Source organism: Puntigrus tetrazona, chromosome 11 (assembly GCF_018831695.1).
Source record: "Puntigrus tetrazona isolate hp1 chromosome 11, ASM1883169v1, whole genome shotgun sequence".
NCBI lineage: Eukaryota > Metazoa > Chordata > Actinopteri > Cypriniformes > Cyprinidae > Puntigrus > Puntigrus tetrazona.
In genome coordinates this window covers 22,654,898-22,860,598 of record NC_056709.1, presented here as the reverse complement: position 1 = coordinate 22,860,598, position 205,701 = coordinate 22,654,898, and the positions used below count along the sequence as shown (strand labels likewise).

General features: G+C 38.1%; 7 protein-coding genes across 15 annotated transcripts; 4 read left to right on the top strand and 3 right to left on the bottom strand.

The window, feature by feature from the left end:
- The first annotated feature begins 957 nt into the window (after nt 1-957).
- nr0b1 (nuclear receptor subfamily 0, group B, member 1) lies at nt 958-3,410 on the top strand. Its single transcript, XM_043252613.1, has 2 exons — nt 958-1,627; nt 2,405-3,410. The coding sequence occupies exons 1-2, from the start codon at nt 1,075-1,077 to the stop codon at nt 2,644-2,646; spliced, it is 795 nt and encodes a 264-aa protein (XP_043108548.1). The 5' UTR covers nt 958-1,074; the 3' UTR covers nt 2,647-3,410.
- A 1,986-nt stretch (nt 3,411-5,396) lies between these two features.
- On the bottom strand, nt 5,397-14,705 carry rnf207a (ring finger protein 207a). 3 transcript variants are annotated; one of them, XM_043252614.1, is made up of 10 exons: nt 14,575-14,705; nt 13,955-14,017; nt 13,264-13,389; nt 9,126-9,266; nt 7,641-7,781; nt 6,998-7,183; nt 6,869-6,920; nt 6,646-6,763; nt 5,833-5,913; nt 5,397-5,758 (listed from the first exon to the last, which is right to left on the bottom strand). In XM_043252614.1, exons 4-10 carry the CDS (start codon nt 9,177-9,179, stop codon nt 5,602-5,604), a joined length of 789 nt encoding a protein of 262 aa, XP_043108549.1. In that variant the 5' UTR covers nt 9,180-9,266; nt 13,264-13,389; nt 13,955-14,017; nt 14,575-14,705; the 3' UTR covers nt 5,397-5,601. The 3 variants fall into 3 exon arrangements, with proteins under 3 accessions (XP_043108549.1, XP_043108550.1, XP_043108551.1); XM_043252615.1 differs by lacking the exon at nt 13,264-13,389; XM_043252616.1 differs by lacking the exons at nt 9,126-9,266; nt 13,264-13,389; nt 13,955-14,017; nt 14,575-14,705 and adding an exon at nt 8,803-9,091.
- Nucleotides 14,706-23,332: 8,627 nt separating this feature from the next.
- Nucleotides 23,333-26,205, top strand: rpl22 (ribosomal protein L22). Its single transcript, XM_043252971.1, has 4 exons — nt 23,333-23,461; nt 24,101-24,205; nt 24,622-24,746; nt 26,017-26,205. Exons 1-4 carry the CDS (start codon nt 23,450-23,452, stop codon nt 26,156-26,158), a joined length of 384 nt encoding a protein of 127 aa, XP_043108906.1. The 5' UTR covers nt 23,333-23,449; the 3' UTR covers nt 26,159-26,205.
- A 1,262-nt stretch (nt 26,206-27,467) lies between these two features.
- Nucleotides 27,468-61,407, top strand: chd5 (chromodomain helicase DNA binding protein 5). Of its 6 annotated transcripts, none has more exons than XM_043252710.1 (40): nt 27,468-27,766; nt 33,921-34,078; nt 38,119-38,310; nt 38,388-38,506; nt 38,861-39,102; nt 39,533-39,645; nt 39,925-40,054; nt 40,546-40,712; nt 40,835-41,053; nt 41,473-41,679; nt 41,790-42,001; nt 42,108-42,239; nt 42,817-42,925; nt 43,054-43,245; nt 43,326-43,526; nt 43,698-43,835; nt 44,549-44,670; nt 44,842-45,015; nt 45,131-45,272; nt 46,112-46,243; nt 46,805-46,922; nt 47,026-47,150; nt 48,071-48,317; nt 48,396-48,568; nt 50,227-50,401; nt 50,490-50,576; nt 50,776-50,864; nt 50,957-51,090; nt 52,422-52,566; nt 53,143-53,302; nt 53,393-53,472; nt 53,556-53,754; nt 53,838-53,924; nt 54,289-54,441; nt 54,607-54,715; nt 55,594-55,726; nt 55,805-56,000; nt 56,918-57,081; nt 57,193-57,319; nt 58,022-61,407. In XM_043252710.1, exons 1-40 carry the CDS (start codon nt 27,700-27,702, stop codon nt 58,147-58,149), a joined length of 5,997 nt encoding a protein of 1,998 aa, XP_043108645.1. In that variant the 5' UTR covers nt 27,468-27,699; the 3' UTR covers nt 58,150-61,407. The 6 variants fall into 6 exon arrangements, with proteins under 6 accessions (XP_043108645.1, XP_043108644.1, XP_043108643.1 ...); XM_043252709.1 differs by lacking the exon at nt 27,468-27,766 and adding an exon at nt 33,737-33,833 and having other exon boundaries at nt 43,701-43,835; nt 48,393-48,568; XM_043252708.1 differs by lacking the exon at nt 27,468-27,766 and adding an exon at nt 33,737-33,833.
- Nucleotides 61,408-70,265: 8,858 nt separating this feature from the next.
- Nucleotides 70,266-72,203, bottom strand: LOC122353572 (actin cytoskeleton-regulatory complex protein pan1-like). The gene is made up of 3 exons (XM_043251369.1): nt 72,085-72,203; nt 71,954-72,003; nt 70,266-71,873 (listed from the first exon to the last, which is right to left on the bottom strand). Exons 1-3 carry the CDS (start codon nt 72,108-72,110, stop codon nt 70,345-70,347), a joined length of 1,605 nt encoding a protein of 534 aa, XP_043107304.1. The 5' UTR covers nt 72,111-72,203; the 3' UTR covers nt 70,266-70,344.
- Nucleotides 72,204-74,066: 1,863 nt separating this feature from the next.
- On the top strand, nt 74,067-172,640 carry arhgef10la (Rho guanine nucleotide exchange factor (GEF) 10-like a). Of its 2 annotated transcripts, XM_043252316.1 has the most exons (27): nt 74,067-74,348; nt 80,961-81,221; nt 81,462-81,483; nt 85,891-86,045; nt 87,477-87,569; nt 89,254-89,381; nt 91,535-91,618; nt 93,308-93,416; nt 94,244-94,347; nt 94,803-94,880; nt 96,820-96,999; nt 98,439-98,555; nt 100,434-100,526; nt 102,240-102,410; nt 106,664-106,809; nt 108,370-108,542; nt 115,327-115,442; nt 117,990-118,117; nt 124,929-125,029; nt 134,265-134,386; nt 147,706-147,792; nt 151,826-152,037; nt 153,022-153,179; nt 156,455-156,597; nt 167,430-167,601; nt 170,296-170,418; nt 171,185-172,640. In XM_043252316.1, the coding sequence occupies exons 2-27, from the start codon at nt 80,966-80,968 to the stop codon at nt 171,721-171,723; spliced, it is 3,810 nt and encodes a 1,269-aa protein (XP_043108251.1). In that variant the 5' UTR covers nt 74,067-74,348; nt 80,961-80,965; the 3' UTR covers nt 171,724-172,640. The 2 variants fall into 2 exon arrangements, with proteins under 2 accessions (XP_043108251.1, XP_043108252.1); XM_043252317.1 differs by lacking the exon at nt 91,535-91,618 and having other exon boundaries at nt 74,068-74,348.
- Nucleotides 81,515-83,997, bottom strand: wu:fi42e03 (paternally-expressed gene 3 protein). The gene is made up of 3 exons (XM_043252318.1): nt 83,899-83,997; nt 83,741-83,793; nt 81,515-83,662 (listed from the first exon to the last, which is right to left on the bottom strand). The coding sequence occupies exons 1-3, from the start codon at nt 83,922-83,924 to the stop codon at nt 81,741-81,743; spliced, it is 2,001 nt and encodes a 666-aa protein (XP_043108253.1). The 5' UTR covers nt 83,925-83,997; the 3' UTR covers nt 81,515-81,740.
- Nucleotides 172,641-205,701: the final 33,061 nt, after the last annotated feature.

The following is a 205,701-nucleotide window of genomic DNA, read 5'->3' as shown; positions in this document are numbered from 1 at the left end:
TGCACACACACACACACGCACACACACATCATGTTACTGTAAAACTGTCAAATCAGACAAGGCTCGACTGGGGCAGATGCCAATCAAGGAGGTAGCACCTGCTGTCACCTGTCATAGTACTCAGAAATGAATAGATAAATAGCTTTAGGCAAAACATTGGCAGTCTATACAAATCTTTGGTAGTACAGTCTGGACACGGGCCAGTCGTGGTCACATTAGATTTTGCGTAATCCAGACTTTTTTGTTGTTGTTGTTAACAGATGCCTCAACTTATTTATTTATTTCTCTTCTTGGCTTAGTAATTTAACTTAACGGACTGGCAGTATTATTACCAATTAAGTAATTTATGAAAGGTGGGCTTCTATCTTTTTCAAAGAGAACCTGATTTTCTCCCAATGCTTCATAACACCAGATTAAAGTGCACAGCTTTATTTATTTTGTTATTTATTTTACAAATTGTATATTATTAATATATATATATATATATATATATATATATATATATATATATATATATATATATATATATATATATATATATATATATATATATATACGTTTCTCTAAAGATGCTTTGATGCATCATGGTTGATACATTTCAACATGATTTTTCTAAAAAAAAATATTTTCAAGTTTACCTTTTAAAAAACAGTAAGACAGGGTTTGTGCAACAGGGTTTAAATCAAAGTTTGGATTACGTTGATTATTTAGTGGCCTTTAAAATGTGTCTATTTTTCAAATATGATAAGACTACTTAGGATTAGACAGATGCACTTGTATTTAAGGTTCGACTGGTCCTCTCAGTGTTAGGGATTTCAGCGGTTATTGTGGGGACACTGATTCCCAAACACACAGCAGGCAAGAGCACACACCACTACAGGGACTATAGCACCCCCTATGTGTGCATCAGAGAGAGACAGTGGGAGGCGTCCAGCGCTCTTTAAAAACTCTAAACTATTTTGCATTTGGGTGGATGGTAGCGCGCAGACCTCAGCCGTGCATGGGCATCTCCGAGCGTAAAGCTCACAACGGTTTCAGCAACGAAACGTTAACAGTCCCCGCAGCACCAGGAGGATGGCGTACTTTGACAGCGGCTGCCACTGCAGCAGCGAGAGGCGACAAAACAGCATCTTGTACAGCATTTTAAAGAACGACAGTCAGTCTGCGCAACTTGGGAACCAGCCGAGGACCCCGAGGCTCGCCTTGTCCATGCGCGCGTGTGCGTGCGGCTCCAAGAGGAAGGTGTCTCTCCGTTCGCCTCAGACCACATGCAAAGCCGCCTCCGCGGTCCTGGTCAAGACCCTGAAGTTCGTGAAGAACGTGCCGTGTTTCCGGGAGCTGCCGGTGGACGACCAGCACACGCTGGTGCGGAGCAGCTGGGCGCCGCTGCTGGTGCTCGGCATGGCGCAGGACAGGATCGACTTCGAGACTTCGGAGACGCAAGAGCCCAGCATGCTGCAGCGGATATTAACCAGCGGACAGGACAAGCAGGACAGCCAGAGTTATAACGGCGGGGTGGCTTTGACTGACGTTCAGGGTATTAAAATGTTTCTGAGGAAATGCTGGGGACTGGACATAAGCACTAAGGAGTACGCGTACTTAAAAGGGGCGATTCTCTTCAATCCAGGTTAGACACACTCGCTGCACTGTCTTACTTGAATCGGGACGCTTTCCAGCTGGGGTTAAGAATAACCAGTTTTTTCTGTTGCTCACTCTGAGTTTAATTTATTAGCATTCATAACAACAACAATAAAACCAGAATAGTTTATAGTTTCTTTTAACCGCTTTAAATTGAAGTCACATTGTCACAGTTATTAATAATAATAATAACAAGAACCTAATTGCTTGTGAACTAAATATTCACATTATAATAATTAATACCATTAATCGTGATCAGCATGCATGCATACACACAAACCTAAATTACAGTTCAGTTGCTTTTAACTGGCTTACATTTAGATCAAGTTGCAATTAATAACATTTGTAAGCATTGTATAATACTGTACAATAAAATAGAATAAATATAATACACATAACTAGGGAAATATCAATATTCTAAAAAATGTGCTTTGTTTTGCTTAAGTTGCTTTCAATATGTCACATTGAATTATTCTCTAATACGCATTAAATAGTATATATGTAATGCATAAATGATAATGTACTCCTAGTAATAAATATTGCCATTACTACAATATGCTAATAATAATAAGAATAAGAATTTTAATGTTGGGATATGTAACAGATCAGTAATTCAAATATGAATATATGACAATATATGAATCGGTTTCATGACCTTCTTTGTTTTCAAAGATTCATAATTTTGAGAATCACAGGTAATTAAAAGGGTCCTCAAGTTCTTTCTGGCACAGGATATAACAAGCCTCTTTCCATCTCTTGCTCTCAGATGTTGCAGGGCTGCAGTGTCAACATTACATCCAGGCCCTGCAGAGCGAGGCGAACCAGGCACTTAATGAATATGTCAAAATGATTCACCGCGGGGACAGTGCAAGATTCGCCAAACTCTTCCTCGCCCTCTCCATGCTGAGATCCATCAACGCCAATGTGGTGGCCGGCCTCTTCTTCAAACCGGTCATTGGCGCTGTCAACATGGAGGAACTTCTTCTGGAGATGTTTTATGGAAAATAAACTCCAATGCAACTGCCCGGACAGAATTATCAAACTTGGAAAGAGTGGCAGTCAGCAGCGAATGGACAGATTTTGAAAATGACTGATTCCTTTTTACACATGCTATTTTTGTACGATATATAAGAGCTCTCTTTTTGCCTTCTGAGTTGAACTCATCGCTGAATCCAAAGTTGATGACAATGTTTTTTCCATTTGGGGAAAGAGCTTTATAACTTGATAACTTGTGCGTTTTTTTGTTTGTTTGTTTGTTTACTTGCTTTCCTGTGATGTTGTTCAGCCTTCTGATGAATGTTATTTGATTCTCGGTGACACTTTGTAATAACTTTCATTAAGAAATAATTGACGAGCTATAATTTATATGTGTATTGCATTAAATATATACACTGAAATATAAATATTTGATTTAAATATTATATTACATTTAACGACAACAATGGTAAAATATATATATAATGACACATATTTAAATATAAACAAACCTGTTTTGCATTTCATAATGTTAATTTGCAATAATTTGGGTTTGGTATTGTTAATGAAAGTTATTATAAAGTGTAAACTATATTTGAGTATTAGAAAGTATTGTGCATTTTTTGTTATGCAATGACATAATGAAACAGTTACACTCCTTCACATCTCCCACAACACAACTGACAGGCTTAGCCTACGTGTTTTTTTTGCATTACAGTCAAAAAACGTGTCAAAGTGATGACGGATCTAAGCACAAATACGGAACAGCTTTAAAAATAAAAACATGAATTAGGAAATAATTGATTGTGGCATTGTTATTACTTCGAAGTAGTTTAGCAAGCCACTGCACGCTTCGCCGATGCACCAGTAGGTGGCGACAAATTACCGCCTAAACGAGTGAGTCGTAACCATTTATTCAAACGATTCATTTAGAAACGAGAATTTACAACTGATTCATTCGGGCGCGAACCGACGGTACGTTGCTTTAACGGTTTATCTGACATTAACACAGTCGTCAAAAAGATTCAGAAACATTTTCTGGAGTGAATCATTAAAGTATTATATTTAAGCAGGTCCTGCAGTGTCCACTTTGAGAACGCTATTAAGTGATTCGAGAATCTGTTCAGTGAGTCGAATTGTGGATGTTCGCATGGATCGAACCGCCAGAAATAATTCGAACCAGGTAAGCGTCTTTAACCCCTTCAACCTTAGAAAACAGCAGATATGATGAGGACGAATAACTAGGCACCGTGTGTATTTATGAAGACCTTGTAGGGCGGGATGGGAGGAGATGATATATGACTGTTGAGACGAGGAGTCTTCTGGTTCATTCATCCCGCTTTCCAATATGCTGTCAGCAAATGTATTTTTAATGAGTCTGACTAACTTTGGCGGCCTGCTCTTGAAGGTCGCGATGACCCCATTTATTTCTCTGTAACTGTGCGGCTAAGCACGCTGTGTCACATATCACTTTATGTATGGAGTTGTGGCTCTGTAGCTTCATTCATGCCGCAAGGTTAGTCTGGTAAGCGCTGTGCTAATCGTTTTTGGGGCATAAAAGTACAGAAAAAATATGTTAAATCTATTAGGGTGCATTGAAAGATCCTTGTACATCAAAATAAACATGATCGGACAAAAATCTAGGTGTGACTCCTCATCATATTAAATAAAGTACAGACACTACTAATGGTTGTTTTGAAGAGAACTGTCTAGCAGGTCGTAGCTGAGCCAGGGACGAGAAGAGAGCTTGTCATGGACTGATGGGTAGCTTCATAACTTTATGTTTGAATGCTGTCAATGCAGGGTTAAAGAAGATCTTGGATTTAAACCAAAATATCGTAATTTGCATCCCGAAGCTAAATGAGGGTCGATGAGTTCGGAGGATATGAGCAGTAATTAATGACAGAATTTTTTGGGGGATGACCTAAGCCTTTATTACTTTTATTCAGCAAATACACGTAAAAACTGATAAAAAAAGTGAGACTTTTAAATTGATAATATTTTTCTCTCAGTGCATGCTGTTCTTTTGAACTTTCCGTTCATCAAATAGTCCTATAAAAAAAAAAAAAACATCGCAATTTGCAAAAACATAAAACAAACAAAAAACTAGCAGTCACATGTTTGACGTCAAATACCACCGGCTCTCATTTACCGCCATCAACACTGATGTCAAACACGGCTGCTCACTTACAATACTTCTTAAATATATGCCGTGATCATTGTCTTTTTTTAATAAATCTGTTTATACAGTATTCTCTGGGACAGGTCTGAAGTGATGTTAACTGATTTCATGATATGCTATGCTAAGTTCTCTTTCTATTCTTACACACAAGAAAGGTGATGACAGTCATTATCAGCAGATCCAGCATTTCACAGAAACTTAATGGCTGCAGTGCACTGAAAAAACCCAACCTCTAACACTGCAACACTAATGGTCTCCAGCGTTCCTCTAAATGTATTAAATACATTTTAATGAACATCCAGCTGGTATGAGGGATAAGCAAATAACTGAACTATTTAAAGTGTTTTTATCATTTTCTTTTTCCCATATATATATATATATATATATATATATATATATATATATATATATATATATATATATATATATATATATACACACATTTTTTATGTAGTGTTAAAAGTGTTTACGTATCAGCTTTAGAAATTTTAGTACTTCATCCAATGAATCTATTCTAATTTTCTAAGTTTACATTTTATAGACTCAGTAAAGAACAAGACAAAAAAACAAACAAATAAAAAAAAAAATATCAATCCACTGGTCTGTGAAACATTTATGGCCCATACAATCCAAAAGGTTTATAGTCAAGGTCTATTTGACACACTCATGTTATCAATATTCCATTCATGTCCTTCTTGTTTTTCAGTTACTGTAAAGCCCCATGTTCATGTGTTGACATCTAGCACATGCTTGAAAGCACATGCCACATTTGTGGTCAGCGTTCACCATCATCCTGACGTGCAGCTCTATAGTGGCAGCTCTTTGCCGCAAGAGACCTTTGAAACATTTATCTGCTTTCCTTGCCAGCACAAGTCACTGCTGTTTAGTAGCGTTTCACCAGGCGGCAGGATATGTGTGCCAGGGTCCCGATCACATCCTGCTGAACGCCTCCTCTCATTGCAGCTGAAGGGAGAAATGATTTGTCTCACAACGTTTTAACACGTGCCGCGTTAAAGTAACGTTAAATGCATCGTCACCTGTTTTGTTGAGCAGTCAATGCCCTGTCCTCGCATCTTTTCACTGCAGCGTCCACACAGTCATTCTCAGGCTTTTGAAACCTGTATGTCAACGGATACACCATTTAACGACTAAAATAATCAACTACCCATATCAACGGAACAGTTCGCCCCAAAAATTCATTTTTGCAGAAATGCAAAAGGCAGAAATGTCACACAGTAAGTAATCCGCATAGCTCCCGTCCTTCAGTTAATGTCTTGTTAAAAGAAAAGCTGAGAATTGGCAAGAAACAAAAACTTTAAGCTGCTGCTTTTGCAGTCCGTAATCTATAAAAATGCTTTCTTCAGTCTCCTGGTGTCCTCTCACAACAAAATATATTTATATTATTATATATTTATTCATATTTATTTAGGACTGTTACCAAAAAGCTTGTAAACTGTGCTTGATCTGTGCGTATTTCTCTCCTGATGTAGACAAGAAAAGTTTATGGATGGAGGACTTTTGGAGTATTTCGGTCGGAAGCAATGAAGACATCTTAACGATAGATATGTTTCTTACAAACACGCAGCTTTCCATTTGCCAAGACATCAACTAACAGACTGGAGTCTTGTGGATTACTTTAATGTTTTAATCTCATTCTGACGGCACCCATTCACTGCAGTGGTTTGACTGGTAAGTTATGCATTGCTTCAGATCTTCAAAACTCATCTACATCTTGCATATCCTGAGGGTGAGTACATTTTTGGGTGAACTATTCCTAAACCAACGGAATGCTGAAATAAAATATTCAAATATAATATATGAATATTTCAATGGTAAAATAGAAAAACGACCTGGGTTCCAGACGCTCTTTTACTTTTGCTATGGATAAAATGTAGGGTCCAATTTGTCGCGCGATGGTTGTCAAGTAGGAATTTTCTTGCTTCAGCTGCAGAAGGTCATGGAGCTGCGCTGTAATTAGCAAATAAATTAGCTGACTAATTAGTTGAAGAAAACAGCTTAACATGCATGGTAAAATGAACCCCGAGGCAACGCAGACAGCTTGTTTTTCCTCACCTTCGTAGATCTCTTGCTCTTTGGTTACTCTTTGAAAGGTCACGTCCCATATCTAGAAACACATCCAGAATGTGCTAAGCTGCCGCTGTGTTTTGAAAGAATAATGTTTTTGTGGGAATTAAGCCTCACCTCCTCAAATATGGTTCTCTGTTTCTGCACAGCTGAGTACTGAGACGCGATCTGTTCGTCAGTGAGTAGAGACCTTTCCAGGATCTCGTCCATAGTGTCCGTGTTGATGAGAGAGTGATGTTTCGTTAGGTCTCTGTGCATCTCTTGAACCTCGTCCTTCAGCCTCTGGACCTCTGTCTGAAGATCCTTGCTCATAAAAAATGCACGGAATTAATAAAATAATACACGTATACGCAACGTTATTTTACAGCACCCCCCAAAAAACAAACAAACATTGTTTAGGACACACATACGTGGAATGAAAACACGTTTTATTCTTTATATAACTGAAATGCAGCAGCATTAAAAAAAAAAAGGTTAAATAATAGAGTTGATGCGGTGTAACAGAGATGCTTTTGTGTGTGTGTTAATGTAACAGATAACAGTGTAAAGGAGATCAAGTTTACAGTATGACAGAATCATTAAAGTCATTATGAATCATTAAAAATTTGAGGCTTTTTTTAAAAGACCAATAACTGTATAACTTTGTCAATGTTTAGCAGTACGCTAACGTATCCAGACCGTACAAAACAATAGTCACAGCTCACAATTTTGACTTTATGTAGTCTTTACACTATATATCTGAACGAGGACTAATTCTTACCCTGTAGCTCTTCTCGAAGTTGCGGCAGTGCTCAGTGAAGGGTGACTCTCTGCCCTCGGCCAGCAGCACCTTGGTGCAAATGTTTCGGTGAAAGGTGGGCCTGCGGCCAAAAGGCATTTCACTGAGATAAGGGGACACAGCCTATGGTAGGATTAGAGAGAGACGCTTTATTCAAAATAACTCTCTAAAAGAAGTCGAAATTATAATACGTATCCTGTTAACGTTCTTATTTTTCATCTGTTGGATTATTGGCTTTATGCATTGCTCTCATGAGGATTTGGACAGCTAGATGTTTTAAAGAAAAACAGGTACTAATGTGCATATCCTCAAGCGTGCTTATATCAATAATCAAAGTAAACTTAAAAACACTCAATTAGAAATCATTTGGATAAACAGGTATTAAACAGTTAAAAGCACATCAAACAAAACAAAAGCAATATCTTTACTTAATTGTTTAAATCGAAAGTTATATTTATAATGAATAAATGTCCATGTAGTGTTGCTTTAATATTACTATTACTACTACTATTACTAATATTAATATATTAAATATATTTGACACATATCAAAATATTAACAATTTGAATATAATGAATATATTTCATATGAATATTCTATTTTTTTATTTGAATTGTACATTAAATTTAGTAATTATGTTAATTATATTAGTTTTTGTGTTCATCATTAAATAATTTATAATTAAATTATTACATATAAATTTGAAATGTTTAGTGATTTTAGAACCTCTTAAATACTTTAATTTCAGTTACCTAATGCAACCTTTCTACTCTTTAACTATTAAGCTTATATTTTTTTAACCTAATATTTATATTTTCTTTTGCTTCTGCTTTATTTCAAACAAGAAAAAAATGTATAGCTCTATACCAACACTTATTAAAAAATAATGCTGTACATCTAAAGCATAGCAATAACAGGTTAAACGGGTTATGTAAAAACAACCATCAAAACATTGACATTCAGACTGAGATTCTGTTGCTCATCACATTTTCAGAGCTTCACGACCACATTTAAAGGTGCACAGAAACGCAGATCTCCCGCCTCTGCATTCGCAAAACTTAGCTGGAAAATCCTGAGGTTCAGGAACAGGAACGAAAAAGCCTAAGCTCACAGCGAAGCAAACATTAAGAAAACAGAGAGTTACCTTAGTTTCTAAGCTCGTTTGATCTCTCATTCCTTGAGTCCCGCGAGTGAGTCTGGACACTGTATGTTCTCTTAGCCTTAGTGACAAGTGTCCCACCCCCCAAACTTTACCAATTTAAGATGCTGGCACCGGCGTGACATCAGCAGCATAGGAACAAAGCACTCCCATGGCCCAGAGCCTTTGTGTTTAACCTAGCAGATTCCGAAACACTTCTCTGAAATTCTGTTAAAAATAGTGATAGAAGCATGACCTCCATACTGTCCTGTCTGGTGGCGCAGGGACAGAAGGGGGAGGACGTTTGTTTGCTGGAGGGCTTCACAAACCTGAGAACGGTACGGGTGATTGATGTGGAAAGTTGTGACAGGGACTTGCGTCATTGGACTCTCTGTGGAGAGATGGAGGCTGCCGTGGATGATCGTTCTGATCTCTTATCAACTTAAGGATTCAGTGTAGATGCACCGAGGCTGTAACGCAGAGAACATAGTGCGGCAATGAAAATTCAATATGGAAACTTTTAATCATGACAGTGGACTAAGAGGATTAGGACTGATATTTTGCAGTGGCTCCACCAAATATTTGGACGCTTAGGCCAGACCTGAAAATGTATGACAGAGCATTACATAAATAGATGCGCTAACATGTTTATTTCTTAAAATATTTACCGCAATTAGCACAGCATCTATTTTTTTTCTGCCATCCTTTGTCTAGGCTGTATAAACTCGCTGTCAAGACGCAATAGGGAACTAAAATCATTTTATTGCATCTATTTGATATTTTTAGGTCTGGCTCAAGCGTCCAAATATTTGTTGGAGCCATTGCAAAATATCAGTCCTAATCCTCTTACAACCTTGATTGGCCTCATACGTGGTGGATGTGTTGTGTGGTTAGCTATGCTGGCTAAGAAAGAGAATTAAAAACAAACGTAAAAGTCCTAACTGACTGTAAAGAGTTTAGAGACAATCAGATGTGTGTTTTAAAGAAACAGCGCTGCTTTTAAAATGAAAGCTGGAAAGTAAAGAAAAAGAGAAATCGCTTACTGAACATTTGGATGATTAACGTTTACTTCCATAAAGATTCATTTATGTTCAGTGTTTATTTCATGGCGTATACAACGTATAGTTTATGTTAAGATTGCATTACATTCAAAGTCTATTGAATAAAATAAAAATAAAAATTGGCTACAATTATTGGCTAAAATTAAGGAGGGAAGCATTTAACAGAGAATTACTTATTATAGGCTTTCTTAATAAACCTTAGGCTACTTTAAAACGATACTTTAAAACACACCATATTCATGTGTGAAATTCATTCAAATGTGAAATTATGAAAATATGAAATATTAATATGCAAGTAATCACGATTATCGACAGAAAAGTGTATGGTAAATTAGTCATAATTAAGCATTTGTAATTTTTTTTTTTTTATCAAAACAGCAATAAATGTGTGGTTAATGTGTAGTTAGTTTAAGTTTTTTCAGTTTGTATTCATTTGTTAAATAACAGTGTGCTCTATGATATTCCAAACAAACTCAGAACTGGTAAAGCTAGAAGTGCACAGCTAGCGTTCATCAGTCCTGCAGATAGGCAGGAATCTATGCAGACATTAAGCAGATATTCCTTTGCTCCGGTTTCTAGGAAAAGTGCTTGTAAAAACTCCATACAGTTCACTCCATGGCAACAAGAGTTTGACACAACCCAGAATTCAATGAGATGCGAGATGGATTCAGAGAATAGGAATTTAGGAAAGCTCTGTTCGTATAGGTTTGCACTGATACCAGCGCACTAATCTTTCTCACTGCAAACTGATCTGGAAGCGGCACTCATATGCCGCCGTATCATGAATAAGGCTCTGAAGTGCTCCAGTCGGTGACATAGCCCTCTGAGCCCTTCTCCCGGAATGAGAGCTTTCCAGGAAGTCTGGCTCCTGTGTCCCTGTGCCTCATGTTAGCACCTCACAGACACAGGACTGACTCTGGCTATAACGGGACAGTTGCCACCTGGTGCTTGTCAGGGAAAGTTACATAAATGTTTCTCCGTTTAGGAGCTTAATAACCGGCTGAGTAAGCACCGGAGTAATGCCAGTGTCTCCTTCCCGCTGTGTGCTTTCAGCTCTGAGTCATGACAGATCTGAGTTATATATATATATATATATATATATATATATATATATATATATATATATATATATATATATATATATATATATATATATATATATATATATATATATATATAACAATACTAGATTTTCTTTCATGAATATCTTTTCATGAAGTCCACTGAATATTAAAAATAAATATGCAAATAGCATTTATGCTGATTAGGGTGTTTTTGTCCTGTCCCTCTTGGGTTTTCTTTTACAGCAGGACCTTTTATTAACAAAAATGTGCATATTGTTTGAAATACAGTCTCATTGCTAAGCATTTTTTTTTATATATATGTATACATTTTTTCTATAAAATATAAGTCATTTTATTGGCATCCCCTGGTTTTATGTCAGCCCTGTTACCCTTAGCAAAAAACTCTTGTAAACTGACTTTAACTTAAAGTCAGACTTTAACGTAACTTAATTATTTTAAAACGAAAGAATCCCGGTGAATAGGACTAAAATGCTATATGTGAAAACCTTACTAAACATTAAACTATTGTAGTGACTTTTGTGTTTGTAAAAGGGTTGACCAAAACCAAAACAGGTAGAAAAATAGTAATTAAATAAAAAAATACATATTCTTATAATAAATCATTTCAATAATTTCAGAAATTATTTCCGTCTTCTTTTCATGGAAATTTTAAAAAAAATTGGATTAAACTTATTTTTGTATTAAAATATTTCCAAGTGGAAAAGCCATCAAATCCATGAAATGACTGATCGTTGTTTTTATTTATTTTTATAAAATATTTTTGAAAGTAGTCTCTTAAGCTTATAAAAGCTTATAAAAGAGTTGTCAGTTTGTATGGATTTGTACAAAGGACCTACACCTAACCCTCCTAAACCTACCCTTCACTGGGCTTAAGACAAATCGTAAAAATGAGGTCGTAAAAATGTGTATGAATTATAAACCTCATAAAATATGCACAAATTGCTTGTGGGACTGTGTAGGGTGCGACGGTTCTTGGTAAAAGACCATACCGTTCAATTAATCTCAGTTCTACTTTATTGCACAGCACATTTCTCGCGTTTTGATCTTTTGACATATAAAGGTATATGTACCATTAAAGCCTCTAGCAAGTTTCATAGCTAAAAACCATACATATGTACTGCATTCTACATATGACTGCTTCAAGCATAGAGATGATTCTGGCATCCTTTAATAGTCAACTTGATGTCATTCACCATACAGGACTGTGCATCTTCAAATTATTTATTGATTATTATTGTAAATAACGTCAGACAGCTTATATGACGGCCATTAAAAAAAGTTGCCAATGAGGCATCTATGTATACATCTATGACTAAAAATGGCTCCTTATAAGAAGTTTCTGCAAGAAGTAAGTAGACAGTATTTTTTAATGACGCCCCAGATTGTGTCAGAGCGTTTGGTTTCATAAACAAAGGCAAATCAACATTGTTTGGGATCTTACTGCAGCTGTAAGTAAAATTTCATAATGGAAATGACTTGCATAGTAAAGGAGTGTTGATACTGATTCTATGCAGTGACATTAGCCAATCATAACAGTGGCAGAATACTGACAAGCCTTTAAGGACCCGCCCATGAAATGCAGATTGCTTCAGAAAGAGGGGCAGAATGGGGGTGGAATTTTTGCAGAACCATATTATTTGTTTTTTGGTGCAGAACCATACAAAACTTGTACTGTTACACCCTTAGTAGGAACAGTGATACTGTGAAATATATTACAGTGATTCAAAATAACCGCTTTCTCATTTTTAATACTATTTCTTCAGCGTCACAAGATCCATCAGAAATGATGCAGGTATATGCATGCTGATTTGGTGATTTCTTCTACTTCTTCTCATCAATGTCCAAAAGAGTTTATATTTTTGTGGAATCACTGATAGATTTTTCTTTTCGCGAAAGTTCTAAAGAACAGAATGCAGTTTAAACAGAATTTTTTTTGTAACATTATAAACGTCTTTACTTTTAAAAAAAATTATTGACCCCAAACTTTTGAATCAAATTCTGTAAGTTATTAAATTGTTTTATATTAAATAAAAATAAAATAGCAAATAAAAAAAACAGCAAACTAAAAAAAAAATGGTTTATTGTTATCAATATGTTAACTGCTATGTGCAGTTTAGATTTTTACAATAGAATTCTAGTTATAAATATCGCAGCATTTAAAACGACAACACCGTCGTACATTAATGTATTTTTCAAAAGCATTTCAGCAAAGTAAGCAACACAGTCAGTACAAGGCCAAACAAACAGAGGTATAATAACGGTGCTGCTATATAACATTTCTTGCATAATACCATGAATGATGTAACAGATAAACTGCTCACCTGTTACTCGAGGTAATTCCTGGACTTACAAAGCCAGGCCTCCGCTGGCCCAACAACAGAAGCTACAAGCTCAGCACGGCAGTCTGTGTTTATACGCAGGTTCGATGCATCTTTAGCGTCAGAGATCTGCACAACAGTCAGTACGTTTTCTTATGAGCTCACCTTACTGAGGAAGCTTTATGTTATCGTGTTTTTATTGTGTCCGCTGTATTTTTCAGCTATTTACCTAGTCAAAATAACCTAACTGTACTTTGATTGAGATTCATCTAAAAATACAATTAAAAACCATGCTGTGTATTGTAAATAATGTCTTATACATTATAGCATTACCGCTTGAAGGAAAGGGATGCCAGGCTTTCACAACAAAACCTACGCAATTTCTACTCAAACTTAGACCAAACTACGTCTTAAGGGTGTAAAAGTTGCACACGGGGGTTTAAAATACACATTATTGGGGTCGCTTCAACCCCGGGCAACAGAGCAACAAATAAATTTTTTTTTTAATTGCGTACATGGCAACACAGCGATGGATAGTAATGTCTGCAATGGACACAAGTGCAGTTGTCTATTCGGCACGGTCTCCCTGCTGCACTAAGAGTAGTAAGGCTAAATTGACACCCCTGTTAAAAATCTAACTCTCGACTGGGAGGGTATTTAACAATTTAAAAAAATAAAGGATAGACTTACTTACATACACCATATCTAAGACCTTATTGGCTGAGCTGAGAGAAACAGAACAGGTGACCAGGTGCGCCTGAGAACAAAGATAACATATAAAGTATTGCAACAACATTAGGGTGAGCAAATAATGACAGAATTTATATTTTTTGGGAGAAGCAAAGCCGTTTAATGCCTTCTCCTTCTCTTCATGTTGACTGTCAGAAATGTAATAAATGGAGAAGAAAAAAAAAAATCATATTAGTTTCCTACGGGCCAATGTATACACAACACAAACTTCTTCACACACTGCATATTTCCCAAAATCGTTCTTTTTTTAGCATTTCGTCCTTTGCTTGCTCTTGCACGACCCCGATATAAAAAACACACAAACATGTACTCGCTGGAGTCCTAGATTGCAGCCTGACATAAATAGCTTAATTCCTGGAAGACATCGAGCCAGCTTCCAGGCAACGATGGGAAGGGGACAGAGAAAAAAAAACACACCAAAAACAAATAACAGGACTCGTGAAACGCAACCCAAGCGACTGCCGTTCCAACGCAGACCATCGCACCGCAACTCTGCGCTCTGCCAAAAGCGTGTGGGTGAACTGTCACAGACAGACATACTGAATTTGTTCGGACAATATTTACCTTTCAGCTGCTTTTAAAGGGGCCTTTTCCTCTCTGCGAGGTTTTCCTTGGATGAAAATAATAGATTTTACTTTTGGACTATTTTAATCCTCAGCATGCAATAATCAGTGATGCTCTCGGTCCGTTTAATGCAGACTGCATTAGTAGTTAACGGTCTACGTTAAAGAATTCTTCATCCCGCAGCGGCCCATTCTTCTGGTGCGTGGTCTCAGTGTGCCCCCTTCTGGAGTGTCCCTCACCTGCATGCCGTTGAACGGAGTACAGATAGCACTTTCCTCCTCCTCCTCCTCTGCGCTCGTCCGCGCTTCACCTAGCATGGCCTTCAGCAACACAATGGCCTCTTGTGCTGACGCTTGCAGCTCCTTCACTGCCTGCGGGGCAAAAGAGGTCAGTACAAGATGTATTCACTTGTCAGCCCTTCCACAGTGGGGTTGTACTCTTTGACTCAGACGTCGGCAGCTTTTAGAACTTCTCCAGTTCACCTTAATAAGTGTTCCACCACCCGTGTTTAAAATGTTTTTTTTCTTCAATAGATACACCATTTTGCCATGCTTTCGAAAATGCTCCTTAAGCTCGTCAAGGTTACATGTACATTAAAAAATGAAAGTTTGAAATAACTCAAATTGTATTATTTTTTAAAATGTAGTTTATTTTTGTGATAGCAAGGTTGAATTACTTGATCTTTCAGATATCATTCTAATATGCTGATCTTGCTGCTCAAGAAACATTTATTATATTATTATCAGCATCTAAAATAAGTTGTACTGCTTAATATTTTAGTGAAAACCACAATTAAATTTCTTTTAATGAATATAAAAGACTTTACGGCCACTACGGTCATCAATTTTATTATCCTTGCTGAATAAAAGGTATCCTTTCTTTTTTTATTACGATTTTTTTTCAATGTACAGAATGGAATATAGGCATACATTCTGTAATGTAGGAGTATGAGATGAAATGGCATATACACTGTTTATGAAACCATTCCCACTTCTTTATTGTTGCTTACCTACTAGAACAGCTTGATGCAGTCTTTTCATGTTGTCACGGTTGTGTGGTAAGCACGAGAGCACACAACGAGATTAAATGAAAATAAAAGGGTTTAATTCCAAAAATGGCAAAATAAAGGATATACAGACAGGCAGGCAGGCAGGTCGAACAGGCAGGCAGGATAAACACAGGGGTAGACATCAGGTAAGGACCTCGACGCTCGGACCAACAGAACTCAAAACACAGGACTTAAATACACAGGGTAATTGACGAGACACAGCTGATGACAATAACATAATTAACACAGAGGGAAGGCAGGGCACAGGGAGCACATGGCATGAAACGAAAACATAAACACAGAGTCCAGAGATGTGACATTACCCCCCCCTCCCGGAAGGTGCGTCCTCGCACCTAAAGGGTAACATCAAATGAAAAACAAACAAAACCAAAATTAGGATTTGGGGATACCGGGTCTTGGGAGGAGGTTCTGGTGGAGGACGGATCGCCAGGATGGGGCAGGCAGAAGGCAGAAGGGTCCAAGGAGGAGTAGATGGAGGGAGGAGCCAGGAAGGAGACAGGAGGAGTCCGGAGCAGGAGGAGATCCAGAGCCCAGCTATGGTGGTCCCAGGTGGAGCCGACGGAGGGAGGAGCCATGGAAGAGGAGCAGCCATCGACTCCATGGGGCCGACCGACGGCGGGCGGAGCAGGTGAGGAGGAGACAGAGGTGGAGACGGAGAGCCGAAGAGCCAGGGTGACGCCGAGGCGCTGGAGGTCCAGGCGCGACGCCGCAGGCTTCGGCGACTGACACGGGGACGGGAAGGACGCGGCGGAGCCAGAGCGACTGAGGACTGAGGTGAAGCCGGAGGGAAGGAGGAGCCTGACAGAGCCGGTGGGATGGAGGGACGAGGCGAAGCCGGAGGAGAGGAATCCCGAGGCGACGGATGGTCGACGACAGACCAAGGCGGAGCCGAGGGACGATGGAGCCTGGTGGAGCTGGTGGACTCGGTGTAGAGGAGGGAGCTAGGAGCCCAGGGGAGCCGACGGGTCTACGAGCCGAGGAGGAGTCTGGGTCTCGGAGGCAGGACGGTGAGGCGAGGGATCCTCCAACCTCGCGATGGCGATGGAGACCGGCAGACCCGTGGCGAGCTCCAGATGGTTTGCTGAGGATGAGCGCAGGGGCTGCTGGGATCCATCGACGTGGTGTGGCATGGGTGGGAGGGTGGGAAAACTTGAGGCGGCACTGGAGGGAGCGCACATGGCACGGGCACTGGAACGGGACGGAGCGCACGTGGCGCGGGCACTGGAACGGGACAGAGCGCACGTGGCGCGGGCACTGGAACGGGACAGAGCGCACGTGGCGCCACTGGAACAGGACAGAGCGCACGCGGGCGCGGGCACTGAACGGGACAGAGCGCGACGTGGCGCGGGCACTGAACGGGACAGAGCGCGCGTGGCGCGGGCACTGGAAAGGACAGAGCGCCGCGGGCGCGGGCACTCGGGCACTGAACGGGACAGAGCGCGCACGCGCGGCGCTCGTGGCGCGGGCACTGAACGGGACAAGCGCACGTGGCGCCGGGCACTGGAACGGGACAGAGCGCACGTGGCGCGGGCACTGGAACGGGACAGAGCGCACGTGGCGCGCGGGCACTGAACGAGGACAGAAGCGACGTGGCGCCGGGCACTGAACGGGACAGAGCGCACGTGGCGCGGGCACTGGAACGGGACGGCTGGGCAGAACCAGCGGGCTAACGGGACGGCTGGGCGGAACCAGCGGGCTAACGGGACGGCTGGGCGGAACCAGCGGGCTAACGGGACGGCTGGGCGGAACCAGCGGGCTAACGGGACGGCTGGGCGGAACCAGCGGGCTAACGGGACGGCTGGGCGGAACCAGCGGGCTAACGGGTAGCTGAACGGGAACAGGAACTCAGGATACAGGGAGGTGCCCAGTCTAAGTCCAAGTCCAAGTCTACATCATCCAGCTCCCTTTGCAGATCCAGCAGCCCCAGGTGGATGATCAGCTCATCCTCAGCCGATGTGCAGTAGGCGGAGCTCCTCCGCGCTCTCATCGCTGTCGGCTGTCTCCACCGCGGGAAGCTGGCTCGCGCACCTGGTCTGACGATAACGGCTCGGGTCCTGTTACGCTCCACGGCTCTGTCGCTCTCTCTGGCGATGGGTCCGTGGTGACGACTCCGCCCCGTGTCAGCGGTGGGCTCAGGCTGGGGCTCGACCATGCGGTGAAGGGCTGAGCTAGGCTCTGGATCTGGAGTGGGGCTGGTGTCGTTGTCCTCAGGCGCAACCATCATGGTTGATTTGCAGGACACCAGCACCCACTCGACGTATGCGGCGAGGCTCTCTCGAGGACCGCTCCCGGACAGCTGCGCTTGGCTGGAGGTGTTAAGTCCGCGGAAATAGATTTCGAGCAGAGAGCAGTCCGGGTAGCGGGAGTCGTTGGCCAGTTCGAGGAATAGTTCTGTATAGTCCTCGAGAGAGCAATCCCCCTGCTCCAGCAGGCGGATGAGGAAGTTTGGATCTTTAAACTGGGCAAACATGGCAAACAAAACAAGAAAAAATAAGGGGGAAAATACGCCGCTATTTACACTTTGTAGGTCCGAGCGTTCTGTCACGGTTGTGTGGTAAGCACGAGAGCACACAACGAGATTAAATGAAAATAAAAGGGTTTAATTCCAAAAATGGCAAAATAAAGGATATACAGACAGGCAGGCAGGCAGGTCGAACAGGCAGGCAGGATAAACACAGGGGTAGACATCAGGTAAGGACCTCGACGCTCGGACCAACAGAACTCAAAACACAGGACTTAAATACACAGGGTAATTGACGAGACACAGCTGATGACAATAACATAATTAACACAGAGGGAAGGCAGGGCACAGGGAGCACATGGCATGAAACGAAACATAAACACAGAGTCCAGAGATGTGACATGTGCTTGATGTGCAGTCTCAATGCAATCTCACTTTACCGTATAATGAAGTTAAGTATTCAAGATAATCACATTCATTTCATTTAAGCAGGAAAGCAGCCCCAGACCATCACACTACCACCACCACCACATTTTACTGTTGCTATGATGTTCTTTTTCTGAAACGCTGTGTTACGACAGATGTAATGGGACACACACCTTCCAAAAAGTTTGACTTGTCTTGTCAGTCCAGAGTATTTTCCCAAAAGTCTTGAGGATCATTAAAATGTTTTTTGAGACGACTGAGACGAGACGTTGTTCTTTCTGCTCAGCAGCGGTTTTCTTTTTAGAACTCGGCCATGCAGGCCATTTTTGCCCAATCTCTTTCTTATGGTGGAGTCACGAACACCGACCTTAACTGGGGCAAGTGAGCCTGTGGCTAGAGAAAGTGAAAACAGTACATTTCATTCGCTGTAATTAATAACATTAAGTTTGTAAATGATTCACGAGTTTAATGAAAAACTAGTAATTAAATAACGGCATGTCTTGTGACAGTTAACCAGCAGAGAACCAAGAACATGCAAAAATATTTATCATTAAAATCTGAAAAAATAAAAAAAGGCTACTTCAGATGTGAAAGATATTCAGATGATAAAGTTTGGCTATGACTGCATTATATGTAAATAGGAAATAACCTAAATCTGTGCAATCATTGTGTGAATGTTAACAAAACTGGAAGACTTTAATCAGTAGGCTATTAAAAAAAAACATTGAAATGATTAAAAAGATGAATTAGGAAAAAGCAATATGAACAATTTATTGCTATTGTCTAAATAATATGTAATCAGTAAATAAGTAATTGTAGTCTAATTATTCTGACTACATGTAATAAGGTACTACCCGGCTCTGTAAGCACACACACACACACACACACACACACACACACACACACACACACATATATATATATATATATATATATATATATATATATATATATATATATATAGTAAAGAATGTTAAACCTTTTGTTATTTAATTATTTAACTTTCTTTTCTTTAACTTTTGTTTTCGTGTGTCAGAACTTTGGACTCCACTGTATGACACACTGACACAAATATGTTCATCCTGCCTTTTCATTAATCAACAGATTTATCTTGTTTCCATTATAACGAGCCTTTGTGCCAGTAATAACATCAAAGTGGTGAACTGCATGAGGGAGTGTGTGGCGCTGCAAAGTACAAAAGCTTCATTATCAGCACCTCCAAGTGGCAAAGCCAGATCCCACACTCACGCTAAACTGAGAAAAATTACACCGCCACACTCGCATACAAACAAACAGCCTACCATATAATAGAATCTAAACCATAAAAAAGTTTCTCATTTTGGAAAAGCACACTGCAGCATTTCTATTGTGTTAGGATGTGGTAATGGCCTGCACTGCTGAATGAAGCACTGCTTTTACTGAACCACACACCGCTGGCACCATTACACTGCTCTTGTAAAGCCGGGCTACTTAGACAACACAAATGCAAGTTCGCAGTGGGCAACAATGGATAAATATAGCAGGGTAAGGTTAGAGCTACGGTAACAACAAGTACACAACATATGGTTGACGTTAATAAGAGCTATATAGTCAGAAACCATTCAGCTGTCAGCAAATATATTTTTCTTAGCTGATGTGAAACTGATCTCTAAGGAACAGAATGCCAGATTGTTAAATACAAGTTTACAATCAGTAATATTCAAATTACTGAACACACACACATACATCATATATATATATATATATATATATATATATATATATATATATATATATATATATATATATATATATATATATGTATATAAACAACTGTTTAAATGAAACAAGCACAATAAGGTGCAGCTTTGTTGAGCATAAGAGACTTTTTTCAAAAACATTTAATAATCTTACAGACCAAAACATTTTTATATCATTTAAGAATAGCAAGATTCAAGAGATCTGTTTTTTGATATTGAAAATGACTCCAAAATGTCCAAATGTTGTCTGATTAATTTCCCTGGTCGATATGTTGTCTACCACTAATTAGTTTCACCACCAGCCTCCTGATTTTCCCTGTAAACTGTAAAGAAATGCATAAAAATAGCAGATCTCTGAGTCACTTCTAAACAAGTTGAAATAGGTCGGCACCAGATTGTGTGTAATTGCTATAAGCTGTGGGATCAACGCACCGTGCACCTTTGCCAAGACGCTTGTTTTTATCAAATGACAATGCTGCGAAGTGATCGGAGAGCTCACCATGTGGACTGCTTGTTATGGGGCTAAAATCAGAATCTGTGGACGTTTTGCAGCTGTCCTAATGCCAACCGCCATGTGCTGCTTTTAACAGGATATCTGCTAGCTGCTTGTTGCATGCATTTGTGCTTTAAGTTAATTAAAAAACTTTTTAAGCAAATCCTGCTCATTGGCATTGATCTTGGAACATTTCCATTGCATATAGTGGGAAAAAAAACTTGAAGAACTGTTAACAGAAAGATTATTTGGGAAACCCATAATGGCACTTCTATTGCGTCACTTCAGAAACCACTTTTATCTTTTTTAAATGTAGACCAATAAACGAATCAAACAATGAGAGGAACATGTGTTTGTCATCAAAACCTTGGACAGCTCTTCAAAACAGAAGACTTGACGGTTATGTACACAAAACTATGATGGGTGGGTTCTATGAAGAAAGATTACAGGAATTCAGGTTTGGAACTAGATACGTTTTGGAATTAGCCCAACATCCAGCTTGAAACAAAACTGAATAAGTGGAGACCCAAATGTAACCATTATAGAGGAACCTGGCTCGAGTCCGCTGTGGCTGGTTCTGATTGAATGCCTCTGTCATGATTTCCATCTCCTCACCCCCAAAGTCCTTGAGGTAAAGGTTCCTCTTGTGTACTGAGATCTCAAAGCTTTTCTTGAGGATCTAGTTTGTTCTTATTTAACATTTAAAAAGATTTGATTAACTTAACAAACACATTTTCACATGGAGCAACTATGCATGGTCAAGAGTAATACGCACTGTTCCTATTTTATTTTTTCTACTTACCCGCAGAGGGGGCAATTGAGGCGATTGCCATTGGCCCTGCCATGCAGACAACTGGCGAGGGAGATGTGCTAGCGGTCCAGAAGACATGGTAGGTGGTATCGCTCATGACACAGGTGACAGACGAGAGGATGGAGGCTGACGTAGTCTGGACTAAACAGCTCATCATTCAAGAAGATGATTCCTTCTGCCATCTGGAAAAATAGCAAATACCTGAAATAATTGTAATTATTCAGCATATATTGAAAAAAAAAAAGTATAGATAAAAATGACATTGTATATATTGGTGCTTTTAAACGATCAATCACTATTAACACTATTCGTTTTTGTTTACATTATATATGTATGTGTATATTTATTATGTATATTTAAATACACACAAATACAGTAAATATTTTTTTAAAGTTTATACATTTATATATTTATATTAGATTTTATAATATATAAAAATACATATAACACATTTATATGCATGTGTTTGTATTTACATAATATACACAGTATATACATATTATGAAAATGTATCCATTATGCTGGATGCGATTCATCATTTGACAGCACTATATATATATATATATATATATATATATATATATAGAAATGTAAGAAACACTAAATGAACTCGAAACAGTTTAATTTCTCGAAACAGAACTTAATGCAACACTAATGACAATATGAAAACAGGAACGGGAAAACCAAATATGAGCTTACACAGGGCAACAAGTCTGACAATATACATCTCTCTCTCTCTCACACACTTCTATTCCAGAATTAATGTGCATTAACAAAAATAGGTCTTATGCAAGTGAGAATATATTCCATTAAAGGATGTTCAAATTGTCAAGTTTTATTAATGTGTTCGCAACATTGTGAGAATGTTAACCAAAGTTCCAAGAACATAACCTGTTGGAATAATATAGGATTTTTAATAGTTTGATTTTCAGTAAAAAAAAAAATCTGAACAAAAAAAGGATTTTTAATTACATTTAAAGTAGATTAAATCATTTTATCAAAGTTATTCTGAAGCCTAAAACCAAAATGTGTTTGTTTTAGGACAACTTTGCTGAACTTTTTTGATTCACTGCTTGCTTGCGTGATATATAGCACAAAACTAAGTGCGGGTGCAAGACAGCTCATTCTGACCACTATCAGAACTCTTCTTGTCACTCATTTAGTGCGCTTAATGTTTACTTTTAACAGGCTAGTGCTTTGACTTGTTCTATATAAATATACTGATAACTAAATGCTATGCAATTCTGCAAATCTGTCCTCCTGACACTATGCAATTTCCCAGAATTTTTTTTTTTACAGAATAACAATATATGCACATTAATACATTATATATATATATATATATATATATATATATATATATATATATATATATATATATATATATATATATATATATATATATATATATATATGAAACTAAACAAGATTGAAAAAAAAAATATGGATGTTGTATATATATATATATATATATATATATATATATATATATATATATATATATATATATATATATATGTGTGTGTGTGTGTGTGTGTGTGTGTGTGTGTGTACATGTGCATTATCAAATGTTTCTGAACGGTAAGATTTCTAATGTTTTTAATTTATTATATTTATATATTTATTATTTAACAATATGGCAATATCTAGATTAAATTAACCTCATTAGGTGTAGTCTTGATTGGATGCACTCAAAAGCACAATTTAGATAAAATATAATTAGGTACAATTTAATATTTTCATCAATCATCCAGCGATTGTACGAATCAATCCCCGCATCACGGATTCTATCGACTAGATCTGGAATAGATTATAACAGGAAGCTTGCAGTGCGCATGCGTTCCTTCTCCTCTCCCTTTCTGCCAAACTGTCGGCCATGGCTCCGATTGTGAGTACGAGCAAGTTTCTGAAAAACGATAAAATTCGGTGTGTCACGTACACGTGAGCCTGCAGAAACCAGTGGGGGTTAAAGTTGAACCACCGAGCCTTCGATTATTTTGGTTAACGAAAGCATATGTGAATCGGTGTCGTGTTTTAAAAGCGTTTGTTTACTGGACGTCTGGTGCGAGGCCTGCTCGTGAACAACCACGTTGTAGCAACCACCCGTTAGCAGATTAGCATTTTCCATAGAGCAGACGCGAATATACTACCTGTCGTTTCGATAATATTTTATAGATTAAAAATCTAGACAAACTGTGTTTTGCGCGTGATCGGTTTCTACAACAAAGAAGCGAAGCCACAAAGCCAACTTATCCCAAATATGATATGGCTGCGTTGAAGATTTACCTGAATATTTTCTTCAACGTTTTTAAATATATTTCTTTAATGCCTTTAAGTGTGCAATCGTCGGTCGTTGTCACGTATGTTGTCAGATGCCAGTTTTGCAAGAGCTCAATTCGGTGAATGACAGTAGAAACCTATCTTTAGTGCAGATGTTTTCATTAATTCTGTATTATTATAATTGTGTTTTACTGTCAGTACTGATTGCCGTTGATCGTGTCCGTTTTCGTCTCTTTGTGTCTTGCAGAAAAAGCAGGTGACCAAGGGTGGGAAAAAGAAAAAGCAGATCCTGAAGTTCACCCTGGACTGCACCCACCCTGTGGAGGATGGCATCATGGATGCTGCTAACTTTGTAAGCATGAACTGATCTTCTGAAGCTGGGTGCACACAGAACGCTGATCAGATTAACGTTTCCTGACCGTGAAGCTTTCTTGGTGTTTGTCCGATCTGTACGCATGCAAAACTGCATTTTCTGCTTGCTTCAGTATTTAAGCCTAGTGCATTTCTGCAGACTTGTCAAAAGCGTTGTTGTGAAGAATGCAACGCGCGCATCGTATCATTGAGGTCCGTTTCAGATTGTGCAAACCCTTAAGCAGCACACTTTAACGAAACTTGGTAGTTTCAATTTTTTTTTCCGTTCTGTTAATGGCTCTTAAAGTTGCATAGTGTTTTCCTCAAAAGAACTGTATGGCGGATGCGCAAGGCTCTGAATGGTTCGTGGCTTTGTAGTTCTGTTCCTGTATGATCTGATCGCTCGTCTCTCTGCAGGAACAGTTCCTTCAGGAGCGCATCAAGGTAAATGGTAAATCTGGTAATTTGGGTGGTGGCGTGGTCTCGATTGAAAGAAGCAAGAGCAAAATCACAGTGACATCTGAGATCCCTTTCTCTAAGAGGTAAGTCTGAGATTAAAGATGCAAAGCATGTAACTATTTGTTCATTGCCTTTGTTTTTCTGCGAATATAATATTGAAGTTTTAGTTGGTAAATTGAGGATGTTATTAAGATTATGGAACAAAAAAATTCTTTAAGCAAGCTTTAAACGGTTTATTGCCGTTATCTTCAGTGCAGTTGTCTCAGATCTTTTTTTCTTGCATTGTGCATACATTCATTCCCAGTTTTTTTATTGATTGCTGTTGTTGCACTGCTGACGTTTTGATGTAAAATCTTTCATTAATAAAAACGAATTGAAAGGTGCAATAAGTAATTTACATTTATGCCTGATGAAATTCTGCCGCCTTGATAACCGTTTTGTTCGTTGGATCGAAAAGGTGTCAATGAACATAGTTTCCTCTATAAACCTGTCTGTGTCTGTGGCTGTTGAATCGTACACAAGCACACCAGAGTGCAGCGTGTGCATGTCGTCACGGACTAACAGCCTACGCTTTGCAAATTGAAACTACACAGTATTGTACTGCCACTCACAATTTTAATGAACTGAACCGTACTTATAGTTTACGATCAAATGGCTTTTTTTGAAGTACTGTGACGTTTTAGACTAAGAGACTAATCATGCATTTGATTTGATGCTGAATATGTGTTTTCTTACCGGAAACAGACTGCTTAGAGCTTCACTAGGCTACTTTCTGTGCCTAGTAAAGTTTTTCCTCGTGTGTGTGTATATCTTCACCACGTACTTGGATATAACTGGAATTAGGACACATTCATATGATTTGTGTAAGGACTTGTGATGTGAGGTTTCATGCAAGGCTTTTATGCAACATTACATATTAAGTAGTTGTTGCTACTTCTGTAGCGTTTCAGAGAGTGCAGTGATGTACTTGTTCTTATTGAATGTTTGTTTGAGCAGCAAAATCTGATAAGTGCCTTAAGATGTTAAAAACGCTGCTACTAATTTTAACCTTATAACTGTAGTCTTTACCTTTTTAGTTAAGACATTATTGTTAACTCTAGTAATTGTTACTCAAAGCAGAATTTATGGATCTTTTGTTTTACCCAGGAAGCCAAGTTGTGTGAATACAAAGCATCATTAAGTTATAAAACCGCTCTCTATATTTATAGCGGGTTTAATATTACCCGTATTTGTAATTTTTGAATGCTAATTAAAACATCTTTGGTATCGTTACAGTGTTTTCCGTATTACCATGTGATTTGAAACTCAATTGCAACAATAAGTGAAACTTTTATGCGTGTTTGTTGTTTTCAGGTACCTGAAGTATCTTACCAAGAAGTATCTCAAGAAGAACAACCTGCGTGACTGGCTGCGAGTAGTAGCGAACACCAAGGAGAGCTATGAACTGCGTTACTTCCAGATCAACCAGGATGAGGAGGAGGATGATGAAGATTAAATCCACGCCAGTCTTTTGTAAATTCAATAAAATTTCAAAAGAAATCAGTTCCCTTGTTTCTGGTGTGTTCATTGCAGTACGTTCAAAATATTCTGTCTTTTGCTGGATGTGAAGAGAGAGCACCGGATGAATCCATTTGATTTATAATTGTGCATTTTCGTTCTATTTTTAGAGCCAAAGAAGTCTTATTTATTTATTTTACTGCACTAAAGCATATAGGAGTCGTCTAAACCAGTCAGACAGGACCAATAATTTCCATAGCAACAAAGTTTGTGCACTTATAGGGTTCAGAGGGTTCATTTAATCTGCATGATATGCTGAAACATCTACACCAGTCTAAAATGGTTGCTAGTTCTAGCTGTTTACCAAGCTTGTGCTCCACTGTTTGTTTGGGCCAGCGTAATTGCATTAGACCGGGAGACCTAGCAAATCTGCTTAGGTCAGTTTATGCAAATTTTTTGTTTCATTAGGATTTTGAATGATTCCTGCGTGGTGCGTGGAGGTTATTTTAAATGTCTTTGTCTGCCTTGATCACGTAGAGCGTCTCGCTGCCGTATCCTTGGCAACGGCTCGTGATTCGCGGGTTGTCCTGAAGCAGGTTCACGAAAATGAATTAGATGCTGATTTTTTTTTTTAATATGCGATATGCAGAGGAACCCCCCACCCCCACGCCAGTGTGCCTAATTTCTAAAGGAGGAGCGTTACGTTTAAATAACATATCTGGAAATAACATAAATTGTCAATGCTCTACTTCGCCCAAAACGAAGCAGTCACCGTTTACTTTCATTGTACGTCAAGAAGATTGAATGAAAGCGAATGGTGACCGAGACACCGAGCTTTTTCCCCGTGGGACATACGTCATACAGGTTTGTAACTACGTGTGGGTGAGTAAATTGCAAAAGGGTGAGTGGACTGTACCTTTAAGTCCCTTTAAAACACCTCCAAACAAAGTCGTCAAAGATGTGCGTTCTGCCGTGACCTTGGATATTCAATTTGTCCGACCTAAATGTGTAAAATAAAAAAGCAGGAGAACGAAATCCTTTTTTTTCCTAGCTGCTAGTATGCTTTTCCCTCGCCTGACAGAAAGGGATTGTGAGGGAACTTTCTCCCGTATGTCTCCCTGTATAACCTCGCGTTCCTCGAACTTCAGCGGGGAAAAGGGCAATGCGACCACAGCCGCTCTCACTACTAGTTAAGCCGGTGACCAGGCGAAGAGCACTAACTAGTTGTGTCGGGAAACTATGGGATGGATTGCCATGGCAACCGACCAGACGTCACAATCTGGGCATGTGTGTTCCATTTTTGTCTCTTTCTTATTTTCAGACTGGAGGATTTGGATAGAGAAGAGGGAGAAAGGGAAAGATTTTTTTTTTGGTAAAACTGGGCAGCCATCTTTTATTTTATTGAGAGCATATTAAAAGAAATTAGCCTCACCTTCAGTGGACGTCTCCTCTGAAGCTGAAAATCTGGGCATTCAGAGGGTTAAGTTTCAGGACTTTATTCCTGTATCTCGGATGTGATTTTCTTGTTATGCGGTAAAGATGCCCGGATCGCTAAGCAATGAAGATGAGGGGCAAGACGATGTGGATTTTGAGGACGACGTGCCAGGTGAGGGGGTAAAGAGTCACAGGGGAGGGAGAGTTCTGCCCTTCACAACTGCGCTGCTACGCCTAGTTGAATGCGGAGGAAGAGGGGCTTGACGCGCGTGCGATTTATTATAGTCTCAGTAGCTTCTGTTCTCGCGCCGGACACTGTTCGTCCAAAAATAACGGCGCACTGTCCGACTGTATTTGAGTCACTAAAGCGCGACTGTCCGCCGGCAGACCATCTGTCTGGGATTCTCTTCGAGATAAAAACCGTTTCCTGTAGCTGTTCGTATTCCATCATCCGGCTGTTTGTTTTTACATGCGCATTTTTCTTTGCATATAAATGAGTTATGCATGCGCCCGTCGTCTTTTTTTTTTTTTTTCTTTCCCGGTCAGACTGCTCTGATGTTGCACCCACTTTGCACGATGATTTCTTAACCCGACGGGCTGTTTTAATATAAAGTCTGGTGCATGGCGATGCTGCAGTCTTATTGTAAAAAAATAGCGTGCGATACGGGGCTGTGGGGGTTTCTACATCGTTTAGAACGGATCTAAACAAACAATCTGTTCCCCGAAAAAGGTGTTATGGCATTTCTCTGAGGGATATTTTAGAGCTGATGGAGATAGTGCCACTCTATGGTCACTGTGTCTTGTAAAAGTAGTGCATGTGCTTGATAGAGCCACGTGTGACAGGAAAACATCAGCTACAATGATCCACTGCCTCTGTGGTCTGTTTGAGGGACACAGGCTTTCGCCTCTATACTTAAATTTACACTTAAAACCGATTTAACTGTGATTTTATATTTTAGGCTTCCCAAAGATATGTGGAATTACACTGTGTGCTGTTAATATGCAAACGTATTAGATTCATTATTAATGATGTTTTTGTTGCAGTGAAATGCACTGGTAGTGATAGAGTTTAACAGAATTGTCCTGCTTAGCCTGTAGTTACCACAAGATGATAGTATTATTATTATTATTATTATTACAAGATAGCTAAAAGATGATCATAAAAATGCATTTTACTTATTTGCATTCATTTTTGATAAAATTTTATATGTATTTGGTAAGTACGTGTGTGTTTTTAGTGTACATTTGCAGTTTGTTTTCTGTTACGGTCACATATTTTCTACAGCGTAGACCTGTGGAGCATTTGCTTAAAGAAGGGCTTTTGCTTAATTTATATGAATGTATGAGAGCGATGCTTTGTGCAAGAGAAAAGTGACACTTTATGTTGATGCTGCATATCTTTCTCAGTCGATATGAATATGCTTCCCTTTGCATTCAAGGTTAACTCCAAACCCAACCTTATCAGTGGGTTAATCGCTGCTGGTGGCCACTGTATCCTTATGATTTCACTTTGTTTATGCTTCCCGTGTAGATGAAGGGCATGCATCTCATCAGTCTTATTATATATATATATATTTTTTAATGATAGCTTGGTCTCCACTGCTTGTGAGAGCAGGGTTCTCAGCGGTGTAATGGAGAAGCCGTGTAGTTAAGACTCCGTTCTGCCTGCATGCATTTTATACATTCACGGCCCCCAGTTCAATAAAATCAATACGTTTATAGTTTTTCCCTCACAGCCCAGTCTAGGCTGCCTCTGAATTAGACGCGAATTAATCACGTGACAGACCCGAGCACGAGTATCTCATTTGCACCCCAACCGCGTATTTACCTTCTTTTTTTTTTACGAGGCGGCAACATGGCTGAGATGAACGCTGCTGAGTGCTGCAAACGATTTGAAATAATGTGCAATATGCAGAAGAATTAATAATTGAGAAATAATTCATGAGCCAGCATGCTCTTTCCGTGTAGACAGTAAGCCCCCGCATGTGCTAAAAATGAGAAATCTATGCAGTGCAGGACTGGCCAGGATTTTGGGTTACGCCGTTTAGTCCCATTCACAGCGATTGCTTTGAGTTCAGGCCAGAACACCTTCGCCGGTTCCTTTGCTAAATAATTATAACGAGGTAGCTGATGAATGTTTCGGTGAGATTAATACATTTAGCAAATTTTTAAGATACGAGCTATTAAGTTATTTAATTGCGAACCACCGCGTAATAGTTCCCATACAATCAGTCCAGTTCATCTTGAGCTTATCTGTAAAGAAAAAAAAACATATTTTAAGTTCATTGTAGTGAACTTAACATGCATAAGTAAATTAATAAGATGAATAATGAAAAAGCAGTTTGTATTGTAGGACATTAAAGTGAGATTTGCAGTCAAGACTTCACTGCGTGATACAAATACTGCAGAACACATGACTGCTGCCCCCAGTCAGGAGCAATGAAAGGATCACCAGTGCATGCCCTAACCACGGATATAAAGAGACAAACAGACGATTTATAAAAATGTGAAGACGAAACATGATGAAAAATTCAATGGGATGCTCAATAATCGCGAGGTTTTTAATGTTATTTCACATGCTTGGGATGGGGTTAACGGATGTTAAGATACTCACATTTTAATATGTTAGTTTTAAATCGCTGCAACTTGAGTCCATATTTCTTGCGTGCCTTTGCCGGGAACAAAGGAGTGGAGTGGCTCCAGAGAGGCGTTTTCCCAAAGATTTGCAAAATCAACAGCAGATTCCGTGTATAGTTTACCCGCAAATTAAACTCCGTACTGCAACTTAATTATTTTTATGTAAATTCCAAAAAAACAAGTTATTTTGAAAAAAAGCATTTTGTCCGTAGAATTAAAAAATTTGGAGCTCTTTGACTTGAGTTATATTACCAAAATATATTCTTCAAGATTTTGTCTACGAAAGAAAGAAATTCATACATGCTTGAAGCGACATAAGCGTTGTGAGTAAATGACTATCCCTTTAAGTCATTCTTCAAAGAAAAGAACGATCATGATCATAATGAAAAACATTCTATATTTTTTTGCCCTGTTCTTGTTCGTGCCATTTCGGTCCTCCGTCATAGCCCAACAATGCTAGCAAGAGTTTCTTTTTATGTGGATCCTCATTAGGAAGCATTAGGGTGAAGCTGAGCCAAAGTCATTTGAGTGTTTTCTGCCCCCTTCTTGATTTCCACCATTCGAAATTTGGTTTTCTTTTACATAGTCTTATCTTTGAAATTGAAAGATTATCGTGAGCTGCTCCGTTCGGTGGGGGCTATTTTTGGAAGCTGCACTGTGAAAGCTGACACCCCTTCCTCTTTGCTAGAGTTTGTGCGTGCGTGTAAATCATTGTTGCATCACACTCTTATGTCTATGTGTCATCAGTCTCTGCATCAGACTCCACAGTGTGTGTCAAATTAAAACATCTTGCAAATTTTAACAACAAATTACTGCAGTGTAGCATATGCATGCCGGAATAAAATAATTATAGCATCTAAACTCAATTACAGTGGCTTTGTTCTTGTTTTATAGGTTATTAGGACATTAATTTTAGACTACTTTGCTTGTGTACTTGCAATTTTTGCCACTGTATCTCAGAGCAAAGGTTTGCGAATCAGCCTTGGGACCTAGAGAATGGATATAGTCTTCAGAAAGTTAGACACGGCCTATAAAACATGAAGGTCTCGATGAGGGGGTGTTCCAACCATGCTGTCTCATCACATTAACGGTGGGGGCACTATTAACATACGCAGTCTGTCAGACAGCTAATGCGTTTTCCTGTAAACGTTCCTCTTCATAACAGCGAGACCGGCCGTGAATCCCATCTCTAATGGAGTGCGGCACTGACCCAGCCCTTGTTGCAAGGTCAAAGTTACCCTAATGTCCGTGCCTAGCCCGACACACAAATGTGTGACATTTTCAGGCTCGCTACCAGTAGCGAATGGCAGCGGCACAGCTTTTAAACACCTGGCGGTTCCTGGCCGAGGCTCTGTTTACTCGGGAACATGGCACAAAACGTGACTGTCTATTACAGAGTCCGGCAGGCAAAAATAGAGCTACATTTTAGGGGAAATCAGGCTACAGATGATTTATTATTTATACATTTTCTGTGCATATTAAATTGGAATTAGATTGGATCGGAAAAAAAAAAAACACTCTATTGCAAAAGAATAGGATGAAGCGCCTTGATATATAAAAAAAGACGCATGCAACCTATTCGTATATAGAATTAAAATATGAATCTACGCAAAATGGCAAAATCTAAAAAGCTCGACAATGTAAAGCCTTTGCGAGATGTCCTCACTTCAAGAGTGCTGTGTTGCATCACCACGACTGTAAGTGAGACATGAATGAAGACGAGATGTGAGCTTGATGCGCCTGGCAGGCAGCAGACATATTCTGCCGACATGAAAGAGCCTCCCTGTGAGATGTACTGCAGACGCACTGCCCTAAATATCCGTCATCTCGCAGGCAACTGCTCTGTTTATGTGCGGCAGAAGATTGAAAAAAAAGAAAAAAACCTCCAAGCGGCTGACAGAGAGAAGGGGAGCTCTGTATTTTACTTGAGTAAATACCCAAAATACCCTATAGGGCTGCAAGCGAGGCTTGAACCGTGCAAGGGCTGCTCTCACCAGAGCTGAAGTCCTCAAACAGTGGCAGCTAAATGAAGGTTAAGTGGATTTCGAGGATAGCATCCAAGAGGCTGGGAAAGCCCCATCTCCGGCAGCTCCCACGGGGCGTGGTGGGCCGCGGGACAGGGCTTTAGCTGATTGACTCCACCACACGCGCTGCATATTTCATGGGCCGCCGTCTGAGCTGACGATAGACAGGCGGCAGGAGCTGCACCTTAGTGCTCCGGTTGCAGACGGTGCCTTCCTGATGTCTTTTTTTTCTTGCGCTTAGCCTTTTTGACAGCATGGCATCATTGAAGTGTTACAGTGAATATGCGCTGCCAGACAGTAGTTTTTGTTTACAGTGAGAGATTCACAGTTCAGCAGGTGGCAGAGACCTCACCTCTCTCCTTTCACTCTCTTTTCAGTGTGTCAACAAAAATCTTTGCTTTTCCTCTAATGGAGTGATCGAGCATCCTCTTCACAGGCATGCCCAGCAGAACAGACAGAAATAGATAGATAGGTGCACGCTCTGATCTTTAATTTGGGAGTATTCAAATCAGATTTGAAGCTAGGTTAAAGAATTGTTTTCAAGAAACCATAAGTCATTGGACAGTTGACTCAAAAGCTGTATGGTGTGGGCTATTCCTTCGTTATTTCTACATCAACTAAGCAGGTAAAAGTTCTGTAGTTGATTCTAAGTGTGGCATTTGCATTGTGTGAACCTACATCCTTCAGTCAAAGGACCTCTCCGTACAAATAATTACAAGATAATTATTAGGCTTTAAAACAAAACAAATATATCAGAGCGATAGCAGGAACGTCCAGAGTTGCCAAATCAACAGTTTAGTTCATTCTGAAAAAAAAAAGAATGCACTGGCGACATAAAAAGGCCTCGTGGATGATGGGAAAAGGTACAGTAGGTGTGTCACTGTCAAAGTCTTCAACCGAGAGAAGACTTCACCAGAGCAAATGCAGAGGACTCTCCACAAGGTGCAGGTCAGATTAGAATTAAAAAAAAAAAAAGCCAGACCACTTCTGAAATACATTCTTTGGACGACCGAAATTAAGATAAAACTGTACCAAAATGATGGGAATAAAAAAGTATGAAGGCTTGGAACACCTCATGATCCAAAGAATCCAACATTTTCTGTGAAACATGGTGGAGTAGTGCGATGGCATGAGCATGCATTGCTTCCAGTGGCACTGGGTTATATGGATATTCTCTCTGCCCAGATTCAGTCAAATGCAGCAAAGTCGATTAAAGTAGAAAAATGGAAGCTACTGGAAACATGCTGCACAAGCAACACAGGAGTTTTTGAAGGTTTTTGAAACATTCTGCAATGGCCAAGTCAGTCTCCTAAATTAACCTGACTGCGCATGCATTTCATTTGCAGAAGATAATACTAAAGGCAGAAAGACCACTGCAGTAAAGGCCTGGCAAAAGTTATACAATTATATTTATTTGTCCAATTACATTTGAGCCCCTGATTAAAAATGGGAACTCCTAGCATTTTATGTTATTTGCTCCGCACCTCTGCACTAAAATGTCACCTGCATTCTTTCATTTCAATTTTACTCTGGTGGTATTCAGAACCAAAACATTGAAAATTGTGTCCAAATATATATGTACGTAACTGTAGATAGATAGATAGTTGGGGTGGTGCCATGTATGCATGAGTCTCATAAGTGTGAATCTCTTGTATTATTTCTCAGATGAGGATGAGGAAGGTGAACGTCGGAGGAGTGTTCCCCTGTCACCCTTAGAGAGGTTCTTCTCTGAGGATGATTCGGTTAAACAACACAAGAAGAAGAAACCCAGCAAGATAATGGAGGGAAAGGAGCCCAAAATGAAGAAAAAGAAGAAGAAGGAGGTAAATAGCCTTTTAATTGCTATCTAGTTGTTTGAAGCATGAAACAGAATCATCATCAGAATGTAGATTATGTTCACATGGCATAGATTTGTTAGGCTAAATGTGCATTTTCTAGCATTCATAGAATCTTTGTCGCTTTGATCAGTGTCGTGATCAAACACCAGAAAACCTAGCCAGGTCAAGTTCAAATAGTTCAGTGTATTAGTTCAGCCAAATTGCAAAAATGAAAATTGACAGTTTTTACTCACTTTTATGTCGTTCCAAATGTGCACGACTGACTTACTTCAGAAGATGTTTTGAAAACTATCTATATTTAAGAAAGATAAAAAACTCTCTTAAAAGTATTTTTTTGTAAATATATCTTTTCTTTTGTTTTCCACACAAAAAAGACAGGACACCAAAAATGGGGCCTATTCTAATAAAAATATTTTTATGGATCCCCCCTTGAAAAATTAGACCATCAGACCAACAGCGCCCTGATCTGACTTCAACCTACATTACTTCCCAGTACTCATTAAAAAAACATAACAAAATGCCAGGTGTGATTTTTTCAAGGCTGTGCCTTAAATGCTCCTGAGTTGAATGATTAGTATGAAACAACTTGCCTGACCTCTGGATATTTAGTCATATTTTTTACCGATCAGCCTTTTTCCAGTCAGCTCTCTCTCTCTCTGTGCCTTGGCGAGAGATAAAACGTTTGACAGGTCAGTCGGTCACAGTCCCCCCAGCTGACTATGTTTACCATTGAGATAATGAGAGGGATTCCTCTCTTTCTCCTCCCTGGCCCACTCTCGCTTTATCTGCTTTCTTGCACAGATTCTTTCTCTCAACCCTCCCTCCTTCTCAGCGGTGGTAAATGTGCCGTGGAGAGGGCAGAGAGGTCTCCCCTCAGCAGCTAAGAGCCCTGCTTGGTGTCAGTCATGCTCTCCCTGCAGTGCTGTGTCAGACACGGGCTCAAATCAATGCGGGTCAAAACCACCGCCTGCCCTTCTGCTGTCCGCAAGTCTAACAGCTCAGCTCGCCAAAGCCGGCCACCTGCGCCGGAGCCTGATAGACTGTGGAGAGCCTAGGGATCGTAACGGGAGAGTGAGAATTGGTGCTTTGTCAGATGTAAACAAGGATAAGTGACATTTCGGTTGTACAAGATGAGCGTCTTTTCTGGTTTGGTGTGTAGAAGATTAGGACGTTTTGGGGAAAGAAGGAAAAAAAGATCCCAAAGATGCCTGACACTGCTTCTTTGCCACAGAAAATGCAGTATTTAAAGGCATAGTTCACCCCAAAATGAAGATTCTTTCATCATTTTCTTACTCTCATGTGGTTCCAAAACCGAATGACTGACTTTCTTCTGCAGCAGAGAGTTCACGCTGCTTTTTTCTCCATATGTTCTAAAAAAGTAAATAGTTACTGTTGCTGACAAACTACAAAAAGGAAAAAAAGTAGCATAAATGTAACAAGCACAGCAAAATAAAAAAAGTTTTAGACTTTTTTTTTTAATTATTGTGATGTTTTCTAGACAAAATATTGGAAGGTCAGTCAGTAGAAGCGTACATAATTAAATTTGGTTAGATTTGAAAGATATCGCAGGTTGTCAGTTAATGCATTATCTAACATTAACTAACGTTAGATAATAAACTTTATCTTTTAGTAAAGCTATTTTGCCTCATCAGAAAACATTTGTTGTTTTAAATATGCTTATATTATTTTTACTAGAAAATAAGATAAATTATTAATAAGAGTGTGAGTTTGAAATAATTCACCATAGGTCACAAAATCTAATTTGAGATTTAACAATGAAATGTTTTGTGAACGTGGTTACGGTTAAAGAATCAATGATATCTTGTGTTCCCCAGAAGAAACTCATACAGGTTTGTAACAACACGAAGGTGAGTAAATGATGACAGGATTTACATTTTTAGCCGCACTCCCTCCCTTTAAATACTGCAGGAAGGTGCCAGCTTGAAAACCTCTTTGTGGCACATTATTTACACGGGATCTTTTTTCCTTTTGAGGTACATTGGCAAGAAAATTTTACTTTGCATTTTGGGAGACCTTTCAGCTCCAGCTGTGAAGCTCTTTAGTGGTTCTACTCATTGCCTCTTGCATGAGCACCCCTCCTTTTCCACTCTCTCTCCTTACTCTCTCACTTTCTCCCTCCCCCATGTACGTGATTGAGATTTGTCTAGACGGGCCCTAGAACACAGGCACTGCAACCATGGGGACTCTTCATAACAAGCTCGTTATGCAAACGCGTCTGATTGGATGGCGCCGTTCCATTGGCTGCTGCAGTAGTGAAAGCTGCCCCATACCCCCCCACACCTCCAACACTGCACAGTTTGGTTTCCATGGCAACTCAGAACGGCTGCCGGTGGAGCTTGTGCGCTCTGCGGCAGTGCTGGCCTACCCTGCGCCGGAGAGACGTCTGCCAGCCAGTGCACAGCTGCAACACAGCAACAGGCTTTCTCCAATCATACGCACACACAGTTTAATTCACCCATCGAAACATGTGTGTTCCCTAGCAGTATGATCATTTTGATTGGTTTCCCTGCTTCCAGATGTTACTAATAATAGTGCCATAATGATCTAGTTTTTCCTTTATTGAAAATGTGGAGTTGATTTTATTTGAATCAATAGTTAGGCCATAGTAAAAGCCTGTTTTTATTTAAAGCCTGTGGATGTGAGGTCTTACCCAATTAGTAGGAACTCTGTTTCATGCATCCTAGAAGTACAGTTATATCTTTTCTCCTAAAAACTGAAAGTTTATAGCACTATTTTTGATAAGTCGGCACAAAATTGCAAAGCCAGTTCACTTGGTGACCATCTAGGCAACATTTGCAGGCAGTTTTTTTCTGTGTAGCATATGTTAAATATAACAGTAATCATAAAATATGTATATATATATATATATACATAGTTTAATTAAGGATTTTTAAACAAATTTGTATTACATAAGCAATATTAAATTGATTTCTTATCTTTAGTTTAGTTAACTTCATCATCAGCGTTAATTAAAAGGGCTTATGTAATGTGTTTCTGATAAAATATATAAAATATTTTTTAAATAATTCTACTTCTTTTTCTTATATATTATAATTATAACTGCAAAATATAAAAATAATGATTGCTTCATAACAATTGTAAAATTACAATCTTAAGTCCTAAGTCTTAATTTCTTCACTTGGAAGAGCTGAGATCTTATTTTGGAAATTATTATGCAAGTGAAAAATGCAGTGAAATGCTGTGATCGCATCTGTCCACAAAAATGATGATTATGCAGATGTGAAAATAAAGCAGAACTGTCACATTTTGTATTCCAAAATGGATGTTAAACAGCACATATGGTGAGCTGCTCACGTGTAAATAAGCACGGTGCTGCTCTTCATTCTGAAACACACACTGCATTTAATGGTTTGCTAAAGCAATGGTACAAAAGCCAGTAGATGTTGTTTTGAGTATACAAATCTTTATGGTTCATTATGAAAGATTAGTTCCCTTTCAAGTTGGTCTTTTGACAGTTGCCTTGCAACAGCCAATGACGTTCAAGCGCCAACCTGATTGGTGGGCTCCTGATACAGCTCTTCAGTATAGCTACCCCCAGTCTTAAAACGTGGCCTGCTTCATATAAGCCCAAAACACACAGTCTTGCTGTTTCTACCACTTTTTTTCAAAATGTTTCCTCAGACTACCCCAGCCCCCAGCTATGGTACTGAACTTGTGGCGGTAATCCCAGCATGTGCTTGTTACTATGAATTTGGAAATGTGTTTGTTACGATCAGTTTAAGTAACATCAAATCAGAAATAAATCTGACTAGTAATGGTAGCATTATGCTTCATGCTAAAATCATGCAAAAAACTGAATGGTATTGTTCAGTTGGGTCCATCTAATGTGTAGTTCAGATCTCATCTAAAAGGAGTCCAGCTCTTTACTGAAAGTCTGCACTTTAATTTCTACAGCCGCCATATTGAGCGTTTCAATTCTCCCATAAATTTTTACACGAGTGCTCCATCTTTTTTTCCTATAATGTCTCTGCCTGTGCTCACAGGGACTTCCTAGTGGACTAGATGACATGTCAGACAGAGAGGATCACGGTCACAGGTCAGGAAGTGAGAGCAGCACCTACAGCTCCCTGAAGAAGAAAAAGAAGAAGCCCAAAGAGAAGAAGGAGAGGAAAACCAAACAGCGGAAGAAAGACGATGATGAGGACGATGATGATGACGATGATGGAAACTTAAAGGTTCCCACTTAGAAATGTTATATTATGCTCTATTAGCCAAGGGAATGAATGAACAGCAATTTCTCATGTGACACCAGGAGCCAAAGTCCTCCAGTCAGCTGATGCAAGAGTGGGGTCTTGAAGATGTGCAGTACGCCTTTTCAGAGGACGACTATAAAACCATCACCAACTACAAAGCCTTCAGCCAGTTTCTTAGGTAGGATTCCAGTATTCCTTCTACACGGACATTCTGTTGCCCTGATGTCAAGATGTCTTGTTCTATTTAAAATTGTTCCTTCTGGCAAATGCTAATGCCTGTATGGCGTAATGACATTATGATGACAGGTTTTCTAATAACAGGCATTGAAACAAGATGTACTGTCAGACTCACACCGTGCATGTCTACTGTAACCAGCATAATATTTGACAGACCCTTTTAGTATATACTTCCGATTTCTGATTCATAGCACCTGAGAACATTCAATACTTGAGGTAAAATCACCACAGTACATGACCTCTCGTAGCTATAGCTTTAAAATTGGTTACAAATCTCTTTTTTGTGTGTGGTTAGGCCTCTCATTGCCAAGAAGAACCCCAAGATCCCCATGTCAAAAATGATGACGGTGCTTGGAGCAAAGTGGAGAGAGTTCAGTGCGAACAACCCTTTCAAAGGCACCTCTGCAACTGCTGTAGCGGCTGCCGTAGCTGCTGCCGTGGAAACTGTCAATGTGGCTCCACCCATCTGTATTAGAAGTATCCAACAGATCTCACCATCTGGGCCAATCAAAAAAGCCAAAACCAAAGAGGGAAAGGGTAACGTAATCTTCTTTTTGTTGATGTTATATAGCGGTTTATATCTAGGATCGGATTTCCAAAGCAGTCAGTGGAGGTTTTTTTACATTGTTTACATACTGCATGCAACATGATTAATGATTGGCTGTTGGCAGTTCTCTATTCAAATGTGTTTGGTTTTTCACTCCCACGACTGCTTCAGTGTAATTTGCGAACTTCAAAGTGTGGAATTTTATCCAAGTTGATGTTTAATACTGTAGGAAATATTTTAACATCAAAATAATTTATACTTTTATAAATATTTTATGCTTGCTTTAATTGTGCATATGTAAGTTACAAAGGTTTGTAAACGTAGAATGTGTTCAGAATGCGTGTCTGGAGAAAGGAGTATTGTTCTCAGATCTCACAAAAAACGTTTGTTTTGTTTATCTCATCTGGACTTGCACTGCAGGGCCTGGTGCTAAAAAAAAAAGTAAGCCAGTGAAAGAAACAAAAAAGAAAGGGAAACCGAAGAAGTCCAAATCAAAAGCAGGCCAGGGTGGAAAAAGAAAAAAAGGCTCTTCGGTGAGAACACACTTTCACTGAAATCTTTCTCAGGATTAAAGTGTATCCCATGGAAAGATGCCCCATAGTTTTTCAATTGAGAGAAAATCTGAGATTTTTTTTTTTCACTTTTCCACTTCCCAGAACAATTCGTGGATCGTTTGTACAGATATACTTCCCCGTTGTTCTTGTTCCACCCAGTTTTATTGGGTTCTTACTGAAGTTGTTTTCCAAGTTGTGACCTTTTCATTTTTGATGAAGACTTATTGTGCCTTTTGAATGAACTGTCTTATTACTCAGAGCGAGGAGGATTTCCTGGATGACTTTTCAGACTTTGATGACATCAGCATTCACAGTGCCTCTGTACTCTCAGACACTTCAGCGGCACCCAAAAAGAAATCAGCCCGCCGAGGACGAAAAAAAAGAAAAAGTGAATATACTACTATTATCATCATTATGTTATTGCACTCCTTTCGCAACAGTGTTGATTGTAATATTTTGAACTATTATAGGTTCAATTAATATTTTAATTAAATGTTATTATAGCCATTACTGCTGTCTTCAGTGTCACATGATCCTTCGTAAACGATGTGTGACGATTGGCTATCACAGTTGAAAACAGCTGTGCTGCTTAATATTTTTGTGTCAACCCTGGTACATTCTTTCAAGGATTTCTTGATATACAGAAAGTTCAAAAGAACAAAATATATTGAATATGAATATGCTAAACGAAAGTACTTTTAGAGATGCTGATTATTTGAATTGCAGTAATGTAAGTTCAGATGAAAGAATCACAAAATGACAGAAGGGTTGTCGTATTGAAATATTATTAAAATTGTTAAATGTTTTGTATTGAAATTGCACAGCAATTCTGTTCAGTAAACCATTTACGTTTCTCTTTAAACTCCATTGTTAATGTAGGAGAGGATGGAGACGGCTACGAGACAGACCATCAAGATTACTGCGAGGTCTGTCAGCAGGGAGGAGAGATCATTCTATGTGACACCTGTCCCAGAGCATATCACCTGGTGTGTCTGGATCCAGAACTGGAGAAAGCCCCTGAGGGCAAATGGAGCTGCCCCCACTGTGTGAGGAAATCCCACCTTGCTTCACCACAAGCAATATACTTGCAAAGAAAACACATCCTAGTATATTCAAGACCACAAAACATGTGCTATGCAGACTGACAGTTTACTGCCTCGTCTCTCAGGAAAAAGAAGGCATTCAGTGGGAGGCCAAAGATGACGAAGAGGAGGAAGACGAGGTTGCTGGTGAGGAGGAAGATGACCACATGGAGTTCTGCAGAGTGTGTAAGGACGGAGGAGAGCTGCTGTGCTGTGACACCTGCCCTTCCTCCTACCACATCCACTGTCTCAACCCACCACTTCCTGAAATTCCCAATGGAGAATGGCTGTGTCCACGATGCATGGTGAGAAACGTCTGCATGGTTCGGTCCTGTTAAAATCACTCTTTTTTAATGCTCATTAAGGATCTATTATTAACTATTATTATATTTACATATTTATATATATTTACATATTATTTTCATTGATGACAAAGATGAACTTTCAACAGCTCTAGTCTTCTAGTCTAGTCTAGCCTTCAGAAATCATTCTAATATGCCAATTTAGTGCTTTTTTATTATTATCACAAAAACAGTTATGCTGCTTACTGTTTTTAAGAGAACTATGATACATTTTATATATGGATTCTTTCATAAATAGTATTTAGATCATTTTAATGCAGTTTTATTGAAAAGCATTTTCATGACATTTTAAACTATTAAAGGCCACATAAAGGCATGAATTGTTTTGAAAATTGTGCACATTGAAATTTTTTTTTTTCTAGTGTCCCCCGTTAAAAGGGAAAGTCCAGAAGATTCTGCACTGGGCGTGGAGCGATCCTCCTCTACCACCTGAGGTTCCTCTTGGACGAGATGGAGAGAAGGTAGACGGTTTGGCCAAAGTGCCGCTGAAGGGTCGTCCAGAGAGGCAGCTGTTTGTGAAATGGGCTGGGCTGTCTTACTGGCACTGCTCCTGGGTCAGCGAACTACAGGTGGGATTCCCACATTACCTCTGCAGAGCCAGCTTCGTTAAATCATTAAATCATGCGTGCTTTTTTGGCTTGTTCTTTTATCTCTGATCTTTTTCTTTCCCTTGATGCAGTTGGAGCTATATCACACAGTAATGTACCGTAACTATCAGCGTAAAAACGACATGGACGAACCGCCACCATACGACTATGGCTCTGGGGAAGAGGAACTTAACAGCGAGAAGAGGAGGAGCAAAGACCCCCAGTATGCAGCCATGGAGGAACGATTCTACCGTTACGGCATCAAGCCGGAGTGGATGATCATTCACCGGATCCTCAACCACAGGTACAATGGACCACAGACAAGTGCTAATATGATACTTTCATGTTAGTTTCATGCATAAAATTAGGATATTATTATATGCTTTAAGACTGTGTTGTGTAAATTTAAGTTTTGATAAGGATGGCGATGTACACTACCTGATTAAGTGGAGAGATTTGCCATACGATCAGTGCACCTGGGAGACTGATGACTTTGACATCCCAGATTGTGACAGCTTTAAACAAGCCTACTGGGATCACAGGTAAACCACCTCACTTAAGTTTCGAGTTGTTTTAAATGAGCACAAACACACACGCAGAGCTTTCCATGAAGATGGTATTAAATACTGTAGGGCCTGAAGCACTCATAAATGGTTTTTTAAATGGTCAGTAAAAATGTTATTCAGCAGCTTCAGAAATTCAAGCTAAATATTTTATTATTGATTTCATATGAGGCCTGCAGTTTTTACAGTCCTTACAGTCCTAAGCTCCATTTTAACAACAGACAATAATATATATACATATATGTATATACATTCAATCTTAATTCATGTTAATGTAGTTAACTAATGAACCTTATTGTAAAGTGTCATAGCATTTGCACAGTATTATGTGCAATATTGTAATAATAATAATAAAAGTTATTTCAGTGTTTATAATTAGATAAAACATTTAAAATGACATTACACATGTATTATACTTTTTATGCTAGGTTCATGCTAACATTCTAATAGTTCTCAAAGTATTAATGTCAAAGAGAAAAATACTTGTTTCTATAATGAAGAAATGGGACAAAGTGTGTGAAAAGTGCCATACGCTAACTGACTGTGATTTTACCAGGGATCAGGTGCTTGGAGAAAGCCATCACCCCCTGCTGTTCAGAAAGGGAAAGCGACTCAAAGAGGAAGGAAAGAGGAGAGAACCTCCACCGGACACTCCAATTGTGGATGTCAGTGCAATTGCTGCATTCTTAATGAATATATGGCAGAATGGGTTTTTTTTTGCTTTGTGATTTTACACTTTTTTTAGTTATATTTTTGTTTCAATTCTCTCTTACTTATGTTCCATTGCTCGCAGCCTACCATCAAGTTTGAACAGCAGCAGTGGTACATTGATGACACGGGGGGAACTTTGCACCCATACCAACTGGAAGGCCTGAACTGGTTGCGATTCTCTTGGGCCCAAGGAACCGACACAATCTTGGCTGATGAAATGGGGCTTGGCAAGACTGTGCAGACTATAGTGTTCCTGTACTCACTCTACAAAGAGGTCTGGATGCCAATTGAACTTTCTTTCAAATGCATTTGAGAGAAGAAGGGAACAAAGTGTAACAGAGTTGCTTGTTTTAGGGTCACTCCAAAGGGCCGTTTTTGGTCAGTGCGCCGCTCTCCACCATCATCAACTGGGAGAGAGAGTTTGAGATGTGGGCTCCGGATTTCTATGTTGTGACTTACACGGGGGACAAAGACAGCAGGGCTGTCATACGTGAGAATGAATTTACCTTTGAGGATGGCACCGTCAAATCAGGACGCAAGGTTTTCCGCATGAAGGTGAGCCTGATGCTTTATTCTGTCCAATTTAAAACCAAAGCTGATTTATGTCATTTTTTTAACTGATATCTGATTGCATATTTCAGCATTCAAACTATTTAAAAAGTGTCCTAATCTTTGAAAGGTTTCATTCAGAGGTGCGTTGTTTTTGATCAGAGTTTTTCATCACAGAAGGACACACCGATCAAGTTTCATGTCCTGTTGACGTCATATGAACTCATCACCATTGATCAGGCAATACTTGGCTCCATTGCCTGGGCCTGTTTGGTTGTGGATGAAGCCCACCGCTTGAAGAATAACCAGTCAAAGGTACAATTCTTTCAATTAAAGATTTATGACATCATCATATTAATAATAACAACCATGAAATATAAAATAAAAACAAACATTATAATTATAATATACAGTGTATACACACACACACACACACACACACATATGCTTTTTTGTTATTGCTTTTATATATGTTTCCCTGGACCACAAAACCAGTCAAATAAGAACAGGTATATTTGTAGCAATAACCAATACTACATTGCATGGAACAAAATATGGATTTTTCTTTTATAGAAAATATCAATAGGATATTAAGTCACGATCATATTCTTTGAAGATATTTTGAAGATATTTCCTGCTGTAAATGTATCAAAACTTAATTTCTGATTAATATGCATGGCTAACAACTTAATTTGGAAAACATATACATATATATATATATGTGTGTGTGTGTGTGTGTATGTATGTATGTATATGTTGTCTATATATATATGTTATATGTTGACAAGTACATTGTTCAAAATAATAACTTTTTTTCTAAACTGATGGAAATATTAGGAAAATTTAAAAATGTATTTAGTGAAAAAAACAAATCTTGTTTATTATTTTCAGTTATCAGTTATATTGTGAATCACAGATTTTATTATTTGCTCAGACATTTTACCCAACTTTATATTGTAATATTACTATGTATATAACAGAAATCTCTTGGTTACTTCGTAGATTATAATCAATAAATCAATGCTCAGTTTTTCAGAATTCTGAATGGCTACAAAATCTACTATAAGCTGCTCCTGACAGGAACCCCTTTGCAGAACAATCTCGAAGAGCTTTTTCACCTGCTCAACTTTCTCACCCCGGAGCGCTTCAAGTAAGATTGCAGACTGCATGATTCACCTGGTGATTCATACTGTAGATCCGCTCATAGAATAATGATCCCCCGCAGAGCGATCAGGACTGAGATTGGAACATGTTTTTCATATGATTCGATGGAAGTGAAATATCTCCCCTTATATCCAAATGAAAATGTTGTTGTGCGCAGTAACCTGGAGGGCTTTCTGGAGGAATTTGCGGACATCTCGAAAGAGGACCAGATTAAGAAACTACACGACCTGTTGGGGCCGCACATGCTCAGGAGACTGAAGGCAGACGTGTTTAAGAACATGCCAGCAAAAACTGAGCTGATAGTGCGAGTAGAGCTCAGCCCCATGCAGAAGTCAGTCTTCAACGCTCTGTTCCTAATGCTAAATTATTGAACGTGCATCAATTTATTATCACTCAGTATCATATTTCATGCTCTCCCATGCAAGTTCTTTTTTTTTCTCTCACAGGAAATACTACAAGTTCATTTTAACACGGAACTTTGAGGCATTGAATTCTAAGGGAGGAGGGAACCAGGTGTCTCTTCTTAACATCATGATGGACTTGAAGAAATGCTGCAACCATCCCTACCTGTTTCCAGTGGCTGCAGTGGTGAGGAGGGGAGGGGAGGGGAGAGGAGGAAAACATATGGAGGCCCACAGTTTATATCACTGCAGTGGTTTATTGTTAGCACACGTAATGGCAATACATTTTCTGTTTTATAAGAGCTATTTAAAGACTTTTGTTCAGGAGTGTATTGTTTCTTACGTCTGCTTCGAATTGGATGCATAACACTGGCCTTATCTTACATTCTCGTGTTCAAGGACAAAAAGTTCTATCATTTTAAAGTTGTTAACTCTTAGAAACATTGCCTGCGTACTATTAATAATGTTTGCTAAGTCAAGCACCACTTTTAATGTCGCTTATACTTGGACTTAAGGACTTTTCAAACTTATAATTACCCCGAATAAAAAGCCATATCTAGGTACCAAAATATCATATCAGAGTATCACATTTTCTTATACTGATCAAAAGGGACAGTTTAGATTTACATTTCGAAATTATGTTTATTTAGACCTTCTATTCTTCAAAGAATCCTATTTACCAAATTGATAAAAATAAGCACCAGATAAACATATTAAAACGATTTCTGAAAGACACTGAAGACTGGAGTATTATCTGGATAATAAAAATTATTATCAGGAGTAAATTATATTACAAAAAATATTATTGAAAGAGAAAACTGTCATTTTGAATTGCGTTATTATTTTACAATATTACTGTGTGTCCTGCATTTTTGATCAAATAAATGCAGCCTTGGTGAGTATCATCAAAATAATTTGAAACCCCAAAACTTTTGAACGTTTTATATATCTATAAAACAATTTGCGTATTCAGTTAACATTTGTCAAGTCTTTAGTACGTTTTAATAGTACGTTTTATGTATGCAGGAAGCTCCAGTCTTACCCAATGGTTCATATGATGGCAACCTCCTGGTGAAATCCTCAGGAAAACTCACCCTGCTTCAAAAGATGCTCAAAAAACTGAAAGATGAAGGGCACAGAGTTCTCATCTTCTCTCAGGTACAGTCTGTGGTACTTATTTCCTCTTTTAGAGCTTAATACCCAGTGAGTAACCAAAAACACCCTTAAATACTTGGCGTTCTTGCCTTTATTTCAGTGGAAGATTAATTAGATGGAAAACTGTGAATAGAAAATAACAGCAGAGCTCATTCATCTTTTAAATGGAGTTGACAAATGAAAAGGCGGGGCCTATGTTTATCTCCCTTTATTGTTTAGTCCTTAGATTCTTTTCCCTCCCATTTTAAATTGCCTGTGGAATCACCGCATCCATTAATTTGATGAATGGCACAGGTAAAGGGAGGATGTCTCGGCGAGACATTTTGTCATTCTTTTATTTCCCGAGCGCTTGATAATAAACATACATATTAATGTTATGGCGAGTTGTATTTTTAAGTCCTTTAAGCTTGATTAAAGAGGTTTCTGTACCTTCTTGCTGTTTTATTTCACATAGATGGAATTAAGTACGAGGTGGCAAGCTGAGTTTGCTTAACATTTTGCTTAACGTTGCCATTTGTCCCTTTTTGTTTGTATCTCATTCTGCTCGGTTGATCCCTCTCTCAGATGACAAAGATGCTAGATCTGCTAGAGGACTTCCTGGAGTTTGAGGGGTATAAATATGAGCGTATTGATGGTGGCATTACGGGGGGACTGCGACAGGAGGCCATCGATCGCTTTAACGGTGAGGAGGCCAGCAGTGACGCTGCAGCGATGTCTGTGTGTGTGTGTGGGGGAGTAGTGGATGCTAAAGCTTGTATACTGTGTGTCTGTCACCCTGTGTGCAGCACCCGGCGCTCAGCAGTTCTGTTTTCTGCTGTCTACACGTGCTGGAGGATTGGGTATCAATCTGGCAACCGCAGACACAGTGATCATATATGACTCTGACTGGAACCCACACAATGATATTCAGGTAATTCAAGCAGCAGTGCTGGGGAAGCTTTTTTCATTTATTTTATACAATGTATAGTTCAAATCTATTAACGTTTTGGAGTAGTTCAGCCGAAAATGAAATTACCCCATCATTTATGAAGTACGCTGCATTCGTTCTTATAGTGAAATCCTCTGACATTTTTTTTAAACTTCACGCTAATTAGTTTACCGGCGTTTAGCATTGCTCTATCCTCATTCGTCTTTTTTTCTTCTGAGCTTACGTTATGAATGCAGCTTACGTCATACTTCGAGTCAGAGGTCAGCCAAGTAGCTAGAACTCCAACTGTGTTCATCTGAAAGAAGAAAGTTATATACACCTAGGATATCTTGGGGGTAATTTTCAGTTTTTGGGTAAAATAATTCTTTAACATATCGCCCGAGACCTACTGATATAAAAATTATAATTGCATTTAGAATGCTACTACTACTACTATACTATACTTCTTAATATCAAGCTTAAAATGTGTTTTAATGGCATTACTGATGAGGGCTGTATAATGTCTGTATTTAAAATGCAATATATTTAAAGTGTACCTAAAGTATACTTGCAGTGGTGCCACTATAGCGTACTTTAGTGTATCCTTAGCACTACTTCCACACAATTAAAGATTAAACAAAATTAGTCGTCCTAGTTTAACAGACTTTAGGTATATGAAGTGCAATTGCAGGATCCTAAGTACATAATAAATAATTTCAAATCCATTTTAGTGTATTTGTTTTTCTCTAGGGTGAAGTTGTTTAAAGTAAATTATGCATGTATTTCTGTATGATACATTGTGTTATTGATAGACATTACAAACTACAAGGCTCTCTGCTATTTAATCATTGATTGAATCATTGATTTCTTGCTGTGTTCTTCTTTCACGTTCTTTCAATCGTCCCTGTTTTTTGTCTTTGCAGGCATTTAGCAGGGCACATCGTATCGGGCAAAATAAAAAGGTGATGATCTACCGTTTTGTAACTCGGGCATCGGTAGAGGAGCGTATTACCCAGGTAGCCAAGCGAAAGATGATGCTAACCCATCTGGTGGTGCGTCCCGGCTTGGGCTCTAAGACGGGCTCCATGTCGAAACAGGAACTAGACGATATCCTTAAGTTCGGCACTGAGGAGCTTTTTAAAGATGATGTGGAAGCCGCCAGAGCGATGGGTGAGCCGATGTGGTTTAAGATAAACTTTTTGACACTTCGTGGATTCCAGTAGTTCATGTTCGAAATCTCTTCAGCAGGAGATAATAAAGAAGGAGAGGAGGGCAGTGTGATCCACTACGACGATAACGCCATTTCCAAACTGCTGGACCGTAGCCAGGATGCCACCGAAGACACAGAGATCCAGAACATGAATGAGTACCTGAGCTCATTCAAGGTTGCTCAGTATGTTGTGAGAGAGGAGGATGGAGAGGTGAGATCTTCGTGCCCTTTTCTATTAAACAGGGGATCAAAGATGAATGCTAGTCAGTCCTTTGAAAATGAATACCTTAGACTACCTTTTCTTTCATTCTTCTGTGCTCAGTTGTGCAAGCTTCAGCTTTTTCACAAAAGCTTCTTGGATTGTTGTTGTTAATGGATTTAGTATTATGTGAAGGGCCAGCAGTGCTGTGGCTTTGTTCAGGCATGCAGTCCGATTTTTTTGACATATGCAACTCGCTTTGTATAGTCTGAAAAGACAAAAACACATCCAGTGCTACGTTTAACCCCTTTGATTATTTGTTTAATTTTTTTCCCAGTTTTTTGTAAATTAATGCATTAAATTAATTTTTACAGAAGATTTATATTTAAAATAAATGGTGCAAATCAGCATATTAGAATGAAATAAGTTAAATGTGTAAATGTAATCACAGGAATAAATATATAAAAATGTTCATAATATTTTAGAATTTCACAAACATTTAAAGATGTGGTCGCATTTCATGTGTTAATGCTTCGTAAAAATTTTTTTATTCATTTGTTGTTGCCTCATACTATTAGATACGCTGTTATTTGTAAATGCTACTGCTTATGTTAGCTTCTAATATATGGTTTTATTCTGATTAAAGCTTTATTACAGTAAAATACACGATCGCTTTGTGCACCCCTACATTTGATGGCATGAAAACAGCTCTTCCTCTTCTCTAAAGCAGTGCACATAGCCTCGTCCCCTTTGTTGCTTGTTCCCGGAGGTGGGGTTTATCAAGGTTTGTGACATCACAGACCCGAGGAGTAGCTCGTTGTAGTCCCTATGAGCCATTTTTGTAGCCATTAAACTGCCATAATGAATAATAAAAAAACACAATATCTTGGTTAGCACTGAACACTCAGCGCTGTAACTTGGCAGATATTTTTTATGCTCAAACAGCAACAATACAGTGTAAGTAAAAACAGTGAAATAACAGTCAACCGCCCCTTTAAAATTTTATTGGCTCAAAATTTTGAGCGGTATGTAATGTCACACATTTGAAGCTGTGTCGGAATGTGCTCATTTTCCCTCTCTTTTTCTTTTTCGTGACATTCACTCTGTAGTGAATGGTGAGTGAGTGTCAGCGGTTTTGGACATGAATGTGTAAAATGTCACTTGTTCTCTCATGCCCCTGAAGGGAGATGTCATTATAGACATGGGCAAAAATAAAATTTCCAGCTTTCCATCCTCGTTTCACACTGACAGCGACTCTCAGGATGAGAAAATCTCCTGGGACCATGCTGATGCTAACTTCACTATAGCGATCCACGTAGATGCACGGCTGTCAGAGCAAACTGATCAGATTTTAGCAACACAGAATGGCAGACAGCAAGTCCTAAAGGTCGGAATTTGTGGATTTCAAATGATCAGGGTCTCTCTCTATATGTATCATGGTACCACCACAGCCCATTTTCGTAAAGGATCTTTCTGTGTTGGAACGAAGCTTCATCCAACTTAATAAATGGACGAAATAATTGCAATAAAGTAATTGTATTATGTAGTTTACAAATCCCAGATGTTTGGAATTATTGTTAGCATACAATAAATATAATTTGATCATTTGAAGTCAATAATGGGCCCTTGATATATGATCTGCATTTGTGTGTGTCTGTGTGTTGCTGCAGGAGGAGGTCCAGAGGGAGATTATTAAGCAGGAAGAGAATGTTGATCCAGACTACTGGGAGAAGCTCTTGAGGCACCATTATGAGCAGCAGCAGGAGGATTTGGCCCGGAACCTGGGCAAAGGGAAACGTATCCGCAAACAGGTCAACTATAATGACGCCTCTCAGGAGGACCAAGGTACCTAAACACAGCTGCTGATTGGGCTATAACTCAGCATAAAACTGTATATAAGATTACAAACATTCTGTCTCAATCCTGTTCTCAGAGTGGCAGGATGATCTTTCAGATAATCAATCGGAGTACTCCGTTGGGTCCGAGGATGAGGATGAAGATTTTGAGGAACGTCCTGAAGGTAGGCATCATTATATCATATATGTATACACACGCGCACAAATGTTTAAAACTCGGGGGTCTTTATTTTATATTTTCTGAAAGAAATACATATTTATTCAGCAAGGATAATAAAAGTAGCCTTGATGAGCATTAGAGACTTCTTTCAAAAACATGAATAAATCTTACTGACTTTCATCGTACCTGTCACGCACCTCCAGGAGGACGCAGACAATCTCGCAGACAGTTGAAGAGCGATCGGGACAAACCATTGCCACCGCTGCTGGCTAGAGTTAGTGGAAATATAGAGGTAAATCTTCTTACAATATTGTGAAAAGAGAGAGTTTGTTCGTAATTCCTTGCTTCAGGTGGAGCTTTGGCTATTTTCCTTTGGGATTTTAGGTTTTGGGATTTAACGCCCGGCAGCGGAAAGCCTTCCTGAATGCGATTATGCGCTGGGGTATGCCCCCACAAGATGCCTTCAACTCTCACTGGCTGGTCCGTGACCTGAGAGGAAAAAGCGAGAAGGAGTTCAGGTATGTCTTTCTCTAATTTATATATATAATTAATTAACAATTATACGATTAATTGTGATTATTCGCTTTCAAAATAAAAGTTTTGTTTACATGCTATGTGTACTGTATTTAATTATCAAGAATATATACAGTCAAGGCCAAAATAACAGCACCCTTGGTAAATATAATCAACGAAGGCTGTTAAAATTAATCTGCATTGTTAATCCTTTTGATCTTTTATTTAAAAATGTAAAAAAATTTCATTTGATAATTATACATGTTGGACACAATTATTGGCACCCCCAGAAATTCTCTGTAATATATCTCTGGAGTTTATTCCCATTCACAATTTTGAGCACTCCAGGGTGACGATGAACATGAAATTATCCAGCCATGGCTTCCTGTTTCACAGGAATATAAATAGGAGGGGAAAAATTGCCTTAATTATCCATCATCACAATTAGAAATTAGACGTGCAGCAAAAGATAATTGAGCTTCACAAATTAGTAAAGTGTACAAAATACAAAAAAAAAATCATCACCATCAGGGTAATATTTAAGAACCTTTTTTTAAGAAACAAAAAATGAGCTTTTTAGCAGCAAACACTCAAGATGGGTTTGGTGAACACACGGATAAAAAGTACCCTGTGTTTACAATGAAATATACTGCTTTATTTTTGATCTTGTGAGCCTATTTTTCTGCTGGAGGTCCTGGACGTCACAAATTATATCAAATACCAAAACATTAAAAATCAATAAGTGACTGACTCTGCAAGAAATCTTATAATGGGTTCTCTTTGGATCTTCCAATCATACAATAATCCAAACACGAACCTCAAAAACAACACACAAATGGGTCACTGAGTACAAAACCAAGCTTCTGCTATGAGCTTTCCAGTCCTCTGACCTGAACCCTGTAGAAATGAATGGAGTGAAATAAAAGGGTGCCAATGATTGTGGCCAATGTCTATTAGAGAAAAATAATAATAATATTTCTCCCATTTTAAATTCTTATTGTCTAATGAAAGATTACATTTTTGTTAATTTGTTTAAATAAAAGATCGAAAGGTTCATTTTCACAGCCTTCTTTGTTCATATTTACTAAGCGTGCTGATATTTTAAATACAATATCACAAATACACACGCATTAAATATATATTTCAAAAATATTTACATGTATTTTATATTTTATAGAAAATATATATATATATATATATATATATATATATATATATATATATATATATATATATAATCATAACCTATTTTTCATGCATGTGTAATTATATATACGGTACATAATAAATATACACAGTACATATTTTCATTTATTTGTTCTTTGTGTGTTTTCAGGGCTTATGTATCTCTGTTCATGAGGCACCTGTGTGAGCCAGGGGCAGACGGAGCAGAGACATTTGCAGATGGAGTCCCGAGGGAAGGCCTATCCCGCCAACATGTTCTCACCCGGATCGGTGTCATGTCTCTGGTCCGCAAGAAGGTGATGAACTACTTACTTAGCATTTTATGTGCACTGCTTTTTAACTTGATGGATATAAATATCTAATTTGAAGTTGATTTGTAATTTGTTATTTATTAAAAATTAAAATGATGTACTTAAACTAACTACTAACATTCTCTGTCGTTATGCACTTAATTTAGTATTTAAACTTATTTTGTAGGAAATAATATATGTGACCCTGGACCATAAAACCAGTCATAATTGTCATGATTTATACACGAATAAATAAGCTTTCCGTTGATGTATGGTTTGTTAGACAGTTTTAAAATCTAGAATCTGAGGGTGCAAAAAAATCTTAATATTGAAAAAATCACCTTTAAAGTTCAAATGAAGTTCTTAGAAATGCATATTACTAATCAAAAATCAAGATTTTATATTTACGGTAGGAATATGATCTTTACTTAAAGGTTTGACCCATAAAATGTATTTTTGGCTATTGCCACAAATATACCCCAGCAACTTAAGGGTCACATATATGAAATAATAAAACAGCAGCTTACATTTGATTCAATTTGAAACAAAACACTGTACCGAAATGTGAATGTGTGTCCATAGGTTCAGGAGTTCGAGCATGTGAATGGGAAGTTTAGTACACCAGATTTGATTCCTGTGGGATTGGAGCTGAAAAAACTTACTGAAAGTGTCTCTTCTGACCCCAATACACCTGTTCCTGCCAGTCCTGTTCCAACTCAACCCAGCACCCCTGTTCCTTCAGGTGTGTGTGTGTGTGTGAAAGTGTGTGTGTACCACACAATCAAATGCTAGTTTTTTGTAGTTAACTATATAGTAGCATTTGCTTTTACAGAAAAGACAGAGTCAGTGTCCGGTTCTCAAGAAGACAAAGAGATTACAGAACCAGAGAGTACCAAATCGCTGGACCCTGAGGTCAGACTGAAGTCATCCATCAAAGGTTTTTTTCCCTGTTTTTTATTTTTCTTGTCTTTATTAAAACATCTTTCTTCTTACAGCAGCAGGTTATGCCAGAACCGTCCCCTGCACCAGAGAAATCTAACGAGGGTGAAGATCAAAAAAGTGCAAGTCCAGAAGGAAAAGCAATGGAAGAGAGCGAGAAGAATGACATCCCTTCTGTCCTTTTAGAGCCATCGTCCAATCAAGCACAGCCGTCCAGTAAACCTAGTGAGCAGTCGGCCAATCAGACACCTTTAGGTAAGGATTCTCGACCACGTGTATGAAGTTTCAGTAAAACATCTCTCAATAAACAAAATATTAAAATATTTTGTTTATTCAAGACTGTGGTAAAGGGAAAGAAACTTCTCCAGAGAGAAGGGAAAATAAACCCAGCCCAGCAAAAATAGATGATAAGGAGCAAAAACCAGGTTAGTATTCGTTTATTATACTTCCAGAAAAAACTGAATCTATTTTATCTTCAAATTGGCACCAAACTGGGCCTTAAACTTTTTTCCCAACAAATGTATGTTTCAATAAAAGGAGGTGCTCAACCTTCAATGTTTTGTTTTTATTAGTTTATTAATTTTCTGTGCACAGGACCCCTGTTACCAAAGAATGTAAAAGTTAGATGATTTCCTTCTGTTTTCTTGTATTTTTCTAGCACTAAACTTGAAACTGATAAATTAAGTAGACAATTATCAAATAAAAGTATATTGAAATGTTATTTCTGTGTCACTCTGATCCTTAAGGTTTAAAAAAATTGAACTGAACACCAGTTTGTAATTTCTGCAGCCATTCCTGACGATTTAAAATCTGAAGACCCCCCTGAGAACCAACTGAATGGTGAGAAAGACGCGAGGGATGATGTGGATGAGAGCCACAGAGATGAAAAGAACAGCATCAAGACTCGTTTCATGTTTAATATCGCAGATGGAGGATTCACAGGTGAGTTGTGGTCTTACTGACGTTGTTCTGATTTGCTGTCTCGCTTCAGTGGTCGTCAAACAAATGGCTCACGTATTGTAGCATGGATGGCAGATTAAAAATTCCGGTGAATGATGGGAGAGATAAAGAATGCATGGATGTGCATGAGTGTTTATGTGTGTTTAGAATTACACACGCTGTGGCAGAACGAGGAACGTGCAGCTGTGTCATCTGGCAAAATGTATGACATCTGGCACCGTCGCCATGACTACTGGCTGCTAGCTGGCATCGTAACGTATCCTCACTGTTCCTTCCACTGCGCATTTGAGCTGTCTTATTATTCCTTTAATAATTTTATTTCTAGATTTTGCTGCAGTCTGTCAGTAGGAAATATCGATTTACATTTTCAAAGTAGTGCTGTTTTTAGCGGCCTGTTTTCATTTTAGTTTTAGTCTAGTCTTTGCCTAAACCTGTAATTTTAGTTTTTATTAGTTTTAGTCACGTTCATGCACTTTTTATTCAGCTGAAAGGCTGAACATTTTAGTCTTCTTTTAGTCATGACATTTAGTAGTTTCAATCAATGAAAATTGTATTTTAGTCGCTTTTTAGTAATGCTATTCTATTTAACCCAGTCAATATAGTATAAGTAGGCCTACCAAGACGAAACCAAATTTTTCGTTTAGCCAAACCCGTTTCAAGGTTCTCTTATTATATTATTATTATTAACTTATAGACTCAAAAATACATCCATTCCAGATACTTACAGACTCCGATTTGAATATACATTTATTTTACCAACCAAAAATGTTAGAAGTAAATAAATTAAACAAATGAGCAGCGCATGACAATGCCAGAAAAGTTGAACAAAAATAAACAATGTGCTTGATTGCCACCGATATTTAGTCATAATTTTCATTGACAAAGGCAGCACTATTTCGTTAATTGCAATTAATTATAATAGCCCAGTGAGATTTTTGTGTGCACACAGACTCTGCTAGTGCTCCATACAGAGATGTACTACTAATTTTGGCCACCACTGTCTGTGTAAATATACTTATTCTTTAAATTACTGCTTTTCCCGTACAAGATGGCCATCAACACGTGTGGTGTGCTTCGTTGTAATTGTGAAGACTTTTCAGGATATGAAGCAAATCCTTAACCAGGTGCTCTCAGACACGGCTATGCCCGCTGGCAGGACATTCAGAACGACCCTCGCTACGCCATCCTCAACGAGCCTTTCAAGACTGAAATGCACAAAGGGAACTACTTAGAAATGAAGAATAAATTTCTTGCCCGACGTTTTAAGGTACAAGTTATTGTGTGTTTTATTTGAATTCATTAAAAATGATCTTTTATAATTACACATTCTTCATTCACATTTTAGCTCCTGGAACAGGCGTTGGTAATTGAGGAGCAGCTTCGGCGAGCGGCGTACCTGAATATGACTCAGGATCCCAGTCACCCCGCCATGGCCCTCAACACACGCTTCGCAGAGGTGGAGTGCCTGGCTGAGTCCCATCAGCACCTCTCCAAAGAGTCACTGGCTGGTAACAAGCCAGCCAATGCTGTGCTGCACAAAGGTCATTTTCTAAAAATATAATAAGCACCCTGATGCTTGGAACTGCTCCATGTTGCTTGCTGTTAATAACAATAATGACAGAGATTTATCAACCAAACGTAGACTAAATACACAGTACTGTTTGAACGTTTTAAAACGACTTGATTTGACGTTTTTGTTTTGTTTTTTTATATAATCATAATGTATAATCATACATTTGAGTACTATTAATAATTATAGTAATTATAGTAATATTAATTAACTACATGTACTTACTATACGGTGAGAGGATTAGGGTTAGGGTTTGGTTACTTGCATGTATAATTAATTGTTATTTAAAATAGTAATTACATGCAATATGTGTAAAAAGGACATCTTAAAATAAAGCTTTACCCAATAATATTGTGAAAGATTAATACAGATTAAAATATTCCTATATTTTATAATGTAATTTACTGCTGTGATGGAAAAACTGAATTTTCAGCAGCCATTACTTCAATCTTCAGTGTCACCTGATTCTTTAGAAATGATTTTATTGTGCCGATTTGCTGCTGAAGAAACATTTATTATTATTAATATTATTATGTTGCGCTGCCTAATGTGATGCATTTTTTCTGTAATGGAAATCATTTGGAATATTATAATTGTATTTTCTGCCCATTTAAATCAATTTGAAAGTAAAATTATTGTCCTTAAAAAAAAGTTTTTATTAACAAAAAAAAAAGTCGTTTAATGCATCCTAGGTGAACATTTTTTTCCTTCTTTTCCTTCCATTGCTTAACATCAACCTGCCAAAAAAGAACTACAGATAAAAAATCTGGGTCATCTTACAAATTGAATGTATTAATAATGTGTGTTGTCCCCGAGTAAAATAAAATGAAATATCTTAAAGTATTGATTTCTAGTGTTTTATTTTGCTGTTCACTGGTGTTGTTTCAGTGTTGAATCAGCTGGAGGAGCTGTTAAGTGATATGAAGGCTGATGTGACGCGGTTGCCCTCCATGCTTTCGCGGGTCCCACCCGTATCCGCCCGGCTCCAGATGTCAGAGCGGGGCATCCTCAGCAGACTCACCAGCCGGGGCAACGAGCCGCCACCTCAGCAGGTCAGCGTGACATGTCATTTGTCGTATGTGTAATCCATATTAGATGAATAATAGATGCGCCTCATGTGGATGAACCTTCATACAAGAATGTTCTGTTTCATCTCCCCTCAGCCTTTCCCTCAGGGCTCTTTCGGCTGTTCTCAAATGTATAATAGTGGTTTCGCCGGAGGGTTCCGTGGACCTGGAGGCACCGCGATGGTGAACTACAGCCAGATGCCCCTGGGGCCGTATGTCAGCGGTTAGTGGCTTACATTAGCTTTAAAATGAAGAGCGCATGGTACGATTTTTTATTTATTTTTTTTTGTAATGTAACCACGTTTTTATGTTTGTCAGGAGATATTAATTCTCCTACCGGGCTGGTACTGAAAATAAGAACCTGTTCTTCATCTCCTGGTTAATAATAGAAGATAATAAAGGATAAATGAATAAAATTCTGTTCATTAAAAAGTATGTGCTGTATTTGAAGAAGGAGAAGGAGCTGGTTTATCTGAAACAGATGATAACAATAATAATAAAGATGCCTATGAAAATTACATCCAACATTTTCTGAAGATGAAAATTTTCGAAAATTTTGAAACGTCCACTAGCTCACGTTTATTCGAGTCAAAGCCTTTTGAAAAATCAATTTGTGGCGGTCAGCTTTGTGTTGTGTAAGTGAAAATAAAAAACTTAATTAAATGTTTAATTTTTAAAAGAATATAAATTAAATGTTTATGTTTATGCAATCAAATTGATTAAAGCATGAAACTACTAAAAATAACAAGAAACCGCTAAATCAAAATAGCGATGTAATCTATAATGGTATACAAATAATACTAACACTGAGTGTGATAATAAGTCTTACTTGACTAAAAAACAATAGATTAACTATAAAGAAGTTGAATATATGTAAAATATATCAAATAAATAAATATAATGCAGCTGTTTTTTTTCTTCTTAGTGTCCTCAAATGGACCTCCGGCTCCAACCAGCCACCTAGAAAAGAAGTCCAGTGATGCTCTGCGAGATGTGGCCACCCCTGATTTAAAATCAGGCAAACCTAGCGATGTTATATGCATTGAGGACTAGCACGCAGCCGTTCCGTCCTCCTTCTGTACAATACTTATGGACAAAACTGTGGAGGACTCCTCCAAACTATGAATATTAAACAGCAAACCTTATCAGTTGCACTTTTGTCTTTCAGAATCTGTACTTGTATGCGCCTGTAAGTTTCATTCAGTAGAGTTCGGTTCTCTTTTGTTCTTTTTCAACTTCTGCGATACGAAAGTCTTGATCGATTAAGGACAGACTAAGGACGCTTACAAAGAGGGCACCATTGTTCCGACAGTCCTCTTTTGAGTTTTTTTAGAATTATTATTTTTACATCGTGGCTTGTTTTCCTCAATGGCCATGAAGGACATTTTCATCTCTGCTAATGTTGAGCCATCTGGAGGTGCTACTAGTTCCTGGCCAGTTCACGGACCGGACGTCCCACCTCTACAGCCTGTGCTTTGCTCCTGGCTCTGCTCATGGATTGTGTATTGTTGCTGCCCCTGCAGGTTATCGCTGTGTATTGCATCTAAACACAGAATATAGTGCAATGACTGTCATTTTTTCTGGAAAACTTCAGATGATTTTACAGTACGTCACCACTGATTTTTTGCTTGTACTGGATTGTTTTTTTTAGTTTACATTCCTCTTTAAAAAGAAGTTGACCAAGAGTGTTGACCATGATGATTGAAAGGTGCTCTCAGTAATTTTTTTTTTCATTTCGAAAATGTTGTGTGCACTTAAAATCAGCAGTAGCCTATTAAAAAAAGCTTATTTACATAGGGTCGGGCTGCTTCGTGTTAGGTCACGTGACCTACTTAATAATACTCACTAAGCAAAAATTACAGATTGCACCTTTAAAAGCAGTATTAAAGGGGTGGTTGATTGTGATTTCACTTTTTAACGTTAGTTAGTGTGTAATAATGCTGTTTGTTTGTACAAACAATATCTGCAACATCTATAAGTTGAAAGTTGAGTGAAAACAGAGATATCTCTCTTAAAATGATGACAGTTTAATGCCTACAAAATAATAAACTGTGTTCCAAATATACACTTTAGACAGATATTTTTCACATAGCTATGAGAAGCATTAAACGTGGACGAGCTTGCAGATGCTGTGCTGTATTAAAGCTTTAATCAGGATTAAAATGTATATTAGACGCCAAAGGAAGCAGCGGCATTTAAAAATAACCGTTTCTAGAAGTATGAGGCAACAGCAAAACTTAGCATAGTCGTGTGCTTGAGCAGGTTCTGCTCGATTCTCTGCGTTTCAATAGGCTCGAATTGAAAAGCGATATAAACCGTTTACGATACAACTGGAGCGCATGTGGCTGAGGTGAGGGGCGGGACTTGTAGACGCACACTAGAGGCGGCTTAGCCAATCACAACACACTGAGCCAGCTAATCAATATCACGTATGGGCTTCATTAAAACAGGAAATCATTGGATAGTGCAAAAGAGAAGGGATGGCAAGGTGTAGAATAAATAAATAGATTATGTGAAAAATAATGGGTTTTTTTTAAACATACAGAATTAAAAGCATTAACACGTGTTAGACTGCACCCCATTGACACAATAAAATAAAAAAAACCAGTCAAACACCCCTTTAAATCAATGGCAAATGGAATGTTTCATGAACTTTGAGCTGAAACTTTAAAAAAAAGTAAACAATTTTAATGGAATGTTTCATTTTAAATGCATCTGGCAGGCGGTTTAATATTTTCATATGTCCCTCAGTTTGTAAAAAACGAAACAAAATGCGTTTATAGTCATTTATTTGCAATATATGGGGTAACTGTACAGACATTTAAGACGGAGTAAACTCTGCCCACAATTGCGTAAGCCTGGAAATTTTAACATATAAAAAGAAGTCTCGCAATTTTGTATATTCAGTTGTTTTATATAAATTCAATTTAATTATTTTTAAACTTTTCGATGTTTCACTTTTGCTGACATGTAGGCGCTTGAACACAATACAAGCTTCACATTTCTGATGCAATGCATTTTCATAAAGACATTTTGTTTTTATTTTACAAAGTGAGGGACAAGCCAAGTTTCTATTGTATTATTATATTATTGTTATAAACTGTTATTATATTATATTCATGCGATCAGCAGCATGTCTGGAATATTTCTGTTTTTTTAGTTCTCTTGTGCATTTTGTCTACCATGCTCCTAACTTCCTCAAATTCAGATGCTTTTAATTTGTAAGCTTTTTGTATTATTACTGTTATCATATACTTTTTACTGTCAGATGCATTTTGCTTGACATTTTGTGAATTGCTGACCCCAAGTGCATCGGTTTTTCTAGGCCGAGCTTATGGATAGTATTGACATGATTGTTCTGGTGCCATAAGTGGTGTGGATATGGATTGTTTTTGTTTCATTTGAAATAATATGCCTTGTGTAACAGTGTTTTTAAGCAGCGCACTTTATATGGAGATCAGATGTGACCATAGAGACGGCATCTCCTATGGGCCATTTAAAACGCAGTAGAAACCTCTTTTAATAACTTGTATACTCAGTTTCAGTCTGTGGTATTAGTCATGTTAATTAATGTAGATGAAGTATTTTGTTTGTTTTCTGCATCTTAGCATCAATGTAAATGGCACTGAAGTGTCATGGCTGACCGTAAACGTGATCATAGCTTCTTTTGCAGTAGTTTTAACTTAAGGGGTTCGAGATGATCATTTTTGTGTAAATTATGAATGTTGGGAAAAAAATGCAGTTAAATGTTCACACGCACACTTGCGCTAGGAAAAAAAATGATTTCAGTGAAACACAAAGACAGCCTCAAGAGTCAAGGGACCTTAAATCCAAGGTTATTAAGAGAGAGCCAGCAGCATAAAATGTGTTGTGAAATTAAGTTTTGTTTTAATCCTGTGTGATGAGTTTACACCATTTCATTTGTACTTTTTATCACAGTATTGATATTGGCATTAAGCTCCATTTAAATGCAATCAAACTGAAGCCAAAATGAATGTATTAAGTATTTAAAAAGCTTCAGTCTAATATTAGAAGTCTTTTCATTCACGTACACACTAGGCTTCAAAAGCTACTAAAAGACCCTGGTCAAGACACCTTTGTTGCAATGAACGCACAGCATGTGAGATGTCTCTAGATTATTTTTGACCAGAGGGATCTTTGTTCTGGTTTTTAAACAGCTGTGAGAAAAAAAACAGTAAACGGTTATTCTGCAGAGATAAGAAAATGGAAAACAGATAAGTGAACTACCATCATTTCACTTTGTACTCAGTGTATTTGTTTAATGTTTTAATAAATCCTCTACAATAAGAAGTGTTTTTGGGCAATACTGGCTTCTAACTTGAATGTATAAACCATGTGGGCAACCAATTAACGTCATGAGTTCATATTGTGTTGTGGGTCTGAAGGGTTTTTAGAAAAGCAATAGATAGTTACTTATTAGAAAGTGGAAATCATAGTGAAGATTTTAGTCTCTATATAGTTTTTGATGTGCTCTGCACATCAAACTGATAAAGCCAGTGAATTCTCGAAAGCTTAAACACGTTTATTTTGTCAAACTAGGGGTAGGCAACGTCAGTCCTGGAGTTTCACTTCATCCCTAATCAAACATACCTGAACGAGCTAAATCAAGGTCTTTTAATCAATTACTAAGGCTACAGGCAGGTGAGTTTTTTTTCCAGGGTTGCAAACTCTGAAGGACACTGGCTCGGCACTCCAAGAACGACGTTGTCTACTCCTGTGTTAAACAATGAAAGACATCATTTACGCAGCTATGAACTTGTTGGAAACACTTTGCACTTGATGACAAACATTTGCCCTGAGAAGCTTGGGAAAGTAGTTTTGCTGGATCCTAAAAAGCCAGTTTGAAGAGACTGCAACAATGTGAAGTGATGTGTGGCCAAATATGGTGACCCAAACTGGAAATTTGTGCTCTTTCTTTAAGCCATCTAAGTGCACATACACAACAGCGAACACACACCCGGAGAAGTGGTTCTCTAACAATTAGGCCACAACTGCCTTGAAAAAGTAAAAAGACTCCTAGCCACAAGCAATAAACACATTACTGGGTTGCTTCAGGCGCTGACCCAGTGTGGGCCAGTTGAGGCTTATTATATGGTGCATGAAACCTGCAGTAACTGGTAGCTGCGTTGTGAGACATTCTGGTAGCGAACCGGTCCTATTTGGACTGTTACTGTGCTGGTACTCAGACTTGAAGTGAGGTACTGGTACTCAGATTGGAAACGGGCGTTGAGGCGGGGACACACCAAGCAGTGTTTGCCAGGGTCGCGGTTTTCCCGCACAATTTTGCTATTTTGAAAATGCAGTCGATGGGAAAATAAGGGGGCGCAAAAATGTTTTTTTTTTGCAGACAAAGAAAAAAAAAATGAAAGTGGCGCTGTTTATTAAAGATCCCTTGGGAATTAATCCTTGGCGACATCCGCTGCCGCGAGCTGCACGCGAGTGAACGCGTGTGCCTTTGAGGTAATGCTGCGTTCTGGGCAACCCGTAATACGTATTTTCCAAACTTCTTCCCGTGAAAGTGCACTGAAACGGCAGTCAAACCCGTGATTTCCCACCCGTTAGCTCTACTACTAGATCGACGTGCTCCCACTTCGGACTTCTGACGTCACATAGCCCGCGAAACAGCAATGGCAACCCCCACGGATGCAGCGTTTATGTAAGTGATACACTAAAATAAAACGTATATCATCATCTCTTGCCCTATGCGCCGTTTTCCTCCTTCGTTTCCCTCAAATAAGCAAGGAAATGATCGTAATGCCTATTAAGCCCACGCTGATTTGTGTACATCTAGCTACCACAGTTTGGCGTGACTTGCCTTGAACTCTACAAAGTCACGTGTCGTGATTTAAAGACGTGATTTACGGGCTCAAAAACCTGCCTGGAAAGCGGCACAATATTAGAAATCCTCCTTGGTTACGCCCACTTTTGCCGGTTGCAGAAGCATTTGTTGGTCTATGGATGAAGAAGCAGAAACTATAATGTCAGGTAAATGGGGAAAACAGGGAACAAAACATTGAGTAAAAAGAGAAGGGGTTAATGGAGTGGATCAGAAGTGTGACAAATGACGATAAAGAAGCGTTCCGCAAATATTAACAATTGGGGGCTATATAAAAACATTTACTGATGCTCAAGAAGGCAACACAATGCATTAATTGCAAATTTTTTGAATTGGATGATCAGGGTACATTGTATTTATTTAGTCTTCTGGAAAACATATTTTTTATACATTTATGTAGCTGCATAAGTATTTATGTAGCTTCTTAACTGCTGTACCAAATGAAAAGTCTTTAAACAAAAAAAAAAAAAAAGAAAAGAAAAACAATTGCACATCATCATCCTGTTCAGAAGTTTACATCCCCTAGCGCTTAATGGATTGTGTTGCATTCTTGAGAATCAGTAATTGTTTTTACCTTATAATAATTATGTATGTCAGTTGAACAACTATCATATAACAGAAAGACAGTTGTGTATCATCCAGAAAACGACATCAAATTAAGATTCAAGGGTATGTATACATTTTATACATTCAATTTAATTTTTAGAAATTCAATGATTATTTCGTCTTGTAGAGTATATTGAATTTGTTATGTGAAATTGCTTATTCAATTATTAAATTAACAGTATCATGCAATTTTCCTGATTCCTCTTATTTTGTTTAAATTATTAACATTTTGCATATTCTGCTTGTAAACTTATGAGCACTTATAAACTTATGATCTCTCTCTCTCTCTCTCTCTCTCTCTATATATATATATATATATATATATATATATATATATATATATATATATATATATATATATTTACACGCACACACACACATACTGCTTGTAAGGCTCTTGGTTGGAATCCAGTTGTCTAACCTGACTGGACACTGGAGAAATTGGGCTAGTTTTCATTCCATTTGGGCGGGTTTTAACTTGTCATTGGGCTGGAAATATTTCCTGGACCTGGCAACCCTGAAACCAAGCCTCTGGTCGGCAGTGTCGGACAAAAAAGCTGCGCTCGAACACATTGAACAAACTGCAGGCGACAGCAAATATAAGACGTGCGTTCTTCGTCTGCGTGAGATGAATTAGCTTTGTATATCAACAGCTATCAATAGTAAATATTCATCATTCAAACTGAGAAACCAGAACAAAGATATAGAAGAGAAACACAGATATATGAAACGTAAACTAAGCAGCGGTCGCGTACTATTTTGAATATCGGTAAACTTTCTTAATTTTATGCGGCTTTGGTTATGATAATGTTCCCATATTGGAATGCTTGGGTAAAATCGCATAACATTAGAAAAGTCTTCTGTTTGTGTCGCCTTCATTTTCTCACTCGTTTTCATCACTTTTGCTTTAATTCTCTGGCACTGACACATTCGCGAAACTAGGCATCCAGTCAGAGTTCTTACTTTCCCTGATGGCCCCGACGTCCCTGACGCAGATGCTAAATTGGGCCGACGCGAGCCCGACGGGACCCAACGAGTGGAACACACCGAACCGACTGGCCTGACTGTCGGCCCGATGAGAGCCGATGGCCGATCGTCAGCTCGGTGTGTCCCTGTCTTTAGCTTTCTGGAAGCCAAGCTGTGTTGACTGTGGGCCGCTGCACTGTTCAGCATATTGTGAGCTGGCTTGTGCTGACTGCAGGACACTGGGTAGTCTCTTGATGGCTGAAAGTCCGGAAAACACGATAGTGTTCATTGGCCTGCCCATGAGACCATTTGACCGACATGTCAAACAACCAATCACAGTTTATTACATTCCATGTCACATTTTGGTGCTGACTCCTGGTCTCATCTGTTTGTCTGTACACCGTACGCTTTATTAATAATGTGTTTATTGAGTTGGTGTGTTTATACACTTTTGCAGTAATGCAGTAAGCCAAAATGTCCCTACATTCTGCTGCCTTCCATTTGCACTGAATAGTTCACACGCATCATGTAATCATGTGCGAGTGTTTATAGTTGTGTATTTGTGTGTAGCGTTGTAAGTGTATATGCATGGAATTATTCACAAGTGTATATGGATTCATAACTAACTATGTCCAATAGCATACATGTATATGTGAGTAATTTGTAGGTGTATATGCACATGTTTTATGTATGTAGTTTGATTTAAATCTTATGTGGCTCTTTATACTCATCTCCCCTAAAACAATCTCTGCTTTTGGAGCTAAACTCTGCAGGATACAGGCCCACCAGGATCAAGTTTGCTGACTTAAAGGGTCAAGGGAACTTAAACCACCTGCACAACTGGATGTAGAGATACATGCCCTCACGATGCAGCCGAAAGCCAGGTTGCGGAATTTAATGCATGCAATAAATATTTTGTATGATCATTTTAGAGCAGATTTTGATTTCCTTTAATAGTAGAAATTAAAGTGAAAATCATTTTAGTTCTGCCACAATTTTTAATGTAACAATGTAATGTACATTTATTTTACTTTATACTGATAGTCTATTATAGATTTTTTTTTCTTCTGGCTGACTAGCTCTATACAGGTGCTGGTCATGTAATTACAATATCATCAAAATGTTCATTTATTTCACTAATTCCATTCAAAAAGTAAAACTTGTATATTACATTCATTCATTACACACAGATTGATATATTTCAAATGTTTATTTCTTTTAATTTTGATGATCATTTTTATGATATAAATTTGTACATTACTTAGGACCAATACAAAGAAAGGATTTTTTTTTAAATCTTGGTCAATTGAAAGTATGAGCATGTACAGCACTCAATACTTAGTTGGGACCTTTTGCCTAAATTACTGCAGCCCAGGTTGCTCTGATAGTGGCCTTCAGCTCCTCTGCATGGTTGGGTCTTTTCTTCACAATACCCCATAGATTTTACCCCGTAGGTCAGACGATTTTTGTTGGCCAATTAAGAACAGGGATACCATGGTACTTAAACTGGGTACTGGTAGCTTTGGCACTGTGTGCAGGTGCCAAGTCCTGTTGGAAAATTAAATTTTCATCTCCATAAAGTTGGTCAGCAGCAGCAAAGAATGAAGTGCTCTAAAACTTCCTGGTATACGGCTGCGTTGACCTTGGACCTCAGAAAACACAGTGGACCAACACCAGCAAATTGACATGGCATCCCAAACCATCACAGACTGTGGAAACTATACACTGGACCTCAAGCAACGTAGATTCTGTGCCTCTCCTCTCTTCTTCCAATCTCTGGGACCCAGATTTCCAAAGGAAATGCTACATTTACTTTCATCAGAGAACATAACTTTGGACCACTCAGCAGCAGTCCAGTCCTTTTTGTCTTTAGCCCAGGTGAGATGCTTCTGACGCTGTCTGAGTGGTTTGACACAAGGAATGAGACAGCTAAAACCCACGTCTTTCATACGTCTGTGCATAGTGGTTCTTGAAGCACTGACTCCAGCTGCGGTCCACTCTTTGTGAATCTCCCCCACATTTTTGAATGGCTTTTTTTTCACAAAACTCTCCAGGGTGCGGTTATCCCTATTGCTTGTACACTTTTTTTCTACCCCATCTTTTCCTTCCCTTCTTTTTTAATGTGCTTGGACACAGAGCTCTGTGAACAGCCAGCCTCTTTTGCAATGACCTTTTGTGTCTTGCCCTCCTTGTGCAAGGTGTCAGTGGTCGTCTTCTGGACAACTGTCAAGTCAGCAGTCTTCCCCATGATTGTGTAGCCTACAGAACTAGACCGAGAGACCATTTAAAGGCCTTTTATTAGGTATTTTGAGTTAATTAGCTGATTAGAGTGTGGCACCTGGTGTTCTAATATTCTAATTTTCTGAGATACTGAATTTGGGGTTTTCATTAGTTGTCAGTTTTATGACCAGCACCTGTATATTAATGGTGGATCGTTGCCTCCCCCTGCAGGTTATTGGTATGTACTGCATCCAAACCTAAGTTTAGCGCAATAGCTAACAATAGGGTTAGGCTACTGGACTGTAGGTCACGTGATGTAGACATCATTCACATTAAGTTTATCATAGATAACTGTAACATAATGTACATAACATAAATTACAAGATAATATTTCCATCCCATAGTCTTGTACTTGTGTCCCTTAACTGATTGTTATTGATTGTTACTGATTGATTCATATACCTTTTATATATGAATGAGTTTGGGTTGCTATTTTGAGGTACGATGCATGTGCAGGTGCACCACTTGTTTTTAGAATAGATTGTGTTTTCTGTCAATCAATCAATCACCTTTATTTATGTAGTACAAACCACACATGCATTTTACACATTTGATCATGTTGCCTCTAAGTTAAAATGCATTAACTTGCTCTTGCCTTTCTAGAAAAATACTGCATTCCTTGCTTTTGTTTAAATTCCCTTGACTTTAAAAAGCACATCCATAATCATGGTATGTGCAATGTTACTAAATGTCTTTATTTTTATTTGATTCATGTCCACATTGAGATGACCTCCCCTGATAATTTTGTATTGTTTGCAGATTTTGCAGTTACAGACATATACAGTATACATATACAAGTGGTTTTGTTTCCCCATCACATTCATCTTGGGCATAACCCCACATCCATAGCAATTGCCATCAAAAGACATCAGGCTGATCTACACAGTGATCTGATCTGCAGTGATTGACATTTTTGTCCACTTGCTTACTGGATGTGTTTTACACTGCTTACATTGTATAGTACTGACTCAACATATCAAGCCTGTTACAAATTTTATATACATGTAAAAATATACATATATAAATTTAATATGAAAAAATACATAAAAATATAAATTATTTATATATATAAATGTTTTTAATCAAATAATATATACTGACATTTATACTTGTATTAAAATAAAAGTATTACACATTTCTATAATTATTTGTCTTGCTATTAGTGGCACTTCCTGCTGACATCTGCAGATTTTTCACCCTGACATGTTTTTATTACGTTGATATAAGTGCACATTGGTGCAGTTCAGAATTCAAATATCTGGGAACTGTGGCTAAAAGGTAATGCTTTATCATATTGGAAATATGTCCTACATCAAATCCAACCTTAAACCAACCTGGCAGTGTTAGAAAATGCAATTTGCAACATTTGTTGAGACGACTGTGTCATTTCAACTTCCTTTTATGCAGCTTTGAATTGATTTGTCAAACTGTAGTTACATGGGATTCGTACCGGAGGTCCTCGCCTTTCAAGTACATCTTCGTATACTAAACAAACTCCAAAACCCATAGACTAAGAGAACATCTTGTAAAGATTTCATTTGTGCCAAAAACAGAAATTATAGATCAAAAACACTGCATGAATCCATTTTCCAAATGTCTGGCTGACCTGATACCAGAAAAGAGCTTGGAACCGACTTGAACAAGTGTAACTGTGGCTTGACAAATAGCCGCAGGACTGGAAGCTGGTCTGCATTAGTTGCTGGCTACTAGATGCTACAGACTCATTTCGAGACTAGAGTTTGAGAATTAAGATGTGCTGTCTGGGGTACAGACTCACCGCTCACACTTGTACCCAGTGCAAGCTGCCACATATGCAGAAACAAAACTCTTATAAACACTTATCATGGGACTATAGCCAGAAAAGCCAGTTTGAGGCTTTGGGGGATCTAATACATCTCTTTGGCCATGCCAGCTGGAATTTGTTTCACATAATCCTGCAAAAGGGGACCAGCTTCGCAGTATCCAAGATAACCTCCACTGCTTATAGAGTGATCAGCTAGGGATGAGCATTAATCAAACAGACATGCTAATAAAATGGGTTAATTAGTTAAGGGGTTACTCCTTGATATCTCCATTTCGTTCCAAACCTGTGAATGCTTTGTTCATCTTGGAACACAATTTAAGATGAAAATGGTGAGGCTTGTAACTGTCCTACTGACCTCCAAAAAATTACCATTGTCAAGGTGCAGAAAAATATGAATGATGTCCTCTGAATGCTTCATTTTCCATCAGTGGTTCAACCGTAGTATTATGAAGCTACAAGAATACTTTTTGTAGAGAAAAAAAAAAAAAAAAAAAAAAAAAAACCACACTTCAGAGGTTGCACATTAAGTTTTCCAGCAATAAAGTAAACTCACGCACAGATGCATATACATGCAACTTCTTTTAATCCCTCTGTCAATATTTGAGAAATAGGTTTAGTTATTTCTAATTATTGAGGGGACTAGACCTCCTCAATGTCTATGGTGGGTTTAACCAGAAAATATGCTGTGACACTATAATGCAATCTATCATTGAAGGTTAAATGTTTGCAAACATTTACAAAAATATTTAGCCACAAACTGACATTAAAAGCTTTTGTACTTTGTGTAGTAATTTTAAAAGGTCGGGGTAAGCGATTTTTCAAAAAAAAAGTCAATCCTAATACCAAGACAATCTAAAATAGCCACACTGTAACAGCGAAAGGCCAAAGTATACGTGGGCTGTCCGCATTAAGTAATTTTCATCAGGAAAATGCACCACTGTAATCAGGAAAGCTCACTTTGAAAGCTGTGCGCGAGACGGAACAGAATGCGAAAAGTGAAGTATACCCCACCCCTAATCAAGTCTGCCTACACTGGACATGAAGTGACTGGTGTAGAGAGCATTACGGATTATAATGACTTCAATAGTATTGTGTAGACCTGGTATAAAATTGGTCCTCAGAGTTTTAAAAAAAAAAAAAAAAAAAAAAAAAAAAAAAAAAGATAATGGGTCTCCACTTCCTTCCACTACAAGAAATTGAAGCCAAATCATCTCAGTATGGCCGCTGACAATTGAATAAAAATACATCATTTAGAGCCTGCACAGTAGTGACTACTTTGGAGCCCATGTCTGCTCAATATTGTCATGAGGTGAAGACAACAAACTAACTCCCATTCAAAGTACTCCCTCACCCCACTATAACAAGGATATTGCCAACTTCTTGTGAGACATCAGATCTCACACCATGAGATCTTGTTACACCCATAGTTTATCTTATACTCCCCTTATAACATTTGTGCACATTAAACTGAGCTATAATAGCATTATTTTTAGAGTTTGCAAAAACACTGGATGGTCACCCACTTGGCATCAAGAATTCAACTGGCCTGCAATCCTGGTTTCTCTGCCCTTCTCTCTCCCAGGTTTGTCGAACTCTACACCGATGGGTTAAAATGTGTTAGCACAAAATTAAAAAGGATGCCAGCAAACAACAAGAACAAGTCTAAACAATATTTATTGTTCAAAAACACGCTTCCGATCAAAACAGTAAAATAAACGGCAAGTCAACTGCACAGCTATGACTTCACTTGCTGCAATAGTTTCCACATGCTTGGTGATAAGCGTTTGCTTTGAGTTTTCTGGGAGCGCAGGGAAGCGGTTTCCTGGAAGTCAGGCTGCAACACAGACTCATAACTTGAAGCATGTTCTGCATTACTGGGTTGCTCTAGTGGTTGGGAAGCAAAACTGGAAATAGACTTATAACTTGATGGCGCCGAAGACCTCTGAAATCTAGGTCGAAGATACACTGATTGGCCACTGGACTTAGGCACAGACTGGTAGCGAGCATTTGATGATTGGTATCTGGTTGGTGCAGGCTGCAGGCCACTAGGCTGGAACACAGACTGGTATCTGGTTGGTGCAGGCTGCAGGCCACTAGGCTGGAACACAGACTGAAAGCTGGTTGGTGCAGGCTGCAGGCCACTAGGCTGGAACACAGACTGAAAGCTGGTTGGTGCCAATTTCACACCACTAGGCTGGAGCACCAATTGGTAGCTGGCTTGTGCTGGTTGCTGAACACTGGGCTGGGACATGGACTGGAAGCTAGTTGAAGACTGCGGACCACTAGGCTGTGTTAAAAACTGGAAGTTAGGTGGTGCCGACTGCAGGCCGCTATGCTGGGGCACAAACTGGAAGCCAGGTGATGCCGACTGCAGGCCACTACGCTGGGGCACAAACTGGAAGCCAGGTGATGCCGACTGCAGGCCACTACGCTGGGGCACAAACTGGAAGCCAGGTGATGCCGACTGCAGGCCACTACGCTGGGGCACAAACTGGAAGCCAGGTGGTGCCGACTGCAGGCCACTAGGCTGGGGCACAAACTGGAAGCCAGGTGGTGCCGACTGCAGGCCACTAGGCTGGGGCACAAACTGGAAGCCAGGTGGTGCCGACTGCAGGCCACTAGGCTGGGGCACAAACTGGAAGCCAGGTGGTGCCAACTGCAGGCCACTAGGCTGGGGCACAAACTGGAAGCCAGGTGGTGCCAACTGCAGGCCACTAGGCTGGGGCACCAACTGGAAGCCAGGTGGTGCCAACTGCAGGCCACTAGGCTGGGGCACCAACTGGAAGCTGGGTGCTGACTGCAGGCCGCTAGGCTGGGGCACACACGGGTAGAGAGCTTGTGGTAGTTGTGGGACACTGGGCAGAACCAGAGACGGGCTGTTGGCTTGAGAAGACTGTTGGACACTGGACTTGGCCTGATTTTGGAAGCTTGTCTTTGCTGGTTGCAAACTGCTGGACTCATTTCCTTGCTGCAAAGGCATTAAGAGAAGACTGGAACTTGAAGTCTGAGCTGGCCTGGTATCAGAGAACTGCTCCGAATCAACTTGTTCATCTTTCTGTGAACTGACAAAGGGCTCATTGCTACTGGACTGAGCACTGGTCTCCATTAGTTGCTGGGTACTAGATTCCCTTGATACAGCAACAGACTCAGACTCATCAATTGATACATCTCCTTGATCATACCAGTTGGAACTTTGATCATCTGGCAAAGAGGGATCAGTCTCATAGTATTTACGATGACCTCCATTGCGGATTGAGTCATGAGCTAGGGTTGGGGAGAGAGAGAAGAAAAATATATACATAGTTGATAAACGTGAACATAGAACTTGACTGAATAAAACTTACCACTTCCAGTTTGACAATTGACAGAGAAACAGAGAAGGGCCAGAGAAAAACTGCAACAAAAGACTTGTCTTTAATATTTGTTAAAAAACAACCAAGCAGAATGAATCAAAGACCATGATTTAACAGCATACCATACTCGTATATCAGCAGCCTTCATATTCAACCAGAATCACACCAGTTCCCTAGCTCAACAAAATCATGCCAAAATCATATAAAATATCGTAAACTCCAACACATACTAGTAGTACTTAACTGGTCCTTATATAGTATCTGCACCTGCCATTTACCAGTTGTTTCCTGACAATCAGTTGTCATGGAAACCTGTAGTAGCCTACACAATTATTAGATTCAGGTGTTACAACTCTGATTGTGACACCTACCATTCCTAAGTCATGAAAGCAACAGTTTGCTGACTGTTTAGAAATCAAGATTTTGGTTAAAAATACACACTTACATACATAACAAATTTTATAGATATTAGTCTTCTAAATTTGCATTTCTAGCTTTATATGTGTCCAAGCAATCAACAGTTTAGAGTTACTAGTTTATGAGGTTCTCAAATCATTATTATCACACATTTCAGGTACTCCAAATGGATGTTAATGTGCAATTCCCAGATGCAAAAATAAAATGATTAATCATATATATATATATATAGTACCTAAAGAATAAACCTGACCCTAAAGAATCATACCAGCTTGTGTAAAATGGGCATCTGATGACTCCTTTAAGAATGCATGCCCTGGAGAGCTGGTGTCCCTGCAGAGTTTAGCTCCCACTCTAATCAAACAAACATGATCAAGTCATTTAAGTATTTCAGGATACAGGTTGATGCTAAGGTTTGCAGGGACATTGAAAGGGACATGAAATAGTCACCGGAACAGGTATCAAAACAACAACCCGTTAAACCAACATACCCTTTAAATTCAAAACACAATTATTAACAGATTTGATCCTATCTCCTCTTTTTATTGACATAGGATTATGCTCTATACCCACTATTTTCAATGTGCTAGTTTATTAGGATTATTGTCTCTTTAATGTAAAGCCATAATATATTGATATTGTCATGTAACATTCTTATGTTCTGCTACTTAGTTATACTCTATTTTAGAGGATATATATATATATATATATATATATATATATATATATATATATATATATATATATATATATATGGTTTCTGGATTTTTCACCTCAGCAGCAGCATTTTTTGCATAATTTTGAATGTAAAAATGACATTTAATTTACATTCACTGAGAATTAAGTTGGGTTTCTTCCTTTATTATAGGCCCTGTTTAAACCCTGGTATTAAGATCTGTCTATGAAAGGGGAAACGATCACAAGTGGTTGTATGTTTACATGTATCTCAAACGCGTTTCTCCCGTGATTACTGTTTTTCGGATTTTTAATGGTCATTTTATGTATGTACACATATGTGACCCTGAATTACAAAACATAAGTAGCATGGGGACCTTTGTAGCAATATTGTAGCATTTTTATATATTAAATATATTTATAATATAAACTATATTAATATAAATATAGACATGTAAATATTTGTAAATATATACTGTATGTGTGTGTATTTGCCTATATACATAATAAATATGAACAGAACACACACATATAATAAGGAAACAAAATATTTTATTTCGGGTGCGATTAATCAAGTGATAGTATTTTTTTTTTTATATTTCAAAAACTGTAGTGTGTTTAATAATAATAATAATAATAATAAATCTCCAATCAGGTTTACTGTTTGAGTGTGTGTGTGTGTGTGTGTGTGTGTGTGTTTTGCAGAGTTTGCACAATACCGAATGGTCACTCACTTAGCTAATACTATTTATTCTACTTTTGGCCAGCTTGGAGATGCTGTAATCTCTGTCTCTTTCTCTCTCCCTCCCTTCCAGATTGTCGTACTCTTTTTTTCCCTTTAGCTTTCTAGACCCTGCCCCTTGGTCATCTAACCTGCCTTTAATTGGACGACAAGTCTGCCAGCAGCTTAGTCATTGGTGGAGCTTAACAGCCATTATACTTGTTCAGAAGGACTGTAACTGTCCAACAGCAGGGGAGGGAAGGAATGAGAGAAAAGAAGGGAGTGACAGAAGCCGGGGGAAGAGGGAGGCTCATTCAGCCTACGAGAGCGAGGAGGAGTGGAGCGGTTAGTGCACGGAGTAGGGAACTCACTGCCTGTGGGAAAGTAAACAGCAGGGTATTTGCCGCCCTCTCAGAGGCCTCAGTCCGCTAGCAGTGGATAAACGGAGGATGAGGATGTATTCAAGGAGGTAGCTGATTTCATAGCAGGAAGTGCATGGGAGGTTGTTGGGATTAAAGTCCCTCTTGGGAGGTGCTGAAGCTTTCCTGTGGAAGTACTACTGAGGACAGAAAGGTGAGTTGTGCTGTTTATTGTTCATTTTCACTTTTCTCATGCACACTAATGCTCTAAGTTTGCTTCTCAGTCATGCAACAAAGGCAGGGGCACCATGAAAAGGGGTCTTTTCTCTAGAGTGGGGGTAGGAGAAGAGAAGACAGAAGAGGCGGCTGTGCGCTCTCCCTAATTTCAGTGGCTCATTGGGAAACCCTCTCACAGGCTGTCTGGCATCATTTACTCACTCTAATGTCATCCCAGACCTTGTATGACTTTCGGTGAAACCCAAAAGATGATATTTTGATGAATTTCAAATGGTTTTGTCTGTACTATGAAAGACACTTTTTTTTCTCAAAATATCCACTTGTTCTCTGTTACAGAAGAATGAATGTCAAAGAGCTTTGGAACAACACGAGTTCACCCCCTAAATGATTTTAACTCAGGTGCTAAACGTGAACTGGGAATTGTTTAATCTTTTCAAACTTACATACGACCGCATATCTGATTTAGAGAGAAATTAGAGCAGCTTTTTTACGAACTATTCCAACATAAGAGCCACAATCACACACTTCGTGAGGGGGCCTCAAAACCCTGCATCTAGCTGACACTCAACTTTCACCGACTTTCTTTTACGCTTCCAGAATTAGTTTAAAAATGGGCCTTGTTCCATTTCCCTCCTTTTTTCTCGATGACAGTTCAGCGTCGTTAGCAGTCCATGCATGTCTGAGAGAGAGCTGCAGTACAAACACACCCTGTCAGTGGTCTCTCCAATCCAAGGGGGGTTTTGGGCCCTCTGGTATGACAGAGGCGTACGCACAAACGCAGGGGCCTCCTAGCGCATGTGATACCAGATATTGGGTGGAGGGTGCTTCTTCCACATGTTAATGAGAATTTGAAAGTTTCCATCTGGCACCCTGAGGCATGCGAGAAAGTCTTCAGAGTGGGAAAGGTGTTGTACGAAGTCCTCTGCCCTGTTTGAGAACACATTGCGCAACTACATGACAGACACGAAACACTATATGTTCAGAAGGTGAAAGAGGATCTTGAGCTTTTATGTGATTGTTCCTATGGACGTAAAGGCAGAACTGAACAGATCTTTTGAATCCGTGAATGCCAAACCACATGATGCTTTGAAGGTCTGAGGATGTAAATGAACAATCTGTCTGAACAATGACATGTTACATGACTCTCTTTGTTGTGTGTTTTATGGTTATATGTGTTTTGGCATCACTATTATCAGGTGGCCAATGGAATTCCACGCTCCAGTTATTTACACATGGCGACTCCGAATTTTATTTTAAAGTTGCAATGAAACAGAAGTAGCAACAGATATTATCTATTTTTTGTATTGTGCCAATTACCTGACTATAACTACCAAAAAATGACTTTATGCATCAGCTTTCGATGAATTGAACTGAGTTCAAGCTAGACGATGACTAACTTTGTAACATCGACGCAGTCATTGATTCAAGATGAATTTGTTTCATAACTCAACTTTGAAACATTGACAGTTATCGAACTGAACTGGAACAATACAGTACTAAATCAAGCCACATAATGACATTATTAAGCACAGCTTAATTTTTATTTATTATCACGTTGCTGTTCATTACTGTCAAGCTGCTTCAGTTTTTTTCTAAAAAAAAGCATATATGCGCACATAAATTTTTTATATAAGATTTATATAGACTAAACTTTCACTTCATCCTGACTTTAACATACTATAATAACAATAATAATATTTTTAAATGAACATTTTTTATTTATATAGTGCCTTACAGTGAAGATACAATTAGAAAAGAAAAACATCGGTATAATTAACATGACAAAATAAGCACAAGTGAAAAACAAAATACGACTTAATGAGAAAACGCAACAGAATATACGAATATTAACATTCAGAAAACAAAAAGATGCAGTACATAGCTTCTAAATGATGACATCCAGAAAACAGGTGAGTTTTAAGAAGTGTTCATTTAGCTTCAAGAATAGCATTGACGAGGCAAAACGCTAAATGATCGACCCCCCTGTTGAAGCAAGGCGACACCGAGGGATACTGAGAAGGCCAGAATCAGCGGGGCGTGATGAGTGAGTCAGGGTGTATGGGAGGAAAGGTTCACAGAGATGGCAGGGAGCCAGGTTGTGCAACGATTTAAAAGTGACCTGGAGAATTGAGTATTTTTCAGTGTACAATTTGCAACAGGAAGCCAATCGGGATTAAATGAAATGGTCTGGCTGAGTAGTCTAGCAGCAGAATTTTGTATATACTGTACCCTGGACCTGGCATTGAACTAGCATAGAAATAATCAAGGCGGGTTGTGTCAAAAGCATGCATAATAGCTTCTGTATTTTTAAAACTAATAAAACGGTGGAGCTTGGCAATTATTGGCAGCTGTTTATTTAAAAGTGCATTATAGACCACCCCAAGGATAAATAATGCATTCTTGCATGTCTGTGGTCTGCAGAATCAGACACTGCTGACCTGGCACATTTTGAGTATGTGCCATTGTGACAATAGAGGACATGTGGAGACGCAGCAGTTTAAATACAGGGGAAGGTGCAGCTCCAGTAAGCCTCAACGCACTGCTGTTTTTGTTCAGGCATCCTGTTAAAATTAAGAAGATAAAAACACATGTGCTAAAAACAGTAGCAATTTGCATTACAATGCATTAAATGTTTTGATTATCTGACACGTATTTTAATTCATTCTGTGAACACGTACAGTTCACATGTACTCAGCGGGCAAGAATGACATGAATCAGTGTGAACATATCCCTCAGCCGTCTTGTAACTCCAGCTATTCAAGGCTCTTGGGATACTGATAAGAAGCGGAAAAGGATGTTTCCTCCTTGTGTTGATACACTAGTGGTTTTGCAACTCACAAATGTATTGAGGACTGCAGGGAAAACAACACAGATGTAAATATGTAGTATAATACTGTACAAAAGTTGCTTCAGTGCTGTGAATATTCTTGTAACACTGTAAATGCTGTAGCTGGTTTAAAAATCAGACATGCATCATGACATAGAACACACACACATGCATTCATGTACCCTTGGTCAATGAAAGAAAACTCACAATGGTCACAGAAATAACTTTAATCTGACAAAGCAATAATAAATAAAATTCTATAAATGTTAACCAATGAAAGTCAGACATTGTTTTTCAACCATGCTTCAACAGAATTATTAAAAAAATAAACTCATGAAACAGACCTGACAAAAATGATGGTACCCTAACTTAATATTTTGTTGCGCAACCTTTTGAGGCAATCACTGCAATCAACGCTTCCTGTAACTGTCAATGAGACTTCTGCACCTCTCAGCAGGTATTTTGCCCACTCCTCATGAGCAAACTGCTCCAGTTGTGTCCGGTTTGAAGGGTGCCTTTTCCAGACTGCATGTTTCAGCTCCTTCCAAAGATGCTCAATAATTGAGGTCAGGGCTCATAGAAGGCCACTTTACAATAGTCCAATTTTTTTTCCTCTTAGCCATTCTTGGGTGTTTTTAGCGGTGTGTTTTGGGTCATTGTCCTGTTGCAAGACCCATGACCTGCGACTGAGACCAAGCTTTCTGACACTTGCTAGTACATTTCTCTCTAGAATTCCTTGATAGTCTTGAGATTTCATTGTACCCTGCACAGATTCAAGACACCCTGTGCCAGACGCAGCAAAGCAGCCCCAGAACATAACAGAGCCTCCTCCATGTTTCACAGTAGGGACAGTGTTCTTTTCTTGATATGCTTCATTTTTTCGTCTGTGAACATACAGCTGATGTGCCTTGGCAAAATGATTTTTGTCTCATCTGTCCACAGGACATTCTCCCAGAAGCTTTGTGGCTTGTCAACATGTAGTTTGGCATATTCCAGTCTTGCTTTTTATCTGTTTTCAACAATGGTGTCCTCCTTGGTCGTCTCCCATGTAGTCCACTTTGGCTCAAACAACGACGGATGGTGCGATCTGACACTGATGTTCCTTGAGCATGAAGTTCACCTTGAATCTCTTTAGAAGTCTTTCTAGGCTCTTTTGTTACCATTCGGATTATCCGTCTCTTAGATTTGTCATCAATTTTCCTCCTGCGCCACGTCCAGGAGGTTGGCTACAGTCCCATGGATCTTAAACTTCTGAATAATATGTGCAACTGTAGTGAACATCTAGTTGCTTGGAGATGGTCTTATAGCCTTTACCTTTAACATGCTTGTCTATAATTTTCTTTCTGATCTCTTGAGACAACTCTTTCCTTTGCTTCCTCTGGTCCATGTCGAGTGTGGTACACACATATAAAACACAGTGATTACCTGGAGCCATATATATAGGCCCAATGGCTGATTACAAGGTTGTAGACACCTGTGATGCTAATTAGTGGACACACCTTGAATTAACATGTCCCTTTGGTCACATTATTTTCAGTGTTTTCTAGGGGTACCATCATTTTTGTCCATGCCTGTTATGAGTTTATTTTTTTAAATAATCTGTTGAAGCATGGTTGAAAAACAATGTCTGACTTTCATTGGTTAACATTTATAGAATTTTTATTTATTATTACTTTTGTTTATTTCTGTGACCATTGTGACTTTTTCTTTCATTGACCGAAGGGTATCAACAATTTTGTCCACGTCTGTATATGTCTATGCTGAATAATCCACCAGGGGCATAATATACACTGCTTATTTTATTGGAATTGACCAATCAATTTTTTCAGTTCAAATTCATCCGTTACTTACTGTAGTTAAAGCTAGGCAAATTAGTCAGATGCAAACACAGACAGGTACTGATGCTGCAAGGACCAGCACGGTCAGTCATGTTTATAAAATGTAAAGATGATTTTTCTATTCAATTTTTCTTCAAGAGAATGCAAGTACACTAAATAAATGTACTTTTCTCTAAAAGTCGCAAATAAAACTTCACTTATATTGTATTGTCTTTGGGAAGACAGACGAGACATATCAAGAGCAAACAATCTTTACTGAAATGTATATAAAATAAGGTTAGATGTTAAGATGTTTCTCCCAAGATATTGTTGAGTTTTTCATTTAATCTTATTTTCTTTCCCTTTTTTCTTTTCCATGAGACTTCTATTTCTCCAAATAAACCACAACTGACAGTAATTCTGGATACCCATGCACCATGCTTTAAATATTGATGCAGATTGACGCTACTTTTTAATGGCATCGTTATGTTGCATTACAGCATGAGCAAAACGTTTATAGTTTGCTTCATAAAAATATACGTCTAAGCATTTGATGGTTTGGCTGTGCGCATTTGTTGTGCCGTATGATTTTTAGCAGTGCTTGGTCCCACCATTTCTCACATCATATACCACTGACCTTTTGACTTGTGATCTAACAAACAGCAAGGCATTCCTCAGTGATGAATGCAGAAACAACGCTTTGTGAATTTGTTCCAAGGTCTCGTCACAAGAGTGCCATTGTGTGTGGTGTAACATGAAGTGGGCTCACTGGAGAAACTGTGTTTGTGGTCCACTGTAAGGGACAGAAGGCCTTGGACACAATGGCTTTATCAGAACGGACACACATGAATAGGATACATTCTGAAAAACATGTCTGGTGTTGCATGTCTCCCTTCATTACATTAGCTTTTTTGTAACTAATTCAGCATTTGAATAGGTAAATCGTTTCTGGTTAGGTTTTCAGACAACCAGATCTTGACTCGCATTATTGTTACACATTATTAAATAATCTAGTGAGCCTGCCTAGTTTGTGATGCATTACTGTATAGTTATGTGTAGCCTAAGCATATAGATGTGGCAAATAAATGAATAAATTATCTTATTGTAACTTTTTACACAACAAATTTTACGAATCTTTAAGCTTGTAATATTCCACTGCGATTTTGGACAATAAATCAATATACATCAACGCATAATTGATATTCTTGTGACATCATCTGTGTTCTTAGCATAAAATCTTATTAGATGTCATTTATTCCCTTTACTCCTACTTTTTTTAATAATCCAAGTTCCTGTACAATCATGTCCTTGTAGACAGTGAGGTCATCTACTAAAAGGCTATATCAGCAGATGTATCACTGCATGGAACTGTGCCAACAAAGGAAACAATTATGAGGTCATTAAACTGCCAAATGTGGAATGAGGGAGTATTTCGCCTTAAATGGTGGAACTCATTAAATGAAGCTATTTTTGACAGTGTGTAGACATGATAGCTAAAGAATGTTTATTAAACTGTGTGCAGGGTACAATATTGTGTACTTTACAAGGTGGAGGAAAAAGTCAGTTGTCTCGAGCGCAATTCCTAGAGGGCCACAGTTCTTCAGAGTTATGCTCCAGCCAGCTCCAAATCACACCTGCTTGGAAGTTTCTAGTGATTCTGAAAAGCTTGATTAGCTGGATCCGGTGTTTGATTAGAATGAAAATTAGTATGTCCTAGTGATACATATAATTGAAATTCAAACAAACAATAATGTGATTTACAATAATTTTTTTCACCCAATGTGTAAACATACAGTGGGGATGTTTACAAAAAAAAAAAAAAAAAAACACATATTGGTCATGTATACATACTTCATAGGAGTGCAAGTAGAAGACCTAAGTGCAGCGTAGTATGATGTACAAAGTAACACTTTTTTTTTTTTTTTTTTTTTTTTTTTTTAAACAGAGCCCATGTCCATAACTCACCAATACCTGGAGAATGATGTGGAGAAAGAAGAGGAAAAGAAAGAAAACTCAAATTTTGAAGAGGAGATTGGCAAACAAAAAGGCAAGACTACCTCGGGAGAGGAGACTGCAAAATGCAGCGAGCCTCAGTCACATTCAAGTGACTTGGAAGGGACTCAGGAAAAACATGCAGACAATTTGTCCCAAACGGTCACTACAGTTTCTCCTGCTGGTCAGGAGTGTATCAGTCATTATAACACTAGTAAGTTTTAACCTTTTCATTTCCACAAATTATACTCACCTAGGAACTGTTTTTAGTATTGGGAATTACTGAGACATTTTAGGGAACCATTGTGAGCAAGACAAACTTTTGCTATACATGGCCAATGAACTTATTTTGGCATATACCTGCTTAAACTTTGGAAGTCCTAAAGTTAAAGTGCAACCTGTCAGCTAACTACTAGATTATAAAATTCACATTTCCCCTTTTTTTCCTTTACAGCGGCATCAACGACCACCAAAAGGTAAGATGGTTTACTTAAGTCACACAAAAGATACGGTTGTTAAGTCACATTTATTGACACTTTTCAAAATAAATAAGCAGACAAACAAATAAGCCAAAACCAGGAATCTGCAAAACAAGTAAATAGCTATGACTAGTTTCAAAAGCCTGAAACTTGTTTGGAATGAACGCTGGTCATTTTGGGCTGGTCCAGGAACATTTCACAATAAATTCAACTGTGCTGGATACTAAACTCCAAGTTGCACTAACTGTGACCCACTACTGGGCTGCAAGCTGGTAATTGGGCGGAGATTCATACTCCTTGCAATTATAAAGTTTGGAGCCAATCTGATAAATTTGTCTCTCTTGGGTCTGCACTGGCTTAAAATCTAATTGAGTGTCATGCTTAACCACAGGCTGGTAGTTGCCTTGTGCTGGTTGTAGGGTACTGGCCTGAGCCACAGTGGCGTAACTGCTTTGTGCTGGTTGTTGGACAGAGGGCTGGGCCACATACTGGTAGCTCATTTTTGCTGGTTGTTGGACAACAGGCTGAGCCACATACTGGTAACTCGCTTGTGATGGTTGTTGGACAGCAGGCTGAGCCACATGCTGGTAACTCGCTTGTGATGGTTGTTGGACAGCAGGCTGAGCCACATGCTGGTAACTCGTTTGTGATGGTTGTTGGACAACAGGCTGAGCCACATACTGGTAACTCGCTTGTGATGGTTGTTGGACAGCAGGCTGGGTCACATACAGGTAGCTCACTTGTGCTGGCTGTTGGACAGCTGGCTGGGCCACATACTGGTAACTTGCTTTTGATGGTTGTTGGACAGCAGGCTGAGCCACATACCGGTAGCGCGCTTCTACTGGTTGTTGGACAGCAGGCTGAGCCGCATACTGGTAGCTCCCTTGTTGGACAGCAGGCTGGGCCACATACTGGTAGCCTGCATTTGCTGGTTGGAAAGCAGGCTGAGCTACATACTGGTAGCTTGCTTTTGCTGGTTGTTGGACAGCAGGCTGTGCCATGGGCTGGTAGCTGGCTTGTTCTGGTTGATGGAAAGCAGGCTGAGCTACATACTGGTAGATTGCTTGTGCTGGTTGTAGGGTACTGGTCTGAGAATCAGATGGGTAGCCGCTGTGTGCTGGTTGTTGGACAGCAGGGTGGGCTACATACTGGTAGATGGCTTGTGCTGGTTGTTGGACAACAGGCTGGGCTACATACTCGTAGATGGCTTGTGCTGGTTGTTGGACAGCAGGCTTGGCCACATATTGGTAGGTTGCTTGTGCTGGTTGTTGGTCAGCAGGCTTGACCACATATTGGTAGGTTGCTTGTGCTGGTTGTTGGTCAGCAGGCTTGACCACATATTGGTAGGTCGCTTGTGCTGGTTGTTGGTCAGCAGGCTTGGCCACATATTGGTAGGTCGCTTGTGCCGGTTGTTGGTAAACAGGCTTGGCTGCAGACTGGAAGCTAGCTTGTGCTGGTTTTACAGGAGGCTTGGCCACATACAGCTTTGAATCAGATTGCCAGCGTTGATCGCTTGGAGGCTTAGGAGACTTTCTGCTTGATTGCCACGCAGACTGGGAGCTAGCCTGTGCCAATTGTTGGTCACTGTTCGGGGTTAACTGCAGGGAGCTAGACTGGGCCATGGTTCCAGAGCTGGCTTGTACTGGTTGCAGACCACTGGGCTGGAAGTTTGTCTGCACTAGCCGTTGAGTGTAAGGCTTTGCCAGAGAGTCCCTGCTGGTCTGCAGAGGATTTTGGGAAGTTAACTGCACTGGCTTAAGAACAGAATCACTGCTTTGTTGCAGTGGGAAAACATTGGAAGTGTCAGAACCTTGAACACCAGCTGATTGACTTAAGCCATACCCCGACTTGCCCATACCTACTGCATTACGCACAGAGCCCCGAGGAAGGCTACCACTTCCAGCCGAAGCAAATTGAGAGGCTTTTGGCTGGCTTCTAGTGTCTGAACCAGAACTTCCAGTCTGTGAACTGTAGCTTCCAGTAACATAACGTTTCTTAACTGCAGCATCATTAATTACATTCTTAGAACTCTGGGGCCTCACTGGTCCTGCTCCATCTCTTGTGCCATACCAGTTGTAAAAAGCTTGTAACATAACATCCTCCGTGGGTTGACTATTTTTTGGAATATCAGGGTTATAATATCCAGGATGACCTCCATTGTGGACAGAGCCATCAACTACAGAAAAACAAAAAGGCATCATTAAGACGGTGTTGACAAAAGGTAAAATTACATAAGTGAACTAGAGAAACTTACAAGCCGCAATACTGTCATGAACACAAAGGCCTAAAAGCACTGCCAAAGAAAAACTGCAAAACATTTTTAATTATTGTAAAACATTTTTTAATGAAATCTATAAAATTGTTTGAATAAATCTTAAAAAGTTAATGAACAAATCCATAAACTAAACATACCTTAAAATTTGCACTGCTGTACCCATGTCAGGCTAAAACCAACCTCAGCCTAGCATCAACAAAAAGAAAAGATATTAGATACAAATTACTAAAATGGCTTTTCATAGTACTTGCCTCTACCAACCACCAATCACAGTTTTAGTCACAGATTATTGTCTCACACCAATCAGTTGTCAAGGCAACCTCTAATGAATCATTATTGATTCCAGGTGTTATAGAATGTCAAGTGATGTTTGGTTAGTGCCATTCTTTAATATAGTACATTTCTGTAAAAAAAATCTAATTCATTCAGTTGTAATGTTGATCTCAAATGTTCGTTTTCCTGGTGCATTAGAGTGATGATTTGAAAAGGAAAGTCTGTTGTTTTGTGTTAAGTGCTTATAGATTTAAAATCTTTATAACCTGTGCATTACTTTTAAATGTATCTTTATGGTGAACTGCATGCCAGGAAATGACCCGTTTTAGTTTTGTTGTGTTATGAGGAAAAGATAAAAAAAATTCTGGCAGTATATTTCCTGTGAGCTTTCCTGTGGTGAAAGTTGTATTCAAAATGAGACCTTTTTTCAGTTTATGCTACTGTTATATTCTGCTGAATGGATGTTTCCAACATGAAGATGTTAATACTGCTGCAAGTTGTTGCTATCAACAGCTGTTTTTATTTGGTTGGGTGTGTGTCAGCACTCTTTACGCTGATGTGCTGCTATTTCAGCATGTCTGACATGTTTGTATTTATTTCCTCTGTAAATATTCTTGTTTTTTAAATAATAATAATCCCAAGCAATTTGTTCCTCCTCTGAATATAGTAGAACAAATTTAACACCTCTAACTTACAATGCATTGATTAGATTATACAATAATAGCATAGTATGATAATTTGCTTTGCACTCAATAAGGGGGAAAGACAGGCTGCTTAGGGCCATGTGGGACAAATGTTGCAAGTAGACGTTCTGTGTTTCTAGCTGCAGAGAAAAAGGATCTGTAACCCTGTTTCCAATATGTTCACAAAGCAGAGGCAGGTAAACGTGCCCATGCAACATCTTTTTCCCTTTAACCTGGGGAGAAGTGTGTTTTGTAGGAGTGGGAAAGAAAATATACATCTGTAGTGAGAAGAGACGCACAGAGCTCACAGCTGTCTTATGTGCGCTCTGCTGCAAAACACCTGCTCTTTCCCCTATAGCAACTGAGAGCTTGTAAGATTAGCTCTGACAGCCAGCTTTTATGATGTCATTCCACACCATTTCACATGGAATAACTGCAGTTAAAAGGATGTATTTCACGCTTTCTATGAAGTTTCTTAGCTTATTTACATTTTGCACTTGGCATTCTTACCTTATTGCATCCCTCGAAATGATATGTAAAGGGTGGTGTAAATAGATATAAGCATTTGATGATGTGTAATTAGAGGCAATAGATGATGACTCTCAAAAGCAGTATACATAACCTGTAGTAGACTGTTGAAACTAAATATATATTAGACATATATTTCAATCACCAGAATGCTGTAACATTTCACTGGCAGACTTTACATGATCTTATTTCCTTGTAACTAACCCTTTTTGTGTAGAATAACTTTAGATTTACTGTAGTTAATCATAGCAAGCATGACATAAGCATCCCCATTACTAGGTTGACTGGCCTATATATATATATATATTTCAGTTTAATCAAATTGTGTCAAAACAAAGCAACAACAACAACAACAACAAAACTAGCTCAGATTGCATCGGTTATTCGACTCGGTACTGTGAAAACTCTACCCTATTTCCATCTCATTTCCATTTTGACAAGCTTAAGTCCTCTACACCAAACACTGTAGCACTTATAACGAAACACAAGTGCTTTTTGTGATACTGTGTGAGGCGGATGGCATCCGAACCCTTCCCCTTCTCTCTTACCACCCACCACCCAGTCTTGGGCTTGAGCTGATCTCAGTACAGTTATACCCTTGAGGGGTCAGCAATAATATGGCTCTATTTTTGGTGAATGTTCCAGAGACCAAGCTTCCACAGACTCTGCTGCACCAGAGGACGTAAATGAAAACGAAGACCAGACTTGCACTGAGGTGAAGACAGAGAGGGAAACATGCACTATTAGTACTGACACAGGAACAGAGAATATCAGACCCAGCCCAGCACAAAATGCTGAAGGTAAGAGATAAAAAAAACATTTATTTACTTTCTTTATTGTTTCGTTATATTTAAAGCACTGACTGATGAATCAGTATTTGTACAAGTTGTGCATATTTTATGGATTCAACAAAAAAAAAAAAAAAAAAAAAAAAACAAGCAAGTAACAAAATAGCAAGTAACATTTGACCGGAAACAAATTACGTTCGCATGCGCACTACAAATCTACCTCATTGGAATGTGAAGACAAGATAGGCCTGTATTGTAAATAATTCAAAAAATGTTGTTCTTGTTTAACTTTCAAATTTAGGTTACCAAATTGACGACAGGCCGAACAAAAAGCGTGTGTGTTTGTGTCTCTGTCGCATGTATAAGCGTGCTGTTTGATCGCGTACACGCCAGATTAATACAGGCCGGTTTGGTCAGCCTTTTACCTAAATCAACCGAATGAACAAATCATGTGCTGCTTTTATTCTAAACTTTTATCTTGGGCTTTTTGGAGCTTAATTGGTCATCTTGTCATTCCCATGTATCACGGATGGTCATGTTTGCGCATACCAAGGTGAGTACAAAATAACATAGTTTTGCTATTGTAACAGAATATTATAAAAAACATTGATACAGAACTTTCAGAGACAATAACAGCGACCTGCTTAGAAAACGTTGATTGCTTTTTTTGTTATGTAATTCAGAAAAAATAAAGCTGGAAGAAAATGCAGAGAACAAAGGGTTCATTCAGGTTGTTTTTCGCTGTTCACTAGAAAATAAATCACGCTGAAGGAAAATAGCTCTTTTTGTTTATTTTTTTTTTTTTAATTATCAGGAAAAGTAATGCATGCTGTGTAACGTAGACTACGTGCACACGTTGCAAACGTTCTTTCGTTCTAGAACCATACCTTAAACCTGACAAAATGTTGTTTTACTAAATGCCGAATTTTTGGGCTGTTTCAGATTATTGTATGTACTGTTACTGTAGTTAGCGAGATTGCTGGTGTGGGTACATATACCCGGATTTTCTGTCCGGTTTTCTGAATTTTGATACGGTGACGGATTGTCAGGTGAGGTCACTTCCTTTCGTAACATAGTTTAAAATAGCGCTTTTTTATGCTGAATGACCTGCCTTTCGTTCAGCGGATTTCCTCTTGAGTGCAAAACTATCGGATGAAGTTATTCTCAACCACTACAGGGTAAAGCCAATCACATAAAAACCACATGAACAACATAGAACTCATAAGACACGATGACAATGATATGGATATATGCCTCGACATTAGCTTGGATAAGCATCTCCGATCATAAAAATTTCTGTCAAGTGATTGTTTACAAAAAATCATACACTTCTGTATTTGCTTTTATATGATGTGAACATCCAAACTAATGCACTCCTAGTTCCTAAGGCATGCATTTCCAGTTTTTTCTGTCTTTTTTTTTTTTTTTTTTTTTCCTTTTTAGGTGAGGCCTCTGCTGATTCAGAACACCAGACAGCTGGTCCGGAGGTGATCTATGATGACGTACCCTGTGAAGAAGATCTGTCTTCAGGAGAAGGTCAGTCATGGATTGTGTTTGGGTCTGTCTTTTGGCTTATACTGTAGACCTATATGTTTGTTTGTTGTGCGTATCTGGGTGTTTTCTCTACCAGCAGTATTACAAAAATAGATACGGTGCAGAACCTGTACAAAATGTAATTTTAATTATAAGAGATTATATAAAATGCATGTTATTTTTTATTCAGTATTGTCCCGAGTAATGCATTTTACATGAAGTATATTTACATTTAGTCCACAAGATTGCTGAAATGATTGAAAAAAGCCCCATTCAAAAGTTTGTAAACCCTTGGCCCACACCTGTTTGTTTTGAGATGTTGTTTGCTTATGAGTCCCTTGTTTGTTCTTTAGAAAAATCCTCCATGTCCTGTGGAATATTTTGATTATTTGAACCATAGACTGTAAAAACAACGGTTGCTCTCCACTTTCTTTTACTATAGAAGAGTGGAGCCAAAGCATCTATGTATAGCCACTGCCATCTTGAGTAAATGGCATCATTTGGAGCCAGAGTCTGTGCAGTAATGTCGTGAGGCGGAGCCACGCTATAAAACTTCTGTCCTAACTCCTGCAGAACCAATCAACCATAACGACACACACATTTTTTTAGGACATGGGAGGCACAACAGATTTGAACCGTTTCCAGCAGAGACTGTATGATTTTGAGATCCATCTTTTCACACTGAGGGCAATTGGGGGACTCATACCTAAGATGAAAGATTAAAACATTCAGTGTTGCTCCAGAAGGAAACACTATGCATTAAGAGCCGGGGGTGAAAACCTTCGAACAGGATGAAGATGTCCAAAAGTATATTTATTTTTTCCATTTAATTCTGCCATTCAGAAGCAACAGAAGATATTTAGTACAATTTACAATGATCCCTAAATGTTTTAAATACGTTTTCACCACTCTTAATGCATCATATTTCCTTCAGGAGCATTTAGTGAATGATTGAACTTTTTTTAATAGTTGTGTTTGAGTCCATTAGTTGTCCAGTCTGAAAAGACTACCAGGAATGGTTAAAATGCACAAAAGACGCTGTAAAACTTAAGATTTTGCAGGACACAGAGGATTTTTCTGAAGAAAAGCGCTCGGTTGAACTTTTCACAAACTTTTGAATGCAGTTATTTTAATAATTTCAGCTATTTTTTGTCTTGTGTGAAAATCTTTAAATTATATACCTTAAATTTAAACCTTATATACCTTAAAATTATATAATATATCTTACTAAGGACAGTACTAATTCGAAAATAACGTGCTTTTTGTATGAACTCTCTTATTTTGTTAAAATTACTCACATTCCACACACTTTTAGGCAGCACTGTATATACTGCACACTGCTAAAGCTTGCAAATCAAACGTTAACGTAATCCATTCAAATTAGAAATACTGAAAATGTTTTAGAGAAATGAATGAATACAATTTTGGAACTTACTGGTTATTCCTCTATTTATGCAATTTACAGTCTTCCACTGGCTGTGAAAATAAATACTTCTCTCATTTAAATTTGACACTATCAAATGATGCATACATTTTTTTTAATTACACAAGAGCTAAAGTGGTTGAAGAAACGCCTGTCTTTTGTGTTATGTAGTTATTTTTGTATCACCACATCATTGTTGGAAGTCCTTCGGTGTTTCCAGAGCTGTGCTGAAAGCTGTACCTGCTTTTGCTTTGTGTGTGTCAGCTGACTTGATCTATGAAGACATCCCGAAAGAAGAGGGCTTGCAAAGGCCCAATAATGGCTGGAGCTCAAGCGAGTTTGAAAGCTACGATGAGCAGTCCGACTCTGAGAGGGTGCCAACCCGCAGCAAGGTGCGTGCAAGCATTTTAATTCAAGACTCCCCTCAACTGCGATAATTACACCTTGACAAAGATCTGATTTATTTTCACACGTATTCACATACCTCATAATGATAAACCACGAAGGCTCTTAAAAAGATTTAAACCCTCCGAGGTTGCAGGCTGATCGATGGGTACGCTGTTCGGTGATTTATTCGAGATGCGGGTTCTAGTGGTACTTTAATGGTCTGTGATGGCTTGCTTTATTCTTTGCCTCCACAAGAGTGCAGTGTTGGCCAGCACTTGCCTGAACTCCGCTAACCCTGGGTGTAACTGACACACTTTTCCACTGCTCTATATTGCTGCAAATTTGAATTCAGTGTGCTCTGTGTTATCTGCCCTTACACGTTCATGAGGTCACACTGGTATGGAAAACACTTTGCCCAGGCGGCAGTCCCTCAGAAACCAATTTCCCATGGCCAGACTCACCTTTACCTCCGCTGAATTAGGCTCCATAAGATTCCTACTGCCAGACGACTCACGATAAGCAAGAATTAGATTGCTGACTCTAATACCGTAGTGATTTGAGCTCAGTTTAATAGTTATTTTTCCAGCTTTTTTAGTACATGTATAATTGGAAAGGAATGATTTTTCTTTCGAAAGGTGTCAAGAGTTCCTAAAGTGGGCTTGTTAAGATTAAAATGAACTCACAAGGACAAACAAGCAACAATTGACTTCACTACGGTACTGGGTAATTGGGCTTTGCAGCTTCGTCTGAAACCGTTTTATCATGAAAAAATGAGCGGCTTAAATAGTTAATGATGTCTGTATTTCTGTACCAAGTTCTGAAATATTTATGAATTTACACTGCAATTAAAAAACTGTATCATGTAAAACTGCATCAAATCCATAATAAAACAAGCGAAAAACATAACGTTGATAAGAAATGTTTTCCCAAAATCAATGTTTTACTATTACAAAAAATGTATGCAATGCTGAAGGCTGGCATAATGGTTAAAAAAAATATGTGCATAGATGCGTTATGTTTAAAACGTGTTAATTAGTTATGAAAATTCTTAACACGATAAAGTATTTGAACATAGCTCAAAATTGAAACACAATTTGTATTTTAACCCTTTAACCAGATTTTACTTATCTAATAGTCCAAAATTTGAGTAAGCAAGTGCGTTTAAATGGCACTGATGTAAAGAAAACCAGGCTGATTGCGTCAGAGATGGCAGGCACAGGAGACACTGAAGTTATGTTTGTAGTAAATTAATAATTCAAATGTGTTTCACTTTAAAAAACAAGCTCTACCGTTTTAGTACATTCATTGTCCTAACGCACATTTAGGAAAATGTTTATATTTGTTATATGTTTGCTGTATTTATTCATTCTGAATGGGTCTGTGTACTGGAGTATGTATAATCTGATTTGGTTTATTAACTATTGGTTGGTTTAGGGTTTTTCTGCGTCTCTATGTGGTTTATCGCTACTTTTGTCTACTGTGCGCATCTTTGCAGATTGATTATATATGACGACAAAGCAAAAATCTCAAACAAGCTAAATCTTGTATGCTTCATTTCATAAGTGTGTACAAAAAGGGTGTAATTAATCTAATAAAAAGGTTTAATCATGTAATAGACAGCCCTAGTTTAAACTGTAATAATTAAATAAATGCATGGTAATACCTCACACGCATATATAGCTCCTTTTTATTGTCAGTTTTTTTTTTTTTTTTTTCAAATATGCCATCATCACAGGCAGCGTAGATTCACTCTTTCAAAGCGGATCAGATGGAAGCATATTATTCGACAGCATGTTTCGCAAACACTGTATTTGGATGCGACGCCTTTCTACCTCCGTTCTGGATGCAGCCTGTGGCTTTGTTTTGGAAATGTTTCGGTGCTTGTCTGAGATTCACATTAGCGAGGGTGCACGTTTTGTCATAATCTAATCTTCCTCTGTCTATCCGACACTGCTTTGACTTAAAAATGAAGCCGCGCCTCTGATTCCAGTCATTTCTCTTGCATATGCTTTTGTGGTTGATCCTGATTTTGCTTTGCCCTCATCACTTCATATCCCTCACTTTTATGCTTACCCCTTCATTCCTTCCTCTCCTCCATGTTGCCATGTTATTGCGCTCTCACCCATGGCCTGCGTTGTTGCCGTGATGATACCCGTAGCTCTCCCCTGATGTTCGACGACTGAGAGAACGTTACACCAGGACCAAACAGGAGCTAGCCATGAGACTGGGGGGCAGACATCAGGTACACTCATGCACGTATGGGAAGAATGGGCTTTAGGGGTGAACTAGCTCAGAGCTGTCAATTGGAGGGATCACACAAACCTAGGTTCGAGGTTACACTCCTTCTCTTTTGCACTTTTCCCTGCTGAAAGGACCAGCATGAATTTCGATGCTGTTTTTTTTTTTGTGCTGATCTGTTGTTACTGACCAACTACCTGTCAACCAGACAAACTTAAATGTAGCTAGGTGGTGCACTGATATCCCAGCATCCCAACTTGGGACCAAAGGTTTTTTTAGCAGGGTAAAGGCCCTTGCACACTGAGTCTTAAATTTTTCATTATTTTGTTTTTGTCATCCTTTCCTATCAATTTTGACATGTGATCTTGTATTTAATTTTTACATGCAAACATTTCGGACTCCGTGTGCAAAGAATCGAAAACTTTTCAATCAGTTTCCTCTCTCTGTGTCTTTCTTTTCTCTCCTTTTTTAATCTGTATTCTGTGTCTCAGGGTCCATACATTTCTTTTTTAACTCCCAACAAACAGAGCAGAAGACACAGAAGTTCACTGTGCTTGATCTTATTTGGTCATATAAATGTCATGTCATCAAACAAAGACAACAAAGAAGTTGTGCAGATATTTGATGTTGTCTGTTCGTGTGTGTGTGTGTGTGTGTGTGTGTGTGTGTGTGTGTGTGTGTGTGTGAATGTGAATTTTTTTTTTTTTATTCAGTGATTTTTTTTTTTTTTAATATAACAGTTTCAATATATTTTTTAATATTAAAACTGCTGAAAAGTTTTGGGATACAAACATTTAAGACTTTTTCAACAAGGATGCATTAAACCCATTAAAAGTTGATAATTTACAATGTTACAAATTCTATTTAAAAAAACAAAAAAAACAAAACTATTTTAATCAATGTTTCCTTGTGCACTTCCTGTGAAATTATATATTGATCAGTTTGATTATATGCTATATACTCCATACGATTTGATGACTGAACTAAATTTGAACTCCGCTTTGCATTGCACTTATAGCTATTAAAACCTATGTTTTGTTTCTTATTTTGCGCTTTGTTTAAAGTTGCTTCCGGTAGTGAACCAGACACAGCCACAACACAATGAAAGTCACACAACACAACAAAATTAGTCCTATGCTTTGGGTTGTGCAGATTTAGTTGTCTTGTGCTCTACTGGGCTACTCTCTCTGTTTCTTACACTGCTATAAACAAACCATTCATATTGTTTCCGCTATAAAACAGTACGTTTTGCTTCAGCTTTCCTCATCTCTAATTTGATATGTATGATGGTGGTTTATGGGCACACTTGTGTGTATATAAAGTAAACAGCTCTCCTGTGGTTTAAGTAAGTCACTTCCACATGCTCTCTATTAATGACCTGCTTTTGCAGAGATGGGACGCCCCCTCCTTTTTTAAATATATAAAAATATCACTGTAGCTTGATGTTCTCTCGATTAGGATGTTGTGGCTTGTGGCTATTGGAACAGACCCCGTTGAGCACACACCCAACTGTTGCCCTGACTCAGTGGATTGGTGTCTCACAAATGGCAGACGAACCCGAGCGTGGCTGTTTACGCTCGAGGGCTTGAGATGGTCGACCTTTTTCCATAAGGGTCCACCACGTCCCTGGTTTTGGAAGAACTCCAGCTCGGCTGCCTATGATTTTTCTGTTCGCCTCTGGTCCCTTTTGCAGGTCCATCAGCTGATGCGGGCGGCACGTAGCGGAACGAAAGATGGCCTGGAGAAGACTAAAATCGCTGTCATGAGGAGAGTTTCATTCCTACATAAAAAGGACCACTCAGGTAATCTAAGAATGATTTCATTTGAGAATGTATCTTCTTTCGAGCACCCATCCTCACTCCCTTTCCTCTGATGGAAAAGAATCCTATTCAGGAAAGAAGCAATTATACATTTCTAATGCATTTTTTTTCCTCAGATGAACAGGGCTGTTCATTAAATTAAGCTAGACCCCTTTACAGATGGCGGATGATCTGACTGTCACGAGTCAGACACGGCAAAAAAAGGCTGATGAGTCCAATACCTCCTGGTGCTTTTTTTTATATTTTGCTTTTAAGAAGAAAATTGACTCTTGGAGGTTGGAGGCTGAAAAAAAGATGATGTGAATTATTTGGATAGCTTAAAGGTATTATAAATCAGACTGGTTCTTTAAAATAAAAGGTAGGGAGAAGAGCTGATGAGGGCATTTGGCAAATTGGCTGGGATTGGTCCCCATAATGCCCTAGTGCACAATGGGGTAAAGTAACCATTTGGAATGGAGACTGACGCGTCGCCTATTGAAATGGCACTCTAAATGAGGTACCACACTGTGTATGCTGCTAAAAAAAGGGATTTTGAGATTTTAATATTATTTTGAGATGCTGCAACTTGTCTGAAGATTTTAAGCCTTTGGGAAAAGGTGTAAAATTGTATGTTGGATGGTTTTCCTTTTAGCCATGTGCATTGAAAGATTGTTTGGATGTGGCTTAGAACAGCTTGTTCTGTACTGAGTTTGAATGTGCTTTTTTTTCCTCTTTCAGCATGTCTTCTGAGTTGTAATAAGGTAGTAGTATATTCTTAGCTTTGCAGGAATATATGGTTTGTTTGAATGTGTTTTTGTGTATCCTCACAGATGACACTGAGGATGATACAGGGTATCTGGATGTGATGGTATCAGAGGCAAAACACCCACCTGCACAACTGGGACCAATGCCAGATGGGCTTAGCAGTCTGCAGGTGAGTATATGTATTTATTTACATTTTAAATTGAGTGTGTACGTAGTCCATGCCAAAATATACACATTTGTGCCAATCCATCAATTTGGTGGCAAAATTATCTTTCCAGCCAAAGTGTAGCTTTTTTTTTTTTTTTTTTTAATTTTTTTAATTAGTACTATGGGCCAGATTTACTAACAGCTTGCTCCAGCGCAAACCATCTTTTGGAGATAATAATGTACTGTCAGGATTTACTTAAGATACGCAGTGAAGAATTAGTGCTGGACACTAACATGGTACATCTGTTAATATAAATCATATAAAGTTAATGATAAATAACAGATGTAATACATATTTACATAATAAATGATGCAATTGCTTAATTTAGAATAGATATTAACTAGCGTTCAGGGAAATAATTTTATTCAGCTTTTGCACATTGAACATTTGAACAATTTCTTTCCTATCGACCACAGATTGTCCGACGCCATATTTTGGGTTCCATTGTGCAGAGTGAGAGGAGTTACCTGGACTCTCTTAAACGGATCCTACAGGTAAGACACCATCACATCTCTCCCAAAAACAGCTGTTTAGTGAAACTGTTGAGAAAAAAAGAAGCTTTTGATATGATTCAATAAAGTGAATTTGCAGACAAAATATTTTCACATAACACAGTTTTAAAGACTTTGGTAAATCTTAAGCATCTTTTTCAAACTGAAACTCAGTGCTTTGATATTTGATACTTTATACTCAAAAATGTAGTTAAAAATCTAAAGTCACCATTAGTGTTTGTTATATGTAAACGTAAACTTATTTTTTGTGATGACCGAACAACAAAAGCCATTGGGTCAAGGGTTCAAGGGTTCTAAATAATGTCAAGACTCTACCTGATGTGAAAGCCTAGCTGTTCGAGCCTTGAAACAAAAGATAACGCTATCACTTTTCTTTTAATACTTCATTTGCCTTCACATTCCGTTAAATGGAAGCATGCAGGTCTGGTGGGTTTCATAGTGTGGAGTTTTATTACACATAATTCTGATCTCAGCTAGTGGTGGAGAGAAATGCATTTGTTATCACACTCCTTTGAAGGCACAGACACCGTCTAAAATTGAATCACAGATCAATGACAGCTTTACGCTCTATGAAATCTAGTCATTCAGGATCTGTCTCCAAGCTTTGTTGTCAAATCAAAGCTCTACCGGGTGTACTTTACAATTCCTGCTCTCTTTATGGCGTGCTAGCTAGACATGGTCTAGGGTGTTTAGATCTGTTAAAGTGGCCCCAAAGCAGGCAAGTGGGGGGCTGTGTAATTAAGTTTAGTAGTGCCGTTGTGGGCAGACGTATCTTTAGAAAAAGATATAGTCCCATTGCCTCATCCTTTGTCTTATTTTCTCTTTGTCGATAATTCATTAGTGCTGGAGACTACAGGGTAGGAAAGAAAGCAGCCATGAAAAATCTATTGTGTCCACAGTTTAACTGGCAAAGTGTCTTTGCTTTTAAAGATTAGGTCTTGTAGTTTATCTATGAACATCACTAGCTTGTTTTGCAATTCAAGCAAATCAAGTCTAAACAATTTTTAAACTGAGCAAAGTTTGAATTCTACAGTGTTACAGTCAAATCCAATGTCATAGAATTAATGTAAACAAATAAACAAGTTGTTCACTCAAATGTTGTTACTTTTCACCCATCTGCATGATGCTTTATTTTTACAGCCATTTTGGATCTTAACAACCGCTTTCATTTTTTGTTTTGCATCAAAAAGATTGTTCCAAATATTCTTTTTGTTTTTCATGAAAGAACGAAAGTCATATGGGTTTAACTTTTACATCTCAGTGTTCGGACATTAACAATAACATTCAAAAATGTGGAGTCAGATTGATACTAATATGAAATGTTTTCTAAGAGATCACATGAAACTGGAGTTGTGATGCTGAAAATTCAGCTTTGCCATCACAGGAATAAATTCCTTTTTAAATTTCCATTTATTCATATTGTAATAATATTTAACAATATTACTGTTTTGATTGTGTTTTTGATTAGATGATGTCTTGGTGAGCATTAGAGTTCTTATAACAGTAAAAAGTCTTTATGATTACAAGCTTCTGAACAGACTAAATAAATCTCACATCCTATACAATAGCTTACATGCAGCATATAACACAGACTAACTGAATCGCAAAACCTTGGGAAAAGGTGGGGGATATGTATGTGTTCCATTACATGAGATGTTCCAGAAATGTATTCATATATGCAGATTGCACATTTGGAATCTTGTATTCAAATGAATGAAATGGATAATGCATAGTGAGAGTTTTATTTTATTTTTTTTTTCACCTTGCTGTTAAAATTAATTCAGCACATTTTTAATCTCACTTTCTTGTCAAGGTGAGGCAAGTTGGAGCTGCAAATGAATTATTCCTCATGTATAAATATAAAAGACAAAATCAGTAATTGCACGCATAAGAAATATCTACATTTCCCGTGGTCTTTTAGGAATACCAGCGACCTCTGATGGAGGCTGAGCCTCGAATCCTCAGTGTCCGAAAAATCCGGCCCATTTTTTTCCGTCTGCGGGAGATCATGCAGTGCCACTCCATGTTCCAGATTGCCCTGGCATCTCGGGTGGCCGAATGGGACTCTTGTGAAAAGATTGGGGACCTGTTTGTAGCTTCAGTGAGTAGGAAAATACTTCAAAATGACTGACCTCCACACTAAACTACAGAACGTTGAGCATTGTGTGTTATTATGCTTCTCTGCTGGCAAGCCGTTTCAGGTACTAATAGTGTTCTGCTCTAGTTTACTTCAAAAGCATAGCCAATTACTATGAGTGAGGATGGCTGTCTTTTACCAAAGCAAGCGTGTTGGCACCACTGGGTTGCAGGGCGTCTAATGGACTAATGAATGAGGTTTCTGTAGTGACCCTCCTCACAGGCAGCATCCATAAGCTGCTCTCATTATTCTTCCGTTAAAAGACAGCATTTGGCCTGTCTGACCTGCTTTTATTGCATAGCACTACTGGTCTTTACAAAGTCCCTGGAGCACAAAGAAGTACCATAGAGAGAACACTTAAAGCTGAAGTTGCACTGCTGTGCATCGGAGAGCAGAAAATACCCACAAACCACATAACGCATCATATTGCATCAGTTTGCTCAATTTTTCTGTTATTGCATGCACACTGTGGGACTGCAGATGAAGACAGCATAAATTATTTGTGTTGTTTTAGCACCTGATTGATTATGAAAATGCGGTAGTTGCTTTAAAACTAAAACGCTGATACTGTTCTCATGTGCATTTGGTTATGATGGTCTTATCCACTTTCGGATCATCATTTGATGAATCAAAAAATTTACACAGACCTCTAATGAATAAAATAGTTGGATGCACAAGTATGTACATACAGAAATATAAACAATATATCAAATCCTAGCTGCTGTTTTTTTTTTTTTTTTTTTTTTGGTCATTGTATAATTTCATACAAATTATTAGCTAAAACATAAATCGCAAATTGTTTAGCATGCTGTTCATAGCACAATCCTAATAGTTTTTACACGGAAATGCTGCCCGCTACAAGGTGTTGCAATTTGCCCTGTATGTGTGTTTGTTGATAAAAACATCTTTACCCGTGTGTATCATTTCCTGCCGTACTTGGCATCCCCGAAGGGAAGGTACAGTTTGACAGGGGTTAACGTCTATTTGTGGCTCGTTAATGTCCTCTCTGAGTTCTGCGAGCACTGCTGCTGTCAGCAGGTCTGTTCAGCTTCAATCAAAGCAGAGCGAATGGATGGCTGCCATTTTGCCTGCTCTAAAACACCCGGCAGTAATGGACTGTCAAAGATGTTTAGGTCCCTGGGATGGCAAAAAAGCGGTGCTGCGTTGCATAAATACCACACTAAAATTACTGTTTACTTCCATTCCCTTGCCCTGTAATCACCTTTAGAGTGGCCTGCCCACCACGACAGCAAAATTCAAGAGCTGTCTCAGTCTCAAAGCGGGAGAAGCTGTTCGGGCTGAGAGATGCTTAAATAAATAAGAAAACGAACAGAAAGCCAAATGAAATGTGATTTTTCTCAGCATTTGTTTGTCTAAACATCTTCTCTCTGCGTTCCTCTTAGTTCTCGAAATCTATGGTGCTGGACGTGTATAGCGATTACGTCAATAATTTCACCAATGCCATGGCCCTCATTAAGAAAGCCTGCATGTCTAAACCAGCATTTCTGGAGTTTCTCAAGGTAAGAGCTGATATTTGCTGTCAATATCGTCTTCAAGAAACACCCCGAGTCACCTCTGTTTACTGCTGTGCTGCGCTGCTATATAGATTGACTTTTTTTTTTTTTTTTTTTTCCGGTTCATTCAAAATAAAAATTCTGTTATCATTCCATCACCCTTATGTCGTTCAAAACTTGACTTTTCTCTTCATGGAACATAACAGCAGATATTTTGCAATAACTTTCCAAGTATCTCCTGTTTTGATTTTTGTGTGTGTGTGTGAATATTATATATAACTGCATTTTTAAAAAGTCTGTCAAATATGTTTAAAAAAGTAAAGAGATATTTTCCAAAAAAGAGTCCCAGTATCTAATGCAAGTATTTTTACCTTCTTAAGTGTTTCCCCTGGCATTTTCTCTATAGTGCCAGATCACAACAAAAACATTTTTTTTTTTTAATAAAACGGGTAAACACCTTGTTTTTTTATTAAACAAATTAAATAGTCTTACTCATACACGCACATACACAAGTGAGAACACTGCCACTCTTAGTTGTATATATTAAGATGTAAAAAGGCTATTTAAATGTAAGTTCCACGTGTCTGTGTGATAATGAATGGCGCAGATGCACGGTTTTGTGTACTGCTGTACTGTACTGAATCCAGCATGATATTAACATCTGCCGCCTCACTACAACAACATAAATATACAAACAACATCTCCACAGCTGCTCTGAGCTACACTTCATGAGCATTTGACTTGTTTCATTTGAGTATCTCTATCCTCATATCATATCCACACAGATAAAAGTAAAGGTATTCAAGGCAATCCGTCAAAAAAAAAAAAAAAAAAAAGTTTGGTTTATTTTTTTCATTGCTTTTTAATTGTAACATTAAATTAGTTAAATCCAATTTACTGTTCCAAAAAATTAACAAACAAAAAATCTAATTTGTTTAATTCTTTATTAATAATAGGATAAATTATATGAATGTTATGCTAAATTAAATATTTGAAATACCCAACAGAATTTTTATGGGAAAAAAATAAATTAACCTTGTTTTCATGCTTTCAAATAGACATGCTAAAACACAAAATGTGGCAACAATAAAACATAAGTGTATATTTAGGAAAAAAAAAACAAAACCATTTGATAGGGCCCTAAACGTAATTTTGTTAAACTTTTAATATTAAATTAAGTTTCATTGTTCTAAATAATAAAATAAAATAATAATAATAATACTTAATATAATATATTAAAATTATAATAATTTAACCATTAACCCTCCCAAAAGCCCAAAACCTAGGAAAAACACTGTTGTTTTTAAGGATTATTTGATACTTTAACTGAAAAATGAGTCAGAGAGTCTAATTAAAAACACAAGAAGTCATTAGATATTAATTGGAATGGTTTTGAGGTTAGTCAGAGAGTGAGAACATTTTTCGCTCGCAGCATTTCAGGCAAGCTACTTCTGAATGGATTATAAGTGTTTTTTTTTTTTTTTCCTTCAGAATGTTTTACCTTTTAAATGTGAGGCAGGTCATCTGTTCTTTAAAGTTGCAAAATATATGTGTAGTGTTCACATGGCAACAAATTTCCACGGTGACTTGATTCTTTAACATCTGTAAAAGCGACTGAACTTAGTTGACCATAGTCTAATATCCTTGCGTTGAAATCTGCTGGAGGGCCCTCAAGTACACCTACTCTCTGACAGTGCGCAGTCTAATGATTGCCAGAGTCTGCTGGCAGGCATGAAAGAATCAATAGTGTAATGCTAACCTCCACCCACCTCTCTGACTCCCTCGAGTGTCAAGATTCTTCTGCTCTGTATGTGGAAATTACTCTACCTTTTCTCTTCCTTTGCCTTTCTCTCAGTATGTGGTTGCATCTCTTTATGCTTGCAGAAGAAACAGGCATCTAGCATTGACCGCATAACTCTCTATGGTCTGATGGTAAAGCCTATTCAGCGGTTTCCTCAGTTCATCCTCCTCCTGCAGGTCAGTATTTATCCATAAACTGTTCACACAGTGCTGTCGTTTAGAGTGCTTGAGGGGTCGTGCTCCTTTAAGTAACTGGAAATTAGTTGCCAAGTAAGTCTATTAGAAGCTGAATGACTGGCTAAGACTGTGCCAGGTCGTCTTGCAGCCTATTGGCTTACAGGTTTGCTCTTTTCTTGGTTCATGGCCTTGAAACAGAATTGGGTGTATATCAAGACTCCTACAGAAAGAACTTGAATTAATCAGCAAGCATGCACATTACTTACTAGGCATACAATAAATAAGACAGTTCACTCCAAAACTAACTAAAAAATATATATTTTTTGAAGAATATGCTTGTAACTAATTTCCGTATATATTCCATATATTAATTTCTATGCATTAGCACCAAAATGACATACAAACTACATTGTAGGGGCAAAAGTATGTATATTTTTTTTCTCAAATCAGTAGAGTATTAAGTAAAGATCATGTTCAATTAGAGCATTTTGGTAAATTTACTGGCTTAGATATTTTAAAGCTTTTTTTAAAATGAGTAATACGCTTAATTTGCATAACTTTAAATGAATAGTTGTGTTTCAGACATACATTGTTCTATCTAACAAACAATACAACAATGCAAAGACTAATTCCAAATCTCAGTTTCAAAATACACAGACAGTCTGAATGATTACATTTTCATTTTTCGGAGAACTGTTTTTGTTTTTAAATAAATAAAGATTTAAATGTCCATTCTGTTAAACATGCCAAAACGTCAGAGCAATATCACGATCTACTTCAGAAATATCACGCTGACCTCTTCAGCCAGTGGGTCTCAGGTGACAGTGAAATGTCGGCAGATTTACATTGTCAAACAGTTTGGACCACTGCCTCTCTCTCTCTCTCTCTCTCTCTCTCTCTCTCTCTCTCTCTCTCTCTCTCTCTCTCTCTCTCTCTCTCTCTCTCTCTCTCTCTCTCTCTCTCACTCTCTCTCTCTCTCTCTCTCACTCTCTCTCTCTCTCTCTCTCTCTCTCTCTCACTCTCACTTCTATTCATTTTTATGGACAAGGAACAATGAGGACTTCAGCACTGAACATTCCCATGCAGGAGGAGTGCTGTGGCACTTAATTTCATACCTCAGTAGGCATCGATTACCCATGAATTTTGATAGATAAGTTATGAATGTGAATAAGTCTTTTCTTTTTTTTTTTTTCAATGCTCTGACTGGAGAGTAGCCTGTGTTTAATCACACATTAAACAGAACAAGATCTGATGACAGACTGAGACCTTTATCTGTTTACTTCTTTTTAGTGGTCTGAATAGACCACAAACAGATGCATCTTATTAGAAACATAAAGATGTCTTGGGGAGAATGTGTAAGCTGTTCTTTTCCATATAATGGTTCAAAATGCCTGCCATAAAGGTTAAATAAATCAGTGGCTTGTTAAGTAATTTGAGTTATCGATTACTCTCTGTTTTGTTTTAAATGGTAATATGATGTCCACATGGACAAATGTCATTTGTCAATGGCGACATCAAACTTTCCAATTTTTACCAACTAGTGCTGAACTTTTCTTGATTTTCAGTGGGAGTAAAGGTATACCAGCTGCTTTAATTGAACGCTAATAGTGCTATAGTACATCACAATGGCTAATATGTGATACGGTAGAGGTGCAGTCATTACTCTCTTCCATTAACTTCCTCAAGTCTGAGTCTCTCTCTCTCTCTCTCTAGGACATGCTGAAGAACACTCCCACCGGCCATGTGGACAGGCTGCCTTTGCAGTTGGCTCTGACTGAATTGGAAACCCTAGCTGAGAAACTCAATGAGCAGAAAAGGGTGGCTGATCAGATCACTGAGACACAGCAGCTGGCTCGCTGTGTCAGTGACCGCTCTCTCAGCAAGGTGAGAAAAACACAAGCATGCGCACAGTTACTCAGCGGTGATAGCAGGATGCTGTTGCCTCGGTGTAATCACAACAGTGTAAATCCTAATCACAAAACCATGTCATGCTCTCCTTCTGACTTCCCTTTTCTTAGACAGTTTTTGCAGTTTTAGCCAGCTTGTCTCGAGGGTCATCATGTTCACGCAGTTTTTCAGCTACAGCTTTGGGTCGTCACATGTTACGTTTGCATTTGACAACCAGAAAGTGTAACAATGCTTTTTGTCAAGTCTTATTTTATCATTTTAAACCCAATTCATACATTTTTAATGTGTGTTAAGATTTTGAATTGTTTTTTGATTCACCGCACATTCCTGTTGGAAAGTTTTTGTCAATATTTCACAGTATTGCTGTTTTTTCTGTATATAAATGCAGGCTTGGTTAGCGGTGGTTATTGTGGGAGGTTTAGCTAATGGCCAATTAACTGCATTACCACAAATAATTCAGGATAAGGGGAATGCTATGGTTTCTGGGTCCCCTGAACAGCATGTTGGGAGGAATCACATTCGCTGGGGTTTGTGTTGGGCCCCCTTTCCTATCAGGGCCCTTGGAATTGGCCCTCCTAACATGTGTTACTGCTACAGTTAACCCTGTTTGTATGAGAGAGAGAGAGAGAGTGAAGGATGGAGAGAGGTGTTCAGTTAACTCCTCTGTACATTATTCAGCATAAATATTTTATTTAGCATTCACTTCACCTTACGATTTTATAAAATCACCTCAAGAAAGTTCACAAATTCCCACTTTTGTCCAACCACAACAGCCTGCAGGCACTTTTCTGTCCATCAGAATGTCCGAACGTGACGTGATTAATGATGTAGAACAACAGGGCAGTTTTTTCAGTCATGACCTCAACATAAGCCATCAATGTTGCACAGTCTTTAATATTTTTGCCTTCGCTATGGGGTATACAAGCATCCAAATACTTAAGTATTTATTTGCAATTTTTACATTTTGATCTGGACTACAGCATGCTCTAGATCAAGTATTTTAGGTCTTTGTTGTTTACATTAGGGCTTAAAAAAATTCTGTATATTCAGGTAATTCCAATATTTAATATCATAATGTTAAAATAAAAAGTTGCTACTGTATTTAATGAGCTACGATTATCAACTTAACTAAATAGCAAATGTAGCTTGAATGTTTATGCTAATGCATTAAGGTTAACTAATGAGATCTTATTGAAAAGCGATACCAATTGGTTTTTATTATTCTTTAAAAAAACCCACAATAATGTTTATATTTTTGGATTATTTTTTTATTGTATTGGAATGTTTAGTTAAAAAAAAAAAGGTATTAAACCTGTTCTGCTGTATTGTGACAACTTTTTTTTGCAGCTAACGTTGTTGTTGTTAATACCATATATCATGATAAAAGCATTTGAAATCAATCTAAACACGAGAATTTGATACCGGCATAAATAAACGGCCTGCCAAGTATCTAGACATTACAGCTGACCCTGAAAATAAGTGACCCATCTCCTGTTATAACTGGCCTGCATGTTTTTTTTTTCCATAGAATCATCAGTGAGCAATGATGGTCCATTAATGCGCTACAGCAGCACCTGAATCCATGGCAGGGACTTTCTGTTCAATTACCATGCTTATATTACAGGGTAGCTGCTGCAAAAGCAAACAAATGCATTTCTGAATTAGAGAGTAAATGAGACACTTAATTGGAAAGTCTAAGTTGCTTTCAGTACTTTTTTTTTTTTTTTTTTTTTTTTTTTTTGGCTTTCTCTCTTCATCTCTATACATGTTTCTCTGTGTCTCGTCTTTTTCCACTGCAGTCGACTATTAGGGGCCATCCCTAGTAAAAATATATATATATTACATTAAAATATTTAATGTTTTAATACGCAACCTTTTTAAAATATTTTTTTTCACTTATGCAATGCTTCAACGTATTCAAGATTTATAGCAATATAAATCTTTAAGTTGGAAATTAAAATTTTAGATCTGTACTCAAAAAGTGACAATTAACAGGTTAAATATGTAACACTGTGGTCCTGTGAGACACGACATTTCATTCCTTTCTTTTCTACAGTTGTAGTCACAATAATTAGACCACTTGGTAAATATGAGCAATAGCTGTAAGAATAAATCTGAATTGTTTTTTGAATTTATCTTTCATTATCTGACACAAAAATCAAACCTTTCATTGATGTAAAATAATAGATATTGCTGGCGGCGAACAAATATCTAGCACGCAAAATTCTACAGCTATGAGTTAAGGTCACCGGAAGAAGCAGACACATGGCTTTAAGAAAAGTTTGGATGCAGTAAATGGAAGCTGTGATCTGTTTTTCAGAACAGATCATTGCGTGAATAGTGCTAATTTTTTCCCCCAAGTCCATTTACAAATGAAAAGCCCCTGTTTTACTTTTGTTTCACGTCATTCCCGTTCCACTTCTCCTGTGTCAAAACGCGGTTTGTGAACTTGACATTATACTTATTTTTAATTCAATATGTGAAATACACCATTAAATTGTATTTTGTGAAATTCAAATATTGCTTGTGTGCACAACCACTCTTACTGTTGGTGTAGTGAAAATGTGTGTGTTAAACTACCTACCGTGCTTTGGCTTCAACCTTACCATTTTTTCCCAGGGATTTCAGCTGCATTCCAATGTGAAACAGTCAGTTCTATTACCCCATATACACGCAATGAAATATTCATCGTCTGTCTCAGGCTATCTGAGTTAGTAGGCCGGCAGATATAGTATGCTGCACAGGCTAAGACTGCAGCGTCTCACTGTCGCTCCTCAGCAAGCACATCACATACACCTCTGCCGTTTGCTCTCTCTCTTTTTCTTTCTCTCACTTTCTCACACACACACACACACGCACACACACAAACATTACAAACCATTTCAGTCACACTCTCAAGTCTCTAAAAAAGGATATCTGTCCTTCCCCCACAACATTTCGTTTGCCTTTTCAGCCTTTGGGTGGCACTCTTACTATAAAAACAGTACCTGGAGCATGCCTTCTGACTGACTGAAGGTCTAATTTTTCAATGCATTTCAACAAAGGCCAAGCAGTGTTGCCAATTCCCTCTGGATCCGGCGACTCATTTTGTGTGATGCCGGCTACAGAAGGAGATGCATTATTTATAAAACTACTCTCCTGACTGATCAAACACCAGCACGCAATATTTATTTGAGCCGCTGGACATTGGGTTTTGCTGCTGTGATGCTGCTTGGTGTTATTGCTGATGTAATGAGGATGAACTCTGGTTTGTCTCGTAAGAAAATATAGTGCATGAATATAGAGTACATAACTGAACTGTCAGGCCTGACACATTTTAAGGTGGGTCTGTTTTCTGAACGATTGGGGTGTTTTTTTTTGGTGGTGTTACATTGCAAAATGTATAAATCACCCCCCAAAATAAAGTTCTGTTATTACTTACACAACCACCAAATACGTCCATGATCTACAAAATAAGATATTTTTGTAATTATATGAACATACAATTAAACAAACAAACAAAGAAGCACTGAGACATTTCTCAAAATATCTTCTTTTGCGAGTGCACAGGACCTACAGGTTTGGAACTGCATGGGGTGAATAAATAACGAAATTATTTTCATTTTTGTATTCATTATCCCTTTAAGCCTTAACAAAAAATATTAGGAGTATCATATGGTTACAAAAAATAAATATTTTATGCAATGTATTTATTTTTGTGCTTTGACCTAGAAATACATCTCGAGTTTTATTCTCTAAAGAAATGGCCTTTCTTAAAATATAATTATGATTCTTCTCCAAACCTTTGCTAAAATAATAAAATGATTGCTTCCTCTGCAATTTTTTTAGTGTGGTTAACTCAGATTGACATCAAATTGTTGAACAGATGAAACATTGAAAATACAGGGTTATGGCATATGTAACCCTAATGAAAAAGAAAAAAAAAAGGTTCATGGTCCTAAAATGAACTATTAACATAATCCATTTTTTTTTGTAGTGCGCCTTCAGATTCATATAGTTTGTAGATGAGAGTCTGAAATGAGTATCTTTAGGATTAGGCTGTATTTCCGCTACCTTTTCTGCTGCAAATGTACTGCTGTGTTTCCAATCTTCTGCGCTACCTCCCTGTGAACTTTCAAGTGTCTTCTGTGCCACACTGTGGCCTCTAAGTAAGTGTGTAGCCATGTAATTGGTCGCCTCTATTTTGTAAGACTTATGTGTAATCAGTGTGTCCCCTGTCTTTTCTTCAGCTGCTGAACTCCGAGCAGAGCTCTTTGATCCTTTGCGAGACGCTGATTGAGACGGTGTACGGCGAACGAGGACAGGTCCTCAAGTCTAAGGAGAGAAAAGTCTTTCTCTTCGGTGACATGCTCATCTGTGCCAACATCAATGTCAAGTACGTGTCCCGGACAAGGTCAATTGACTTTCTCTTTGTCCCTCCGTCCCGCTGATGGATTGAAGCTCATCAGCCGATCTAAATATGGACTCCTGAGTCTCCTGAAGCATTACAGTGACGTTCCCCACTATGCCGCAGTCAGTGTGAGGGGGTTAGTGGCTAATGGCTAAGGCACAGGACAGAATTGGGCAGAGTCAAATGGGCCTTCATTATCTGGGAACAAATAGCAGGGTGTTTAGCTACAGCGACACGAATTATCCCCATAGATCACAGGCATAAAGGCGCTCCTCTGTTCCACTCAAATAGATTATCTATGACAGCACCATTGATCACATCTCAGCAGTGCAAAAGGTAAACAGCTAAGTGAAAAAGCTCACGCTGATGCTGAATCTCAAAGCTTTTGAGCTAGTCCTTCTACTGCAGCAGCGCTTCGCCTCTGTTCTACTAAAGTGTGACTCGACATGCCATTTAGAAGATCTTTAAGAGTTGATAGCAATGTTGATTCCACATTACAAGAGTAAAAGGATAATAAGAAGCCCTGAAACTAGCTGGAGGTCCAGCCTTTCAATGTACCTGACAGCTGATCAGCCTTAAAGCTGATTTGTAAAAAAAGAATTAGAATGAAACTGGAGAAATGCAGCAGTGTGTTACTTGCTCACCAGTGAACATCAGCATGTTCGTAATAAATCCATCATTAGGACTTTTTATCATGGCTTCCAGCTAAAATACAAATCCATAATGTTGCTTTTTTCAGTTTTTATCAGTTTTTTTTGTGAACTTTTCTTTTAGCAGCAAGCCTTGTAACCCAAAAACAGTGAACAAAGCTTAAAGGGAATGGAAAAATGGACATTCTGTCAAGAATTACTCACCCTGAAATTGTTCCAAACCCGTAAGACTTTTTGTTCATCTTCAGAACACGAATGAAGATATTTTTGATGAAATCCAAGAGCTTTCTTACCCTCCAATAGACAGCAATGCAACTACCGTGGTCAAGGCCCAGACAAATAGTAAGGACATTGTTAAAATAGTCCTTGTGATATCAATTGTTTAGTCTTAATTTTACGGGTAAGGGCAGAGAGTAAGACATGAATTGACGAATATGAAAACTAAGCAGGGTTTATTTATAAAGCTTAGACTTCATCCCTATACTTCATTTTAAATTTCAACTTTTATACCAAAAGCATGGGAATAATTTCTGCTTCGTGACATTAAAAACCTTGAAATAGAGAATTCCAGCGTCTCTTATGATGATAAATACCCTTGAATCCACAGAATCATAATATTTAACAAGAGCAATAAAAGTAGTAAAATTATGAAAACAACTAAGAAAATCGGACAGCTGATGTACATTAGTGGCTTCCTTGAAGCAGCACAGATTGCTGTTCTTCAGATGCTTCAGAAGTGAAATATGGTATTATAAAGTGCTTTTGCATTGTTTGCCTTTTTAATTTCATTTATTTTTTTTTATTTTGTTTTATAATTTTATTGGCGGAATCACAATTGTTAAAAATGAAATCCATTTTCCTCTCTTTTGCATCTTGATCCTATTTTCACGACCAGGGGCCCCCCTGACATCAGCAGTCTGGTTCCGGTAGGTCCCAAGTACACCCTGAAGTGGAGCGCCCCCTTGCAGCAGGTCCAGGTAGTTGAAGTGGGTCAAGAGGGCTCCCAGACCAAGGACACGCTCTATCAGCTGGGAGGACTCAAGCGCTCGGGCGGCTCTTCGGGATCGGGTAATGGCAACGTTGTTACCGCCACTACTTTCTAAACAATCAGATAACACGCATCCTTGATGTGAGTCTCCGAGACATTTTGAATTAATTGACCGTTTCTTGTGAGCAATGCACCTTTTCATGGCCTCCGCAGATGAGTGTATCAGGCAAGGCAGGGTAGATAAGAACAACAGAGGCGCGCTATAAGCAATCTTATTTCACTGTCTGATAGACCACAAACATATTCAGCTTGCTGTCATCAGTTTTGGCGCATTATTTCCGCCTCCACTCCCAATCAGAGAAAGCAAGTTCAGGAGATTGGAATCAGGGCTGAACACTCTTACAAAACATTATTGTGTTTTGAGTTAAAAGACGAGAAAGAGGAAAAGAGCAATTGTGGGGCACTAAGATAAATATGCTGACAGAGTTCCAGGTACAAAGTGTTATCAGGATGTACAGGTTCTGGCTGTTTAAGCCTTTTACTTTCAGAGCTAAAATATTAATGGTGTTGTCTGTGGAACACCCATGTTGGATTGTGCACACAGGGGAGCCAGGAAATTAGATGACAGAAGATGTTTAATTCTGGGGTCTAGCAGACCGCTCACGGGCAGGAGTCTTTAGAAGACCTCTTATGCCCCCTATACCTTATTTCTCTCTGAAATCATTATAAAACAGTGTTCTGCCCAATTTATCTGCCTCTGTTATTTTCCTGCTGTTTTATAACTCAGTGGGCTCCCATTTACTTCGTATTTCTCATTTTCATATGCCTCAATTCGATTTTAAGTACTGGCATGATATTGCCAGTACTTAAATAAATTACACAAGAAATAAAAAGTGACAGGACAAAATATATAGGTTCATTACGCGTCAAATCTACCAAATTTTAGAAATTTTCCCAACTCACATTTTTGATATTGCTAATATTTTTTCTAAATAAAGATAAAAACGTATCGTGACGGTCGCCCAAATATTAAATGTCATAGATTAATATTTACTAAATAATTAGCTATTGTGTAGAGGGTGGTCAAGAAGGCCATTATTACCTGAGAATGATTCAAATTACAGCTTGTAAATATTTTGTTTTACCTAATCTAAAAATTTACATTGGCAAATTTCTATTATTAAAGTAACCATAATGCAAAAAAATATATATATATATAAAAAAAGATGATTAAATGATGATTCACTGAACTATTTTATAACCATGCATTTTTTTTAATCAAATCTACAATAATATTGTAAAAATACTTTACGATGTAAAGTAAACCATGCATTTTATTTCTCATAAAATCAAATCAATTGCACTTTAAACATAAATGCATTTATATTATATTATACAAAAATGTCAAAAACACCATAAAATGTAATAATCTAAGGTTAGCTTTTACATTTAACCACCAACTTCACGTGAAGATAATCTTTTAAAACACTAGGAATTTTAATATCACTGTAAAAAAAATTCAGATAGTCTTTTTAAAGAAATGTAACAGTTTAAAAAAACACTCATGAGTGGGTTGTAGCTGATGTTTTATTTCATAGATTTCTGTCATTAATTTCATTTTTCATTTTTAAGACCTTTGTTCATTTTCACAACACAAACTAAAGAGGTGTTGATGAGATCTGAGAGCTTTCCATCCCTCCATAGCAGCTTAAATGTTCAGAAAAGTAGGAAAGACAACATCAGAGAAATCAACATGACTCCGGTTTAAACCTTAATTTTAGGAAGCCATGCGAGTGCTTTGTTTGCACAAAAATAAATAAATATCCACCTTTATTACTAAAACATTGATCTCCATCCCAGTAGGAGAATATTATTTTTAAACTACGGTAGTGAATTGTTATTAGTTGTTGCTTAATAAAATTTGGGTAAAACTTCTAGACTCACACCGAATACTTTTAATGGACTTTGGCCCAAGGTTTTTGTCGGATCCAAAAACCCAAGGCCCCAAGGAAGCACCGACGAGGCACGATCAGGCCCCGGACGTGACAGTGGAAACTTGACTGGCCCTGGCATGCACTAGCGACAGTGGAAACGTAACTAATGTCACCTGGGGTGTCCTTCAGAAGATTTTCTGCAGTTGAACAGTTCAAAGACTACTATGCTAGTGGCTACCCCACACCTTCTCTGGTCAAAATATTCCACTTACAACATCAGTTATTTATTTAGGTGTTAAAATTAACTCTCATCACCCCTTTGAGTCTCATGTAAAACAACTTTGCAAGATTTCCTTTTTCCATCTTCTTTATATTACTAGACTCGGTCCTATGCTCACCGTGCTCACTCTTGCAGATGTGGAAAAGCTTGTCCATGCCTTTGTTTCCTCCAGGCTGGACTACTGTAATGCACTTCTATAGAAATTTTTCTATAGAAATTTCAGAATAGTTCTGCTAGGATTCTGATAAGGGGAAGCAAACATGATCACATTACACCCATTCTCAATCGCTACGCTGGCTTCCTGTATCATTCAGGATTGGTTATAAGGTTACTCTCCGTACCCATCAGTGCATTCATGGGCTCCCTGCTCCACAAACTTCTATTAAACATATCTATTAAAACCCCCTAGGACTAAACGTTGCGCTATGGGAGATCGGTCATTTTGCTCAGCTGCTCCGAGTTTGTGTAATGGCCTTTCTGACCATCTACAGACTCCACAACCTGTCGAGGTTTTTAATCTTTTTAGATTTTTACCGTGTAGCACTCCCTAGTACGATGGGTTTCTCAGAGTTTTTTGAATATTCTCCCTGCCCACCTACGGATTCCACAACCTGTCGATGTTTTTAAATATGGACTTTAGTAAAGCTTTTGAATGAGACTTTTACATTTGTAGCACTTTTGAGATTCTGCGATATTTTGTGTTATTGTGCTAATATTTTAAGGACTACCTTGGACTCCTAGAGTTTTAATATTCTGCATATTCTGTGTGGTTGTCACTGGTCAGTTCACGGCAGTTATAGAAATGAATCTTTTCCAATACATATAAATTGAGTTTTACCTTTTTTTTGGGCCAATGAAAGCAAATGAAATCAGTATCAACAAAAGTCATTCTTGCAATGCAGAAGAAGTTCAGCTGCATCTGAAGTATTTGCACACTGCTTTACGCTGGACATAAATAATTTAAACTACGGTTACAAAAGCATAAATAATGATTTGATATCTTAAACATTTAAACCGTTGAATACTGATATTTGTAATATAAATTAATATATATAGATTCATATACTTAAATAGATACCTAAAGCTGCCAGCAGGGGGCATCAAATCTCTGTTAATAAGTGAGTCATTGCTATTGAACCGAATCATTTAAACGGGTGATTAGGCTAATTCAGGAATGAAACTGCCGAGAAAATATTTTGATAATTTTTTTGTGGGAGAAATGGAGCAGTATTTTGTCTAAAATGCAAGTCCGTTAATATGACCATTTTGTTTATTAAACTGTTGGTTAAAATCATTATCATATGTAACCATGTTGCTTTGTGGGAAAAAAAGGTCACTCGTTGTGTGATTTATTTATTTATTTATTTATTTATTTATTTTTTTGACAGTGTGTTCAGAAGCACACATCTCTGGCTATGGAACAAGAAGTTGCCACTTTACTCACTATTTTCCAGACACCTTCGACGTAGTCTGGTTCACTGTGTCCATCTTCCAACTATTTATAGCAGCGCATAGACATGCAAACCTGTTTTGCCTGGTCCACGCCACATCTCCCCTCTCTTGTGATGTCACTCCATGGGGCTCCTCGCCCAAACCAGATCCCGTGCTCCCCCACCATACCTCAAAATGGACTCATTTTTCATCTCCTGCAGGCCCTTGTGCCCTAATTTATTGATGGAATAGACCAACATTCCAGGAAAAGGCAGACCCACTGCTGCTGCCTCTGCAAAGCACCACAAAATAGTGGCATACTGCAATTCATAGAGACCCCTGTGAACCGCGAGATGAGACGTGCCCGCTGATGGGGGAGCTGCACACAAGCATTTGTATTAGGGGGTGGGAATGTATTCCTAATGGAGACATATTGCACTGTATATTGGTGTTCTACTCTCACGTAATTTTATCTTTATCCTGTTGAGAAATTGTGCTTCTAGACTTTTGGACAATGTAAATATGTGGACGTTAGTGAGTAATTTAAGAATAAAGGCTGTTCAAACCGAGAACAAAAGATGATGATGATAATAAAGATATAGTTCTACAGATTGGTCTGCAATATATAACGATAAAGGCATCGAGAAACGATTCTAAATAGTTTTCTCCAGAAAAAATTGACAGCCAATCATAATCAGTTCTGCTGTAAAGAATTTCAAGTGGCAGATGAGTATGTGCTTAGAATAAAAGGTGACAATATTGTCAGCTGATGTTAATGCTAATGTAGTTATCTTTATAGTTATCGTTCTTGATGTGAATGGTCTTAAAACCATTTATTATAATTATTGTCCAGTTCTCACTATTAACTAGTCATTAACTATGATTTTGCATTCTAATTTGCCTCTTATTTATTCTATACTATTCTATTCTGTTCTATTTTATACTATTATTCTAGACATTATTATTATTATTACATTTTAAAACAAAAAGAAGAAGAAAATGTATATTATTTATATTTAATCTGGTATTGTTTTATTTAAAAAAATCACAATATAATTTTATTTATTAATTTATTTTTATAAATTAATTAAATTGATTGAAAAACTGTCTATATTTAATAGCTACTTTTTATATTTTTACACTATATCACCAAAAGTATCCTTCTAATTAATAGGTTGATAACTTTAGTAGTTTTCGGTTCAAGGTCAGCATTTAAAGTCACACCAGATGTTCACCTGGGATCAGGACCAGTCAAGTTCTTCCACACTAACTCGATCAATAATTTCTTTTTGATCTTTTCCTTATACACAGAGGCGTCATCACGTAGAATATATAAGAGTCCTGTCCAAAGTATTGCTTTAAAATGAGAAGCACACAGTTCCCTAGAATATCATAATATTTTTAAACATTGAGATTTGTACTCTTGGAAATGACTAAAGTAGTCAAACCTGTTCATTATTAGGGGGCGTCCCAAGTCTTTTGGCAATATAGTGTGTATTTACATTGCCGTTCTAATTTGGCATCACACTTTGGTCTCTGGGCATTATCACAGAATTGTTTCTTCAGCGGTCATGCATAATTTTTTGATTTGTTTAAACATGTGCCAGACAGATCTTTGCTAAAATTGTATGTGTAAAAGCACTCTGATATGGTTGTCGGTTAAAGAGCACAGATCTGAATGAGAAATCCATATTTGAGCTGTCCTTTTGGCAACAGCTTTGTTGACTTTAGGCTTTGGACTTCCGTATTGTGCCTGCATAGGCCTCTGCTGGCGGCCGCCCAGCGAGTGTGTCAGTTTACATAGGACAATGTGTGTGAGAGAGATAGACTAGTGGAAATGGCAGAACACCATACCGTAGTGTGAAAAACCATATCCCGGCAGACCAACTGGATTAGTCTGGATTACAAGTCAGCACATTCACCTGAGGCCAAGGTGGGCCGCGAGCCCTCAAACCTGTAGGCCCGCCTGAGGCCTTGCCACAGCAACCAGAAGAGCACGTCGACTCTGCCAGCGTGCGCTGTAGGGGCTCGCTGTGCTTTTTTTATTCAAATGTGCCTGCTATTGATCAAGCTGTGCCAGTGACAGATGTCTCTGTGGCTGTGTGAGTTGAAGACCCTATTAAATTTCTAAAGGTTAGAGAGAGAGACAGACAAAACAATGAGAGAAAGATGTAGAGGTGTAGAGAGATGTGGATGGAAGCCTAGACAGAGAGTGAAAAACACAAAGACGGGTAAAGAGAACCCAGAGAGAGAGAGAGAGAGAGGAAAATGGTGTGTCAGAGACAGAAAGATCTCTAACAGACCTTCCAGCACTACTTCGAGAATTAGGTTGAGCTGGGGGCCAACAAATGCCCGCGCCGCCCCAATTCGGCACACAGGTCACCTGATTATGCGGAGGTGCTGAAAGGCCAGACAGTCCTGCGGTCTGCGCATCCAGCTCCGGGATTTAATTACACTCCTCATTCCTGGGCTATCGGTCGGATGCGTCGAGCACATTCACCCCAGCTATTGATTGTGCAGGCAGAGACCAGAGACCGCAAAAAAGTAAACGGGGATTCGGATCGATGGTACATTTCACGTCTAATGAGACACCTGCGTTCGTTTCGTCACCCTTAAAGGGCTTCATATTTCTAAATGGCTTCATTTTATACTCGGCTTCTCTTCCCTATAGCATTAGCCGGTGTGGCTACACAAACAATAGGAGATCGATTTGTCTCCTGTATCGATTCTCTTTGTTAGTGGCGCTACTGGAGAGTATTGACAAATGAAAGTTTGGTCATAGAGCCCAAGTCTTTAAAAGTTAAAGCGTTTGATTTTGTTTCGATTTGCGTTTGGGCAAATATTCAAGCAGAACTTTGAGCGCAGTCGTTCTGCCTTCCTCTTTAAAGGTCAGGTGTCATTTAGAATTCACCTTTGTGTCATTAGCGGAGTGTGCGGGTTGCAGATCAATGTTTTGAGGAACGCGCGATGTGCCGTATAGGAAATGCTAAAGTGTTTTATTTGAGAGTAGCTCACAGTGTAACCGAGCCGTCCTGACTCGATTACATATTTCGAATGATTCAGCACCTCTACGGGAACCCGTATCCACAGAAATACCATCTCAGCTTTTAAGAACCCTGGATTGCAGGCGCTTTTTGCGCTCGGGGGTTCATGCTCCGATAAAGCATGGTGTGAAATTTAAGTACTGGATAAGTGAAGCTGGTTATTTTTGATTGACAGGAAGTATCTTTCTGGGTCCGCCCCGTCTGTATCAGGAGCTGCAGGAGTTACAGCATGACCTCTCAGTGGTGGAGCAGGTCACTCTGCTTGTGGGAACTTTACAGGGAACGTACCAGGTAAATACTGTTCATTACTATATGTACGGTGGGCAGAGTGGGAACTTGAAGGGAACTGACCTTATACATTAAAAATTAGGTGAAGTTAATTAAAAGAATGACTCATAAACTGAACTGTGTGATCAATAAGTAAATGATACTTTTGATACGTTTTGAATATATAATGCATATGTTATAAATGCATATTAAATACATTTGTACATAAAAATACATTTTTAAAAGCAATTGTTAACTTTTTATTTATTTTCCTTTTTTTACATTACTGTGATGTAAAATAATTTGTCAGCATTGTTTCTCCAGTGTAAAAATAATATATTTTATTATTTATGATAATATTTATTATTGTTATTATTATTGAATGTTGTGCTGCTTAATATTTTTGTGAGAACTGTGATAAATTTTTTTTTCAGGACTCTTTGATGAATAGAAAATCCAAGGGAACAGCATTTATTTGAAACAGAAATATTTGTAGCATTATAAATGTCTTAACTGTCATCAATTTAATATGCCCGTGCTGAATAAAAGTTCCAGTTTCTTTCAAAAGACAAAACTAACTGATCTATCTTACTGACCGGTATTTTCAGTTAATGTCTGTATTCACTTACATAGGTATGTGAATTTTAAAAATAAGATCCGATGTGTTTTTGAATAAATAAACCGGATTTTCATTATATAAAAGCCCAAGTGTCCAAAAATGATGATAAAGAGCAACATCCAGAAAAAGATCAAGGTAGAATACAATAAAGAGCAAAACAAAGGCAGTATTAGTCACATATGCTGCAGCCATCTGGGGATGGAAGCCTTTGGGGTGACAGAGTTTTCAGCGTAATTAAATTGTGATCAAAGTTCGGCAACATCATCAATTGGTTATCATGGCATCCGCTTGATAGTTGGACGGCAACATGGGGAAACCTTCATAATCTGATCTGGAGTTAATGTACAGATGGGAGATAGCTCTAAACAACATGTCTACATTGCACAAGGCTGCTCTCAAATCAGGACAGCTCCCCTGATGGCTTGGCAGTCACTAAACCAGTACAAAAACAGCTAGATTGCTTCTGTTACCTCGGAGCGTTGTCTGAAAACAGTAACAGAGCTTTGTTTTGCATGGTTTCCTGACCATAGCCATGCCTTTGGCCTTTCTCCAAATGACTAATTCCTACCCACAATCTAATCAGAATATAAATGTGCAGCAAATAGAGAATGAGTGAACTTCTGCAGACCTCATTGATTTTGGAGATGTATTTCAATTGGATTTGACTTTAGGGAGGTATGAATAATGCTGTTCACTTGAGCTCACCGTTTATTTGAGCTTACAGTTGGAACCGTTAGAAACTTGTAGAAAAAAGGTTTCTCGAACTCCAAATCAGCATTAGAGTTTTACAAGGATTCCAGAAGAGTCACGTGCCACTGAAGACTGGCATAATGATGCAGAAAATTCTGCTTTGCCATTAAATTGTAAAACAAATATTTTAAATTGTAATAACATTCCACAATATTACAGTGTTCTTTATTTTTACTTGAAAGTAGTTATTTCAGCTTTGGTGAGACTTTCAAAGAAATAGTGTAGTCATATATACTGTAGTTAAGATAGCCCAAAAATCATTGGCTGTCAGTTTAACATAACATGTTAACTTAATTAATTCGTTTTAAAGATATAACGTGGTGATAAATCTTTTATCACAGACCTATCCACAGACCTGTACGTCATCTTATATTTCATACAGTTTACTGTTCACAGATATAATAGACAACAACTCCATTAAAAACGTATTGGGACAAAAACTTTTCCTGTATGATTATATAATATGATAAGCAATCTCACACCAGCAGCAAGGGCTATCACCCACAAGTGCTGTTTTTGTCACAAAGAACATGAGTGTAAATGTGATTTTGAACAACAGTTCAGTTAATAGGAAGTTAATATATTGAAAAACATAAAAAAGTGTTTAACATTATTGCCCAAACTGTTGTGCATCTCCAAGCAGCACAGACATGTTTAGTTTCTGAATGAATCTGTGTTTTGAACAAATTGTGTCAATCAATAATTCAAAGACCCATTCACGGAGAAGGCCGCCTTCTTTAGAGCGTGATTTCATTTGGGGGAAAAAAAAAAGGGATCGTTCACCAAAACTAAATAAATATATTCTGCCATGATTTACTCAACCTCATGTTTCAAACCTGAATGATTTACTTTCTTTTGCACAACATTAAAGAAGGTATTTTGAATAATGTTGGTAACTTGGTTGTTTTATTCGCTAGTGACATTCATTGCATTAAAAGATTAAAACAAGACAATTTTATTATGTTTCATTTACATAAGACCATTGTAGCCTAAACATTTAACTCAGTTGGTTTAAATGATCTTTTGTGGGTATTTTGACGGCTAAAATTTGTTTTATTTGCGATTTTAATGTAATTATTTGCAGTATTATTTATTTAGTGTATATATATATAATTTTCACGTAATATTGGTGCAGTGTTGGGTCACCATTTCGTGTTCAATGTGAAATCAAGGTCCTCAAGCATATCTGTGTTTGTTTCTAGAATCTGAACACCGCAGTAGCACAGGACTGGTGTTTAGCACTGCAAAGGCTGATCCGCATCAAGGAAGACCAAATTCAGAGTGCCAACAAGTGCCGTTTACGATTGCAAGTCCCTGGCAGACCAGACAAGTAAGTAAACGGGGCAAAAGCTTCTCTGCACGTTGACAGAGTTATTCATTTTTCTTCAGCAGCCTCAACAAAATGCAAAAGAGCACATACTGATGCATCCAGGTACTTGATGTAGCCAATTCAAACAACACATTTTCCTCTTCTTGTTCTCCTGATAGATTGCATTTGCCTTCAAAGTAGTAAGACATGTTGCTAAATGGCTTTTGAGATCTGAACAAGAAAAAACTATTTTGTCTCGATTACGCCACAGCTGGATTTCAGACTGGCGGTCTCGCACATTTCACTGGAGCAGGTGATCCCAAGCGGCACCGAAACATAATGGCCAATGACAAACATGTTAATGTTCATCTGCAACAATGTTAAGATGATGGAGGAGCCCGGCGCCATGTTAATTTCCCCTAATGAAAGTGCATTACCCGGCTTTATTTGTGGCGTGCATTAAAAGCCTGCCCCATGTCACCTTTAACGAACCCGAGCAGCAAATTACAAGCCTAATAGCATGATGGGAAATCATTAAGTGATAGTTCTCAGATTCGGAGATCAAGGAATGCTGGAGGTAAAGTTACACAGCTCCTTTCAGTCTGGGAAGTGCTACATTATGGCTAGTCATAGAGCTTATTCAATTCATTTAACTTAGTCTGGGAGCTGCTGTTTCCCATTTGGAGCAGTAGTGTCATTTCTCTTTGATGCGCAGACAGGGGCTTTAATGTACTCTTATTATGTCACATTAAGAGTCAGTGAATGTAAATGTGTCAAGGCGGAGGCTGCACATTTTTCACAGTGCGCTGCACCTGAATGTGCTTATCTTAATGATGCAGAGTGAGAGCGGAAACTTCACTCATAGAATCGGCCGTGGAAGGAAGAGAAATGAAGACAGATTAGTGGAGGATTCAACTAAGAAAAGAGCTGAGGAGATGGGAAGAACATGAGAGAAGAGAAGCGGAGAGCAAAAGAAGATAAACTGGAAACCACAGAGCAGTTGATGTTCATTTAACCGTCATGTTCTGTGTATATTTGAGAACTCCAAAGAGACTCTAATGATTTACATGTAAAAATAATACAAATCATGCCACTTTAACACTGACGTTTTTCTTTAAATTCACTCGGAAATCACATTTCTGCCATTATTTCCATACAAATTAAATCCCAAAACAACATTAACCCCCTTTACTTTCATAGACATTTGTTGCACATATTAAATGATGTTTGGAATGACATGAGGGTGAATAATTTATTTTTTGGATGAATAATTCACTAGTAAGTAGTATTGGTTTAAGACCCAAAGGAAATCTCTTTCCTGTTCTCCAACCAATACACCCTTATAGGTTGTTTGTCCAAATCCCTGAAATACGACTCATCGGAGCCTATACTACTATTGTGCCCTTATCGGCAACAGAACGTTTTCATATTAATATCTTGCACTTTTTGTTATCTGCATTTTTGTTATATGCATGCTTACGTCATTTCAAAACCGATTTAACGTGACGGTCATTATTTTTATGCCCACTAGATGGGGCTTAACATAAATATAGGTCTTAATAAGGTACTTGCACAAATGACCTACAGTGTTGTTTTTTTGTTGGAGGACAGGTTTCGGAAACTTGAGGGTTAAAGCTGTTATTGTATAAACTAATTTACGAGAAGGTTCAGGCACAAAAAAATATTTCATTTCATCCTTACTCCCTGACTACAAAGACAAATAGTGCCTTGCAAGCTGAGAGGAGGTGCAAGGGACTGATTTTCTGCCATGGCGCATGGTAGAGACTCAGCAGAACGTTTAATCTCCGTGTGCTTTCTCAACCTAATGTGACAGCCCAACCGGCCCAGAGCGGCTCAGTACCCTGTAGTCCTCCCAATATCTGTCAGACCCCTGCTCTTCAGGCCTGCTTGGTTGGCTCACGTTCTGCAGAACTCGCAAGAGCAATCTGCTCAGTCAGATGTTCACTAGAACCCCTGCCCTGCTCCCAGAACAGATCTTCCAAAACAGTCACACACCCTGAATTTTCCAGTGCCTTCGTCAGCCTGCTGTGATGTCATAATGCATCGATGTCATTAGGACAGGGAACTGAGGTTTGTGTTTCGGGAAAATACCAAAATCAAATGATTAAGTATTCTATAAACGGTATTGTGGATCTTTAGTGTGAAATGTGGACTGATTCCCAAACATGAATTCAGTTTGTTTAAGAGCTTAATGTAAAGGTGTCATAGTTACACCGTAGTTATACATTTATGTACTGAATAACATTATTAAACTACATGCACATACTGTATGGTTAGGGTTTGGTTTTGTCTTACTTGCTTATAATTGTGTTTGACTAATTGGTAATGGTAAGTACATGCAACCTGTGTACTATAGACGCAGTTACCATTAACTGCTTTTAGTAACTCAAAATATGCTATAATAGAATATGAATTCTAAATGGATCTTATTAGCTGATTCTTTTTAGTAATCAAAAATATGTTGCATGACAGCTTTCTCTGAAAAAAGTATATACAGTATATATCAAGTATATACAGTGTTGTTTTGAATTTGAAATAGCTTTTATGATCACAGCCAGTGTGAACTATTTGAAATCCTGAACAATTTAAATAGCTTTTATTTGAAATCATAAAAGCTATCCTGAACAAATTATTTATAGTGAATCAAAAACATATCTGTAGATCTCTATATTAGGCAGCAGACAAGAATTACATTTCTTCTTTCCAAAGATTTGTTCCTCAGAAGTTCTAAAATATATTTAATGGAGGCCGTTAATGAACCACAATGGAAATAAATAAAATAGAATAGAAGTGAATAGAATAGAGCCTAGTAGAGCTGTCAGAGCTATAGTGCTCATTTGGCTGATGTTAATTGAATCTGGCTCACAACATTTCCTGAAGGCCAAAAAAATCTGTTAAGAAGAAAAGAACATGATCGCAGCAAGGCAGAGAAGAAAATAAAATCTTTGAGTACAAAAAAAAAAAAAAAAAAAAAAAACTAATTTAAAACCTCTCTCTCTCCTTGGTTCAAATACACTAATCCTCACTCTCTTTACCTATCCTTTTCTTTAACAAACACATGCATACAGATCCGGGGAGAGAGGCAGTTCCCAGCATGCATCCACTGTTCTTTGTTTTTCACCTGCTGTTAGTCTAGGAGCCTATTCTAGCATCAGATAACTCCTCTCAGCAAGCAGCAAAAGGGGACGGTGACACGTGGAAATTTCAAAGCGCTGCCATGGAGGCTGATGCACATTCACCAAGCAGGGTAATTAACGTCACCCATTCAGCTTGCTGCAAATCTGTGTATGCGCCTATGAGTCCTGCCAGTTACACATTATCAAAAACATGGCGCGTTGATTGAGAACAACATATTAACATAGTATACTGACAGATGGCCGAAACAGAGGCAAGCCGTCAAGTTTTCCTACTAGAATGTTGTTTTTCTTCTAGGTCTACTGAGATCTATTCATGCATGACATTTAAATCTGCTTTTTAGACACATATAATGCAATTAATGTGGTGTCTCTTGGCTTTTCACAATTGAAAATATTAATCCAAGAGCATTCATATTCCATCCTGGGTTAAACACAGTGTTCCTGGGTTGCCAGGTTTTGCAATTTAACAGTGTTCTTTTTTTGTGCTTTTTTTCGAATGATGCTTTTGTTCACGGTGGCTTGCACTGCATTACAGGTATGCATTTTGTCACTTGATGCATTCCCTGGGAATTAAACCGGTGCTACTGCCTGTATGAGCTTCAGGAATTTGCATATTCATGAGGTTCAGCCACACTGATTGGACAACTATAGATTAGCCAAACAGATTCTGTCTTCTGAAACACTGGGGAAAAAAAAAGAATTACAAAAAAATGTGAAAATAATAATCACTCAAGTTAATGCATCTGCTTTCAACGTTTCACTTACATCCCGAAATTAAACGCAGCGTGAAAGTATATGAATAATTAATTAGGTAACGACTGAGGCAGTTTATGATTGGTTGTTTGTGAATAAACGACTTCAAAGCCCTGCTAACACATTGGTGAGACTTTGCTTAACCCAGAGTTTAAAAGAGGCCTTAACTTGGTTTTAAAGAGATGTTAACCCAGGGTTAAGTGTGAATTTGACAGGTCAATTGATCTTGGACTAATAGGAGTGGGGTTTATAGAGCTTACAGGCATAGAGTGCTTTCTCCAAAGCCACTTCCTGTGTGATTTACAGTCTCCTCCAATCGGCACAGAGAAGAGCTGAGTGTCTTGCTTCCATTCCACCATCTGTCCTGTCATTCTGCATTAGTGTCACACACATGCCACAGCACTGACCTGCAGCCATAAATCAGTCTGTTCTCTGCTCTCCGTTCTGCCCTTTCTGCCTGGGAGTCTGCCTCCTCCGCTGTTTCTTTATTCAGGCCGCACAGAGACACACAAACTCGCACACCCTCTCGCAACCACCCAGATTTTCAATCAGCCAGCGGGAGGAACCCAGGGCCATTCTGTTTATCGTGTTTAGACCGATGTGGGTGCCCAGCTTTATCCCAAGAATCAAATTAAGCAAGGAGCGCGCTAACTTCGCTCCGAACAACCAGCCCTCCCCCTATCCCACCTCTTTTTGCTTATTTTTCCCCATGAAACCATTGTGCTGAGTGAAGGAAATCTGTGAGTTGTTGTTTGCATTTGCCATTCTGGGAAGGAGCCAAGCATCGCCTGAATTTCAGTCGAAATTCGATTTCTTTATCTCGGCGCGTCTTCGAAGGTTTTAGTTCATTCTTCTATATCTGTGTCTCCGCACTTCACGCTTTTCTTCCAACCTTTTTTCTTTCTCTCGCTCTCTCTCCGACTAGTTCCCCTGGGTTGGAAATGAATGCCGAGCAGGCAGAGGCTGCTGGTGTGACAGTAGCCAAGGCGGGCGTCATCGTATTCTCCAGTCAATTACCTTCTAATGATGTTTGAATGTGAATTGCTTTCCGTGTCCCTGAGCCTTTGCTGAGAGTCTCTCTTTTGCAGGCACCGTGTTAGAAATGAAGTTACAGTATTTTTACAAGTGTAGAATGGATTCCTGGCTCATTGGAGACATGGACAGCTTTATTAAGAAGCATGCAAAACTACAGTTTGGCATGTAGTTTTTTTTTTTTTTTGTTTGTTTTTTCAAATGAAATAATAGGAAACACAAAAACACGTGTACACAAATACACAAGTGTATTACAGTAAATTATGAACAAAAATTATATTCGCAGAGATGCTTTTGGGTGCATCTGTGATTTCATGAACAATTTTTGACTTATATTTATTGGTTGATAGGACTTTGGAGGGGTTTATTTATTTGTAGAAATATTATAGAGTGCAAATTATGTTGCTTTATTCAGAAGTTATCACTGATTAATAGCACATATTGCTTCTCCTAATTAGTTAATATGCATATAAACAGCCTTTTAAAGGGGTTTTGGGTCACCATTGACTTCCATCATAATAGGGAAGAACAAAGAAATTCACACAGATTACTATTCCTTTTAATGATTCCTTTCTGAAAACACATTATTTTTCACATAATTTACCTTTATTCCACACCGCTTTGTTCCTCCTCTGAAAAACACAATGACATAAAGTACATTACCATTTAAAAAAAGTGAAATCACAATCAATCGCCCCTTTAATTATGGCTGATACTAAGACATGCAAAGATAAAAGAAAACCAAACTGGACACAGGAGCAGCTGTTGCTTCTTGCCCAACTGCTGAAAAGAAACAAGGATATAATCAAGGCTTAACCCAAGGCAATACCTTTTATAACAGTTCATTATCGTCAAATATATCTAAAACGTTTATGTTCTGAGGCATATTGCAGCCGTTTAGGGTAACCATTCTTGGTTTTGGTGAAATCCTCTTCCCTAATTTTAACTTTTTCATAGATTTAAGAGCTAGTTTTAGTGCTAAAATGCATTTTGAAATACTCTTAGAGCCAAAATTAAGGATTGTTTTGTTCCTTCTGTATCATGTCAGACAGATCAAGACAGCCAGATATACTGATTATACAAAGGGTGTGTAGTGATTATGATTTTTATGAACACAACTGTGCTTCATTAGACAACTCGACTCTACGGATACATCCGAGGTTTAGCTAGAGTTCATAACGATGGAATACAAAAACGGAATCCGTTTTCAGTTTTAAACGGTGATTCTTCAAAGTCGAAATCTAGGTGGGTTTTTTTCTGGCCGATCTCGTTCAATAACTAATATTAAAACTTGATACCATCAGAAGCAGACGGTGCTCAGTCATGCTCGCTCATTCCCCCCCTCGTAGAAGGCATTGCTGAAAAGTTCTGGTCCATTAACCTGGCTAAACATCTTGGTGTAGAATGCAGATTAACTCAGTATGCTCACCTCGTCTTGAGACCCGACCCAATCCTTCCTTCTCCACATAACCCCACATGCCACTACATCCATGGGGCTTGTGGTCTGCTTGACCTTCCCACTGTTTCTTTGATTAAGTTAAGGACAAAATATGTATCTACACGCTGTCTTCATCTCTGCTTATGAGAGGGAAAAAGCAGACAGCACAGACTTCATGAAAAATAAGACTCAGCACACAGATCCAGACTCAGCTTGAGATCAGGCTGTATTGGAGAGAGTGGCAGCTGCTCTCCCCAGGGCTCCTTGGTGCACTGCAGCAAAACTATTTCACTGTATTATTAATACTGATAATTAAGGGACCACCATGTTGTGGTGTGTTTTAATGAATATTTTACAAGATTATCTAACTCGGAAGGCCATGGCAACACTCCCGTGTTGGGTAGATCAGTATATCTCACCACCTGCCCCATGTTTTTGTCATGTCTTGTAGGTCTGGTCGTCCTGTGAGCTTCACTGTGGTCTTCAACACACCAAGCCCCGTCAGCAAGATCTCCTGGGTTAACAGGCTCCACTTAGGAAAAATAGCACTGAGTAAGTTTGAATTTTATCCTCATGACTAGAGTTCTGTTGATCCAAAACATTGACTGATTAAGATTAAATTAATGAATAAATAAATAAATAAATAAATATATAATGGGTTAGACTAATAATAATATAATAATAATTGTTGTTGTTATTGAAAATTCTTTAGAACCAGATGGTTTTTTTCTCCTTCCTGAGACAAATGTGTGTGCTTATTATGTGTGTAGATGTATGTATGTGTGTGTATATACACGTGTGTGTGTGTGTGTGTGTGTGTGTGTATACAGTATGTATGTGTGTATATGTGTGTGTATATATGTGCATATGTATGGACATTTTAACATTTATTTTTATTCAACATATTTAATTTATTTATATTCAAAATATACATGTAATATGTATACAAAAATTATTTTGGATGCAATTAATTGCGATTACTTGTTTGACACTAGTAATAATAAAATATAAGTAATTATATTTAACATTTATTTTTAATTTATAATTTTTTTTTAATGTATAATTACATTTTCTGACATCCATCTACTTTTGTATTATTTACGACAACAACGTCATTTATTTATATTCTACATTTTTTTTATGCATTACAAATTATTTTTATTTAAATAATTATTAAGAAAGACGCTTCCAGAACCAGATAGGTGTTTTTGTGTTTATTCGGAGTTCATTCCAAAAAGAAAGGCCAGAAGATGTTAGCTGCATGCCGTAAAATAACACGATAAAATACAATTTCACGCTCTTATAGCTTGGTTATCTCATCTCTGCATTTACAAGGTTGTGACTTGTTGGCTTTCTTTGTGTTTATTACATCAGTGATAAATCAGTGCAGCCAAGTTTTATTTAGGACTTTTCAATGCGTAAAATAGTTTTAATATGTTTTAACCTCAGGGCAAGAAGATATTCAGGCACTGCATTATAAAATATAACTCCCTGAAGAAATGCATGTTTGTTTTATGACAAGCTAATAGAAAATGCCTCTCTGTCTCTGGTTTATTGAATAGTATTGACATTAAAGTACAGACATTTTTATGACTTTTTTTATGCGTTTATATGAATTTAACAAATGATTTAGCCATGGCAATAGTGTTATAATGGTGTAACATCCTTTCTGTCTCAAATTAATATAATATTCTAGCAAATCAGAAAATACTACAGTTTTAATACTATAGTTTTTTTTAAGGATGTCCAATTTTCTGATATTATAATACTGTTATAATAGTATTGGGTCTTGGGAGTTTTTAGTCAGAAACCCAAACAGCTGGGCTTTAATGCATTGAATATTGTTTTTAGGCCCTATAAGCTATTATTGTCATAAAGATGCTTCATTGAGGCGTCCAGATTGTTGTGATAAAGCTCTTCGAATGTAATTTTTTGACTTGAATCGAATACCAAATCTAGCAGCTTTGATTGTTTCATTTGTGCCATGCATGAAATACAGTTTCTTTGTCAGTCTGCAGTCCATCAAAACTACTACTGATTGATGGAGTCTGGCTTTTCAGTGTCATGTTTTGGCAGCTTTTTCAACACCAGCTAAAGTTTAACAAAAACAAAAGAAGTCGTTTTCCCCCCGAGGGGCATGATCAAAGATTACACCATCCTACTTGATGGGCACACTGAGAAATGAGCAAAAATAGGATGAACTGTAGCACGTCTAGGTGCCAAGAGCTGTAAGAGTCTTTATCGGAACCTGGTTTTACCTCTTATATTAGATTTGTAATCATTCTAATGTGCAAAGTACTTTTTTGTTTGTGTGAATTATCTTGTTTTCACACCAATAATGATGGTCTAACATACGCTGCCTATATGGCTATTTGTGAGCTGTTGTTGAAAAGACTTTTACAGCAATAGGCAAATAACAATCTCGGTTGACATTAAGTGGATGCTGGCAGTGTAAGTGGCAATATCCCTCCAAAAAAAACAAACAAAAAAACAGCTAGATGGCAATGAGAAAATGACAAGCATTCCTGAGAATACCTTTCTTTTTTTTTTTCTCTCTCTTTCTGAGAAGACATTTGGCTTTCTCTGCATTTCTCCGTTTGCTTTCCTTCGTTTTCTTTTCTTGCCCTCGGTTAGCTGTCAGACTTTTATTCCGTGTCAGCCAAACTTGTTGACCAGAGTGTGCTTAAATTCGCAATCGGTGCACCTTTCGCACTTCACTTTGCAGAGTCATAACATTTTTATTTGGCATGTGATTCTGAAAAACACATCATTTTTGTGCGTCAAAACATTGCGAGCGTTTTGTGCAGATGGACGTTGTTATTCAGTCTGCTGAAGATGTCAGTAACGCCTAATTTCATCACGCTCCCTACTCACTTAGCCAAATGAAATTACAATAACAGAAATTCTGGTGCAGTTTCACGGGGGACCTGTTGTTGCCGGGCTCTCTTACGTCTTTTGAGAACGTGTGGGCAGAAAAATCCTTTAGATTGAAGTCATTTGAGACCCTTCACCTTCCGTCTGGCAGTATATTACAAGACAAGCCACTTCCCTGTGTTATAATCTCTGTATTCCTCACTCCCTTAGGTCCTCTTTGACACGTATTGATCCTTTTTAACTGCTCCTGCGGTCCTCCACCCCACCTGTTTTGTGTTATACGCCCTGCTTTGAGGTATAACTTCTGTGTCGTATAACATGAACAGAAGCTGTTTTGTCTCTTATGAGGGCCATTAACAGGTTTCTGCAATGGATAACATATGCTTGTATCTATATAAAACAGGCTGTCTGAAAACAGTGTTTGCGATATTGTGGCAACATGCTGGGAACTCATGGGGCGTGAGATCGAGAGCTTTAGCATGACTGTGGATGAGTGTGTCCTGAGGGTTTCATTAATTATGAAGCTGCGGTTCAGAGAAAGAAAAAGCCCGAATCTTTTTCCAGATGCTCCCTTGTTGCATGTTCACAGGTGCACTGTTAATTAATATGTTTGACATGCAGGCTTTAAGGGTTCCTATCAGAAATGCCCAGTTTGTGAAGTAGTGAATTGGTTCAGGCACACTTTATATGAGTTACTTGAGTTAGTAGAAGTACGATGTAAGTACTGTGGTTATATTGTACTGCGGCGAGTACTGGTAAGGTTAGGGACAGGTTTGGTGGTATGGGTAGGTTTAAGGGTGGGTTTAGGTGTAAGGGATGGGACTGCTGTGTAAATATAAATTTAATTACAGAAATTACAGATGTAATTAAATTTTTTTTTATATATATATATATATATATATATATATATATATATATATATATATATATATATATATATATATATATATATATATATATATATATATATATATATATAAGTACAGTGTAAAAACATGTATGTACACAATAAGTGCATTGTACCAAATTATTAATTTAAATGCAAGTACATAGTAGTTAAGGCCACCAAAAGAAAAAGAAAGAAAAAGGAGACCATTGGTTCTACTATCACAGATTATTTTAGTATTGTCATAAATATATGCAGGTGCATATACTTGGATATTGTGATGGTGTTGTAAAAAAAAAAAAAAAAAGGACAACCTTTTTTGCAACCTTTCAGGAAAAAAAGCAATTCTTTGCTATATTTTACATTAGCAATGTAATTAGTACTCTACTATGAATCCCACCAAGTTAGTGTATTAAGCATTTTTCATTTATTCTAAAAGGCAGTAGCAATTTAAACAATATTGTATTTGTGAACTTGTGTTCTGTTCAAGAATGTGTCTTTTTACCAGTTCACTTTGACTTATTATAGAATTTTTCAGACCATCAGTCATCAAAGCTTGGTAAATGTTAGTCACATGGAGATTTACTTGAAATTTTACATAGCTGATTATTCACAAAAAACTCCCACAGATCACGTTTTCATGCCATTTTGTTTCATGTTTTGTCTTGGTGTAACAAAGTGTTTATAACCAAGGTGTTTTTAAAATGAGTCTTCATTAATGCCATTGTATTGTATATTCAGACTGACATGCCAGCATGCACAAACACAAGAGGCATGATTTATTGCATGAACCAGTCACAGCTGAACATCACCAGTCATATCCAATTTTATCACAGGGGCGGCATTGCCTCCTGTCACATGAGTTTCCCCCATTAGTTTTCATACTTTAGGGGATCTGTTAAAATTCAGTGGAAGGTGAGAGAGATGTAAGCTGTAACTTTGCAGTTACTCCTGCCTTCTGGTGTCGCATATATATATATATATATATATATATATATATATATATATATATATATATATATATATATATATATATATATATATATATATATATATATATATATATATAATTAGTAATTTACACTTTTTAATGTTGCAATATTGACATTTGTTTTATTTTTTGTTCTGTAAATCTTCTTCTAATCCACTATTCTGAGGAGTCACCTCTGAGGAAATGCCCCTGGCACCCAGGCATAAATATATATGAACACATGCCAAGATAAGCAGATTGGCTGATAGAAAGCTTGGAAATTGAAAGTTGCGAGATGTCAGGAGAGATACAAAGATCTCAAATTCTAAGGCAAATTCTATTTGTGTTCATCTACTCAATGTTCCTTGTAGTAAACAAAAAACAAGAGGATGTGACTGATAGCAAAGCATTGTACATTAAGCACAGAGAAGAAGGTGGGGGACCATTTGTAAACCTGTTGTTGAGATGGATCGCACTGAAGATAAACACTGTTTGTCAGTTGGAAGGAAAGGCAGTGGTAGTTTACCCCACTCGACCTGAATGACACGCACTCCATCTCCTCTCGCTCCTGATCTGTGATCACTGCTGCGCTCTGTCTGGCACGGCTACATAATGAGAAAAAAAGAGAACTTTTAGAACAATTCTGTGAAGTGCTAGGAGCCTTAACCTGTCTGTTCATTCACTGTACATCGTAGTAATCTAGCAACCAGGAATGTCATAGCAACTGTGATTTCTGTGATAACTGTGATAAACCACACACTGCACTGAGCCTTGGGTATATATTAATAGATTTTGACTTTTCTTTCTTAATCAACAGCATAATATAGAAATTAAAAAGCGTGTAATATTAGTTAATTAATTAGGAGCTAAGCCAATAATTTAGGAGCTAAGGTACACACACACACACACACACACGTATAATGTATGTATACGTTTGTGTTATATTCTTAGCCACTAAGCCATTGAGTTTTCTATTCTTCTGATGTGAATATGTTAAGGTATTAAGCCATACTGTTATACAGTCACAGAATAAAAAAGAGTACTTTATGATTTATAAATATTAAAATGAAATCAATAAACAATTGATCCCTAAAGTGCCAGACAGACATCCTGTGAACTCTTTTGATTCGACAATATCTTTGCTGCTTTTGTTGAAGTACTTATAGATCGGTCTTCTTTGTAATTAATCATCACAGTAGATTTAAAGCCCACCGCTGTCAGTTGATAATGCCGAAGCATAATTAATATTAAATCCCTATTATGTGATGCTTCTGTATATTTGCTAAGCTCCTTCTGAAAAAAAACAGTTTAGTCCACGAGTGGTTATTAGCTACTGTTGTAGATGACAAACAAGTTCGATGAAGTTCAGTGTATTGTTTTGGAGTACATAGCTGTTAATTAAAAATGGTGTATGCACATTTTTTTCCTAAATAGATGTGCCTGCGTGTGCTTTCACGGCTTGTGCACCTTTCTCAAAGAGTCAAGGCAACAAACCCCTGATGGAAGCATCTGTGTATAGTACCCAGTAAGGCTGAAACGGCTCAGCTATTCACAGCCTCACTGTGTGGTGGTTTTCTGGCCCATGCTGATGAATGTTTTCAATTATGTACTGAAGAGCAAATTGGATGTTTGAGGAAAAAGCAATAAAAGTGCACTAACAGTAAGGGTGCTGCAATTAGGTGGCCATGTGAACCTTACGAATAGTGCAATATATTATGTAAGTTGTGCAGTAGTACAAAAGGGATGCCATGCAAAACTAGTTTTAGGGTGTGGACATGTGCATTTGTGAAAATATCAACTACTACATAAAATAATTTGACCTTATTCTAAATGCTCTATACTTAACAAAAAACAAACGGCTAAAGCTAAATTGCAAAAAATAACATTGCCAGCTGAGCTTCACTTTAGTTTAACCCAGAACATTTGTTTATATACAAGAAATAAATTGACAGCCCCAATACCTATCAGTCATACACTTTTATCCGACAGTTTTGTGTGTGCGTGTGTGTATGCACACACTTTTTGCCTATATGCAGATTCGAATACATTTCACTTTTATTTTATCCCAGTTTCTCATCCAGTGTCTGTCTGCTGGAGATACCTGTTAGCCTCAAGCCTAAATCCTCTCTCCTGTCCATCATTCTCTCACTTTCTGCTTTTCCATTGTCTCTTTTTACTCTCCCGCTCTGACAGCGGCTATCAATGAGCAACCCCTGGTTAAACCCCAGCCTCCCTGATGAGGTGCACACTTGTTTGCTTATCCTTTGCTAAGCGGCTTGAGTTTTACGACACAACATGAATAGAACGATGGTTGCTGCATTGTTAATGAGGGAGTGAGCGGAGAGTGTTTGGCCGCTGAGTTTTGGCATGTTCCTCGCATTGTGTTAGCCGGGGTATTGGGAGCTTACGCCAACAGAATGCATTATGCCTGAATCATTAGCAGCGCTAGCCCTTGCTATGCAGAGGAGCAAGACAGGCCTCAACAACACTAATGCCTCATCTCGCTTGCCACTGCAGCATTTATTGAGAGCGAAACATCAATTATTGTGCATTATTAATTTATTTCAAAGGCTTGCACGTCAATGTTAGTGTGCTCCTAGTGAACCAGCGAAAGCTACCGGTTGTTCTTCTCTGCTGAGAGCTTGAGCATGTGTGTTTGGACAAACTTGGGTATGTCTGAAAAATGTTGCTGTGTTGGAAAAGTTGCTGAAACTGGGATGCTGACCTTTTCCGACAAACAAATCAGCAAAGATCACATTTCGCGCTGAACCATTGGCTAATTTAATAGCTAGCTTAAGTGTCGCAGTGCGTGACAGGTAAACAGCAAAAGAGATGACCCTTAAGTAGGGCTGACTGACAGCTAGAATTCAATTATAGTGATTTAGAAGTGAACTACGCTCCTCGCATCATCTTTCCAAAGGGCAAACTTGTGATGAGATCATAGCAGAACTGTATTATTTAATGAGAAGATCTGGAGAATTCGGTCCTGATTGCGAATGGAAAAGAGACGTGGTGGGTGGAAGGATTAGACGCTTTTGTAAGTTAGTAAAATTCGCTTTCATGCTTCACTGTGCTGTGAAATATAAACAGCTGCATCAAAAGAAAAACAGGTAGTATCTGTCAAGGCTCTGCTTTTAAATGACATTAGGGTCGTGCTTTTATTATATCTGTCTGACAGTCTAGAGGGTCAGGTTTTTTTTTTTTTTTTTTTTTTTTTTTACAAGATGCCTACCTGGATAACATTAACTTTCATGCAAAAATCTGTGTGCTGATGATTTACTTGATATTTCAGAAGAATGATAAAAAGCCTGGTGCAGTTATTACATGTTCCGATGGGACTAACTGCTACCCAGGTACCCAGTCAAACCTTGACCTGCTAGCCTGTGCAACTCATTGAAGCAGAAATAAATGTGAACAGTGAGAACATGTTGTTTTCTAAGGCAAGACTTGGAGTCTAGGGTACCGTCTGCGTTTTAAATATTATCTGACAAACCTTGCTAAAAAGTGTTTGTATATGATGTTTTTTCAACACAGTATGTGTAATTATGAAGCATTAACTTAACATATTAATTATAAATGAGAACAGGCTTGTATGTAGAAGCATTTTGTCAGAACAAATGGTAATTGCAAATTTTAGCTTCCTATTACTCACAGGAGGCCACATGTTAGCAGAATGCAAACACTAGTTGACCTAATCTTTTATTTTCAGTTTCTTCATGATCATTAGCTTACAAAAAGTAGCTGAGTCAGAAGTGTTGTTTGTGTCTGCAGCATTCGGTGGTTGAGAAAGATTAAACATACAAAAACAAATGTAGGAATGGAAAATATTATTGCAAACATCTCAATAACTGCATTTTAAATGCTATTTAAGTTATATCTGAACGTCATCTTTCAGTCTGTTTTCACAGATATGCAGAAATATTCCCTTAGAAAGGATCTCAACTTCTGCTTTCCCTTTGTCCTTCAAAAAATGTAATTACCTTTTAATACTTTTATAAATAATGCATAGATTTGCCTTAGCAGTAGGATCAACTTTGTATAAAATGATTAGATTAAGAATTCCCATTTCTGTACTTAAAGTATTGAAAGGGGATTATTGCAAGGTGTGTTCAGTTAAGTTTGTGTGTTTTTATCCATAATCTTACTGTACTTACAGGCAAAGAAGTCCCAGTCTGAGAAGTTTAGTAGAAGTAGAAGTGTCATAAGTCTGACCTTTTGAAGTACACCATTGATTGCATTGATTTTAGAGAGTTGGCTCCGTCGTAAGTGGAGGGAGAGCGGAAGCAAAAATCAAAGCGGTAACGCCTCTTAAGAGTCTGGACCACAAAGTGCTGATATACAGAGATATCGCACTCTGGCCATTTTGAAATCTGAAAGAAATCCTCCTGGAACCCTTGAGAAACAGTGAGACTAAACTCAAACTAATTGGCCCTTAAGTCTCCCGCTCTGACTTGCGCGTTGATATGGCTATGGTACATCGGCCGTCAAACTGTTCCACGTACCTTTCACACTGTGAAAACAAATGAGCTGGGTCCAATCTGACTGCATTTGTTTGTAGCCTATTTTTGTGGTTTCTGGGGCTAATTTTGAGTTGATGTGCTCACAAAGATGCAGGGGACCAGAAAAACATGACATTTTTATGCAAGAGTAAGATGGCCGTGATAGGTAATTACTGAATTGCTTTAATAGAGAACAGTTGCTGGCAGGCAAGTATTGTGGTTGGCAATTGTAAACACCTGTCAAAGTGGCTGAGAGGGAAGACCTAGGTGGCCCACGCCTCCAGAATTTAGACTTCATTAATTGAAACCTGGAGGTTGCTGCTTCACATGCTGAGACGGACACCTGCTGCAGAAATGAGACTTTTGAAGGCTCATTAGTCTGCTATACTGAAAATATCTTCAGAGAGTGCTCACCGGGAGCCTCAAACATCTTAACTACTGCCATACTTCAGTTTATATAATTAGATACACATATGAGATGTGATGTCACTCCACACTATCTGCTTGGGTAAGACAATGAATAATAAACTAACCCAAATATAACCTAATCTCTTGCAGGAGACGGAAACACACCAGGTTGGTTCTCTGCAGAGTATGATGGGAAGACAAAAGCTCCGTTTTGGTGTCCACTGCTGGCCTGTCGCATGCCAGTTTTCACCTCCAAAACCCAGGAATGGAAGGTGAGAGACTTTCAGTTTGAGGTCCAAAGGCTAGTCAGAAACTTGAGCAGAAGTTTACAGTTCCTTTCTCGAAGACAAAGTGCTTTGAGAAACTGCTGTATACCATACACTCGTTTTGTTAGCTAGGAAATTAAAGTACCGCAAAAGCAACCCTCACAGTCAGACCATGGGATGATCTTATAGGAGCATTGCCTGGATTGTAGAATTACGAGGTGACATGGAAGCTTTCCAGTCACACTAGTAGGAGAGCGAGGTTGTGGATCAATAGGAGCTGTTAAGAGCAGCAAGCTCCTCATATATCAAATAGTGAACTCGGGTAAGAGACAGACTAAAATGGCTTTAGAGTCAGTCAAAATGTCGAATGAAATCAATTTTACTGTCTGGAAGATGATATTTCCAACCAGATTTTAAGACATAATGAAGTTAGGCGTCTTACCTCTGAATGGTGAATCTAGGTGCCAGATTACCACAGTCACAATGTGAGGGTGTTATAAAGTGATCATGCAATTACGTTAATGACTGTGGGACACCCGAGAATAAATCAATCAGACTGCATTAAATTAAGCTCATTGCAACCCAATAGATGGGAAGTCAAGACTGTTGGTGAAACGGCTTGATCATACACTTTCTGCAACAGCTTGGAGCTCTGACAAACAGATAGACAGTATACTTTTTCCACATCATTGCTTTCCACAGCTGCTCAGGATTTTTTTTTTTTTTTTTTTTTTTTTAAATTGTGTTAAGCTTTCTCTTGGCTCAAACTCTATAGGGTGCCATTGCTTTGTGAAAACCTGCTGCAGTGTTTCAGTCACCTTTAACAAGAATTGCTGTCTTGTTTGGGTAAAATTTCTCGTGCTCTAAATTCAAGTTCTTTAAAAACCTACAAATATAGTTTTTGTGTTTTAAGTGTTCTTTACAGGTATGAAAAAGTCATAAATTCTTAAAAGGTGACATTATTGATTAATATGGAAATTATTTGGTCTGAAAATGACAGTATCCATCCATCTATCTATCTAATAGGGCTGTCAATATTTGAGTAAACAGTAAATCAATTCGATTCAGGATTTATAGATTTTCTTCTATAGCAATTTTTACCAATTCAGAACAATTCGATTCACGACGATTCACAATTAAGTCCAGTTTAAATAACTGTTCGATATTGCATTCTTTAAATACTGGATTATTTAAATACTACCACTAGATTTTTTTAAATGCTTTTGAAGGTGCAAATTACACAGCAGTCTTTAAATAAATAATAATGAAAAAATAATAATAATAATTCTCTGAACGGTAATGGGAAATCATAAAAAAATCATCTAAAAGTATCAATCGAAGAGCACAATCCTTGCAGCAAATATGTAAGATCGGAATGCTATCTAATGGTATTGTGAATTTGGTCTAGTTATGGATGGGTGGCTTGTACATCTGTCTAGTTGACAAAAAAGCAGTTTCTTGAAGAGGTGAGATGGGTTTAAAGTGAGTGACTAAGTCCTCCTGGCAAAGACATTTTCTGTCTTGTATGTCAGCATATATCCAGCCTTGCTCCTCAACTGCCACTACCACTGGGCAGCATGTGTTGGCCAGTTTCAAGGCCTACAAAACATCTTACTTTTAGGTTTTGGCAGCTGATGCGCTTGGCAGGACATTCATTGGTGCAGTGATCGGAAAGACCAAGATCAAAAGAGAAAAGCCGTTGGGGAACTTGCTCGTCTCCAATAATAAAATAGAAGTTCTGTAGCATCACACCATGAACAACTGATCTGCACACACACAGTTCTGCCATTTCTGTAAAAGCCTGGTGGGTGGACTTGTTAGGCGGGGGAGATAACTGTTATCAGGTCTTTCACTTCTGACGCGTTGGGGTCTCTGTCCCACCCCTAACCAGTCCACCAGGCAATATCTGACCCACTTCTGAGCCCTGCAAAAATCCTGTAATACAGCACAAACAGGCACTCATTGTTCCTGAAATGCAGTACTAAGTCAAGGGCTGTTCTGTTCAAATGCTTACACTTGAATTTATTGAGGCCTTATTGTATTATAAGGTAAAACCTTTCTTTTTTGAGCTCCATGTCAAATTATGTCATCTTAGCAAGTTAGATTCGTCTTCATGTTTGCATTCTTCAGCTTTCCATTTTGTCTTTTCATTCAGATGATTGTGAGATGTCCAGGTCATAAAAAGGGTGGAATGACACAGGCAATCAACACAAGCCTTGCGCTTCCTGTCCAACCTAATCCAAATGCATTGAGGACACAAAACTTGCATTCAGGCTAGCATGTGCTCTAACTGTGCAGAAGAGATTTCCTGGAGATTTGGAGTTTGGTTTTTATCACGTTTTCCAACAAGGTAACATTCACGTGGATGATACAGAAGCCTAAAAAACCCTCCACTGAAATTTTTACTTCAGCTGTACAATCTGTATGCTAGAAGTACTGAGAAGTATAAAGATGTCTCGTGGGAAGAGAAAGAAACAAAATCTGTTTCCCGATGAAGCATTAGGATGGAGAGAAGATGGCTCTTATTTGAGAGTGTTTTTTAATACCGTGGAGATTCCATACCGTGTGCTTTGAAGTGTGGGAAGACAAGCTGGAAAAAGGATTTTTTGGATGTATCAGGTTTGGCTGTTTTCCTTTTTTGGGATTAACACAAGGAGGGAAAAATGGAGAAATGTTTTCTAAATCTCTTTCATAGTACTTAAACCCATGTCATGGTTCTGTCCAATGAAGTGTATTTACTAGAAACTAGGGCCTTCTCTAGCTTATTCTTGTAGATATGTGCTCAGTATGCTTAACTTAGTTTGAACTGCAGTTTAAAAGCTGTTTTTGTCACTCATGGTTGTGTTTTGATTGTCAATAGCCACTCAGGTTTTTAAAAAGCAGCTTTTGGGCCTCAAGAAATAAGCTTAACGCATCACTGATCTTAAGCACAAAATGACGTTGGTTTATTTGTATGTAGATTCTTCCAATTTGCCGGCCATGTGTTGTGCCTGTGAAGTGTAGAATACATTTGCAAAACGTTTGTAAAGGGTTTTTGTATACTTTTGTGTTATTTTAAAAGCATTGTCACTGTAAGTTCAATTTACATAATCATAATTGTATTTCTTTTAGTAATTTTTTTAATTGATTCAAGGCAGATGAAAGACAAAAGAGAATCTACACTTTTTTTGGTACTTCCATAGTATATATGAAAGTATACTTTTATATTGTATATTATGGGTGTATGATTTACTGTTTTTAAGTGAGTGTGTGTATATATAGCTGCCACTGTGGTTGGTGGGAAAAAAATGAATTTGTATCCTACAAATGAGGTTTGATATTCAGTATGTAGAGTTTTGCTTGTTTTCTAGTAAGTTCTGACATGGTCTGGATGTACTGTCTATGTTCCATCAGTAGTGCATAGTTTCTTGAGAGTGAACCCGTTGTAGTCCATAACTAATATGATGGCTGCAGAACTCAATGATTGACTGTTGACTGATGACGAGATGGCATCTTTTGCTATAGTGAATGTGTGGATGGAGTCTATTTATAGCACAGTTTGGAGAGGGACTGATATATGACACCAATGACTTGAAGCTGTTACTGCAGGAAGAGAAAGAAAAAAAAAAAGATAAAACTTACATCTCAAGCTGTTGCTCAACACATGAGACCAAGACAGAAAGCACATGAAATATAGATCAGAAATGTCTTGGAGAAAGGTGCCCTTCCCCTTTACATGGCAGCCCTCTGTTGAATCAACTTTTTTCTCCTTTGTTTTTTTGTCAGCATGGATTTTTTTCCCATAAAATCAGACGAGGTTATGCCTTCCGCAATCTTTTCTGTGCATATATGAGGCTTGCGTTTTTTCCCCCCACTCTGCTTCCTTTCGATCCCTCTGTGAGTTCTGCATTTCATCTTCCTCCTCGTCTATGAAGAACAGACGCCACAGCATGGATTAAAAGCTTTTTTCCTTCACATCTCCGCTGGACTGCTGTGACACTTTTTCTCCTATGCTGCAATGTATCCTGCAAGCAAATACAAACACGTATACAGTACATTGAGCTGCATTTAAAACCCCCAACCCGACTTACATCTAAATCCAGGAGGCTTCATCGAGGCTTTGCTATTAATTGCTGATAGCTTAACCTCCTCTTCATCTGCCCCTTCATCTCCAAGGATCAGAGTAATTAATTAAGCGCCCTTTTGTTTTTTTGTTTTTTTACTCAAATAGCTTTGCCCTAGTCTGTCACTTCTTCATCTGCATAGTTCAAGCAGGGAGAATACATTGGGTCCTCAATGCATTTGGATTATGTTGGACAGGAAGTGCAAATCTGATGTCCTTTTGTCTGTCAAGATCACAGAGGACCTGTCACAAATGATATAAACTTGCTGTCTCGGTCAAGGCTGCAAATCGTTGCACTTAGCGGAAGCTCGCAGGATACAACTGGAGCTTGTCACTGTCCATTGTGAAGTTTGGTGACAGGATGCAAAAAAAAAAGTCGCAAAATCTTTTGTTCTGAGGGTGACTTTGGTCATGTCTGGTGTTTAACAGTGAAGCTTTCAAAAGCAGCAAGTGTCGCTCTTGACAGGAATGATATTTTGAACAGGCAACAGACCATTTCTAGCAAAAGAAACAGAAATTGACAGTTCATTTTGGAGTGAATCATCTCTGCATCTTCTCATCTTGCACATTCAGTAAACAAACAGATTTTAGGTTTATTTGAAATATGTATTAGTGGTTTTTGTCAATACAAGGAAAGTCAACTTTTTACCATTCAAAATATTCTTCAAGTATTTGTGTTCTGCAGAAAAAATTAAGTTGTACATGTTTGAAACAACATGAAACTGAATTTCATTGTATGGACGAAAACTAAAAAAAAAATTTCAAATAAACCTAAAATCTGTTTGTTTATTGGATATGCAAGAACTAGTGCCTTCAGTGTGAGTAACTTGACTTCAGTAACATTTACCTTGAAGTGTTCTGTCATTAATTACTCTCCCTCATGCCATTCCAAACCCGTGCTAACTGCATTTATCATCGGAACGCAAATGAAGATATTTTTGTAGCTGAGAGGTTGCAGATTTTATAGAAAAGTTCAGAAGATGATTGGTGGTCTTTTGGATTTGGACTGACATGAGGGTGTAATGAAATAAATTTCATTTTTGGGGTGCACTAACCCTTTAACCTTTAGTGTTCCACAGAAGTCTTATAGTTCAAGAACAACATGAGAGGGAGTAAAGGATGAAAGACTTTTGATTTTTAGATGAACAGTCCCTTTTATGTTTCCTCTACCACCTTGAGACTAGTCTTGTATGGTTTCATATGGCATTATCGCCAGAAGCTCCTTGACTGACTAACCATAGATATATAGTCATAACCATCCAAGTGGGCACTTGCGAGCAGTCGAGGGTTTTTCAGTGCACCACAGTATGCAGAAAACAGCCCGCTAGCACAGTGACATATCTGTTATGGGCTCGCCTCAGGGTTGTGACCAGGATTTACCACATTATTCTATGTGAATAGCCCATGGCAGCAAGGCTATCATAGCATCTGTGTGGAGATCTTGTTCTACGAAAGGCCAATTCGGTAATAAGCCAAGATCCCTTTCTGGCTTTGTGCTATAACCCATTTGTTTTCCCCTCCAGTCATGAGAGCCATATTAGATTGTAATGATATCTCAGGTGAACTTGAGATATCGCAAGGCCATCAGAAATGTTGTAAATAATGGACTTATTAGGAGATAAAGAAATGGAATGTGGTAAGCGACACTGAAAATGCCTTTTTACTCAGAGCACTGATGGTAAAATTATCTCTAATATATGAGGAGTATTAACAAATGGACAGAAATGATCTTGTTAAAGTGATAATTAACCTCCCAAAATTAAAATTTTGTCATCTTGTACTTGTACACCTTTGTGTTTTTTTTGGCCCTACATTGAGAGGACCCAATGTCCTTTTGGACCCTTACTGCCTTTCATTGAATGGACAACAGTGGAAACATTCTTCATAAAGGACAGGTTTGGAATAACATGAGACACATTTCAGTTTTGAAAAACTATACCTCTATTCTGTGCAGAATAATAATAGCAGTGGATGAGAGGGATGAGATGTTTCCTTAACCAAATGCCAGATTTTGCTGTTTGGCAGCACATAGGTTTGACGTGGTATATGTATTGTTGACTTTATCTAGCAGTAGAGGGCAGTGTGGATCTGTTCTTTCTCTGGAGGTGGCATTGCACCACAGTCTGAGAGCGAGGTCATCTGTAAAGGGGTTGATCTGTAGCTTTGACAGTTACGTGCTAATTATTGGAAATCATCAGTGCTCTAACGGAGCCTTTAAAACAAGCAGTCACTGTCTTGTCCTCCACCCCATTTCCTCACGCCCCCTCTGTTTTTACGGAGAAAGCCAAGGGCAGGGACTAATATAACCACAAGGAGCAAAGCTTAGTGGGCACAAAATGTGCTAATTTAAACGTCAACGCTTCCTGTGATATACTTTCAGTGGAATATAGGAACGTTTTGAGAGCAATAGTTTAATGAGAGGAAACAAAACAGCCTCAATCTTGGAGTTAATCTGGTATTCGCATTTCTCTGAATTGCCTTTTCTCAGCTAATTATGCTGTCAGTCTTCTTCAACCGATCACCCCACACGGGCCATTGCAAATTAAACAGCGGTCGCACATCAACATTAAAGCGCTCTGCATGCTCGCCGCAGTGTAAACTTGGCCTCCGCGGGGAACCCGAAGCGACCTGGATCATTGTGTCTTCTGCTTAAAAGTGGTTCATTAGCATTCCACCGCCATTAATGTGGATTCGTCTCCACGTTACCTGTCCCCCAAGGCTGATAAGGCAAAGTGTACTGGAATTGAAAGTGAAGCAGGAGATTTGGTTATCTAACGTTACCACTCCCTTGTCAGCACCTGATTAGTAGCTGTTTCTTGTAATTATTATGATCATTCCGAGAATTTTAAGCAGTTTTTCCGGGGGCACAGCTGTGCAGGATAAAGGGGTGTTTAAAAGTGGAGCTTAAAGCCTGGGATACGTTCCTTGAGCCAGCGTGGCAGCTTGGTGACTGCCTGCCGCTCAGCGCAGTAGGGATTTGAGGACCTTTTGTTCTGTGTTCCATGTCATCTGATCAAGGGGATTAAAGATACCCTCCCGTCACACCCCTCTGTGGTCCCTTGCAATGGCATCCTCCAATTAGATCCCGAGGGCTGCCGGAGATTGTGGTGGCTCACCACTTTTTCCTCGTGCACGCGTTCCGCTTGGTAGAGAGAGAAAGGCAGAGATAGATACGGAGACAGAGAGATTCAGAGGCTTTATATTCTCCAGACAACTCTTGGCTTCTACTCGTATTTTCAAACCCATTATTTGCAGGACAGTCCATCGCTTTCATCTCAACGACTCTGGGATTTTCGTGCCGTGTCAGAGAAGTTGTGCCAGGGGGGATGAAGAGACATGTTGGATTCTCATCGCATTAGCTGGATGCATCACCAAGTGCAGAGTGACTGAGCAGGACATAAGGAGGGAAATATCAATGCCCACATGAATATGAATGTTGTTTAGTGATGTCCTGCCAACGTCAGATGGTACTGTGGTACGCTGATATGCTAAATGACTCGCAATGCTATCCTGCCTAGTATTGATGGTGACTTTGCATTAGTTGTCACCAGAACCAGACTGTGTTGGTTAAAAACACACAATTTCAGAGTAGTACACCCACTAATTGATAACTTTGATAACTGATACTGACCATTTTAATGTTGTTATTTTACTCACTCTCATGTTGTTCCAAACCAGTTTACATTTTATAAATGCTTTAAAATTAAACATTCGGACTGAAATATTATGTAGGGAAACTGGGGCTGTCAAGCTCCAAAACAACCAGTAAGCACTATAAAGTCATATTTCCTTCTGAAGTCCACTGAAGCTATATGATACTCTACAGTGAGCTGTTAACCACTACAAATCATTGAGTCAGTCACTGTTTTGAACATAGGAACCAGATTTGGGAACCAGACTAGATTAAGTGATTCATTGAAAAGACTTGATTCACCGGAGTCATTTGACATCGCTGCAGTATATCCCTATATCCCTGTGCCAAAGAAAGCTAGGGCAGATATTGCGATTTTGCAATTTAAAAAAAAAATTTAAATTCAAATTATATTGCTTTTCTTAATGCTTTATAGTCCAAGTCTTCAGTTACTTCCTTTTATATGAAAAATAGTGGCAAAATTATACATTTAAAATATGAATTTTCAATGGAGGGGGAAAAATACAGGTTTGAACAAAATGAGAGAGAAAATAACAGGATTTTCTTTCTGAAGTGAACTGTTCTCTGCAATTTGTGTATGTCATTCAATAGCTCAGCCATATGTTTGACCACAGGCCATGATCCAGCTCATGAACCCGACACCAAGTAACTGGAGGGCTAACATTTGAGAGGTCCGACTGAAAACTTATACTTCTGCTCACATTACTCTAAATATTCTATGCAAAATGCATAACAGATAGCACAGCAGGTTGACACTTTGATCTTTGCTTATCTTGGTCCGTGAAATTTAAATGATTGGATTTCATCCAGCTCATGAAATCGTAACTCTTGCAGTTCATTTCAGCTTTGATCCTGTCGTCCATCTGTGTTAGAGTCACCAAGGCATATTGGAAAACAACTGGCAAACAGGGGCATTGTCACTGCCTATGAAACAGTGCAATTGTTTCAGAGGGAGGGACTTGGGCGATTTATACTAATTTAGTCGCATTGAGGGCTAAACTGCCACAACCTCTCTGGCGCTTCAGTCCTACAACCCTGTCACCAGTCCTTTTCCCCACGTGTATTGAATTCCTATAGGCTAATCCACTCCCATTTCCCTCTTCCTAATCCTGCGATGTAGCAGAATGCTAAATGTACTCATGTCAGCCTGGCATTATGCAGCTTTTCTCTGGGTTCCCGGTATCTGCAGCTCTCCTCCAAACCATGAGGATTAGCGGAAACGCTATGATACAGCATGAACCCTGGACTAGCACTGATTTAGCCGGTGTCAAACAAATACAAATGCAGTTTGCTTCTCAAGCTGCGATCAGGTTAGCATTGGCGCTTTGTTATTGACTCTCCATGCTTCTACCTTGAGGCTAAGAGTGAAGAAGTGGTAAAGAGGACCTTGAAGCCTGGCAATTATCAGTTAATAACCAACAGAAGAGTTCTATTAGTGTTTGTTAGCGTGTGGGAGCCGCCTGTGATGCTGTTGTCAGGAGGATTGGAGATTTCTTTCATCGCAGCAGAGTGCCGCTTTGCTGTAGTGACTCAGACTAGACTTTTTATTCAGTTTGTTGCACTCGGTTTTAAGTAAACTTTGTGGATTAAATGCTAACCATAGTTTATTTAACGGTAGTGTTGTAGTCGGTGGCACCTGCAAGGGGACTTTAATGTCAACACTTATCGGTCCCTGCAGCACCACTTCAAGTCGAACACACCAACACACCTGTCAACACGTATTGTTTCCCTTTTGTTCAAAGATGTCACATCTGAGTTACGAGCATTAGTGACAGAATCATCAGCCAAAGTTTGACGTTCAATGACAGCCCGGTCTCTGGGTCCTGCTACATTCCCAGTGCTTCCCCCATCGCACCCCTTTAGGCAGGGATTTCCAAGAAACGAAAGTGGAATTCAATGAAAAGAAAATTTACTTTCGCAGTCATCGACGACTACACGAGCAATAAGTTTTTAAGTGTAATAAGTTTTGAATATAACTTGATATGCTCCCAGAAATAATTAAAAGTAACGGCAGAAAATTTTTGTCTGCCATTTAGTCTGGATTTAGATATGCAACATGTATTGTGATAGTGCTACCCTAATATTTTAGGCCACTTTACTGGTCCCTTTCGGCCACCCCATTAAAAAAAAAAAAAAAAACTGGAGGTGCCACTGGTTATAGTATTTTAATGTGTGGTGGAGTTACGGATATACTGTGTATAGATACTGTATACCGTTTTTGTGTCATTAAAACCATTGTTAATTTGTCATATATTTTTATTGCTTAAAACATACTGATTAAACTGTCAATGGTAGAAACACTGAAAAAGACTTTGACTCAGGGATTTCATTAAAATAATTTTCTCAGATTTCATTTATTTCCACCATATTAGATTTGCAAAACCTACTTTTTAGAACTAGTATTAGTTTGTTTTTTCCTAATCTGCACCAAATTTTGTCTGCGTCATGTTCTTCCATATTTATGGATTAGCATAAACATAAGCATGCAGTTGAATATTAGGCAGAGCAAGTGTTTACAGAAAATGGTTTTCAATTCTAGGAATATTTCACAATATTATTGTAATAACTGTATTTTTGATCAAATGAAAGCCTCATGATTTTTAATTGTGAATTTGAGTTTTTATTATTGTTAAATATTGGTATCATTATTATAATCGTAATGCATAATGTATTTAGCCATTTCAAAGCTACACGTTTTTATGTGTTCAGACAACATGCTTAAAAGAAAAAAAATACTTAATTAACCACCTCTACAAGACATTTTATTTGAGATGCGGTCCCTTAATGAGTCATAAAGAGGGACCAACACTTGCATAATTACTTATTAACTCCGGGAGGGAGGTTGTATGTTCTCTTGTGTGGCGTTCATCACATCTAAAATGCATTGAACAAAGCACAGGTAGAGTAGGGATTTGATTACTGTCACATTACCTCAAAGCATTGAAAACCGACGGCTCCTGATGATAATAATTGAGTTGATTGGGGATTATTCCACATTTAAGGCCAGTGAACAAGTTTTCAGTGTTGCTTTTTGGTTGAAAACATTCAATATCTCCCTTGTTTTATATAAAATGCCTTTTAAAATATTCTCATGGTTGTGACACTATCATTGTGCATTTGATTACGTGATTAAATGTGGACATATTGCAGGCGGGATAGATTCTGTAAGGGAAGCTAATATGGGTTTCCTCCAGATGAGTTCATGGCCTATGGAAAGGATGCTCACCACCTGGAGCTGGCATACAGCCTGTCACCCAGAAGGGTGGGGTGGATACCATGTAGAGCAGTGGGTCACTGGGGCCAGCAGCTGTGTGGCCGCCCTCTTTCTTCATCAACAAATCTCTCTTTAATTAGCTCACCTAGTGCCCTTTCCCCAGACGAGCAGCAAAACACAAGTCTTCCATCAAATCTCTCTACGATCGTTCTCCTTCTCCCTTTGGGATCTCCTGCATTGCACCTGCATCGGAGCGAGAGGCTTAGTGGAATAAGGCATCATGATGCTAATTAAATGTCCTTTCAGGTTATTTAGTCCTTTGGAGTTAAACCACTGATAACATGGACTGGGTATGAATGATGGACACTTATGATTAATATAACAGGGCTTACCCAGAACTCTTAAAGGGACTGTTCACTCAAAAAACTTTTTTAAAAAGTTTTAATTTTGGTGACCATTTACTTTCATATATATATATATATATATATATATATATATATATATATATATATATATATATATATATATATATATATATATATATTAGTAATTATAATAATAATATAATAATAATATAAATATATATGCATAAGCATGTACATGTTAGTTATGTTTTTCTTTTCTTTTACTATCTATTTGTAGCTTCATTTTAATGTATTTTTGTCTAAATATTTTTTCTTTAACATTCCATATTCGTTTTAACAAAGTGCAAAGTAATACAAATGTATTGAAATGTATTTGTTCTTCATCAATCGAATGTGCTGAGTAAACCGAAGTTGATGTTGACAATACCATATAATTTTGAATTCTACAGTATTTTAAAGTAAAAACCAGAAGCTAAATATACTCTTAGCATCTTATGCGTTTGATTTTACCCATACTGTATAATAAGTGTATTAGCATAGACCCATAGGTATTAAAGTAACCCTTCATTCTGACAGACTATTATGAGGTGCCACAGGTCACAAAGCACGTCTGAAATTCTATACATAAAAAGAAGCATTCAGGATGGACAAGATTAAGTCCATTTTCAGAAGTAGTATATTACCTCTGCAGTCGAACAGGAAGTCTTGTGAGGTGCCATTCAAGAACCCAGAATAAATGTGTTGCTGGGGAATCATGTAGCAAGTGTCTTAGACCCAGAGGGACTGTGGCTCAAGCAGATATTCAGGCAAATGCACTTGCTATTCATTGGAGAATGGACAAAGACAAAGCAATCTCCACCTGTGAAGATTGCCTGTGCTCCTCACTGAGCAACAGTGTTCTCAAGTGACTCAGAAAGCCACAGTCTGTCCCTTCCCTCCACCAGCCGAGCTTTGCTGCCCGCAGGCTGCCATATGTGCTCCTGCCATGACTGCCATTTAATTACAAATTAGACATTTTTTGTCACCACAGATGGATGAATGATTAAAAAAATGGGGTAAATGGTAGATATGCGAGAGGAAAGGAAACTGCGTGGTAATGAAAAAAGAAGGGAGTGGTTCGGAGAAGGGAGAGGCAGAGCTCTCGGCTGATTGAAATTGTCATTTCGCCAGCATTATTTTGAACCTGTTTATGATTGCACTTTGAAAATGTGGGGAAAATGGGAAATGACTGCTGGAAATAGCTAGCGGTTGATGCCCAGTTTCCACTGGGGGCAACATGAAAGATATTCAATTCTCACAGATACCAAACTCCTCCTCTCTTACCCTAATTAAATTAGATGTGCTTTCTGCCATCTCTCTCAGCCTTAATTCTCACATTAAATATAAACATTCCCAAACAGCGGCTGTTTGTGGTCCGTTAATATGGCGTGATATCACCAACATTATGGTCGCCGTAAATATGCCACCCACCACTTGAAGTGAGCCACACTGCTTCATTGTAATCGGAAAATCTTATTTTCTTTTCCGCTAAACATTCTTAAAATGATATATATATATTTTTTTTTTTTTACGTTTAAAATACATTTCGTACTAAGTATACTAGCATATTTATTGACACATCATACTGACATATCAGCGCTACCTTTGTGCAATTAAAGTGTATTGAGTACATAATGAGTTAGTTTAGCAGACTTTAAGTACATCAGTTTAGTCTATAAGTACAAGTGCCGGGTATTTTTTTAATTATTATAATTATCTAAATGTATTTGTAGTACAATTAGCACAAAATGAATGTATTTTAGTATATTTATTTTTTACGACTTGCACTGCCATCAACTGTCCCTGAGAATCTAAAACTATGATCTTGGTGTTTTTTGAACAGTGTCTGAACTATAGCAACAACTTCAGTTGTTTTAAAAATGCTGACTCTGATTATTTTTTATATTTCATAATTGCATTAAATTAACATGGTTTTTATTTTATTTTTCATAGCTGGAGGCTGCTCTTCACAATCCTGTTCAATGTGCTTTACTTGGTTTCTCAGCTGCAAGTACTTCACTTCCTCAAGGCTACCTTTGGGTAAGTAGAAACAGAAGCACATAAAATATACATATTATTATTATACACACAAAGTGAAACGGTGACATCAGCGATCGAAGATACTTTAATTATTGCTCCTCACTATTAAATTCCATTTATGCAAAACAGGTCTTAATTTTGAGCATTGTTTAAAACTGCCAAGCATTAATTTACTGTTAAGTAAATTGTGGACGTGAGCTCAATTCTGCAAAGACCTTTTCTTTTTCAAAATAAAACAGGTTTTAATAACAAGCCCTGTGAAATCACCTTTAAAAGTTTCACACAGTAGTCTTGTTCTCCTCCCTCCTCTGGTGCAGTGGGCAATTTATCACATAATCCCCCAAAGCAGGGGGATAAATCCAATTCAAGCCTTGGTTGGACACAAAAGGACGCCCTTGCCTGTGTCTTTGAGTTAATTGTTTTTGTGGGTATTCTAAAGAGCACTGAGGGTGGACTTGGGTGGATTTAAAAGATACGAGACATTCACTAGAAAATTATATCTGGCCGGATTAGGACATCGTTCTGGTGCCAGAAATCCTCAGCATCGCATATCCAAAATATAATTTTCTCGACATCTGATCCTAAATCTAAATCTCACTCTGCAGCTTAAATCATAGGGGTCACTTTTTAAATAATATCGCAGTGCATCCATTTAGTCTCAATGGGGCTGCCAGTGTTTCTCATTAAATGTGTTAAAATGCTATTATGCCGCACTCGTAAACTTATTGTCTGTGCTCGGAACTGAGTTTTGTGTTTCTGCCTCTTTTTCGGATATCGAAATGTATGTTGGCTTGGTCTGCTGCATCCTGTGATGAAATGCAGTCAAACAGGCATTGTAATGGTTTTGGGGAAGAAATAGTTATTTGATTTAACAAAGTTAAAACTGAAAAATACACTCAGATCCTTTTTTAATGCATTTTTAGAAAGCGAGCTAGCATCACTACTTTACTTTGTTGAGTTGTGGCTGTGAAAAAAAATCATTATTTATTAGTTTTTGAAGGACTGAGGAAAAATTATCATTGATCCAACTCATATTTCCATAGTTTTACAGTCATTTTTCTCCACATATGTCTGTTATTGTGTTTGCAGCTATTTCAGATGAACCTGAAGACTGTTAAAGTTGGCTATAATAAGCTGCGATGTAGACCTGACTTTACAAAAGTCTAGCTGTGCAAACCTATGTAGCAGGGTTAAAGAAACCCCTAAAGCAATCAACACATCTTCTGCTTATAGCAGGTGTCATTTTCTCAGTGAATTCGGCTGGACTGAGAGATGTGAGAAGAGGGGAAATGATTCAGTCTTTTGCTACTTCCCAACTTATAAGTCGGCGATCGCACATCATCATATCACAACAGGCAGTTTTCACTGCTAGCGTTCCAAATGAGCAGTGACAGTAATCAGATCACTCTAAGAGAGGCTGCTGAGATTTTTCTCAAAGGCTCAGATCAAAATAATGACATTGTCTCTAATCAGTCCAGGACAGTAAGCTAGCCAGTCATCCACCAAATTCACTCTTCCTTTGCCTCTTCACTTCCGAGGCTGAGGCTTATTTATTGATTGTGTGTGTGTGTGTTCTTCATGGGATTTTATTTATTTATTTGGTTAGTGATGATAAAAATAAGTAGTTGCTTTTTTATTGTTTGCCAATGGCATGTTTTTGGTGTAAAATGTTGTTTACAGAGCAGTATTTCAAAAAACAGTTTGTAAATTATATATGCCTTTTGGGGCTGCTAGTAGCAGAAGTAGTATTTCCAACATTTATTTTGGAATATTATTCATTTTGCAATATGTTTCATGGGATGTTTCATTGAATTTAGAATTGGAATGACATGAATTTAAATTGTAGAAAATTTTAAATTGCATTTTTTGTCTTAACATTTATAGAAATTCGACAAAGACTTTTGGAAAATTAAAAATTATTCTATTAAAGTATTTTGTCCTTTAGCCTGAATAGATGTATGGATGGATATACATATGTTTTGTGTATGATCATTTGTTATTTATGAATGAAATAATTAAGATTACATTATTATAATTATATGAATTTTCATCTTTCACCTAATTTTACTTCCGTAAGTTCCATTTAAACAACACATTAAGAATTTTAAATGTAAAAAATCTATTCCGAATAGTGCATACAGAATAATTTTCACAGTTTTCTCTTCCCTAACTATACATCCAAAAAAATCTACCACATTTGGTAAAGGATGTCAAAGGCAAATGTTTGAATATGTCCAGTGTGTACAAATAGACAGATGAAGTCTTTGTCCCCAGACTACCTTTGCTCCCTTTAGGCTCTTAGTCAATTTCAGCCTAATTAATGCTCTGTTGTCCAGAGCTTTGGCTCTGAGGCTGGTCTTCACGGCTTTCCGGCCAAAAAAAGAGATGCGTCCAGGGCACGATTCCAGATATCCACTCCTCCAAACAAGTACTGATGAGTTTGTCAGGGAACTGTAATTCTACCTAGTCTGTGAAGGAATTGATTCGAAACAGGACGGGCAGATCATCGTCAAGTTTGCGAACATGGATTTGCGCCTGTGTGAGAAAGCGAAAGAACAAGGGCCCGCTTGAGGTTTGTGGCTGAGTAGCTAAAACGCAGAGAGGTTCAGTTTTTTTTTTTTTCTCGAGCTTCTTTCCCGAAGATAAGCCCTTCCTATCTCCCACTGCGCTGCCGCAACAGGCCGTTATTTGCTCTGCCTTGCTCTTCCCATCCCACGAGACCTTGGCCATCCAGATTGTATGCTGCGATACAAATCAGACAAATGATTGCATGCAAATTAGAGGGGAACTGTAAGGCTAAAGACTATATTTAGCCCTGCCATTTTGCTCACATAACATGACTCTAAATGAGAATTAATTTCTGCTGTCCGGCAGCATCCCTCCCATTTTGCTGTTGTTTTCACGTTCTTTGGTTGAGATTACACTTCACTTGGCCAGCCCGAGTCACTCAGTGTCCTGAGGTAATCATAAATGATGGCGCCTAAACAAGGACTGCTTATAATGAGGCCAGCAGACTCTGTAATACTCTTTCCCTTTATCTCCCTCAGTTAAACCACCACTCGGAGGCTTTTTTTGTATGGATTTTGTAATTGGAGCAGTTTAGTGCCGCACAAGGAGAGATGAGCCAATTTGTGTGGTGGGCATGATGGGATGCTGATCAGTTCGTTTAATTTCTAATAGCGAGCGGGTTGCTTTCATTGCATTATGCATGAACGCGTAACCGTGAGAGAAGAGCAGGGTGCGAAGACAAACACTATTTTTCACAAACTGGGGAATTATTAATTTATGATGCAATGCAATCCAAATGTGTTACAAGAGTCTGCATTTTCAAGCAACTCCCTAGGAAAATGAATGGGTGCAGAATCTAGATCAATTCTTGAGGCAAGGCACCACAGGATGGATTTATGAGCAGCACTGTGCTGAAGTCTTATTCTGTCAACTACATGTAATTTCACCAAGGATTGAGTTTGTCATCTCAGTCTCTGTCTTAAGAAGGCGATCAATCATCAACCCAAAGGAAACCCTCCATTGTCAAACAGCTCAGCGGCTTTCAAAAGACATCTCTCCACCCCACCTTTTCCTCTGCTTCAGCGATGAAAAGATCCCTGGAGTTTCAAAAAAGATGTTTGAAGTTATCGAGCTGATGCTGGGAATGCATTAGGGGTGATAGAGTATGAATTTTAGAGACTTTATCAAGCGAAAGACTATGGGTTAGATTTTTACGAGATGTATGATTTTAACTTTGCCGCTATTGTGGAATTGAAATTGACAGGAATAAAATAACAGGGCTGGGAAACATTCAAATACACAGGAAGTGAAAGAGTTTTCTGCCTTTTGAAATTTCCTCTGCGTGGTTCTCGGCACTGGAAGTGAAAGCACAAAGCCAAGGGAGTGGTTGAAGGTGGCAGAAAAAAAAAAAGCCCTTCCCTTCCTCTATTATTTTCTTTCTCTACCTGTACAGTCACGGATGTGAGAGAGCGGTTTTGGTTGGATGACTACCTATAATAGCGCTGTCCTTGCTCTGTTTTTGCAGGTAGCGGGTGGAGGTGATTCCACTCAAGGCCAGGTGGACATCTTCTCCTTGAACAGACCCACACCTCGGCCTGTAAAATCCCTCCAGATGGGAGCTCGAGTGAGGTGTTTGGAGTATGTGCCTGAGCCCACCCCTTCAGAGGACACCGAAGCCGGTTCTCACAACACCACGGGAGTTGGAAATACTATCTGTGTGGGACTTGATGACGGCAGGTAATATGTACAAGCAAAAAAGTCTAATATATACACTGAGAAAAGCAGTTGTCACTTTGAACTTGCTAGCAATTAGTGTAGACATCAAGTAACACATTGAATTAAGCATGATTTTTTACAGTGTAGACTGTGACTATTTAATAATGTATTGTGTTCCTCATTTTAAAATATCGGAGTACCTGTTAGGTACTACAAAGCCAACTGAAGGTAGCTCTGAGGAAACTAGATTCACCCAAGCCTTCAGTATCAAAGTTATTGATGCTGCTTTGGTTCTATGTAAATGAAGTGCCTCATCAATGTTTCCTTTATTTTCCTGTCAGCTCACTTGGCCATGGGAACCAAGCAGTAGCCAAGACTAATAGCCTAATAGCTGTTTGTTTTGAGCATATGTCTAGCAATAGGGGTAACGAGAAAGGTAAAAGCCTTTTAATCAGATGAAGGTGCCATTACAGACACTGCAGTGCGCACAGGGATAAGAAATGGGTGACGAATATCTTCGTAAGTTTAGTGACTCATTTAATGGAAAAACAATTTTAATATGTAAAAAGAATAAAAGACATCTGACTTCATTAATTTCCTAACATTTTACATATGCAGTCACGTCAATGCTGTCTTTTGTGGTATATGTGCGTCTTTGTAGTATTAAAATAGGAAAAGTTCACCACTTTGTTAAAAACTTTTGGGTAGATATGTGGAGTTTTTGGGAAGAAGGTGCAGTAATTTTGGCAGAAATTAAACAATTTTCTCCTCTTAACATTACTGTGATTTTCTGAGTAAGATAAATCATTTATGAAGGTTGAGAAGAACAATAGGTATTCTGAGATATTCTTTATGCAAATGAAAAGGGCTGATTAGCTACAGAGAATAGAATTTCTCCTTTAAAAAAAGCATTTCACGATATCAAGGCAAGTGGGAATGAGGCTTTAGTTTTCCTTTCTTCATTTTAGGGTTATGCTTATGTCTTTCAATGTTTATTTCCTAAAGCATTCTGGTCTACGGCAGTATGGACACAGCCGCCCAATGCCTTGTGACTCTCTGTAACCCCGAGGGCTGTCCAGTTCTGTGTCTCAAACATTCTGGAAACTTCCTATTCGCTGGCCTGCGGGATGGAACGCTGATGGTGTACGAGAGACATCGCAGAGGTACAAGTTACATAACTCTTGATTCCTCATTATATTGTATCATGTTGCCTTCAAGTATACCTGAGAAGCACATACTTTCAAGTAGGTTTCCAGCTGTCACGCAAGTTTTCTGTTTCCACAGACCTTCTAATGCCCCCGTTCAGATATCATAAGTGAATTCAATGCCCCATAATTTGCGTGAGGCTCCATATAGTTGTTTTTCTTTTGCTTTTATGCATTATGCCAAACAAAGCCTATTTATTCTATGTACATTGCTCGTGTTTGTTTAGGATTTTGGATAATCACTTCGGATTTAAACGTCTGTTATTTCTATCCTATTAGGCTTGTTTTTTTCTCTTTATCACATTAACACAGAAATGGACAGTTATATTCAGTATGTTTTCTCTTTCCTTTTTCTCACTAATGGGATTAAACACTAAATGGGTGGGATAATTAAGAAGGGTAATTATTAGTATGTCCCCAAATGAAAGGGACTCAATAGAGTGAAAGGGTAATCAAATCAAATTAATAGTGCAAATGAATCTGATTGTGCCCGTGTTCAATTTGCTCTTTCATCAACCTTCTATTCAAACATTCAGGGATGTTATTTTTCGGTCCCTCCTCTGTTAGCTGAATGCCTCAGCAAGTATGTGAAAGATATTAGTTCTGTCATGTATTCCAAATGCATTCGGAGATGAGACAGGGGTGATAAGATTGTTCTGGGTATGTATTAGTTAGATGGAAGGCCAATGGATTCGGGATTACCTTGAAAGCAATTTATGATTTCACAAGTCTGTCCTCTGCCCGCGCCTGCGCCTTATTCATTTGCAGCGCGTAAGTGTGGGCTAATGACAACAGAAGACGAGCAGGCATGCAGAACTCTTGCATTCGGAGACATGATAGATAGCGAGGGACTGCGTTGTGTGTGTGTACGTGTATGTTGGGGGTGGTGCAAGGCGGACAACCCTGGCACAATGGGTTTATCACAATGCACTACTTACCTGGGTGTCAACAAGAAATTACCTGCAGTGAAGTGGAAAGTAAGATTAATTATGCTGATGTGCAATGTGGCGATTGAATATTACTATTCATATAGTGGAAAGAAATGAATTACAAGCAGAAATATTCCCTGGGAATGTATTTCTTTGATTTTATTTATTTAATAAATTTTACAAATTATTCTGAGGGGCAATAAGTTGCCCTCAAAAGAGTTAATATTGTAATAAACACTGGGGTCTCACATGAGATTAATCAGAAAGCTTTTTGAAACGTATGAGCAGGCCGAAATTGCTTGGGGGGAGATTTTGTTTTTTTTCCTTCGCGTTTTTTCCTAGCTACATTAAAAAGGCAGGATCATTTTGTTGTGTTTAATCAACAGTTTGCAGAATTTATAAGGATAATAATGAGGTGTCTGACTTTCCGTAGAAAATACGTAAATATATTACACCCAGAAGCAATAAGCTCTCATTTGAATGAGACTGCATCTCTCCTTCTTCCACTTTATTACTTTTGGAGCAATAAAGTAAAGACTGCATCTGCAGATGCTTTGAGTGTCCAGATAAGTCCTCTCCGCCTCGAAGGTCCTCGCTAGGCTTTGCAAGAGGCAAATCTGAGGCAGCCCTCGTTTGAGTATGAGGGGTTACAGAGTGGCTGAGGGGATATTTTCAAAGCATATGCACTGAGAAAAAAAAAAGTGCGAAGACTGACATTTTGAATATGCCATGCAATTAACCTGAGGAAGTCGGAAGTCATAGTAAAAGCTATTCTGGTTTCAAAGGCAAAAATAAACAACTCAAAATGTTAATTAAATGGCTCGCTGTGGTTCGCTCTGTAATTGTGCTTTATTAACACACTGTGATGGGGGCGAAAAGATGGAGAGAAAAGCTTATGCAATGCATCCCATAATGGTGTCCATGGTGGCTACAGTGCAAACCCTGTGATTAAAACTCAAGGAAAAAGTCTGGCGTGTTCTGAGCACACTGGAGAGAAACGTATAAATTGGATTACACAAAACGCTGCAGTTATTAACATGGAACTGTTAGCGCATTAGCATAGAAAGCGCTAGTTTCATTGAGGGAGATATGCGGTCCACAAACACGCTTTGCAGTGCTTGCTCTAGCTGTATGTTTTTAAGACGTAGCCAGAAATTATACAGTTCCACCAACTGTTATACATATTTGTCTTGCAAACACAAGGATTTACTCTTGAGTATTAATGAAACCAATTTACTTTAAGTGACTTGCTCAGGGCAAAGCAGTGGAATTAGCATGCAGCACATTTTTTTGTAGCTCTGCTATTTGAAGCATTCATTTATAAGGGAAATAACATACAAATTTACTAGCTTTGAATATCTTTGGCCATATTTGAAATGTTCCACCAGATAGGATTAGCGATTTGCCTTCAAGCAAGGTATTTCACAAGCCTAATTGTATTTGCTAGTCATGTACTTTTACCTCATTTTTCTGTCATAAAACTCAGAATATGCAAAGTGATATATTTTTGGCTATTTTCTGGGTATTACATTTTTAAAGCTCATTACGATCAAAACAAACATTTAACCAATTTTATATTTATTGTGTGAGAATTATTATAATTTATTATTAATAATATATTTTAAAAATGTTGGCATTATAGTTTTTTACAAGGACACAGCAGTATCAGCATATGATTTATGAGAAAAAAAAAAGGGCTGCAGTTTTGACTAATTTTATTACAGTTATTGCTCTTGATGTCACATTAATGGTTATAAATATCAGTTAATAGAATGCATGAAAAATCTAATTCTAACCATACAGGCAAAACAATCCAAGAAAAGGTTATTTTAGTAGCATGAAAAAGAAATTAATCAAACTGGGAAACATACATGCACGCATGCATACATCTGCATCTGACACGACAACTTAACAATAAGTAACAATTATTAACTATATACCGCTGTATACAGTAAATAAAGAAATATGCATATATATTTATAATGCTTGCTAAAGTGGCAATAATTAAAGATGGAGAATGAATTGAAATGAGAAATGCAATACAGAACACAGGTAATGATGACATGCAATTACAATAAATCTAATAACTTCAGCCTTACATTTATATTTATTTTTTTATGTTTCACTTTAAACACAAAATACATCATAGATTAAATTATCTATTTATTCTTATCTTGAACTTGTTTATTTTTGCCTCAAGCAACCATTTAGAAAATAAAGTTTGTCTGGGCCTTTGGCATGCCCATAGTTGAAGTCCAAGGGTTGTGATAAACTTTACTGTGTTTTTGTGTTTCTGTCTTGTAGGGGAACTGTGGAACCAGGACTCCTGTAGGAAAGTAACAGTTGGTTCAGAACCCATCAGGACACTACTTGCCTTGGAGGACTCAGTCTGGGCTAGCTGTGCTAACACAGTAACTGTAGTTGACGGCTCCAGTTTGTCCACTCAGGTAGACTCATCATTTTAAAGCACTACTCATGCTGATATGCTTTCACACCAAACTTTAGCAAATGGAAGAGCACAGACTATGTGTCATGGGCACTTGGCCAACACTGACTGACAAATTAGCTTGTGTGTGAAGATCGATAATCCTACCAAGGAGCTGCAATCCATATGGCTGGGGTGTCTCCACTGGGGTCTCTTTTTTTTTTTTTTTTTTTTTTTTTCTCTCTTTTAAACCACACAGGATGAGTAAATAGTTCTGACATACTCATAATCTTCTCTCGCTGTCTCAAATATGGAGGAGCTGTACCCCAGGGATCTACCCCATGGGCCTCCATAACCCTGAGCCTTCCTTTAGTTCTGCCTTCTTGGGTTTTATCTCTGGAATCAAACATCTCTTTTATCCTTTGAGATTTCTCTGGATGCGCCCATCAGAGAGGAGATTTGAGCTAGTGGTAGGTGAGTGGGCCCCTGCTGCTTTTCGGTTGATCCTCCACGGTTCAGGCCAGTGCTCTGTTTTGTTCGACTGATTACATTGTATCCCTGTCCCTGCGGAGTCATACAGGCCCAGCAGCTGGAGGGGGAAGCATCTCCTCTACAGCTGTAAATCTGCCTCCTTGGGACTCGTGGCAAAGTGGTGTACAATGATGTGTGTCGGTGGGATAAGCCACATAGCCTGTGCGAATTTGTCTCTCTCGTTACTGGTTTTTAGGGAAGAATTTCACACTACGCAGCGTGCCACCTTGTTTCCCTGACCCGAAACGATCGAGGCCACTGGATCGCTATTGATGTAGAATGCCGAAAGCATTTCAACCATGGTACTGCAGAGAAAACAAACGGGCAATACACACTATGCATGGAATACCCTGCACTGTTTTTTTTTTTTTGGAATCTGACTAGTTTGGATAGTGCAGAATAGACCACAAAAAGCTGACAGACGCTCAAAGACGGCCGAAGGTTGGCCGCCTACTGGGTTGCTGCGTAATTGGCCTGAGACGCATCAATCAAACCTCTTGACCTAACATGAGCATTACGGGATGTGTTTTGGGAAAGTACATATAATCAATTGATTTCGGTTTCTAAAACACACAGACTACAATTAAACTATTTTGCCTTTGCTTCATTTCCCTCTCCCTCTTATTGTTAATGGCTTTATTCATTCAGTGGGCCATGCTCTGTGCTCCCTTATGGCATTTTTTCACTGCATGATATGGCACAGTACGGTTCACTTTTCAGGGTTTTCCACTAGGAACAGTACCAGGTAATCTTTTTATTACCACCTGAGTTTTCACACGTACCATACCGTTACCAAAACTCGACGTGTACGTTCTGCTAAACACTGATTGGCCAGAGAGAATTGTCACTGAACTTGCGTGAGACACACACAGACCCGCTACATTTGAATTAACACAGACAGTGAAGGAACAAACGCAAAACCTTCTTTTAACAACCAAAAAAATGCTTCTTAGTCTGTTTGGGAGTACAGACGTTCCTCTCGTTGATAACGGAGCAGCGGATCGAGCAAGAGTTTGATGGAGCGATGCAGAATGAAAATGTTTTCCAGGATTAATGGCAATAGAGGTGGTACGACTATAACGACATGTGGAAAAATCCTGCCCACTCTAAAGCAGTACTAAACTGCAGAGGAAACTATACTGAACTGTGCCATGCCGAGCCGAACCGTACCATTAGAAAGTGCTGTGCAGTTCTACAAAATAAGAGGGGAGGGTGTGAACAGACCAAGTATAAATGGTAATGTGTCTCAGCTGATCACTTGTGATCACTGAAAATGCATTTTAATACCAGGTGGAAGCAGGGCTGTAAAAAAAATTCTTTCAGAACAGTAAAAGCCAAAGAGCGAAGTCCCACACACATTTAAATAAGCGGTTGTTTAAAAATGTTGCCCTCGTAAGCACTATCACCTAGTATTACAGTGGACTAATGAAGGGTTAGATGGTAGGTGGAGGCGTGCTGTGTTTTGTCCGCTAGTAGAACAGTGCTCTCCTGCTGTGATATACTGATGTATTATCTTAGGGTGAATCAGTGGGCAACCTCTGTCTCTGTGTGAGACTCAATGACTACCCGAGGCCCAGTTTATGCACACATGTAGAGTCATCATAACTGTAAATGCATACACATTTTCAGTATGTGCTATTTTTAAATGAATAAATATATATATATATATATATATATATATAATGGAGAATGTGATAATTTTGTAAAGTGCATCAGTAGTTGTATCTCAAATTGATGACTAATGCACATGACTGTAACAGTGTGTTGCTGCATTATATGTGGATAAAGGCTTTAATCACATTGCAAATGTGATATTGCAAACTAAAAGCTCATTGTTTTTTCAGCAAGCAGCTGTGATAAATTAACTTAGATGTTTATGCTTCACATGGTCATTTATTCACTGGATGGTTTCATTTAAATCAAATTTGTGTAGATGTCAGGCACATATGTAGATTTGTCCACATTTTTCAGTCATGCGGTTGTTTTATTTTAAAGCTGTGAAGCACTGGCTGTAGTATGCTGTACAGGTTACATTTTGGACACCATTTAGCTCTATCCACATAAGACAGATGAATATTGGAACCTTTAATTCTTTCACTTTTTTATTGTAAGCCAATTTGTGCTTGGAGATTTATAGGTTTAGTATTAAATTAATAATTCTGTAAGATTAAAAAGGTAAAATAAGGTTTAATTAAACATTTGTTAAATATAATAACAGAGCTATAAAATCAACATTTTATATATATATATTTTTTTTTTTCTCAGTTGGTGAAGCAGCCAATACTCTAGTCTTCAGTTTCACATGGTCCTTCAGAAATGAATCTAATATGCTCATTTTGATATCGTTTTGTCAAGAAACATTTACTATTATCAGTGTTATAAAAAATTGCTTTGTTTTGTGCAAACAATTTTTCCAGAATTATTTGATGAAAGTTCAATAAGACAGCATTTAGTTGAAATAAAAATCTTTTGTAACAGTGTAAATAAATACAGACTTTCACAACAACAGTATTACAGATGGAAATAACCAGTTGATAGAAGTATTCTTCTGGTGTCTTGTCTCTGAAGAAATGGTCCAAGCAAAATAAAATGAAAATAGAGAGGGAACAAGAGCAAAGGCAAGCACTGCCGACAAGTCAATTAAAAGCGAAAACACATCAAAGGCAGTTTCAGTCGTCTCCCTTGCTCTCAAACAAAAGAAGCTCCCTTTGGCAAGGGCACGCAAACAGGTGCTAATCCCTGTCCGCTAGTGTGCAGAGGAGAGAACGGTCTCTCGCACCCACCTCACCCCCTCTAACTAATCTGCCTCAACCCCAGACTGGAGAACTAGCTGTTTGTAAGGGTTCTCAGGGCTCCTTGGTAGCACCACAGACCTCAGGGGGCTGCGTGCAAACCCTCGATAAGGAGCGCAGCTCCCTCATGCCTCATTAGAGGATCAGGCATGAAATGGCTCCTCTTTCCCTGTGGACTTTTAAAAAGGTGTTTGGGAGGGGGTGTATTGTTTTGTGAGACAGTGGAGCAAGGCTCGGCTGTGAATCACTTTGAAATCAAAGAAACTGGATCCTGAGTCATTGAAACCTTCGTGATGTGTGGCCCTTGAACCCACCGGTCGGATGGTAATTTTGAAAGTACAATAATGCAGTGCATTGCAGGAAAAGATAAAAGAAGGAAGGCATCTATTTGCATTGGATTTTGCTTTTGTGTTTGAGCAGCTGATTATCTTTTTATAACAAATAAAAATAAAATGGTAATCAGGTATGGAGATTACAAGCATATTCAAAGTTATTCTATATAAAGTCAACTTTTTTTTTTTTTTTTTTTTTAAATGAAAACAACTAACAGTGTTGTGCAAAGTAACGCTAAGCTAAACACTATGCTTTTTGTTTGTGTTATGGTTGCAACAGCATTAGATCTTCTGGAATGATCTTCTGCTTGAGAACTTTAGACGGTGAATGCTGGATGCTTTTATGGATCTCCATAAAACAAGCATCACAGTGTTAGAATACTATTTAGAATAAGCTCTATGAAGGATTACAACATTTTGAAATTTTAGCCTAGCAAGGACTTTTCCTAGAAGATTAGACAGATTAGTACTCTACCATATCTGTCTGCCACTGACAATATGGAAGCCTATGGTTTCCTACTTATATTTCAGAAATTAAATTCATATTTCATATAGCACAATTAATACTTTTGTCTTAAAACATGCCTTTATCTTATTAGTTACTTTATCTCTCAGAATGTGTCATTATTTTAGAATTTGACTTTGTGTAGTGTAGTTTATAATTCTTACATGTGGAAATATTTCTTGTAATTTTCTTATTCTTGTTACTCATCTCATAACTGACTTTTTCATAAAGTTACGTAACTTTATTTCTTCTTTGATGGTATCTCACAATTCATTTTTTACTACAACTGAAACAGGCTTCCATTTGACTCACAGAGAAACAATATTTCTACATTTTGAAACAATATTTTATTTATTTTGGATATATTTTGATATCCAGCACTAGAGCTGGATTTGAAACATTTTTATTTGACCAGGTCTAAACCAACTCATAACTGTCAAAAAGTTAATTCACTTCAACAGTTCATAATTATACTGGTAGCATAAAGCTTAACTTTTTTTACTGGTTATCAACTACATGGCATAGTTCAATTGGTCAAACTCAATCTGAGATAATGGCACATTATCACATGTATATTACCAATCTAATCCCTGATGTTCGGATCCATTTGTTCTTTATTAAGAATGGTCTAACAGGTAAAAAGTCAAGAACAACAGCAACATCAGAAATAAACACTGAATTGTGAACAGGACCAGGCTTGGGTCGAGGCAGGTAGAAAACAGAGCCAAAAGTCCAAGCAAAAGAGTCAAGGGGTGTACAGCAATCGATCATAAGCAGAGAGAACGGTCCAAGATCAAACGGTAGGCTTTTTTTGCCATCGATGAACAATGTAGGGGTTTTGCTCTCCACATCCTAGTCCTGGTCCCTCTCTCCTTTCGGACCACTGGCGGGTTTGAGTGATGGCACATGGAAAGTGGGAGAAATATGATAGTTAAATCAATGCTAAATGATATGATACAGGGGTAATCTGTTTTATGATTTTGAAGGGACCCGTATACCTAGGGCATAGCTTCTTGCAGGGAAGTTGAAGACACACATCTTGGGAGAGTAGCCAAACCCATTGCCCAGGTGCATATGCAGGAGGTTCTTTCCAGTGTCCACAGTCCTCATAGCTCGCTGCAGATTAACATGAGCTGTATTCCACGTCTCCTCACTTCTTTGTAACCAAGTGTTTATGGTGGGTAGGTCTAATGGTTCGCCTGACCAGGGAAACAGTGGTGGTTAATCTGGCTGAGGGTTTATGAAGACAGTTCTGTGCATATTCTGCCCATAGAAGGTAACGGCTCCAGTCTTGCTGGTTCAAATGGCAATAGGAATTGACGAAGCTTGTGAGTTCTTGATTGAGATGTTCAGCCTGCCTGTTTGAATGAGGATGGTAGCCGGAGGTTAAGCTCACATTTATATTGAGTTAAAGAAAGCATGCCATACCCTTGATGTGAACTGGGGACCTTCATCGGACACAATGTCGTCTGGTAAACCATAGAAGCGGAAGGTAAACCTGGTAAACATGCTGTCTTGTAAACCTAATTCATCACGACTTCAGCTGTCTCCTAGGCAGTGGGCAGTTTGAGAAGTGGCATGAACCTGCAGGCCTTGGAGAATCTGTTGACTACTGTAAAAATAGTGGTAAAATTTTTTTTTTTTTTTTATCAGTAACAAAGTCCACTACTATGTGTGACCAGGGTCTCTAAAGAATGAGTATCGGTTGAAGCAGGCCTGCAGGTTGTTGATTTGGTGACGTGTGTGACGTGTCCTGCGACGGTGGATGTTGTAAATCCAATGCAATAAGTGGATGCTGAGGGATGAACATGGGATCAGGAGGGCAGTCAGGTGAAGGAGCATTAATATCCAGTGCTTCTGTGACGGTATCCCACTCAACTGGTGCAAAAATGATGGTAGATGGAAGAATGATTTCTTGAATGGGAGAGCTCATTGCTTGATCATATTGTCTGGAGAGAGTTTGGCCTTGCCATTCTGAAGCTGACCAAGAAGTTGAATCTATTGAAGAAAAGAGACCACCTGCCTTGTCTGAGATTAAGTCTTTTTGCAGATCTGATGTACTCAAGGTTTCGATGGTCGTACAGTACAGTAAACGGTTGTTTTGTCACCTCCATCCAGTGCCATCATTGAATCCGCTGTGTCTCTTTCAGCATGGTAGGCTAAGGCCAGTTAATTACTGCTTGAACTTTTTGATCATCAGTGATCAGAGTGATTATTTGGGAACAGTGATGTAGCCCAGAAAAGGCACTCTGGATTTTACATGCTATACGTGAGAAGGGTAGTCCTCCAAGTAGATGAGAATGTGGTTGATGTAGACAATGAGGTGTTAATTCAACATGTCCCTGAAGGTCTCATTCACAAAGGTTTGGAACACGAAAGGACTGTTGCAAAGGGCGAACGGCATAACCAAATATTCATAGTGCCCGGTAGTGGTTAAGAAAGCAGTCTTACATTCGTCTCCCTCACAGACTCTGATCAGGTTGCGTGCATTGCATAGATCAAGTGTGGTGAAGTACTTTGTGGATCAGAGTTGCTCTAATGTTAATAGAACCATGGGTAAAGGATAACGATATTTCACTGTGATGTCGTTCAAGCTCCGGTAGTCTATGCAGGGACGAAGTCCTCCATCTTTCTTCTTTATGAAGGAGAAGCCTGCTAAAGCGGGTGATGTGGATGGACCAATGAAGCCTTTCTCCAATTCTTCCTCTATGTAGAACTTCATGGCTTCTGATTTGGGGTATGAAAGGGGGAAAATGCGACCCCTGGTAGAAAGTCAGTGGCACAGTCATACGGCCGATGTGGTGGTAATTGTGTAGTCCCCTTTCACTGAAAACTCCTGTCAGATCTTGATGGGAGATAGTACCTTGCTGTAACAAAAGTTGAAAAGTTGTTCGCCAGGTTCCTTCCCTCCAGTGGGGTGTTCAGACACATCTCTGAACTGACGCAGAAAGTCGGAGTATGAAGAGAAATTCATCCCTCTGCCCTCCCACATGGTGGTAGCCAGTGGGATGAGCAATCAATCAGAAGTAGAGAGAACAGTCCAAGATCAAACACAGGGCATCAATAGGAATGTGAAATGCTCAGAATTACCAGCTGGGGCAAGGATATGACTTTGCAAGGATAAGAGTTGGTGTCTAAAGACAGTTTAGATAAGGGGCATAATGAGATACACCTGGGCAGGTAATCAGATCTAGGTATGGGGTATGATGGAAATTGCAGTTCAGAAATGGTTAGTACTCGGGAGGGTTCCCTTCGGTGACCATCGGAGAGAGCCACAGAGGCGCAGTTCATGACAGAACTAAGGATTTAAGATATAGATGAGTTAGCATTTAGGTTTAAATTGGTTAAATTGGAGTAGTGCTTAAGAACAGGTTATACCAGTGAGTAGGTTAATGTTAATAAAATGAAAGTCAAAGTGAAATCTAAAGTAGCATGACATGAGATGTGACTGAAAATGATAACCCATACTCAGAATGTGTGCTCTGCATTTAACCCATTTAACCCACAGCAGTGAGTACTGAACACACCCGAAGCAGTGGGCAGCCATTTTTTTCTGTGGCACTAAGGGAGTTCAGTGCCTTGCTCAAGGGCACATCAGTCATGGGTATTGAAAGTGGAACAGAGTGCTGTTAATTCACTTCTTCCTCCTACAATTCCTACCAGTACTAAGACTCAAACCCATTAACTTTGGGATACAAGTCTGACTCTAACCATTAGGCCACGGCTGCCCAAAGGACTTGTTTAAACATAGTTTGGAAGCTGCTTCAGTCATAAGTGCCTTTTCAAATTCGAAGATCTTTATGGATTGCTTATCTATAAAAAGCTGCAAAATCATCACAGTTGAGAATTGAGCCCTTAAGGCTCACAGAGACCAATTTAGAGAACTAAGCACATTGGGCAGCTGTAACTGCGTTATTGAACAGATCAGTGTTGCCTTAACATGTCATAGTCTGTGTGTAGTTTTATTTTTCCTCATTTCCACTCAGCTCCCCTTCAGTTTGATTTTAGGATGATAATGTTTCCACTGTGTAATGGGGTTTTGACTGTAGTTGTTCATTCAAACAGTGCAAAATTGTGTTAAATTTTTTAACGGTGATCACAGGAAGAATACGAAACAGCTGGGTTTATATTATAGTTTCAAGTTTTAGCATTCTGAATAGACTCAGAGTCAAGGTACATTTCTCATGAACCTTTTTTGTGACAAACTGGACTTTTTGTACACAACCACAGAGAAGAAAATACAAAAGATGTTTGTAAAAACAGCTCAGATGTATTGTGTATAACCCATGGATTGCTAACATTTTTAAAGTGTCGAATTGGTGTTTTTATATAATAAAGGTTGAAATCAGTGATGTGGTAGTTTGTAAACAGTAAACTGAAGCATTATGATTTCATCTTTCACTTGATTGTTGTATATATTTTTATAGGTACACAATGTTGAAAGGGATTATTCCAAACTGATATTACTTTCTTTTTGTGAAAAATAAAATCAATGTGATGTTTTGGACCGACTGATGTGAAAATGTATATTTTGAAGACTGTTTCAAAATAAAACAACATTGGATATCAAAAACAGCTGGACACAAAAAATAATGAGACGCTCTTCAATACATTTTCTTTTATGTTCCACAGAAATACGTCATTCTGTTTGAAACCACTTGAGAGTGTGTAAATAATGATAGTATGTTCATTATCAGTGAAAGAAGTGAACTGGTTTTGACCAGAATGGGATCTCCAGTTTAAGCTTTGGATTTAGGTATCTGTTGCTCAACTAGAAGTCTTTTGATAAAGGATGACCAGAACAATGCCTGCTACTTAAGTTTTTTTTGCCACAGGCTAAAATCCAGGGTTTTTCTGTGGTGTTTTGCAGGAATCAGAGTGAGGAAAAAAAAAGAATTGTGAAGATGTGAAAGCGCTCTTCCACCTCAGTGGTTGCTTTTGAGTTCTGCTTACATTGTTTTGCTTCTCTGATATACCATAAATCACCTTAAATCAGCTCTGAAGTCCAGAAAGTTTGAACTTTATGCTGGCACACTGTGTTCTCATGAGAATAAAATTATACGAAGGGCCTTAAATTGCTAATCATTTTGGTGGCTCATCATCAAAGCGAATTCTTGGAGAAAACAACCTGAACCACATCTTAGTATGGTCTCCTAGCAATATTATAAAATGGGTGCACATATATGGTGCGTTGACCATGAAAAACGAGCTTTCATTCACACTAAATGTTTTATTTATACAAGTGTGTAAGATTTTCACTTTCTTATGCCACCTTGAGAGCCTGAATGCTCATCGTTCTTGTCCTAGTTTTGGACTCTTTTCATGTGAAGAAGTCCTTGCATATGTATTGTATGGAGTATAAAAGAAGGGGAAATAAAAGCTAGATGTATTGCAAAAGACCCTTTATCATTATAGTTCAATATTCAGTTTGTGAGCTAATGGAGAAGAGAAATCAAATGAGAAAAGAAAGGAGATGGAGTTCTGTAACTGCTTGTTTTTGTCATGCCTTATTGAGTTCTGTACCAAACTGTGTTCCAATCCTTTCTGCTTGTTGATTCTCATTGGTCTCTCGTTTTGCAGTCCACCTTTTAACCCATTAGTAAAGCTATGTGACTGCAGTCTGAAATGACTTTATCATGAAAGGAATGTTAATATCATGTTTATAACTCAGAGTTGAACATGTAGGGCAAACGTCTCAAATGTGACTTAGGTTAGAGGATTGTTTTATACTACATTAATATAGTTTCTTATTGCTGTCCACAGAATTCGTTACTGTTTTTGTGTGAATTTTATGTTGAAAATAATATGCCAAGCACCATCCTATTGGAATGGGTATTTGTTGGATTCTCGCTGAATAAATGGAACTCAAATCCAAATTAAATTTCAAATGAAAGTGTGCCAGTTGTGAGTAAGTACAATTTAGTTAAATTATTGTAAAGACAGCTTGCACAAAATGCATAAAAATGTGTTTTAGACACTTTGGATGATCACAATAATGGCCGTTTTATATGTAAACATGAAATTTCAGCGACTCAAGCATGTTAAAATACTGGATCACTTGGCATCTTGTCAGATTTTCCATTATCACAATTATGCATAAATTAACCAGTAAAGTAAAGTAAGGCACTCGAGTTTATTCCAAAAAAAGAAGAAAATTCTATCGTTTTCTTGCCCTCATATCATTTTAAACCTGTATGATTTTTGTAATACAAAAGAACATTTTGAAGAATGTGTTGTTCATAAAGTGAAATACTGTGGGATTCAAAATGGTTTGGTTTATATGGGCAACAACATTTCCGTTCATTTGTGTCCCTAAAAAAAAGAACCAAACTAACACCGGTGGTGTTAAGTGAGCTTAGTTGTTTTATGTACGTTTGGGCTAGTATTAGTTTTGTGTGATATTGACACTGTAACAAGAATGATCAAAATTCAGTGGTGAATTTTGGTATTGTAAAGACCTTATTTTAAGCAAAAATATATATATTTACAATTATCCTGATATAAAATTACTCATTGTCATATGAAATGATAGAATTTGTAGGTAAACTACATTTCTTAACTTATTGTGTTTTTGAATTTAGCATTATATCTTAAAACAGCTCATTGACAAACTAACATAAAATGTCCCTTTAGACCTGTATTAATTTGACGTTAGATATCTAATGTATTCTCATTGTCCGCTGTTATATTTTAGAGATTTGAGGTCCATCAAGACCCCATGGTGAGCGTGGCTCATATGGTGCGAGCTGGGGGAGGCGTGTGGATGGCGTTTTCAGAAGGCTCCTCTATACGCTTGTTCCATACGGAAACACTGGAGCACCTGCAGGAGATCAACATATCTACACCTTCATCGTTTTACAACCCCAGTGAGTATCTATCCTTTGACCCTATGAAGGGAGCCGTTTGAATACAAAAAGTCTTCATGCCTTCACACATGCTTGATCAGCATTGTTTCCATCATTTCTTTGAACTGCACTTCTCATGATAAAAAGGTAATAGAGAAGTTCTTGTTGGAATGGTTCCTGTAGGCTGGCTCTCCAGGGACCGACCGTGAATAAGTAGCTAACTTAAGACCCCGCAGAGCAGTAATGGAGCTGCGAGGTTACAGGCAGGAAAAGTCACAATGGCACAGACAAAGCGTTCCATTCGAAACGTTACCATGGCAACACTCTTGTCATGACTCCAGCAGCCGTGGCGTGTTGGTAATGTGCCAGCGTTTTGCCATTGTGCCTTTTCTCAGTGCAGCTGGTATTTAATTCAGCGGTATTCACTTTTTTACCTCTCTGCACTCACCTTTAGCCATTTTTATTTCCCCCGGGTCCTGTTAAATCTCAAATTTGTCAAATTCGTTGTGCTTCATCCTTGCTTTAGATGAAGTATACGTAAGCCATGATTTTTGCTACCTTTTTGCAGAAGGGAGCTTGTGCAAACAGTCATTATATAAGCAAGGACACAAAAAGTAATGGTTTAAGTACATATCCACACCACTTCAGTGCAATTCAGCGCCACACATCAGACCATATAAAGAGAAAATCTGGGCGGCATCGCTCCAGTAGCTCGCAGGATCCTTCGAAGCAGAATAACTCCTTTCAGACTGTCTAATAATGTTTGATTTCACTTGAATGCTATTGTCCACGTTTAGCTAAAAAAAAAACATGATTCTCCAGTTGTCACAGACAATAGCGATCAAGTGGAATAGAAAGGAGAAGGAGAAAAATAAACCCAAAGCGGTGTAGCAGACTTCAGGAACTGGCCAGAGCAAGTTAATGTCAACGGGCCTGTTGCTACAACCTTGTCTCATTAAAAACAAAGAGAAAAAGCTATACTTTAGATTTTCTTTTTCTTTTTTTTTTGTCGAAGTGAGAACATCAAATCTCTGGATCAAAGTTACAGCTGTATTTCAAAAGATACGTGAAGAAGTAAAGGCGAGTGTTGTGGCGAAGATGTCTGCAAAGGTCCTGCAACCCTCAGGCTGTTGTCGAACTTGCGCAGCTAGCTGTGTTTAAATATGTAGTTCATGTTGGGTGAGGTAACTCTGCGATTTCATGTTATGTCGAGGGGTTTACAGTCAATGGAGCACAAAAGTGAAAATAAGCTTTGGCAGATGCCTTCTTCCCCTTTTTTACTCTAGGCCCAGAGAACGTCCCACTGGCTTTCCTGAATATGCTAATCTGCACACATCACACATAGGAGGACTGATATAGTTATTACAGATCAATGGTCTGCTAATCCCACAGGTTTGCACCCAAGTGATGGGTGATGAATTAATTATTGTCTTAAAGTGAACCGATTATTCTGCAGTTTCTCATCTAGAAACTTCAGACACGATAAGCAAGCCAGACATCAGGCTAAATCCTTCCTCTCTAATAATAGCTGGAAAAGTCAGATCCATATTACATCAAAGAGAATCTTTGAAACATATATTATATTGTACATTTTGCATCTACACTTCTGCCTTTAACATTATATTGTAGTTTATTAAGATTAAATAATTTTGTATAATAATAAACAGTTTGAATGACCTTTGGTTGATAATGTAAATTAGTTTTAATATAAGCATTTCTTATGAAGCACGCTGCTTTTATTACCTCCTAATGAATTGATATTTTAATCATTTGATGAGCGTATAGATGAGTTATAATACAGCTTTATAATACCCTGAACCTTATGCTAATACACTAGTTAATACCTAAAATCTTGATGGTTTTAATGCAGAAAGAGTCAGAGTACATATTATGCATCAACTACAAGGACATCTAATCATATATGCAATATGCATTTTTCCCCCAAACCTCAGCATCTTATGTTTTCAGCATTCATGAATTCATATGCATTACTGTAGAACTGCAGATTTATTTGACAATCTATTATTAAGGTGATCCCTCTTGCACAGAAAACGAACGTATAATAGGCGAATGCTCTGCAGAACAGGACAGCTGACATTTCTAAGAAGGAATTCTGCCTAATGCACTGCAGTCGCTCATGTTTTTTCATGACCTTCAGTGATTTCCTGGTGACTAACTACCATACTGAAAATGCTTCATTTACACATTAGCAAAAGACCGCCCAAGTACTATAGCAACCTAAAGACAGCATGCCGTGAAAATGTACCAATTAGCCACTTGCCGATCACTCATGCATAGCAAGCTTTACAATACGAGAATGCGACCACCATCCATGCTTTCTGAAGTCGGCTGTGGTGTTCTTCTTTGATCTAATTATGCAGTGGTGGCTTTATGATCTCTAAAGACTCAGGGTCAGGGATTTAGGCACTGTGAATAAAGTCGTTTAAATGTTTCATGTTGCTTTTTGTCTAAACAGCAATTTAAATGTTGCCATACCTACGCACTGCTATAATTGACCAGTTAAATAAAGCTGATGAGAGAAGCGCAATTGTGAGGGGGCAATCAGCAGTGTGCTGGGTTTTATTTCAAGTCTCCATGGATACAATAATTGTTGATACGCACGCAGGAAAGTGGTTTTCAGTGTTTGTAAAAATGCTGTCATACTGCACAGATAAGTTTCTCAGTGTTGGTAAAAACTGCATTTTTCTTTTGAAGGTCAGAAGAGCATGAGAGTTACCAGCCTGCTGATTTGCCAGGGGCTGCTGTGGGTGGGTACTGCCCAGGGCATTATCATCACCCTGCCTGTGCCCAAGCTGGAGGGCATCCCCAAAATTACAGGTACACAGATGGTGGCTCTTCACGATACAAGAGTGCCTTTAGTCCTTTTGGAAAGTCTCTTCTACAATGATAGGACAGTTACATAATGATTCCAAGAGATGGTTACGTAATGATTAAAAGAATAGTATATTGTGAAATTGAACGTCCATCATTATTTATGATGATGGAAGTTTTAAAACATACGTTTAAAATATGTATGTTTCTGTGGGACACTAAGATCCTGAAATAGCAAAATATTATAAGAGCACCCTAAAGTTGTTAAATTAGTGACCAAATATTTGCTATGCAACGGTGTCATATTTAATCACGAAGGCTGCATTTGTTTAAAATAAAACCGTAAAAACAATAATAGTGTAAAACATTATTAGATCTGCTGCTTAATATCTTTGGTGAAAACCATGATGCATTATTTAAAGTTTAAAAGAGCAAGCCATTGCTGTTCCAACATTTTTGTATGCATTAATTTAAAGTCATATGAACTACTTTTTTATGGCGTTTCCACTCTGATCTGAAGCTTGTCTTCATATGGAAAAATGTATTCAGGCTCCGAAGAAAAAATGCAAGAGAAAAAAGATAGGAACAACCGAGGATGATGACCAAATAATATCCAATTTTCCAAGCTATTTCTTTAATTCATAGTCATTTTAGTAAGTAATGTGTGTGATAATGGAAATGAGTTATCAAATTTTAAGGTTTCTCTGACCCTCTGGCATTGCTGCTTTTTTACTGATTAAAGCAATTTGAGCTCTGTTTTAATGTGGCACAGGTAAGGGGATGACATCTCTTAATGCACACTGCGGGCCTGTGGAATTCTTAGTTGCCCTTTCTAGCACTTTGTCTCCTGATCTTCTGAAGCGGGATTCTATGGTGGAAGGGCATGACTCTGCTTGTGGAGCGGAGGACCGCAGTGACTCGTCCTCTCAGGAATCTCTCCAGCAGCCCAGCATTTCTGCCCAAGTCGATGGCAAAGGGAAGGGACGGGGTGGAGTTTTGTTACAGTACCGCCTTCGTTCAACCTCAGGTTTGCCCGGGCGACCGTTAACCGCGAGAGGGGACGAGGCTTCGGACTCGTCCTTAGAATCTTTGGAACACAGCATGGAAGACGGCTCTATATACGAACTCAGCGATGATCCAGACATGTGGGTCAGGGGTCGACCCTGCGAGAGGGACGGGGTGAGGAGAGACAGGGTTAGCTCAGTAGCAGTCATCTCGGGCGGGAAGGGCTTCCGCCGACTGAGGGAGGGTTCGGTGGCAACAACCGCAGAAACCACACTCATGATCTGGCAGCTTCCTCTCACGGTTTGAGCTGAAATTGAGTTTAAGGAATAGTAACCTAGTGAACTTACCCATATGGCACTCCACACCTGAATGACTTTCTTATAATGGAATCAATGCACTGGTAATTTTTTTTTCAGTCTAATAAAAAGGATACATAAGTGGCATAAAACTGGCCATACAACCCGTCCTTTCTAAGTTTTCAAAGTCATAAAGTAAGTTTGTGTGACGAATGGTTCAGGATGCATCTGGATCATTCATTCAGGGAGAACCGATTCATCTGGACCAATTTTGATTTGAAAAGATCTGACTCAAAAGAATGACTAATTTACAAGCCAGATATCACTAGGGTAATAACGGTGAATAATAGAAGTTGACAATTGTCTTCACAGGAAGCTATCGGCACACTACTTTTAGGGTGTTTTTTGTCATTTTGGAGCCTGAAAGCTCTAGTCCTCAATTGTATTATGCAGAAGAATGGTGACCAGGATTTTTGAAAGAAACAGTAATATGAGTTTGGAATGGCATGAGGATAAGTAAATGGCAGAATTTTCATTTCAGAGTGAACTTTCCCTTTTTGCTGGGCATGTGTGGTACAAAATGTGAGGCTCTTGGGCTGCTTGCTTTTTTCAGATGTTCTATATTAACTGACCTAGCGATCTCAAGAAATACAGGTCCTCCAATAAGAATATTCCATAACTAATAGGCTCAGAGTAATATATTCTCATGTAATTCAGCCTCTGTCACTCATCCTGTACAGTACCTGGAAGGTGTTTCCTTACTGGTAGAGAATTTAAATCCATGCATTTAATCTCAGACTTCACCATAATCAGGGCCTAAACTACTCAAATAGAATTTCCTTGAGGCCTCAGTCCAGTCAGCCTTTAGTGAATCATGAATTTACGACACCACGGAGCTGTTGAAGGTTTTTTTTTTTTTTTTTTTTTATTCACCTGCATCTGAAGAAATCATATCAGTGGAAAGTGAAAGGGATTTTAATGCTTTTGTGCAGTCACTCAACCCCTGACTCTTGAAAATGTGAACACTATTCTCTGCTGAAGTCAAGCCTGTGCAGGTCAGTGCTGTGTGAGTGTTAAAGATGGCTTTCAAAACAATTGATGGACTAAATGTTCGTGGTGAAGCTTAACTAAATTCTTTTTAGTGGACTTTTTTTTTTTTTTTTTTTCGTATGTACACAACCTGAAAACATTTCCACCATATGGCAGTCATTTGAAACGTCTGCTTAAATCACCATTGCTTAACAAGCAAGTTCATTAGCAGCTGGTAGTAGAAATATACAAGCACCACTAATTGCAGGAAAGTTGGGGATCTTGTGAAGCTTTTGATGTTTATTTGATCTTGTTGAAGGGTATTCACTGCTGGTATTTTGTGTAATATTGCAGTTCCGTCTGCAGGCTACAGTTGGTTACCCTCATTCTTTTTCCTTGTTTGATCTACATTTAAGGCATTGTTGTCTTCCACAGTCTTCCATTAGGAATTGTGCCAGATGCACATTGTATTGTGTAAAAAGGAATAGATTAAGGGTTGTTTTTGGTACAAATGAACGAGTAAATAAATGATAAACTCATTAATGAATACAGCTCTAAAACTCTGTTTAAACACCAGCTTGGACAAATTTGGAGCCCTGTTGAACCAGCAAACCACCTTATCAAATAAACTGTATTAAACTAAAATTCCTCAGAAATAGCTGCTGAATAATGTAGTTAAATGTTTGTTTTTTTCACCTCTCAATACTTTGTCATCATGCATTTTTCATATCACGCAACATTATGAATGTACGGAATAATTTGTCCTGGTACTGCAAACTTTTATTAAAACTGTTAAACTTAAATAGTTTTTATGTTTTTGCATTATAGCATAAAACATTTATGAAGGCCATAATATCCACTGAATGCAATAACTGTAGTGCTACAAGAGTCATTCATTGTTTGGATATGAAATTCATAAGTAAAACTGAATTAAATGTAACATGAATAATACAAATTGTGCATTATCCATCCTAATAGTAACCACTTGATGTTTCCATTTGTGTCTCAAATGCACTGAAATTTTAGGATTTTTTTTTTATGCTAATAAAATGTAGCCACATGTTTGTCAGTTCACTGTTATTAAAATAAAAACAATAAAATCTATGGCTGTGCGTGATTCTTGTAAACAGCAGTGCACTTTATTAGTCTAAAGTAAATGTATGAAATAAGATGGCAAACTGAGAGCTCTTGGCTGCTGCTAAGCTGACAAATTTATGCAAGGCTGTGCTTTTTTGTTGGCCCGTCTCTTGTTGACCCTCACAAAAGCAAAAATCCCTGTGATTACATACGATTTACACAGAGATGGTGGATAAGTACGGTGTATTAAATGACATGCCACACTGGAAAAACCCAGAAGCCGTACTAAAGGTCAGATCTGAATAAATATATGCATGTTGGGATGGTGACAAACTCAGCCGTTGCCGCTGCCAGAACATCTTTGATTTGAAAATGATCACTTTTGCGCAACGAAGTTCAGCGCCTCTGCCCTCAGCAGAGGAATGAAAATTTTTAACGCTGTTCGTTCTGAATTTGATTTATTCAGTGTGCTAATTTGTTATGCATGCTACACTCTCATTTTATAGAAATATGTTCTTTATAGTACTGCTGTCTACCTTTTAAGCACTAATGTGTAACATTCAGGGATAAATAAGTTGCAAAAATATAACTTTTAGCTGTTGTACATTAGTATAGTTTTTATTTTCTTTGGGCTGTGGTAACACTTTAAGCACCTTTGCATCTACATGCCAGCTAACCTTACGTGGTATACGTAGACTGTGATTATTATATTATCTGCTAACTTTTTATTGTGATAATCTAAAAACAGATATTCTACTCACTATATATATGTAATTTTTCAAGAACATGTCAACTTATTCCAACCCTAACCATATCAGTCTATAGTGAGAGTTAGGAGATAAGTAGGTGCAAATTTACCTATAGTCAACAGAATGTGTTAAAGGGGCCAATAGTGAAACCAGTGTTTTTGCTAGTTTCAGACCAACGCAGTGCTCATTTTCCCATCCTGCGCCACGTTGTTTAAATAGCAAATGCATTTGCACCCATTTGCGAACCCATGGGCGTGCCGTTTTAAAATAGAGGTATGTTCATTGTTGGCGCGTTGCTATGTTGAGGAACTGAAAATAGACTGTGCCATAGACCAACTCAATGCTGGGGTACAATGCTGTTTCATGCATTTAGAATTGTTCACTCTGTTGAAGAGATCCTTATGCTAAACATGGACAAAGTTTTAAATAATTTGGACAAATTTACTTCCAGGTTCATAAAAGTTTCTGAGACTCTTTTCCAATTGTTTGTCTTCATAACATAGACGACAGTGGAACCCATTATATGGGCATTTCTCCCAGAAGCATGTGCCCACACAGGCATAAACCAGAGATAGAAAGAGCGGGTACGTGCCCATCAATGCTCATCATTCAGTTGCACTGCACAACACGGGACTCACTCAGGAAGAATGTCTCTGAAGAAGTGTGTTTTTGGTGGTAAGGTAGAGATAACTTTGTTCAGCTTCCCAAACAACCCGGAGTTACGTGAATAGTGGGTGCAACAGAGTTTTACAAGTGTGTTTCTCGATAAACGTTGTATAAACAAGGCCCAGTTCCATGCTGTATATGCACATCATTTGATACTAAAAGATGGAGTGGTCCCAGCTATAAAAGATCCCGGTCATGATTCAGAACTGCAGATGATAATTAAAACGCATCAAATGTCTACATTTGTTGCGCCTGGTACAAGTGCTCATCGCTCTTTAGTTCCGCCCATACAGCATACTCCTAGGAGTTCAGTTTTTGGGGAAAGAATCATAAAGCTGTATCTTTTTGGAGATACGAAGGTTGCAGTACTTCTCTACTCAAGATTAACAGGAGATTGGGTGAAATTGTGTGTTATTGATCCTGTAAAATTTTTAAATAGCGTTTAAATAGCGAATCCACCATGGCACAAGCACGACTAGCTCTTAAAGGGAATGGGAGATGAGACTCTGGCCAGTTTATTGCATGTTATGCCCAACAACACAGCCTCTACTCAATAAGGGATGGGGATTTTGACCACGCCAACCACCAACCATTTTCCCTGTCATCAAACTAGCAAAAGTGAATTCGGTAACATGCGCTTAGATTGTATTATGAACATAAAACTGTGCTGTTTGTTTTTGGTCCGTTATGTCATAATTTCGCTGTCAAGTCAGAGGAAATGAGCAAGTTCCGTAGTTCACATATCCTCTTGTTCAGCACCAAAACCTTTTTGGTGTAAAAAGAGGTACTTCTAACCCAAGGACTCTTGGGTGTATTCAGATGGTACATGAGAGGTGTAAACACAGCTGTGAAAGTGGAATGGAGGTTCTGGGGTGTGAGGAGAGACCAAAGCTCCTGATGAATCTCTTCATCCTAGCCCTGCTGGCTTCAGAACGGCGGCCTTAGGCAGATACACGACCGAGAGCCCACTTAAACCCACGTTAGTGTAGTTTACAGCATGAAGGGTGTTTGCAGTTGCGCTGAGCACAATGTGATTTGCGATCAAATTGATTGGAGATCGCAGTTCTGTGAAACAGCTGCGCTTACATGCTGTTTCTCTGAGAAGTTTTGTTCGTTAGACAAGAAAATCACCCAGGCATGTTATTTGCTTTGGAGAAAAACATCAAACAAGCTTCCGATACTCTGCATATTTACTTTTAAGGTCAATCTTATTTGCACTTACTCAGTGTTGCGTGTATGGTGTACTAAAAATCTCTCGCAGCGTTTTTAAGCAACTTAATTTAAGAAAACTTTAGAGTGATTTGTTTTAGTAAAAAGACAATTCTTTCTCATAGCATGACCTTGGCCTTGCCCTTGTCAGTTTTAAGCCTGTCCGTTTGGCTTAAATGGCCAAGCGTGACTCACGATATTAGACATTTTCCACATATCATTACAAACACATTCATCTTTGCACGAAAAGCAAGTCGCAGCAGTGGTTATTTCAATTGCTTTTCAATTTGCATAAGTCATTTGCTCATTTCCTGTGAACCCTTGTAAAATATTCCAGTGGGACAGTCACAGCACAGACAAACTGAGATCACATGGTGCCACATGCTGAGTCAGTTCGTAATGCAGGATGGGTGCGAACGCTTTATTCGCCCAACATAAGCCAGCGATTGTACAGCAATGCTGAATTGCATTCTAAAATGGAGTTTAGCTCTAGAACGACCCGTATACCAGCCACACTTTTGCCTTGGAGTCAACAAAGAGAGGCAGGTTGCAGTGCAAGCATTTTGGCTGGCAAACACAGCGCAAACAGCAGATACATGTTCGTATTGTGGCACTAAAGTTGTCCTCCGAGAGAGTTTCACCTATCATTCAACACAGCTGTGAGCAAACTGCGCATTTTTTTCTCAAGATTTCCGAATCATTTGCATGCAGATGAATATTTTACTGTTGAAAGCTTGTTTTATTTTTTGATAAAAGTCACAGTTGCAATGTTGACAAAGAATGTCAGAGTTAATGATTCGTACAGAGAATGAAAAAGACTACTACTCAGTTTTTCCATATCATTTCCATTAAGATGTGTTAAAAAGGCCTTTGGTTTGTGACCAAGACATTTACTGTCTGAGATGTGTGGGTGAAAAATATAAAATAATGTTGATGCCAATCAGACAATGTGTGAAAGCGTAACGCACAGAGATGTATTGAAGGATGACAGGTCTGAGCATCAATTGTTAACAACGTGAAAGAAAATGAAAGAATGGCGTTTTCTAAATCGCAGGCCTATCAGTTGTTCACTTTTCTCTGTTGGACTCGCTGACCATTGGCTCCAATGGTTGGTAAAAAAAATAAATCTTTTATTTGGAACCAATAAAACATACAAAATAAATGAAACTTTAATAATCTCATTCTGTGTCATACACCCACCAGGAGAAAACTTGTGGCATATCCATTATATGTATAATACATTGGCCCAAAAAGTAGTGAGGCTGCTTGTTTTGAAATGTTTGAATTTCATCCTATTAGATAGCAAATATCAAACCTAGTGGGATCTGAAAATATGAAAAGTTTCTGTGAAGTAACTTTCCTTTTCATAAACTTTTAATTATATTTCACTAACATTTGATAACCACACCATGTCTTAATGTTTTCCCTTTATTTTGAAGAATGTCCATTGTTTTATTTCAAACCTAAAAACCTTCATTTTACAACGTGATTTGCTTAAAAGTTACGGATTGCCATGTGTTTGTTTATTACAATTTCACCATTAAATACCATTAAATATTGCTGAAGTCAGATTCCACTGTGATTTTCCACTGCTATACCCCTTGAACATCTCAAGGGAAGGGGGAAGCCAAAGCACAACCCAAAGCTACAGGGTTTGGCCTCCATTAATAAAGTATTTCACTGCTTCAGCAGAGTTGCTCTACTTCTCAAAACAGGCTAACCTCCCTTGGTTTATCAACCAGTCGCAGTAAACATCAATTATGTTGTAATATGCATGAACTGCTATTTCACGACAACAATTAGATGACCAAACATGCTGTTTTAGCACAAAATTATTAGCAAAACCGAGTGGCCAAAATATAAGGAAATTAAATTGAAAAACACATATACTCCCAGTACAACACACACAAAAACGAGCTGCTACACACAATACATCAGAAACATCTAAGGGAACGGCAAAAACTGATGAACATGGATTTGGACATGCTTATTAATGTCTACAATGAGATTTTTTTTTTTTTTTTTTTTTTACATTGTGATCATATGAAAGTTTTTCTTTCTTTTCTTTCTTTTTTTAATAACAACAAAAAAATTCAGAAAAAAATCAATTTCTTTTATGTTCAGGGTCTCCTTGAAACATTTCCATTGTGTGTTCATTTCTGTATAATGTTATTTGCAGCACGGTTCTGTATTTCGTGTATTGTCAGTGTTGTCAAACATGATGTTTTCTTAATTTACTGAGGCTTTCAGGCTCCGTGAACCTGAACAAACTTCTACTGGCCTTGTCTTCTATTTGACGTAATCATGTTATGCAAAAATATTGCATTACTTTAAAAAAGGTACCACTGTGCACCATCCAGTCGTTTTGAAAACCTGAAAAATAAACTCAGCATTTTGTGCTTTTTTTTTAACCTTCAAAGCAGTTTACTGCACAAAAATGTTTAGGCCTTCACCTGAACTCTTCGGCTTCCTCAAGTGGACCTGCTTCAAGCAGATAAAATGCTTTTTTTGTTAATCAGTGCTTTGCAAGCTAGGAACGTTAACATTGAAAAACATTCAGTTCTTCCTGTGCTTCCAAAAACCAATGGCATTTGGATTCAAACCGTGGAAGAGTAATAATCGTCTTATCTGATACAAGTCTAAACAGATTCTGCAGGACAACAAAAAATCGGATGCATCATGTAAAACAATTACTTTTAACTTTCCCTTTGGTATTCCTTCTGAGAGGCTGTTGTTCCACGATGTGCTGTGGCCTGATCCGAATCAGATACTGCATCACTTATATCTGACAAATAGATGGCATTCCCATGCAATTTGTTTTCAATTAACTCTTGTGTGACAGATGCACCCCGAGCAAAGACGCCTGTGAGTGAATGTTAATGGAAGAGCTTTTGTTCACCTGGCTTGTTCCTACCATCGTAAAAGCTTGCTTACATGTAAAGCGCCACCTAATCATTCAAGAGAGAGCGGAATCTGTTGGAATGGTGAAATTTAAGAGTGCAAAGCTTTCTTGTCTTGTGGTGACAATATGGGGTTAATGGAATAGTTCACCCCTAATAAAAGACAGGCTAAACTTTAGTGTCCTTTCTGTGCAGTAGTGGGGCGCATTTTTCTGATTCTTTCTGGGGTGACATTAATACACCAATAGGTGGCAGCAAGTAAACGCGCTGAATCAATGACTGAATCATTCATTCAAACGATTTGTTCAAAAATACTGGGGAGCAAAACAAGCGACTGATTTTAGTTTTTATCTTTACTATAATTTGTATAAAAACACTGATTTATAAAAAAATAGTGTGTGAATATAAATTAGTATTCACAGGAAGTGCTCATCTGATGGATATGACGCATGTAGCGTGTTCAAATTACATTTAAACTAAACCCATTAATACTGTATAGAACAAACTTTTGAAAAGTAAATACTTATTAAAAAGAACTGCCTACTCTGACAGTAGGTAACAATTTCAGGTGCAGTCAATGTTTTTAGTGAATCATTTAATAATTTACTCAAAAAACATTGATTCATTTAGGAATATTATTGTCTGATTCTCTGTGGCTAAAGTAACTGGATTCAGTTAATCAGAAATAAAAAATGTCACATTCTTAACAAAAAGAGATAATTCCATATTTCTTGCCCTTTCTTATTTACTTGGCAAGTAGCTTTTTAAACAGTGGGAAACGTACCATACATGATCACAAGCTGCGACCTGTTCTAGTTGTTCTCAGAGTTTATTTTACAGTAATGACCAGCTGACTGCACACACTACCTTAATTTATGCAGTCAAGCCAGAGGAGAAATAGGTAGGTAATGACATAAATGAGGAATGCTTGAAAGAATTGCAGCTTGTTTGCTTTGCATTTCTTAGCGATATCCTGAGGACATCCCAGTGTGCTAAGTAAGCCCCTGCGCTCTCGTACCGCTGGTTGTTTTTTTTAGGCAAGAAAACAAAAGTGTTTGCCTGAGGGGGAAGCAGCTGTCACCAGGGATACGAGCTGGCACACAGTTAGGGGAGCAATTCCCAATTCTCCTATCAATATTTTACTGTGTATAACCAGTGAGATGGTTGTATGCATGCTTAGGGAACGAGTTGTCTGTAGTGGTAAATAAAATGGGTGCTGGAAATTAATATTTCAATATGAGATACAAGTACCATATCAACAAATATACATTGCTTTTGCTTCGTGATATCTTGAGAGTTGCATCACCCTGAGTAAATGAGACATGGTGATCATTGAAGTCTGTATGTATTCTTGCAATTTTTGAATACAATATTAGCGCAGTGTCGCTGAGCCATGCGTGTATACAAGTGCATATTTTATACGGCTGAAAAGTTACCGCACAATGACTTTTACGTTATACTTGAGCTCTGCACTGAACGATATTTAGACAGTTTGGGTGCAATTAAGTTTAAGGTTTCAAAATGAGAAATGTGAGAAGAGCTAGATGAAATGTTTAAACTTAGCGTTGCTTTTCTTTTGATATCAGAGGAGGTTAAGCAGCAAAAGATCTAGCGGCGCTAGTGCAACTTCCTGACAGCAGGTGGACCTTAAAAGTAGTGCACAGACTGTATCTATTTTTATCCTAGATCATCAATAACCCTCATTACGCAACACGATACCATCTTGTTTTCTTGTCACATAAACAGATGCATTGAAATCAAAGAGCTATGAGCCATTCTGTCTTACCAGGGATTCCTATGATGTTGCTTTAGAGCGAAAACAAGCAGGGTATAAATTTTCTATATCATTCAAAAAAAAAATCACCTGTGTTGTTCAGTTGAAACGTGACTCCCGTCTCAGATTCAGGATCAGGTCCACTGTTCCCTCGGAGTAATATTGTTTGTAATGCGGCTCGGCAAATGTGCTGTGACAGATGGGACATAAAACCTTAAATCCTTAAAAAAAAAAAAAAAAAAGATAAAAAGCAGTGTGAATTTCACATTTTTAGCTTTAGAGGGAGAACAAAGCTATTTCTGGATCATCTAAATGAACTATCAATCTGTCAGAGAGCATGACTTCTAATTGGGCTTTCAGTGGAAATGTTCTTTCCAGTTTCGAAACTGAATCGAGGAAATGTGAAAATCTGTCTGATGATGTGACAGCCCAAGGTTTCCAAGTGCATACTTTCAAGCCCGTCAATCATAACTGACAGGACATTAGTCAGAAATCTTAAAGTAAGCAGATGATACTGTAGTAATTGCTAAGCAGTCGATGAATGTGGCCTTCGGTGTGAAAGTAACATGTTTTTTGCCTTGTGACCAAATCACGACAAGCCCTTGATTTCCAGTGCCCTGCTGGGTGCTTTTAAAGTCATGCCTTTCACAGAGAGCACAACGGGGTTTTGATCAGACAACAGCCCCTCATGTTAAACATGCCCTTCCCTGCTTTAAAGCGCTGTCATCTCTTTTAAAGAACGCTTTCATGATGTCATGCCAGCCATTTCATTAAGGGCATCCTTCCCATTTAAAGCAGCAATGAAATAATCAGTATATTCTGAAGAAACAGGCCTCTAATAGTTCTCCAGAACTCGGCTAAGGCTCAAATGAGGAGCAAAAAGGTTATTTTTGCAAGGGAGATTTGTGTTTTTGCAAGGGAATATATTTATGAATGTCAAGGGATATAAAACGGGGTCAGTTGTAACAGTAAGCTGTATAAGCTAACGAGTAAGTCACTGGAAACTGGATTTATATTTCAAATAAAAAAAATATGAGCATAAATATATTTTTTATACAAATAACAGGTTTGGTGGTATGGGTAATTTTTATTTATTCTTTCTTGATGAGTTAACAGTACAAAACTTTATTACTGATGTAATGGCATAAAGGTATTTAAAAAAAGTACTGTACAATATAAAAACATGCACACAATAAGTGCATTGAACCAAATGATTAATTTGAATGTAAATACATATTAGTTTAGGCCACCTAATATAAAGTGGGACCAAAACATTTATCGCACTGAACAAATTAATATATTTGTATTCTACATTCCATTTGTGAAGCTTGCAGAGAAATATAAAATTGCTCCCTGTATGCGGTAGCTACTTTGGTACATAATTTTATTTATCGTTCAGAAGTGCCATTTTCTTTGCCAGCGCCTCTGAGATTCTTTGAAGAAATTTGGCTCCCACTTCAGGTTTTTTGACAAAAAGTATTTCCTGCATTCGAATTCTAAGGTTTTTACTATTTGAGGAGCCACTGGGCATCTGGCACGCTTTCCCTCTCAGCTTGGGGGGGAAATGCTTCATTTAATAATTCATGCTAATCTTTAGCCACATAATTATACATTGGCAGCTCACCAACATACAAATATATTTTTAGATCAGTATACATTTGCTTTGACATAAAACTCTTTTTACATATCATGTAGGAAATTTGCTTTGAAATGCCAAAATGTTATGCGATTATCATCACTTTTCTCATGCACATTTATAACATATATATACATTATAAATGTGTGTGTGTGTGTGTGTGTGTGTGTGTGTGTGTGTGTGTGTGTGTGTGTGTGTGTGTGTGTGTGTAGACTGCAACAGACAAACAAACACTGAACAGAAAACCACTTATAAAGGGGAAATATTGGGGATAATTTAAGACACACACCTGCACATAATCATACAATCAATACAAAACTAGGTCATTTTTGTGTGTGTATATATGTTTTTATTAGAATAACAGGTTCACTTTCCTCTACGCTTTAAGATATGACAGGATAGTCAGCAACTTGCACCATACAGATGAACAAATAAATAAATTGACATCATACACCAGACACCTGGGAAATGTGTCCTTTTTTTTTTTTTTTTATAAAGGACTTAATGGACGAGTAATTGAATTTGTTTTGTAGTAGTCTGGCAACTCAATACACCTTTGCACTGTGTCTCATCTTTAATGAGGCAAAGGCAACACAAGATATCCAGATGAGCATGACTGGCCTTGACCGACACAAACACGTTTCACCCTTGCTAAGTGAGCGAGTGAGCGAAATCTATAAATCATATTGATTCTCACCTCTGGGTCATAGCGGTTTCGCTCAGAACCAAAGGTCTGACACTACTGTAATAACAAGCCAACAGTGACACAAAATTACTCCAGTCAGAAACTAAACATTATTCATTATGTTATAAAAGCTGTTTTTATAACCACAGAAATCTGATACCAAGTGCTACAAGTATAAAGAAACATAAGTCTAAACTTTTTTTTTGTCTGTTTATTTAGGAACATGCCATTATAGATTATTTTTTGTTTTTGTTTTCATTTATGAAAACAGTACTTTTATTTAGCAAGGACACATTAAATTCTTTTATTATTTACAGCCGAAATTATTTTTGTGACCTTATACTTGAAATATAAACAGATGACAACAAGCGCAGAGGGGCTACGGTTTATATTCATTTGAGCCAAAAAAAAAAAAAAAACATTTATGAGATGCTGTTGTCAGATTTCATTAGCAGTTTTTATTGTTGGTGAGCTTGGGAGGCATTTCTAGGACAACCTCCGAGTGAAATGACTTGCCTTAAAGGGTTAGTTTACGCACAAATAAAAATTCTGTCATTAATTACTCACCTTGAAATCCTTACGACTTTTGTTCATCTTTTGAACACAAATTAAGATATTTTTTAAGAAATCCAAGAGCGCCATTTTCAGGTCTTGTTTGGGGTTTGGAAAGACATGATGTATGACAGAATAAAAAAATTTTTGTGTGAACTATCACTTTAAGTTTGTTCATGTAACTGCATTTAAAGGTGCCTTTCTCAGCTCCTACGGACAAAATGACATTAATATTCAAAAGAATTGGTACAGAATTTTTTTTAATGATTAACACTTAATTTGCATTTAATAAAATACTAAATAATTTTAATTAAATTAACAATTACATGTTCTTTTAATCTTTAGATTCATTTAGTTTTTTTTTGTTTTATAGATACAAAATTAAGACTTGAACAAATCTAAAAGAAATGTTTTCAAATCAGCGTATTACAATGATTTCTGACACTGAAGAATGCAGCTTTGCCATCACAATAAATACATAAAATAAATTGCAATTAAAAAAGTTAAAGTTATTAATAATTTCACAGTATTACCGTTTTGTTGTATTCCTGATATAATAAATTAAGCCTTGATGAGCACATACGTCTTCTCTCAAAAACATAAAAAAATTCTTACCAACTTCTTAAACTTTTGAACAGCTGTGTAGTCCTGTCAGAAAATTCCAGGCAAGTGTGAACTTTCCTCATAGCTTTATTTAGATTGCAAACAATTAATGAGGTAGGAAGTGTGTCACACCCATGTGAGGAAAACAAATGCGCTACTGCTTGACTAACTACGAAAGAGCAGAGGTTACGGTGGTTACATAATTACATATATACTGTATGTTCTCAGCTACTTTTCGACTCCCTAATGACCCAAAATATGTTGAGTGGGAGAGCACTTGTCTCCTTGCCTCATTTGTGTTTATTGCCAACTTCAGCAAATTTATTCACTGACCTTATTTCCGGCTGCATTTGTTTACCCAATGATTTTCACTTCAAATAATTATGGCTCTACTTGCATCTTCCAATATCCGATGCGTTAATACGGAAGAGACGAATAGCTGATGCTCCAGCAGGTATCCACAAAGAACATTACAATCTACCCGCTCACTTAAAAACGGAGAACGTCTCGGTTTGCTTCAAATCATTTTAAATATAACATATTATCCTCTTTGAAAATCCAGCCACACACTGTGAAATGGCAGCGACGGTGAATTGCGGCGGAGGATTTTCTATAATCATATGGTGTTCTAAAACAAACACAGATGAGATTGAAGAGTCCTAATGACATTTCAGACACATTTAACAAGAGGGCTGTGAATTGGAAAGGATCTCTCTAACCTGATTTGCAGAGATGAGCCTTCCTTGTTAAGAGGTAATGGTCCCATTTGTAATACAATAAAGGGAATATGCGATTGCTCTCCAAAACGCTGGGGCTTAATTATATGTAATTAGGCACGTTGCTTTGGGTTGCTCGTACGAGGGGCCAACCCCTGGGTAAAAATGATGCTGTAATAACTCCGAACATGACAATATTAACATCCCAAATAAAATTATTTTAAAAATGCAGTGTGTCTGTTCCTATGGGTTGTGAATGCTAAAATGAGGAAGCAGATGTCAATGGTGTGCAAATATGTTTTTGTCAGTGTGAAAATGGAAATGTATGCATTAATTGACGGACACAGACCTGTTTGGCCCTCGCTTTAACATCTCAGCTACTCTGATATAAACGAGTCTCTTGATGCATTTTAATTAGTTGAACTGCAAATGTAATATGACCAAGATTATTCCACACTCAAAGCACTGAAAAAGCATTTTGTTACCCAACTGGCAGTAGCATTTTTCTTTCACATTCAATTAGACAGCTTAAGGTGTTTTTGTTGTTGTTGTTGTTGTTTTACCTTAGGCTCTTTAGGGGCTTTGTAAAGCTGGAACAGTATGTATTGTGTAGTGCTTTTTAAAAAGAAATTAAAATCAATTTGTGCATTCATTCAGAGATCTTTACCACGCTTGACCAGAAGAGCACCGCTATTCTATCTTTCTTTAATCGTCACTGGACCTCATTGGAAACATGCTTTAACCTACCTTTTGCTTGTCGTGCGCTCATATGAATAAATGTTTGCATCTCTGGAGAGGAGAGCCTCTGGGATTATGTTAGTGCATAGTGCAAAACGGCATATAAGGGTAGAAGTAACATTCAATGTTAAGTGCGTAATCCCTGATCACAGGTGCTCTGTGCTTCATCGGGTCTGCGGTGAGAGAAATGGGAAAAGAAGTCTTAGAGAAGATGAAAGAGAGAAAATGAGAGAGAGACAGAAGCAGAGAGAAGGAGAGATACAGTGAAGGCGAGTAAGCCAAACTGACAGCTGTTAGTTCCAGAAAGGCACATCATGCAAATGTTTCCCTAGGCAGGGAGGTATGGAGTCAAGGAGGAGAGTCTATTTCTTTATCTGTAGCAATGCGCTGACTTAAAGTGATAGTTTGCTCAAAATAAAATTCCACTCTTACGTAATATTTATTAAACATATATGAGTTTCTTCCTTCTGTAGAGCAAAGGAGAAAGTTAATAGATACAATTAACGGAAAGTGAAAGTTCTGTGTTGTGTATTTGTGTTGCCACTGCTGAATTGTGCAGTCTCACACACAAAAACACTTTTTTTCTCCATAGACGTAAAGGTTTATATGCTGTATAAACTGTATTAAAGTTCTGTCAGTTGTGGGGGCTTTTCATAGACTTCTGTAGCTTCTATACGAACCAAACAATATTTCCTATCCCCTAAATCTACTACCCCTTACAGAAAACCTGTTTGCAATGTCATTACACTTACACTTTCAAATGTCATTAAATAAATGTCATTTACTATTTTATTTCAGGTCACAGGCTGGTTCCAACAATGCCAAAAAGTCAAGTTTTAGTATCCTCATGGGGACATTTGGTTCCTTCAATGTACCATTAACAATGTAGCAAGCACACACACACACAAACATCAGTAATCTAAAGAAAGGATGCTTTTGTGTAATAGAAATGTTCCATGTTAAAAGGTCCTTCATGGAACCACAAAGGAAAATGAAAAAAAAAAAAACTTTATTATAAAAGCAGTATAAATAGTTTTGTTGGGACTTTGTTTGAGTAAGAATCTGAAAATCGTGAAATTTTACCTAGCTATCCTTTCTGAGAGAAGTAGTCCATTGTCCAATTGACTAATTTACAAAACCAGACTGAAAGATTTATTCATAATTCACTCATTGATTCACTGAACTGGTCACAAAGGCTAATGCTTCACTGTAGAGAGACATTATAAGAAAAAAAAAACGACTTAAAATCTGTCAGAAGGCTTCAGCTGTGGATAAGCTGTGGACCACTTTTATTGCGACTTTGTACCTTTTTGAAACTACGGTAATATCGTGAATAGGTCTGAAACAACATGAGGTTGAGGAACTGATGACAGAACTTGCTGAAGTTTTTCTTTGATGCTGCTTCTATATTTGCTCAGCTCTACTTTGTGTCTTTGTTGTCTAGAATCTATTCACTAAGAGGTTAAAGCAGTTCATAACAGCACTGTTGCAGCAGCATACTGTGACAAACACTAGACTGTTAACACGTTTGATAAAGGATTGTGTTCTATTGCTTTTTATTCTTGTCGCTTACTTTGTGTAACCAATGTTCTGCTGTCTTTTTACAAGGTAATTCTTCCAACACTATTTTAACTTGCAATGGGCAAATAACTATAGCAATCAATTTCTTTAAGTGAAAGGTTTTACCTTTCCCTCCACTATGACATTATATTGATCATTTGTAAACAGCATGCATTATTAATTTGCAGCCACACAATAGAGAAATCGATGCTGAGATCTCGAGCAGTGAAATCACACAAAGCTTTGGCTTTGAGACTTTGCTTTATAAACTTTTTGCAGGAACATATATATATATATATATATATATATATATATATATATATATATATATATATATTTTTTTTTTTTTTTGGAAAAAGTGTTTTAGAAGGCTGCAAAGAGTTTTATTCTGTAAGCGTCGAAAATGAAAGAGCTTGGCTTCCTAACTGAAACTTTTTGAACAAGGTATGGAGTTACATAGATTTTGACAGCTCTTATGCCAAAGCTTATATGAAGTCTGTTCTACAATCAACAGCCCATGACTTCAAATTAAACACCATATGTCCACATCCTGGTGTATAACATCCTGTCATCACATTTTATGTCAATCATAGCCTCATTTGCATGCACTATCTATAAAGCACTGAATAAATTGCTTCTAGGACGTTTATCTCTCTTTCTCATTGTATTCAATTCAATCACTGGCCACTTTAGGATGGAAACTCTCTTAAATAACCTGATATGTAAAGTCACCTGGGACATTTATTAATGGATAAATCACATCTCACATAAGATTTTACTGAATTATCAACTAGGCAGGATGTAGCATAGTATCAAAGTGAAATGTAGCCACGTCTAACGAAATAAACTTCTTGGTGCTAGTGGTAATTGTGAGCACTCTGGTGGCAATGAAAGTTAATTACTGCCTGAACAGATGACAAGGAGATCTATAATACCTGGAAAGAGCTATTGGTTAGCATTTCCATTCATTGAAATGACAGTTGCTTCTGATATATTTCTGATTAAAAAAAAAAAAAATTCCCCAAAATTATTCAGTCAGAAATGATTTAGTCGCTAATGGAGAAAGATCCTTTTAGCTCCCGTAATGGTGACATTAGGGCATCCGCTAACTGAACTGTGCCAACCATCCAGGCCTTGACCTTTGACTGACAAGCGTGTATGTCTTCATTAGTGTGGAAAACTTTAGAGGAAATGGCCGAATGAGGGACAGGCCATTTTGCTTTAAGAGGAAAGGGCTGACAGGAAAGCAAGACACATTAGCTTTGGTCATTAAAAAGGCTTTTGCGGTTCAGATTTTTACAGAAAATGAATTCCACTGTGATGCCTTTTAACTTTTATCAGAGCCCAGTAAGAGTTGGCATTAGCGGTTATGCTTCATAATAATAACAACATTAAAAAAACATTATACATTACATAATATTTCATAAATCTTAATGTACATTAATACAGATGGAAATGTCTCCAAACATGAGTTATATATTTTCATACACACATTTATGACATTCTGGGGTAAATTGTAGTGATTTATAATATGGATGATACTATTATGTAAAATTATATATTAACGTTTCTCATTTCTTGCCTGTACGATCCTTGGTTCTTCTTAAAACCTGGCAAGTATATCATTATTATCATAATCGAGTATATGGCATTGTGAATTATGAACTATCCGTATTATCTATATTTTGGAAAACAATTTAATGCGTTTCTGACAGGAAAAGAAAATGACCAGTATCTCATATAATAGCTGCCCCCGGTTCAACCTCAAAATCGATCAACTTAATTGATCACATTTGATTCCAGAGCAGGTAATTATCAAGGGACTGTGCAAAGGCTTTGTTATGACACCTCAGATAGTCTGAAATATACACATATGAAATGCGTTTGATAAGTGATGTATTAAAGATTCATTTAATCTGGGGCTTTGGGTTGCAACCAAAAAATCTATAAGATTTACACAAGTCTTACACCTCCAAATCTTAAATATTGATGCCCAGTCTAAAATCTAGAACCTAAAAACCCAGTGCATCTATCAACCCTGAAAAAAAAAAAAAGCACAACCCAGTCATTTTTTGTTTATTTTTTGGTAAGCCTTTCTCTTCAAGCTTGTGAAAAATCAAGCCTCTCAGATTTTCATTCCCCCCATGATGTAGAAAGGGAGTCTTATTATAAAACTACTGCCCCTTAATCTCCAAGTTTCCTCCTAGAGTGTCGCCATTGTGTTTTTCCAAGTGACACGGCGTACCAGTTCTAAGTTTGAGCAAAGCATGCTAAGCGCTGTCTTTGGCTGCACTGATGTGTACAGAACACTATTTAGAGTCCCAGCCTCAGAGGAGACAAGAGAGCAGTGGATTTATTGATTGTTTTACTGTATATTACACTGCTGCCACACAGATCTAATATAAACATACAATTTCTTCCCCAGCTGTTTACCTTCACAGATGCAGCCGACTGTCATTGGTGTTTGGTAATAAGTTTTTGGCTCAAGGTCTGCATTTAAAGTCATACCAGAGGAGACGAGTTCAGATGATTTTCCCTTTTGAACCTTGCTTTATACAGAAAGGCATTGCCAAGTGAGAATACAAAAGGCTCCTGTTCAAACTATTGCTAGAAAATTCGAAGCCCACAATTTCCCTTGAATATCATTATGCTTAAACATTAAAATCTGTACTCATGGAAATTGTGAAAAAGTGGTCAAACCTGTTAATTACAAGGGGGTGTCCCAATACATTTGGCAATATAACGTTTTGTAAAAAGAGGCATAATAGGTCTCTTTTAAAACCATTTCTTTAAACCTCATGTTTTTATTTTATTAAATCTGTATTTTGATCTTGGTAGTACTAGGCTATGTTTATAGATAAATGTACTTTCAGAAGGGTCAGAACTATATATCATTTTTAACAGGAATAAAAAAAATGAGTCAGGAAGGACAGAAGTACAGTTTATTCAATGGATTGTACTGTACAACTGCCAGCTATTCAACTGACCAAACATCCTTCAAAAAGAAAGAAAAGAAATCTAAGCAGAACACAAAACATTTTAAATGTATTGAACTTTTTTATGAATTGCAAGTGAATTTCATTGTGGTGTTTTCTCTGGGCAGTTCCAATTAGCCGTTCGCAGCGGAAATCGATGTAAAGAAAAAGCATGAATTTGTGATTGTTGAAATTGTATAAAAACTGATAGGTTGAACGCATTTCCTGTTTTTGTGTTTTCCACTCTGTTGCATTGGTGTGCCTGATCACAGAGTACAAATGAGTCACAACAGTACTAATTGGAAATATAAAATGGAATGCCTGGCTTGGAAAGGTCGTTACAAGGCATTCCTACTATTGCAGTGTGTTCACAACACAAGCACACAAATAATGAGTCGAATCCTATTGAGGGTATCAGTGCAGCTCTGTCATTATCAGATGAATGCACAAGAGAAACAAGGGCCAGAGACAGAAGGAAATGCACAGGACCATGGGAAGACTTCATTAATAATCTGCGTCACCTTTTGCTGTTTAATTGATTTGTTTAATTAATTCAGCTGCACATACTGAGTGAGCACACAACAGTCGCATTGCTCTTTTGGACTATTAAATGGCAAATGGTTTGTTTGCCGTCACGGAAGTGAATTGCGCCGTATGCTAATGCGGAAGGCAGATCATTTGTTTCGGGCTTTTAATGAAAAGAGCTCATCAAGAGGAGCCAAGGAGTCTGTTAATTATCCCTTGTCCATTTTTTACTCGTATTGAAGCATGCAAGGGTAAACAGAAAATGATCTACATCATTATGATTGGTATGGCTAGTTTATGAGGTGCTAGCTCCTTTGATATAAATAGTGTACAGTGCTGGCAGGAGTAAATTGGGACTTTGAATGTGGGAGTAATAAGTTATGTATATGAATGAATATACGATCATTAAAGACAGACCTGAGTCAGGGTAGCATCATATTTAATTTTTGAAGGAAATGTAAATAAGGCTGTTAACAAAAGTGCATAGTGTTCAGTAAATGACTATACAGAATATATATTCTATTAAAAATGCATGGAAATGTTTTGAAAGGTTTTGCAAATTGCATAAGATCTAGGAACTTTGTCTGTTTCTCACAGCTTTTTTTTATCCAGAAATGCAAAAATAAAATGTGAAGTAATGTGGTTTTATGCTATATTTGCGATAAATTCCCAGCTTTCATGAGTTTTTTTTTGTTGTTGTTTTTTTTCATTAAGGTTTCATTCATTAATTTACAAAAAAGTAATTAAACATAGAACGTTAGTTAGGGAAAATTCAGAGGACAGCATATGACTAACATAAGTTAATTTTATTTTCCCACTTTAGTTAATTTTCCCACTTTATATTGTGTCCCTAATACCTGTGTACCTACATAGTAACAAGATGTGTGCAAAGTATGTAGCCACAGTGTAAGTACATAGTATATACTTCTATAATGTTTGTGTAACAACACTTGTTTAACAACCCTCAGAATGGTATGTGTAGCTTCTTGTGGTAAGTACAAATGTGTTACTTTTTGGTAACAAAAGTACAAATGTATAAAATTGGTTAACAGTGGTTGGTGTCCAGAATGTTACACTTTATATTAAGTGGCTTCTTTATATATCTCTAAACCTACCCATCTCCTGGATCCCATTTCCACCCCTAAACCTACTCATCTCCTACCCCTGCATCACCTCATGTTTCAAATACTCTTATACGTACTGTTGTTACAAAATGTAGTTATATAATTCCTGTAACAAGTACTTATTTAAGTGAAAAAAGTGTTGTTACCATTGTCCTGTTACACATTTGTACTTACATACTACGTACACATCTAATTACTATGTATTAGGGACACTTATTATGAAGTGGGAACAATGATTTGGAGTTCAAACATAATTATGTTATTATTATACCCTTTTTCAGTTAATTAAAAAACGTTTCACATGAAAAACATTACTTCACAAAGACACAAATGGTCATCCGGATCACTTCGGACCAATTTAAGCCCTGTGTACTAGATTGTTTTGATATTAAAAAAAGAGAAGAAGAGAGTGGTCTGTTGGAAGGAGGACGGAAGAAGAGGAAAATGACGAAGTGGAGGAACAGATGGGTGTACTCGCACTTCCCACAGAGAATCCAAATCAAAGGAAAATAACACCGCCAACATCCCTTAGTGCTGAATCATCACGCTTCAAACTGTGGAGAGAGAAAGAGAACACAAAAGAGGAAATTCTTCTCCATCCAGATCAAAATGTCCTTGTCCATTTTGTTCGATTTTATTTTTCGACTACGAAATGACAGATCTGCCATATGACCCATTCATTCCCATAAGCGCTCTTAGCATGACTAGCTTTCCCTCACAAATCAATCACCAGAGCGTTAATTAGGCAATACTGCCTCAAAACGCCTCTCAGGCATATCAAACTTATTTTCTGACGTAATTGTCACTTTGATGATATGTTTAAGGTGAAGAATTTCAGTGTTTGACATTTCATTAGCTGCATAATTGGAGCGGTTGATTAGACTGACTTTGATACTTTGAGTGGATCTGCTCTGATCTTGTTCTCCTCAGACACCTTTTCACCAGCTCTCTGGGACTGGTGGGAACTTGTCATCTGCTGGAGCTGAAGTGTCAAAACACTGCCTTTTTTTATCAATGCTCTCCGTGAGTTTTACGTAGTCACATCCAGCAAGCCTGTAGCTGGAAGTACATTATTCATGTTGCCCAAAAGCCCTCTCAGAACTCTGTCATGCTCCTCGCAGGCTAGGAAAGAGCTTGTCAGTGTTAAAATGCATTGTCCTTGTTAAAACGGGGCTTTCTGCTAACAGGAGAATGGTGATCGTTTTTATTGCTCAGCGGATGCGTACAACCTTTGAAAACAGGGTCAAGTAGCTTCATAAACAGTTTTTCTTTCTGCATGTACAATATGCTATATCTTTACAGACTTCAGGCTCAATAAGTCTCTGCCTCTTACTCTGCACACAATGTATAACTTCAGAGAATAATTTTCCTGTTTTCTTGCAAGGCTGCAGAATTCACAAAGTTATTTTTACTGACCTACAGTGGACAGCAGGCTATGCAGAGAGAATATAGAGTGTGGTAACCTTTCTTTGGTCCTCTACAAATGGCAAGAGATCAGAAAGTAGTGTATTGGAGTCATGAAACAATCAGCTGTAACCCCTCACTTCAGTCATAACAGTTAAAAGCAACAATAGAACAATAAAGCAACAAAAAAACCTATTCCTGTAAACCTGCATAGGCCTGTACCGTTCTTCAACATCATACCTAGTCACAGGCCAAAATGACCATCTGGATAACACAGCCTTGAGAGAATCACATGAGAAAAGTGGTGAACATTTTATAACACTCAGTTACTAACATTTTCATCTCAAGTAAAATGCCATTACCGAATATTTAGAATATTGCCCTTGTCACCCATTTTGAACAGAAACAGATTAAAAAGGTTGCTTTACAAGAAGCCTTAGTATTTGAAACATATCTTGAAAATAACTGGATGTTTGGAACGCAGAAGTTACAATTAACAATAATAAAAAAAGATAGAAAAGCTACATTTACTGGAAAGTGATTTGTAGTATTTTTATAAAATATTTTAATGATAAAAAAGAGAGTTTAAAGACAATTTCAAAGCCACTTTGTTTTATATACTTTTTTATACTGTAGAAATCATGTGTATTCAGATTTATTTATTGCAAATCTACTAAATAAGATTATTATTAGGTAGATATAAACTTTTTTGCGCACTGCATTCTGCTTATAATACGATTACTAGCTATTTATTTGTAAAACGAGGAGAGAAAACAGTCAGCAATTCCCACTGAAAAGACTTTTCCTGTGTTGTTCTGCTGGCACAGATTTCCTGCTGGCTTCTGTGTGGTTTAGTGGTGATCAATTCACACCGCTGTACATGAGGAATGTAAGGCTTTCTATTGCTACAATCAGACAGGAAGAATCCTGTCTGCTCAGCTGAGCCTCTGACAGTCACTGAGTGGACACTGACAAATACATCTGACAGCTCCGATATAAAACATATCTGCCCCGACCTGCTTTATGTAGTATGTGTACGTGTGTAGTATGTTTTACATGTGTATATGTGTGTTTATATAAATACATATATGTGCAGTTTAAACCCTGGAGAACAGATGTACATTGTCCGTTGTCTGAAACCATGATGATTTCAACATTCTTTTGTCTGAAAACAGTGTCTCTGGCAGAACATGCGTATACATATAGCAAGAATATCAAAGGGTCGGCACAGGTAAACACGTGTGTGCAGCAGTGCGAAGGAAACTACATCTAGCCGCGCCAGGCTCACAGTGTATAATTGGATATGACAAAGTTCAGCGTTCCTGGAGGGGGAGATTAAAAACACATCAGTGAATGTAGCCCCTTGGAAATGAATTGATTATGACAGAAAGCCTTGATGAATAATAAATTTGGACATTATCCTGAGAAATAATGCCTTAGGTGCCCAGCGTAACTGGTGAGAGGTCCAGAACAGTGCGAAAAAAAATTCAAACAAAAGCCAACCCATTTTCTCTCTCTCTCTCTCTCTCTGCTTTGAACGAGAAGCACAAATACATGATTATCTATGTGCTATAAATTCCTGCAAGTGTTATCATTATCGGACAGTAGAAACAAAAGAAACATTCACTCAGACATTAAATAGTTCAACCTTCATTCACACAATTTCAGAACTGATTCACTCGTTCAAAACCTGAACCTAGTGACTGTATTATGAGTCATTGAATCATTCACTCAACCACTTGAATGAAAATGGGTTCATTCAGCAACGAAACAAATATGTATGAGCGATTCAGGAACAAAAAAGTGATCTTTATGAATAAATCAAATAATTATTCAGTGAAGTAATTTGTTCAGAAACACTGATCAATTCAGGACTGAAATAAGTAACTGTTTTTATGAGCATGCCGCTGAATTATTCACTCATATGATTGACTCAAAAACAAATATCCTTTCAGAGATGCAACTTATGTATGTTCTTTGGAGAAGTGTAACGCCTGTGGTAACTACCTGGAAATATTGCCTAAAATGTAAATTAAGCCCATTTTCCACCACAGGAACTTTACCCAGGAACCAGAATTATTTATAAAGACAGTGCCAATTTGAAAGTGAGCATCGCTAATTTCGGATACATGAGCTCCTCATGATCAGTGGACGCTCAGTGCTCATGTTTCCTGACGAGAGCAGTCTCAACTTGGCTAGTTCTTCTTAAATTTGCCTACTAGGTATTGAGAAATGTTCGCAGACCTACATCACCAGACTATTTGTCTAATTTTCACTGTACTTTAGGTTGCAATGTAAACGCAGACAGCAACAGGTCAGATTGTTAGGGTTAGATATAATATAGTGGCTTCATACAATATTATCTTTTTGTTCATTAAACTAGCATAAAATGCAGTATCACACAGGCAGTCCGTTTTTTTGGGGGGGAAATCAAGCAATGAATTTTCTCAGTTCTCTTGGGGAGGGATGTTAACATTCCACACTTCGGCTTTAAGAGATTAAAGTTACTGCTCTCAAATTGATGATGCCCGGAAAAGGCTTAAAATAGCTTAAGATTGGACAAAGTACTTCATTAGAATGAGAACAACTAACAGCACTTCTTTACTCTGAGCAGCGTCTGAAGATGAAAGACCTAGGCTTGTCATCTCAATGACCCAACAACTTGCTTTTCAATTTGCCTTTCTGTGCCAAATGGAGTTGATTCCCGCTCAGATTCCAGATGAATAGCCTCTGCTGTCTCTCCCTCTTTTTCGTTTTTTTTTTTCTGTTTCTCCCTGACCCTGAAGATTCATGAGTGATGTGAGCGAGCTGGATCACTCCATTTATAACAGAGACACGGCCTGACTTACTGATTTATGAACAGTCATGTTCTCACAGGAATCCATTAACTTCAAGGGTCATGGGGGCTTTGAGACAGATAAATACGTAAATGAAGGGAAGGCCTGTCGCAGCCCAATGGAAGGTGGGAGAGGGAACGTATAAAGTTGTTTTTATGAGATCACGACATGATGTTGAATCCTATCGCATCACAAACCATGCGTAAAGTGGATGTCTAGCAGACAACTGTTCCGGGTCATTCCAGTTATACAGTACTTTTGAATACAACTTTTGCTTTTTTTTTTTAATTGAAGGAAGTATTTCTATAAGGACATACAAGACTCTGATCAAGCTTGCGTCCTTAAACTTTTCTCACAAAGACAAGAATTTGATTTGCTGTTTGATATTTCATGTCATACTGACTTCTTTTTTTATTATTCTTATTCTTATTCTTATTATCCTATCTTTGGAGTTCTTGTTTCTCTTTTTCTTAATTTGTATTTTTTATTTCATGCTGTTTAGTAAGTTGTTTAATTTAAAAAAAGCAAAAAACAAACAAAGAAAAAAAAATTATAATACCAAGATAATAGTGAGAACATGGATGATAGAAGATGTCAAAGGGGAAAATGTCAAAGTCTGCTCAGATCCGAACATGAAATAATGAACCTATGTAAAATTCATTATATTCCATGCCGAGAAATTGAATACGGTCTCTTTCTTTGAGACTGAGTTTAATGTTTTGTCAAGTATAATGTAAATGCATGATGTGAAAATGTACTTCGTAGTAGAAATGACCTCCTGACCCTGAGAAATTTTGTGAACATTTTACTACCGCATCTTGGGAATAATGCCGTTTATATGACCTGCATGCAGTAGATCTCATCATTGTTGCTAATCCTTAATAACATGTTCTTTATGTCAAGGGATACGGTATTCATCTTTGGCCCATTTTTTGGAATCGACTGCAACACCGCTCAGGGGTCTTTTCATTGGAAGAGCACGGCAGGGTCGTTCCCACAACTCCCCTCTGAAATGTGTTGCAATTTAAATGCTTTGACAGGTACAAGCGCTCTGTGACAGAGGAAGGCTATTACAATAAGTCTGTGATTCATTTCGTAGCTAAGAGGAGACAGCTTTTGCGGGTTACCCTCACAGGCGATCCTTTTCAGTCAAGATCAACTCCCCTGAAAATACGCTGGGAACCTTACCGGTCTCATTGCATCTGCTCAAGCAAACTCGGTTATATGGTTACAACTCTATCTTCTGTCTTTAAGGTGGACCTGTGCGAACGGTGTTAGTGTCTGGTTGGGAATAACACAGATTGAAGACACGGTAGTAAAATAAAAGAGATAAAATACCTCTTATTATATGCCCAGCGGAGAGTAATTGAACGGCCTTGTGTGCATAAAATCACGCACAGCGGTAATAACCAGCAATGAGAGAAGTAATGTATCTTTAAATGATCAGATGTCAAGCGAGTTTTTCTCACTTTTTTGAAAGGAAAGCTGCAACAAACATTTCTTCTGACGTTTTTCTCTTGTTCTTCACGTTTTCATGATTATCAGAGCGGTTATCCCAACTTAAATGTTTTGGCATATGCAGATCATTACCTTTAAAAACAGTGAATTTAAAATGCTAAACTAATTGCCATCAACTAAATATGCCCAGCATTACTGTGTTTACTTCAAGTGTTTGATGTCTTGTCATTATTGGTGTTTTTTTTTCCTTTCCATTACAACACATTTCTTGGCCGTGCTCGGGAAGAAAATGCTTTCACATTTCATTTCCTTCCAAATAATACCACTTTTCATGAGGTCTTGGGGCAAAGTCACGCTCATCTTTATTTAACGGTTTTAAAGATATTCACTTGTCCGGTAGAAAAAGCCAACCTGAAGGGTTGTGTTTATTCTTCTAAATAACCTGAGAAAACAAAAAAGAGTAATTTTTTTTTAATCGATAAAAGGCAAGGAGAAGAACACATTACATTTTATTTATTCCATTCCTTCACGTTTGCCATAGATGAGCGGAGATAAAAGCGGATCAAAATGCAAAAGAACCGCGATTCATTAAAGCAGTTTACTTGCTTACTCTAACCAGTGCTGTGTGAAACAGGCAAAGGTCAAAACAGAATGCGTTTCATCCGTCTCGCTTTCACCTCCCTCCTTTTCTCATCTAGCATGTGCTGCGAACGACTAATGAATATTTCAGATCAAATAAAACCTCCAGAAATCTCTGGCAGATGGGTGTATTATACATTCTGGTTATGCTCATTAGGTTGAGGTTTACAATGTATTGTAGAGCTCATGACCTCACAATGATAGCACTCACCATCAATACAGGCTTTAAAATCCACTTTCGATCCATTCGTAACTGCATTTACAATATCAAAAAAAAGTCTTCATTACAGCTCAATAGTAATATAATGGCATCAAATTAGATTCCACTGTCTCCAGTAGCACTATCCATATCTGACCGGCAGCTAAATATGCAGCCACAAATGATTCATAACAGCTCTTTATGAGTCATGGCACTGCCAGAGAGAATGTAAGACAGATAATAGGAGACAATGGGATTATTTGATTAGATGGAGAATTGAACATAGTAGTTTGTTCCAAGTTTCAGCATTTAGTTGACAAGTAAAATCAACAGCCATGTGCTTGATTACCGTTTTGTCCCTCCTTTACAAACTTAAATGACTTGAAGAAGGCTTTGAAGAGGGCATCTGGTCCCCAGTTTTCATAGCCGTGATATATGCCACCACATTAGTCCTTGACAGGAAAGGGTTGTTTTTGATGAACTGCGGTACTTTGGTGACAGCGTCTACTCTCATGAAGAATATTTACAGTAGCACAAGTGGAGGGCTGTAAATAAATGGTTTTGTGGTACACCGCCAGACCACACCACAAAACGGCTCTTCCCTCGCAAGACTGATGGAAAGAACGAGAGTGATACAGACAACTCTCTGTGGAATACTGTACATACATTACATTGTAGTAGCTAATAGGAGTGAAACCATTATATGTCTGTAGACCTTAATCAGGTTAAATGCCATATTAAATTTAAGGAGGATGAAAAGAAGGTTGTGAGGGATAGACTTGCAGTCTTTACAGTGGCACACACTGTATAGAGGTTTAATATTATTTTATACAGTTTCTGTCTTTTTTATGCCAGTATGTGGTAAAAAGTGTTTTATGGTGTTATTTTTCTACCATATTTCTGTGCAAGTGAGTCATTGAATCAACAGTGTCCTACTTTATGTTAAGTGACCTTAACTACTAACTTAACTTACATCAAACACACAATGTACTTATTGTGTAAATATTGTATTGCAAAACACTTTTGCTGCTACTGTGGTTGGATATAGGTAAGGTTAGGGACAGGTTTGGTGGTATGGGTAGGTTTAGGTGTGGGTAAGGTGTAAGGGATTGGTCAACAGTGTAATTATAAATGTAATTACAGAAATGAATTACAGATGTAATTACATGCAGGTATTGTTAAAATATACAGTACGTATAATGTAAAAGCATGTATATAAACAAGTATTTGATTTAAATGCAAGTACATTGGAAACAAAACGTTAATATTCTTTAATAAAATTAGCATGTGTTCAACTGACATCTAACATTTTTTCTTCAGTTTTGTTCATGATTCGTTCACTTATTAAGATTTGTTCTTAAACACTGATTCATTCACTAACAAAACACATTGGACATAAACGTAATGATTTATCTCCCCTAATTTTTCTAAAACATTAACACAGGCGTTTCAAAAAGTATCAGTTTATTATGTTATGTTTGGCTTCTGATGCAAGCGCAGTACCAGGAGACTGCATAACTTTTTTTTCCACAACACATTAAAATATGCTATAAAGCCATTTGTGTAAAAATAATTACTGTGATTTTCCTTCTGTTGCAATATATGCATGTATGTATTGGGTGAACTATTCCTTTTGGGCCTCTAACATTGGTCTTGTTTTTCAATTCACTTTGAGACACCCTGTCGGCGGCGGCAGCCTAGCTCCAGCCACCTAGAAAAGTAACACGTCTAATAAGAATGTAGATAGCGTATTGAATTTCTGACTCGTTCACCGTATTACTAAGAGAGAACAATCGCCAGCCCCTGACAGTAATGGCTGGGGAGTCTGCTGCTTCAGGGGAGGACACTTTTCCCTTTCATTACTGTTTGTTCAATGAGATGTTGCCCTTGGCTGTCAGATGTGTGTCCGCTAAGGACTCTGAGTGGTCACCCTGAAAACACGCCAGTAACTGCGGCGCTCTCTAATCTGCATGCCGACTGTCCCAATGACTTGGGTGGATTCTTTAACTGTCTGGCTGCTTGGCAAATCTTGTACTGTAGTTTAATTAAACAAAAAAAGTAACTTCTAGTGGGCTGTCAATCCAAAGTAAGAGTTCACTTGTAATTTGGGACTTTCAAACTGTAGTGTGTGTGGAAAGTCTACAGCTCATACTTTTCTGCGATGTCTTGTTCCTCATCACTGTCATGGATAAATGTAGAATACATTATATGGTATTTGCACTTCCTTCATTATATGGTGTTTGCACTTCTTGTGCCAATTATGAGAAAAAAGGAGAAAGAGATAAAGGAAATATATTGCAGAATATGCAAAAGTGCAATATACAGATATCACTGAAGCTGGTTGTACAAAACTGCACAGGTATATTAGTTGACTATTTTTTTTTTTTTTTTGCATTTGCTTTTGCATCTCCCTATATCTTTTACAATATTTTTACAATAAAGCAATGTGACAATAATGTTTCCTAATGCAAACCACAATATTCAATATTCAGTTCACATCCATCACATGTGCATCGCATTCTGTAATATCTTTTTCTGTCTCTATACGGTCGTCTGTCTTTGCCTGCTACAGTGTCATTTTACCACTTCAACAGTTATTTCCACAGCAAAATCAATCAAAATACATAGGCTGCAAAGTACATATGCTGCTTTTTGCACATGTTGGTTTTTGTGGCGTAATGGTTTTTATACTGAACAAAACATATTTCTTACCCACTTACAGGAAACTTTCTGTTTTTAGATTTTCCAAAAAAACAAACAAACAAACAAAAAAACACGCACACACACTCACACATATACACAAACAAAACATTTAGCATATTAGCTCTGTCATTATACAATTTTTTTTAGAAACCAGTATACACACACACACACATACATACAAAAGCACTTATGATCAAAATAAATATTTATTTATTTGCCTTATATTTCATATTGATGCTTTTATTACCAAAAACACTTTACATTGTATTGGGCCAAACCTGTTTGTTGTGGTGGAAATGATGCCATAACTGTGAAACTGTGTCTAAAAAAATGAAAAGAAAAATATTATATTATGATTTTATAACAGTATGTCTTGTTTAATGTGTCAGTAAATACGGTAATATATTTTAAATAAATGTATTACCTTCATATTAAGGTTTTAATATGCTCTTTGTTTTATTGTCATGATTTTAAACATAAAAACTTTTTATAATGAAATTTCATAGCAATCTCGAAAAAGAATATTGAAAGGACGCTGTATAAGACGTTAAAAAAGCTAATATTTGCTCAGATTAAGCATGATTAAGTGATCCATCATATTTATGCTTATTTCGCAAGGCCCAATATAGCTATGATCCTGTGAGGACTGCACATTTTGTTATGCAAGAGAGGCCCCTGGTGTATCCGTGTCTCCAACACGCTGGCTATCTTCTCTTTTCTATTTGCATCTCTCTGTGCCATGTATTTAATGTGTTTCTTTCCTTCCCGCTTTTATCTCTCATCTAGTTGGAGATGGCATCGGTGAGTGTCAAGGAAAATAACGATGAACAGTGAATCTCTCCATGCATGATTAAACACGCACAACCCCTGACGAACACACGCACACACAAATGTGTGGGAAATGCGCACAATGCCGTTCCAGACATCTCATTAACAACACTCCAGTTATCAAAGGTCTGCTCTTGTTTTCCATTTCCAGACTGTGGCCATTGAACGCTGGTGCTTGCGATCTTTCATTTGGAATTTGTTTATTCGTTCTCGGGGTAATGTTCATTGTTAAACCTTAGATCAAACCTTTAAGATGACATCTTGAATTATAACTCGCAGCTTTTGAGGACATATTTCAGGTCGATCGTGTCAAATGAAGCGTTTCTCTACTATACGCACTGGTCTGGGGACTAGCGTTGTTTTGGTTGTAGGTCATGCATGACTGCTGTGCCCACATTGTGAGCTCTTCTTCACAAGATCCTCCAGTTCTCGGCATGGGCCCATCTTCCTGCCTCTCTCTATACAGTCCGCAGTTATCGTGCGGCCCAGAAAACGAGCTTGGCCTTCGATTCAGCCCATCACCGCTGCCCTCCTGGGGCTTCCCAGCATTCTTTTGAGAAACAGATGGGCAGGTTAATACCTGAGCTGTTTTTCGATGCTTCATACTATCTTATCGCAGACTGGCAATACCCAGGGCAAAGGGATTTTACTGTCCAGAATGATGCCCTGGTGGGGGGGCTTATCATGGTCTCAGCAGCCACGTTTCCTACCCAGCCCATGTGAAGCTCAGGGAGGTCCGCTTCTGATTTACAAATGCTCTGAGCCATCTTGGCTCCAGTGAATAGACATCATTACCATCATTATTACTTGTTATGTCGTTGATAGCGAAAGACAATCGCCGTTGTAGGCTTGTTTACTAGGGTGGTAGTGAAAGGATCATGAGGTGCCAAGGGAGAGAATAATCTATTCAGCACCCTGTCGTGATGCAGAGCTTTCCTTTGTAGTTGGTTTTTGGGTGGCCACAAGAGAGAATGGCAAATAATGGTTTCAGATGTGCTCGATTCCTGCCAACCACTGTCTGTTTAGCTTTGATTGATGCCAAATGCAATATAAAGCCTCTATAATTTATTTATTTCAAAAGCTATTTGCCTGAACCAAACCAATAAGTGCCAGATTGGCATGGTTGAAATGAGAAATGATGAACATGCTGTCATATCTCTGTATCATTTGAAGATAAAACATCTCAGATTTGCCATAACACGTCTTCTAATGCTGAGAGGTAAAAGTTGGGCAAAAGAAATGTTGATTTCAAACCGAGCTTGACAGGTTTTACTGCTAATACTTTTAGGACCAATAAGTGAGAATTGGAGATGTCATTTTGGCCTAAGGATATACAATTATTCCCACTTGTTCCACAGTTTTGCCTATACTGGCAATATGCATTGCAAAAAAAATAAAATAAAAAAGTAATAATTTTAGGCACACTTACGCATCTGTTCTTATAAGAAACCAGCAGGCATCTTTACCGAATCTGCTTTAGTTTAAATGCATAATTTTAATTATTCCCAAGTTAACTCGGAAATGTTGGACCACATTCCAGTTGAAACTCATGCCACTCTAAAGGATGAAAATCATTTAATTAAGTCCCCATAGTTGTCATTAACATTCACGCTCACTAGGCCCTGGCCACAGATTATGTACACAACACTGAAAAGCTGACAAGTGCTTTAATTCATAAGTTATTAACTTTTTAAGCACCCAATTACACCAACCGCATAACTTAAACTATTCCAAATCCACCGGGCTTTGTCAATAAAAGTGTGTGGTCAATTATAAGCTTCTTAAGCTGACAGTATAGATGAGAGAATGTGTTGGTTCAAATAACATTTTATCCAAGACAGACTGGCACAATCACCGTACTGCTGCAAGCTGGCAGAAATATGCTTATGCTGAGCAAAAAAATGAGCCATTTTTTGATGCCGATATGATTGCTGAGACACTGTGGAATACATCCAGAATTTGAAATATGGAAATTCACTCTACAGACATTCTGTCTGGCTGTGTTTGGTGTATATTGCTGATATTGTTTGTCCCACGCAACTCATCATGGGTCAGTGAAAACGCTGGATGGCATTTGTTTTTCATGCTCACGTGGAGATCTGTAACAGCAAAGAGAAAATTGGGAATGTTAAGCTATGTCTGCTTTGACAGATAGCCTACAACGACATGTAAAAAAAGAGGTTTAGATTAAGTGCAGGTTATGTATTGATCTCTGCATCAGTTTGAAATGATGTATCCACACAACAAAGCTCTAAAATACTAATGACGTGAGAGTCTATGGCAGACTCGAAAACTCAAAAATACCTGTTCTGAATATGACATTTTGTTAAAAAACACTGTAATTTATGTTAAACAAAAACACATTTTAGTCACTCAATTTACTATTCCTTATATGTTTTAAAGAGATGTTTTCACCCAAAAATGTACTCACCCTCACGTTGTTTCAAACTTGTATAGCTTTCCAATAAATCCTAGTAGTTTTTGCTGCATCAGGCAATTAATTGAAAAGATTAATTCATTTAACCATTGGGCATGGGTTCTTCTCTTATGAACTCTTTGAGATACTAATATGTATACTTGAGGTGCTAATATGCACCTTCTGGGGTAAAAAAAAAATAAATAAAAGAAAGATACAGTATAAAGGTACACCTTCTGAAAAGGTAGGCTTACTGTCACAGTGACAGCTTTTGTACTTTTCTTCTTCTTCTTCTTCTGACAGTGTGGCTTCAGAAGACTCGGAATATTATGCATGCAAGTATGAACCACCTTTATGATACTTTTATAATGCTTTTTGTCCTTTTTTAAAAGCTTGAAAGCCTAAATAATGACATTTTCACTTTAGATGATTCCTTTAACACCCCATTCATCATGTCATAGCATTTAAAAAACAACAACATTTTCTACCACACTCCAGTATCAGTTCTTATTCGCATTATGTTGAATCCACTCGCAGAGTGGAAATGAGTCTAAAAACTTTACCTGCCTTTCTCCTTTGATCTGCTAATTCTTACCAAACTTGCCTGATGTGTCTTAATTTCCTCTCTTTCATGTTTGCTGGTTCTGTCACTAACGCACAACCCCCAGCATTCCCGAAATGTATGAAGAGCACAGACACTTTGTTTGTTATTCCCAACCCTTTCTCTGTTCGCCCACAGTTAGTAATGTGCAGTAGTGTGATAAAAGACAGTGAGGCACGTCAGCATTTCAAATGCAGCGCATACTCTCACACTCTGCAGCAGAGCATTTGAAGAAGTGTTTCCTTTTAACATTGTCTCCTAAAAAGGGTCGATAGTTAAAATACAGCTTCAAAAAAATATATCCTCCATGGGGTCTTCGGTAGAATCAGTAGAAACCATGTGCTAAGTTGGTGTATTTATTGATCCTCGTGAATGGAACGTTTCT

Excerpts from the sequence above, each read along its gene's own strand:
- nr0b1 (XM_043252613.1), top strand. The coding sequence starts at position 1,075 with ATGGCGTACTTTGACAGCGGCTGCCACTGCAGCAGCGAGAGGCGACAA. Across the intron at positions 1,628-2,404 it reads GGCGATTCTCTTCAATCCAG|ATGTTGCAGGGCTGCAGTGT; the intron begins GTTAGACACACT and ends TCTTGCTCTCAG.
- rnf207a (XM_043252614.1), bottom strand. The coding sequence starts at position 9,179 with ATGACGCAAGTCCCTGTCACAACTTTCCACATCAATCACCCGTACCGT. Across the intron at positions 7,782-9,125 it reads ATCACCCGTACCGTTCTCAG|GCTGTGTCCCCTTATCTCAG; the intron begins GTTTGTGAAGCC and ends ATCCTACCATAG. Across the intron at positions 6,764-6,868 it reads AGAGCAAGAGATCTACGAAG|CGCAGCTCCATGACCTTCTG; the intron begins GTGAGGAAAAAC and ends TGCTAATTACAG.
- rpl22 (XM_043252971.1), top strand. Across the intron at positions 24,206-24,621 it reads TCATGGATGCTGCTAACTTT|GAACAGTTCCTTCAGGAGCG; the intron begins GTAAGCATGAAC and ends GTCTCTCTGCAG. Across the intron at positions 24,747-26,016 it reads GAGATCCCTTTCTCTAAGAG|GTACCTGAAGTATCTTACCA; the intron begins GTAAGTCTGAGA and ends TGTTGTTTTCAG.
- chd5 (XM_043252705.1), top strand. The coding sequence starts at position 33,752 with ATGTCACCTGCATTCTTTCATTTCAATTTTACTCTGGTGGTATTCAGA. Across the intron at positions 41,054-41,472 it reads GGCTGTGTCCACGATGCATG|TGTCCCCCGTTAAAAGGGAA; the intron begins GTGAGAAACGTC and ends TTTTTTTTCTAG. Across the intron at positions 45,016-45,130 it reads GAGCTCAGCCCCATGCAGAA|GAAATACTACAAGTTCATTT; the intron begins GTCAGTCTTCAA and ends TTTCTCTCACAG.
- LOC122353572 (XM_043251369.1), bottom strand. The coding sequence starts at position 72,110 with ATGAAGGCTGCTGATATACGAGTATG. Across the intron at positions 72,004-72,084 it reads GCTGCTGATATACGAGTATG|TTTTTCTCTGGCCCTTCTCT; the intron begins GTATGCTGTTAA and ends CTTTTGTTGCAG. Across the intron at positions 71,874-71,953 it reads CAATTGTCAAACTGGAAGTG|CTCATGACTCAATCCGCAAT; the intron begins GTAAGTTTTATT and ends CCCCAACCCTAG.
- arhgef10la (XM_043252316.1), top strand. The coding sequence starts at position 80,966 with ATGTCCATAACTCACCAATACCTGGAGAATGATGTGGAGAAAGAAGAG. Across the intron at positions 102,411-106,663 it reads GTGACCGCTCTCTCAGCAAG|CTGCTGAACTCCGAGCAGAG; the intron begins GTGAGAAAAACA and ends TCTTTTCTTCAG. Across the intron at positions 167,602-170,295 it reads TTCATCGTTTTACAACCCCA|GTCAGAAGAGCATGAGAGTT; the intron begins GTGAGTATCTAT and ends TTTCTTTTGAAG.
- wu:fi42e03 (XM_043252318.1), bottom strand. The coding sequence starts at position 83,924 with ATGGGTACAGCAGTGCAAATTTTAAG. Across the intron at positions 83,794-83,898 it reads ACAGCAGTGCAAATTTTAAG|TTTTTCTTTGGCAGTGCTTT; the intron begins GTATGTTTAGTT and ends AATGTTTTGCAG. Across the intron at positions 83,663-83,740 it reads TCATGACAGTATTGCGGCTT|TTGATGGCTCTGTCCACAAT; the intron begins GTAAGTTTCTCT and ends GTTTTTCTGTAG.